General features: G+C 36.4%; 14 protein-coding genes and 4 pseudogenes across 21 annotated transcripts; 4 read left to right on the plus strand and 14 right to left on the minus strand.

The window, feature by feature from the left end:
- Positions 1 to 1,876: 1,876 nt before the first annotated feature.
- Positions 1,877 to 6,286, plus strand: LOC142623294 (stress-response A/B barrel domain-containing protein HS1-like; annotated as a pseudogene).
- A 14,417-nt stretch (positions 6,287 to 20,703) lies between these two features.
- On the plus strand, positions 20,704 to 23,268 carry LOC142623293 (stress-response A/B barrel domain-containing protein HS1-like). Its single transcript, XM_075796686.1, has 2 exons — positions 20,704 to 20,909; positions 22,870 to 23,268. Exons 1-2 carry the CDS (start codon positions 20,770 to 20,772, stop codon positions 23,057 to 23,059), a joined length of 330 nt encoding a protein of 109 aa, XP_075652801.1. The 5' UTR covers positions 20,704 to 20,769; the 3' UTR covers positions 23,060 to 23,268.
- A 2,121-nt stretch (positions 23,269 to 25,389) lies between these two features.
- Positions 25,390 to 25,944, minus strand: LOC142624931 (pectinesterase inhibitor-like). The gene has a single exon (XM_075798654.1). It carries the CDS (start codon positions 25,942 to 25,944, stop codon positions 25,390 to 25,392), a length of 555 nt encoding a protein of 184 aa, XP_075654769.1.
- Positions 25,945 to 28,175: 2,231 nt separating this feature from the next.
- On the minus strand, positions 28,176 to 28,730 carry LOC142624932 (pectinesterase inhibitor-like). Its single transcript, XM_075798655.1, has one exon. It carries the CDS (start codon positions 28,728 to 28,730, stop codon positions 28,176 to 28,178), a length of 555 nt encoding a protein of 184 aa, XP_075654770.1.
- Positions 28,731 to 32,038: 3,308 nt separating this feature from the next.
- LOC142623449 (uncharacterized) lies at positions 32,039 to 35,793 on the plus strand. Of its 2 annotated transcripts, none has more exons than XM_075796868.1 (5): positions 32,039 to 32,168; positions 34,075 to 34,164; positions 34,294 to 34,418; positions 34,514 to 34,708; positions 35,072 to 35,793. In XM_075796868.1, exons 1-5 carry the CDS (start codon positions 32,138 to 32,140, stop codon positions 35,432 to 35,434), a joined length of 804 nt encoding a protein of 267 aa, XP_075652983.1. In that variant the 5' UTR covers positions 32,039 to 32,137; the 3' UTR covers positions 35,435 to 35,793. The 2 variants fall into 2 exon arrangements, with proteins under 2 accessions (XP_075652983.1, XP_075652984.1); XM_075796869.1 differs by having other exon boundaries at positions 34,580 to 34,708.
- A 1,417-nt stretch (positions 35,794 to 37,210) lies between these two features.
- Positions 37,211 to 40,297, minus strand: LOC142624347 (dihydrolipoyl dehydrogenase 1, mitochondrial). Its single transcript, XM_075797876.1, has 2 exons — positions 39,782 to 40,297; positions 37,211 to 38,697 (listed from the first exon to the last, which is right to left on the minus strand). The coding sequence occupies exons 1-2, from the start codon at positions 40,058 to 40,060 to the stop codon at positions 37,447 to 37,449; spliced, it is 1,530 nt and encodes a 509-aa protein (XP_075653991.1). The 5' UTR covers positions 40,061 to 40,297; the 3' UTR covers positions 37,211 to 37,446.
- Positions 40,298 to 41,086: 789 nt separating this feature from the next.
- On the minus strand, positions 41,087 to 44,041 carry LOC142625723 (putative protein phosphatase 2C 13). The gene is made up of 2 exons (XM_075799421.1): positions 43,544 to 44,041; positions 41,087 to 42,360 (listed from the first exon to the last, which is right to left on the minus strand). Exons 1-2 carry the CDS (start codon positions 43,751 to 43,753, stop codon positions 41,353 to 41,355), a joined length of 1,218 nt encoding a protein of 405 aa, XP_075655536.1. The 5' UTR covers positions 43,754 to 44,041; the 3' UTR covers positions 41,087 to 41,352.
- A 12,967-nt stretch (positions 44,042 to 57,008) lies between these two features.
- On the minus strand, positions 57,009 to 65,793 carry LOC142626503 (hydroxyproline O-galactosyltransferase GALT3). 4 transcript variants are annotated; one of them, XM_075800342.1, is made up of 8 exons: positions 65,533 to 65,793; positions 63,523 to 64,447; positions 62,922 to 63,157; positions 62,523 to 62,801; positions 61,628 to 61,756; positions 61,126 to 61,286; positions 60,923 to 61,030; positions 57,009 to 57,666 (listed from the first exon to the last, which is right to left on the minus strand). In XM_075800342.1, exons 2-8 carry the CDS (start codon positions 64,289 to 64,291, stop codon positions 57,654 to 57,656), a joined length of 1,695 nt encoding a protein of 564 aa, XP_075656457.1. In that variant the 5' UTR covers positions 64,292 to 64,447; positions 65,533 to 65,793; the 3' UTR covers positions 57,009 to 57,653. The 4 variants fall into 4 exon arrangements, with proteins under 4 accessions (XP_075656457.1, XP_075656454.1, XP_075656455.1 ...); XM_075800339.1 differs by having other exon boundaries at positions 61,110 to 61,286; positions 65,538 to 65,786; XM_075800340.1 differs by having other exon boundaries at positions 61,110 to 61,286; positions 63,523 to 64,413; positions 65,533 to 65,786.
- Positions 65,794 to 68,385: 2,592 nt separating this feature from the next.
- LOC142624933 (uncharacterized) lies at positions 68,386 to 69,222 on the plus strand. The gene has a single exon (XM_075798656.1). The coding sequence runs from the start codon at positions 68,386 to 68,388 to the stop codon at positions 69,220 to 69,222; it is 837 nt and encodes a 278-aa protein (XP_075654771.1).
- A 14,782-nt stretch (positions 69,223 to 84,004) lies between these two features.
- On the minus strand, positions 84,005 to 87,135 carry LOC142626513 (zinc finger BED domain-containing protein RICESLEEPER 1-like). The gene is made up of 2 exons (XM_075800351.1): positions 87,050 to 87,135; positions 84,005 to 85,833 (listed from the first exon to the last, which is right to left on the minus strand). The coding sequence occupies exon 2, from the start codon at positions 85,829 to 85,831 to the stop codon at positions 84,161 to 84,163; it is 1,671 nt and encodes a 556-aa protein (XP_075656466.1). The 5' UTR covers positions 85,832 to 85,833; positions 87,050 to 87,135; the 3' UTR covers positions 84,005 to 84,160.
- A 7,614-nt stretch (positions 87,136 to 94,749) lies between these two features.
- On the minus strand, positions 94,750 to 97,878 carry LOC142623469 (zinc finger BED domain-containing protein RICESLEEPER 1-like; annotated as a pseudogene).
- Positions 97,879 to 100,303: 2,425 nt separating this feature from the next.
- LOC142624934 (zinc finger BED domain-containing protein RICESLEEPER 1-like) lies at positions 100,304 to 102,481 on the minus strand (annotated as a pseudogene).
- A 4,180-nt stretch (positions 102,482 to 106,661) lies between these two features.
- Positions 106,662 to 108,559, minus strand: LOC142626305 (zinc finger BED domain-containing protein RICESLEEPER 2-like). Its single transcript, XM_075800121.1, has one exon. It carries the CDS (start codon positions 108,557 to 108,559, stop codon positions 106,826 to 106,828), a length of 1,734 nt encoding a protein of 577 aa, XP_075656236.1. The 3' UTR covers positions 106,662 to 106,825.
- Positions 108,560 to 111,527: 2,968 nt separating this feature from the next.
- LOC142626257 (zinc finger BED domain-containing protein RICESLEEPER 2-like) lies at positions 111,528 to 113,489 on the minus strand. Its single transcript, XM_075800059.1, has one exon. It carries the CDS (start codon positions 113,487 to 113,489, stop codon positions 111,756 to 111,758), a length of 1,734 nt encoding a protein of 577 aa, XP_075656174.1. The 3' UTR covers positions 111,528 to 111,755.
- Positions 113,490 to 118,135: 4,646 nt separating this feature from the next.
- LOC142624632 (zinc finger BED domain-containing protein RICESLEEPER 2-like) lies at positions 118,136 to 121,386 on the minus strand (annotated as a pseudogene).
- A 4,654-nt stretch (positions 121,387 to 126,040) lies between these two features.
- Positions 126,041 to 126,787, minus strand: LOC142624936 (uncharacterized). The gene has a single exon (XM_075798657.1). The coding sequence runs from the start codon at positions 126,785 to 126,787 to the stop codon at positions 126,041 to 126,043; it is 747 nt and encodes a 248-aa protein (XP_075654772.1).
- A 3,647-nt stretch (positions 126,788 to 130,434) lies between these two features.
- LOC142624631 (uncharacterized) lies at positions 130,435 to 219,765 on the minus strand. Of its 4 annotated transcripts, none has more exons than XM_075798287.1 (64): positions 219,501 to 219,765; positions 216,493 to 216,574; positions 215,917 to 216,020; positions 215,125 to 215,220; positions 214,970 to 215,017; positions 211,723 to 211,773; positions 210,449 to 210,552; positions 210,176 to 210,293; positions 197,341 to 197,442; positions 197,003 to 197,203; positions 196,709 to 196,866; positions 196,351 to 196,509; positions 195,766 to 195,858; positions 195,237 to 195,588; positions 194,808 to 194,921; positions 193,513 to 193,608; positions 193,357 to 193,424; positions 192,906 to 193,026; positions 192,606 to 192,827; positions 192,260 to 192,487; positions 192,054 to 192,163; positions 191,837 to 191,933; positions 190,241 to 190,339; positions 190,007 to 190,144; positions 189,564 to 189,632; positions 185,680 to 186,168; positions 185,234 to 185,554; positions 184,712 to 184,843; positions 184,477 to 184,590; positions 183,847 to 184,031; positions 182,440 to 182,548; positions 182,214 to 182,357; positions 180,182 to 180,457; positions 179,348 to 180,022; positions 177,413 to 177,631; positions 167,164 to 167,267; positions 162,521 to 162,816; positions 162,263 to 162,347; positions 156,914 to 157,615; positions 156,472 to 156,790; positions 155,823 to 155,981; positions 155,556 to 155,719; positions 155,287 to 155,467; positions 154,946 to 155,215; positions 154,635 to 154,841; positions 152,079 to 152,133; positions 151,445 to 151,575; positions 150,405 to 151,352; positions 150,208 to 150,284; positions 147,712 to 148,165; positions 147,507 to 147,593; positions 146,202 to 146,357; positions 145,934 to 146,118; positions 144,621 to 145,160; positions 144,006 to 144,183; positions 143,771 to 143,913; positions 143,542 to 143,668; positions 142,822 to 143,043; positions 140,524 to 140,880; positions 132,879 to 133,037; positions 132,459 to 132,746; positions 131,819 to 132,037; positions 131,300 to 131,478; positions 130,435 to 130,966 (listed from the first exon to the last, which is right to left on the minus strand). In XM_075798287.1, exons 1-62 carry the CDS (start codon positions 219,513 to 219,515, stop codon positions 131,882 to 131,884), a joined length of 12,459 nt encoding a protein of 4,152 aa, XP_075654402.1. In that variant the 5' UTR covers positions 219,516 to 219,765; the 3' UTR covers positions 130,435 to 130,966; positions 131,300 to 131,478; positions 131,819 to 131,881. The 4 variants fall into 4 exon arrangements, with proteins under 4 accessions (XP_075654402.1, XP_075654400.1, XP_075654401.1 ...); XM_075798285.1 differs by having other exon boundaries at positions 131,805 to 132,037; XM_075798286.1 differs by lacking the exon at positions 131,300 to 131,478.
- Positions 219,766 to 269,567: 49,802 nt separating this feature from the next.
- LOC142624937 (putative mitochondrial protein AtMg00310) lies at positions 269,568 to 270,305 on the minus strand. Its single transcript, XM_075798658.1, has one exon. It carries the CDS (start codon positions 270,303 to 270,305, stop codon positions 269,568 to 269,570), a length of 738 nt encoding a protein of 245 aa, XP_075654773.1.
- Positions 270,306 to 288,358: the final 18,053 nt, after the last annotated feature.

Genomic DNA, 288,358 nt, shown 5'->3' on the forward strand with positions numbered 1-288,358 from the left:
TCTTATTTTTTGTTAGAAACATAGGGTAGTGGGGCTAGGAAGTGGAAAGTGCAAGGGTAGTGGGAAAATTTTAGTTGATTTACTATCTTAACCTTATTTCTCTTTTTAAGGAACAAGAATAGATTAATTAAATTAGGGGTATTTTTTACATTAAAAAAAGCAATAACTAACTTTCTGAATCCTCTTAATATATATACAGATATATAATAATAATAATAATAATAATAATAATGAAAATAACAACAACAACAAAAACTAGCCTCGTCACACGCGCGTAATGTAATTTTTCAATTTGAATTTATCTATTGTTAGTGAAGTTATATGGGAAAGAATTTTTAAGAAACTAAAATTTAGAATTTGAAATGGTGTAAACTGCTAGGTTTAGTGTGTGCTAGTTTTTTAAGAAAAAATGTATCAAATATACGTGAGATATATTAAAATAAAGAGTGTGCTAATTTTTTTTTTTTTTTAATTCTCTGGTTGTTTTTTTTTTAAAATTTTGTTGAATTACAATTTTAACCCCATTTTTATTTTTTAAGAATTCGGATTATTTAATTAACTTAGCGTATTTTTGACATTTTCTGAAACCATAACTACGGCAAAATTTTTTAAATAACTATAAAATCTAAACTATATTATTAGTTAGCCAAGGTTTGAAACAAATTTGGTATATAACAAATCGAGTCTTTTGGACTCGATTTTGGAATGCTAAATCGAGTACACCAAACTCAATTTCAACCTCATTCGTAGCTGATGTGGACACCTGGTCCACGTCAGCATAGAAATCGAGTCCTGTGGACTCGAGTTCTGTGAAATAGAAAACGAGTCCTACGGACTCGATTTTGTACCACCTAAACTGAGAAATCAAAACGCTGAAGAAGAAAATGCTGAAGAACCAGAGATGAAAACCCAGAGATCAAAACGCCGAAGAAGAAATCCAGAGATCAAAACACTGAAGCAAAACCCAGAGATCAAAACGCCAAAGCAAAACGCAGAGATCAACAACGAAGAAGAAAGAAGCAACGATGCAAATCGGATTGGGCGCCGAATCAGTCGATGGAAATCAGATCGAGCGTGTGGTTTCTCGCCGCCGCCGCCGCTCCAGTGGAGGAGAAGAACACGTACCCAACAACCCAGGCGCTGATTCTGACCAAACCCAAGCAGCGAAAACTTCAGGCGATGGAAATCGGATCGTGGTTTCTCGCCGCCGCTCAATGGAGGAGAAGAACGCGTTGATTTGTTTTAGGTTTTGTATTTGGTTTTGTTCATGGGTTTTGGGTTTGGGATTTTGAGAAATGGGTTTGGATTTTGAGAAAAATGGGTTTGGGATTTTTGGAGGCTTGGCAGAAAGGAAGAAGATGTGAACAAGACCTGAAATGGAGAAAAAAGAAAAGAAAAAAGAACGAAGGGAGAAGATGATGAACAAAATGAAATCGAGTCCTAAGGACTCGATTTCTATTTGACAGAACTCGAGTCCAATGGACTCGAGTTCTATGTCTACGTGGACCACATTTCCACGTCAGCTACAAATAATGTTGAAATCGACTTCAAAGCAGTCGATTTAGCATTCAAAAATCGAGTCCAAAGGACTCGATTTGTTATATACCAAATTAGTTTTAAACCTTGGCTAACTAATAATATAGTTTGCTTTTTATAGTTATTTAAAAAAATTTGCCCATAACTACCTTTGAATCCTCTTAATATATTATTATTATAGAGTTAATAATAAAATCTTCAAGAATTTTAGGAAATCTTTGACCAGTGGTATAATAATAACCCATAATAATATTCACAACATAATTAACCATAATAAATAGCATTAGGCGTGAATTGCGTGGAATAAATAAGAGGAAACTCGGGAAAGACACCTACGGTAACAAAGCTGATCTTCAAAGTTCAAACTTCAGAGAGAGAGAGAGAGAGAGAGAGATGGAGGAAGGGAGGGGAGTGGTGAAGCACATACTGCTGGCCAAGTTCAAAGATGGAATCTCAGAGAACCAGATAGAGGAATACATCAAGGGCTATGCCAACCTCGTCAACATCATTGAACCCATGAAGTCACTCCACTGGTAAAAAAATAAAAATAAACCATAAACTCTCATCAATTTTCCTTTTTGAGTTTGGTTTCAACTCTTTTAAAATTTTGGGACTGCTTAGTTGTTATTGTTGTTGACTTTTGTGAAATCCTATAAAATTCAACTCAGATGTATATTACAAAGATCTTCCAAATCCTAAATTCTATTTTGGGTGATGAGTTGAGGGCCAGTTGTTTGTTAATAAGAAAGCGGATTAGGCTTGGAGTGTTTGTAGCATTGTCACATACTAAAAATTGATAATAAAAAATTGAGTAGGAGCCTAGAAGATCTTTAATGGCTTATGGGGTTTGGATTTCAGAATCCCCAAGAAGGAAGACAGATTTTGTGTCTTAGGCAAATTTCGTTAAGCAAATAATCTGTTACCTTCACACTTGTTACATTAGGTCTGACTGTTTCTTTCCCACTTTGAAATTCTTAGGTTGCATTGCATGCTAGGAGTATCATATTTAGCTGAGAAAGGGGAAGTACAGACTGTTTTATAAAGCAAAACATTGAATGTGACACATTACATATTGTTTACTTAGGCAAGATATTGAATTTTATTTTTACTTCTGTAATATGTTTAATGATTGGAAGGGGTTCAGCTCCAAAGCATTTGAGAAAATACTTTAGTTCTCTACATTGATTACCCTACAATACTTATTAAAATCACTTTATGGCCTATTTGGAAGTTAAAAAAAAGGAGGGGGAGTAGAGTAAAAGGAGGGAGAGTAATTCAATTACTTTATTTGGAAGTTTTTTAAGGAAGGAGGGGGAGGGGTTTCAATTACCTCTAACCCCTCATTTTTAATTCCCCAAATTGGAGAGATTTGGAGGGAGAGTAGAGTAGATAAATTATTGACCAAATGAATTTCCTAATTTACAAAATTAACAAAATTACAAATCGATTATATAATCTTTCTTTGTTTCCTAAGAAAATTAAACACTAACGTAATGATCAGTTTGGTTGCCAAGAAAATGATTAATGATATAGTGAATTTCTAAATTATCTCTTCCCTAACTGAGTCCAAATTCGAATAACCATGAAATATGGAAATCCAAAGTTTTCAGTAGGGAAAAAAACAAATAGACGAGGAATAGAGATCCATACAAGTTTCTAACTCTAACCGCTATTTGGTTACTAAGAAAATGGACTATGAGAAAACATAAAAGGAAAAATTCGAGTTTCTACGAAAATCTCAACGCAACTAAAAAACATATAATTCAATATTTTTCAAGTCGCCAGGGGTTCCTTTTATTCTCTCACATTCTGTAAAAACCGCAAAAAAGTTGGCTTTCTAAAAATTTTCTAGTCCATTTTCTCAGCAACCAAACAAATCCTAAATTCAAAGAATTGATAATTAAACAAACCTTACAGGCTTACACTCTCAAATCTCAAATCTCCGGCACGTCACCCACCTCCGAAAACCAAGAAATTATGGATGACAAAGACGTGAATATAAGGAAAGGTCTTGTGTAAAGAATTGAATTAGTTTCTCTAACACTCTCTGCATTTTCTCTCTGAAAGGAAAGGAAAGAAGAGAAAAGTAGTTTGAGAATTTCCTTCTACAGCGAAAGAAATGGCGTTGAAGAATGGAGGAGAAAGAGGGAGCGCCTAGGCTACTGAGAAAACTGTGTAGGAAAATAAAATCTGATCTTACTCTCAATCTTTTTTTTTTTAAAGCATTTAATATTTATAATGTCTTTTTTCATGATGTTTTTTCCTCAGCATCCAAACTTTTTTTTTCTTATTTTAATTATTATTGTGGGGGGCGAAAAGATCCTGATGAGAATGTGGGCCTTTTGGGCCGTGTTAAGGAAGGCCGACCTGCTACTGGGTTTAGAATTTGTTGGTACTATGGGTCGGCCCATACGCCGAGGGTCCGAGGATCCAGCCGAGGGTGAACTTATCCTCGGACGGACACCGAAGAACTCGGGGTTTCGCAATAAAGATTAGGGGATGACACGGTTAAGACCAATGGTTAAAAGGGGTAAACCCTAGAATGCCCCAGAAGCACTGGTGTTGAAGAAATGTCAAAGATAAAGGCTGCTACCTCCACATTAAAGACCCTGCACCTACCACCCTGGCCGCATTGATGGGGAAGTGACACCTGAACAGTGGAAGAGAAACTTCTGGTTACTATTCAAAGGCACTGGGAAAGGAAATATCTAGGTTAAAGGGGAGGTAAAGCAACACGTGTAAAGGGGATTCAAGAGAGTAGTATTTAAGGGGGAATCTAAGACAGCAAGGGGGATCTCCCTCTTTGTAACCTAAAAGAAAGATAAAAAGAAGGAAAGAGAAATTATATAAGAACAGTTCTCGGCTTACGTCCGAGCAGATTGATTCATAGCATTCTTTGTTGTTTTTAAGCGTTTATTATCTTTAGCTTGCTATTTAATCCTCAAACACTTCTAACCTGGGTTTCAAGCCCACACTCTACAAATTACATTGTTTAAGGCTCGTTGGGCCTGAGCCCGTAACTGTTCTTGGGGCCAGGTGCAATTGTGCACTTACAATTATCAATTAAGGATGGTTTTTTTTTAGTATAATAAAAAAGTAGAAAAAATATTTAATCATACACCAATGTTGATTAATTTAATTTACATCAGAAAAAAAAATTTTATCAAAAAAAATATTGCATGCTATAGTCATAATTATTTAATCTAACAAATTAATCATAGACCAATATTGCAAGTCCATTTTCAAATAGGGGTAAATTTGTCTATTTAAATCATTTCTTCTCATTTACATCCTAATTTTTAAAACATCCAAACAAGATGAAAGACTAATTACTCCATTCTCCCTTACTAATTTTAAAAATATCCAAACAAGTTAGAGGATAACCATTCCCCTCTACTCTACTCTCCACTACTCTCCTTCCCTCTACTCTTCTCTATCTCTCTAAACATCCAAACAAGCCATTAGTTATCAATTGCCATAAAGAAAAGAAATGATATTCTTCTTGGCATGATATCAAGCTCTTACACACTTGTGCTGCCTGCTCATCAGCTCTAACACCTTGATTGAATGAATGAGAGACTTGTGTTCATGGTTATGAATTCTAGGGGCAACCACTAGGCCTTAAATTGTTGGATAGATGAATACATTGATTAGACAAAATAGCCAATAGCCTTGTAGCTTAGGCCCTTAGGCATATGCTTGGTCTGCTTTATAAGAAGAACCAGGGTTTTAATCTCACCTGACCCACCTGTTCTAACAATTGAATAATCAAAACATTGATTAGACAAAATTCCTAATAGAGAATTTAAATTTTTATGCTGATCGTCAATCTACCGCAACCCTTCTCTTTTTCCTGGGCTTAGGACTGGCTATGAACAAAATATATAACACTAAGCACAAATGCAAAGTTTGATTGGAAAAATAATGATTGGAATATTGCAATCCGTGGTGAAGTGGAATGCTACTGGTTTTTGAGATAATTGGCTGTCTCTTGAGTCTTGGATGATCCCAACTATTGTAGGTAGTCAAGTACACATAGTGGAATATGAACATCAGATAGCCGGATATCAACTGAAAATATACGTATATACAAACCTATGTAGGTTTTTTTAGCTGGTAAAAATTTAGACAAGTTGTTTATGTCAATTGAATTTGTTTTGAAAAATCTGCCCCCTGCGCTCATAGCTATTAAATTAGAAATCTTCTCTTACCAAGTCTTCACTGGATATATAAAATCTATAGTGAATTTTGGTAACTGAAATACTGTTTTAATTAAGTTGCCTTCCTAACTTCATAGATCTTAACTTTTTTGTCACTTATTGTATATTAATATTACAACTACTTTAACAGAGGCAAGGATGTCAGCATTGAAAACCTGCATCATGGTTTCACTCATGTCTTTGAATCTACATTTGAGACTAAAGAGGGTCTTGCAGAGTATTTAGCTCATCCTGTTCATCTTGAATTTGCAAACGGGTTCCTTTCCAGCTTGGATAAAGTCCTTGTGGTTGACTTCAAACCTACTACCGTTGATATCTGAATCAGAACAGCAGTGACAGTCATCTTAGATCCATCTATGGTGCCTCTTATTGGAACTTTGCTATGCATAAGGTTTAAAAAACCGGGTCTTATCTCATTGAATGTGGTGAAGTGTCTTTCTTTTAGTTTTATCTTTGTTATGTCAAGTTAGATTAGAGATTGTTCCCAAAAATTAATAAATTTATGGAAACCTATGCATATTTCTCAATTATTCCATAAAGCTGCTAATTTAAGCTCTACTTTATTTCTCTTCCCTGGCACAAAAAAGGAACTCAAAGTCTATCATTTCCATCTTCCATGTTTTGATATTGGAGAGTATGGTTAAATCTTCACTCAAGTTTTTTACTACTAAATATATTGTCCAGATGTGTTGAGTTAATCACAGTGGAAGTCTTATCCATAAATAGTTAAAAGCATCTTAATATTGCTCATTGACAGGTGATAGGCTTAATTATTGGGCCTAAGAAATGTAGTGGTATCCCTGTTTAGGATATGTTTGGCAACTATTTTTTTTCCCAATTTTCTATTTTTAAAAACTATTTTCTATTTTCTAGACCAAAAAATTTGTTTGGTAACTCAAAATAGACTGGAAACAAAAATGGTTTCCAAATCTCAATTTCCAAAGGAAACTAAGGGTCCGTTTGGATAGAACTTATTGCTGAAAACTGAAAACTGAAAACACTGTAGCAAAATAATTTTTAAATGTGTAAATAGTACTACAGAACCCACTTTTAATAAAAAATTTCTAAAAAAGTACATGCACAGTATGCGCAGTGTGCGCACAGTATGCGCAGTATGCGCACAGTGCGCGCACCGCACGCTTGTCCCCCACAGCAGCAAAAAAAAAAAAAAAAAGGCAAAACGTGGATGCAGCAATAAGCTGCATCCAAACGCCCTCTAAGAATACCTAATAACCTGTTTTCAGTTATGAAAACACACAGAAACTAAATGAACTTAATGAAGTCTAGGCTTCGAGTCCTAGCTGAAACAAAAAGGCAAAACCAAATGCACTATAACAAAGTCCAAATTAAACTTGCGGCCAAACCGAAACCCACTTTCCTCTCGTCATCTATGAAATCCTCTTTAGTTCACAGCCTAACTCACGGAATTACCAGACACGACAAATACAAACAATGCCTATGTGTTCAGACTTTAGTGAGCTTGTTTTAGTCGGGCGACAAATGCATGTACCTGCTATGCTGGCATGTGATTGTTTAGACACATCTTTTTTTTATTATTAATAAAAAATTCATAGATTAGCCTAAAAAACAATATATAATATATTGGTTCATCGTATAGTTAGTAGTCAAACTAACCAAACGTGTTTTTTTTTAATTGCAATTAACTTAATTGGTAAAGTCTCTTATGGTTGAATAAAAGATCTGGAGTTCAATCCCCACCTACACCAAAAATTGATTGATGTCTTGATCTGATGAAGAGTTATCACTAAAAGCGAATGTCATATGTTAAAACTTTCAAAAAAAAAAAAAACCAAACGTGTTTTTAATTTTGGAAACACAATAAAATCTTTTTTTTTTCTCCAAAACAAGTTTTTGGAAACTAAAAGAAATAAGGCAATGGGTAGGATTGGAGTATAATTGATTAGCAAATTTCCCAATTTGATTCAAACACATGTAGGGTCCCATTAACACGTGTCCTTAGAAAAATAGTTAATAAACCATTTTAGGAAAGTATTGACACCACCTTCATGAGAAATGGAAAATTCTTAAATAATCCTGGAGTAAAGTGAAATGGTGCTCCCTCTTCTCACATTCATGGTAGACTCCACCATAAATTTAATGAGCGGACCCCACCATGAATGTGAGAGGAAGGAGTATCATTCTCTGTGCTCCGGAAATACCTAAGAATTACTCGATGAGAAATATAAAAAGTTGTTAAAAAAATTAATTGTTTTTTTCTTTTTTCATAAAAACTTTTTCCTATAATTAATTGACTTTGGAAAGGAAAGTATTGTTTGTGTTTCATTAATTAATGCAATTAATTGTTTGAATTTAATTGGAGAATCAAAAAGCCTACATCTAAGGAGCTAAAATTAAGTTTTCACCAATGCTATAACTTGACGGTAACAATGGACCTCATATAACAGTACCACTCCTCAAAAGCCAACACTTAATTAGCTAGGCTTAAAACATTATTAAATAAATAACTAATCCAAATAAATAAAAAAATCCAATTAGCTCAACTCACTCCTCAACAAATTAAATAAATAAAAAAAGTTATTATTTTGGTCTAATGATAAAAGATGAATCATTAGTGCAAACGTCATAAATTTCAAATCCTTTCGTATTTATCAATCAATAAATAAGATCATATTTACACAAAAACATGTAAGATTATTTTATAGATCATATTAACGTTACAACTTGACCATCTAGCCAAACGTATATAAAGACTATGCTTGATCAAGGCAGAAATTTGGCCATAACCAGAATGATACTACAAAAATCTAACAAATTCTCGTTGCTTTTTTGTAGTGTAGATGGATCAACTGGTGGTTGCCTAAAGTTTTCTCCACAAGCATTAAATTCTCCCATAGCAGTAGCCGCTGCATCCTTTAGACCATTCTTGTTACCTTTTATCAATCTCTTTTTGGCTTGCTTAAAGTCACCAATAGCATTATCATAGTTTTTGGAACAAGAAGTGTACCTTTCCTTTAGTTGAGGATTATCAGTGTGTTGTATTAGGGAGTGGATTTGGTCACTTGAGTTTGTAACATTGGATTTTGCTAAGTAAATGGTTATTCAAGCGAGGCCTGTAATGTCTGTTTTGTGGGGATGATCAGCATATGGTTTTAGAATCCCCAAACAGAAAGAGGGGTTTAGGGTCTTAGTGCAAACAGCATTAATCGTAGACTCGCTCACTTTCAAAACTAGATTTGCTGATGAGAGCGTACTAATGAATAGGATCATTAGCAAAAGAGAGAATATAGAGGATGAGCTAGGTGATGGAATAGCCATTTGTATCTCTTTTTTGATAGCTTCCACTCTATTCTGAAGTTGTAGAATTGTTTTATTTGATTGCAAGAAGAACATTATATAGTCAGTGAACTGGAAGTTTAAGCGTGTGAACTGTGAAGCATTTAAGATTTATTAATTATTGTCATGCATGCATTTAAAGTTTCCTTTTATTTATGGTAGTTTTGGATGCTCCATTATGTATGGCGTTTCTAATTGCCTTCATTGGCAAGAAATCTAGTAACCTTTCATCATCTTCCTCTTGGGTGAATCAAACGATTCAGTTGTAAAAACCTTAGGACATGACTTAAATATACGTATGGAATTTTGTAGTTCTAGTTTGCTAGAGGTTTAAACGACACCATTTTTTTTTTTTTCCAAGATAAGCATGGTGATTTTATTTATTTCCTAAAGATGTATAGCCAAACCGATTTTTTTTTTTTTTTAAGAGAATTTCAACCTATGGCGTCCAATCCTGATGATAGCTCTTTATTATTAGACCAAGATACCAATCAGTTTTTGGTGTAGGCGGGGATTGAACCCTAAATTTCTTAGCCAAACCAAGTTCAGTAACCTAAACTTGTAACTTAAGTAGGGGCATTAAAGTGCAGAATTTTGGATTCTTAAAATAAATAAATAAATTTTTAAAAAGTGATGATGCCAAAAATCGTTAGTTAGTCACATGGTTCTTACGTGCTCGAGACAACACCTGCATAACACAGAAAAAGAAGACCTTAAAAGAGTACCGATGTGGTACCGGCCAAATACCATCCGAAGGTTAAGTTAGAACTTTCGCAACTCTAAAGTGCCAAAGTTGGGGAGAATTATGCGTACCTTAATCTCTAAGGGTTCTGGGTTTTTATAGTAGTATAGAACTGACTTTGATTTCTTGGCGAAGAGGAATATTTTCTTATGGGGAAGATCCTCATAAATGCACGTATTTTACGGGATTTTTTCCATATAGAGATTTTGTTGACTAGGGCTAATCGTGAAGCACAAGATATTTCCATTTGAAGCTCCTTGAGGACCAATTAAACCATGTGGGTGCCACGTGACTTTGCCACCGTCCATTTTATATCCGTCTTCTTTCTCGTCCGTCCGCCACAAAGAGTCCGTCCACCTGCAACACATTTCGTTGTGTTGCTTCCTTCCTTTGACCGTCCACAACCTAGTATGGCAGGTTTTGTAAAATCAGACCGTCTACTTTAATTTTGTCCTCTTCAATTGCCCCCTCACTCTATGGGTCCGTCGCCCTATTTCCCAGACGGACCCGTAGAGTGACAGTTTAACACAACCCTTAGGAAATGCATTCTGATTTGACAGGCTAACCTAGTGCCATTAATGCAGTAGGGGCACGTGACACGTTTCTAGTGATTAATTGCTCGTACCGAAGCGTCCCTTTGTCTTCTGTGTTGTTCCCCCTATATATCTCTGTTGCTTCTCCCTTTCATTTTTACTTTCTGCAACAAATTTTCAAAGCCGGAGTGTTACTGTCTACTTCCTTTTCAACCTTGTCCTCTCCGTTGCTTTTTGGTGACCATTCCCTTGTTGCGCCCGTCTGTTACGCTTTGCTCGTTGCTCCTTCATATTGTCCAATTGGAAAGCATTCGTTGCCTTTTACTGAGTTCTCTTTTTATTTTTTGCTTTACTCTAGATATTGTTTACGTGTCATCTTCGTAAACCATTAGAGTCTTAGGGGTTTATCCATCACGTGTAGGTAAAAGATGTCTAGTGAGGCGTCAATTGATCAATCGTGGGTCCACGAAGGAGCGGGCTTCGATGAGGTGTATCCGTCTGGTCATGATAACCCCGACACCTCTCATGATGAAAAGGATTCGTCTTCTAGTTCTCCTTTGGAGGAGGATAAGGACGTGGATGTGGTCAGGTCAGAGGGAGGTTCAAAAGGTGACTTAAACAGTTCAGACGTAATCTACGTTGATCCTCCCGTCTAGTTCGATGTAGGTCTAAATGGCTTTAGGGAGTTTATTCTTCTCCCATTGTGGACAGTAAATGATTTTAATTCAACTGTCAAGCGAAAACACTTCGAGGCCCTTAAGGAGAGGTAATAGATCTTAGTCGGCATCCCTATCCGTTTACCTTTTAGGTCTGAAAAGTGTTGATACGAGGGGGTCGAGGACGTCGGGGTATATGAGCAGATGTTTAAGGCGGGACTTAGGTTCCCTTTAAGCGCTCTTCACCGTCATCTTCTTCAATACCCGGGGCTTGCCGTCACCCAAATGCCTGGAAAGTGTTTCTTGGTGCAGAAGTCCTGTATGGAGTCTTGAGTGACGAGGAGTGTAAGATGACGGTGGAGGAGCTCTTCCATTGCTACCATCCATCTGAGATTAGCCAGTCCAAAGGTCTGTACAGCTTCCTCCCAAGGAAGCCTGTACTTAGGCTAGTGTGTGACACTCCTGACTCTAACAGGAATTGGAAAGTCGCTATTTCTTCATTCAAGGTGACTACTGGATGTGTCATCCCAATGACTAAGAGTTCATGCCCGTCGACAAAACTTGAAGCATAATGCCTCCATTTGGTAAGTGTCCGTCTAGTTTAAACTTTGTCTCTTTTTTATAGTTGCTGGTCTAATTGTCCCCTTCTTGTAGCTCGAGACCATCCAGAAGTGACCTTAGAGCAGTGGAGCTTCCTGGAGAAAATTTTTGCAATTAAGTTGAAGAAGAGGACATGGGCGAAACGGGTTACCTTGGATACGATCCACTAGTACTGCGACGGTCCTAAACCAACCAAAGCTGCCTATCGCTACGACAGCCAGGCACGCAGACGTAAGTCCGTTGTTCTTTATTTCTTTCTTTTATTTTTTGAAATTTACCTAACTCTTTCCTTTCGTCTTCCTTGATGTAGAAATCGAGGAAGGCAAGAGGAGAGCCTTTATCAAGCAGCAAGCTGCTGCAAAGAAAAAACAGGAAGGCAACTTGCCTCCAAAGCCTGTCATCCAAGTCAACCTGTCCCTAAAGAAGAGACTGTCAAAGAAAACAAACCATGCCCCTAAAAAACCCAAGATGGCAGAGTCAACTGTCGTGCTAAAGCTGAAATAAAGAAGATGCCTACTTTGCTCGGATCGGGGAAGGGTAAGGGTCTCATGACGGGTCAAGTTCCCGTTACCCAAAAACCACCCATCCTCCTCCGCGAGGACCCTAAGTACGCCCTCGAGCAGCTTTCGTCCATTATTAAAGCCGACGACTATGAGGATTTAAGCAATCATGCAACAAAGCCTATGGGGGAGACGGGTCTCTTTAGCATCGCACAGGTAAATATGGCTGCCCCCCCTCTTTTTTGTTCAAATTTTCTCCATACACTATTAACCCCTTTTTTGGTTTTTGCAAGGGATGCTAATGATGAAGGATCTGATGGACCGTTGTCTCTCCCATGAGACGACTTTGGACTGTGTCAGGGATAGGGCAAAAGCAATGGCGGCAGAGCTGGAGGAGTTAAAGGCCTGGAAGGCGGTCCAGGAGAAAAAACTTGTTGCATCAAAGCAATTATGGTGCGAACTAGAGAAGCAGACGGAGGTGCTGAGGAAGGTCCTTGAGGACAAGGAAGGAGAAATCAAGGACACCAGCTCTGTCAAGCTAAGGAAGATGCGATATAGGAGTATCGTGACTCTGACGCCCTCTTAACGGAGCTTAGGAGCTTGTTCCTGGACGACTTTGATGACTGCTTCCGTCAGGCTAAGGCCTTTTTTCCTGACTTGGACCTATCCCACATCTCCATCAACCCCAAGGCCCATATTCCAGCCCAGCCCATCTACTCTAAAAGCACCAACGAGCTGTTCGCTAATGACACCGTTGTTGATCCTCAAGGTGACAGGGAGACTGCTCCTACAAATCAAGACACATTCATCAATGAGCACGCCCGTCCACTTAAGGGGGACCAGAGCTAATAGGAAGGACGGAGAAAACCCTATGGACCAGGATTAGATTTTTCTTTCTTTTAATTTTTTTTATTCACATGTAAAGATTTTTAGGAGAACAATGTTTCTATTTAACCATCGCCTATGGTTATTTAGGCCTTGCGTGTAGACATTTTCCCTTTATTGGGTTTTCCATAATATTTTGATGTTTGGTATTTTAATCATGTATCTATTAATGTATGTTTGCTATATATCCGTCTACTTTGGGCTTAATAACTATAGACTAACCCTTAGGATGAACCCATCCTCTTAATAGATTCAAACCATTGCTTAGGATGAATCCGTCCGCTTTGTGGACTTGGTAAATATATGTCATCTCTTTTAGGATGAAGCCGTCCACCTTGTGGACTTAATAATATGATTCATCCCTTTAGGATGATCCTGTCCACTTTGTGGACTTAATAAATATGATTCATCCATTTAGGATGATCCCGTCCACTTTGTGGACTTAAAAATATGATTCATCCCTTTAGGATGATCCTGTCCACTTTGTGGACCTAAAAATATGATTCGTCCCTTTAGGACGATCTCGTCCATCTTGTGGACTTAATAAATATTATTCATCCTAAAGACTTAATAAATATTATTCATCCCGTTAGGATGATCCCGTCCACTTTGTGGACTTAATAAATATAATTATGTAGACATACACACGACGTTTCTGAATAACTCCTCTTATTGTGATAAATACGCAAGTAGAAATTATTCCTTGAAAAAATAAGAATTACCCTTTAGGCTTAAAAAGTACTGTAGATAATAAAAACTAACAAAAAGAAATAAACTAGAAATGAGGAGTGTCGTTACTCATGCCCTCGTCTACTAGTAGTACTTCTTCAAGTGCTCCATAATGGTGGCCAGGGCTTTGGCTTCCACCCATTTGGTGAAGTAGTCTATATCGACTACCAGGAATTTCAACTGCCTAACTATTGTTGGGAACGGTCCCATAATATCCAACCCCCATTGAGCGAAAGGCCATGGAGCCATCATTGGGGTGAGCTTCTTTATTGGTTACCTGATGAGGTTGCCAAACCTCTAACACTTATCACAAGCTTTGACGCACACATGGGCATCCTTCTGCATAGAGGGCCAATAGTATCCTGCCCTAATCAGTTTATGCACTAAAAACCGTGATCCTGAATGGTTCCCGCACACTACTTCATGGACTTCTCTCATGACATAATCTGATTCCTCGGAGTTAAGACACCTTAGGTATGGACGGAAGAAGCCCCTTTTGTACAAGAGGCCTTTTATTAATATGAACCGCACTGCCTGCACCTTTAGCTTCCTAGCGGCCTCCTTACCATCTGGTAACACACCGTCCTTTAAGTAGGAGGTTATTGGCGTGGTCCAATTATTTTTGGAACCTATCTCTTACACACTAACGTTGTTTATGAATGGTGAATTTTGAACAAAGGACAGTACCTGGCTAAGGATAAGCATGTGATCTGCTGATGCGGCCTTGGCGAGGCGGTTAGCTTGCTCGTTCTTCTCCCTTGGTATTTGAACGAACTTCGCTTGGAGGCCGTTCACTCGATACCTCCTTTGCTCCCTGTACTTCTTCATCTGTTCGCCCTTGCATTCATAATCACTAATTACTTGACTAGTAACTACCTAAGAGTCGCAGTACATGACCACATTTGTAGCTCCTACTGCTTTGTACAAGATGCCTTTTCTTACTACGAACCGCGCTGCCTATACCTTTGGCTTCCTGGCGGCCTCCTTACCGTCTAGTAACACACCGTCCTTTAAGTACGAGGTTATTGGCGTGGTCTAGTTGTTTTTGGAACCTATCTTCTGCACACTGGCGTTGTTTATTAATGGTGAATTTTGAACAAAGGACAATACATGGCTAGGGATAAGCATGTGATCTATTGATGCAGCCTTAGCGAGGTGGTCGGCTTGCTTACTCTCCTCCCTTGGTATTTGAATGAACTTCGCTTGGAAGCAGTTCGCTCGATACCTCACTTGCTCCAAGTACTTCTTCATCCGTTCGCCCTTGCATTCATAATCACTGATTACTTGACTAGTAACTACCTAAGAGTCGCAGTACATGACCACATTTGTAGCTCCTGCTGTTTTGGCTAGGCCTAGCCCTTCTATTAAGGCTTCATACTCCCCTCGTTATTGGTCGTAGGGAATTCAAGTCGGATCATGCACTCGATCTTGTCGCCTTTCGGAGAATGAAGCATTATGCCAGCTCTACCTACCTATTTGTTGGACGATTCATCCGTGTGGATACTTCATTGCGGCTATGCTCCTGCCCCCTGGTCCTCCTTGCTAGTGAAATCTGCGATGAAGTCAGCGATGACTTGCCCTTTTATTGCCATTTATAGGCAATATCGTATGTCAAATTTGCTCAACTTAATCGCCCAAAATGCCATTTGTCTAGCTGCTTCAAGGCTACTCATTGCTCTCCGTAGGGGTTTGTCTATCAGGGCCACGGTGTGGGCCTAGAAGTATGGTTTGAGATTACGGGTTACAGTTACCAACGCGAAGGCGAGCTTTTCCATCAAAGGGTACCTCTCTTCTGCGCCCTGGAGTGCCTGGCTGGTGTAATATACAGGTTTTTGTACCCTACCTTCTTCCCTGACTAAGGCTGCACTAACAGCTACTGGGGAGACGGCCAAATAGAGGAACAATTCCTCGCCCGGTTTAGAAGGACTCAGCAGCGGTGGGGAAGAGAGGTATGCTTTCAAGTCTTAGAACGCTTGCTAACATTCAGTAGTCCATTCAAACGACTTCTTCAGCGTGTGGAAGAAAGGCAGGTACTTGTCCGTTGCTCTTGAAACGAACCTACTTAGTATGGCTACTTTGCCGTTGAGGCTCTGTACTTCCTTGACGTTCGTTGGCGGCATCATCTCCATTATTGCATGTATCTTGTCTAGGTTAACCTCAATACCTCTTTGGGATATCATAAACCCTAGGAATTTTCCAGCCGTTACCCCAAATGCACATTTGTTCGAATTTAGTTTCATGTTGTACGAACGAAAGGTATCAAAGGTTTCCTTGAGGTCATCCAAATGGTTGTCTTCCTGTAGGCTCTTTACTAACATGTCGTTGACGTAGACTTGGACGTTCCTCCCAATTTGTTCCTCCCAATCTGATGTGCAAACATCTTGTTCATCAACCTTTAATACGCGGCACCCGCATTCTTAAGCCCGAACGGCATTACCTTATAGCAGAAGAGACCTTGGCTAGTAACGAAAGAAGTCTTCTCCTGATTAGCTTCGTCTAGCTTGATCTGGTTGTAGCCAGAGAATGCGTCTATAAAGCTCAGCAGCTGGTGTCTTGCTATCGAATCCACCAAGATGTCAATTTGTGGAAGGTGGTAGCTATCCTTAGGGCATGCTCTATTTAAGTCTGTGAAATTTACGCACATCCTCCACTTTTTGTTGGCCTTCTTGACCATCACCATATTGGCTAGCCAGTCGAGGTAGTATACTTATCGTGTGAATTCAGCTTCAAGTAACTTGCGAACCTCTTCCCCTATGGCCTTGTCTTGCTCCTACTCGAACACCCGTTTCTTCTGGCAGATGGGAGAAAATAAGGGCGAGACATTTAATTTGTCAACTATAACCGACGGATCGATTCCGGGCATGTCTTCATGGCTCCAATCGAAAACGTCCTTATTTTCCCTTAGAAATGTTGTAAGCTCCTGGCGGACTGGTAGGCTAGCAAGAGTACCTATTCTTATCGTTTACTTAGGCTTGAAGTCATCGAGGAGTACCTCTTCCAACCCTTCAATTAGTTCGGCCACTATCCGCTGTTCTTCTATGCACATGGTCTATAAATGGTCGTCTATCTCCAGCATGGCGATGTAGCACTCGCGTGCTGCTACTTGATCCCCTCATACCTCTCCTACTACGTATTCGGTGGGGAACTTGATCATCAGGTGGTAAGTGAAAGTTACGGCCTTTCACGAATTAAAGGTAAGGCGGCCTAGGATGGCGTTGTAAGCAGATGAACAGTCTACAACCAGGAATGTGACATCCTTGGTGATCCGTTGAAGGTAATCACCGATGGTCATGGGCAAAGTGACTGCGCCGAGTGGGTACACTTTTGTTCCTCCGAATCCAACAAGTGGTGCGTTAGTTGGAATCAACTGTTCTCTCCCAATCCTCATATATTGGAAGGCTGGGTAGTTTGTCCACTAGGACCCTGTGAGTGTTATCATCCCCAATTTGTATGCTTAGTACAAGCACATCATCATGTGGGTGATGGAGACGTCGAGCGTCCTCCTCTATGAACCCGACTACAAGGTTATCGATGCGCGCCATCTTCGAGACCAAACCAGTTAGCTGGACGTTCTGAACTATCCTGAGATAGGTCTTGCGCGCCTTCTTGGTCAAACAAGAAGTTGTGGTGCCCCCTACAATCATCCTTATGTCTCCTATGGGTGGTTTGGGATGCTCGTTTTCCCTCCAGGCGCCTTGCTCTTGTGGTTGGTCCGTCCTTTCTTTGCTAACGAATCTCTGCAATTTTCCTTGTCTGGTCAAGGCTTTTATCTACCACCTCAAGTCATAGCAGTCAAATGTATTGTGGCCATGGTCTCGGTGGAAATGATAGTACTTGTCTCTAGACCTCTCATTTGGGTCGCCTTTTAGCTTGCAAGGAAATGTCAAAGATCCTTCGTCCTTGATCTGCATCAGGACCTAATCGATTGGGGCATTCAGTGGGGTGAAACTTGCGAACCTCCTAGTGAGGGGTTTGGAGCGCCTATCCTCTCATCCATCTCCCGTCCTTGTGGCTTTCCGTCCCCTATCCTGTCGTGTTTTATCTTGTCTTTCTCTCTTTCTAGACTTTTCTTCTCAGGCAAGCAACGCGTCTTCTGCGTTTATGTACTTAGTAGCCCTGTAAAGTACATCAAACATGGTTTTCGAGTTGTTTTTGTACAAGAAAAACAGAAACTTCCCCTTCCATAACCCATTGGTGAACGCAGCCACGAGTATCTTGTCGTCAGCTTCATCAATCGAAAGGGCTTCCTTGTTGAAGTGGGTGATGTAGGACCTCAATGTCTTATCTTCCCGTTGCTTAATATTCATCAGGCATGCATTGCTCTCACATTTACTTTTTCTTTTTTCTTTTTTCGTTTTTTTTTTTTAGAATCTCACATTTACTTTTAAGTTTAACCCTTTGATCTATATTTGGTTTAAAATACCCTCTAATGATGGCAATCTATAATTCACTTTGTTTAGCAAATGCTCTCACATTATCTTTGTTTAGCAATAAGAAGACTCTATATAATAATGGACCATATATATAGTGTGTTCTCTCTTCCTTAACAAAGAATTTTCTTATTTGAATCTAAAGTGAAAATGACTTTAAAATCTTGACAGGTTCAAAATTATTCTTTTCAGTTTTTCATTTCTATTTATTCACATTATGCTTTATGTTTTTTTCCTCTTTAATTTATTTAACCAATTGATAAGCTTTATTCACTATTTTATCTAGAATTACACATTGGCTTCTACTTAATTTAACTTTGCATTTGACATTTGGAGAATCTAGATTGATGGATGATATTGGTTATTAAACTTGGTTATTTTTTTTAAAAACTACTAAGCATTTTAACATACACATGAATACAGGGAGGGGAAAGAGAGTCTTAAAGAATTTGGTTAGTTTTTGAGTGTTGACTTTAATGGAAGTTGCTAAGTTTTTTTTTAATTTCTTTTTGAAATATTTGTTATATGATACTTTTGCAAAAGGGTAACTTTTTTTCTCCCAAAAAAAAAAAAAGAGCAAAAGGGTAACTTTTTTGTGTGTATATATAGCATCTCCCTCCCCCCGCATTAATTCTTGGTTTCGCCCTTGTCGAAAGGTTGCTACTCTCTTGGGCCTCCTCTCCTAATTATTTTTAGGAAAAAAAAAAATGCATGTGAATCCAAAATCTTAATAATAACTAGCTCTATCACACGCGATCTGCACTTGCGTTGAGATTCTTTTTTTTTTTTTTTTTTAGTTTAATGTAATTTTTCAATTTGAATTTATCTATTGTTAGCAAGGTTACATTGGAAGGGATTTTTAAGAAACTAAAATATAGAATTTGAAATAAAGTAAACTGCAGAGTTTAGTATGTGTTAGTTTTTAGAAAAAAATGGTATTAAACGTGGGTGAGATATATTTAAATAGAGAGTGTGTTCCTATCACCAAAAAAAAAAAAAATAGGGAGTGTGCTAATTTTTAGGAAAAAAGTTTCTCGGGTAGTTTTTTTTTAATTTTATTGAATTACAATTTTAACCAGATTTTTTATTTTTTAAGAATAAAGGTTATCTAATTAGCTTAGGGGTATTTTTGACATTTTTTGAAGGTATAACTTTTTTTTTTTTGAGAAGAAACTAAAGGTATAACTAACTTTCTAAGTCTTATATATATACTAGCTTCATCACAAACGCTTCGCGCGTGCGATGAGGTTTTTTTTTTTTTTAGTGGTCCTATTTTGTAGCAAAAAAAAAGTGTTTTTATTATATATATAATTTTTATTTGAAAATTTAATTTATAAGTGGGAAAAATAAGTTGAAAATCAACAGGAAAGTAACTCTATTTTTTAGGTAATGTTTTAGTAGGAGTTAGAGTTATATTTTTACCATATTGTCCTTTAGTTTTATCTCTACTTAAACATAGGGATGTAGGGGCATTTTAGAACCATAAAAATGAGGGGAAGTTCCTTAAATAGTAGTATAGATAACGATGATAATAATAATAATTATAATAACTAGCCTCGCCACACGCGCAAATTGTGTGTAATGAGGTTTTTTTATTTTATAGAAAAAAAACTATGTTTTTTTTTAATTTTATATATATAATTTTTATTTTGAAAACCTAATTTATAAGTAGATAAAGTAATTTGAAAATTAACTGGAGATTAATTTTTTTTTAGTAGTCCTATTTTGTAGAAAAAAAAACTTTTTTTTTATTATTTTGTATATATAATTTTTATTTTGAAAATCTAATTTATAAGTGGATAAAATAATTTGAAAATTAATAAGAATGTTGTCATAATTTTTAGGCAATGTTTTAGTAGGAGTTAGAGTTGCAGTTTTACCAGATTGTCCTATATTTTTATTTATACTTAAACATAGGGCTATAGGAGCATTTTTTAACTAAAAAATAAACATGGAAAGTCCCTTAAATAATAGTAGTATAGATAACTCCCACTAAAATATTGCCTAAAAAATATGACTACTCTCCTCTTTATTTTTAAATTGATTTATCCACTTATAAATTAGATTTTTAAAATAAAAATTATATATATAATAATTAAATACAATTTTTTTCTACAAAATAGGACCACTAAAAAAAAGCCTCATCGCACGAGCGAAGCGAGTGTGATGAGGGTAGTTCAAATAAAAAATTTGCTAATTTTTAGGAGAAAAGTTTCTAGTATTTTTTTTTTTAATTTTGTTGAATTACAATTTTAACCACATTTTTTTATTTTTTAATAATAAGGATTCTCTAATTAGATTAAGTGTATCTTTGACATTTTTTTTAATTATAACTAACTTTTTGAATCCTCTTAATATATAATAATAATAATAATAAAAAAATCTTCAAGAATTTTAGGAAATCTTTGACCAGTGGTGTAATAATAACCCATAATAATCCTATCAAAAAAAAAACCCCCATAATAATATTCACAACATAATTAACCATAATTAATAGTGGCATTAGCCATTAGGCGTGAACTGCTGGGTATTAATAAGAGGAAACTCAGGAAAGACACAAAAGGTAACAAAGCTGATCTTCAAAGTTCAAACTTCAAAGTGAGAGGGAGAGAGAGAGAGAGAAATGGAGGAAGGGAAGGGAGTGGTGAAGCACATACTGCTGGCCAAGTTCAAAGATGGAATCTCAGAGACCCAGATAGAGGAACACATCAAGGGCTATGCCAACCTCGTCAACATCATTGAACCCATGAAGTCTCTCCACTGGTAAAAAAAAAAAACCATAAACTCTCATCAATTTTCCTTTTTGAGTTTGGTTTCAACTCTTTTTTTAACGTTGGCCGATCTCCATTTCTGCTTTTGCTGTCTTTGAATTTTCAGTTTCTTTTGTATAAATTAACGTTTGTATATGATGTGACATTTGATATTGATGAATTGGCAATTGGGTCTGTAAGATTATGGAAGCTAGAATTAATGTGTGTTATCTAATTATATTCCAATAAAGATTAAAAAAAAAAAATTAGTGAAATGTGGCCAACTTTGTTGGGGATCTGACTCCAAAATTTTGGGACTGCTTAATTGTTATTGTTGTTGACTTTTGTGAAATCCTATAAAATTCAACTCAGATGTATATTACAAAGATCTTCCAAATCCTAAATTCTATTTTGGGTGATGAGATGGTGGCTTTTAAGGTGTCTTCTTAACGGTCATCAACTTGGTTCATGGAACCTGATGCTGCAAAATTCACCTGATGTGTGAACTAGAGTTTCGAGTTTTGTTGGGTTCCATGAGGCCTCCAATGGCATCATCATAATTTATCAAGTAACAATCTAAATCATTTTTTTAGTTGAGACTTGAGGGCCAGTTGTTTGTTAATAAGATAGCGGATTAGGTTTGGAGTGTTTGTAGCATTGTCACATACCAAAAGTTGGTAGAAAATTGGGTAGGAGCCTAGAAGATCTTTAATGGCTTATGGGGTTTGGATTTCGGAATCCCCAAGAAGGACGACAGATTTTGTGTCTTACGGCAAATTTCGTTAAGCAAATAATCTGTTACCTTCACACTTGTTACGTTAGGTCTGACTGTTTCTTTCCCACTTTGAAATTCTTAGGTTGCACTGCATGCTAGGAGTATCATATTTAGCTGAGAAAGGGAAAGTACAGACTGTTTTATAAAGCAAAACATTGAATGTGACACATTACTTATTGTTTACTAAGGCAAGGTATTGAATTTTATTTTTACTTCTGTAATTTGTTTAGTAATGATTGGAAGGGTTTCTACTCCAAAGCATTTGAGAAAATATCTACATTGATAACCCTACAATTCTTTTTAAAAACACTTTAGTCATCAATTGCCATAAAGAAAAGAAATGATATTCTTCTTGGCATGATATCAAGCTCTAACACACTTGTGCTGCCTGCTCATCAGTTCTAACATCTTGATTGAATGAATGAGAGACTTGTGACGGTTATGAATGCTAGGGGCAACCACTAGGCCTTAAATTGTTGGATAGTGAATACATTGATTGGACAAAATAGCCAATAGCCTTGTAGCTTAGGCCCTTGGGGCATTGCTTGGTCTGCTTTATAAGAAGAACCAGGGTTTGAATCCCACCTGACCCACCTGCTCTAACAATTGAATAATCAAAACATTGATTAGACAAAATTCCTAATAGAGAATTTAAATTTTTATGCTGGTCGTCACTCTACCGCAACCCTTCTCTTTTTCCTGGGCTTAGGACTGGCTATGAACAAAAAATATATAACATTAAGCACAAATGCAGACAAAGTTTGATTAGAAAAATAATGATTGGAATATTGAAATCCGTGGTGAAGTGGAATGCTACTGGTTTTTGAGATTATTGGCTGTCTCTTGAATCTTGGATGATCCCAACTATTGTAGGTAGTCAAGCACACATAGTGAAATATGAACATCAGATAGCCGGATATCAACTGAAAATATATGTATATACAAACCTATGTAGATTTTTTTAGCTTGTAAAGATTTAGACAAGTTGTTTATGTCCATTGAATTTGTTTTTAAAAATCTGCCCCAGCGCTCATAGCTATTAAATTATTAATCTTCTCTTACCAAGTCTTCACTGGATATATAAAATCTATAGTGAATTTTGGTAACTGAAATACTGTTTTAAGTTGCCTTCCTAACTTCATAGATCTTAACTTTGTTTGTCACTTATTTTATATTAATATTACAACTACTTTAACAGGGGCAAGGATGTCAGCATTGAAAACCTGCATCATGGTTTCACTCATGTCTTTGAATCTACATTTGAGACTAAAGAGGGTCTTGCAGAGTATATAGCTCATCCTGTTCATGTTGAATTTGCAAACGGGTTCCTTTCCAGCTTGGATAAAGTCCTTGTGGTTGACTTCGAACCTACTACCGTTAATATCTGAATCAAAAGAGCAGTGGCAGTGATCTTAGATCCATCTATGCTGCCTCTTATTGGAACTTTGCTATGCATAAGGTTTAAAAATCAGGTCTTATCTCATTGAATGTGGTGAAGTGTCTTTCTTTTTGTTTTATCTTTGTTATGTCAAGTAAGATTAGAGATTGTTCCCAAAAAATAATAAATTTATGGAAACCGATGCATATTTCTCAATTATTCCAAAAAGCTGCTAATTTAAGCTCTACTTTATTTATCTTCTCTGGCACAAAAAAGGAACTCAAAGTCTATCATTTCCATCTTCCATGTTTTGATATTGGAGAGTATGGTTGAATCCTCACTCAAGTTTTTTACTACTAAATATATTGTCCAGATGTGTTGAGTTAATCACAGTGGAAGTCATATCCATAAATAGTTAAAAGCATCTTAATATTGCTCAATGACAGGTGAAAGGCTTAATTATTGGACCTAAGAAATGAAGTGGCATCCCTGTTTAGGGTATGTCTAGCAACTGCTTATTTTCCCAATTTTTTATTTTCAAAAACTATTTTCTATTTTCTAGACCAAAAAATTTGTTTGGTAACTCAAAATAGGCACGAAACAAAAATGGTTTTCAAATCTCAATTTCCAAAGAAAGCTGAGAATAGCTCAAACCTGTTTTCAGTTATGAAAACACGGAGAAACCAAATGAACTTAATGAAGTCTAGGTTTCGAGTCCTAGCTGAAACAAAAAGGCAAAACCAAATGCACAATAACAAAGTCCAAATTAAACTTGCGGCCAAACCCAAACCCACTTTCCTCTTGTCATCCATGAAATCCTCTATAGTTCATAGCCTGACTCGCGGAATTACTAGACATGACAAACTTGAGCATCGATTACGAGTGATATATGAAGAAACGACCCAAGCCTAGAGTTAAATGAGAATTCATGTTCAGGTTTTGGTCTTATGTTTGAAAGATACAATGCCTGTGTTCAGACTTTAGTGAGTTTGTTTTAGTCTGGCAACAAATGCATGTACCTGCTATGCTAGCATGTGATTGTTTAGACACATCTTTTTTCTTTTTTTTTTATTAATAAAAAATTCATAGACTAGCCTAAAAAACAATATATAATATATTGGTTCATCGTTTAGTTAATAGTCAAACTAATCAAATTTTTTTTTAGTTGCAATTAGCTCAACTGGTAAAATCTTTTATAGTTAAATAAGAGATTTGGGTTTAATCCCTGTCTACACCAAAAAGCAATTGTTATCTTGATCTAATAATAAAGAGCTATCATTAGGAGCAGACGTTATATGTTAAAACTCTCTAAAAAAAATCATTTTTTATTTTTATTCTCCAAAACAAGTTTTTGGAAACAAAAAGAAATAAGGCAATGGGTAGGACTAGAGTATAATTGCCGGTTTGGTTTAGAGCTAACTAAATTTTCATAACTCAGTTTTTAAAATCCATAACTCAAACTCAAAACTCATAAATTTCCTAATTTGATTCAAACGCATAAAGGGGATAATGAGTGCCCTTAGAGAAATAATTAATAAATCATTTTAGAAAAATTCTAACACCACCTTCCTGAGAAATATAAAAAACCATTAAAAATTAATTTTTTTGCCATAAAAAGTTTTTTAAAATATTTCTTTAATAATACTCTTAGAGCATTCGTTAACTTTTTTTTCCTGTAATTAATTGACTTTGGAAAGGGAGTAATTCTTATGTACTCCCGGAGCACGGAGAATGGTGCTCCCTCCTCTCACATTCATGGTGGGACCTGTTCATTAAATGCATGGTGGAGCCTACCATGAATATGAGAGGAGGGAGCACTATTTCTCTATGCTCCTGGACTACCTAAGAATTTTCCTTGGAAAGGAAAGTATTGTTTGTGTTTCATTAATTTATGCAATAAATTGTTTGAATTTAATTGGACCAAAAAGCCTGCATCTAAGGAGATAATGCTATAACTTTTTTTTGTTTTTTTGTTTTTGAGAATCCACCAATGCTATAACTTGACGGTAACAATGGACCAAATATAAGTGCCACGAACTACTCCAAAAACCAACACTTAATTAGCTAGGCTTGAAAAATTATTAAATAATTAACTAATCCAAATCCAATTAGCTCAATTCCCTCCTCAAAAAATTAAATAAATAAAAAAATTCAGTATTTTGGCTTGATGATAAAAGACAAATCATTAGTGCAAATATCATAAATTTCAAATCTTATCGTATCTATCAATCAATAAATAAAATCATATTTATATGAAACATGTAAGATTATTTTATAGATCATATCAACGTTACAACTTGATCATCCAGCCAAATATACGTATATAAAGACTATGCTTGATCAAGGCAGAAATTTGGTCATAACCAGAATGATACTACAAAAATCTAACAAATTCTTGTTGCTTTTTTGTAGTGTAGACGGATCAACTGGTGGTTGCCTAAAGTTTTCTCCACAAGCATTAAATTCTCCCATAGCAGTAGCCGCTGCATCCTTTAGACCACTCTTGTTACCTTCTATCAATCTCTTTTTGGCTTGCTTAAAGTCACCAATAGCATTATCATAGTTTTTGGAACAAGAAGTGTACCTTTCCTTTAGTAGAGGATTATCAGTGTGCTGTATTAGGGAGTGGATTTGATCACTTGTGTTTGTAGCATTGGATTTTGCTAAGTAAATGGTTATTCGAGCGAGGCCTGTAATGTCTCTTTTGTGGGGATGATCAGCATAAGGTTTTAGAATCCCCAAACAGAAAGAGGGATTTAGGGTCTTAGTGCAAATAGCATTAATCGTAGACTCGCTCACTTTCAAAACTAGATTTGCTGATGAGGGAGTACTAATGAATAGGATCATTAGCAAAAGAGAGAATATGGAGGATGAGCTAGGTAATGTAATAGCCATTTGTATCTCTTTTTTGATAGCTTCCACTCTATTCTGAACCTGAAGTTATAGAGTTGTTTTTTTTTATTGCAAGAAGAACATTATATAGTAAGTGAAGTGGAAGTTTAAGCGTGTGAACTGTGAAGCATATGTATTAATTATTGTCATGCGTGCATTTGAAGTTTCCTTTTATTTATGGTAGTTTTGGGTACTCCATTTATTATGGCCTTTCTAATTGCCTTCGTTGGGAAGAAATCTAGTAACCTTTCATCATCTTCTTCTTGGGAGAATCAAACGATTGAGTTGTAAAACCCCTAGGACATGACCTATACGTGTGGAATTTTGCAGTTTTTTTTTTTTTTGAGAAAAAAAATTTTGTAGTTCTAGTTGGAAAAATGCTCATACATCCCCTAAATTTTTAACTACTGGCCAAAAGACCCCCTCAACTTTTTTATTGACCAATTTACTCCTTAAACTATTTAAAATTGTCAAATCAATGCTTCAGTTAGTCTCAAGTTAAAATACTAACGAAATAAGCACGTGAGACTCACATGATTTTTAAAAACAAACTTTAATCACCCAAAAACACAAAACCCAGCTAAAAGAAGAGGGAAGAGTAACAGGTCTAGCAGTGAAAGAGCTTAGGTGGTCAGCACAACTTTCACCGCCGAACCTGTTGTGTTGTACTTAAAAAAAAATGTTGTTGTGTCCACATCGTCTAGTCCGCCCAAATTGTAGCTTTATTCCCCCAAAACATAAAAAATAAAATAAAATAAAATAAAAAAACAACAACAACAACAATTTATTAAAAAAAAATAAAAACTGGAAGGTAATGACCAGTTTAGGTCCTTAGCAAGACCAAAACCAGTAAGCATAAAACTTGTACGGATCTACTAGCCTAGTATGTCTTTCTTTTATTTATAATACAAATTTGAAACCTTATTAATAATATTATGTACTAGTACTGCTCTGCTTACTCTCTATCTCAGCCAAACTCTCTGTATCTAATTTCTTCATAGTTCTTACCGTCACCAACAACAAGAAGAAGCAATGTCAACTGTCACAGCAGCCTCCCCAGCCGTCAGATCGGTTTGTATTCCGAGATCACGGGGGCGCATCAATATGCCTTGGTTCACCATGACCATCCAATCTAGTAACGCCGTCTCTGTTGGCATTGCTCCAATCTTGACCAAGTTAAAGTACAACTATGCTACCCCTCTGCCCCTTTTGCGCCATGTGGTGGATGCAATGGCTGCTGATATGCACGCTGGGCTTGCCACTGATGGCGAGAGTGATCTCAAGATGATCCTCAGCACAACTTTCACCACTGGACCTGTTACTCTTCCCTCTTCTTTCAGCTTGGTTTTGTGATTTTGGGAGATTAAAGTTTGTTTTTAAAGGTCACGTGAGTGCTTATTCCGTTAATGTTTTAACGTGAGACTAACTGAAACATTGATTTGGCAGTTTTGAATAATTTAAGGAGTAAATTGGCCAATAAAAAAGTTGAAGGGGTCTTTTGGCCAATAATTGAAAGTTTAAGAGGTGTATGGGCATTTTTCTCGTTCTAGTTTGCTAGAGGTTTAAACAACACCATTTTTTTCCAAGATAAGCATGGTGATATTATTTATTTCCTAAAGAAGTATAGCCAAACTGAGTTCAGTAACCTGAACTTGTAACTTAAGTAGGGGCATTAAAGTGCAGAATTTTGGATTCTTAAAATAAATAAATAAATAAAATTTTAAAAAAAAAGTATAGGCAACAGAACCGGTCTTAAAATAGGTTTTTTTTTTTTTAAATATAATTTTAACATATGGCATTCGTTCATGATAATTGCTCTTTATTATCATATTAAGACACCAATTGGTTTTTAAGCAAGCAATAATTGAATCTTAAGTCTCTTATTTGACACTAAGAGACTTTAAAAATTAAGCTAATTAAAAGCCACTAAAACAATGTAATCTAGTGACATCAATTGGTGAAAATTAACAAACCTTGCACAAGTAAGCTTTGTTACTAGACCATCAACCTTGTTGTACCACACAAGTAGAATATCGAGTTAGAAACACTATCTCATTCATATCATAAGGGTGTTAAGAAATGATGTATATAATTTAAACAAAAACAAAGAATTAATATTGTAAGAAAAATATACTTTATCAACTGTCTAAATTAAATAGATCTTATTCATCTCGATAAAGGTTGAGCATAGCCTTCAATCATTTTGGCCTCAATGCATTCAAATGAAGCAAAGTTCATTGGGACATAATATTAGAAATGACTAGGATGATAGAACAAATATTTTCTAAATCTTTATTTCTCTTTGGAAGTCTTGAAGGATCAGCTGGTGCGCCTTCGAACCTTCCCTCGCAATCACGAATTTCATTCAAGACACCAGTCGTTTCAACGTTTACACCACCATAGTCCCTAGAGCTGAAGTCTGTTTTGGCTTGGTCAAGGTCACCAATAGCTATATCATAATTTTGGGAACATAATGTATAACGCTGTTTTAATTGAGGGTTCTTTGTCTGCTTGATAAGTGATTGGATTAGCTTGATAGTTTCCGTAGCATTTGTATGTGCCAAGTCGATTGTGAATTGGGCAAGGCCTAGAAGAGATTCGGGCACACGAAGATCAGATTCTAAAACATCCAAACAGAAAGAAGAATTTGGGGTTCTTGAGCAAATATTTTTTACCATATCATCGGTTACCTTTGTACTTGGCATTATTCCATTCCCATATGAAAAAGTAACTAAGGAAAGTATTAGTAGAAGTGAAGCCAGAAAGGAGTTACCAAGAATAAAATCCATTATTCTCTGAATACTATGAGCCCCCTTTTTTATTTTGTGATATTGCACAGAAGGAGATCATTATATAGTCACTAATTACTATAGCAAAGTGTATGGTTTGTTTTCAGAAAATGCACTTGGGACTCATTTATTGATGAATACTTTTTTGACTCCAAAAATAAAAATTATTAAAAAACTATTGATGAATACTAATAAATTTGAAAACTTTGGAGATTGTCTATTTATTTGCTATTATTGCAATAAATTCAAGTTTTCTGCAATTAACTAGTATTTCAAATTCCACAAATTTCCAAGTATGACTTCATATATAAACACAATTATAATAAATACCTATTTATAAGTAGGGTCATGCTAACGAATGCCCTTAAGGCATTGGTTAACAATCCAATTTAGAAAAGTTTTGATATCATTTTTATGAGAAATGAAAAAAACTGTCAATATATTAATTGTTTTATTTTCTTTTCCCATTAAAACTTTCTTTAAATGGTTTATTAACCAATGCCTTAAGAACATTCATTAGCATTTCCCTTATCATAATTATCAACCATTATATTTAGAAAAAAAAATTCATAGAGAATATTATGTGTTCATTTTGGAAACAACTCATCTAGATTTTTGCTGAAAACTTTTTGCTGAAAGTATGCTAAAATATATTTGTACCTTAAGAAGTTTTGAAAGTGAGAAAATGCGGGAAAAAAGTAGGGTTTTAAAAAACTGTAAATAAAAACTAAAAGCTAAAGCTAATGCCAAACAGACTCTATATGGAAAAGGTTTGGCTCCAAACATGTTTAGAATATTGGGCTTGATTGGGTTCAATGAGTATGTTTATTGCATATGATGAGTACTAATGTCATCTTCTTGTTGGTAAATGATGTGCTCCGTCATATGCTATACATATAACTCTCTTAGTTGATTGGGTTAAGTGAGTTATCTTCCTATTAGTAATTGGAGCCTAAAACTCAAAATATGTTTGAGTCAAACTTTGTTCATATTATATTTTTGTTGAACATTCCAGTATATTGCATGAATTACTAATTAGTTAACAATAATGTTACTAACCCAACATTCAAAACCATATAGGAATGTTGTTATGGCGCCACTTCATGATGATTTTTCTTATTATTAGTGCTCAGGTTAAAACACCAATTAGTTTTGGGTGTAGATAAGAGGCTCTACCGGTTGAACTAATACCTAATTTCAAGGTTTAAAAAAAAGGTTGATATGTGTAATTATGTGTGGTATGATATTTTTAGTTTTAACTAAATGATTGATGTGGCAATTTCTTATTGAATAGTGTAAAACTTTGGTTTTACATATTGTTTTTACCAAATTTGGACTTATACGGGAAAGTTAAAAAATATATATATCCTCAAAAAAAAAAAAAAAAAGTATTACTATTTCCTAAAAAAAAAATTATCTCTGTTTTTTTTCCCCTAAAAGTTGATAATTGTGACTTATAAATGGATATTTATTATGATTGGATTTATTTAGGAAGTCGTTTAAAGTTGATAATTGTAGCATTTCAAGAAAGTATAATGTGGCCAGATTCTGATGGAAGATATAAATGTAAGAAGGTTTATAAAATCCTTATAGCATTTAAATATATTAAAAATAGGGTAAATTACACTTTCCCCAATTTAATTATTGGGTCATTTGCACCTTTTCCTTCTTAACTATTTGATCATTTGCAATTCCACTTTCAAGGGTATTTTATAAGTTTTTGTGCAAATTTTATATGAATTTTCCATTATGTGTTAACAGTTTAACTAACGGTTTTTTTTTTTTTTTTTGAGAAACACACACTGACACACACATATACAGGAAAGGGGATGAGGGTATTTGCTCAATTTCAACAATTAAGAGATAACGTTTTTATGGTTTAAGTGAAAAGGTGGGAGGGAAATTGTGAACTACCCTGTACACAATAGGGTAGCAAGTAGCAACCCATTATGTCTTTTTAAGCCCATTTTATTTCGTCAAATTGCTAGAACTTAACCAAGATTTGAACAAAATTTTCCTTCAATTAATTTGAAATAATTTATTATTGATTATTCAAACGGGACCATTCATTATTGATGATTCATACAGGCATACTTTACCTGCACAACCTAGTAAATATGCCAGGGGATTAAAAATACATGTAAAATGTTATTTAAAATATCAGGTTTTTTTTTTAATCCACTAAATCATTTTGACGCAAAACTGGAACCGAACACATGCTAGACAAAAGTCATTGTCTATCCTACCTCTATAGAGTTTTTTTTTTTTTTTTGGTAAACAACACTTCGAATTAACTAAAAAACAACAAGTTTACTACAACAAACAAGGTCAGCTTTATCTCTAACCAGAATCTCAGCCACCACATCCAATGGGTTACAACTTACAATACAATAGTTTCCGTAACTATTTAAGTTGATAAATTTTTATTGGTTTTCATATGAACTCATATTACTCGTTACTAACGTTATTTTCTAATTTACCAATAATAATTTGTCACTTTTTTTTCTTATTTATTAATATTAGGATAAAGTATGTATTTGGTCTCTATTCTTTACACAATATTTTAATTTGATCCCTAACTTTTCAATTATGTCAATTCGGTCCCTAATTTTTCAGTGTCATGTTAATTTAGTCTCTACCATTATCTATTAGATTGAAATTATTAAAGTGGTAAACAGCCAAAATAAAAAATTAGTTTCCATTAATGTGACAATAAGTGTTTGTTTGGATTCAGCTGAATGTGTCTACATTTGCTTTCAATGCGTTTCAACCCTTTTTTTTCCCTGCTGCAGCGTTCAACTTTTAAGGGAACAAAAATTACTGTTCATCCACTATATGAACTCATACACTACCCAGCAATTTTTTCATTAAAAATAGATCTCGCAGCACTATTCATACATTTAAAAATTATTTTGTTACAGTATTTTCAGTTTTTAGTTTGTAGTTTTCAATTTTCAGCTATATCCAAACGGACCCTAAACTAATTTTTTATTTTGAAAATTTTCATCCAGGGATTAAATTTTCATAACATTAAAAAATTAAGAACCAAATTGACACAATTGAAATATTTATGAATCAAATTAAAATATGCGTAAAATATATGGACTAAATATATAGTTTATATTATTATATAATAACTCTATCTCTCTCATCAGGTATCTTTCTTGGGTTTTATCAAAAAAAAAAAAAGAAGGTATCTTTCTTGGGTCATCTTCGGGCTCGAAGCCGAACCCATTAGGCCCATCATAGACTTACGATCCAACCCAGAAAGCGACCTAACCGATGCTGAGTACGGAAAGTAGAAAAGTCTCTTTAAAAAAAAACAAAAACAAAACAAATAAACGAGGTATCCAAATTCTTAACAACTTCGAGCCCCGCGAACCCAAAACACAACAACAACCTCTTCAATGGCTACAACCAACGGTCCCGACTCCTCAGGTACCCTTTTAATTTCTCTCTCTCTTTTCTGGGATTTAAGGTTTCTTTGATTTTACTTTAGGATCTGTTTGTTTCCCTAGAAATTGTTTGGAATTTCTTTTGTTCTTTCTGTTTTGCCGAGGAAAAAAGAACTGAAGGTTTTTTTTTTTTTAAAGTAATCATATTAGTGGGGTCTTAAAGATTAATGGCATGTTTGGATGTTTAAAAAAGGAGGGGGAGTAGAGTAGAGGGAAGGGGAGTAATTCAATTACCTTGTTTGGGAGTTTTTTAAGGAATGAGGGAGAGGGATTTGGAGGGGTTTGGAGGGGTTTCAACTACCTCCAACCCCTCATTTTTAATTCCCCCAAATTGGAGAGATTTGGAGGGAGAGTAGAGAACATAAAATTATTTATAAAGTAAATTACCTAATTTACCCTTATTATATTTATAAAATTACAATGTTAAAAACAAGGGGAAGGGTTAATTACTCCCTTCCCCCTTACTAATTATAAAAACATCCAAACAAGGTGGAGGGTAATTATTCTCCTCTACTCTCCTCCCCACTACTCCCCTCCCCTCTACTCCCCTCTACTCTCCTTCCTCTCTAAACTCCCAAACAGGCCATAAGGTAAAGAGTTAATCTTTTCAGTGACTTGGCAGTCTCTTTGACTTGGCAATTTTAAAGGTTGTAGCTGGTTTTGCTTAACTCTGTTTAGCTAGGCATAATTTTATGCCTTTTGATCCTCTATCTATGTGTTTGCTGCTTATTGTGGGTTTAAGCACATTGTTTTGGTTTTGGGGTTTTTGTTTTTTTGGGGGGTGTGAGGTACTGTGGTTATTGGGACTTGTTTAGTTGTTGGCATTTGTTGCTCAGTGCTGTAATTTCTATCTTCACATTGTTTGTGATATTATTGGGTTTTCTGTAGCTTATTTATATAGCTGCTATAATTGAATCTGAAACATTTCTAGAGAATTAATTATAATGGACTAGGAGTTGGGAATTCCTCTTTTCGGATATCCAATAAAACTGGAATGTTAAAGTGTAGATATGATTTTTTTTTTTTTTTTTAAGCTAAAGAGGTCCATTTTACATTGCATCAGTAAATTGGAGGATTTCATTTGCCGACAGAGACTTCCAGTGTTCAAATCCTCACCTTTCTGGCTCCTAGACTTAGAATTTTTTTTTTTTAAATTAATAAAAACCTCGGAGGATTTTACTTTGTGAGAAGATTCATGTTTTACAACATCTTGTGAGTCCTTGATGCTGGTTATATGATTTTGAGTCTGCAGCTTATTATATGTTGGTTATTTTTCATGGGATTGTGAAAGATGATTTGTTTTCTCTTAAGAGCTGATCTGAAAATTAGTCGAGGGTGTTTTGACAGAGGAACAAATTTTAATTGTTTTGCAATTAGTGTAGGCACATCCTAGACTGATCAGTTCACCTTTCTTAGGTTCTGGTCAAGTAACACCAGTTGGGTCTCAAAGTATTTTGTGACACATTAATTGGAACTTGGAACGTCTGTAATTGTCTGGAGACACAGCTAATTGAACTATCTAGCCTTTGTTTTACACCCCTCCAAACAAGGATAATCCTGCACCCACAATGCAATTAACCTAGAACTCCTTTGTATAGATCAAGAATGGATGTAGGATCCAATTATCTAAATCAATTTTTGGTAATAATCACTAATGAGGTTAATGTCCTTGCTAGACTTCCCATCATCTTTGTTGATGTTCATAAGGAAATGGATTCTCATCCAAACTCTTCCTTGCAAAGAGTTTTATGACCAGAATATTTAATTGAGGCTTCCAATCATTCGCATTAGGGATGCATTTTTTGTTTTCCGATGTCTGCAACTAGTTGTACTTAGATGTTGGGTCACTTTTTCTTTTTTTTTTTATTGATAAGCACTTTGATGTTCAGGTATTGTAAATGAAAAAGATGGAATATCAAATGAGCCTAAAAAAGAAACTGCTCCAATTCCAAACTCTGAGGCAAAACATGAAGAAACTGGTGAGGGTTTAGGATTCTTTATTTTTGAAAGTTGCTTCTTGTTTCTATTCTTGTTTTGTTGTGATGACTATACTTATATTGGGCTTTTGTTTGAAACAAAGTGGCTAATGTGTTCTTTCATCCTGCTAGAAATTAAAGCCCGGGTAGATGCTATGTGGGAGCGAATGAATAAAGGCATACCTAATAAGACACCTAATTTTTCTTTAAACAAGCCTCGCTCAACTGTGATTAAAAAATCAAAAAATTCATCCACGGTGAGGAAATTATTATCCATTCTGTTTCTAATGGAACTATCATACAATAGTTTGCTAGAATTATAAGTTTATTTTTTCTTGATTTTATTTCATAGAATTATATGGCATATCTGGGTCTCGCACCAAAAAAGACAGGATCCAATGAATTAGATTCACTGCAGAAGGAACCTAGTGTTATGCAGGACAGCACAAGTGAGGAGGCCAAGAGGCTTGCTGCTGCTGCTGCTCTTTCAGCGGTTAAGGATGCTGCAGCTGCTGCAGCTGCTGCGGCTGGCAGGGGGAAAGTTGAAGTAAGCACTTCTTTTTTTAATACCCTTCTTATTGACCTCCTTTGTGGTTCATGTAATGGTGCCTTTTATGGGCTTGGTAGTCATGAAATTAGTCTGGTGGAAAAAAGTCAATGGTTTATATTGATAACATGAAAGTGGAATTTGCTAATTAGGTGGCGGACTTTAACAAGTTACCTAGCAGGTTACTCTTGCTAATTAGCTGGAATCCCTGAAATTTATTTCATACAAGCATTGACATCAATTTTTATCAATGTATATTGCTGCGTACTAAATCTGACATTCTTTCAAATGCCGTCGTAGATGGCATACCTCAGTTCGTTTATGAATAATTTGATAACAGTACACATTTCTTTCCTTCTACAGATTACTGAAGTTCGGGACTTTGCTGGTCAAGAAATTGAAGTTAAGAAGCTTGTTGATGCTGATTCAAAGGAGGCTTCTGAAAAAGCCAAAGGTGCAGCACCCTCCGCTGTTGATGCTGTCCTTGAACAAATAAAGAAGAAACAAAAGCTCAGTGTGCTAGACAAGTCGAAGAAGGATTGGGGGGAATTCAAGGAAGAAAAGGGGTTGGAAGAGGAATTGGATGCTTACAAGAAGAGCTCAAACCAGTATTTGGAAAAGGTTTCCTTCTTGCAACGGACAGATTACCGTGAGTTTGAGCGGGAGAGAGATGCACGGCTTGCTCAGCAGGCCAAGAGGAGGACAGATATGCGAGAGGAACCATGATTGCATCATGCTGCCAAGTTTCATTATGGCCTTGTAAGCAATTGCAAACAGACAAATGATGGGAAGTTGCTCAAAATTTTTATGGTGTCTGATTCCTACAAAAAGAACCCTTCAATATCGCTGATGGGGATATAATGCTTTTGCATGAGGTATTTAGGTTTTAGATTTCCCCTAAGGTATGGGGATTTCATGTAATAGGAAATTTCTGAGGACAGAATTTATTGCAAACCGATTATTTGTCCTCTTATTCAATTTTTATTTGGTGGGATTGTAGGCCTCTTGATTTTTAGAGCCTGGAGCATGCAGTGCCACTCGAGGAAACAGTATAGATCAATTATCATATCTCGTTCTTTTAGTTTTTTCCCATAAAATACAAAAATGATCTAGCTATGACTTCACCATTTTCCTTTTCTGTTTCTTTTCCATTGATTTTTCTTAAAACTTACTGATCTGGTCTCTAGGGCTCATTTTGCATCATAAATATGGACAATTACGAAGGGAGCCAACAATTAGGTTACTGACTTACCTGTCAATTTTGTTTAGTAACAAATAGATTGGGAAAGCACGTTGGTTTTCTATTAGCACAACGCCTTCCAGAGGTAAATAAACTACTTTTAGCATTATAGGAGCATTAAGGAATCCAAGCATGAAGAAACACTCTGTAGTCGTACCAAATACACAAATCTCAGCATCAACTTTTGTGGGTTTAAGAGAGGAGATGATTGGTAGGTAGTTTTGTACCCCTTCACATTTTTTTTTCCCCGAGAAAGAGTAATCCCTAGACTCGAACCTATGACCTATAGTTTTTGGTGAAAGACACTTGCCAACACTCCTAGACCCAACCTCATACACAAGGAAAATACACACCCACACCCAAACCCAAACCCCAAACAAGACCTCATTCTGTGGTGTCTTTTACAGTACTAGGCATCTTACATCTCAAATAAAACAAACCAAGCAAGTGGAAAACCAATTTGCAAAAAAATAAATGAAACTCTTGATGTGACAAATTCTTTTATATATTCACAACTCTTTAAAATTGGAACATTATTATTTCGGTTTACCCTCGTAGGTCTCCGAACAGTGATATCTCTGGTTGAAAGGGATAGAACCAAAAAAAAAAAAACTACTAATATCGCATCTTAAGGCTAGTCACAAGATGTCAACTCAGCAATTATGAAAAAAATAATGAAAGTTCTTGTCCCTAGACTTAACAGAACTAATAATGTATTATAATGAAAACCCAAGCCATTGGATGAAACTCTCGATGTGACAAATTCTTTTATATATATATATCATATTTTCACAACTCTTTAACATCATTATTTTATATGAGTCAACCACTAATATCACATTTTAACGCTAGTCAAAAGATGTCAACTCAACAATTATGAATAAAATAATGAAAGTTCTTGTCCCAAGACTTAACTGAATTAATAATGTATTATAATGAAATCCCAAGCCATTGTGTTGACAAAGATGCAGACGACTTGAGTGCAAATACCCTGGTTCCACAACCAAGTCAAAAAAGACTCAAACAAAAAGGCAAATGAAAGTGAGCAACACTATTTTAATATTTGCCTGATTAATGGTGAATGAGTAAGAAAAGAGGAATGCCTACGCAAGTGAAGCATGCGTGCATGGGTGTTACATAAAGAGGAAAACGTGGATGATAGACTGAAATGTTGATAAATGTAATTATATAGTTATGAATGCATGTTAAACAGTTACAGCCAACAGGCCTGCAGAAAACAAATTCAATACTGTAATTTCCCATTGGCTCCACGTTCCCCCTCTTATGTTGTTATTAAAGCACAAATGAGGAAAACATACAAAGTTATTTTTGTCATTGTAAACAAAGGGATATTATAACAGCACATTTCTATTCAGAAACTTCATCTGCTCCCATGGGTGGATGAATAAGAAAACGGAAAGTCTTCACAAGTCATTCCAAAACTCTTAGAAGCAAAAAATAAAATGAAAACAAGGATTACAAAATAATAACCAGCTTTCTAGATGTGAATGGGCTTGTCATAAGTGGCCATGGCAGCTTCCTTCAATGCCTCACTCATTGTTGGATGCGCATGGCAAACACGTGCTATATCCTCACTCGCTGCATCGTACTGTAACGCTATCGCTGCCTCGTGAATGAGCTCTCCAGCATTGGATGCCATAATGTGGACTCCCAATATCTTGTCTGTCTCCTTCTCAGCCAGTATCTTGACCAATCCTTCGGCATTATCAATTGCCTTGGCCCTGCTGTTTGCCATGAAAGGGAACTTTCCAACACGATACTCAACACCAAGTGCCTTCACCTGCTCCTCAGTCTTGCCAACAGAGGCAACCTCAGGGTGTGTGTAGACAACCCCAGGTACCTTGTCATAGTCCACATGGCCTGTCTTGCCAGCTATAAACTCTACACAAGCAACCCCATCTTCTTCTGCCTTGTGGGCTAACATAGGACCCGGTATTACATCCCCAATTGCATAAACACCAGGCACATTTGTAGAAAACCTTTCATTGACTAAAATCCGTCCAATCTTGTCAGTCTCCACTCCTATTTTGTCCAGCCCAAGTCCACCTGTGTATGGAGATCTACCAGCAGAAACAAGAACAACATCAGCTTCAAGAATAGTCTGGTCACCACCAGCTGCTGGTTCAAGGGTCAGCTTAACACCATCTGCAGAAGAATCAACTCCTACCACCTTAGTCTTGAGCATGAATTTCATCCCTTGCTTCTCAAGAGAACGCTGAAATTGCTTACGGATTTCCCCATCCATGGTTGGGACAATATCTGCGGCAAACTCTACCACAGTTATCTGAGAGCCAAGTCGGCCCCAGACCGAGCCCATCTCTAGGCCAATGTAGCCTGCTCCAATGACCACAAGTTTCTTTGGAATTTCCGTCAAAGCTAATGCACCTGTTGATGACACAACTCTCTTCTCATCAATGGTGATCCCGGGTAAAGATTTGACATCAGAACCAGTGGCAATTATAATATGCTTGCCTTTCACAACAGTGTTACCCCCATCAGGAGTTTCCACAGAAACTTCAGAGGGAGAAATGAGCTTGCCATAGCCTTTTACATAGCTCACTTTGTTCTTCTTGAATAGACCTTCGATACCTCGAGTCAGATTAGACACAGCTTTATCTTTTTGGGCCATCATGGCTGGTAAATCAATCTCAACAGAAGAAAACTTCACTCCATGGCTGGCAAATGAATGCTGAGCTTCATGGTACATGTGGGAGGAATGTAGAAGTGCCTGAACACAAGAACATAAAAATAAGACCACTAAAATTTCAAATGTTACCAGTACCATCTAACATGCCAGTGATGAGAAAGGAAAATTTAGTCATAAACTGAAACAGCTCCACCCGGATATACCCAATTCACCAAATGACACTAAACTCTAAAATTACAGCTGTCAAGCATCTCAAGTAAATTTGCAAAGTAGAAGAAACCTGAAGCATTTATCCACTGATTCCACTCACATAAAGATTTGAGGAATAAAATTTTTAGTCCTAAGTCAGATTTTTCACTTCCTTCAAAACTTTTACGGAAAGTTTTCACATCCTTCTAGCATTTATAGATGTGAAAAATCTGTCTTAGACACACAAATTTTATGGAATTGATGAATGAAGACCTGCTTACTGGAAATTACGTAGTGCAATTACAGAATACTTATAACAGTTCAGTCAAATCATACCATAGACACTATTCAGACACAACATTATTAGTGCCCATACACAATCACGATTGTTGCAGAAACACCTTACCTTAGCAAAGCTCTCGCAACAAAACTCATGGTAAAAGACGCTTGCAAGCAAACAAAACCGCGCTTCTTAACACTCACTTATGCCCAAAAAAAAAACCTAATTGCGTACACGGTCTTAATTGCATTAGTACATTATAGTACAGACCATATGCATCACTCTCCGAAGACATTAAACATTGGATAGAACAAGCATAAGTAGTTTATCATCAAATCCAAACTTTCAGGAATTAGAAACTGCACTTTTTCAACATACAGCTTTTTTAGAAGCTCACCCTTTTCCTGGGTGCAAAATTTTCAAGCAACACATTTTCAAAAAGCTGGAAACTAAACTATACCAAATAGGCCTAATCAAACTTGTTTCCTCATATGCCATTCAAAATTCTGGAACGCAATAAAATTCAATTGTAATTGAATATCATTCAAACACTAATTTCACTGACCTCAAAATCCAATACCAATTCACACACAAAAACAAAAACAAAAACAAAAAACAATACACGATAATAAATTAACCAATTAGATCTCAGAAGCACTAAACGAAAAAAAAAATATATGTAGAATTAAATCGAACCTTGGAGGGGATGCAACCGACGTTGAGGCAGGTGCCACCGAGGGCACCACGCTTCTCAATACAAGTGGTCTTGAGACCCAACTGAGCGGCTTTGATGGCGGCCACGTAGCCACCGGGGCCACCGCCGATGACGACGACGTCGTTTTCCTCAGATCCCGAAGCGAATCCTCTGGAGAAGGAAGTCATCGTAGGAGAGTACTTCAACACATCGGAACTCGAATTCGATAGATTTCGCGTCAACAGGTACGCCTTCCGTCTCGCCAAACTTGCCATAGCCATTGCCCCCTTCTTTTTTTTGGTTCTCTCTTTCTTCTGACACAGAGAGAGAGAGAGAGAGAGAGAGAGAGAGTTTTGATGAAAAAGAAAAACCCTGCTGGTAGTGTGGGTATGGGTGTGGCTTGGTTTTGGTCCTTTTGGGTATTCAGATTATTATTTTATTGGCGGCTTGTCTTTGAAGACGAGAGTAGAGAGGACTTGAAAAAAGAAAAAAAAAAATGAACTACTACTTTATTTCATAGGGTGATCTGGTGTAGCTACGGTTCATGAATTACTTCTGTTGTGTGCCGCTTACCATTTTTGACTTTTAGTGAATCAGAGTCGTACAGATACGCCGTTCAATCTGGGGCGTCTGATTTAAAAAAAACATATATATGAATCTGGAGCCGTTCATTTATAATTTATAAATGTGACGGCCTTTTGAACTGAATAGAGAACGAAACAAGGTGTTTGATATAATATGAATTGGTAGGTATTGTGAGCATGAAGTACGATAATAAATCCCAGCTACTTAATGAATATGACTCACAGAAAATGGTGTCCTCACACACCTTACCATCATCAACATTTGGATGTTTGGTTGGAGGTGGAGGAGGAGGAGGGCCTTTTGTCTCTAACACTTGTTGATGAGGTTATTGTGGGCTGCCCAAGTTTCAAGGTCCAAATCCAGCACATTCATTTTATCTCTTAACCATTACTCTATGTAGTACATACTTCACTGATTGTATGGCATGGAATCTCGATATATTTGTAGTATTATCTCCCCATTTTAAAAATGAAAAAACAAAAAAAAAAAACTCAAGTTTCAGAAAAGCAAATTTAATTTGGCTACGGTTTAATAAGTTTAACGCATACTGATCGCACTACTAATCCTCAAAGAATCACTTGTAAGCAAAGCATAATTAGAAAGTAACCAACATATATGATGCAGTACAATTAACGAACTGTATGAAACGAATATGATTTAAGTAGTTGTTGTTGAGCATCACAAGAAGCATGGCACAAATATGGTGGGCCCAATACAAATCATTTTTAACAAATATGGTTGGGCTAACTCAGTGAACCCAGTACATTCATTCAACACAATTAAGCTCAGGCTCATGTTACAGTTACATACTCAATAAGAAACACACCTTCCAATTGGAAGGTTGATTAATAACCTAAAGTCTCCTCTAAGCACTACAAAACTGCTGGCCGCTAATCTAAACTATCTGACAACAGCCTATAATCCTTTCTCAGTAACTTAACCGTTCTGCTGCTGCTTTTTTTCTTTTCATTTTCCTTTTTTTCAACACTCAGTTGCCTTCTAGCAAGCTCCTCAATCTATTCCGGGTCTCCTCAGACACTCTTGAGGCCCTCCACCTTCGTGGTCGTGGACACGTCTCAACAGCACGATCAAATTTTTGGGCAGATAAGCAGATAACAATCACGGTGATATTATCAGATGAATTTAGGCGTAATGCTTCCATGACTAGTTCTCTGGCACATTGCTGTGGATCACCACCATACCTCCTCAGAGCTCGGCGGACTAGACTGACTGCACTCTGGCTAGGTATCACATCCCAGAGACCATCACAGGCAATGATCAAAAATTCATCATCCTCTGACAACGCAACCTGTTGAACATCCGGCTCAGCAATGAGAGGCGATGCAGGACCAAGTGGGGATTTGAAGTCCCAATCTCCAAGGGCTCGAGAGACACTGAGATAACCATTGAGATAGATATCCTCAACGTAACCACCTAACCCCTCAACTCTCTTTCGTTCTGGTAAATAAGTAGGCTTATGATCTTGAGACATTGCAACTGCTACTCCTTTCCTGCAGAGGACTGCTCGACAGTCACCAGCATTTGCAACCAGTAAATGCCTTCCAAGTATAAGGGCAGTCAGTGCTGTTGTTCCACAGGAACTGCTAACGCTGCTGCGTTCATCAGCCAAGGCATCGTCAGCTTGTAAAAATGCCTTCCGATGAGAATTCTCCAGCTCTTTTAAGAAGACAGCATTAATCTCAGATGTTTGGGGCAAATCAGCATCTTCAAAGAATAATTTCATTGCGTTTCTCTTGATATATGCAGCAGCTTCAGGCCCTCCATGACCATCGAATACAGCATAAAAAGCACTTGGCACAGGGAACTTGAAGAAGGAATCCATTTGGGCAGATAGATCATCTATTCTAATGTGTTCATCATCCATTGAATCACGTGGCCCAATGTCAGCATAGCTACCAGAACGAATATTTGGGACAAACATTGAAGCAGCAGACTCTATGGCAGCATCATTAATGGTGTCTGAGCAACTCATAACCTGGTTAAAACATGTATAAAGTTTTGTCAGTGTCCATAGGAATATACATAATACATTGCAAGAAATTTTGCCAAAAAAAAAAAAAAAAAAAAGAGAAAAGTACAAAACCATTAACAAGGAAGCATAAACGAAAATAATAGAACCCAGTACTAGTTCAATTATGCAACAGAAGACATAAATCAATCTGATTTCACAATTTGTAACAATTCACTTTCAATCAAATCAGGGTAATGCCTTGTTCTTTCCCACTCTTATGTCAAAAAAATTATCTTTTGTTTATAACCATAAATTCCGCAACCCCCTAATTGCACTGTTATGTCACTGATATGAAAGCTACCAGACACGTCTTACAAAGTCGTGAAACCTCAATTATCCAATTATAGATAAGACACAACACAAAAACCAAAAAAAAAACCCTTAAATTCAAACCTAATTAGAATAAAGCATCCATTGCTTCCATTCACAATAACATCCAGAAACTGCCAATTAATCCGCGCGATTGACCATTCTGTTATCCCAAGAATACTTAAAATAACACCAAATCCTCCTAAAATTTTCCTACTTAAACCTTGTACAAAGCTGAGAAATTCTGAAAGGCCAAAGAGTCTTCTACAAGAAATATTCCTAAAAATCTTAAACCTTGTACTATAAAGTTGAGAAATTCTGATAAGCCAAACAGTCTTCTACAAGAAACCCTAATCCCAATAAACCCAGTCTTCATACTACAAGTTCTTTCACATAATTCAACAAAAATACAATCTCACACACATACACGCGCGCACACAGAGAAAATACAACACACATAATAACTCAGATTGCCACACAAACCCAAAACTAAAGAAACAAACTATTCAAGAACCAGGAAAACCCCATCAACCAAGATTCAAATCAAGAATCTTGCAGATCAAACATAGTTTTAGCTGTCCAATTACAACAAACCAAAGCCAAGCCACCAAAATTAAAAAGAAAGAAAATCATAAGCTAACACAAAAAATCAGAAAAATCCAATTCTCTCAACAATAAATTGAATCTCCAATTTGGGTTTCAATTAAAAAAGGATATTCATTAATTATAAGACCCACAAAATCAAGAAAACCATATATAGACCCAGAACACCAAAAACAAAGAACATTCTAGAAATCCCCAAAAAAAATTATTTTTTTAATTATTTTAAAGCACATACCGGTTCGAAGCAAGAGATATCGGAAGACATAGAATCCGAGACGCGATGTACATCGCGAAAGCTCGGAGACGAAGAAGAAGAAGAGGGTTGCGCCACGTCAGCAGAAGAAGCAACGCATAGATTGTGGTAATTCACGTCCCGCACCATCTTCTGGGTCGGTGGCTGGTAATTCATATCGGCCTCCGCAACCATCTTTTGGCTCACTATCATCTCCAACAACGGCGTCGTTTTCGTAGTCTTTGTTGTTGTTGTCGTTTGAAGCTAGGGTTTTTTCTTTGATTCTCAGAGAAACAAAAAAAAAAAATTGGGGGATTTGTTGAATCAAGAACTGAGAGAGACTCTGTAGAAATAGGCGTTTGTGAGTGTTGTTGTTGTTGTGGGTTTGAACTTCGAATGAATTGAATGGGTGTGCATAACGTAACGGGGTTTATAATATGAGGGAATGTAGAGACCTGGTTGGAGAGAAATACCGATCATGCTAACTGACACGTGTATTTTGAGTTCTCTTCTACTTCGGATGGGATTTTTAAGGGGTTGTGCCCGACACGTGAATGCGTGGAATGTGAGCTCTTTTGTTTTTTTATATATAAACAAATATAATATTATATAATATACTTTTTTTTAGTGGGTGTTCTTTTTCTAATTTTATTTTTTTTAAATTGACAGGTTAAAATTTTCTCCATCTACCAATAGCTGCCGACAATATGTTACAAAATTCAACATTGACCATATTATAAAAAATAAATAAATGGTAAAAAAAATATTAATGTTAAGTGCAATGGATTTTGAACTTTTAGTTAACTTAATTAATAAAAAATTTTGTTATTAAATAAAATATTTGGAATTCAAATTTTGTTTATATTAATAATTAATTGGTATCTTGACATGATAATAAATAGCCAACATCATATTATAAGGAGTAATCATCATAAAATAGATGTCATATATTGAAATTCTTTCATATCTATTAAATAAAAAGTACGATCTTGTTTTATCAACTTTTTTTTTTTTTGAGATTGTTGTTCTTATCAACTTAATTATAAACTAACCCCTAAAAATAAAACTTTATTATAAACTAGCATGATTTTATTTATGAAACTGCAAATAACTATGGTGTAAATGTAAAATATGTCTTAAAATTTGATGGACTGCTTTATTTTTGTCAATTTACCTTGAAAAACAAAGAAAAGTAGACACAAAAAAGTTGTATTTCAATTTTATATTCATACTAGTAATATGTTCATGCAACACGCACAACTTAATTAAAAATTATATGTAAATAAAATAGAATATTTTCCTAATGCTATTGAAACTATCTCAATTATTAGTGAGTCATTTGAAACTTAAATAGAGCATATTCTATATTAAATTAAGGAGCCATGCCCACATGACAAAAATACATTAATATTATATTGTATTAATGTGTAATAAATACAAGTATGGAGCAATTTGGAACAAGCACACTATATAACGTGTAAGTTTTATTATATTCAATCACCAAATCAAAATGATTAAATTAAAATATTAAATTTTATTTAACTTGTATAAAACATTTGGTAGTAGAAGTTAAATTTTAAATTCCTTGAAACTTATAGGTAGAATGTCTTGAAGCTTATATGATTTAACAGGAGAAATAAACTCTCTTTTTAAGAATACAATGATATTTGTTTAATGATACAAATAGGTTTCAACTACACTTGTTTTAAATGGTGTGTATGTATATATATATTAAAGGCCACATGGCATCATAAGCGGCATCTGAATCTAATCAGTATTACAATTATTATTTTAATTTCATTGTTTGGTATATTAGATTTTTTCATGTGCTATTAAATTTTTATGACCCAATATTAAAAAATTAGTGACTAAAATGGCACGTTTAAAACATTCAAGTTCATTAATAAGTTGCTTCTCAAAAAAAAAAAAAGTTCATTAATAAGTTGCATGATAATTTGGTATTAGAATTTAATTTAAAATAAATTGTTTTAATAATAATGAGAATGTAATTATTTGTGTTAAAAAAAGATAATCATTTGACTTATTCACAGCATTTAAAATCAATACAAATCTTCTTTGTGTTCTACTTCATATTCATCGATTATAACTTATCATATATTTGACTTTTTTTTTCTATTTTAAATTTTCGTTATTTTATAAGGAAAATCAAACAGATACATAATAAGTTGTGATTGATAAATTATAAAATTAAACAAAAATTGTATTCATTAAATTGTACATGATTTAACTATTTAAAAAATAATATCGTAGCCCTTTCAAAAAAATATATATCGGAGAAAAAAATAATAGTTCAAAAAAAAAATTTTTCAAACGCCATGTGGATTTTATCCGGTTTCTCTAATTCTATCCCCCATTTCTTTTAAACTGCTGCGGACAGAAAGTAGCTTACGTTATTGAGTAATCTACGCTGAACGTTATTGCAATCTTTTTCAACTTTGCGGCGTCTTGATATGAGACTTGGAACTTGGAATTGCCTTTCCTTTTTTCATGGTGGGCTCTATTTTTCCTTCAACTTGAAGCCATGTTTACTGGCTGGCTGGAAAGGAATCATGTTATTGAAGACTTTGCATCACCCACAAAATAATTAAATACTATATTCTAATAGTAAAATATTTATGAGTGTTTTTGTTTTCTTTGGTCACGGAAATAACTCTAATTTATTGTATATTTATTTGTATATAATATAACATAATATAATCATTCATCAATTTCATTGTACGTATGCACCCATTGGTGTGTGTTAGATAGCACTAGCATAGCATGAGGACATTATAATATAGCGTGAAAATTACATGTGAGATAATGACCACTAAAATGTGTCACTTTATTGGTTGTTGTTGTTCTTGTTCTTGTTGTTGTTATACGTTTAATCTACATATATTGTACTAAAAAAATTCATGTGATCCTTGCACGGAAAGCTGCTGTCAAAGTTGACAATATGAATTTTAAAAAATATGATAAATATGAAGGTTCCTTTTTTTGTTTTTGTTCTAATTAAGTTATAAAGTTATTCGAAGTTTCCTTCTTCTAAAAAGAAATTTATTTGAAGTTTCCTTATTTTGTTTCTCAAAAAAAAAAAATATATATATATATATATATATATATATAATGGTAAGTGGTAGTGGATTTTAATCTTTACCTTTTATTTAATTATTGGATAATATAACAGTTTCTTATTAAAACAAAATGAGATTTCAGTTAAAAAAAATACTGGAGATAAAAAAATATAAATAAAAAAAGTTCTTATATTGTTCCAATTAAGATGTGTTTAGGCCCATAAATGAATAGAATTATTTAGGATGTGCTTGAAAGATAAAGATATTTATAATTATTTTAAATTAAGTTCAAATATAAAGAGATGTCACGTCCACAACATTTTTACAACAAATTATAGGTAAGTAGTTGTTATTCATTCTAATTTGAACCTTGAAATTATTTTTCTACCCCACCAATAACAACCCGTAACAATTTGCCACATAAGATTTGTTGCGAAAATGTTGTAATAATATTGTATACATAGCATTTCTCTCAAATATAAGTTTAAGTGGAGATTCTTCTCAAAAAAAAAAAATTAAGTTGAACAATTAAACAAGCTAAATTCAATATTATATACAAATTTTACCCCAAAAACATTAAAATATACAAATAGCGGTTTTAGATAATATAAACAAAATATTTACCAAACAATAATACTAGATATAAAACAATCTTAACAGGACTATAAATAAACAATTTTCATCTAAAATTATTTAACAAGACCATAACACAAAAATCTAAATGTACCAACATATTAACTAAAACCAAAGTATTTACCAAGTAACAATGCACAATGATAACATAAAAACAAATATTTAACAATAATACAAACCACTAATTTCACACTAAATTTTTTAACAAAACATCAATTCAAAGTCCAAACACTAATTTGTTTAGCAAAACGATATTTCAAAGTCCAAATGTATTCAATATTTTTTGCATCAAAATAAAGTAAAAATACAAAGTTCCTAATTGCCATAATGGTTTTTTTTTTTTTTAAATTGTCAATTATGAAAACTTTTCTTAAGGTTTGGAGGAATAACACTCCACTCAAAACTTTAAAAAATTGACACTTCCCTCCCATGATCTTTGAAAGAGATTAACATATTAGTCATTCCATTAATTGCTGTAATAAATATTCTATATTTTGAAAAGATTCTCTTGACCAAACTCTATTCATAGCCAATGAAATCTTTTAGGGCTAAACATTATCATTTCTCGTCACCAAAGGTCCTAAAAAAATAAAAATAAAATAAAGAACACTTTCATCAACAAATTTTATGCACAACCCAAATAGCAAGCAACTCTCCAAATAGATTGGTGAACAATTTCTTTAGGTTTAAAGTTTAGATATACCTGTGCAATTTTTTGGCTAATTCCATTAGGAATTAGGGTGGTGCTTCTTTTTTTTTTTTTTGACCCCACACACTTATCCAATCAACTTGGGTAATTTTTCAAATTTCATTCGATGACGTATCTGCTTAGAGTTTCTTGTTTTTAGGGTTATGCAAAGAATTTGCTCATGAAGTGTTTTTTTGTCTTTTTGTAAGTTTGATGACAAGGAAGGATATATAGTATTTAATTTTTTACTAATCATGGTTAGAGCCTGATCAAGAGAATCTTTTTATTTTTGGTTTTGTTATTGTTATTAATAGAATGATTAATATATATGTAAGTGCACAATTGCGCCTGGACCTAAAAACAAACGTGAACTCAGGCCCAATGAGCCTTAAGCAATTAAATTTGTAGAGTGTAGGTTCGCAATCTAGTTTGATGGTGTTCAAAGCTTGATGAACAGGCTAGAATGTTACAGTGTTTGCAAACAATAGACAAATAGGGCAAATGAACCTCCGAGGACGTAAGCTGAGGACGATTTATGTATTATTTCTCTTTTTCTTTCAAAGATTGCAATTCTTAGTCCTTGTCTAGCTACCTTCCTCTTCCCCTTTTTCTTTACTCTCTTCCTTCCTAAAATACTTCTTCTTCTTCCCTCTTTATCCACGTGTCACACAAATCTTACCCTTAGATCCTCTCTTCTCCTTTCCATCACCTTCCTGAAGTCTTTAAACAATGGTCAGAAGGTCCATCCTACTGTTCAGGGGTCACTTCCCCATTAATGCGGCCAGAGAGGTAGGTGCAGGGTCTTTAATGTGGAGGTAGCAGCCTTTTTCTAAGATATTTCATTCACTCCGTGGCGTCTAGAAGGTATTTAGATCCCCCTCTTAACCAACAGTTCGTCCAGAACACTGCCTATAATCTTCTTGGCGAATCCCGGGGTCATCGCGGGTCTTTCCGAGGGGAGATTAGTCATCGGATGAATCCTCGGACCTTCGCCCTGTGGGCCAACTTACAATCTTAAAGGCCTTTAGCAAAAAAAAAACGGTCTGGAACCCGTCAATGAAGCCCAAGGCCCAAATACTTGCTCAGATCTCTTTACTCCCCACAATATATATATATATATATATATATATATATATATATATATATATATATATATATATATATATATATATTTACAAACAATGATATCTAAACCTCTTCGAATATTTGACTATTTTTTCTGACATGTGCAATCCTCCAATCTCACACTACTAGATCAGTATTTTAATTTTCTTTAAATCTCAAGGAAGGAGAGTGTCATTTCTTTTAAAATTTTGGATATAGTATCATTGCTCCAAACCTCAAAGGAGGTTTTTGTAATTTACCATTTTCTAAATTTATAAAACTGCAATTATGACCATTATGAACTTTGTGTTTTTACTTTATTTCAATGCAATGTTAAATACATTTGGACTTTGTATTATTGTTTTATCAAACAACTTAGTGCAAGGCACCCATGATCTGGCTCTCCCTAATTTCATTGCCATATCTAAATAGAGAGCTAATAAATATTGATTGAATAAATAGAGATCAAGTATGTAAATACTAAGCACATTTATTATTTGTTCTTTTGTCATGTTTCACATATAAAAACTCTTTATCTATTCAGTATATAAGAAAAAAAAAATAAAAATAAAAAGATACTAACAACTTCAAAACACTTTAACAGTATAGTTTGTCAAACACTCTTAACGGTTGAAGGCTTAAAGCTTTATTATTATTATTTTGGATAATGTTATTATTAATTATGATTATTATTCTATAACTAATAAACCCATGCTGGGGGAGATCTTGAAGTTTATCAACCACTTTGATAATCACAACTCATTTTAAAAAGGACATAATTTAGGTATTGTTTTTAAGATGTAGTACATTAAGTTATTCTAATTGGGTTCAAACATATAATTATGTTGAATTTATCAATGTAATTATTGCATTTAAATTTAATTAAATAATTTAATATATTATACCTAAGAAATTGAAACTAAATTATGCCTTTCAAAATTATATCCTTCCCACTAACTTGATCGAAAGTAGCTGAGTGGATCATTGGATATCCTTTAGAAATATGCTACATTTTTGTCCACATAATAATTGAATGTAAAATCACCACCAGGCAATCTCATAAAAGAAATAGTGTTCTGTTCTCTCAATAATGGTATGAGAAAAAAACGTAGACGTGGTTGCTCCCCTTTTTGCCCACATGATTCTCAATGGAAGTTGAATGTGAATTCACTAAAATATTTCTTTATACTATTGTTTTGTTTTTTCTTTATTAGGTCATGAGGTCGTCCATTTTTTTAAGTAATAGGGTACGTTTCATTGAAGAAACCAATGATTAACCACCTTTCTTAGTGCTTTGTTTAGTCATAATGGGGTTGCGTACGTGGGCTCTCAATAGTGGCGTTTAATAATTAGTGCTTGCCGTCAGATCCAAATGAGGTCTCAGCCACAACTTGTAAAGGTGTAAACACAAATAAACTCCAATTCATTGTTTAAAGCCAATCCTAATCGCATATTCACATGACGTAAATAGCATCGGATTAGCGTCAATCAAAATTTTAAAAAAAATTGAAAAGTAATAACTATATCATTAATTAAATTTTTAAATTTTAAATTTTACAGTCTAAAATTATGCATCAAAAATAAATTTACAAATAATATATTAAATAACATCTGATTGGTATAAAGTTTGATATTCATGTTAAAAACATATAATTTAGCAATTAGATTTTCAAAATATATAATCATGTTAATTTTTTGAAATGAGAACTATAGCTTAGGCTACAACCACATTTTAACCAAACTTTGTACTTATCACAGATTTTTATTTTATGCTAAATTTTTTCCTTTTCACTATAGCTAGAATGGAAGTTCTCTTTCCATTATCCATTTTACTTGTCTAGATAATAAACATTTTCAAAGAAACAAAAATGAAAAGTTTAGAGAGAACTTAGGCAACACGTTAATCTCTCTATCTGTCAAGATGTTGACTTTGCATAGTATTTTTTTTATATTCACATAGAGAAGATGGTGCTTGATAGGTAGTGGGCACGGAAATGGTGCAAATAGTACAAGCCACCTTGCAAATGAGAAAGTAATTGCAGGCTACTTTTTGTAGGGTCTACTCTGGTTAGAAATAGTATTAGAGGATCTAGTCTAAACTTGTTTATCAAGGATGTGTTGCTAAAAAAATCATTGTGTGATTTATGGGATGTTTATATAGTTTATTTGCTAAAAATTAAAAATTTATTGTTGAAAATGTTGTATTAAAATAATTTTTGAATGCGTGAATAGTACTGTGAGACCTAAAGAGAAAGAGAAAATTATGTTTTGCTGACTTTTGTAGGCCCGTAAACAATATCCATGGACCCAAAAAAAAATGTAGACTCACGGATTTGCTAAAAAAATGCCAATTCAAGCGCATACTTAGCATTTATTAATGTATTTTTTTCTAATAAAAAAACAATGATAAGCTAAAAGTTGAATTACACATTTTAAGTTCGGTTGAATTGTCATTTTTGTTGCTAAAATTTAATTTTGAAACAAGTTCACCCCTAAAATTCATTTTTGTTGTCAAGCTTATTTTTCGATCCATTCCCATTTTAAAAATTTATTGCTAGCCATTAATTTTTTTTAATATATAAGATAGAAATTTTACTCTAACTTAATCTAAATGTGTGTTTGGCAAAAGTTATTTTTGTCAATTTATTTTACTATTCAGCTTATTATTGCTACTATTCATGGGTTCCACTACACTTTTTGGTACTATTTATGAATTTTACTGTACTATTTCAGCTAATTTTTATCTTTATTTACAGTACTTTCAGCAAAAAGTTTTCAATTTCAACAAAATAAGTGGATCCCAAATAAATTCTAAATATATATGTATGTAAAGTTTTCTTCTAGAAACTTGAACGATAGCCGTTCCTCCAACCACAAGCACTTATGATTATATTGTTGAGAAGCAGTTTTGTTTGGTTGATCACGTTTTAGGCATGAAATGGGTTGAATTATCAACTAAAAACTTTTTTATTTTATTTATTTTTTGGGACAAAGGACTTGGTTACTTGAGAGTTGAGACAGAGGGGTAGGCAGTAGGCATATAAATGCTAAAATTTTTAAATAGCACACGCTATATTGATGGGATTTTTAGGGTGTTTGGGCTAGGTGGAGGGTATCTTGAGGATGCATCTAGAGTAAAACACACCTGGACGTTTAAGTTTCTCACATCGAAGGAAAAAAAAAAAAGAAGCCGTGTCCCTTCCCTGCTTTGTCTGAACTGACTGATTTTTGGTGGGTTTCTCTATTTTCAGTGAAGCTGTTGCCCCAGGCATCTAGCAGTGGAGTCATTTTTTTGATGAAATCTAGCAGTAGAGTCATATTCATATATGTGTATGTCTTATTTATGAACAGTAGGTTTAGATACAAGAGAAATTTTACAAACTCTTTTTTTTTTTAATAATTCTTGAGGTGATAAATTGTATGAGCACTTGTAACAATGGAGCTAAATAACTATATAGTTATTTTAGCTCTACCAAAACACAAAAATCAACCATACAGCAATGGAACTAAATATATATATATTTTTTCCTTCATTGCTATACTGTACAGCTATTTATGGCTATACACTATAGCTGAGAGCTAAAAAATAAATAAATAAAATTTTATTCTCCAGCCTAGATTAAAATTATATACGTTTTTTTTTTTATACTCTTTTATTCTCACCATGCTTCTCTCTCAGTGTCACTCTCTAAAGCTCTCATCTCTCAAAACTCTCTTAAGCTCACTCTCTCAAACTCTCACCTCTCTGTTTCACCAACGGTAGTGGCCCGACTCATCCTCAATGTCACCGACCCAACCGTCCCAAACCGCCGATCAACGTCGGTGAGTGGCTGGGTTCGTCGACTTTGGTGGGTTGTGGCTGTGGTGTGGTTGAATAGTTGGCGGCGGTTGGGTTCATCGGCTTTGGTGTGCTATGGTGGGTCAATGTGGTTCGTGAGTGGGTCGCTGGGTTCAATACGGTGTGTTTGTGGTGGTGGCTCGAGTGGGTTTCGTGGTGGTGGGTGTGGGTGTTGCCTGGTGGGTTTGGGCTTGGTTGATTTTTTTTTTCTTTTTTGTGGGCTGTGGTGGTGGTGGTGGTGGTTGTGGTTGTGTGTGTGGCTTTGATGGTTGTATGTAGTGGATATATTATTTTATTATAGTAGATATCTTATTTTATTGTGATGTTTATATTATTTTATCGTATTGAAAGCTAAAATAGATTCTCTGCTATAATATATATGTAGGTAAAATAGATAAAATAATTTTTTGTGGTGCCAAATAACTAAATTTTTAGCTTCACTGCTATGGATGCTCTAATTAATGTATACTAAACATAATTTTAGTGATTGTTTGATATGATTGTAAAATTTATTATTATAATATTGTTGATTTACGAAACAACGTTAAGATGCTTTGGATCAATCCCATCAACAAAGTTAATGTATGTTCATCAATATATGATGGTGTTGGGTTTTGTGGAGCCTAATTGTGTTTGATCCGGTTGATGATTGGACCCGACCTGAATAATGTTGTGTGGTTTTTAATGAGAGATTTTTTGAGGCTAAGTCCATGAAGCAGAGGTTTGGGGGTCCAAGGGCAGTGCCCCGAGAAAATTTTTTAGCCTGTTTTGTAATCCATTGTGAATCTTGTGCGCAGAATGTAGAAAACACTGTTTTTGTTATTAGGGTTTGTTGGTTGTCGCTTTTGAGAGTGAGAAAAACTGTACTACCGCACTTTGTATTTTTCCCTGATAATAATGAAATTCTTGCAACTCCATGGACGTAGGCAAATTGCCAAACTACGTAAATACTGTCTTGTGCGTGTGATTAATTTTTCTTTGAGGTGTGTTTTCTTCTATATTTTGTTCTCATATGTTGAAAAATTTCGTGGTAATTTTTCCCTACAGATGGGAAAGGTGACATATTGCTCATCACAAAGACTGGATGGTGCACATTCCACGGCTCAGACCAACGAATCGATTAATGGTCGAACCAAATTAAAGTTTATAAAGTGTAACATATTGGGAAATTTGTGAGCCTTCAATGTTGTATGATTATTTATTAGAATTGGAATATAAAACCACTACATTGAACCAAAAGAGGTCAAACAAAAAGCTTTTCAACTTCGTTTTGTAAATAATGAAACGCTTGAACCTAGACATTGACCTCTCCACAAACAAAAAGTTCTTCAACTCTTCTATTTGGTACTGTAACCAGAAAAATATCTGAGGATTGAGAACTAGAATGGTTGATTGAGATAAATAAGTTCATATGAGATGAGGCAAGGCATAATAGAGCTAAAAATCTTAGAAGCAGCGATTAGATCTATCAGTAAGTTAAATCATAATTTTTTTTGTTCTAATACTTGCATCTACCAAACTTAATCTCAGGATGCAAATGACAAAACTTTGTGGTAATTCAAATCAGGAATCTTGCGGATCGAATAACAGTTTTATGTATCCAATTACTGCAAAGGAAAATCAACACAATTCATTAACCAATAGCCTTTTTAGATCCAATTCATTAACATTATGCATGGTTCAGTTTTTTTTTAATATATATAAAATAATTGTAAACACATGGCAGCTCACATGACAACTTAGTTTAGTTCCTTGTTAGTCACATTAGTAATTTCTATCTATTACCATCTATTACATAACTCATAAACTACTTTAACACAATACTAAAAAATTAAGAACTAAGTTTTTTTTTTTTTTTTTTTGAGAAGGAAATTAAGAACTAAGTTGATACATTTAAAATGTTAGAAACTAAATTGACACATAGTATTAATGTTAGGGACCTTTCTGGTGCAAATATTAAAAGATGTCACTTAAACTATAAAGCCCTTAACTACATTTTTTTTTTTTTGGGAGAATGCTTAACTACATGTTGATTCTTAAAAACTGAAACAAATGCACATTACCTGGTAAAAATGTCAAACACACTTATGCTCATAAGCCTCTAGAGCCCAAACACAAAACACATTTCTATAATCTATATCTATATCTATATTCAATATTAAACTGAAGACATTTGATTGTTGGTTGACTTCATAAATCATAATATTTGCCACCTAATTTTGAAGACTACACAATTTTACATATCATTTTGAATTTCATTCTATATTTAAACCCCCATTAGAATATTCTCACATCATATTTTCTTTAAATAGTAGAATTGATAATTCCATATACAAATACAATCCTAATAAATTTTAATTAATAACTAATATATTGCTGATTTTATATTTAAGGCAAAAAAAGTAAAATAAAAAGAAAATCTTGTATTAGGATAAACCTTCACATGTATTGTTTGGATTGCCGACTAGTATATTTAAAGCATTTGACTTTCAATATTTACACGTTTCATGAAAATCTTGTAATAATATTATAATTTCTTTAAATGATAGAAAAATAGTTCCATAAATAAATATATTCATATTAATAACTACTATAATTATAAAAATTTATCCTAGAATAAAACAAGAGAGAATATCATGTTTTTAATTTGTAAAGACAAGATTGACATAAAGTTTTTTAATAAAAAAATTAACTTTTATTTATTAATTAAATATATATTATATATAAATATTTTTCATCAAATTTTTCTATGCATTGCATTCCTTTCCACGTATTAGCAACTAATTTTTAAATATAACTGACTTTATGCTCACATCACTGCCAAACTAAAAGCCAAGTAACACACCCCCCATATCACAAATAGTCACACGACTCACCCACGGCCAAAAAAAAAACCATTATCAAGACCGAAATCCACAATAACCACCGTCCAAAATCATTATCACACCCGCCCATTGGTAATTAGCTGAAACCAAGCACCATGGAGAGAGACCCTCACACAAAATGCTTTATCAATAGATCCCTCCAAAATCAACAACAAAACTAATGCCATCCCTTTCAAAAAAAAAAAACTAATGCCATCATAAAAACCTTCATATGTTGTCTAATCATCATTATTTAAGCTCAAACCCGACATACACCACTCCCAAAAAACATAGGTCCCACTGACTCATTATAAATTTTGAGTTGTTTTAAGATCGTAACTTTTTTAAAAAAATTTATAATTCTAGTTCTACAAACGGAGTATTTTTATCTATTATTTTTACTTGAATTCGCCGCCCGGAATCTACTGCAACTCTTAAATTTTCTCTACTATGAAAGCCATCATAACCCACAAAATCGCCCACATCCCTAAGAAATACGGACACAACACAACATAGGCCATCATCAGTATATAGCAATTCTTAAAAAAATTAAGACACGAAATGACAAGAAGACTGTTATTAATTAAAACTGAACATTTTTTATGTTAAGGAAAATAAAGAAGAAGAAAATAAAATAGATTGCTTAATATTATTTAGAATTTTTTTTTTTTAAATGAAGAAATAAAACAGCAAATTCTCATTTTATACATCAGCCATTTGGACCCGTATCCCTCCATCTTCCAATAAATTTTGTCACTTGCAAATCTAGGAGCTTAGTTGGCTGTTCTGGAAATTATCCCAAATTGCTAATGTATGCGGTATGCCACGTGGGCTGGTTGAGTCAACCGCCAGTCTACCACCAATATTTCTGAAACAACACAACATTATGAATGCTTTGGATCAATCCCATCACAGCTAAAAAGTAATAAAAAAAAAAAATTAAACATGTGATCTACCTACAATCTTTTTTTCACATTTGTCAATGGAATATGTTCACATACGTTCATCAATATATGAAGACAGAGAGAGAGAGAGGAATATTAATCATTACACAAACTGGATGGTGCACATTACACGGCTCAGACCAATCGCTCAAATGGATTTCGCTTGGCTTAAATGTTCTATGATTTGTAAGCCTTCAATGTTCTATGATTATTAGAATTGGAAATTTGGAATATAAATGCACTACCTCTAATATATATATATATATATATATATATAAAGCACTTTATTAAAAATAAATCCACTACCTTGTACCTTTTCAGAAGAAAAAGACAGACCGAAAGGCTATTTTATTCTACAAAAATAGAACCAAAAGAGGTCAAACGACAAACTCTTTCAACTTGTTTTTGTAATCAATAACACACTTTCATGTACTAAACATTGACCTCTGCACAAAAGTCAAAACGATCAGCACAAATTAACAAATAATTTGAGATACAAATTTCATCAAAATTTGAGAAGAAATCACCCCGAAAGAATGAGAAAACAAAAAGAAAATGAGCAGTAAAAAAAAGAAAAAAAGAGGACAAACTCAGTTCATCCTAGTTGCACCAAAGAATATCTGAATGGTTCAACTTGTATAGCATGTCACCAGGAGCATGAATTGGAGAAAAATATCAACAGTTGCATGAACTGCAATTCCATTTCTGGTTGCCGGATTGCTTTTTACTTCATCTTTACATTGAAGAGTCCTGTATCACTAAGGTTGATATTTACTCACAGCAAAGGGCCTGGTGCTCTTTGTGCAGCGTCTCCCAAAGGCATAGCACCTTCCTCGGGCCTTGATAATGGGCGAGAACATAATTTGGTTCACATCCAGCATTGTGAAACCTATCATCATTGATGTAATGCACTTCTTGGCCACTTTTCTTGAATTGTTCTATCCATATGCCCATTGCAACATCTTCTAGTTTAAAAAGCTGAAAATTGTACAAGTTGACAAAGAAAAATTAACATAAGTGAAAGTCCAACTTAGCAACTATCACTAAAATACAGTTCTTTGGTGATTAAATTATTCCTGATGCATGCATCATGGTGACACTGAAGGCTCAAATGATTCTTTGACATAGAATTCCAAACATGCTATCTTGATATACCTTGGAAATTAACTAGTATAGCTTCCCTATTGTAAGTGCACCTTGATGGCTTGCTACTTTCTTTTTTCTTTTTTTGTGGAAAGTGGGGTGGTCCTAAATGGAAATTTCATTTCAACAGAACAGCCAACAAAACTAAATTACAAACATCTAATTAGATGTTACCTTGGTGGAGACATAGAAGTGAACTTTTTTAAAGCAGATGGGTAGTTATGTCAGATTGAGACATGTTGGTGTGAGCAACATGGGATGGTAGGAGACCCCGACTCAACGTGTTTATGGATTGAACGGGATTCAAGCTGTGGTGAAAATGGTTGAATTTGCCAGCAGTGTGAAAGGTGAATGACGAAGAGCTAGTGAGTGGGTAAGAGAAGGTGTAGCGCAGTCTGGTTAGCGCATCTGTTTAGGTTTGAATACTTTCACCTTGGTGTGGCAAATTGTAAGAAAAATTTGGATTAGTTTCCTATGGAAGAGTTATTTAAAGTCGTGGAACCTTTTTATTCAGGCAAGCTCAGACCAAAAAACCAGCGGGATAGACTGAGAAATGGCATCCAACAACATTCATTTACAACACAAGTGGACCAGCATATTTCATTCCTTCTAACCCATTTGAACAAAACAGCTTTAAACCCATAACCACAAGAGAACCTCATGTCCTAACCTTGTAATAGCCTGCACCACTACTTGAGTCTCCCACAAATATTACATTGTTGAGGCCATGGTCTATAATTAAAATAATTGTAAATCTGAATGCCAGGGTCTCTGCTGTAAGCAGATTAGTTGTATGGATTTTCATGGACCAGGCTTCCAAAATTTCACCCTCTGCTGTAATAGCTGCCACAAAAGGTTCCTTGCAGCAGCATCAGCATTTAACTTAACCCTGTTTTTGGGAGGGGAGGACCAAGTGGATTCACACTGCAAAACTTTATCCTTGCCAAGGTGGATGTTGACCATCCTCTGCACTCTCCTAACAACCTTTTTTTTTTTATAAGTAAGAGTGATATATATATATACACACACACACACACGAAAGGCTACTCTATGCATGAAGTACATAGAGCAAACCTAGACTCTCCTTACAACCTCTTCTGGCCAAATGGACACTTTCTCAAGACAACATTGTTCCTTGCCTTCCAGATGGCTTCAAGAGTAACAGCAGCTATTACATCCCATTCCTGCTTCATTTTTGCTTGCAGTTCTCTTAATGCTGATGCATTCAACAGTTTCTTAACAAACTCCTCTACGCCATTAACTTCCAGAGTATCACCCTGAAATTCCAATGGTTTCCAAACGAAACTGTTCTGCAAACTCACATTTCTGAGACAAATGCAGTGATATTTCATATCCCACATAAGCAGCACTCCACCTCTTCAAATGACAATGCTTGCTGATCCTTCCTTTAACAGGGTTTACGTCAGCTGCTACCCTCTAAAGAAAGAACATTAGCCTTTCATGAACCCTTAACTTCCACAACCCACCAAAGCTCAGAATTTGTGTTGTTAAGTCTGTAAAGGTTTTGTAGACAGTACGTAGACTTAACAGAATATCTGCTCTATTCTGATCAGCTTTGGGCACTAGAGAGAGGGAAATTTGAAAAAAATCGAATCGGCTGATTCCCTGTCAAAATAATAATACTACTTCAGAGGATCTCATTCCCACCAGTTTTCCCTTAATAAGCTGCTGACTTCAAGAGGCATAGCTCCTAGCTCAGCACATCTAGGCCTTGGCTTGAAATCTGGCAACCAAGGAACCCAAGTTTCCTTTCCTTCCATGCATCTATATCAGTATATCCTCTCTATTCCCCACTAAGTAACAACATCCTTTTTTTATTACATTTTCGTATTTTCAATATTCTCCTCACCCATGATGCATTCTTCACCCTGTCCTGCCTCCAAATTTTGCTCTCAACATTCAGGAGCAAATGTGTATAGCTTAAATGAAGCGACAGACTTGAGTAATACTTGGAATGACGTTCAAGACTTGTCAACAAAAATGAGACTTTCTAATCTCTCCATTGATTGTTCCAACAAAACCAAAATACTTCCCCCCCCCCCCCCCACTTTACTGTACTTCTTCGTGTAAGAGAAGCTTTAACCATTTATTAAGCAGATGACACAAGTTTCTACTACTTTTTGTTAAAAGAGAAATTTCAACTATTTATCAAGCAAATGATACGTGTTCTAAACAACTCAAACAGACGCTTAGAAAAATTATTATGTTAGCATTGTTTTTGAGGTTTGTAAGTCAGAAAATTTTACCCGGAGATCTATTTCCTGACGGCCATAGACAATGGATTTTGTAATGATATATCAAAGTTGCTTGCAATGACGTTCAAGACTTGTCAACAAAAATGAGACTTTCTAATCTTTTTATTGATTGTTCCAACAAAACCAAAATCCTACCCCCCTCCCCCCTTTATTGTACTTCTTTTTGTGTAAAAGAATAAGTTTTAATCATTTTTTAAGTAGATGATACATATGTCTCTACTACTTTTTTGTTAAAGAGCAATTTCAATTATTTATCAAGCAAATGATATGTGTTCTAAAAAACTCAAACAGAAGCTTAGAAAAATTATTATGTTAGCATTGTTTTTGAGATTTGTAAGTCAGAAAATTTTACCCTGAGATCTCCTTCCTGGCTGGCGGCCATAGACAATGGATTTTGTAATGATATATCAAAGTTGCTTGCAATGACGTTCAAGACTTGTCAACAAAAATGAGACTTTCTAATCTTTCGATTGATTATTCCAACAAAACCAAAATACTACCCCCCCCCCCCCCCTTTATTGTACTTCTTTTTGTGTAAAAGAAGTTTTAATCATTTATTAAGTAGATGATACATGTGTTTCAACTACTTTTTTTTTAAAGAGCAATTTCAATTATTTATCAAGCAAATGATACGTGTTCTACAAAACTCAAAGAGAAGCTTAGAAAATTATTATGTTGGCCAGAAAATTATCAAGCAAATTATTTGTAAGTCAGAAAATTTTACCCTGAGATCTCCTTCCTGACGGCCATAGACAATGGATTTTGTAATGATAAATCAAATTTGCTTTTACAATTTGTAAAAAAGTAAATTTTACCTTAAGCTCTCTTTCATGGTGACCATGAACAATGAATTTTGCAATGTCCCGAGAGATAATGTATCCTGGACCATGGGCCCATGGTGGATATGAAGCAGGTGGCCATTCCTTAAAATAAAAAGTTCTCGAAGTCAGATCAAAGAGCAAAATATCATTCTTGTAAAGTGAAATCTGACAAGATGGATACCTCAGTGCTTATATACCATTTGCTGTCTTTATCCCTATGGGGTGCTGATTCAAAAGAAATAAGACCATACAAGAGTCCATTAGGTGCCTTTCCCTTGAGGCTAGAGAGAACTTCATCAATCCTAACAAACGCATCATCATCTGTTTTCATGATAAATTTGGCAGGGAGAATTTTGGTCTGCATAGTAAGAAAACAAGATGTTTCTATAAGCAAATACAGAATTTGAGTTTTCAATCATGGACCGCCACATCTAACGATAACCATAAAGAGCATATATTAATATAGCAACAAAGTGCCATGTTTAGTTCTATTCAGTACTGTAACCAGAAAAAGATTTGAGGACAGAGAACAAGAATGCTATTAATATATATACATAATATAAGATGAGTCAAGGAATAATATTGCTAACAGCCTTAAAGTAGCAACTAGCAAGTAGTACTGTCAATAAGGTGAACCATAAAGAGATGGCAGCAATCCCATGATTTTCTCTTTCTAATATTTGAATCTACTTAACTTACCCCAAAGATGCAAATTGCAACTGTTTTCAAAGTGATCAAGCTGTAATAATCAACAAAGGGCATCAACTGGATATCCCCATATGCTTGAGCTTCTCTCCATAGCTCATAATTGACTTGGTTGTTCTTGTGCTGCAGGTTCAAAAATATTAAAGTCACCATAACACTTCCTGATCAAGAGTAAATATTGATAGATAGGACTACCATGCCCTATCTATCAAGAGTGTCATAGTATAGCAGTTTTATAATTTTTTTTTTTTTTTAACTCAGATTAAGAAAATCAAGAATGTAGGGAACAGTAGTTTCATTCTTTTTCAGATATGCAGTTTGCTTAGCAACTGCATACAGAGCTCAAGATCTTAGGCAATAACAAGTTAGCAAACAGTGATACTTTACACAAAAAGTTTAACAAAACTTATCTCAACAACAATAAGCAATAACTTATGATTATTGTTAGAATAGTCATTGAATGGTTAAATTCACCCTTTTATAAGTTAAGCTTTTGGGACAAGTAATTTATCATGGTATCAGCACATATGGTCTTGAGTTTGAATCTTGTCTTCACTCTACCTTCCATTTAAAAAGTTAAAAATGTCAGTGTTGGCTTGGACTTGGACCCCACTTATTACTGTGATTTCTGGACCCACAAGTGAGAGAGGTTGTTAGAACAATGTTTAAATGATTAAATTCACCATTCCTAATGGCTTAAGCTTTTAGAACCAATGGTAATCTATCAATTAGTATGCCTAAACACTCTTAACAGACAACCAGCACAACCAGGAAAACAAGATTACAGCTTTAGATTTCCTTTAGGGAAAGGGCAGAGCAAATGGAATACTATGAAGAATATCTTGATATGAACAAAGTTACTCCGCACAGTATACATTTTATCACTTACAAGGCCAATGAAAAATCGGACAGCTACATCCCCAGAGCGAACAGCCTCATATTGCATCCAAGACCTCCTCAGTGCCATACGACGCTCAAAATTATTTCCCGAAGAGAAAATCCCAATCAACAATGTAAGTCGTTTTCTTGAAACAGACGGAGCTTTGAGGTGCTCTACTTCAACAACCAAATCATTATCTTCAGAAACAGGTAAGCCTTTAGCCAAGGCAGATAAGAGATCCAAACCACCCGCCACTTTGACTCTGTTAACTGACCATGGTTCAAGTTTCTGCATTGGTAGAAATTGCATCCAGGGTGGGAGTGATCACTCCTATCAAAATGCATAATTTCAAAATATTACCCAGCTTCTCACTTTAATATGTATCATATAAGTAATCTCACACCTTACCTCCCTATATGCAAAAGACGTTTCATGCCTTCCATTTACGGTCATATGAAAGCCCTCCAGACCAACCCACAATGTGGCAGTGAAGGGATTCCCTTCAACAAATGGGAAACTCACACTTCCATGGGCACTTTCCCTGGAAACATTTGTAAACATGTCACTTGTAGGACGACTTACATTCAGATTATCTTCCACAGTGCTCCTGGCAATTTGTTCATTGCAAAGAACAAGTCCATCAACTGCAAATTTGTCAACATATGTTAGATATTAATGGCAAGAATCATTCTTTTGAATCTGTTAAAGAGCACAAAAGAAAAGAAAAAGAAAAAGAAAAAAGAAGATAATTAGCATTTAATATGTGTCTAAATTTTACACTTAGGTACAGGAAACACATGATATGAATGATTCTTCCTATGTGACTTATGTGTTTGTTCTCTGCCAATACAAAGGATGCGACTTGAGAGTAAGGCTCAGTCACCAATAAATCTGAAGTAAAGTTTTGAATGCATGCAAGGCTGCAATATAATTGGTTTGCACTAGTTACACTAGCAGTACTCTGACATGATGCAAATCTGGCTAATGAGAAAATTGTAATGGAACATACCTTTGATGATAGCAGAACCATGAGCAGGACATCTTTCCTCTTTGCCCCAACCAGCTTCACTAGTCCATGTGTTCTGAACTATAAATGGCTCCTCTGTCATATTATCTCCAGGAAGACTGACATTGAAATGCAAGTTAATAGGAGGTGTTGGCTCCCCAGAAAGTTGCGATCCTACGAGTTCAATTTGAAAGCTTCCATTTTCTCCATTGGGAATGCCAACTAAAGTAATTGAAGAATCCCCAACTAGACCACAAGGGAGCTCAAGAATGACTCCATCACTCATTGCTGTCTTATCAAGTGTACTAACAGAGTATGGACAATTTTTATCATCGGAGTTGTTACTGTTGCTAAACTTGGAGGCTTTTTTTATCTCAATTGTGGAGAGTAAATCTTTCCATGCTATGGAAGCCTCTTTGACTCCATCAGCTGTTTCAGGAAAACTGTCATTCCTGGAAAGTAGCATACGCATGTGAGCCCATACAAGCAGGGCCTTTGATTCTTCCTCAGAAATATTTTTAGAAGCATACAGATCACTGAGCCCTTCAATATCTTTAAGAGGGGGCTTTTTTAACGACTTTGATACTTTTTTCACTTCCATTTTAGAAGACTTAATGGTGCCACTGTCCTTCATTTGAGAATCATTGGTCGGATGGTTTCTAAAGAAATCATATGCTGACTGCTTCTGTGGCTGGATTCCTGTAAGGCTGTAACGGAGAACCAAGATCGCTGCAAGAGCCACGATACACATGCCTCCAGTCCACTTCTTCATTTTCAACAAATTTAAGCTAAATTAAAGTAAGAGGGCTGTAAAACCATAGAACTCTTCTTTTATCCATTTCACAAGGAATAATTGTGACCAAATATGTAGCCCTGTTCATGGATTGTCATCTTCTGTCATTGTCAAATAGTTCGGATCAAAAGGAAGCTGTAAAACAGTTTCAAATGTCAAAACAAAACAATTGGTAACATACAAAAACAAAGCATTTTGGGCCATGGCTCAGGTCATTGAAGGTGTGGGTGGGACTAGTTTATCTCTTAGGATCAAATCTTACAAATTAAAAATCCCAAAAAAAAGACCAAAAGTTTTGAAAAAAAGAGAGGGTAAAATCAACATTAATTAAAAAGCCCCGTAATTTGCAGAGGAAGTATAGAAAAATGAAAGATATCATAAAATTGTTAACATTTATTATTCATGACCCAAGACACAAAATATCCTCAACCAAGCTTAATAAATCCATTTGAGTTATTTAAGATGAATCTGAGTTTTGGACTTAAAACACACACAAAAAGAGTAAAAGAACCCAAGCAGCTAAGCTTCACTTTTCTTTTCCTTTTGTGTTCTCAACAACCAATTGATCGAAAATTGGAAACTGCACAGCATGGCCAATAAAACACAACCACAAAGTCATAACAATTTCAGAAGCTACCAAAGGAAATCAAACTAAAAACTTCCTAGCTTCTGTTAAACTAATGATTAATTAATCAAATTCATCCTTTCTAAATAACTTAAGCTTTTACGACTAATGGAAATTTATCATGGTATCAAAGAAGGCGGTCCTTAATTTGAACAATGTCTACTCAGTCCTCACTACCTCCCGTTTAATAAGTTAAAAATCCCACATGTTAGGCCGATTAATAGTCCAATGGTAATGGCATCTTTTGTGCTGCTGGTTCAAATGCACCTCTCCCTCCTATACTATCTACTTATCTATATTTTTTAAATAAATAAAAAAGGAAAGATACTCTTAAGCACACGGATCAAAATTAACCTAATTTCCATGTATGTAAGCAAGCAAGTCCACTAACATTAACATAGCATTGTCAACAATATTATCTTTTAATTAACCATTTGAACGACCCAGATCAAAAATAAATCATCCAAGTCCATGTTTGGTACTTAAGAATCATCTTGATGAGTTTCTAATCTTAGCTATAATAGCCAAAGCAATGTACTTAAATATACAACTAAAAAGCTTTAAAACCTTCACAGAAATATAGAATCATGCATACCTTACATGGGTTTTCGTTCTTCAGTTGGAAAGAACAAAGAACTTGAAGATCTCAAATCTGAAAGTGGAGCAACAAAAACTTCTTTGTTTTTGTTTCAGTTCGTTTTAGAACTCATCCAAATAACTGACCCTTTTTTTTTTTTTTTGAGAAGGAACTAAACTGACCTTTTTTTTTTCTTTGAGCTTCAAGTTTATCTGAAACCTTGAGGGGAAGCGTTTTTTGAGTTCTGTTTGTTCAGGTGGGAATGAAACGAGGTCGTTTTTGGAAGGTGGCTTGTCAAATCCTAGTCCTTAGCAGTTGATTACTTGATACTCTTGATTAATGCTTTGTCGGAACATGGGGGTTGAAACAGTGACTTGGATGTTGAGGGCCTGTTTGATGGGTACTGTTAAGTGTTGACGAGTGCCATTAAAAACACATGTTTAACGTTAATAAATGTTTAATTATGAGATGTAATGATATTTTTTTTAAGAAAAAAAATCATACTTTGTTTGAAAGTTCATAAAGTAATAAAATAGAAACAAGTAATCTTGTTTAAATGTTTTAAAATAAATAAATAAAAATTAATGAAATGTAATAATTTTGTAGTTACTTTACCATTATACCCCTATTTTAAAATTATATGCCAAATATTTAAGGGTATTTTGTGAGAAAGGAATGGATGTTTGAGATTATAAGGAATCATGGAGGAATGAGTTTTCATTCGATTCCTTCTTATTCATTCAATTTCCTTCTATTTAAACCATCAAATAAAAGATTCATTTTTTTTCATTCCTTCCATAAAACTCTCAAACAAGAGAATTGAATGAATATTCCCAAAATGAATTTTTTTTTTTTTCATTCCATTCTCTCCTTCTAAATGGAGTATTATTGACTTTAGCTTACATCCTTACACACATAAATTTATTGTGATTGTGTGTGCTTTATTAGATATCTAGTAGTATTTTCTAAAAAAAAAGATATACTAGTAGTATGTCCCTGCCATGGACATACTTAATTAAAAATTATATATAAAATAAAATATTTTAAAAAATATATAGATAAAATTATCGAAATGCATACATATATTGAGTAACCTGGTGTAAGGATGGTATGTAATGTGTAAAATTTATTATATTTAAAAAAATGATGATAAATAATCAAAATAAATTATGGAAGAAAATAAGATTTCCATCAAAGAGAATCAAGTGTAAGGCTTTCACAAAAATTCTTGTAGTATTGAGGATGAAGTTTTGCAAGTTATATAAGTTTAGACTTTAGGGTTTGTTTGGTTGAAGGAATAGAAAAGTGGGAGGATAAAAAATGGAAAATGGATAGAAAAGTGAGAGAATATAATAAATAGTTAGTTTTCTCTCATATATATGTGTTGAAAAAAAGAGAGAATGAAAAATGAAATTGGTATAAATTTACAATTATATCCCTATTAAATAAAACAAAAAGAACATTTAAAAAAAAACTGTGTATGGATATTTCAATATATATATTAAAAGCACAAAGTACAGGATCAAAAAAAAAAAAAAAAACCTGAAATTGATGGGTCATGGGTACAATAGAAAAAAGACAAAAATCAATGGAGAAAAAGAAAGGTTGGAGTAGGAAAACTAGAACAAATGGGTCAGGTCAGACTCGGTCATTATTTTTTTCGTCATTTTTTTACTTGCTTTTTTCCCTTTAATTTTCTCTCCAATTTGGGGAGAAAATGTTTTGATGGGCTCGTGTAGAAAACTCTCAGACTCCACTAATTTTCCTTCCACCAATCCATTTAATCAAACACTCCAATAAATTTCTTTTTCCCTCTCATTTTCTCCCCTATTTTTTCTATGTGAGAGGTAGATCCAGGAGTACATATTTATGTGCATATTGGGCTGGGGGCCTAATCCGAGAATATTAAACAGTTCAAAGATGGGTAAACATCTTACTAATGGTTTGTGTTAGTTTTTAGAGAAGCGAAGTCTAATCGCGATCATTCGAGAAGTTGGTCTGAGGAGGAATATATCCTCGGATCAGCTAAGCAGAGGTCGAAATGTGTTATCTGCCATCCAGATGCAACGTCCCATGAGACTTTGTTGATAAGGATGTGTAGCACAGGGGTAAAGGACAAAGGAAAGCCATGAAATATCTAGAGAAAAAGTTGTTGCCACCGCATTCAATACTCTGCAGCTAACTCTCTAGCCGCATTAATGAGGAAGTGATGCTTGAGTAGCAGGGCTCAGCCTTATAGCTATCTTTAAAAGCTTCAAGAAGGGGCTGATAAGACAAGTATCTTGCCTGGCAATCTGATCCATACATGGAGGGTAAAGAGAGGAGAAATGGAAGTATAAAAGGAAGAGGAAAGCCCTAGGATAAGAGGATCGAGAAAGGAAAAAAGGAAACACGGTAGACATAAGAACACTATCTGTAACCTGTATTTAGGAAAGAGAAATATAAGATCCAGTCTCCTCGGCTTGAGTCCAAGGACAATTTTCGTTACACAAACTACTCATCGGTGTCATATTGTGATCTAGCCCATTATCTTTGTTATCTAAACTCATTAAAATCCAGATTTATAACTCACTCTCTACAAATTCTTTGTATTGAGCTTTTTTGGGCAAATTCCTTTCCTTTTTTGGGCTTAGGTGCAAATTGTGTCCTTACAATTGGCACCGTCTGTGGGAATCTAGTGCTTTAGTAAGTTTTAACATTATGGTAGGCTCAGGTCCACACCATGCAAAATCTATGGGGTCCCAACGTTAAGATCACTCTCTGAATCTTGAAAGAAATAGGGACCGGGAGGGTAGTGTACATACTGCCCACACTAGCAAGAGTCAGACACGAGGCGGAAGCAAAATCTCTCATGAGGAAAATGTGAGGGCCATGCAGCGGGAGATAGATCGTTTAAAGAGGAAGTTACGCCACGAACGGCAGAACCGAACTCCCTCCTTTTCTAACCCTTCTTTTGAAGATGGTGGAAATAGCAGTTACAGACTCAAATCAAGGACTCCCCTTAGTGAGTCTTTCTCCTATGAGGAGGATAACCCTCATGGCCGCAGAAGTAGGAACTCATCTTGCAGGGGCCTGGGAAATGATGCTATGAGCAAAGTATTGAACCAAATTTCCAAGTCACATTTCTCATGTAGAATTGAAAGAGGGAAACTTCCTCAGCGATTCGCTCAGCCAACATTCACCATATACAATGGCCGAACAGACCCTGTGGAACATGTGAGTCACTTCAACCAAAGGATGGCTGTACACTCTAAGAATGAGGCTTTAATGTGTAAGGTTTTCCTATCCAGCCTAGAACCTGTGGTAATGAGATGGTTTAACGGTTTGAGGGTAAATTCTATTGATTCCTTTATGGAACTCACCCGGGCATTTGGGTCTCGCTTTATTACTTGTAGTAAAGTTCCTCAGCCCCTAGATTCATTGTTGTCCATGACCATGCGAGAAGGGGAAATCCTGAAAACATACTCTGACAGGTACTGGGAGATGTTTAATGAGATCGGCGGAGATTTCGATGATGTAGCAATAAGGACTTTCAAGGTTGGCCTACATGTCGAGCATGATTTGAGGAAATCGCTGACCAAGAGGCCTGTAAGGAGTGTGCATCGGCTTATGGACCGTATCGACGAGTATAAACGGGTTGAAGAAGACCACCAGCAGGGTAAGGGGAAGGTGAAGGTTATCCCTCAATTTCAGGTTGGACAGATATAAGAATAACAAACCCCGAAGAGATTTTGCTGGGCAATCCGGGCCTACAGCTTCTCAGGTGGTTAGCACGGTATTTCGAGAACAAGTACATCAAGTTTTGGAGAAAATCCAGAATGAGCCATACTTCAAATGGCCAAACAAGATGGCAGGGAACCCCATGAGGTGTAATCAAAATCTTCATTGATAGTATCATTGGGAAAGGGGGCATACTACCGAGAATTGTAGAACTTTGTGGAATCAATTAGAGCAACTAGTCAGGGATGGAAGATTAAAACAGTTTTTGTCTCCTAATGGGTAGGGAGACCACTCAGGATCAGTTACTTAGGGAAACACTTCTTCAAGGCCTCCTTTAGGCACGATTAATGCCATCTTCGTTGCTCCTGGGATGACTGGTTCTCGTCCTCACAGAGTGATATTTGTAGCACGAACACTCGTTGAGGACTCTAATTCTGAGTCGAAGAGGGCTAAAGGAAATATCCGACTGGCGTTGAGTTTTTCAGAAGAAGACAAGATTGGGACTACGTAGCCACACGATGATGCTTTGGTGGTCAAGCTCAGGATAGGAGGGTATGATGTGAAGAGGGTGATGGTAGACCAGGGTAGTGGTGCAGAGATTATGTACCCTGACTTATACAAAGGGTTAGACTTGAAACTGGAGGACTTGACAGCCTATGATTCACCATTGATAAGCATTGATGGGAATTATGCTTCAACCTATGATTCACCGTGGCTAGGCAGTGTATGGCGGCTGTAATTATGCTTCAGCCTGAGGTTGAATCCTCGGCCTCTGTTGAGTGGGGCTCATAGCAATCAAGGACTCCAGTCATGCCTATGAAGGCAGCGTTAGAAGAGCCCATGTGTGAGAAGCTGGAGGAAGTCGTTATAGACGATGACCTAGAAATTTTTTTCAAGTTGGAGCTCAATTGTCTCCTCGAGAGAATGAGGAGATGGTTGTATTTTTGAAGAGGAACATCAATGTATTCGCATGGAATGCTTATGAAGCCCCCAGGGTAGACCTAAATTTCATTTGCCATCATCTAAATGTTAACTCGACCGTCCTCCCAAAGAAGTAACCACCTTGGCGTTCATCTAAAGAGCATTTTGACGCTGTTAAGGTGGAAGTGAACAAGCTCAAGTAGGCGGGGGCTATCAAAGAAGTGTTCTACCCGGAGTGGTTGGCCAATACAGTAGTAGTAAAGAAGAAGAATGGGAAGTGGCGCGTATGTGTCGATTTCGCAGATTTGAATAAAGCTTGTCCCACAAATTCTTTCCCCATGCCTCGGATAGACCAGTTGGTCGATGCTACAGTGGGTCATCCTCAGATGATTTTTTTAGACGCCTTTCAAAGGTATCACCAAATACCTTTAGCTTTAGATGACCAAGAGAAGACAGCTTTTGTTACCCCTATAGGGAATTATCACTACAAAGTAATGCCCTTTGGCTTGAAGAATGCTGGGTCTACCTATCAGAGGATGATGACTAGGATGTTTGAGCCACAACTAGGAAAGAACATTGAGATTTATATAGATGATATGGTGGTCAAAAGTAAAATAGAGTCCGGGCATGTTGGTGATCTCGAGAATGTATTTGAGATATTGTGAAAACACAATCTGCGCCTTAATGCTTCTAAATGCTCTTTCGGCGTTGGTTCAGGAAAATTCTTAGGGTACATGGTCACTCACCGAGGAATTGAAGTCAATCCTGACCAGATCAAAGCAATCAACAATTTACAGCCTCTTCGGAATCCTAAAGAGGTTCAAAAGTTAACAAGGATGACCGTTGCTCTGAACCGGTTCATTTCTCGATCTGCAGACAGGTGCAGACCCTTCTTTCAATTGTTGAATAAGTGGAAGGGCTTTGAGTGGACCGAGGAATGTGTTTTGGCCTTCTGGAAATTAAAAGAATACCTATCTCGGCCACCTATCATGTCCAGTCCCGAGGTGGATAAAGTCTTGTTTGCATATATTGTTGTTGCTTCCCATGCGATGAGCTTGGTGCTAATACGAGTTGACAATGGTGTGTAAAGGCTGATGTATTATGTGAGCAAGTCATTACAGGAAGCCAAAGTTCGTTACTTACCCCTAGAAAAGGCCATTTTGGCAGTAGTGCATGCTACACGTAAGCTCTCTCACTATTTCCAATCTTACGCAGTTGTCGTCTTAACTCAACTTCCACTTAAGTCGCTTCTTCGAAGTGCTGACTACACCAGAAGGATAGCTAAATAGGGTACGATTCTAGGGGCTCTTGATATCAAGTACATGCCCCGCACCTCCGTAAAGGGCCAAGTTCTGGCCAACCTCATGGCTGAATTCGCTGAGCCCTCACTAAAAGAGAATGCCAAGAGGCCAGACATGGATGAAAAATCAGTTGGCATGATTTCCCTCAAGGAACCTCTGTTATGGAAGGTATACGTTGAGGGAACAGCAAATCAAAGGGGATCTCGAGTGGGGCTAGTTTTGGTATCTCCTGAGGGAATTACTATTAAGAAATCCCTAAGATTGGGATTCTCGGCCACCAATAATGAAGCTGAGTATGAAGCTCTATTAGTAGGAATGACTATGGTTCAGAAGATGGGGGAAAACAGTACAGATGTTCTCAGATTCACGATTAGTTGTGGGCTAGGTGGAAGGAGAGTTGGAAGCTAGGGATCCAAGAATGCAAGAATATTTGAACCAGGTGAGACATTTACAGTTAAAATTTGAATCTTTCGCCTTAGTACAGATCCCCAGAAGCAGGAATACCCATGCAGATTCCCTAGCCACCCTTACAACATCCTCAGCGTAAAGCTTGCCTCGGGTTATCCTTATTGAAGATTTGTGCAAACCTACAAAGATGAACGGTGACATGATTCGAATTCATCAGATCAATGTGGGACCTAGTTAGATAGACCTCATAGTGCTATTCCTTAAGAAAGATATCTTGCCCGAGGAAAAGTTTGAGGCGGATAAAGTACGTAGAAAGGCACCTCGATTCTGGCTGTTTGAGGACCAAAAGCTGTACAAACGCTCTTTTTCTGGACCATATCTGCTATGTATACACCCTGAAGCAATAAAACTAATTTTGGAAGAATTACATGAAGAGATTTGTGGAAGTCACACTGGAGGAAGGTCTTTGTCTCATAGGGCTCTTACACAAGGATATTGGTGGCCAAATATGCAGAGGAAAGCACAAGAGTGTGCAAAGAAATGTGACCAGTGTTAGAGGTTTGCTCTCAATATTCATCATCCAGGGGGCATCCTCAATCCTTTATCCAGCCCTTGGCCTTTTACACAATGGGGCTTGGATATGGTAGGACCCTTCCCTAAGGCAGCAGAGAATAGGAGATGGTTGCTCGTCGGTATAGATTATTTCACTAAATAGGTTGAAACTGAGCCACTGTCAAATATCAGGGATTTGGATGCAAAAAGATTTGTTTAGAAAAACATTGTCACCAAGTTTGGAATTCCTCATACCCTTATTTCAGATAACAGCCTTCAGTTTGATAGTAAGGCCTTCAGAAGATATTGTTGTAATCTAGGCATTACAAACAGATATTCAATCCAGCTTATCCACAGGGGAATGGACAGGTCAAGGCTGTCAATAAAGTAATAGTGAACGGGCTCAAGAAGAGATTGGATGATGCTAAGGAAAAATGGGTGGAAGAATTGTCACACGTCCTTTGGACGTATCGAACTACCCCCCGAAGATCAACAGGGGGGACACCCTTTTCAATGATCTATGAGACTGATACTGTAATTCCTCTTTAAACCGGTTTCCCAACACTGAGGACGATCCCTTTCACTCCAAACAATAATGATGAGTTATTAGGAAGAAGCTTGGATTTGGTCGAAGAATGAAGAAAGAACGTCATGGTTCAATTAGCATATTATCGACACAAGCTCAAACAAGGCTATGATTCAAATGTGAAGCTAAGGCCATTGACGCTAGGGGATTTGGTTTTAAGGAAAATTCCAGGTACTGCAAAAAACCCAACATGGAAAAATTAGGGCCCAACTAGGAAGGGCCATATCACATAACCTCAATGGCTGGGATAGGGGCTTATTATCTTAAAGATTTAGATGACAATGTTGTACTATGTCCTTGGAATGTAAATAATTTGCGAATGTATTATTATTAATGAAGGTTCTTTATATTATATATCGTTTATTACTTTATACATTGCATTTTTCATTATGGTTAAGTATCAAATAGAACCTTAGTCATGTCTGGCTTCTCGGAACATATACCTTGGGTAAATTGATATTTTTTTTGTTATTTTACTGAGTGTTAAATAGAACCTTAGTTATGTCTGGTTTCTCGGACCATATACTTTGGGTAAATTAACACTTTAAGTCATTTTTCTGAGTGTTAAACAGAACTTTAGTTATGTCTAGTTCCTTGGACCACACACTTTGGATAAATTAACACTTCAAGTCATTTTTCTAAGTGTTAAACTGAACCTTAGTTATGTCTAGTTCTTCGGACCATCTACTTTGGGTAAATTAACGCTTCAAGTCATACTTCAAAGTATCAAATAGAATCTTGGTCATGCCTAGCTCCTCGGACCACATACATTGGATAAATTAATATTTTAAGTCATCCTTCAAAGTATCAAACAGAACCTTGATCATGCCTGGCTCCTCGGACCACATACCTTGGATAAATTGATATTTCAAGTCATCTTTCTAAGTATCAAACAGAACCTTAGTCATGTCTGGCTCCTCAGACCACATACTTTGGATAAATTGATATTTCAAATCATCTTTCTAAGTATCAAACAGAACCTTTGGTCATGCCTGGTTCCTCGGATCATCTACTTTGGGTAAATTAACACTTCAAGTCATTTTTCTAAGTGTTAAACAGAACCTTAGTTATGTCTGGTTCCTCAGACCATCTACTTTGGGTAAATTAACGCTTCAAGTCATCCTTCAAAGTATCAAATAAAGCATTGGTCATGCCTGGCTCGTCGGATCACATACCTTGAAGACCCCCAAAACAGTGATCTGAACAAGTGGAAGTTCATGAGTATCACTTAAAGCATTTGTAAGTATATTAAACATATTTGTTGTCTGGTCTATGTCTGATTACTTCCTTAAGATCGTTAAGTTATATTAGGAATGATGTGAATGATTGTTCTGCTGTGATGTATGGATTTTGCAGTTACAATGGTGTTTTGCTAATTTTGTTGACTTTTGATTCTGTTGATTAGTTAGAAAGGTATTATCACTTATACAGATAACGAAGTGGGGCATATCTCATTGTCCTGCTAATTAAGTGCTAAGTAAAACAGAAATCATACAAGGAAAAGATACAAGCATCACAATCATGAACAAAGGAATCGTAACTTTCATTGATTTAAGCCTTGGGAAGAGGCAAATTTCTTACAAAATGTCAAGTTACATTATAGTTAAAAAAAAAAAACTAAGTCTAAGAGATAGAAAAAATAGACGAGGACAAGTTAGGGCTTCATCTTTAGCACAAGTTTGTCCTTGGAAGTCTTTGGAGGCTGATTGGGAGCCGTGTCAATAAAAGCAAGCCCCTTACCCTTGGAGTCCTCCTTAGTAGGAATGGGGAGGTTTACCAACACAATTTCCATCGGCTAGGTATATTTATTCTCCTTGACAGGCTCTTTGGGGGCATTGGGGTCTTGAGCAGCATCATGAGCTACTTCTTAGATAGTTTCTGTTGGTTTTCCAATAGCCTCAGACTACTTAGTCTCCTTAGACGGCTAACCAGAGGAAGGAAGGGCTTTGACAGGACTGTCCTCTCCAGCATCTGCTCCCTAGGAGAAAACATCAACCTTGGGGACAGATAGACTAGATGCCCGAATGGCTGAAGGATAATAGATATTTTCTGCCTTCCAGAGGGCAGAAGAGGCATCAACCCCATCTTGGGTAAGTGTCTCATTCCATACTTAGAGGCAATAAGGTCTACATATCTCTAAGACCTCCAACCTAAGGTTTCTTTCGGTCTCAGCCACCCCAACATCATATCTGTCCTGCTCAGCTTGATCCTTTACCTCCTCAGCTTCCTCCATAGCTTTTTCTGCTTCTTCTCTGGCTTTATTGGCCTTCTCCTTAGCCTTCTCAGATTCCCTCAGACTCTTGTTGAGGGCCTCCATTTGCTTCTTCGCCGCCATATAGTCTTCATTAGCCTGGCGAAACTGCAGACGTTGAGTCTAGGCCTGCCTCTTAGCCACTTTAAAAGCTGCCTTGGTGCTCTTTTTATCACTTTCGACCAAGTTTAAACTAGCAGTGACCTCTTGTAGCTTTTTCTCTGCCACTTCGAAGGTCTTCTAGGTAGCAACTCGCCTGGCCTCCTCGTCATTCATTGCTCTATGCGAGCTGATGATTATCTCCTCAGCCCTGTGAGCAGCTTGGACGGCCTATTCCTAGAAATAAAAAGGAACGAAGAAGCATAGTCAGGTAAAAAAAAACTAGGTATAAACAAAAAGTAATAATAATAAAAGAAATGAGTGAAAATTGGAGAAGAGTTGGATGGTAATCTTACCATGGCAAGCTCTTTCTTCAATGTCATAAAGGTCTCGTGCTTCCTCATTTGCCTCAGCTTAGCCATATCCTCAGGCAGCAAAAGAGCTTGCTCTAACGCGTCAGCCACGCAGGCAGCTGTTCCTGGGTCAGAACTTCTAATGGAGGCGTCGGCAGTGACAACGTGATCGTCTAGGATCATGGCTAGTGCCCAAACTGGAGTAGATGCAGGGGCTTGAACCTCGGCCCTTTTCTCTAACGCCGTTTGAGATGTTCGGGCCTGCTTGGCCCCTTTTTGGGGCTCAACTTCCTTGATAGGGAGACTCTTTCCCCTCTCTACCACAACTTTGCCCTTAGGGTGATCCATTTTTCTTTTAAGATCAGCTTAGTCAGTACGTTGGGGTTGGGTGGGTGGAAGGGAGGGAAGCTTGGGTTGTTTGGACTTCCCTTGCTTTTGGTCCTTAAGGGAGGGAGGTTTGGATTTGGCAGTCTTACTAGACTCTTTACCCTTCACCTAAGACTCCATCAGGTCTCAGAGGCTTTGTTGGGTCCTGCGTTCAATCGACATCGTGTCCGAGGTAGTGATTTCTTCTTGCAAAAGCTTGCTGGTTCTAAAGATGAAGTGTCAAGGTCATCGATTGGACTTCCCAGGGAAGTAGGTTGGTTGAAAATGTCAAATTCGTCCTCGAAATCTAAGACTTCAACGATTTCTTCCTTTTCCTTGATGATAGGTTGGGAGGAGGTCGCTTCACTAGTTGTACGTTGGGGTGGAAAGGTACTGTAGGGATGCCTTCTGGTATGGCTTGTGCGGTGAGAGTACCTTTGGGGATAGGAGCGCCCTTGGGAAAAAGGAAACCCTCGACAGCAACACTTATCCGGTGCAGGCGTGGATCTTTTGCTCTGATCACACACTTCAGCGCCTGGAAGGATTTAGAGATGAGAATATAGCCGAGGATCAGATGTGTTGCTCGAAGCTGATTATCAGTGAACAAACACTTCAACCTTCAGTATCTCGTCTAACTTTGACTGGTTGACAAGATTGAAGTTTGGAATAACAGCGCGTTTGTCTGCAAAACCATCAAGAAAGCAAAAACGTCTTCAACAAAAACAAGACTAAATCAAAGGAAAATTTCTATATAGACACAAATTAAAGAAGAAGAAGAGGGGGTGATTATAAATAGTTGATCTAAATCTAGAGCTCCACCTGGTTGCCCCTCTCTCGTCGGATAGGAGAGGCCATCGTGCCATTCCTTAGATACGATCAGAAAATCTTTTTTTAGGCCCTTGTTGGAATCGGGGAGGCATTGGATAAGCCTAACCTCGGGATACTTAGATTTTAGGTAGTATCCCTGCCCCATTAGGTGGTGGAGATTGTAAATCCAATTAACGTCGTGATGGGTGAGTCCCAAACCCATCCTCTCATTGAGCGCATCTACACAACCTAGGATTCTAAACATGTTTGGGGCGCACTGAGTAGGAGCTAATCTATGGGCCCTGAGGTGATCCCTAATGACTATACCCATGGTGATTCTTATTCCCCCCTTCATAAAGGCGATCATTGGGATTACTACTTCTCCCTCCCGTCTTTGCTTATGCCACTCTCCTTCCTTACAATACCTAATAGACGCCCCTAGCGAAATCCTATACTGAGTTTTAAAAGCCTCTAGTTTCTCCTTAGAGTCTACCAAAGAAGCAAATCTACCCATTTTCAAAGAAGGTTTGAAAATATTAAAACGATAAATAGAGGGATGAGGAGCCGAGGAGAAGAAGACAGAAAAAAGAGAAGTAGATGAAAAGAAAATGAACAAAGAGATTTATGAAGACTTACGCTAGGAAGAAAAATCTCCTCGGACTAGTTCTTGGTAATTGTGAGAGCACGTGTAGACTGAGAAATTTTGCAGGTTCGTTGTATGAGTGTTGAAGTAAGAAGAATGATTTGATTTAGATGATATTTATGTCAAATGAGGGTTACAAGCTGGAAAATTCCCGCCTAGGTTCCTGCAGAATCCTCAACTGTTGGATCCATATCACACCGTAGAACGTGGGGGATTTAAAGTCGTAGAAATTTAATGAGGGAGCGTCTCGTAAGTCGAAGCATCAGGAGTGTGCCTCGGGCAGTTAAAAAGGCATTCGTGCGGTTAGAGGATATGTGCAATGGCCACAGAATGATTATGGTGGTATCGAAATCCTCCTTTCTCACCGAGGAGCCAAAAAGAAGAATCTCGAGGGGCTATTGTGGGGGAGGTGGGTTCAAGAGTACATATTTATGTGCATATTGGGCCTGGGGCCCAATTTGTGGACATTAAGCAGTCCAAAGATGGGTAAACATCTTACTATGGGTGTGTTTTAGTTTATAGAGAAGCGAAGTCTGATTGTGATCATCCGAGAAGTTAGTCCGAGGAGGAATATATCCTTGGATTAGCTGAGCAGAGGTTGGAATGTGTTATATACCATCTAGAGGCAACGTCCCATGAGACTTTGTTAATAAGGATGTGCATCACAGGAGTAAAGGACAAAAGAAAGCCATGAAATATCTAAAGAAAAAGCTGCTGTCATTGCATTCAATACTCTACAGCTAACTTTCTGGCTGCATTAATGACGAAGTGATGCCTGAGTAGCAAGACTCAGCCTTATAACTATTTTCAAAAGTTTCAGGAAGGGGCTGATGGGGCAAGTATCTTGCCTGGCAATCTGATTCATATGTGGAGGGTAGAAAAGAAGAGAAAGGGAAGTATAAAAGGAAGAGGAAAGCCCTAGGATAAGAGGATCGAGAGAGGAAAAAAGGAAACACGATAGACATAAGAACATTATCTGTAACCTGTCTTTGAGAAAGAAAAATATAAGATTTAGTCTCCCGGGCTTGAGTCTGAGGACAATTTTCGTTATACAAACTATCTCATCGGTGTCATATTGTAATCTAACCCATTATTTTTGTTATTTAAACTCAATAAAATCCAGATTTCTAACCCACTCTCTACAAATTCATTGTATTGGATTTTTGGGCCTATTCATTTCTTGTTTTTAGGCTTAGGTGCAAATTATGTCCTTACATTTTCCATCCTCTCAAATCTACTCAACCAAACCTGAGTATTAGAACATGATTGCACCCTTGATAAAACATGTACTTAATTTTTGGAGTATGGTGTGGTTCACCGTGCTTGATTTTTCTTCCCAATCTTCGTCAGCCTCAAGAATTATTAGGAAGACAGATCATTCCTTTAAGGCTTAAGCAACTAAAAATTAAAAAAATATAATAAAATAAAAAGAAGAAGGAGAAGATCATATCATTCCTTGTCCCGGAACTCGGCATTGGCGCACGTTGTCCAATTGGGCCCTCGAAACAGGCCAAGGCCCATTTGTAACCCAATTGACTTGGATCAACCACAGGCCAACCCCTAGGTTCACTCTACTGTGGAAAATTCTGTGACACTACGTTTGCGTGTTATGGAAAGTTTTATGAACCAATGAAAGCTGAGGCTGCAGCTTGGAACCTTTTAATAACAAATGGAAGAGAGACCTGCCAATAAACGGTGCATTTTAATTTTTGTGAAAGAGTAACGATTAGAACACAGTTTTTATCTCAACAGTTCACTTGAGCTATTTTGATTGGATTGGAGCATATCACTTTCATTTGGGTCCACATGCCAATGACAATAGGCTATGTCAACAATTGTGAAAACATTTAAGAAAAATGTTTTGTTCCAAAGCTTATTATTTATGAAAAATGAATGGTTGATACTAGAGATACAACATGGTTTACAAAATTTTTCAAGCCCAAGGATTCCATCCAGCATTGGACAAGATGCGAGACCATCACGTGTTCATTTAGGACACATGTTGTGTGCTAACCAAATACTTTTTTGCAACTTACTACTATGACAAGTTATGATTGATCCAACATTACTTTCACATAGAACCATTACAAACACTACTTTTATTGTATTCTCAAAACATGTTATTTCAACAATTATTAAAATCTGAGGTATATTAAAATCTGTTACCTCATCGAATTAGTCCCATGTATCAAATTGTTTTCAAAATTTTATTATTTAGTTTTCAATGACATACAATAGATATCTCATATTGGCATGAATCCTACAAGCATGAGACTCACTTCTATGCGAGAGAAGATAATATTCACATCTGAGCCCTTTTGTACTTTAGGTAATGGCAATAAACAGTGTCCATGACCAGCACTCTGTTTACTAGTTAAGCATGATCATAGCCTTGGAGTTACTTAATGATTGCCTAAAATTAAATAGACTGGAATTACTTACAAATATAGACATAACTTATCAAGAAAGAACCAAGGAAGGTTTCAGTATATTAAGGGCTCATTTGGTTAGAGGAGTGGAAAAATGGGAGGATAAATAATATTTTATGTTCTCTCATTTTTGTTTGATTGAGAGTGGAAAAGTGAAATGATGGAAAAAATGAGTTTGAATAAATTTACTCATATACCCTTATTAAAGAATGATGCTCAATTGAAACGAAAAAGTGACAAATAACCACAAAAAAAGAGCAATCACCCAAATTTATTATAAAAAAAAAATTGTCCCAAAATAAAAATCAAGTCTTAAAAAAAAAAAACTACTATCAGACTCAGGCTCTAGAAAATCAAAAGAAAAAAAAGGGAGAGAGGTAAGCTACTGCCCAGGAAAAGAAAAAACAAAAACAAAAAATGAAAGGCATCGTTCCTTATTGCTGCCGAAGGAAAATAAAATAAATAAATAAATGAATAAAGGCATGTGCACATGGGCATTTTTGTTAATCAAGAAAAAATTTATCCTCACTTAGTTTTCTCTCCATATTGGAGAGAACATTTTGGTGGCTCGAAGAGAAAATACCTAGGCCTCACCATTTATTTTCTTTTCTCTCCACTCAACCAAATACACTCCAAAAAAGTTTTTCTCCCTATTTTCTCTTCAAAATTTCCCATCAATCCTATTTCACCTTCAAACAATCAGGAGGGGCTATGAACTCTAGTATAACAAGATTGTTTTTACATAATATTATTGGGAGTTTATATATAATACAAAGGGCAAAATCAGCAAGGCCATCTCAATGGTGCCGTCCCTGTGTAGACCATAGAAATGGGATAATGAATCATGATTCATGATGCTAAATGTAAATACAGTGCAATAGCAGCAAATCATAACCCTCTAGTCTGAAAGGAAAACTTGAATCGATTTCCCTTGATGCTGGAGAGATCTAGTGGTCTGATCCACGTCTAATGAGACTAGTCATAACCTTCACCTGTGCTGTACTCATGTATAAGTGTATCTGAATACTATAAAGAGACTAAGGAGATTCTAATCTAATAAGATTCATAAGAGAGATTACTCATTGGGCGTTTATCAAATGGGAGGTCCTCACTTGTGTGCAGAGATGGCAATATACATTTCTTTGACATGCTCAACTCCACAAAAGCACTACGCGTCAAGCTTGACTAGACTTGCACTAAATCGTGCATGTGAGTGCAAATCATAACAACATGCTCAGAATCTCAAAATATATACATGACCTTAGAATACGAAATGATGCTTGACACAATGTAATTTTAGCTTTACTAAATATACATAAAGGGATTTGACTAGGGTCATTACGCAACCATTATAAGAGACCACAATCATAAACCAAGTTTCAAAATAACTAACCAAAAGACATTCAAAAGCTATATGATTGCACTCTTGATAAAACATGTACTCAATTTTTGGAGTATGGTGTGGTTCACCGTGCTTGATTTTTCTTCCCAATCTTCGTCACCCTCAAGAATTATTAGGAAGACAGATCATTCCTTTAAGGCTTAAGCAACTAAAAATTAAAAAAATAAAATAAAATAAAATAAAATGAAGAAGGAGAAGATCATATCATTCCTTGTCCCGGAACTCGGCATTGGCGCACGTTGTCCAATTGGGCCCTCAAAACAGGCCAAGGCCCATTTAACCCAATTGACTTGGATCAACCACACGCCAACCCCTAGGTTCACTCTACTGTGGAAAATTCTGTGACACTACGTTTGCGTGTTATGGAAAGTTTTATGAACCAATGAAAGCTGAGGCTGCAACTTGGAACCTTTTAATAACAAATGGAAGAGAGACCTGCCAATAAACGGTGGATTTTAATTTTTGTGAAAGAGTAACGATTAGAACACAGTTTTTATCTCAACAGTTCACTTGAGCTATTTTGATTGGATTGGAGCATATCACTTTCATTTGGGTCCACTTGCCAATGACAATAGGCTATGTCAACAATTGTGAAAAAATTTAAGAAAAATGTTTTGTTCCAAAGCTTATTATTTATGAAAAATGAATGGTTAATACTAGAGATATAACAAGGTTTACAAAATTTTTCAAGCCCAAGGATTCCATCTAGCATTGGACAAGATGTGAGACCATCACGTGTTTATTTAGGACACATGTTGTGTGCTAACCAAATACTTTTTTGCAACTTACTACTATGACAAGTTATGATTGATCCAACATTACTTTCACATAGAACCATTACAAACACTATTTCTATTGTATTCTCAAAACATGTTATTTCAACAATTATTAAAATCTGAGGTATATTAAAATCTGTTACCTCATCGAATTAGTCCCATGTATCAAATTGTTTTCAAAATTTTATTATTTAGTTTTCAATGACATACAATATATATCTCATATTGGCATGAATCCTACAGGCATGAGACTCATTTCTTTGCGAGAGAAGATAATATTCACATCCGAGCCCTCTTGTACTTTAGGTAATGGCAATAAACAGTGTCCATGACCAACACTCTGTTTACTAGTTAAGCATGATCATAGCCTTGGAGTAACTTAATGATTGCCTAAAATTAAATAGACTGGAATTACTTACAAGTATAGGCATAACTTATCAAGAAAGAACCAAGAAAGATTTCAGTATATTAAGGGCTCGTTTGGTTAGAGGAGTGGAAAAATGGGAGGATAGATAATATTTTATTTTCTCTTCTTTTTATTTGATTGGGAGTGAAAAAGTGAAAAAGTGAAATGATAGAAAAAATGAGTTTGAATAAATTTACTCATATATCTTTATTAAGGAATGATGCCCAATTAAAACGAAAAAATGACAAATAACCACAAAAAAAGAGCAATCACCCAAATTTATTATAAAAAAAAAATTGTCCCAAAATAAAAATCAAGTCTTAAAAAAAAACACTACTATCAGACTCAGGCTCTAGAAAATCAAAAGAAAAAAAAAGGGATGAGGTAAGCTACTGCCCAGGAAAAAAAAAAAACAAAAACAAAAAATGCAAGGCATCGTTCCTTATTGCTGCAGAAGGAAAATAAAATAAATAAATAAATGAATAAAGGCATGTGCACATGGGCATTTTTGTCAATTAAGAAAAAATTTATCCTCACTCAGTTTTCTCTTCATTTTGGAGAAATATTTAAGCCTCACCATTTATTTTCCTCTCTCTCCACTCAACCTAATACTCTCCAAAAAAGTTTTCCTCCCTATTTTTTCTTCAAAATTTTCCATCCATCCTATTTCACCTCCAAACAATCAGGAGGAGCTATGAACTCTAGTATAACAAGATTGTTTTTACATAATATTATTGGGAGTTTATATATAATACAAAGGGCAAAATCAGCAAGGCCATCTCAATGGTGCCGTCCCTGTGTAGACCATAGAAATGGGATAATGGATCATGATTCATGATGCTAAATGTAAATACAGTGCAATAGCAGCAAATCATAACCCTCTAGTCTAAAAGGAAAACTTGAATCGATTTCCCTTGATGCTGGAGAGATCTAGTGGTCTGATCCACGTCTAATGAGACTAGTCATAACCTTCACCTGTGCTGTACTCATGTATAAGTGTATCTGAATACTATAAAGAGACTAAGGAGATTCTAATCTAATAAGATTCATAAGAGAGATTACTCATTGGGCGTTTATCAAATGGGAGGTCCTCACGTGTGTGCAGAGATGGCAATATACATTTCTTTGACATGCTCAACTCCACAAAAGCACTACGCGTCAAGCTTGACTAGACTTGCACTAAATCGTGCATGTGAGTGCAAATCATAACAACATGCTCAGAATCTCAAAATATATACATGACCTTAGAATACGAAATGATGCTTGACACAATGTAATTTTAGCTTTACTAAATATACATAAAGGGATTTGACTAGGGTCATTACGCAACCATTATAAGAGACCACAATCATAAACCAAGTTTCAAAATAACTAACCAAAAGACATTCAAAAGCTATATGATATAATGGCAATGCAATCAAAAGTCACAGACATCATAGGTGATTTGATTCATGCAACCTAACCAATAAGTGAAGAAAATAAAGCATCTGTTCAAGATCTCTGGTACTGCTAAAATGCAAAATCAAGACAGTTGCTGCCTTTTCCAATGGTTCTGTGGCATTGCCTTCACAGGTTAAATAGAACAAAAAGAACTGAAAGATGTATGCTTTTCATGCCCTTTTAATATTAATCTTCATCTTCATCTTTATATGAGTTGCTTTGATTCCAACTCCGAGTACACATCAAAGCTCCCATAATATCAAGCCCTGAGGACATAAGATTCCACTCAATCTGCCTTGCTGTTGTATGATACGCATCATACGATGTGACAACTGAAATGGGGATTGCCAATAGGTCACGAGCCACCCCAGAGAGGATTGGATATTTTGAGCTTGAGGCTCTCCACCAACTAATAATGTCAAAATCCTCAATCCATGGTAGGACAGGTTCTTCCAAATAAAAATCCAGTTCTGACTTTGGGCGCCGACCTTTAGATTGAGTGAATTGTCCATATTCTTTCACCCAATCAAAACCATCGTTAGAACTGCCACAGCCTTCCTCAACACGTCTGAATTTAGGACAAGGACCATCACTACCTTCACAATCAAAAGAAGCTGAAGATTTACTCATAGGCTTCTCATTTTCATCAATAGTGTTTGCATATTCATCGTAAAGGGTCTGCAAGGCGTCCAAAACAGTAGTGACCTGAAATTTGCCATCACTGTCCTCATATTTTAAAGAAGAAAATTCAAAATATTTCTTCTTAAAACGAGGATCCAAGAGCGTAGTAAGTGCCAATAGCAAAAACATATCATTCCAGTACTTATCAAACTTCTGTAACATTTTCTCAGCTATAGGATTGATGAACCTATCTGTACTCATCGATTCATGAATTAAACTTGCTCGAAGCTCTTGAAGATTATGAAGATAATTGTTAGCTGTAGGATATTTTGCTTCAAACAAATTTTTTTCCACATTATGAATGCTTCCTAGAAGTTTAACAAAAGCCTCAGCTTTATGCCATGCATCAGCAGGTGGTAATTGTATCCCATGATACTCATCTCCAAAAAATTCTCCCATGGAATATAACTCTGTAGCCTCTTTTAGCCCCTCATATGTTAGTTGCCAATATGGGCTTCGTTTCGCACAAACTATAAAATCAAGCACTTCATTAATAATGTCTGCTATCTCAGCCAATGCATCCCCAACAATCACACTTAACATGTCAGCACAACAATTCACATGAAATAGCTGACCATTGAGCTGGAGCTTTTTCTTTTCTTGAACACAATCTTTAAGAATCCTCACTGTAGCATCATAATCATTACCATTTTTCATAGAGATCGTGAATATCTTGTTCTCAATTTTCCAGTCCAAAAGACACTTCAAAAGCACCTTGGAAACATAATCTTTCTCACCCCGTACACGGAAAAAACTAAGAACCCACTTTTTCACTTCCCAACCATCCTCAATAAAATGTGCTGTTAAGCACATATACTCATCACACACTGGAGTATTCAACACATCAACTGAGAGGCTGATTTGACCATTGAAATCAGCTAAAACTTGTTCAATTTTCACTTTCTCTTTCTTGAAGATTTTCAAGCACTCAACTTTAACCATTTTGACATTGACAGGATTGGCAAGTGGGTTCAGTATATGAACAAGATCTTCAATGGGCCGAAGTGGCACATCTTCAGCACAGAACCATAATGCAAAAGCTCGGGCTCTTTTTGTGTCATCAAAAACCAAATTCTCACCCACATTTTCATTAGTACCACCAAAGCTTTCATTGTCCAAAGTATGGGCTCTCACTTCAGCATCCAAAGCATTCTCTTTTGCATGCTCCCCAGACATTTCTGAAAAAAATATCGCTACCAATTGAATTTTATCATGTAGATAAAGAGATCAAATAAATTAAAATAATGGCAGATGGAAAGAAAAATAAGATCAATCCCTTTCAAATTTTCAGAAACTAAATTACAACCATTTAAATTTGAGTGACGTAAACTGAACTCAAACAAATTTTAGGGACAAAATATGTATTTTAGCCAAAGCTGTAATTATGAAACTCTAGTAACATACACGTGTTATTGTCTATTAATATGGCTTAAAAATGAAATTAAGCCCGTTTATTCTCTGAAGTACAGCTTTTTAAAATCTAACTTTGATTCAAATCTCAACTTATTTTCAGCTTGCCAAAATAAATTATACCAAACATACACTAAACATGTCTTGAAAAGTAAACACAAATGATCTTTAAAAAAATCCTGTCGTCTTTGCCCTTGAGAGAAAAAAATAAAAAATAACATTTCCCAATAAGTGGGCTTTTCCCTTTTTTAAAAGAAGAATGTGACACTTCTTATGAACTAAAGGATAGAAAATGAGGCTTTGATTTTTTTTTTTTTTTTTCTATCATTATCTATCACCAAACTGATAATATTTCAGTTGTTCTCTGTGTTAGAGATATTGACTCATATTTTGAATGGGAATGTAACATTGGTTGGTCTCTAGTCTAGATGCTAGCGGGTTAGGGTTTCTTCGGAATCATTATAAAGTCATTGTAATTCCTTTATTTTCCGATACTATTTTTTTTTTTTTTGGTAGCGTAGGCATATTGTCGAACCATGCCCACGTAAATCATTGTGATGCTTTTCTCTCTATTTTCACTAACATTGCTAAGATCTGAAACTTTCAACACTCTGTTTGGTTAATCAAAATATCTTTGAAGAAAAGGATAATAAAGATAGACCTTCCTTTACACTTCACTTCAGTCCTAAGAAAAATTGGTCCCAAATTATCAAGTCCTAAAATAAATATTTTTACTTGAAAAAAAACATAACCTTAAATCATCATCCAAACCAAGCACACCATATATAAAGCAAAAAGTTTAAGCACGTTAGCATATGATATAATTTCATCAGAGCGATATTTAACTAATAAATAAACTACATTACGTTTTACTACTACTTTCTTATTTGATTTCTTTACTTTTTTTTTTCTCAGTAACCAAACAGAACTTATTTCAAAATAATGAGAGGACATTGATATTCAGATTAACGTATGACATAATACCTTGTGTCGTCTTCTGAGAGAGAAATGTCTAAGAGGCTCTGCTTCAGAATTCAGACCTTTTCTTTTGGGTTTTGTGGTGTTCTTTGATTCGTTTATGCCTTATAGTGAGAAAGGAAGTGGGAGAGAGAGAGAGAGAGAGAGAGAGCTCCTTTTAAAAACGAGCTGTCGTTTGGTTTTGCGCGGGAAAAACTTATCATGGATCACTAATGTGTTCCACGTGGCCTCAAGTATTGAATCGGACGGTTGAGGGTTTTATTAGTGATGGGACTGATGGGCACAACGCACAAGCTTACTTGCTGATATTGTTCAGCTGAAAATTGTCAGTTTTGGGGGTGGAGAAAGTGTACATACCCAAAAATTTGGAAATTTAGAGATGTGGTTAATAATAAATAAAGAAGTGATATAAATAGTCAGTCTATACGAGTATTTGCAAAAATATACAAACCCAACACATGTGAAAAAGTTGTTAAATTTCTTGTGAATGTAATATTACTTTTTGGGGGACTCTCGGTGGAAAAAATTGTGTGGCCAACCCACTAATTTGACGATTAGAATCATTTTGCATTGTTGGATTGGATTTGAGTTGGGTCAAATTCAAAGTAAGAGCAACCACATCAGCTCTTGTATAAATGTGTATAATAAAAAAAATGCTCAAATTTACACATTTTTGATCAAAAACAACCCACATCAGCTCATGCATAACTGTGTATATTTTAGAGGCTCCTTCAAATCGCTACAGTACCGTGTAAATTTACACGGGTACTGTAGCTCAGTTATCCAATTTTTTAATAATTTTTCTTTCGCTCGTTTTTTTCTCTCTCTTCTCTCAGTTAACTGCTCATCCCCACGCACAAACAAATCCACACAGATACACTTGCTAAAAAAAAAAGAAAAAAAAGACAGATACACAAATACGAAGCTCGTGGATCGTGGATGGTGGATCGGAGCTCGGGACGGAGTGTTGATGGTGGATCGGAGCTCGGGACGGAGTGTTGATGGTGGATCGGAGTGTGGATAGTGGGTCGGAGCTCGGATCGGAGCTGTGGATGGTGGATCGGAGCTCGGATCGGAGTGTGGATGATGGATCGGAGTGTGGATCGTGGGTCGGAACTTGGATCGGAGTTGTGGATGGTGGATCGGAGCTCGGATCGGAGTGTGGATGGTGGATCTGTGGTGGATCGTCGGATCGGAGCTCATCGCTCGTCGCTGTGGTGGATCGTCGGATCGAAGCTCGTCGGAGCTTTGGTGGATCGTCGGATCGGAGCTCGTGGCTCGGAGCTGTGGTGGATCGTCGGATCGGAGCTCGTCGGAGCTGTGGTGGATTGTTGGTCGGAGCTCGTCGGAGCTGTGGTCTGGAAAATGGGTAGAGAGAGAGAGAGAGAGAGACACACACACACAGAGAGAGAGAGAGAGAGAGAGAGAGAGAGAGAGAGAGAGAGAGAGAGAGAGAGAGCAATTTCAGATGGGAGAGAGAGAATGAGGCGGGTACGTATATAGGTAGTTAAAAGAGAAATAATAAAATATTTGATAAAGTTGATTATTTAATTAAAAGTTGGTTAAAATAGATGAACTGATGTAGGTAGGGATAGTGTAAAATAGAAAAGGTAGATTTTTTGTGTAAAATAGAAGAAATTTTTAAAAGAGCTGATGTGGTTGCTCTAATAGTTTTTTTCAACCAATATGGCCTAACTCCACCCACCATATATACAAATTTATTTTATAATATTATTTTCATTTTCAGTTTGATTAAGTTTGGTATCTTAATCATTAATTTTCACAAATTTGAAATTTTGAAATATAATTTAGGCAAATTATATGAATGGTAAATATTTTTTTTTAAAAGTACTTAAATAGTTTATAAAAACCTGGCCGTTTGGTATGGAATTTTAAGCAACAATTTTCAATTTTAAAAAAACATTACACGTATTTCTATACATTTTTTCACCCACATGTATTTCCAAAAAATACAAACAATGTTATTAGAACAACATTACCAAATGAACCCTAAAATTTTACAAAGTATGAAATATATATGCACAACCCTTCGACAATCCAACCTAGGCTTATACACATGTAATAAGTTGAGTTGAAAATTACTTCTTTATAATAAAAGCGCAAATGCGCGCACAGTGTCTTGGCACTGTACATCCAGTGTTTTTGCACTGTGTAGCACTATAGCTACAATAGTGTTTTGGTTTAGTTAGTCACTTTTTTTTTCCCATTTATTCAACCCTTTTGTTTATTCAACTGGCACTGTAGCTACAATGCCTAAAATTTTTAAAATTTTTTTTTCAGTAATCGATCTGTGTTTTTTTTTTCTTTTAAATATTGATGTAAGCTGACATTTATATTGTTATATTGACACACCAAATTTCAAAATATTTTCATAATTATTGACGTGTCAATTTCTTACAAGTCGAAATAAAATAATAAAATAAAATATGAGATTGGTTTTTTTTTTTTTCAGTAATCGATTTGTGTTTTCTTTTAAATATTGATGTAAGCTGACATTTATATTGTTATATTGACACACCAAATTTCAAAATATTTTCACAATTATTGACGTGTCAATTTCTTACGAGTCGAAATAAAATAATAAAATAAAATATGAGATTGGTTTTTTTTTTTTTTTTTTTTCAGTAATCGATTTGTGTTTTCTTTTAAATATTGATGTAAGCTGACATTTATATTGTTATACTGACACAATAAATTTCACAATATTTTCACAATTATTGATGTGTCAATTTCTTATAAGTAGAAATAAAATAATAAAATATGAGACTGTAGCCAACCACAACTGAAAATAAATGTTAAAAAAAATGTTACAACACTTATTGTTATCACAATACACTATAGCACTGTAGCTACAACAGTGCTTTGGTTTAGTTTTCACAATTATTGACGTGTCAATTTCTTACAAGTTGAAATAAAATAATAAAATAAAATATCAGATTGGTTTTTTTTTTTTAGTAATCGGTTTGTGTTTTTTTTTCTTTTGAATATTGATGTAAGCTGACATTTATATTGTTATACTGACATAACAAATTTCACAATATTTTCATAATTATTAACGTGTCAATTTCTTACAAGTCGAAATAAAATAATAAAATATGAAATTGTAGCCAACTACAACTGAAAAAAAAAATGTTTAAAAAAAATGTTATAACACTTATTGTTATCACAATACACTGTAGCACTGTAGCCATAACAGTGCTTTGGTTTAATTAGTCACTTTTTTTTTTTTAGTAATTGGTTTGTGTTTTTTTTTTCTTTTAAATATTGATGTAAGCTGACAATTATATTGTTATACTGACATAACAAATTTCACAATATTTTCACAATTATTGATGTGTCAATATCTTATAAATTGAAATAAAATAATAAAATATAAGACTGTAGCTAACCACAACTAAAAATAAATGTTTTAAAAAAATGTTACAACACTTATTGTTATCATAATATTTTCACAATTGTTGAGATCTCAGTTTCTTATAGATAAAAAAAAAAAAAGCAGAGAAATTACACTTTACCACCCTAAATTATGCACCAGATTACACTTTGTACCCTAAACTATCCAAATGCACATTTTGCACCCTAAACTACTACACTTATCACACTTTGCACTCCGGTGTTACTTTTGCTGTTATGTTTAACAAAATCTTGTTGTTTTAATTAATTTTAAAGAATGGCATTTCAGTCTTTTAAGTTTGTTCCACCTAAGAAAGAAGCATGTGCTTGTCATATGCAGCAAAATTCCGTTAAACATAACAGCAAAAGTAACACCGGGGTGTAAAGTGTGATAAGTGTAATAGTTTAGGGTGCAAAATGTGCATTTGGATAGTTTGGGGTGCAAAATGTGCATTTGGATAGTTTAGGGTGCAAAGTGTAATCTGGTGCATAGTTTAGGGTGATAAAGTGTAATTTTCTCGAAAAATGTTAAGTCCACAACATTTTAACATTAATTTCTATAGTGCCTAAAGTTTTTTTTCCCCAGTAATCGGTTTGTGTTTTTTTTTCTTTTAAATATTTATATAAACTGGTATATATATTGTTATACTGACACAATAAATTTCACAATATTTTCACAATTATTGAGGTATCAATTTCTTACAAGTCGAAATAAAAAAAAAAAAAAAAAAGAGATTGTGACTAACTACAATTGAAAATAAATGTTTTGAAAAAATGTTACAACACTTATTGTTATCACAATATTTTCACAATTGTTGAGATATTAGTTTCTTATATATCAAATAAAAAAATGCTAAATCCACAACATTTTAATATTAATTTCACAACAAATCATAGGTAAGCTATTATTGATGGATAACACTAGAGCTACAGTGCTTTTGGTTTATTTAGCTACAGTGCCTAATTTTTTTTCCCAATAATCGGTTTGTGTTTTTTTTTTTCCTTTGAAATATTTATGTAAGCTGACATATATATTGTTGTACTGACACAACAAATTTCACAATATTTTCACAATTATTGATGTGTCAATTCTCTTATAAGTAGAAATAAAATAATAAAATATGAAACTGTAGTCAACCACAACTGAAAATAAATGTTTTGAGAAAATGTTACAACACTTATTATTATCACAATATTTTCACAATTGTTGAGATCTCAGTTTCTTATAGATCAAATAAAAAAATGCTAAGTCCACAACATTTTAACATTAATTTCTACTGTGCCTAAAGTTTTTTTTTCCCAGTAATCGGTTTGTGTTTTTTTTTTCTTTTAAATATTTATGTAAGTTGGCATATATATTGTTATACTGACACAACAAATTTCACAATATTTTTACAAATATTGAAGTATCAATTTTTTACATGTCGAAATAAAAATAATAAAATATGAGGCTGTGACTAACCACAACTGAAAATAAATGTTTTGAGAATAACAATAATAATGCTATTAGTTTAAAACCAATAATAACTTGTCATTTAGAATTTGATCTAAAAATGTTATGAATATAGCATTTCTCTAAAAAAAAAAAAAAAAAAAAATCTATTCGGATCCTAAAAATGAAGGTATTGTGATATTTTATTGTATTCTTAGACTTCTTTTTTAATATAGTCAAATTGGGTGAGTCAAAATTCACAGTTTCACACACAAAATTTATATTAATTTTCTCACTATTGGGGCAACACGTGCCTTGCACATGTAGCCAACACTAATAATCCAATAATATAGTGAACCTATGGCATAAACTTTTGGGATAGAGTATATATGTACTCTAACCTCACAAGTTCAAGTGATTGTCTAGTGGTAATGACATTCTCTACGGTAGTCATGTATATGGCTTGAATGTCATCTCCTCCTCCCTTACTATCTACCTCAAAAAAAAAAATCTCCTAACCCCACATGGTGATAGAAGCATTCTAGCACTTACTTCCATCCCATCCCCCTGATTTACCTTCCCCCTTTATGCATTTAGTTTTAGCATCTTGAAATTCCTTGCCTGTTGGGATTTTTTTACGTAACAAGAGATTGTTTTGCCCATAGTTTAGCTTCTTGAGTTGCTTTTTGTATGTAGGATGAGCCTATAGACATCTCCTCTTCCTATTTGGGTCTTCCTCTAGTTCTAGAGATGGTTGTGGTTCCTCCTCTTTTCCTTCTTATATTAATATTATCCTTGTTTATTTTATCTTTGTTTTTTTGCTTACCTCCATTACTTTTTTAATTGGACATATCCTTTTATTTTAAATATATAATGTCAAGTGGTAGTGTTTTTTAATTTTCACATTTTATTTAGTTAGTCGGTGATGTAGCAATCTCTTATTAAAACAAAAGGAAATTTCAATTAAAAAAGTATAAGCTAAACCCATATATATATATATATATATATATATATATATATATATATATATATGAGTTGGGTTCAAGTTACACTTGGTGTAATATTTTCAATATTTTTTAATTGGATGCAAATTTTGATAAATCTACCATTAGATTATATTATCTTTGTATATTTTCCGTGCTAGCAAAATTTCAAGATGATCAAAGATTAATAACCATATCATCAATAAATTTTTTAAATTCAAGTTTTTGTAATTTAAAATAATGCATGAAAGATGAGTGCATGGATTAAATAGTAAATAACATCCAATTGACATAAAAATTGACATGATTGTTAAGAACATATAGAACATGTAATTTAACAGTGAGATTTTCAAAATATGAATTTTTTAGACAATTTATTAGGCAGAGTTACACAAGGTGTAATTCGAACTCAACCTTTATATATATATATATATATATATATATAAAAGCAAGCAAGTTCAGTAACATAAACATAACATTGTAAAAAATATTAGCTTTTAATAAAGCATTTGAACAACCCAGATCAACAAATTAATCATCCGTCCATGTTTGGTACTTATGAATCATCTTGATGAGTTTTTAATCCCATCAATATTAGCCAAAGCACTGTACTTTAGAACTTATACATACAACAAAAAAGCTTCAAAGCCAACACAGAAATATAGATTCATGCCCTACGTGAGTCTTCTTCATCCTTCCGTGTGTAAGAGCAAAGAACTTGAAGATCTCAAATCTGAAATTGGAGCAACAAAAATTCTTCGTTTTTGTTTCTTTTCTTTTAGAACTCAACCAATTAAACTGACCTCTATGTTTCTTTTTTTTCTTTGGCAAAAAATAAATGTCTAGCTTCAAGTTTTTGTCTTTCTTTTGAGTTGTGTTTGTGTAGGGGGGAGTGAAACGAGGTCGTTTTTGTATGGTTGGCTTGTGAAATCCTAGTCTTTGGCAATTGATAAATGCTTTGTCGGCACATGGGGTTCAAACAGTGGCTGGGATGTAGAGTAGGAGGAAAATGCTAAAAGCTTGAAACTACTATAAACTCTATATGCATGTTGGAGGAAAAATATTTCTTAAAATTCTAATATTGATTCTTATATAATTTGATTTAAACTATCTCATCATTCAGAAGATGTAAATAAATATTGATGTGTGATGTTTTAATTATAACGAGATTTCAGTATGTTAAGTGCAGGAACTATGAATCCCAGTATTAAAAAAAGAAGAAGTTTTTACATGATATTGGGAGTTTATAATACAAATCAGCGAGTCCACCTCAATGGTGCCTTCCCTGTATCTATAAGTACACCACAGAAATGGGATAATGCCTCATGATTACCATAAGCACACGAGCATGCACACGCGCGCACTGAAAGGAAAACTTCAATCAATTTCCCTTGTGCTGTACTCATATTATCTGGACGCTATAAAAGATACTATGGGGATCTTAATCTAATTAAAGAGATTGCTCATTCTGCGTTCATCAAATGGGCAATCTTCACTTGCATGCAGAGATGGCAATTAAATTTTTTTTGGACATACTCATCTCCACAAAAGCACTACGCCAACTAGTCAAGCTTCACTCGACTAACACTAAATTGTGCATGTGGGTGCAAATCATAACATCACGCTCCACGTCTCAGATGAACTAAAAAACATAATGATGCTTGACATAAGTAATTTTAGCTTCACCAAATATGCATAAAGGTATTTGACTAGGGTCATTATGCAACCATTATAAGAGACTACTATCATAAACCAAGTTTCAAAGTAAATAATTAAAAGACATTCAAAAGCAAGATTTATGGCATAAAGGCAACGCAATCAAAAGTCATAGACATCATAGGTAATTTGATTTATGCAACCTAATTAAAAAGTGAAGCAAATAAAGCATCTGTTGAAGATCTCTGGTAATGCGACAGTTGCTTCCTTTTCAAATAGCTCTGGGCCTTTTGGCATGCCTTCACAGGTTAGATAGAACAAAAAGATCTGCAAGATTCATACTTTTAGTACCCCATTAATCTTTGTCTGAGTTGCTTTGCTTCCAACTCCGAGTACACATCAAAGCTCCCATAAGATCACGCCCTGATGAGATTATATTCCGATCAACCTTCCTTGCTGTTGTATCATACGCGTCATATGAAGTGGCAACTGAAATGGGGATTGCCAATAAGTCACGAGCCACACTAGAGAGGATTGGATATTTTGAGCTAGAGGTTCTCCACCAACTAAAAATGTCAAAATCCTCAATCCATGGTATGACAGGTTCTTCCAAATAAAAATCCAGTTCTGACTTTGGGCGCCGACCTTTAGATTGAGTGAATTGTTCATATTCTTTCACCCAATCAAATCCATCTTGATAACTGCCACAGCCTTCCTCAACACGTCTGGATTTAGGACAGGGACCATCACTATCTTCGCCTGCAGACAAAGCTGAAGATTTACTCATAGACTTCTCATTTTCATCAATAGTGGTTGCATATTCATCATAAAGGGTCTGAATGGCATCCAAAACAGCAGTGACCTGTGATTTACTATCACTGTTCTCATATTTTAAAGAAGAAAATTCAAAATATTTCTTCTTAAAACGTGGATCCAACAGTGTAGTTAGTGCCAACAGCAAAAACATATCATTCCAGTACTTATCAAACTTCTGTAACATTTTCTCAGCTATAGGTTTGATAAAACTATCTGAACTCATCGATTCACGAATCAAACTTGCTTGAAGGTCTTGAAGATTATGAAGATAGTTGTTAGCTGTCGGGTATTTTGTCTCAAACAAACTTTTTGCCACATTATAAATACTTCCTAGAAGTTTAACAACAGCTTCAGTTTTACTCCATACATCAGCAGGCGGTATTTCTATCACATGATACTCATCTCTAGAAAACTCCCCCATGGAATATAATTCTGAAGCATCTTTTAGCGCCTGATATGTTAGATGCCAAAGTGAGGTTGGTCTCCCACAAGCCACATGATCAAGCACTTCATTAACTGGTATCTCAGCCAATGCATCTAGAACAATTGCACACAACATGTCAGCACAACAATACACATGAAATAGCTGACCCTTCAGCTGGAGCTTCTTCTTTTCTTGAACATGATCTTTAATAATCTTGACTGTAGCAACATAATCACTATCATTTTTCACAGTGATCGCGAATATCTTGTTCTCAATTTTCCAGTCCGAAAGACACTTCAGAATCATCTTGGAAACATCATCTTCCTCTTCCCAAACACGGCAAAAACCAAGTACCCACTTTTTCACTTCCCAACCATCATCAACAAAATGTGCTGTTAAGCACATATACTCACTGCACACTGGAGACTTCAACACATCAACTGAGAGGCTGATTTGACCATTGAAATCAGCTAAAACTTGTTTAATTTTCTCTCTCTTCCTTGAATATTTTCAAGCACTCAGCCTTAACCAATTTGACATTGCCAGGCTTAGCAAATGGGTTCACTGAATGCACAAAACGAAGAAATAAGGGATCTTCAATGATCCGAAGTGGCACATCTGCGGTGCAGATCCATAATGCAAGGGCTTGGCTTGCTTTTGCTTCATCAAAAACCAAATTCTCACCCACATTTTCATCAGTGTCACCAAAGTTTTCATTGTCCATAGAATGGACTCTCGCTTCAGTATCCAAAGCAAGCTCTTTTGCTTGTTCCCCAGACATTTCTGAAAAATATACCACCACCATTTGAATTTTTTCATGTAGATAAAGAAATAAAATAAATTTAAATAATGGCAGATTGACAGAAAAAAAAAAAAAATTAATGCCTTTCAAATTTTCAGAAACTAAATTGAAACTTTAAAATTTGTATGATAAAAATTGAACTCAAGAAACCTTCTTTGTGTTACTTTTCTCTCTATTTTCACTAACCCAGGGCCGGCCCTAGGCCTAGGCCCCTACTAGAGAAAGACCCCAAATTTTGGAGCAAAAATTGAAATATATTTTTTTAAAAAAATATTTTTTGATATATAAGAAAAAAAAAATAGTTTTACATTTTTCCACTACTTTTAAGAAGTTCCAACGAATTGAGTAATGTTAGAGATAATATAACTTTAAATATATAGGACTTACAAATATGTGTCACTAATTACAAAAAATAATTCAGATAGGAAAATGTTAAAAATACTATAAATTTTACTTCAAAACCTTTACAAATTGATGTGACAATTAATATGACTTGTGGACATCAACAACCTATTAAATACATTTTTAAATTACTTTTTGTGATTGATGATACATCTTTATAAGCCTCATGGTGTAAAATTTATAATGTCCTTAACATCATTCATTCAAATATTTATTATCTTCTTGTAGTGTTACTAATCACATTCATTGCTACATCATATGTAAGTTTCTTGTAGTAAATTTTTTTATAGCTTTAGCATTTTTTCCAAAAAAAAGAAGAAGAAGCATATTACAGGATAAAAAGAATGGGTTTTTGTTATAAAAAAAATTATGATATGAAAAAGTAGTTAAACATTATTTAAGTAATATAAAAAAGACCCCATTTAAATATATTCCCTTACACCTCAAAATTTGTTGGGCCGTCCCTGCACTAACCTTGCTAAGATCTGAAATACTCAACACTCTGTTTGGTTAATTACAATATCTTTGAATAAGAGGAAAATAAAGAATAGAACTTCTACTTCAGTCCTAAGAAATATTACTCCCAAATTATGAAGGTTTCAAATATAAAAAATTCATTTTTTTTAAAAACCTTAATCATCATCCAAATGCACCATATTAAAGCAAAACTTTAGGCACGTTATAGCATAAGATATATGATTTCATCTCATCATCTGAGCAATGTTTAACTAACAATACAAAGAAACATTACGTTTTACTACTACTTTCTTATTTGATTTCTTTGCTTTTTTTTTTCTCAGCAACCAAACAGAATCTCTTTTAAAATAATGAAACGACATTGATTATCAGATTAACGTATGACATACCTGGTGTCGTCGTCTTTTGAGAGCGAAACGTCTAAGAGAAAAGGCTCTGCTTCAGAGTTCAGAAACCTCCTTTGTTTTTATTTGGTTTTGTGGTTTTCTTTGATTCATTTATAAGAAAGAAGCAAGGGAGAGAGAGAGAGAGAGATCCTTGTAAAACGAGCTGTCGTTTGGTTTTGAGCGGGAAAAAAAAAACATGGGGTCACTATTGCGTTCCACGTGGCCTCAATATTAGATCGGACGGTTGAGGATTTTATTAGTGATGGCCACGAGTTTTCATTGACAAATGAGTTGCAGTTTTGTTAATGGGCTTTTCATGTTGATTAATCAAACTAAGATCCAATATAGCCCAGAATAAATATTCGATTTGATGATAGTAGTGAGAAGTAAATTAATTGTGGTTGTATTTTGATTTTTGCTAAGTTATGTTGATTAACCAAACTACGATCCAATATAGTGCAAGAATGATTCAATTTGATGATAATATTGTTAGTATAATAGTTACATAGTTACATGATCAAATTCTCTCTTCCCTAACCAATTAAACTTTTAAAGCAATTGATAATTTATCAATCTTGAGTTTTCATAGTGTTCCTTTATTAATAATCTACCAGTCATAAGTGAAAAATGAAAATAGTAAATGAGACTTGTAAGTGTTAGTTTCAAACTCTTCTTAAAATACTATAATAGTTTCTAACAAAGTATAGTCGATACAATATATTAGATTTTTCCAAATGAAATTATCTATATTTGTTATTTGAAAGTGTTTTAAATTTTGTAATTTTTTTAATTTTCAAGGAAAATAATGCATTTCACATTTAATAATTATATAAGGTAAGATATTTTGAAAATAATGTAATGCGTAGTTGAAATTTGTTTTTAATTCTCTTAACAAACGATTCATCCTCTATACATTTTAAATGATCTAAAGAGAAAGCAAATATAAATAACTTATATAGTCATATTAGGAAAAAAATACATGACTTCAATAACATGAGAAAAATGTAATAAGAGTGTAGTAACAATAAATGATAGACCGAATGGATCAATAATTGTCAATAAAGAAACTCATCTTTCTACACATTGAAGTTGACTGAATGGACCAATGTAGCCTGAAGTACACCGAATGGACCAAAATGATAGAATGGATCAAAGTTGACTAAAATGGACTAAATGGACCAAAATTTAACTGAAATGCTATGTTGATGTAGCTCAATAAGAGCGTAGATATAATAAATAATACGTTTCAGCTTTTAGATATTATATATAGGTTTTCACAATCAAAAGGTAACGATTTTCTTTTAATTGCAGGGTTAATCCCATTTCTTTAGCATTGTGTCAAGACACTAATTTTTATTTGTGTGTGTTTCCTGGTCTTATTTGAGAACAAGAGATTTTATCATTTAAGTTAATTGAACCAATAAATTGAGGATTTAAAATTTAAGAAATTGAAGAATAATTATGATAAAAGTGATACAGTTGTTGTATTAAAGGAAAATGAGGGTACCATATCATTAACATATTGAGGCATACATCAAAATAACTGCTCCTTTACATTTGAAACAATCTTGTGAAGATAATTACCGGGTTTGTAAAAACTCCAATGGTTTTGGAATGAGTATAAAAAAGGATAGCGAGGCTCAAGATTCAGGGTTCCATAATTCAACATCTAAAATACTCTTAATCTTAGGTACAAGCCTAACGTCGTCTCACAGGGATATTATAACTTAAATCTTTCGATTGATTGTACTAGATTTTAAATGATAATACTCTCCAAGTCTTTTGCATTGGGTTTGTATTGGATTTTCCAGCCGAAATACTTTATAATTCAGCTTCTTAAGTAATACACACTAACTTTTTGAACAGAAAAACCAATGCATTAATGGTTTAAAGAACCAAAAATTCTAGGACCACAAACTTTCACACATTTTGCCATAACTATTCTATGTGTTTGATTATGAGTGGTGGAGAAAATGTGATGAGTTCATGTAAAAGTGATAGACAACCAGTTACAGTCTGCCACATAGAATAGTTGTGGAAAATGGTATGATAAAAGTGATCTTAAAATAACTCTTTCTAGACTTCTAGCTCACTGTCACTATTTGTTGGGAGAATAAATAGGAAACAAGAAAAATACCAACAACATTGTAAACTTATGCAGAGTAATGAAATTTGACAACAGCAGAAGTAAAAAAAGCTCATAAAATACTAGACTTGAGTAACGTGAATCTTCAGCATATTACAGTTGCTCTACCAAATCATTCTGAGTCACTTAGAACAGAACAAATAGCTGACATGACACTAGCAGGACACAACTGTGGACTACACAATAAGGCATTCTTTACTGAGGAAGCCATCACCCTTAAAGGAGTATAATATGCATTCACTAAAGTAACTACGCATATTAAATAAACCCTTCAGCAAAAGTAACACAAAAAGTATGAGCCACAAGAACCAACAAAATGCACTCAATTCTGAATAAATTCATCTACCAATTTGATGTCTTCCAGCATTTCCCCAAACCCCAGAGAAGATTCAGCCATGGATTTGAGTTCAGTAGGGACCCAACTCTGAGCACACATTATGGCATTTATCAAGTCTGGTTTGAAGGAAGCATAACGTCGTGGACTGATTCGTCTTTCCATGGTAAAAAATTCCTCTATGGAAGTAACAACAGACACAGGAACTGACAAATAATCACGAGCAATCCTGGAAAGGATAGGATACCTTGGGCTTGCAGCTCTCCACCAACTCAAAATGTTGAAATCCTGGGTCCAAGGCAAGACAGGTTCTTCCAAATACAAATCTAGCTCCGGCTTCAGAGGTGGATTAGTAGATTCAATGAACTGCTGGTAATCTTGTAACCGCTTAGAAGAATCAGAACTAAGGCACCCCCGCTTAACTGGCCTGGGAGTCTCACTTTCTGAATTAGAAGAAGTACGATTGCTCACAGGAGTCTCATTATGGGGAAATCGGGTATTATAATCATCATAGAGACTGCGAATGGCCATAAGTACGGTAGAAACTTCAGTGTTGCCATCTTTACCACCATATTTTGAGGACGAGAACTCAAAGTACGTTATCTTATGCCGAGGATCCATCACTGTAGCAATTGCCAACCAAGAACATTTTTTTCCAATACTTCTCAAAACTCTTATGCATTTCTGTAGCCACATCTCTAATAAAACTGTCTGAAGAATTATGGCATGTTTGGGAGTTTAGAGAGGGAGGAGAGTAGAGGGGAGTAGAGGGGAGGGAAGTAGTGGGGAGGAGAGTAGAGGAGAATGATTACCCTCCACCTTGTTTGGATGTTTTTATAATTAGTAAGGGGGAAGGGAGTAATTAGCCCTTCCCATTGTTTTTAACATTGTAATTTTATAAATATAATAAGGGTAAATTAGGTAATTTACTTTATCAATAATTTTATGTGCTCTACTCTCCCTCCAAATCTCTCCAATTTGGGGGAATTAAAAATGAGGGGGTTGGAGGTAGTTGAAACCCCTTCAAACCCCTCCAAACCCCTCCCCCTCCTTCCTTAAAAAACTCTCAAACAAGGTAATTGAATTACTCCCCTTCCCTCTACTCTACTCTCCCTCCTTTTTTAAACATCCAAACAGGCCATTAGTCTCCTTGGTCAAAGTAGCCCGTACCTCTTGAAGATTCTGAAAATAGATGCCTGCCGTTGAATCTTTTGTTTCAAAGACAGCTTTTGCTGCATTATATAAGCTCTCTAAGAGTTTACAAATGCCTTCAACTTTCTTCCACTCATCAGCAGATGGCTTGTCCCGGTCATACTCTTCTTTGAACTCATCCTTAGCCTCACGCTCTAAAGCTATCTTTAGCCTGTCATATACTACATCCCACCTACTGCCACTGGGTGGTTTCCCAAAGTACATTAGAAAATCAATTCTGGAAATTGTCGTCTGTATCACTTCAAATGCAACCTGCACCATACGTTTGAAAGTGTCAGCACAGCAATACAGACGAAATCGCTGACCATTAAATTGGAGCTTCTTCGTCTCTTGGACATAATCTTTGATCTCATCAATCTCTTTGTTTTCTACTGAGCCAGTTAGAAATGTAGTATTGGCTATCTTGTTCCCAATGTCCCAGTCTTTCAGAACCTTCAAAATGGCTTCAACAATGCAATCATCGCCCACTTCACTTATACGATGAAAATTGAGAACCAAATTCATCAAATTCCAATCTTTATCAATAAAATGGGCTTTTAGGCACATATACTCACAAAACTTTCGACAACTCAGTATATCTACTGAGAGGCTAATCTGCCCATCAAGATTTCTCAATAATGGTTTAAGATTCCCTTTTATGTCCTCGTAAAATTTGAAGCATTCATCTTGTACAGAAGCAAAACGCACTCTCTTAAATACGGGATTACTGCGACACAGTGTTTGCACAAACAAACCCCTTCGAGGCACCACATCTGTAGCGCATGTCAAAACTGCAAGATACCGGCTTGCATTTCTTTGCTCAGAATCATAATCGTAATCATTAACACTATTTTTATCATCTGAAGAGGATCCATGAGAGTTACCATGATCACTACCATGGTCAAATTCATGACCACAAGCATCACTGTCTCTTTCAACATCATTAGTCTGATAATTTTCATTATCTGCCTCCATATCTAACAAGCAAGTAAAACAACAGTTAACGATAGAAAACCCATCAATTGAAACACCGGTTCAATATGGATCTAAGAAACAACAAATCTCAATGTCTGAATCTTAATGAAGAGGAAAAGAAATACACAAACCACTTTGGAAACCTTAAGGTTGAACACAAGCACCCAATGGATTTTGAACGCACGACCTCACCCTCCCCCTAGAATTTATAAGGGGAGGAGGTGCTAGTTGAGCAAGAGTTCATTGGCAAGAACAATTACTAGCATACATTCCCTTATAATTTTGACAATAGATGATGGATTAAACTCTTCACTCATGTTTGGATTTGAGGATTCAAAATCAAGGATTTGAAGTCCAATTGCTAGTATAAATTCTTTAATGTAAATTTAACAACAAAAAAAGATTTGAGCTTTAGAGATTTTGCTCAAACAAAAACACCCATGAAATTATAGATTTGAAATAACTTATTCCACCTTATCATTTCAAATCCACATATTAATACAACTTAAATCCATCCATAAATTTCATTAATGAAAAATATTTGCTAGTGATAAATTATCAGTTGTTCCAAAAGCTTAAACAATTAGAAAATGATGAATTTAATCACTTAACCAATATTCTAACAACTATTTCATACTTTATACAAGTCATTTAAACTAAATTGGAAATCCAAAATGTTTCTCTTTAAATACCTCTATCCAAATGTGCCATTGAGGATTTTCATTCAACAAAACACTTCTGACATATGGATTTAAAATGATATCATTACATTTTATTATTTCAAATCCACATATAAGTAAAATACAAAACCATAAATGAATTTCATCAATAGAACAAATTGTCCTTTCATAGTTCATTCTCTATTTATCTCATTTGACCAAAAATCAAATCCAAATACAACTCCTTCACTTCAAACACTTCTAACCAAAAGAACCATAAAAATTCTTGATTAAGGAGCAATGTTGATATAAATCGAAACAACATGTTCAAATTAAGACAAGTTTAAATGGCAATCTCTTCTTCAAGAAATATCCCACAGACACGATTGTTCTACACCATCTTTTCACATAAGGGTGGATCCCATTTGTGAAAGCCATATGCGGGAATTGGGATGCATCCTTATTTAAGAAAAATGTGTAGTACACTAGCTACACTGAATAATTTCAACTCTAACAAAATCCAAAAAGTTCCACTCTTCTGCTACATTTTTAGTAGCTATTAGCTAAACAAAATATATAACTAACTGAAAAAAGTGAGAGGCCAAAAAAAAAAAAAAAGGCACACACCAAAAAACTCATAATCGTAAGAGTATGTTTGAACTTTTATATAACAATCTATGTCCCATTTAGTGTCTACAAACAAAAATCCAAGAGAGAGAATAAAAAAACTCCTAAATCTGAACTGAATAAAAGAAAATTTCTTATCATTAATAAAGAACCAATAATCATACTAACAAGTAAAGTTATTTTGATCCTAAATGACATATTCTTTTTAAAGTAATTTTATGTTGCATACAGACACTATCCATTTGAAACAAAAAATCACATTCAGCAAGTGAAGCAGAAGACCAATCCTGGTTTGTGGGAAGAGTACATGTACTTGGTTTGATGAGACAGAAAGATTGTAAATCAAAATAGTTTGTTTGGAACTGCTTCAGAACTAGAAACCTTAAATAATATAATGAGAAATAAATATACCACTACCAATTGAATTTTAACATGTAGATAATGAAATAAAATAAATTTAAATAATGGCAGATGGATGGAAAACAAAATTAATATCTTTCAAATTTTCAGAAACTAAATTGCAACTTTTAATTTTGAGTGACCAAAATTGAACTTGAACAAATTTTAGGGATGAAAAATGCATTTTAGGGGAAGTTGTAATTAAAAAACTCTAGCAACATACACGTGTGTCTTTGTTTAATGTGGCTTAAAAATGAAATTAAGCCCATTTATTCTCCTAAGTACAACATTTTAAAATATCAGTTTTGTCCAGCTAAAGTTCAGTCAAATCCCAACTTATTTTCAGCTCGCCAAAATAAATTATACCAAACATAAACTACATGTCTTGAAAACACAAAGGTTTTTTTATTTTTATTATTTATTTATTTATTTATATATATATATATATATATATTAAAGAAGAATTTGACATTTCTTCTGAACCAAAGGATTGTGATCTGTGTTAGAGAGAGTGGCTCATATTCTAAATTTCTTTGAAGGCGCTATAAATTAATTGTAAACCATTTATTTTTTGATGGTGAATTTTTACGCTGTGGTGTAGGCACACAGCCAAACCACTTAAATCTGTGTGTTGTTTTTCTCTATATTTGCACTAACCTTGCTAAGATTTGAATATTCAATGCTCTATTTTGTTAAGGGTCCTATTAACGGTACCTTAGGAAAATTATTAATAAACCAGAAGATTTTGACTCCACTCTCACGAGAAATATAAAAATCATAAAAAAATTACTGACTTTTTTCTTTTCCCGTAAAAAGTTTCTAAAATTATTTCCTAAATCAATACATTTAGACATCCGTTAACTTTTCCCTTTTGTTAACTACAATATATTTGAAGAATAGGAAAAGAAAGAATAAAACTTCTACTTCAGTACTAAGAAATATTACTACCAAATTATGAAGGGCTTCAAATAAAAAAAATTTACTTTTTTTCCCAAAAAAAAAAAATATAACCTTAATCATCATCCAAATAATGCCCCATATTAAAGCAAAACTTTAGGCACGTTAGCATAAGATATATGATTTCATCTCATCATCAGAGCAATATTTAACTTACAAAGAAAGAAACTTCACGTCTTACTACTACTTTCTTATTTGATTTCTTTGTTTTTTCTCTGCAACCAAACATAATCTCTTTTAAAAATAATGAAACGACATTGATTTTCAGATTAAAGTATGATATACCTGGTGTCGTCTTTTGAGTGCCAAATGTCTATGAAAAGAGCCTCTGCTGTGGTGTTCTTTCATCTTTGATTGATTTCTAGTGAAAAAGGAAGTAAGAGAGAGAGAGAGAGAGAGAGAGAGCTCATTGTAAAACGAGCTGTCGTTTGGTTTTGCACGGGAAAAAAAAAAATGAAGGGTCAATAATTGCGTTCCACGTGGCCTCAATATTAAATCGGAGGGTTGAGGGTTTTATTAGTGATGGCCACGAGTTACAGTTTTGTTAATGGGATTTTCATGTTAATTAATCAAACTAAGATCCAATATAGCTCAGAATAAAGATTCAATTTGATGTAGTAATGAGAAGTAAATTAATTTTGGTTGTATTTTGATTTTTGCTAAGTTATGTTGATTAACAAAACTACGATCTAATATAGTGCAAGAATGATTCAATTTGATAATAATATTGTAATTATAATGGTTACATGATCAAATTCTCTCTTTCTTTATTGTTTAAACTTTTAGAACAATTGATAATTTATCTTGGTATCAAAACATATGATCTTGAGTTTGAATTTTGAATCCTAAGCTATGAACAACATTCATTTATTAATAATTCCTTTTCACAGTTAAAAAGTAATGACTTTCTTTTAAGTGTAGAGGAGAGTTAAATCTCATTTCTTTACCTATCATCGAGACACCAATTTTTATTTGTGTGTGTTCCGTGGTCTTATTTGAGAACAAGAGATTTAACCAATAATAACTAATAAGTTAATTGGAAAATGAGGAGTACCATGTCATCAAAGTATTGAGGCATACATTGAAATACCTGCTCCTTTAATTTACCTTTGCAACAATATTGTGAAGATAATTACCTGGTCTATAACAACTCCAATGATCTTGGAATGAGTATAAAAAGAATAGCAAGGCTCAAGATTCAGGGGTACTATATTTTAACATCTAAAATATTTTTAATCCTAGGTATAAAGCCCAGAATTTTGAATGATAATACTCTCCAAGTCTTTTGCATTGGGTTTGTATTTGAGTTTCCAGCCGGAATATTTTATAATTCACCTTTTTAATTATTACATACTAACTTATTGTCCGGCACACTGAATATTTGTTGGGAGAATTAAAAAAAAAAAAAAAAACAGGGAAGAATACCAACAACATTGTGAACTAATGCAGAGTTAATGAAGTTTCACAAAAGCAGAAGTAAAAAAGTACTCTTAAAATAGCTGACATGACACTAGCAAGACACAACTGTGGACTACAAAATAAGGCATTCTTTACTGAGGAAGCCATCACTCTTTGAAGTAGTATAATATGCATTCATAATTCATTAAAGTAACTAGGCATATTAAGTAAACCTTTCAGCAAAAGAGAGAAAAGTCTAAACACAAAAAGTATGAGGCATTAGAAGCAACAAAATGCACTCATTCTAAATTAAATCATCTACCAATTCCATGTCTTCCAGCATTTCCCCCAACCCCAGAGAAGATTCAGTCATGGATTTGACTTCAGCAGGGAACCAACTCCGAGTACACATTATGGCATTTATCAAGTCTGGCTTTAAGGAAGCATAACGTCGTCGACTGATTCCTCTTTCCATGGTAAATAATTCATCTACGGAAGTAACAACAGACACAGGAACTGACAAATAATCACGAGCAATCCTGGAAAGGATAGGATACCTTGAGCTTGCAGCTCTCCACCAACTCAATATATTAAAATCTTGGGTCCATGGCAAGACAGGTTCTTCCAAATACAAATCTAACTCTGACTTCAGAGGTTGATTAGTAGATTCAATGAATTGCTGGTAATCTTGTAACCGATTAGAAGCATCAGAACTAAGGCACCTTTGCTTAACTGGCCTGGGAGTCTCACTTTCTGAATCAGAAGAAGTAGAATTGCTCACAGGATTCTCATTAATGGGAAATCGGGTATTATAATCATCATAGAGACTGCGAACAGCCATAAGCACGGTAGAAACTTCAGTCTTGCTATCATTACCACCATATTTTGAGGATGAGAACTCAAAGTATGATATCTTATACCGAGGATCCATCACTGTAGCAATTGCCAACACCAAGAACATTTTCTTCCAATACTTCTCAAACCTCTCATGCATTTCAGCAGCCACATCTCTAATAAAACTGTCTGAAGAATTAGTCTCCTTGGTCAAAGTTGCCCGTACCTCTCGGAGATTCTGAAGATAGATGCCAGCCATTGAATCTTTTGTTTCGAATACAGCTTTTGCTGCATTATATAAGCTCTCTAAGAGTTTACAAATGCCTTCAACTTTCTTCCACTCATCAGCGGATGGCTTGTCCCAGTCATCCTCTTCTTTGAACTCTTCCTTAGCCTCACTCTCTAAAGCTGTCTTTAGCCTGTCATATACAACATCCCACCTAATGGATGGTTTCCCAAAGTACATTAGTCTATCAATTATGTGAATCGTCCTCCATATCACTTCAAATGCATCCTGCACCATACGTTTGAAAATGTCAGCACAGCAATACAGACGAAATGGCTGACCATTAAATTGAAGCTTCTTTGTCTCTTGAACATAATCTTTGACCTCATCAATCTCTTTGTCATCTACTGAGCCAGTTGGAAATGTAATATAGGCTATCTTGTTCCCAATGTCCCAGTCTTTCAGAGCCTTCAAAGTGGCTTCAACGATGTAATCATCCTCCAATTCACTTATACGACGAAAATTGAGAACCCAATTCATCAAATTCCAATCTTCATTAATAAAATGGGCTTTTAGGCACATATACTCCGAAAACTTTCGACAACTCAATATATCAACTGAGAGGCTAATATGACCATCAAAATTTCTCAATAATGGTTTAAGATTCCCTTTTATTTCCTCATAAAGTTTCAAGCAGTCATCTTGTACAGAAGCAAAACACACTCTCTTAAATACTGGATTACTGTGACACAGTGTCTGCATAAAAAACCCTTTTCGAGGCAGCACATTTATAGTGCATGTCAAAGCTGCAAGATACGGGCTAGCATTTCTTTGCTCAAAATCATAATCGTAATCATTAACACTATGTTCAACATCTGAAGAGTCTTTATGAGAGTTAACATGATCATTACCCTGGTCAAATTCATCATTGTCTCTTTCAACATCATTAGTCTGATAATTTTCATTATCTGCCTCCATATCTAACAAGCAAGCAAAACAACAGTTAATGACAGAAAACCATCAATTCAACACTAGTTCAATAAGGATCAAAGAAACAACAAATCTCAGTATCTGAATCTTAATGAAGAGGATAAGAAATACACAAACCACTTTGAAATCCTTAACGTTGCATGCACGCACCCAATAGATCTTGAACGCACGACCTCACTCTCCTCTAGAATATATGAGGGTAGGAGGTGCTGGTTGAGCAAGAGCTCTTTGACAAGAACAATTACTACCATTAATTCCCTTATTATTTTGACAATAGATGATAGATTAAACTCTTTGCTCATATTTAGATTTGATGATTTAAAATCAAGGGATTTGAAGTCCAAATGCTAGTATGAATTCTTTGATGCAAATTTAACAACACAAAAATATTTGAACTTTAGAGATTTTGATCATGAATTGACCTATATAGTCGGATACTCATGAATTGACACGACACGAATCTGACACGTGAACACGAATTGCCACCCCTATGAAAAGACTTGCTATTGATAAATTATCAGTTTTCCTAAAAACTTAAACAATTAAGAAATGACCAATTTAATCACTTAACCAATATTTTAACAACTACTTCATTCTTTATTCAATTCATTTAAACTAAATTTTGAAATCCAAATTCTTTCTCTTTCAAAAGCATTATCCAAATGTGCCATTGAGGATTTTCATTCAACAAAAATGATTTTGACATATGAATTTGAAATGATGTCTTTGCATTTTATCATTTCAAATCCACAAATAAAGTAAATTCAATACCATACATGAATTTCATGGATAGAAAAAATTGCCCTTTCATAGTTCATACTCTATTTATCTCATTCAAATAAAAATCAAATTCAAATACAAATACTTCACTTCAAACACTTCCAACCAAAATAACCATAAAAATTCATGATTAAGGAGCAATGTTGATGCAAATCGAGACAACAAAATGGTCTAATTAAGACAGGTTTGAATGGCAATTCTCTTCTTCATGAAATTATCTGGTAGACTCAATGGTTCTTCACCATCCTTTCACATAAGGGCGGATCCCAATTTCCAAAAGCCACATGTGGGAATTGGGACCATCTCTATTTAAGAGAAATGTGTAGTACACTGGCTACACTGAATAATTTATAACTCTAACAAAATCCAAAAAGCTGCACACTTGTGTACTTTTTTTATTAGCTAAACAAGAAGCACAACAACTAACTGAAAAAAGAGGGAAAAAATGGTAATGCTACGTAAATACTATTTTCAGAACAAATCGTAAATGACAAGTTATTATTGGTTATAATATGAGTTTACCACAATTTTGTTTTTTTTTTTGCCCACCAGTAACAGCAAAATGTAGCATTTCTAAAAAAAAAAAAGAAACTCATAATTGTAAGAGTATGTTTGAACTTTTATATATCAAAACCATTAAGCGTCTACAAATAAAAAAGCATAGAGAAGAGAGAGAGGAAAAAAAAAAAACTTCAATCTAAACTTAAAAACAAAAGAAAATTTCTCATCATTGATAAAGAACCAATAATAATACACTAACAAGTAAAGTTATTTTGATCCTAAAAATGACAGTTTTTTTTTTTTTTGGAATGAAGTAAAGAGATTAAGATTATGAAATTTAATGTTACATACAGATACTATACATTTGCTAAGGAACCAAAAAAACAAAATTAGCAAGTGAAAGACAGAACCAAACCTGGTTCGCGGGCAGAGTACATGTAATTGGTTTGATGAGAAACAAAGATTGTAACTCAAAATATTAGGTTTGTTTGGTACACTCTTCAGAACCAAAACCTTAAATTAATGTAATGAGTAATTTTTTTTTTTTGGGAATTGGAATCGATGTCTGTCGCTCGCGCGGGAAGGTCATTAGGGCTCCATAGCGTTGTGATTTTTATTTTTATTTTTTAATAATTGTTGATACGACTGTCGTTTTTACTTTTATTTTTTCATTATGACCTACAATTGTCATTTGCCCAATAATTTTTTTTTTAATTTTTATTGAAATATGAAACTTTTGAAACATATAATAAAATTATGATTTTTTTTAATTAAGGTCCGTTTAGATAGAATTTATTGCTGAAAACTAAAAATACTGTAGCAAAATAATTTTTAAATGTGTGAATAATATCGTGAGATCCATTTTTAATGAAAAAATTGCTGAAAAGTAAAGTTTGTGAGACCTGTGAATAGTATACAGGTACACTGTTCACGGGAGAGTAGTCAAAAGTTGCAGCTTGAAAAAAAAAAAGGAGAAAATGCGCGGAAGCAAAATGCATGTGTATTGGATACTTAATTTAAAATCTTGTGTCATCTAATAAAAAACTTGGGGTACACAAAACAAAACAAAACATTAAGGAGGGCTACTTTCAAAAATAATTACAGTGCAAGCTCTATCTTTCAAAAGTAACAAAGGAGGCATTCTAAAGCATGCCAGCTTGCATGCAAGCAAATCACTATTTTCTTTTGAGGGACATGCAAGTAAATCACTATTGGTAGTAATAAATAGCTCATTGGGCAATGATTGGTCCTTTAGGGAGTCTTTTTTATTTTATAAAGATTATTCATGTCCTTGTTTATGTTTCTGGTTGAAACAAATTATAATATTTCAGTTCTATATTTGTTCAAATACAATGCTTAGCTAATTTAATGAATTCCCACTTTCCATTGAGAATAATTTGTAATTCACCTTATTAATTAATGCAACACTAACTTTTTTGAACAGACAAACCAATTCACTGATATTATCTTATCTAGCACACTTTTAGCATTTGTTGGAAGAACAAATAGGCAACAGGAAGGAATACCAACAACGTTGTAATCCCAACTGCGGCAGAGTAGTGAAGTTTCACAAAATAGATGTCAAAAGATATCTTTAAAATGCATGATTAGTATCATAAATCTTCAGCCTATTACAGTTGCCCGACCAAATCATTCTGAGTCACTTAGAAGAGAATAAAAAGCTGACTAAACACTAGCAGGACACAACTATGGAGTACACACTAAGGCATTTTTTACTGAGGAAGCCGTAGATCGACCAATCTCTCCTTCAGTAGGATAACATGCATTTACTGAAGTAACTAGAGATATGAAGTCTAACCCTTCAACAAAAAAGAGAGATGAATTCTAACACAAAAAGTGTGAGCCACAAGAACCAACAAAATTCGTTCGTTCTAATTCTCTACTAATATAAATCTTCTACAAATTCCATGTCCTCCAGCATTTTCTCATATCCCAGCGCAGAACCGATTATGGATTTGAATTCATCGGGGAACCAACTCCGAGTACACATTATGGCATTCATCAAGTCTGGTCTTAAGGAAGCATAACGTGGACTAATTTCTCTTTCAATGGTAAAAAATGCATCCATGGAAGTAGAAACAGACATGGGAACTGGCAAATAATCACGAGCAATCCTGGAAAGGATAGGATACCTTGGGCTTGCAGCTCTCCACCAACTCAATATGTTAAAATCCTGGGTCCAAGGTAAGACAGGTTCTTCCAAATATATATCTAGTTCCGACTTCAGAGGTTGACTAGTAGATTCAATGAACTGCTGGTAATCTTGTAACTGGTTAGAACTATCATCAGAACTAAGACGCTCTCGCTTAACTTGCCTGGAGGGCTCACCTCCTGAATCAGAAGTAGGATTACTCACAGGATTTTCAGTCTCAGGAAATTGGATACTATAATCATCATAGAGACTGCGAATGGCCATAACCACAGTAGAAACTTCGGCGGTGTCATCATCACCACCATATTTTGAGGATGAGAACTCAAAGTACGTAATCTTACACCGAGGATCCATCACTGTAGCAATTGCCAACACCAAGAACATATCCTTCCAATACTTCTCAAACTTCTTATGCATTTCTGCAGCCACAGCTCTAATAAAACTGTCTGATGAATTAGCTTCCTTGGTCAAAGTTGCCCTTACCTCTCGAAGATTCTGGAGATAGATGTTTGCCGTTGCATCTTTTGTTTCAAAAAGAGCTTTTGCTGCATTATATAAGCTCTCTAAGAGTTTACAAATTCCTTCAACTTTCTTCCACTCATCGGCAGATGGCTTGTCCCAGTCGTTATACTCTTCTTTGCCAAATTCTTCTTTCTCCTCAAAAGCCGTCTTTAGCCTGTCATATGTAGCATCCCACAGATACGATGGTTTCCCAAAGTACATTAGGTCATCAATTGTGGAAATTGTCCCCGCTATTGCTTCAAATGCAGCCTGCACCATACGTTTGAAAATATCAGCACAGCAATACAGACGAAATAGCTGACCATTAAATTGGAGCTTCTTTGCCTCTTGGACATAATCTTTGACCTCATCAATCCCTTCATAATTTAGAAATGTAATATTGGCTATCTTGTTCCCAATGTCCCAGCCTTTTAGAGCCTTCAAAATAGCTCCAACAAGGCAATCATCCCCCCACGATGCATTTATACGACGAAAATTGAGAACCCAATTCCTCAAATTCCAATCTTCAGCAATAAAATGGGCTTTGAGGCACATGTACTCATAACCCTTTCGACATCTCAGTATATCTACTGAGAGGCCAATCTGCCCTTCAAATTTTCCCAATAGTTGTTCAGTATTCTCTTTCATTTCCTTGTAAAGTTTCAAGCAGTCATCTTGTACAGAATCAAAACTCACTCTCTTAAATACTGGATCACTGATCTGCAACATATTCATAAACATCCCCTCTAGAGGCAACACATTTCTAGCGCATGTCAAAAGTCCAAGAAACTGGCTAGCATTTCTTTGCTTAAAATCAAAATCATCATCATTAACGCTACTTTCACCATCCGAAGAGCATCCATGAGAATCACCATGATCACTACCATGGTCACATTCATCACCACAAGCATCACCGTCACTTTCAACATCATTAGTCTGATAATTTTCGTGATCTGCCTCCATATCTAACAAACAAAGCAACAATTAATTATAGAACATCTCATCAATTCAAACACTAGTTCACTAAGGATCAGAGAACTAAAAAATTTCAATATCCAAATCTTAATGAAGAGAAAAAGAAATACACTGACCAATTTGAAAACCTGAAGGTTGCATTTGGACGTATGAGTTATGACTAGTGTTTGGATTTTGACAAAATGGTCTAATTAAGACGGTTAAAGCACTCTCATAAGGTGTCTTAAATGTGTTAAATGCTATAATATCACACATTTGACAACCAAACACAAAAAACAGAGATTTATGAGGTGTGTCAAATGTCTCAAAAATTTGAGACATGCTACAATACCGTTCTATCTTTGGAACGGCAGGTGTGTTAAAAAAAAACTTTTTTATTCATTTCTCTCTCTTCTTTAATTACTTTTCTTTCTTCTCTCTCTTACTTTTTCCTTCTTTCTTCCTCCGCCTGTTCCTTATGTTCAGTCACTCCCTCTTCCCTTTTTCTTCTTCTTTCTTCTCCAGCATTTTCACTGGCTTTGGTTTCTTTTTTTTTTTCTTTTTTTTCCTTTTTTCTTTTTTCCGTTCCCTTTCTCTGCGATTCTTTCTCTATTTTTTTTCCTGTCACAAAGAAGAAGGCGATTCCGATTCGATATTTGCAGATGTGTTGGAGGGACTCGCCGATCTGAAGTAGAGCTCGCTGATCTGAAACTCAGCTCGCCGATTGAAGCTTGCTGATCTAACGCAAAGCTCGCTGATCTGAAACTTTGCTCGCCCAGGGGTAGTCACTGATTTTTGCTCGTCATCCTCCACAGCTCTAGCTTAAACCCACCCAAAATGTCTCGGTGTATGTCTGATCTTTGCTCATTGTAATTAATTTTATAATTGATTTGGTAGATTTGGGACGTGGGTTTGTTTGATTTGGTGGAAGTGGGTTTGTGCTAGTGGTGGGTTTGGGATGTGAGTTTGTTTAGTTTGGTGGATGTGGGTTTGTGCCGGTGGTGGCTGTAGCCGTTGTTGCGGTGTGGTTGTTGGTGGCCATTGTTGCGGCAGTGGTGGTTGTGCTATTGTTGTTGTTGTTGTTGTTGATGATAGGAGTTAATATATTATTTTAATGTGTAGTAAATATTATTTTAATGTATAGAATTAAAGGATAAAACATCTGATAATTGAGATATTGTAAAATGATGTGGCAAAATGACATTTTTTTTAAACATCTGATTAGAATGCTTTAAGACTTAAATACACATTCCCCTATATGAATTTTGACAATAGATGATGGATTAGACTCTTGGGTTGCATTTGGATTTGAGGATTTAAAATCAAAATATTTTTAAAGCAATTGCTAGTATAAATTGTTTGATATAAATTTATCAACACATGATGCCTTAAGCTTTAGAGATTTTGTTCAAACAAAAACATGTGTGACATCATGAATTTGAAATGACTTCTTAAACGCTATCATTTCAAATCTGCATATTAATAAAACTTAATTCCATCCATGAATTTTAGTAATGGAATTTTTTTTGCTATTTCATACTCTATTCAAGTCATTTAAACTTCTTCTCAAAAAAAAAAAAAAATCATTTAATTTAAAATTTAAAATCGAAATCCTTATCTTAAAATACCAGTCATAAAAGATTTTTCATTTAACAAAAACACTTATGACACATGGATTTAATCATTTCAAATATACAAATAAGCAAATGAAATCCATACATGAATTTCATCAATAAATAGGGGGAAAAAAATGTATTTTAACAGCTCATGAGTCATTTAACCCAAAACGCAAATCCAAGCCTTTCACTTCAAATACTTCCATCCAAATAAACCATAAAAATATCTTAAAGAAGCAATACTAAAACAGAATGAAGCTACAAAATCTAAGAAGTTCCACTCTTCTCCTACATGTTTTAGGAGCTAAACAAAAGCATAACAACTAAAAAAATAGGCTTAAACCAAAGAACTCATAATGGTAGAATATGTTTGCGCTAGAAGCACACGATTAAATAATTAAATTTACCAAATCTCAATAGTTTAAACTTTTAAGAAAATTGATAATTTAACGTGATAAAAAACAGTAGGGTCGAGACAATCGGTAATTTAATGGTTTGAACATTTCTATAACAATAAATATACCATTTTGAGTCAAGTGAAAAATCCTTTAAATCTAAACTTAAACAAAAGAAAATTTCTTATCATTGATAAAGACCCAATAATAATACAACAGACACACACAAATATACATACATACATACATATATATATATATATATATATATATATATATATATATATATATATATAAAAGAAAATTTTAGGTTACATACAGACACTACTTTTGCTTGCTAAGGAAGCAAAGTAAGCACAATCAACAAGTGAAGACAGGAGAACAAACCTGGTTCGTGGGCAGAGGATGTGGAATTGGTTTTGATGAGAAAGATGTAAGATTGAAAAATTATACAATATTATATGCTTGTTTGATACTGCTCCGGACCTTTAAGGGTTTTATAATTACGGGAAAATATTCTTTGGGATTTGGGAGCGAAATATATATTGTTTTATTTTACAATATTATTTTTCCTTTTGCGCGGGAAGATTATTATTAGATTTTTTTAGGATGCGCGGGAAGATCATTAAGGCTCCACACCAGTAATTTTCTTTTTATTGGTTGATACGACTGTTTTTTATATTTTTTTTTACAAAAATTCTATGACCATATAAAACATCACTACATGTGCCAAAACTGTCCACCTGCCAAGATTATGAGTAGTAAAAAAAAAAAAGAAAAAGAAAAGTGGCTTGTAGGTGAGAAAATAATAGTAAGTCAATTACAGTCTGATTCATAAAATAATTGAGATAAAAATTATGACATTTTATGTGGTACTAGAATTTTTTTTTCAAATTATGTATAATTGTGATTTGTGAATCATCAATATAAAGTCTAAAGTCTAAACTCCCAAAACAGCATTATGGTTGTTTCAAAATTGTAAGGACTTAGGGCGTGTTTGGTAGAGTAGTTTGAGATGAAATTTTTGTAGTTTTTTGAAATATGTGTGGGTGAAAAAATGTGTGAATGAAAATGTGTGTAAAGTTGTTTAAAATGTAAAAATGTGAGTTTGAGATAACAAACCAAACAGACCCTAGTCTTTTATAAAATGTTAAAAAATGTTCTAAGAGCATTAGTTTAAGAACTATATTTAGAAATATTTTTATGGAAAAATAATAAAATAATTAATTTTGTTGACAGTTTTTTATATTTCCCATAAAAGTGATGTTGAAACTTTCCTAATATAATTTATTAACAATTTCCCTGATAACACCCGTTAACACGATCCATATTTTATTATATCTATCTCTTCAATCCTAATATGATTGTTTTTGCCCCTAGTTTTATTTTTTTCCCTAACGTTGGTGTCTAGAGTTTTTCTGAGTACTTGACTATTCTTCTTAATACATGTTACTCTCGTCTTGAACATTAGATAATTATTACAAAGAAGAATCCCTTAACTCTTGGGGTGACTCTAAGATATTGGCTACAAGTTTTCTTCTTGTTAAATGTTAATATGCCATAATACTACTAATATTATCAATTACTATGTAAGTATCTAATTCTTTCCAAATTGTAATTTTATTTTTTGTCATTTTTTATCAACTTAATTTTAAAAATATTAAGAATTTATTTCCTATAACACACTATCCCATGATATGAGGTAGCTAGCTCCAAGTCTGTTTAGAGAAGATAGGAAATTTTCTTATAGATGCGGTAAAATTTGATGTGTGACATGCATTCCATATTATTTACTCTTTATAATTAGGCTAAAACGTTAATGAGTTTCTTTTTAGTGTAAGTGGGTTTTGATTTCAAGTCTCTTCTTGAATGACCATGATCTTTATAAGTTGAGCTAATTAGAATCCTTCACCAAAAAAAAAAAAAAAAAAAAAGAAGGAAACTTTGAACTTCCAGCTTCCAACCAATTCAATATGTTGAATGCAAGAAACAATCACAGGTTGAAGAGCTTAATCCATACATAATTTAAAAAAAAAATTATGAGGCTAATTGCTACAATATTCAACGTGCCCCTAGTGATTATGTAACCAGTTAGAATGGTTAGATTTTGTCTCAAATTTCTATTTTGAATTTATTTAGGTTTTTATGGCGCGAAAGAAGATTCAATTCCTTGCCTCCTAAGGAAAGATATTATTTGTCCATCAAGAAAAGTATTACGTAAGATTTCCTTCTAATCAAATGACAAGAAGGCTGCATCATGACCAAAGTCTAGTATTTTAGCAACGAGCCTCATCTAAGATTATCGTACCCTCACCTGCATAGCTAATTGCGAAGAAGGCCTTCACACCATAACACAGACAAAAAAGCCTCCATGTAGAGGACTCTCAAGTTTCTTTACTATTCCAAAATATAAGCTTTAGATATTTTCAAAGTGTAGAAACCTAAAAGATTAAATATGGTCATTCGCAGAGAGAAGTTTGGTTCTAGCCTTCTAGGAGCTGAACATTGAGCGAACATATCCGGCACAGTAAAACCAAATAGCCTGAAAATTTACAGCAGAAGATTTGATGGGAAATATAAAGTAAGAACTAACATAGCAATATTAGAAAATGCTTGATTTTAGTATCATAAATCTTCAGCCTCTTACAGTTGCTCTACCAAATCATCCTGCGTCACTTAAAAGGGAACAAAACAAATAGCTGACTTGACACCAGGACACAACCATGGACAAAACACCAAGCATTCTTTACAGATAAAGCCAAAGTTCGACCAATCTCTATTCAGTAGTATAATATGCATTTACTAAAGTAACTAGAGTTATGTAGAATTAACACAAAAAGTGTGAGCCACAAGAACCACCAAAATACTTTCGTTCTAGTGCCTCAGGCTCAAATACAAATCTTCTACAAAATCCATTTCTTCCAGCATTTCCTCAAACCCCAGAGACGAACCAACTACGGATTTGAGTTCATCAGGGAACCAACTCCGAGTACACATTATGGCATTCATCAAGTCTGGTTTTAAGGAGGCATAACGTGGACTAATTTCTCTTTCAATGATAAAAAATGCATCCATGGAAGTGACAACAGACATGGGAACTGGCAAATAATCACGAGCAATCCTGGAAAGGATAGGATACCTTGGGCTTGCAGCTCTCCACCAACTCAATATGTTAAAATCCTGGGTCCACGGTAAGACAGGTTCTTCCAAATACATATCTATCTCTGACTTCAGAGGTTGATTAGTAGATTCAATGAACTTCTGGTAATCTTGTAAATGGTTAGAACTATCATCAGAACTAAGACGCCCTCGCTTAACTTGCCTGGGAGTCTCACCTCCTGAATCAGAAGAAGTAGGATTGTTCACACGATTCTCAGTCTCAGGAAATTGGATACTATAATTGTCATAAAGACTGTGGATGGCCAGAACCACGGTAGAAACTTTATTGTTGTCATCATTACCACCATACTTTGTGGATGAGAACTCAAAGTATGTTATCTTACACCGAGGATCCATCACTGTAGCAATTGCCAACACCAAGAACATATTCTTCCAATACTCCTCATACCTCTCATGCATTTTTGCAGCCACATCTCTAATAAAACTGTCTGAAGAATTAGCCTCCTTGGTCAAAGTTGCCCGTACCTCTCGAAGATTCTGAAGATAGATGTTTGCCGTTGGATCTTTCACTTCAAAGATAGATTTTGCTGCATTATATAAGCTCTCTAAGAGTTTACAAATTCCTTCAACTTTCTTCCACTCATCAGCAGATGGCTTGTCGTAGTTGTCATATTCTTCTTTGCCAAATTCTTCCTTAGCTTCACACTCTAAAGCCATCTTTAGCCTGTCATATGCAAGATCCCACAGATAGGATGGTTTCCCAAAGTACATTAGTTCGTCAATTGTGCGAATTGTTCCCGATATCACTTTAAACGCATCCTGCACCATAGATTTGAAAATGTCAGCAGAGCAATACAGACGAAATATCTGACCATTTAATTGGAGCTCCTTCATTTCTTGGACATATTCTTTGACATTGTCAATCCCTTCATCATACACGCAGTCAGTTAGAAATGTAATACTGGCAATCTTGTTCCCAATGTCCCAGCCCCTCAGAGCCTTCAAAATAGCTCCATCAAGGCAATCATCCTCCTACGTTGCATTGATACGACGGAAATTAGAACCCAATTCCTCAAATTCCAATCTTCAGTAATAAAATGGGCTTTTAGGCACATGTACTCATAAGCCTTTCGACATCTAAGTATATCTACTGAGAGGCTAATCTGCCCATCAAAATTTCTCAATACTTGTTCAGCATTCTCTTTCATTTTCTCATAATGTATCAAGCAATCATCTTTTATAGAATCAAAACTCACTCTCTCAAATACTGGATCTCTAATACACAACGTATGCATAAACATCCCCTCTAGTGGCAATACATCATTAGTGCATGTCAAAAGTCCAAGAAACCGGCTAGCATTTCTTTGCTCAAAATCATAATCATCATCATTAACGCTATTTTCACCATCCGAAGAGGATCCATGAGAGTTGCCATGGTCACATTCATGACCACAAGCATCATTGTCGCTTTCAACAACATTAGTCTGATGATTTTCATTATCTGCCTCCATATCTGACAACCAAAACAACAATTCATGACAAAACAGTTCATCAATTCAAACAATAGTTTGATAAGGAGAAAAGAAATAAAATATCCCAATATCTGAATCTTAATAAAGAGAAAGAATAAACAGACCAATTCGAAAACCTTAAGGTTGCAATTGGACTTGATGCTATAAATTCAAGGAATCTGAAGAACATTTAGTAGTAAAAATTCCATTATATAATAGATAATGGCTTAGACTCTTGGGTTGCTAGTATAATTATTTTGATATAAATTTAACAACACATGATTATTTGATCTTCAGAGATTTGTTCAAGCAAAAACAATAGTGAAATTATGGATTTGAAATGACTTCTTACAGCTTATAATTTCAAATCCGCATATTAATAAACTCAAATCCATCCATTAATTTCATTAATGGAATTTTTGTTGTTGCTATTTCATACTCTATTCGAGTCATTTAAACTAAAATTTAAAACCCTTCTCTTAAAACATCTCTATTCAAAAGAACCATTGGAGATTTTCATTCAACAGAAACACTTGTGACACATGGATTTGAAATGACTTCTTTACATTTAATCATTTCAAATTTACAAATAAGTAAAAAAAATGAAATACATACATGAATTTCATTAATAGAAAAAAAAAAATTGTCTTTTAAATAGTTCACAAGTCATTTAACCAAAACTCAAATCCAAGCTTTTCACCTCAAATACTTCCATCCAAATAAACCAATAAAAATTCATGATGAAAGAGCAATTTTGATACAGATTGAAGCAACAAAATCTAATAAGTTCCTCTATTTCTCCTACATTTTTTAGTAGCTAAACAAAAAGCATAACAAGTAACTGAAAAAAAAAAATCCCATTTGGCAAAGAGAGAGGAAATAATATCCCAAAATCTTAACTTAAATAAAAGACAATTTCTTATCATTGACAATGACACACTTTGAAGCAATAAAATGAAGTTTACTACTTTACTTTGCGATGGTAATCCAAAATAAGCTCTCTTTTTTTTTTTTCCTTTTTTTTGTTTTGTTTAAAAGAGTAAAATACTTCAAAATAAATATTAAAAAAGTAAAGAAATTGTGATTCATTTTGTTCCATACAGACACTACATTTTCTAAGGAAGCAAAAAAAGCTCAGTAACCAAGTCAAGACCAAACCTGGTTGACGGGGAGAGAAACTGGAACTGGTTTGATGAGCAGGAAAGATTGTAAAATATAATAAGGCGTGTTTGGTAATGCTTCAGAACCACAAAGCTTATGGGAATTGGAAGCGGGTAGTTTTTCTTTTTGCACGGCAAGGTCATTATATGACTGTCGTTTTTATGTCACGTACGATTGCGGGTTATTTGTCTTTTATTTACTTTTTAAAATTTATTTTTAAGTTGTTCATAAAATACAGCACTTTTGAAAAGTAAATCCTAATTGTTTTTCTAAAAAGAAGTATTCTTTTTAATTTTTTTTTTATAGTTGTTATAAAAAAAAAGAAATTGATGATGTTGAAAATCGTCATTAAGCTACACTGTTTTCAAATGCTTTAGATAAGACCTGCACAACACAAAAAGAAGAAGAAGACCTTACGAAAAGTAGGAATGTGGTACTGGCCAAATTCTCTCCGAATGTCAAGTTAGAAAACTTTCACAACTCTAGAGTGCCTTAGTTTGTGAGGACTTTAAGGTTTTTATAGTAGTGTAGAGTTGCCATTTATTTCTTGGTAGGGAGGGTCTTTCCTTGTGGAGAAGATTCTTATTAATGCGTGTATCTTATGAGATTCTTTCCTTGTAGAGATCCTCTTAATTAGGGTTATTCTTGGGGCACAAGATGTTTCCATATATACTCATTTGTGGAGTCCAAGCAAAGCTATGTTGGATCCGTCAAGGGCTTCTTTATCCCCATCAGCTTACTCTCATCAACTTCCCATCTTGTTTGGGCGTTCTAGTCATCAGGCCCCAAATGCCGTTTGTTTGGAAGTGGAGTCGTTAGGTTAAGATTGAAGTCGTAGGCTTTGAGTGCATAGACGTCGGCCTTACGAGGACGTCGTCTTCTTCATTTAATGTATAGTATGACTGATGAGTTTCTTCAGTCCGTCGACTTCATCTAATGTAGAAGAGCCCTAATACTTTTTTGAAATTACTATTATTAGAAACCTCTCTCTCTCTCTCTCTCTCTCTCTATATATATATATATATATAAAGTAAGAGAAATGTAGGATTTTTTTGATTTGCGAAGAAAATCCCTTCTCCCTCCACCAGTCTATGTTTTCTATGTTTTGCTTTGCGCTTTGATTCTTGCTACTTAGGTTTGTTTCTCTCCTCTCTAAATTTGTAATTTACTTTCTTCTTTGTTCTTTTCTTCTCCAAATTTGTAACTCAATCTTTTTCTTTGTACTTTACGTGGAACTCAAGTTTTAGAGACTCAACTTCCACGTGGATAAAAATCTGCATCAGCCTTTGTAAGAGCATCAAAATCTAGTTTATGAAACTCGAGTTCCATGCTGGAACTCGAGTGTTTGAGACTCAAGATGCTACATAAACATTACTTAAAAAGTAATTAGATTTTCTATCAAGCTTTCAAAGCTACCATAATATCACAATATATTTCAAAGATACTAGAGGTTTTCAAGTGAAAACCTTTCAACAAGATGCATCTGTGATTGTTGAAAATACCACAATATATTTCAAAGATATATTTAGGATTTTTTTTTTTTTGATTTGCGAAGAAAATCCCTTCTCTGTCCACTAGTCTATGTTTTCTTTGTTTTGATTTGCGCTTTGATTCTTGCTACTTAGGTTTGTTTCTCTCCTCTCTAATTCTGTAATTTACTTTCTTCTTTGTTCTTTTCTTCTCCATATTTGTAACTCAAACTTTTTCTTTGTGCTTTACTCTTTTTTTTTTCTTGATAGCCAATGCATAAAGATTTTCATTAACTGAGGCAAGTGCCCAATAAGGATACATCCATACAAACTTGGTGTTCAATAATCGGGGGAGTGTCTTCAACCCAAATTACACATTCAGATACAAACTTAGCGTATTTCCCTAAACTATGGGTTGCTCCATTGCTACATCTCCGCACATGTTTAGCTTCCCAGCCATTGAAGCCTTGTAGAAATCGCAAGAATCCTTCCACCACTTTCTAAATAGAGCTGGGTGGTTTGTTCAACTCGGACTGAGCACTCATCACAGTTAAGGAGTCTCCCTTTACTACCAGCTTCCGAAGGCCTAAATCCCTTGCTAGAATAATCCCATCTTCTGCTACTTTTGCTTCCATTTCCAAAGCCTCCAACAGGAGAGGAACCTTCTTGCTTAGTGCACCCATAATTTCCCCCCTTTCATTTCTTATCACCACACCAATTCCACAGCAACTAGACTCCTTAAATACCGCTCCATCCACATTGATCTTGTACCAGCCAGTTCTTGGAGGTCTCCACTGTGGCCTGTCATGATGAGGCTATAAGGTGCTTTTAGGGGTTTGCAAATTCCCTTGTCTAAACTCCTCTAAGTAGTTGACTGCATCTGAAGCAATGGTCTTGGCAGATTTGCGTCTGCCCTCATGTTTCAACAAATTTCGGTTACTCCACAGCCCTTTGCAGTAACTGCCAGAAGTATCCAAGCTGCTTGTCCATGAGATTCCACACCATATCAATAAATTCCATTTGTGTGGGGTGTCCAGTAGGCATGTGAATGCCAATTTCCTTCCATACCCCTGATGCAATGCTGCATTGCACCAACACATGACCTGTTGTCTCACAAGCACCACACAGACCACACTCATCTGTTGAGGCCACTTTTCTTTTCTTTAAACAATGATTTGTGGGAAGGATATTTCTACATGCTCGCCACATAAAATGTTTGATTTTATTTGGGCAATTTAGATTCCAAATGGACTTCCATACCTTAGTCATGATTGTGCTATCCGAGGTTCCTCCTTCTTCTCTCTGTTTTTTGGTTTCCTTGATGGTTTTGAGAGTCACCCCATAAGCACTTCTGACTGAAAACTCTCCATTTGTCGTCCATGTCCAAACCTGTGAGTCTTTTGGGAAGACATGACTGATTGGGATGGCCAAAATCCTCTCGGCTTCATGTTGGAGAAAAGAATTTTTTCACTTTCTCCACGTTCTAGCCACCCCGATCCTCATCCAGCAGATTCTCCACTCTTTCTAAGTCAGGATCAACTATTTGTGGGCTTACTACCTTAAAAGATTCAGGGGTGGGTAGCCATCGATCTTCCCAAATATTTACATGCTTCCTATTTCCAATGTTCCAAATGAGACTCCTGTCAATGATGTTCCGTGCCACCAAGATGCTTCTCCAAGCATAGGATGGTTTCTTCTCTATTTGAGCTTCCATGAAGGAGGTCTTCTCAAAGTACCGAGCTTTGTAAATATTGTGGAGTAGGGAATTTGGATTCCTAAGAATCCGCTAGCCTTGTTTAGCCAACAAGGCCATATTAAAGGCTTTTAGATCCTTAAATCCCATTCCACCCTCTGATTTTCTGGCACATAGCTTTTCCCACAACACCTAAGCCATTTTCCTCTTCTTTTCCTTCTGCCCCCACCAAAAGCTTCGCACAAGAGAGTTGAGGTCTTTACATAGCGAGTCTGGGAGCATGAAACAGCTTATCGTATAGGTAGATGTTGCTTGGGCAACCATCTTGATGAGGATTTCTCTACCCGCTGTGGACAGAAGCATCCCTTTCCAGCTAGCAATCTTTCTCCCCACTTGATCCTTAATACAGCAAAATGCTTTCTTTTTTTCCTTTCCAATCATAAGTGGCAAACCAAAACCAAGGTATTTTTCATGTTGTTGTATAACTTGTGCACCGAACAGATTTTTAATTCCATCCTTAATCTCCCTTGTAGTGTTTTTACTAAAGAAAAGGGAGGTTTTCTCCTTGTTTAGCTTCTGCCCCGAGGCTTCCTCATAATCCTTGAGCATTTGACTGACCCGATTAGCTTCATCCATAGTAGCACTACAAAATATTATACAGTCATCCGTGAACAACAGATGTGAGATCTGGGTGCCCCTCTACACACTGATACTCCCTTAATCTTCCCCATTTTCACTTCATCCCAAAGAATTGGCGATAATCCTTCAGCACATAATAAGAAAAGATACGGGGATATTGGGTCGCCTTGCCTTAATCCCCTAGTTGGGATGATCTTTCCCCTCGGTTCACCATTTATAAGAATAGAGAATGACACTGTTTTAACACACATCATAGCGAGGGAGATCCATCTTTCATGGAAGCCCATTTTTCTCATAATTGCCTCGAGATATACCCATTCTACTCTACCATACGCCTTGCTCATGTCGAGCTTCACAACCATCCAACCCTCATTTCCCTTCCTTTTCTGCTTTATTTGGTGCATGATTTCAAAAGCTACTAGCACATTATCGGTGATTTGCCTTCATGGGATGAATGTGCTTTGCTCTTCACTAATCACCTAAGGTAGGATTTTTTTTAACCTATTTGCAAGAACTTTGGAGACAATTTTATATATAACATTACATAAACTAATTGGACAGAATTTAGTGATTTTTTGGGGGCATTTCACCTTCGGGATTAGGCAAATATAAGTCTCATTCAAACTCCTAGGCATCCTACCCGAATTAAGAATATCAAGGACACAATCAATTACCTTAGGCCCCACCACATCCTAGTATTTTTGATGAAATATAGAAGGCATACCATCCGATCCTGGCGCCTTCGTGGGGTGCATTTGATTAAGGGCACTTCTGATCTTAGCTTCCTTGAATTCTCCCACTAGCTTGTTATTCATCTCTGTTGATATCCTCGGCTTAACTGCTTCAAGGCTAGCTTCACCTATATTTGGATGGCCCGTGCTATAGATCTTAGAGAAGTGCCCCAAAATTATTTGTTCCACCTCCTCCTTTTCCTCATGCCAAGCCCCATCTGCTCCCTACAAAACCTCAATTTTATTGTGCCACTGCCTTTGTGTTGTCGTTGCATGGAAGAACTTCGTATTACGGTCACCCCATCTCATCGATAAAGCTTTTGACCTCTGTTTCCACATCACCTCTTCTCTAATGAGGGTCTCATTAATCTCCCTTCGTAGTTGCTGGATTTCTTCAGTCGTGTCATGGAGGAGGTCCATATTCTCCAATTGTTGCAACCTATCTTGCTTCCGCTTCAACACTTTATTTACATTCCCAAATGCCTCATGGTTCCATCTCATTAGGTGGGATTGACAACTTTGCAACCTATCTTGAATTTGAAACTCTGGATTTGCCCTTAACAGGTCCCAAGCCATCTCCACAATTTCCTTACAGCGTTTATCGTGGGTCCACATCTCTTCAAAGAAAGACCTCTTCTTTCTTGGTTTATTCGGCTTTCTCTTCTTCATTGACATCATAAGGAGGCAATGGTCTGAAGCAGTTATTGACACATGGTGGACCATCGCCTCTGGGAAAATTCTTCTCCATTCCTTATTAGCAACGATTCTGTCTAATCTAACAAGGGTCCTCTGTTCTCCGAGTCTTTCGTTGCACCAAGTAAACCTTTGCCCAACAAATCCCAAGTCCATAAGGCCGCAAAAAATCAAACAATCTCTAAACTTCCACATTTGCTCGGCATCTCTGTCCAGCCAACCAAGCTTCTCATCCGATTGAGTGATTTCATTGAAATCCCCAAAAACCACCCATGGCATATCACATTGCTCCTTCAAAGTTTCCAACAGCTTTCATGAGGTGTGCCGTTGGCTTGCATCAGGGTGTCCGTAGAAACCCGTAGCTCTCCACGGCGGCATGCCCTGTTCTCCAACCACGACCACGTCGATGTGCGAATGGGAACAACTCTTAAAACGGACGTCAATACCTTCTCTCCACAGCATTGCGAGTCCTCCACTTCGCCCATTGCTCAGAACTGAAATGCCTTGCGTCAATTCCAATTTATTCTGAATTCCTGTCACCTTGCTTGAGCTTGCTTTCATCTTTGCAAGGAAAACGAGGATTGGTTTCTTAGATTTCACCTCATCAGTAAGAATCCGAACTGTCGAGGTTGATCCTAGTCCCCAACAATTCCAAGCCAAGAAATTCATTGGGCTCGGCAGCACTGCCCAACAGTCGCCGCCACTCCGTCATCCAATTTACCTTTGCACTTCTGTCTTTTGTAGGTTTGTTCACTTCTTTTCCTTGCTCTGAGTTCACTGATAGTAGCATCCAGCTCTTGTAACGCCACTGGACTCTCTTTTTTAATTTTTTCCAGGCTTGCTTCCTCTTTTTGGGCTTTAGTTTGGGCCTTTCTCGCCAGCCTTTTCCAATGCCCACTTTGTGGGCCCAATTTTTCCTCAGTCTAGCCTTCCTCCTTATCAAATATCATAGCAATTGGGCCTATTTCATCATTTAGCTTCTTAGCACTTTCCTCGGGCCCAACTTCTATCCTACCTTGCTTCATTTTGAACGTGAACCTCAGATTCTCTTCTTGATGTGTCGTTGTCTCCCATTGCATCCCTCCTTCAATTACTTTTTGTTGCTGCTCCACCTCCGATGCTTCCTTTTCAAGTGAGAAAGGCATATTGCTTGGGTCAGATTCAACTCTGCCTACCCTCCTTGATTCGTGAATACTCTCTGTACCTCCCTTTAATTCTCCTGACTTGTTTGTCTCCATTCCCTTGTTGCTATTCTCTATTGTAGGGTCGTTTGACTTTGGTACTTTTTCTTTCTCTGCTGTGAGCCTGTGACCATTGGCAACTGCCGTTCCACTACCGTAATGTGGCTGTTTTCCTTTTTCATCACCCTTGCACCTTCAGTTCTTGTGTTGTGGCCAAACCATGGAGCCTCCCTTGTGCCTCGTCTCACAATTTCACCTCGCAACCACCGACCATACTGAAGATTGTCCTGCTCTAAAGTCTCATCTTTTTCCTTAGCAGCTTGGCAGTCCTTCCAGTCATGGCACAACAGACCACAATAATAGCAAAAATTTGGGAGTCTCTCGTATTTGAAGAGGACCCATCTGTTTTCTTCTCCCTCTATGTTCACCTTTTTTCCACAAATAAGTTTCCTTGTCACATCAATACTTACCTTCACTCTAAGATACTTCCCCCATTGGACCCCACTATCTTCAACATCCACCTCTAGAACATCACCAAGCGTTCCTCCAATGGCCCAACTAGTTTCTCTGGTTCTGCTTTTGAGTGGGAGGTTATGGATTTGTATCCAAAAGGGAGATCTTGTGAGGGAAATCTCCTTTGGAGCTTGCTCGCCCCTGAAGTCTTGTAAGAGAATTAGCTGCTTCTCGTAGCTCCATGGGCACATCTCCAGGACTCTCTTTTTATCATTTCATCGCCAAACTCTGCCATATATAGCTCCTTTTCAATCTATGTTATTTGCAACCCTTTTTTTGGCTTCCACACCATCCTTAGATTTTTCCTTAACATATCAAGCATGATGCTTCTTCGGGAGAGTATCTTCATAACGAGGCAGTTTTTTCAGCGTTCCTTTGCTGCTTTGGTGTTGCTACTCCCCAACGTAATACTCTCATCTTCCTCTTCTGTGAACTCTAATTTCTCCCATAGCGTTGCCAATTCGTCTGCCATATCCACGGATTCAAATGGCCTCACCCAAAGGGGCCACTTCACTCTTGTAAGGAACAACCTACAAGACACTCCTTGCTTCTACATGCACCAAGGCATGAGAGCACTCACAACGAGGCAGTTTATAAATACACATGCACACAAACAATGTGCTTTACTCTTTATGAAACTCAAGTTTTAGAGACTCAACTTCCATGTGGATAAAAATATGCATTAGCCTTTGCAAGAGCATCAAAATCTAGTCTATGAAACTCGAGTTCCATCCTGGAACTCGAGTGTTTGAGACTCAAGATGCTACATAAACGTTTCTTAAAAAGTAACTAAATTTTCTATCAAGCTTTCAAAGCGACCATAATATCACAATATATTTCAAAGATACTAGAGGTTTTCAAGTGAAAACCTTTCAACAAGATGCCTCTGTGATTGTTGAAAATACCACAATATATTTCAAAGGTTTTCAGCTTTCAACAAGATGCCTTCATGATTGTTGATTATTGTTTTAATTCTTTGAGTTTTATGAAGCAATGTAGCATTTCAAAGCTCAAACTTCAAATTTTTTTTTTTTTTGGCTATAAATAGATTTGAATCTCAAATCTTTTATTCAATGATGAGAAACCTATTTTATAAAGTCATGCATGCATAACTAATTTATTATTTTGAGTAATGATGGCATACAATATCTCATGTTGCATTAGGTGACTCTAATCTCATGTGAGAAGGATGAGAGTATATAGTTTTTCTTTTGCGGTGGATACCACCCACTGGTGCCCCCCTACTCCTTTTTTTTTTTTTTTTTTGTATTAGTAGTCACATGGAGGAAAAAAAAAAACTTGTTGAAACTTGAAAGTGACCAAACCACCTATTTCACTATTTTTTATTTTCATTTTATATCATTATTTACACAATTTTTACTATTTATGATACTTTTCATAGCATTTTATCTTTGAATGATGCTAGAGATATTACAAATTTTACTACTTATGTCTTACAAATTGGCATGTCACCAACCACAAAAAATAATTTCAAACATTTATTCATTATATTTTTTAAGTAACACTAATCATATTTTTACTTCATCAATTTGTAAATTTTTTAGTAGTTATGAATTGGTTTTTTTGTTTATTTATTTTAATAATATGAAATATATTCATATTTGCTTACAATTGTTTATTTATTTTGTTATTATTGTTGATTAATGTTTTTTAGATAAATTTCACTTTTAATATCGTCTTTTAATTTTGCTCCCTCTAGACTAAAATCCTATCTCCGCCACTGATACTACCATTATACAAGATACCACCTTCAAAGAAAAACTATATAAACTGAAATTTCAGCACATAAATTTTCAATTCGTTTTACAAATTTACATACCGATATTAATGGGAACTTGTTTTACAGAACACAACATTAACCGACGATAGACCATGCATCAGAAAAGTTAAAAAGGTTGGTCAAAGATTTTTTTTTTTTTAAAGGTAAAAAGTTAAAATGTAAAAAAGTCAACAAATTTTTGTGAGTGGTTTAGAAGTATTACAAGGTGCGTGATTCATGAGAAATCGGGCATGTGGACGTGATTCACTAGATCATGCTTAACATAATCAGCTTGACCAAAATTCCATATAGAGCTTTCAACTTCGTTAATTACACATAAACAACCCCAATTTAAACCAAGTTTCAAAATAACTAAACCGACACATTCAAAAGCAAGACACATGGTAGACACGACCATAGGGTGCGCAAATAATATTGCTAAAAATTTCCTCTTTTCGAAAGATCCAAAAGTATCTGATTATGTATTGATATCATGATGGTAATGACATTTTGTTATTCCAAATATGTTTTTAAACACCAGGAGACCACTTTACAAAAATCAGGCACTTCGCAGCATTTTTACACGATAGGAAAGAGAATTATCATTGAAACATCCCGCAAAGGGAGATACAGCTCTTGATCGGTAAAAGTCAATTATCTAAAACTTCCAGAAAATGCCAGGGTAAAAAAGGTGTAACTATTGGGATTTCCTTGCTGATCAGCAAATTAAGGTCTTCCAGAGGAACCGATAAGGGCCAACTATATTTCTGCCTTCTCAAAATCCTACATATACAAGGAAAACTATACATGCAAAAATCTTATAAGCTGTACATTTGTCAAAGGCACTGACAACTGATTGCAGGAGATATTACTTTACAAGCTTTAGTTTATACAAAGATCTACAAAGTCCACTAGCAGCGCTCTTCCCAATGGCTTCTGCTAAATCTCCTACAGGAAACAGCCTCCTATACTAATCTTTAGCACCTGCAGTGGCACACATCATTTCATAAGGCGAGGTTAATGCAACTTCAGTACGGAAATTACACTAGCCACCAAATAATGCATTGTACAAACAGCAAAAAAATTCCACTACAAACACGGGAAACAAAAAGAAAGATTAATCTTATTTATATTATAGGTAAATACAACTGATGCACTTGCATGGAATTCAACCCCTGTTTATGGGCTAAGAGATGCCATTTGGTCCAAGGGTCACATTGGTTTCCCAAAGTTTCAACTCTTCTATAATGTACAAATTTATTTAATCCCTGTTTGCTCTATTGATACTAATTTTTCATTTATAAAAACAACAATTACCATCATAAGGCCTGATCTGCAGAGATAGAGAGATGATCATTGAAATCCCTTTCTAGGATCATTTCCGCAACCAATCTTTTTCCCATATGTTGGCCCACAACTTTCTCCTACCAATCTGACTATTAGATGAAGACATTAACAAAACCAAGGGGCAATGTAGCCATTGATTAATTGTCATCCTGTAGTTGGAGTTTTAATTAGCATAGCGAAAGCATATTTACTTAGTTGTAGCCATTAGGATTCATTTATTTTGCGTGCTTTATTTATTTATTATTATTATTTTTCTTTTGTGGGGGGTTGGGGGGAAAGAGAGTTCCACAGGGGTCATGACCCACAAAACCTTCTAACCTGCCAGGAAACTATTTGTGCTAGAGCAAGGTGAAGGGCAAGGTCGTGGGTTCAATAACAACAAGATGTGTGTCTAATTACCAAATGAAAAGTGTGCACAATCATGATCATAAATGGAAAATGCAAAGTATTATTCAAACAGTATGAAAACACTAACACAGCAGCTGTTACTTATGATCTGAAGAGTGCAGAAGGCCATGGAAGATATTTCCCCAAGGGAACAGACTTTTAAATTCAATCAGAACTGCTGCCAAAAGTTGAACTTAGAGGAACTGATGCAGGCACATGTTGGGGGGACCAGGTGCAAATAATTTCCTTCAAAGTAATTTCAGCACTGCTGCCATCAGCAATTGGTGAATATGGTTTTGTCACTTTCCTTCTTTTCATTTCCTGAAAAAAAATTCAAAAATGAGTTATCATTACATAGAAAAATCTTAATTGTTTATGTAAACTTTCAGAAAGACATGTCTAAGGATGTGTTATCTGGGCTAATATGTTCCCATAATTGAAATGTAAACACTTGTTACACTACCAGATATGCATAATCTAATACATAGATGACAGGTGAAAGATGATATACTCAAGGCAAACTCATGAACATCTATTTCAGAAATGTTGAGCCCACAAGTGCATAGGCAAGATTTCTGTGCTTTAAATTTCATTTTCAGACATTTTGTAGCATTCTAATCAGCTTTGAGGAAGGGAAAAAATAAGATTGACAATGTTTTTGAAGGACAGTGTAGACCTTGACCACAGTATCACATGCTCTTATGCCAAATGAATGGAATAACATATGGCATAGGAAACCAACCTTTGAAAGGTTTGACCCATAAGTGTTCGCTGCTTGCTCAATTGAAACGTAAACTTCAAAAGCCTGTTTGGTTTCAGGTTTGCATTTTATAACACGAACCTGCTCCTTTAACTCTGTTGCTCTAGTCTTTAGATAAATAATTAGCCGTGAAGGTGGAGCTTTTGGATGGTCTTTCTTTCCATGTGTCAATTCCATTGTCATAAGGTCATTCCACAATACATCCCAAAGTACTGAACAAGGATCCCTTGCTGGGCTGAACTTCCTTTGAGCAATTATGTTGGAAGGTTGCTGTAATTGAAAAAGGGGCAAAAAAGAAAAAAGAAAAAAGAAGAAGAGGATTTTATCTTTGTTAGTGACATTGGGTATGTTAAAGGTGGAAGGGATGCAGCACCATAAATTGTTCATTTCAAGCTAACTTACTTGCAACAAAATGACCCTACGGTGGGTGACCACAAGGATTCTTCCTTTTGGAAGTAAAAAGTGATCTTCATAAGCATCTGACAAGGCAAACTTTCCACGTACTTTAAATAGATCAACCTGGCCAAAAAATGAACCATATTCTGCCAGCTGCAATATAACCTTCATGATGCAAACAATGCAAATAGATTCAGAATCAAGGTCACATTTATAACAATACAAATGAAAACCCTATATGAGCTGTCAACACAATTAAATAATGGAAGATAGCTATTACAAATTTTGCAAAAACGAAAAAAGAGCTGCTGAAAATGGCCACAGTTGGAAATTAGGTAAAACCTACAGGTCCGCTCAATACTGGATAATAAAAAAGTAAGATATTTACACCTCAAGACTTAACCATTAAAAAATGGAAAATAATCATAAACATCATAAGATGCAAGCATAGGCTTCCAAGCTGTTGGCAAAAATGACCATATTCTATGGCTGCATTAGATTTTATAGAGTAAAAGTGCAGCTCACTTAAGTGTCTAAATTCTAAAGTTATATGCCAGATAACCAAGGCACAAAAGGTATGGACAGGATTGCTACTAATTAACTGATCTTTAGGAAAACAGGATAATTCACCATGTAATTATCAATAAAAGTATAACTCACTTCTTACTAAAAGGGCTAACTGACCAGTGCTAATTTTGTAAAGAGGGTCCTGAGAGAAATATCTAGATATAAGTATAACCTTCAGCATTTTTGCATGAACTGCCAGATCTCCAAACATATTCCATTTCACATTTAAAATAATAATAAATAAATACACTAATTTGAAACATGCTTTCTTTAAATCTCTTCACACTGGGGATATTAAAAAAATAAATATGTCCACATGAAATGTCTAGTTGGTCTTTTTATTAGACAATTATCTCCTTTAAACCAATCATCTCCAAAATACATAGGTCAACCAGATGCCTCATGGAAATTCAGTCAGCAAATGGGATATTTTCTAAAATTATTATTAGATAAATTACGATTCCCCCACCCCTCCGCCCCCCCCCAAAGAAAAAAGGTGGGATCTGTTGGTGCTCTCCACAAGGAAAATTATATCATAAATTTGTAAGTGCACTAATATAAGTTAATGGGATCCACTAAGTTGAGTTTAACTTTTTATATTTTCATGTTGCAAGGAAAAAATATAATGTTTCTGTCAATTAATAGCATAGGGGAGGTATTTGAAGGACAGTATGGTAAATGAGGGAGGACGAGCTTGAAGTCATAACAAATGAGTGCTACCAGTGGAGAATCCTAGTCTATGGTATAAATCTAAAAAAAAATTTCATCCTTCAGTTCAACTGCGCACACCTACCAATTGATTCTTCAATCTGCCATGGGCTACATGTTCTACGTCATTCTCAAGTCCACCTTCTAGCATGTCCCAAGGATTGTGGTTGCTTTACGAAAAATAGTTTGTTCTGATACCACTTGATACATTGAGGAGAACTTAGGTATGGTGTAAAAGAAGGGTTTGTGAAGAAATTTCCAGCAATAAACAAGATTATAGCTAGAGGAAGAAAATGGGATTGAAAAGGTAGTGGAGAAGTAGTGGGGAGAGGAAAAGGTAAGGGAGAGAGAAAGATTGGACTTGTGGAGGATAGTAAGCTGAATACAGATTCACCCAAGACTAGGAGGCCCGGCTACCTCGAATTAGCCAGAAATCCTGTTTTCAGTCTTATTGTGAGCTTAGAGTTTGTAGTTGCCTTGATCATGGGTGGCGTTCGTAGTTTTTTTATTGAATCCAAACTTTTTCAACTGGTTGTAGAGGAAGGGGGACGGTATTTTTCTTTAAGGATTTTTGAGCGGTGTAGGTACTTCATGAAGTCGGTCTTCATGGGTAAGACAGTGGCACAATGGCTGATGAAGAGCTTAGAACAGTTAGTCGTTGGGTCCAGTTCGAAGTATTTTTTTTCGTTCAGGGAAGGTGATTTCGCTTATACTCTTCAACGGAGCTCTAATTCTTTTGGCGTGTTCCTACGATTGACGGAACTTAAAGTGGGCGGGTCTAGGAGGTCCATTATTATTCCAGTAGGCAGAGCTAAGAATGGATGGAGGGTGTTTGGGTTAGAGTTAAGGAAGATGTTGGAACCTGATAATTATGCGAATAGTGGGATTGGGCAGTACAAATTTGTGGCTCAGCACCTTAAGAATAATTCAGGGATTAAATCTTCTACATCCTTTGCCGATGTGGTGCGTGGGCATGAGGTGCAGGTCAGAAGAAAAAATCATTTTGAGAAGCAAAACCCAGTTGTGAAACAGAACCCGGTGAGCTTGGCTGGTCCGATGACTTTAGAAGATAGAGTTGCAGGTTCTCGGAGCAGTACAGAGGCATTTAATGTGGGTATAACAAAACCGGTAGGAATTCAAAGGAAATCCCAGCTGAATTTCAAATCAAAGGGGTCTGAACATGCTTTTGGAAAATTTTGTGAACTGGGAAAGCCTGTGTGGGCAGGTAACAGCTTGACCATAGAAGTGATTGCAGAAGGAAAAAGGAGGGTGGCGTGGCATAAAGTTGGTCTGAGGAGTTCCTTATGTGTATCTAGAGATCAGAGGGAGCCTTGTGGTTCACGGGCTAATATTTGTTCTGTGGACTTAGATAAAGATGGGTTCCAAGTGGGCCTTCATTCTGAGCCCAATGGCCCAAGTAGGCTGGAAGTGAGTGTTAGCCCACCAAGGAGAAACCTGAGTCTCTTAAGTCTGAAAGATCAAGTTTTGGCTAAGTCCAGAGCATCATACGAAGCTACGAAGGCTCAGGATGCCATCGGGGTTGACTTCGCCCCTGCCGAGGAGTCACCGGAGCTATCGGAGAAGGTCGCCTCAGTGCGACAACCTGCTCCGACGACGGCGACGAGCGCGGCGACCCAAACCGAGACCAGTTGTGGGCCGGCGACCGTCTCGGTGGCGGACGGTGACTCTTTTTCCGATGGGTCTCTCGCCGGGGCTTCACCGGCGGAACTGGATAGGGCCGATATTGGCCTTCTTCACACCATGAGGCCTGATTTGGTGTCTGTTTCTTCTTCGGAGCATTTGGGTTGTCCTGCGGAGACTATGGCAGTGGCTATGAGTCTCTTTTCTGGTGGGCCTAGTGCCGTTGAGTCTCTGCTCACTTTGGGTAATGCTGAAACAGAGGGTGTAAGGTCTGTTAAAGGTCTCGAGCTATCTACCTCTGTCCTAAGTCCACCGAGAGTTGGGATTGAGGCTAATCAATCGGTATTGGCTTTGTCTGAGGTCGAAACAGCCTTTGCAGTTGAGGCCCTGGGTGAAGCGGAGAGCTCTTCCCCCTTGATGTCTATTAATCTCGGGGGTGGTTGTGACTCGTTGAATTGAATAAAAATACTGAGGTGAGGAGGTTGGATAACACTTTGGCGGTGTCTAATTGGGTGAAACAGAGACTCCCCAGTTTCAGTAAGTTGATGGGGCTTCCTTTGGGTCGACATGAGAAGAGGTGCATTATGCTCCTACAAAGACTTGAGACGGAGATTGAGGCAACCAAGCTGGTGCACAGGAAAGAGGTAGCTCACTGTAAAGTTGCCTCCAAGAATAAAGGGAAGAGGGAGTTGAGGAATTTGATTTCCTTGGTTAATTATGATGGACGATAGTTTTATTTTCCTTGATTGCTTGTCTGAGGCTGCAGTAGGGAGTTTTTTAGTTTTAATGAAACTAAGAATGGTGTCATGGAATGTGCGAGGTTTGAACGACTCGCGGAAGCGTTTGGTAGTTAGAAATTTATTACGGGATTGGAATTGTGATGTTGTTTGCCTTCAAGAGACTAAACTCGCAGGCATGGATTGTCAGTTGATCTCACGGTTGTGGAGTCGCCCCTATGTAGATTTGGGTGGCTTTGGATGCGGACCAGCCTGGTGGGATTTTGATGATGTGGGATAGGAGGGTTTTAGAAAAGTTGGAGGTTCTAGTGGGTCAATTTTCCATTTCAATCCGGTGGCAGGGCTTGGGGGACGGTTTTATTTGGGCTTGCTCTGGGGTTTATGGTCCGAATGATAATAACTTGAGGGGGCATATGTGGGATGAACTGATTGGTATTCAGCAACTTTGGGAGGTCCCATGGTGTTACATAGGGGATTTCAACATTGTTAGGTTCCCAAGTGAACGGTTGGGGGGTTCTCGTCTCACCCCGGCAATGGAGAACTTTTCTGAGTTCATTGAGGAGCTTAGCTTGATAGATTTGCCTTTGGAAGGAGGGAGTTTTACTTGGTCGAGTGGTTCGGATCAGCCCTCGATGTCTAGGTTAGATAGGGCTCTGGTTTCCCTCGATTGGGAGGATCACTACCCGGATGTGACCCAACGGATTTTATCTCGTCCTATTTCAGATCACTTCCCCATTTTAGTGGAGGCAGGACGGATTGTAAGGGGGAAAAGTCCTTTTAGGTTCGAAAACATGTGGCTAAAGTCGGATGGGTTCAAAGAGAGGGTTCATTCTTGGTGGAATCGATACTCCATCTCAAAAATTTCACTTTGTTCTTGCCAAGAGCCGAAGGCATTGAAGGCAGATATTATTCAGTGGAACCGGAGTGAGTTTGGAAATGTAGAGCGTCGGAAAAAAGAATTGTTGGAGGCTTTGAGATTATTGGACGTTAGGGAAGGGGAGCATGGTCTTTCTGTAGTGGAGTTAGGTGAGAGGGCTGGGTTGAGATCCCAAATTCAGAATCTTCTCTCTTTGGAAGAGATTTCGTGGAGACAGAAATCGAGGATGCTTTGTATTAAGGAAGGAGATAACAATACCAAATTTTTCCACAAGATGGCCAATTCTCGAGAGAAGGTATAACCATATTAGTATGTTGGAAGTGAATGGGGTTACCTATGAAGACGAATCCGAGATGGCCGACCAAGCTGGACGGTTTTATAAAAATTTGTACAAGGAGCGAGGAGTGGAGGCCTTTCGTGGAAGGATTGGAGTTTGTTCGAGAGAGGGTTGGAGAAGGACGGCTTGAACGGAGGTTTGAAAAGGAGGAGGTTCTTCGAGTTGTCAAAGAGATGGAAGGAGATAAAGCTCCAGGTCCCGATGGTTTCTCTACGGCTTTTTATCACCAAGTGTTGGGGAACTGTGGAAAGAGATGTCCTAGCTGTGTTTGAAGAGTTTTATCAACACAGTAAGTTTGAAAAATCTCTAAATGCAACGTTCCTAGCCTTAATCCCTAAGAAGAATGGTGCTTCCAATATTCGAGATTTTAGACCTATTAGTTTGGTAGGGAGTGTCTACAAGATTTTGGCCAAGGTGCTGGCAAATCGCATGAAAGAGGTTTTGGATCAGTTGATATCTGAGTCTCAGAACAGTTTTGTGGGTGGTAGACAGATTCTTGATTCAGTTCTCATTGCTAATGAGTGTGTAGATAGTAGGGTGAAAAGTAAGATTCCGGGGGTTATCTGCAAATTAGATATTGAGAAGGCGTATGATCATGTGAATTGGGAGACTCTTCTTGATTTGTTGAGGAGAATGGGATTTGGGGTGAGGTGGTGTAGGTGGATCCGCACTTGCATATCTACAGCCCAATTCTCGGTGTTGTTTAACGGGACCCCGGCTGATTTTTTTGGGAGTTCGAGGGGGTTGAGACAAGGGGACCCGCTGTCGCCCATGTTGTTTTTGGTTTTGATGGAGGTTCTCAGTAAGATGCTGCAAAGAGCTGAAGGGGCTGGTTTAATTCGAGGTTTTAGGGCTCACGGTAGACGAGGGGGAGGGGTTTGTGTATCGCATCTATTGTTTGCGGATGACACGATTCTGTTTTGCGATGCTGATGAGGAGCGAGATTCTTTATATCCGGATGCTTCTTCTTTGTTTTCAAGGTGATAGGTCTTAAGGTTAATGTGCTGAAAAGTGAGATGGTTCCTATTGGGAGGTTCCTAATATCCATGTCTTAGCGAGCTTTTGGGATGCCGGATTGGATCTTTGCCTATGACCTATCTTGGTATGCCTTTGGGGCGTCCTTCAAGTCCCCTACTTGTTGGAATCCTATCTTGGAGAATTTTGAGCGTAAGTTGGCCGGTTGGAAGAAGTTGTATCTGTCAAAAGGTGGAAGACTAACGTTGCTTAAAAGCACTTTGTCTAGTCTTCCCACTTATTATCTCCGCTCTTTTTACCATCCCTACGCATGTGGCCAATAAAATTGAGAGGTTGCAAAGGGATTTCTTGTGGGGGAATCCAAGCTTCATTTGGTGGGGTGGGATAAGGTGTGTGCACCTTTGAAAAATGGTGGGTTAGGGGTAAGGAAATTAACTACCTTTAATAAAGCTTTACTAGGGAAGTGGTTATGGAGGTTTGGGATTGAGGAGACAAGGCTTTGGAGAAGAGTCATAGCCCTTAAGTTTGGGGAAGATTGGGGGGATGGAAGTCCAAGCTAGGTAGAGGGGCGCATGGGTGTGGCTTGTGGAGAAGTATCCGAATGGGATGGGAGGATTTCAGCAAGAATACTTACTTTGAGGTAGGGGTGGGGGATAGAGTGAAGCTTTGGACTGACCATTGGTGTGGGGAGTCTCCTCTTCAGTTGTCTTTTCCGAGCGTGTATGGGATTGCATCCAATAAAGAGGCATCGGTGGCCTCTTCTCTTGAACGGTTGGGGATTGAGGAGCGGAGAAGCTGGAATGTTCGTTTTATTCGGAGTCCTAATGATTGGGAGATGCGTGAAGTGGATGATTTTCTTCAAACATTGGGCTCCAATCTTCCTCACACCGAAAATGTAGATCGTATGCGATGGAAGTTGACAAAGAACGGGGTCTTTGATATTCGTTCGTTTTACAATAAGTTGAGAAGCTCCGCGCCTATTATCTTCCCTTGGAAAGGGGTTTGGAAGGTTAAGGCTCCTCGGCGTGTCTCTTTCTTTGTGTGGATTGCTGTTTGGGATAGGATCCTTACAGGGGATAATTTGAGGGGAAGAGGGTTGGATTTTGTCGATTGGCTATCATGTGCCGCAGTAATGGGGAGACAGCGGATCATTTGTTATTACATTGTGGAAAGGCTTCTAGACTGTGGAGTTTGGTTCTTAGATCTTTTGGGTTGTCCTGGGTCTTGCCTAGATCGATTGCGGATACTCTATTCAGTTGGTGGAATTGGCTTGGAAAGCATTCGTCTAGCATTTGGAATTTAGCTCCTTTATGCTTGATGTGGTGTCTCTGGAGGGAACGCAATAGGAGGACGTTTGAGGACATGGAAAGCTCAGACGACCAGCTTTTGGCCTCTCTTAGTGGCACTCTGTTTGATTGGTCTAGGGCTTGGGGACTCACCTCTAGTGAATCTCTCCCTATGTTTCTTAGTTCTCTTATGTGTTCTTAGTTTTTTCTCCTCTTTTTTCTTTTTTCTTTTTCTCTTCCCTGTGTACTTATCTCTCTGCCTTATGTCTTTTGCATAAGGTAGTGTTTTTTTGAATGCACATATTTTTACCTATCAAAAAAAAACAAATGAGTGCTATTTTGCAAACTTGGAGGGAGATCAATGTAATTGCCCTTTTTTCCTTATATGTCTGCCAATGTCCATATAAAAGGAATCCAATTGTTTATAACAATTTAATCCATTTATCTTGTATAACCATATCTAGACAATGTGAAAATAATACTACTAATGTAAGCAATCCATAGTGTGAAAAAAAACTAGTACCTGTCCCTGTGCTTTGTACTCATCATATGGTCGAAGCAAATTATCACCACCGATTACACGAGGCAGTCTCTTGCGGAGGAGTTGTTCATCTGAAGTTATAGCAGATGCTATCTTAACTCTCATAGCATTGGCCCCTTCGGTAGTTTTTGACAAAAGATCTAAAACTCCACTCACTGGTTGTGCAGCTGCACCTATTATTCCTTTTCCAACACCCTGAACAAATCCCTCAACACCAGAATTTTTGGCACCTTCAAGAGGCTTTGTCAATATGCCAGTAACGCCTCTAAATAGGCCTTTTGCAAATGCTCCACCTCCCTCTCTGATAACATCACCAAGGTCCTCCACACCCTTCTTTTCCTGCCAGGAAAAAAGTTCATTACACACACACACACATGTATATACATATATGCATGCATATTCAATGACCAGCAGATGATCAATCAGTGAAAAATATCTATGAACATGTCAAGGAGGAAAAGTACTCAGGTAAAGAAAAGCTATCATGCACTGTATTTATGCAAGGTCAAAAGGGACACAGTTTCATTTACAACGAATGTATCGTTATTCTGAATATAAAGGAAATTTCCAAGATGGAAGGAATGGGAAAAGTAAACTGTATATAGACTGCACTCATTCATGTGAAGTAGGAACATTGAAAAATCCCCTTTGAGCTTCTCCTACAGCTTATTAGTGTAGAGTAGGCTAAAGAATGAAGGAATGGGCAAAGTAAACTGTTAAATAGTCAACTCTTATCAGGGTGGAGTAACCTAAAATACATTTGCTTCCTTTGAGCTTCTTCTACATATTTGGATTGTTTCATTTCAATGAAAAATTATGTATATAGTAAATCACCTATATGCTGCCCAACATAAATACCAGCACATGTATTTTTCAGCACTCAGTATATAGTCACTGTGGACAAACACTATGTACAACAACAACAAACCCTTAGTCCCAACTTTTTTTAGTCAGCTATGAATCCTAAACAAGATTAGTCAAGGTTGGTTGCATGTATTATTTTCCTCCATTCTATTCTATCCAAATTCATAGCCTTTGTTACTTCTTTAATTGACAAGTCATTTTTAACCAATTCTACTAATGTTATTTTTGTCTTCCTCTAACTTTTTTCAGTATCTCAACTTGAATCAAGTAACTCCTTATTACTGGTGCCTAGGGTCTACAATGCAAAAACAACAATAAGCCCTGATCCCAAAATTTTGAAGTTGGCTATGGATCCTTAACAAATTAGTTAGGATCGGCCACATTTATTCTCTTCCTCCATTCTGTTCTATTTAAAACAATATTTTCTGTTACTCTCTTAATTGATAAGTCATTACTTATTACTTCTACTAATGTTATTTTGAGTCTTCCTCTACCTTTTATAATTTCCTTCAACTTTGATCAACTCACACTTTCTTACTGGTGCATTAATTGCTATGGTCTGAACATGACCAAACCATCTCAAGTGACTCTCTCTCACATTTTCATCTATAGGAGCTACCTCTATCTTTAAGTAGATTTTCTTATTTCAAATCCCCTCTTTCCGTGTATTCACAATTTTCATTTATCCATCTTAACATTCTCATTTCAGCTACACTTATTTTATAAATATGTTGCTTCTTAACTGCCCAACATTTGGTAATATAAAGCAAACTGATCTTATAGCAACAGTTAAATTACCGATTGTCCCAAAAGCTTAAACTATTAGAATATGGTAAATTTAATCATTTAACTACACAATTCTAACACTTCCTCTCACGTGTGGGCCAAAATTACCTTTTAATAGGTGAGGCCTAACATGCAGGAATTTAAATGGAAGGTAGAGTGGAGGAGACAGTGATCGAACTTCGAATCTCATGCTCTAATACCAGTTAAAGCCGAGAATAAAAATAATATAGAGAAGCAGAAGCAAAAAAGAGCAAAGAACACAAGGAAAATAAAGCCCTAGCTGCTACATTCTTATTGTATACTTGAAACTATTACAATAAACCCTAATAGAGTATGTATAGAGACTAGAAGTTAGGGTTAGCCCAATATGGGCTTATAACATAACTGGACCTCTTGGGCCATTACATCATCATAAACCCAATATTTTAACAGAAACCTTATAAAACTTTCCCTTTAACTTAATAGGTATTCTATGACTACGCAATACTCTTGATGCACTTCCCCACTTCATCCACCTTGTTCTTATCCTATCTTTACGTGTATGGTCTACACTAGATCTTAGAAGTTCATAATGTCCAATTTGCAGCAATTATAAGAAAATGAATGAAAAATATGCAATATTTAGTAAACCTGTCTCTGACGGCTTTGAATGAACTTCTTGTCCATCGATAATGCAGCTACACCTTTACTCATATGTCCAAGTGCACTACTTGCATTACCCAATATGTCAACACCTGAGAGCAGTTGAAGAGGTTGGCTTAAAAGATCCTTCCGAATGTTCGAAATAGCAATACTAATCATGGAACTCTGTCTCATGCACACATTCTCATGGAACCTTTGATTTATCCTGACCTGATTAACAAATATAAAAATAAATCAAACTCATATTTTACACTATAATAGAACAATGTATGATGCCTCAAGAAAAAGTAGGTTTCAATATTACAAGAATCATCCACCACTTTCTTTTAAAGAGAGACAATCTCTCAAATATTATTTTGAGACTGAAGTGGTAGGCTTGGTGGACAGGCATACTGGAAATAGTATACATGCAGTGTTATAATCTGATGCTACTACAGACACCATTCTTATGAACACATTGAAATCATCTAATGGGATTGGGTGATAACAGTCATTGACGCTTTGAGAAAGTCATTTTCTCAAAAAAAATTTGGACCAAGCTACCACTTAGTGAAAATAAATTAAATGATAATGCTCTCATCATGAGCCTGTTGTTTACGAATAATATTGAGGGTGGTAATTTAGATTCAGATGGAAAGTTTGAAAGTAAAACATCTAAAAATTTTCTCCAAGCTAAGGAATCATATTAAGACAGATCATAACACATACTGGCATACTCTCGGTGTTGCCCAATGCAGTCATCAAGGATGACCAAAATCCAAGTACACCCTTTGGCCGTTGACTTGGTGACATTGCCATTGAAACTTTGAATCGAACTTCTGAGGTGTTGAAGACTCTGAAATTTTCAAAGATGGTATTATTGGAGCAAATTCAGGAAACCAAATGCATAAAATAAACAGATTTAGAATTACAAGCTTGAAGAGAGGTCCTTGCATACCCAATCTGAATGATTGGATCAACTGAAACAGCAGTGGTTTTAGTATCATATAATCGGCTGAGGTTCACTTGCTGAACCATTTCATGAAGGCGCCAAATAATGGGTTCATGAATGTTCACTAAAAAGGCAGAATTTTCAGGTCCCTGTTATAAAGAAATCAGTATAAATATGATTAATGTATGAAGGAAACAAATCGTTATATTTCTGCAAGGTATTTAGAAAATTGACAGCTCACTTGGACTCCAATATATGGATAGACACACAGATCTAATGAGCCATTTGATTGCATTGTCAAGGAAAATTTCAAGATATACTCAGTTCCCTCCGCAACTCTCTGTGGCCGGAAGAGAACTGGCATTGGACTTAGGGGCAACTGGTTATCCACTTGTATTCCATGCATTCTTAATTTAAACCTGTAAAAACAGAGGTTGTGGAAGTTGCTTAGTTGAATGATGGAGATGATTGGATAACCAAAAAGAAAATGAAAAGCAGACCAGAGTAACCTGACTTGCCAAATTAAGCCGTGTTTCATACAATCATAGAGTAAATTTTCTCTTAAAAAAAAAAACAAAAAACAAAAGAAACCACCTATGGCTTAAAAGACATAAGCTCATCAACAACATCTAATCCATCACCATTCTTGCCACATGTAAACTAATTGTATACCCATCACATTTCAGAATGTTTTTGAATTGCATTTTCCATTTAAAAAAAAAAAAACAGAATTATATGTATATATAAAAAGTTATATCTATCCATGAAAGTGTATTCATGCACTCAGGAGGTATCCTAAACTCTTAAGATGTTTTACCATCCAAAAATGAAGTACTAAATGGAAAGAAAATCCTACCTACTGATCCCAGAGCCCAAACCGGTTGAATATGCTAGAAGAAGATTCTGCACTGAAAGGTATAATATTTCCTCAGGTGTATGGTCAATGATAGAGATTCCAAGCTCAGCAAGCTCAATAATTACATGAAATTCACAATCTAAGATTGATGATGATTGTTGCTGTTGAATGTCATTTCTAGAAAGCTGTGATGAAGCAGGTAAATGTCTTCTACTCAAGATTCCTTTAGGCTCATTTTCTGGCATCCAGTCACTGATCTTAATGATATTCATCTTCTCCTCTTTTAGAATTGTAACACGTAGAGCTTTAGCAGGTCCACCCACCATGTGAATTGGTTGGTGATCAAAAGTTTCATCAATATCATACTTCTGAGATTTCAATGGATCGGCCCCGTCTACCAGGAGTTCCAACAAATGTCTTCTACCAAGATCTTCCCACAGAAAAGAAGCAGCTGAGTTAGGTAGAAGAAACTGCCACGAATCACTGGTACCATCCACTTGCCGAAAGTGAATGGGTAAAAACATCGAACGATTTTCAATCCTGCTTGTAGAAAGTTGATTAACTACTGGAGCATGAACCAAAACAACATATGCATAACAAAAATAGAAAAGGAAAATTAGAGGGGAGATTATTTTTTACTAGAACATAATTGTTAAAGTATTGGGTTTATGTTGATGTAATGGCCCAAAAGGCCTAGTTATGTTGTAAGCCCATATTGGGCTAACCCTACCTTCTAGTCTCTATATATACCCGGTTAAGGGTTCACTATAATTGATTACTTGAGTATACAGTAAAGATGCAGCTACTAGGGCTTTATTCGGTGGATGTAGTCTGTTGGCCAAACCATGTAATCCCTGTGTTCTTCTCTCTTTCTTGCCTCCGCTTCTCTATATTATTTTGTTCTTCTTTAACAATAACATTGCACTCACAATATGTAGAATAGAGAAAAAGAAACAAAATAGTTTGACTTAAAGAAATAAATGGAAGACTCTGCAGGCCTATTTCTATAGTAAGAAGCATGGACACAGGTAAAAGTACAACATGGTGACACAAGCAATTTCGGAAAAATTATGACATGACAAGGCAAGCACAACATAGGTATGACACCCCAAATGTAGTGTCTGTGTTTCCTAGTTTCTACATTAGTTTTTGAATCCATTTACCAGTTCAAGAAAATTTCACCACAACTTGATGAGAAGAATACTTCACCTATTTTATCATGCCTTCAGCATGTTTTCACTGTTTAGATTGCACTTAAAAAAAGAAAATAGAACAGATACAGAAAGTTGCCTGAAAAATAAAAAGAAAAAAACCTGTAAGTGCTTGATAATGAATTTGGACGGAAAATAACTTCATAGTGCGAGCTCTTTCCTCCACTTCTTACTGCTACCCTTAACTGCATCTGATCATCTCCAATATCCTTCTTCAAACAAATGCGCATCACACCTTCATTGCAAACACTGAATGGTGTACTCCATTTGTATCCATTTACCCGCATCTGAAATAGGGAAAAAAAATCCACTGTAAGTCACAGATATCATATTATCCAGTAAAGAATAAAGATGATTCTATTGAACAGACCTTCAAAAGTTCAACTTTGGAAGAAGACTGCCAGCCAAAGGGTTTTGGGGGATCAGAGGGATGAACCCACGTCACTGACTGAGAATCACATTGCTGCAGGCAGAGACTGCAACCAACCCTATTAATGAACAGGGTGTGTGGCTGAAAATGAACCACCTGAACATGAATCAATAAGCAATTGTTAATTGCTGAGGAGCAAATAAAAATTCACAATATATATAAATATAATATAGGGAACCTTTTTAAAGAAGAGCCCTTTGGACTTGCCTCTAGCATAAAACCTGCGGGCAACCAACCAAACTCTCTAGAACCAGTTGCTAGGTAATCTAGGGGCCTTCACCCCTGACGGGCTAAGTAGTCATTCACAAATTATCATAGCTTTATTACAATTAAATTTATCACATTTTGTCATGCAAATAAAAATCCTATATACAACAGACTGGCGTATGAAAATTTTCTGTTGTCACCCTAAAGCTTTAGATCTAAGGGCTTTGAGCATTTTGGGATTTCCGATTTCCCTTTAAATCATATGATGCAGGGATTCTAAGGGGGCCGCTGTTTAGGCTTAGAATTGATTAAGGAAAATGAGAGTTGCTTTGAACAGTGAACAAGGTGTGACAAAACCTTCTTAAGAGGAATCCATCTCTTGAAAATAGCACTAGGCTAATCTATGTAATTGCATTCAAAAACTAATCACAAAGTAACTACAATGTGGTACTTATACTATTTGCTTGGCATTGGAGCCTTCTAGATGCTTGACAAGTGTCTAAAACCTATTGGCTAATGCTTAAGCAATCATCTAACTAACTAACTATTCACAAAAGGATTAGGACGCAACAACTTGAAATGCTCTGCATCATCATAGCCTCTTGTAACATGAATAATCACAATTTTGGATTGATTTTTATCCTAAGATGTAGAGCTCTGTTTTAGGTATTTCAGAATATCACTTGTTTTATTTATTGAATAATTATCTTTTTGGCCCAAAAACAACCATTTCACAGTTTATTTTAATTTTAAAATCTTTCATACAAGACCAGGCAATACAGTCTGCGTCTGGTAAGGTTGCACAGAACAGACCATTATAGTCTATAGCTGTGCGTAATAGACAGGATAACCATTTAGGTTTCTTAAAACCTGTACGTATTGGCTGGAACAGGATGAGATTAACAACAGAAGATACACAACCACTGTGCAATTGAGTCAATTATTAAAAATTATAACATGATAACAAATGTGAGATCTACATAATGCAATTAATCACAGAAAGAAAACCAAAAAACAAGTACCGAAATTTATTTCAACCTTTGTTCTGTCTGGGGTCGTGTTCAGCACTGCTGAAAGCTTGAAGTACGATCCATCTGAATTGTATGCCTTGACTTCAACCCGTTCCTGAGGAGAAGTTTCAAAGTGTATCACATACTATGAAAAATTCCACACATAAGAGGATAAAAAACTATATCTGAAGTCATCATAATCTTGGGAATATTTAACTCTGTATCCAAGTCACCTTGTTTTCCAGCTCATGAAGAGAAATCCCAGGACTGTAAATTTCAGAATTACGAATGGCAACAGCAACGCCCACCCGTGAAGACAGACGTGCATCTTTGTTAGATGTAAATGATATAACTCCTGTTCTGCTTGCATAGTCTTGTGGAGAAAGCATGCTAGGAACTGGAGTAGTATCTTCGATCACTTCAAGTACTTGAATAGTTCTTCTTGGGCCAGAAGGCCTCCTGTCTATGGAGATTGTAGGATGTTTCAAGGCTATTTTTGCAGATTTAACCGCTCTGGAAAGTAACATGGAGTCTGCATCTGATTTCTCCAAAGGCTCCACTTCCACCACTCGATATGCTAAAGGCAGAGATGAATCATTAATAATCCAATACGGAACGAAAAACCTAATGGTTTTAGTAGCAGCACTTGTTCCTCCCAAGTCACGGTCAATGGTCACACGCAATCTCCTGCACATAGGATAATTATCAACATCATGCATACCATATGAAAAGTTATTCTTCATTTTAATTTTTTTTATTATTGGTAAGTTACACATGCATCCACTAGGTCTTGAACCCATTACCTCACCCCCATCCCATTATTATGGGAGGAGGAAGTAGCAGCTGAGCTATAATTCATTGGTATTCTTCATTTTAAATATTAAAAGAAAATAATGTATTCCATTCATCACCATACAGATAATTTGTCTAAAATGGGGAAAACAAATTGTTGACGAAGGCTACAAAATTTCACAAACGTTCATATATATTTTCCTTCTATTTCTTTTCCAACACCATCTAAAGCAACATCAAGGTTGTTCACTCTCTGAGTGTCCCAAATTTATGTTTTCAAGGTACCTTGTTTGATTAGGAGTATTTGGCGTGAAGAAGTGCTAGAACTTTTAGGTGGTGTGAACAGACTATTTTAGAAGAGAAGCAGCAGTTTTTTAAACATTGTTTTGAGTAGATGCTGATTTCAGGAACATACCCTTTTGCTGAGTATTTAGATGTTATGGATAATTTTAATCTTAGAGCTTAGCTAGGTCATTCATCTAGGATACCCCCTGTGCACTTGATGCAATAGTTTTTTCATCAATCAAAATTTTACTTATCAAAAAATATATATATATATAAATGCCTAAATATCAGGTAGAGAAGCTGTTTTCTGTATAACAGCAAGAACTGAACTCAAACCAAGCTCGACCTCATCATCAAGCTAGATTACATATCCATGCTTAGTTCATTTTCTTGTCGAACAAGCTCAAGTTTGTTCATGAGTTAATTGACTAACTTATTCTTTCCCCATATATAGTAAATACCACAATCAAAATTTTTAACCCCTTAACAAGCCTATGCTAATAATTAATAATTGGATTACAGAAATTGTTATTTGAGATAACCAGATATAATTATTTTTATTTGTGAACTTATACAAATTAAATTCACGAGCCCTGTAATGTTAAAAAGTTATATATAGTCATTATCACAAAATGGACTATTTAAATTATCAAAAAATTATAAATAATAATTTGAAATATTATGAACTTAACTACAAACTTAAACAACCCAATCTCAAGTCTATATAAGTATATTTTTATACATGTATAAATAATAAACATATAATATTATATACACTCAAATTGAACCTCAAGTCAATATAAGTATATTTGTTAAAAAAGTGAACATAAAATCAAGCGCTTTCCCATGCCAAGCCCAAGCTTTTTTGTTTATGAATAGCTCAGTTCATTCATAGCCCTAATAACATCACATAAATACAGAACTTGTTCACAGAAGATTTGTGTTTCATTTGTTTATTTGTTTATTTCTTCCTTTCATTTGTTTAGAGAGAGAGAGAGAGAGAGAGAGAGAGAGAGAGTACATCCATAGAATGTAACAGGAACAGCTTTCAGAAGTGAAGTGAAACTTCCACACGTTGCACAAAAAGGGAAGATGTTTATTCAAACAAGAGGTTGTTGACACAACAGAAAGACCGAATCTGGTGACTAATACCTAGTGTCCCTAGGAATTCAAATAAGTGATAGCCAAGCCAGATTTTTGAACAACCAGTGGTAAAAATGTTCAAATGTACGGCTTTGTAGAAGCCATAAGCAAATCAATTAGTAATGTTTGCGTTTTCAAAAACCTATTGCTACAGAGGGGAGTAGATGTTTACATAGATCAATTAAAGATGAATCACCTTGAAACAGCAGAGGATCTAGAAAGAGAGGGCCCTCTTAGGTTGAAAAGGCACAACATTCAAATAAAAGAATCAAAGCGCTTTGGAGGTTTCAGTTAAGCCTATATTCATCCACATTTCTTGTAAGGAAAAGTTTGATTTAGTCCAGACAAATAATTTGATATTGTACATAACATAATTTATGCAAAGAGATTAACTTTAGTAGGCTTTCTTAGCTCCGGTACCGAAATTAAGAAACTTAAGAACCAGAATGCAAAGAGTCGGCACACCCTTGTATAACAGGAAAAAAAAAGGTTCTCTTGGAATCACAAACCTTTTACTTTTCTGGTGGACCATCCAGAAAGACGAAACATGGTTACCGGAAGAAAGATCCAAAATAAGAATAGGGTCCTGCCAAAAGAATAAATAAAGGAAAAGGAAAGAATATGTATCAGAGGTAAATATTCCATGTATAGGAGTTTTTACATACAAAGAACAGTTGCATGTATATATTTAGACTAAAGTTAATACCTTCTCCATAACCCAACCACCCTGAACAAATAATGTAAGATATATAGATTTCTGAATATCTGCTGAATATATGTGTACACTCCTGCGTGAAGAGATTATACCATGTTGTCGCTCAACACAATTCCCTTCTTTTGTTTTTTCCCAGACTGTGAACTCAGCGGGACAAGGAAGTCGATTTTCCAACTTCAAAGGAGAACTGATAGATATTCTCCAATCATAAACAGGTGCATTTAGTTCAGTATGAAGAACCGAGGCATCTGCACCTACACTGAGCCAAAATTGTCTGCTTCCAGTGTTAGAACAATGCAGAAGTATATCCTTCTTCTCAAGTTGATTCAAATTGAATGTAAAATTGGGCATTTTAGTTTCCTGCTTTTGTCTATAGAGTGAACCCTGATCGATGCAGGGCTGGTCCTTTCCGTATGCATAACCAGAACCAACAGCGACTGCAGAACCCCATGAGTAAGGGCGCTCAGGAAGATCAACACAAGGACGGACTAGCAAACACTCATTAGAATCCTTGGACGTACTTCTCCAAGGTAAAACAGCAGAAGCACCAGAAACTATGTTAAAACTACTTGTTCCTGAAGAGCGATTCTGACCATGAATTAAAGACACATGACATAAGGAAATATCCAATTTAACATCTGTATCATTTACCACTGTTGCAAGACCCCTGAAAATTACGTGCTTCTTGCCATTTTTCATGACAACTTCCATAGCAATAAAATCATTCTGTAATGATTTGGGAACCACTGACACTGGAAGCAATGACCGAATACATTCCCATTCATCCTCCGAGCTAAGCCCAACCCAAAATCCTATGTCTCTATCTGTAACATTCTCACTTTCTGCATCTGCTTTTAAGTTTGCAATAGTCTTCCTCTCAAAATAAGTTGTAGATGCCAATAGTAAGCCATGGTCATGCATGTCTTCGACATTGTTTTGCTGGGCCAGCAAAAAGGAACAATGAAGCCAAAAATTATATTGGAGAAAATGAGTATCAGTAAGCATAAACAAAATGAAATAAAATAGCTCACCATTCTCCTTAAAGGATATGACACAAGATTCTGAGCATTATATGGTTGATTCAACATCCTCACTGAAGCTACCTTCTTCAACATATTTGCACTATGTCCAACAGAAAAGGAAAGGGACCCAATGACTTCACCTGGTAACAAGGCACCAATTATTAGATTATATTAAATATAACTAAGAGGAAAATTCTGATGATTCTCCATAACAAGTGCAAAGTAGCGTAAAAGGTAGGTAAAAGAAAACCACACCAAGACTTGATGCAACACTATATATTTCTGAAAACAGAACTCCAGATAAATATTGACCCTTTCAAAGGTACCACATAAAAGAGATCACTCAAACAATACAGATTCTTGTTTCTATGATAAAGTGAACCTGAATCCCGTAAGAACATTTCAGAGGAAGCATGGTTGAAGATAAACACATTGGTTTCCATAATCAATACAAGGTAAGGGTTATGCAAGGAGTAAGAATTCACTTGACCAATGAATGCCACACTAATCTTAAATTTAATAGAGAATGTGAAGCAGCCCAAGTGCAGAAATGAATAAAATCACAAAGTTTGAACCCATAGATGCCTTAGCAACTTTATTTGAAGAAATTCTATTCCAGAGGTCATGGTCCAGTAACACATACCTTTTCCAGCTTTTGCTGCAAGGTTTGTCACCTCTACTTCCAACTTAGCTGGGGCCTGCATCATACACATGTTGGGATTTTTTTGAAAAGGTAGAATTGTAGGCAAGTTTATGAAAACTTCTTCAAGAATTAAAAATAAAAAAAGTACAAATATAAATGTAGGGAGCATGTAATAAGTGTGGAAACAAAATAAATTTACAGATATATAGATGAACTTCTAAAACACCAAATTACATGCAAAAGTCAAATAACAACAGAAGTATGCTATTCTATAAAACTGAAATCCCCATATGGGGATACATTTGTATGAAAATAATCTTGCAGTCAAAGAAGACAAGGAAGCCTGTAAGAAATTTAACCCTAGAAGATTTTCAAATAAAGTTCGAAGAGGGGAGAGAGTAAAAAATAAATCTTGTAAGAAAAGACAAAACAAAAGCATACATTTCCTGTAAGGAGTTCATAAAATACAGAATAAGAGAGAGAATGATGCAACGAGGAGAAAAAAAGCAGCATTCCACAAAAAATCATCACAATAATAAATCTAAATTGCACCCTCCACTTTAGCTTATAGATACACTTCTGGATTAGCAAAACTTTTGACCAATGAACAGGTTGACATGTCCAAAAATCTTACTAAAATTAGATTGGCACGTCCACAATATCTGTCCAATAAAAAACAATTTACATCTGCAGGTTTCTGTAATCCGTTCTTGCTTGATAATTAAAGAATTCTCAAGACTAATTGCTTCATCAAGCACTTCCAACAAACCCAAAACCTTGGAAATTTACTCAACTCCATATCCCTCTAGTTTGAAGTAAAAAAAGGAAAAATCACCTTCCTTTGATGGTCCAACCATATCCTCCAATACAAAGCTGTCCTAGGATAACAAGAGAATACCTAATATTCTTTTTGATAAGTAAAAAAATTATTGATGAGAAAAAACTACCTAGTGTATACTGGATGTCTACATAAGATAACTTATAAGAAAACAATGTATTACAAACAGAATCACAGAGACTCTATGAAATCTACAATAGAAGACATTTTGTTCAGACTTGAAAAATGAGAGGGTTCAACAAACCATGGAGGTTTCCACGTCCTTAAGGGTGCGTTTGGTTGGGTGTAAAATATTTTCCAAGTGTAAAATGATTTTAACTGAAAATATTTTCGGAAAAAGAAAATATTTTTAGGTGTTTGGTAGCATTTTAAAAAATACTTTGAAAAATATTTTCAGGTGTTTGGTTGTGATCTTGAAAATATTATAGAAAATACATTTTTTACTTGTTGCTCACATTTTCTCATCTTCCAAACAAATATCATTTCTCAATACAGAACAACAAAACCCAAAAAAGAAAAACTCATCAAATTTTCTCAATACAGACCAACAAAACCCAAATTCGGTCAGAGAAGAACGAAGAGAGATTTCTCAATACAGAACAATAAAACCCAAAAAAAAAAAACTGCTCAAATCCGGTCAAAGAAGAACGAAGAGAGAGGCAACTAGGTTCAACTGGGTTCGACGATCAGACCGGGTTCGACTGGGTTCGGCGACTGGGTTCGACGAAGAGAGAGGCGAAGACGCGATCTCGCCGGCGCAGGTTGGGGCGCGATCTCGCTCTCTCTACTCCCTCTTCGTGCTCTCTCTCTCTCTCTCTCTCTCTCTCTCTCTCTCTTCGTACTCTCTCTCTCTGGATTTTCTGGAAAATTTCTATTTGAAGGTAAAATAGACATGGAAAATGTTTTATGGGTGGGGAGGGATTATTTTACGGTCAATGATACTGATTTTCCGTTTGACCAAAATTTCAGGTGTTGTTAAACACCCGCAAACGCGTAAAACATTTTCTGAAAGTTATTTTCCATTGAACCAAATGCAGCCTAAAAGTGTGGTGATTCCTTCCTCTCCAGTTTCCACAGTATCCCCAATAGACATTGGGGGACTAGGTTCAGACAACAATTTTTTTCAAACCAATATACCAAGCTGTCTTAGGCGAACAAGAGAGTGCTCAATATAATATACTTTTGGAGGACTTTGAAAGGCAAAGGTTTATAAACTGTGACTCCAGGATGAAGATGCCTCAATCCAATCCAATCCAATCCAATCCAATCTAACAAAGAGGCAAAACGAGATTTTATTTATTTATTTTATTTTAAAGATTGCAGCTCAAATGGCCCAAAGAGAGTGAAAGATAAGCCTTGGCCAAACTAAAGAAAACATTCTAGTGCGCTAGATATTATGATAGATGCTTGCAACCAACACTTAATTTTCTGTATATTTTTATACCCACCAATTATAGCTTTGGTGCAATGTCTCCCTTCGAAGCCATCTAAATTGATAGCTCACAAGTGAAATAAGTTAATTCTAATAAGAACATAAAAGCAAAAGAGAATAAGCATAGCACAAATTAAAGCTATCTCATAAGTTTATTTTTATTATTATTATTTTTTTTGGCATAGGTAATAGAAGTTTTATTGACTAAAAAGTACACCGTGTTCATGATGGTCAACACACTGTACTTGAAACAAATAAAAACAAATCCAAGAGCAGAATAAGATACCTTTCGAGGAACTTCAAATATGAAAAGTTCATTCCACTTCACAGTGCCTGTATCAAGCTTGTTGATTTTTGAAACTAAAGGCTTAACACATTTAGTCCTTGCACTCTGAGGAAAAAGCTTTTGTTGATCTGTAGCCTGACTATCAATGACAAGGCGCAAAGCACAGAAAAAGTTATGGCTATTGCCATCATCAATGACAGGTAGACCCTGGAAAATATAGAAAAAGTTATTTTCTTTCAAGAGGCAGTAGTGAATATGAAAAAATGAATATCTTGACTAAGAATTTCATAATCTTTAGCCAGATTTACAACCTTAGCTTCAAGAATCTGCACAGCTATATAATAGCGTGTATCCCTTGAGTCATCCGCAACATTCAACCTGTCTGAAAACCTTGGAGGTGGAATCCAAACAGAAGCACTGTCGCCATGATGTAGCTGGTCAACTTTGTCTGAATTTTGCTCAACTTTTTTCAGATAAATATCACACCCAAGCTTATTTTCTAAAATCACAGTCTGAAAATCATCTTCATCCAATGCAGAAAAAGTTGGATCTTCTCCATGTCTATGATGATCACCAGCTTCCTGCAAAGATAGTGAGCTAGTAAAGCATTGAAAAAATCTTCTTAATATGAAAATCAGCTCAAGATCAAGACCTCATTTAGCTTTATTGCTTTCTTTTCAAGTTCTAATTGCCTTCTCCATGAAAGAATGCTCCCTACAAAAGTCTCAAGATTTGCAGCACTGACATTTATGTTCAGCATACTTGTAGCAGCAACACGCACTCTCTTCCCAAGTTTTGAGGGTTGGTGTATGTTGGTATCATAAGTTTCAAACCTTAAAAAAGGTGAAGGAAAATAACATTAATCAAGGGCAAAGAGATTTAATATTTATAAAAGGAATCAAAAGGAAAACCAAATTTTACTTAAATATTCCATCAAATGGCTCAATAAGGGGCTCCCAGGCTTCTAATTGTGTGTTGAAGGCCGATGAGGCAATAGAGCAAATCAGAACTGCATTCAATGCCTCTAGTTGACCGTGTGTTGCAAGCTTGATATTGGTGATTGTTGTGTCAAATAGTGGTGTCATCTGAAATGGTTTAAAATGTATCATAATAAATACATAGATTAGAAGAAACGGAAACTACTTAAACATCAGAATCTAGGTGTTCAGATCATTTAAAAAAACAAACCATTCCACACATGCTGTCAAGAATGGTCAAAGAGAAACGTCTTAGCTTCAACTCAGCAGTTATGTTCTCCTGGGCCTTTGGCTTCACTGAATCACCAATGGTGTAAGCCAAACGACTTGTTGGTTTTTTCAGATCAGCACGAGCAAGAAAAGTAAAGGCCTACAGAAACAAAAGACTACTATAAACATTATAATTTCCCTCTCTCTAAGTAAAAGTTTAAAATGAACACTAAGCTATACAGATAACATTGGATCTTATCATCCTTATCCAAAAGTGAAAAGAAAAATCTAAATATAAATAAAAGAAAAAGTTAGAAGTATGTAGTGATATAATTAAATTATCAGTAATTTAACATTGTATCAAAGCAGGAGGTTCTGAGTTCAATCCCTGTCTCCTCCACTCTACCTCCTATTTAAAATCCCACGTGTTAGGCCTCACCTATTAAAAGGGAGTTTGAGCCCACACGTGAGGGGGAGTGTTAGAAGTATGTGTTTAAATGATCTTAAGCTTTTAATAGAATAGGTAATTTAACATTAACATTTGAGGAAGGAAAGAGAAGTTCAAGATTTACAATTATCATCAAATAGGGAACCCAAAAAAATCTAGACAACAAGATCAGAGTCCTGGATCAATGAGCATTCATTTTAACCTGATTTTCAACTTTCCAAATGCTCCAGCATTGAGATGATTTTGAACTTGAAGATCTTGAAATGGGATCGTCAAGAATATTAGCTTGGCTAACAAGATCCATTCTGGGGCAGCAAAATGAATCCAGGTGAGGTGCTTCATCTATTCTGGAGACTACACACCCTAGAGAAGCATAACCAGGAGGAGCAATTGGGTACCAGAAGAAAATGTCATCAAAACCTTTTCCCGTGATATGGGCAACTCTAGTAAACTGCACAGGCTTTGCAGAGATTTCAGGACTATTGGCCTTGAATATTATGCCCAAAGCAGGTGGTTCTAATCTGAAAGGGATAAAATTTAACTAGACATTGTAAATAGGAACTCATAAAGAGATTAACAGAAATATAGATTAAAAATAACTAAAATATACAATAAAGAAAATTTGCAAGATAGAAAGGTCTCACCCTTCAGTAATGCAGTCACCCAGTATGGCATAACCTGGACGTGCAATAGGTCGCCATATTGAGACTGGTCGCCGGAGGTCACTACCCTTATCCCACCAGATTCGTTCAAAGTTGGGGATTGCAATATAACAATTAGTTGCTTTTGAAATTGATCTAACAATGTCCCATCCAGATGAATTTGCACTATGTTCATTTGTTTGACTTCTGTAGCCATGATCATCAGTCAAATCTGAGGCTAACTCTTCAGGGGCAGAATGATGCCGATTTGGGTTCACAAGAAGATGATTCAGGTCAAAACTTTTTTCTTTGGTAGGGCATTCAGCTGAAGGATGGGCAAAATATGATCCAACAACATTGTCTAGACGCCAGATGCTAAATCCATTTGTGAAACAAGAATTTGAAGGGGCACTAAGTATACATTCTAAACTCATCGTCGATGTGACTAGGTCCGAACGTATGCAATAGACAACATGATTTGGTGGCGGCTGGCTTCCTATATTTGCTACACACCCCAATGCTGTGTATCCAGGCGGTGCAACAGGCATCCAAAGAGAGCAATCACTATCAAGATCAGAATGGCCTTTACCTCTATCAAATCCTTGAATACCAGATAACAAACCAATGAGATTGAAACCAATGGGCTTCCTCACACGCCCATATGTATTACTCACCGCCATCACTGCTTGTGAAGGAGGAATTGGCCTGAACATATTATGACAAACCAAATTTATCAAAACATAGCATCTAAAATATATATACATTCACATTAAGTCCACAACCAAGCTATCATACTCACCCCACCCCCCTAAAAAAATACAAGAAATTTCAAAGTCCTCTTTCCGGATATGTTTTTCCTGGTCCATTAAGCATTACAATTTCACCCATATTTGAGGGGGCTGAATGAGAAGGATAAGAGGCTCCAAATTAGGAATCTTATCAGAATATGATGGGCTGATGTCATTTGCCTACAGGAGACAAAGATGGAGCTTATCACTATGGGTTTAATTAGAAGTCTTTGGGGTTGTCAACAAGTTGATTGGGTTTATTTGAGTTCAATAGGTGCTTCAGGCTTCTTTGTAATTCTTGTAATTCTTTAGGTTCAATAAGAGAATCCTTGTAATTCTTTAGGCTTCTTTGTGTGTGTTATCATGTACAAGTAGTCTTCTTTTAATAAAAATTTATTACTTATCAAAAAAAAATAGGTGCTTCAGGTGGGATTTTGGTTATGCGCAATAGGAGAGTGGTGGAGAAGTTAGAAGAAGCTGTAGGTCAATTTTTGGTGTCCTGCAGATTTAGAATATGGGGAATAATTTTGAATGGGCATTTACCGGTGTATTTTGTCCTGATGTGAATAGTGAGAAAAGGCTGATCTGGGAGAAATTGGCAGGTCTCTATAGTTGGTGAAATTTTCCTTGGTGTGTGGGTGGTGATTTCAATGATGTTCGCTTTTCTTTCGAACGTTTGGGGGCTGAAAACTTCACTCAATTTAAGCACAATTTTTCAGATTTCATTTCCATTAATCGGTTAATGGATATCCCTTTGGAGGGTGGTAATTATACTTGGTCCAATTCCTTGACTAGATCTAGGATAGATCGTTTTCTCTTTTCACCTAAGTGGTAAGAACACTATCCAAATATCCATAAAAAAATGGCTTGTTAGGGTCTAATCAGATCACTTCCCGATTTCTTTGGAGGTGGATATATTCATAAGAGAAGGCCTTGTCGTTTTGAGTACATGTGGCTTCAAGTGGATGGTTTTGTGGGGAAGGTGAAGAATTAGAGGGACTCTTATCACTTTTATGGAACTCCTAGTTACAGGCTAGCTATAAAGTTGAAAGTTCTCAAGGAAGATTTAAAGAAGTGGAATGAAACAAAGTTCTGAAATATAACCATTAAGAGAATGAATTTGTGGAATGATTTGAATGCCTTGGATTCTAAAGAGGAAAGTTTCCTTCATCTGCTGATGAGAAGCTTGAAAAAGAGAGGATTTGCATGGAAATAGAGAAGACCTCCTTATTGGAAAAAATTAGGCGGCAACAGAAATTGAGGGTGCTATGTTTAAGGGAGGGGGATTGCAATACAAATTTTTTTCACTGAATGGCTAATGGCTAATTCTAATAGAGGAAATAATAGTATTGGCAGCCTCAAGATTGAGGGAGTGTTAAAATCAGATCAGGATGTTATTGAAGATGGGATTATTAAGTTTGATAAGAACCTCTACATGGAAGATAGGGTCCATAGTCCCCACCCGGATGAGCTGATTTTTCCCAGGAATTCTGAGGATAGGGCTGACCGGTTGGAGTGACCTTTTGATGAAGTAGAGATTTTTGGGGTGGTCAAGGATTTTAATGGAGATAAAGCTCCTTGACCCAATGGTTTCCCTATGGATTTTTGACTTGTTGGGCCATTATTAAAACGGATATTCTAGAAATCTTTTAGTATTTTTTTGATAATGCTTAGTTTGAGAAAAGTTTGAATGCCACTTTCATTTCCTTAATTTCTAAAAAAATTGATGTAGTTGAGGTAAGCGATTTTCGGCTTGTTAGTTTGATTGGGGGGTGTATAAAATTATTGCTAAAGTTTTAGCTAACATACTAAAAATGGTGCTTGGGGACATTATTTATGAATCTCAAAATGCATTGTTAAAGACATGCAGATTTTAAATTCCATTCTTATCGCCAATGAATGCTTGGATAGTAGGCTGAAAACAAAAGTTTCTTGGGTTTTGTGTAAGTTGGATGTAGAGAAGGAAATATGATCATGTGAATTGGGGCTTCCTCATTTATATGTAAGATCACCATACTTTTCGTCAAAAATGGAGAAGGTGGATTTCTTTCTGCATCTCTATGGTCAAATTTTCTATTCTTATTAATGGAGCTCCTTGTGGGTTTTTTGAGAGCTCTAGGCCATAAGATAGGGTGATCCGTAATCCCCTTTATTGTTTGTCATTGTTATGAAAGCATTTAGTAAAAAATGTTGGATAAGGCAGTGAGGGATGGTCTCATGTTTGGAGTTAGTGTGGGTCCCATTTCCTTGTAGGTTACCCAACTTCTCTTTGCCAATAATACTTTGGTTTTATGTGATGCTGATCTTGGTCAGATTCTGCTTCTCAGGTTGGTGTTTTTTTGGATTGAAGTAGTATCTAGATTGAAAATTAACATGGGAAAGTTAGAATTAGCCCTAGTGGGTGTGGTTCCAAATATAGCAAATTTCATAGATGTGCTAGGGTGAAAGCAAGGCTCATTCCCAATGAAATATTTAGGTCTTCCTTTGGGTACAAATTTCAAAGATAGTTCCATTTGGAACCCTATGATTGAGAAGATGGAGGGGCAATTAGCAGGATGGAAACGGTTGTATCTTTCAAAAGGAAGTAAAGTTACTTTAATTAAGAGTACTTTATCTAATCTAACAACTTATGTCCTATCTTTTTCCTATCCTAGTGGAAGTTGCAAACCACATTGAAGAACTTCAATGAAACTTTCTTTGGAGTGGTTTAAGCTCACCTGGTGAAATGGGCTACGGTTTGTGCTCTTCAATCAAGAGGCTTGGCTGTTAGAAGTTTGAGAAGTTTCGATAAAGCGCTGGTTGGAGATTTGGGAATGAGCAACAGGCTTTGTAGAGGAGAGTGATAGGGATTAAGTATGGTTGTGAAAGGGAAGGTTGGTGCTCTCTTCCCGTAACCAGTCCTGATGGAGTGAGTTTTTGGAAGTCTATTAGTCGTGATTGGCCTTCTTTATCTCATCACATCCAGTTTGAGATTGGGTTGGGCCTACTGTTAAATTCTGGCAGGATGTTTGGCGTGGGGCCACCCCTTTAAGAAGCATCATCCATAATTATTCACTGTAAGTCAAAATAAGGAGGTAAATGTGGCTGATCTAATGAAATTCCCAAATGGTGTTCTCTTTTGGGGTTTGAATTTTGTAAGAGCCATCCAGGATTGGGAATTGGAGTCTTTATCCACTTTCATGGATAGTATTTATGGAGTCTCTTTGAGGGGAGTTGGGAAAGATAAGATTTGTTGGATGTCTGCTAATAGGAGAGATTTTGAGGTTCGTTCGTTTTACCAGATATTGACTAAAATATTAGACCAGTCCTTTACTTGGGAGACTATTTGGAAGCCGAAGATCCCTCCTAGAGTTGCTTTTTTTGTTTGGATTGTAAATTTGGGGAATATTTTGACAATTCATAATCTTCAGAAGCAGAAAATTTGGATTTTAGATTGGTGTTGTATGCGTAAAATAAATGTGGGGAATCAGTAGATCACCTCCTTATCCATTATCCTGTTGCTTCTAAACTGTGGTCTATGGTGTTCAACTTGTTTAGCACTCATTGAGTTATGCCAATGATGGTGGTTTAGCTTTTGGCTTGTTGGCAAGGAAAGTTTAGGCGTCATTGGAATGGTGCTATTTGGATGGTGGTCCCTCATTGTTTGATGTGGCATATTTGGCAGGAGAGAAATAACTGGCACTTTAGTGATTTTGAAAAAGTAGTTCCAAATCTTAAAGTTTTCTTCTTTAAGATTCTTTTGGATTGGGTTGCAGTGTTAGACTTTTGTTCTATTTTTTTAGTCCATGGTTTAATGGACACTTGTACTTTAGGCACTTGACTGTACTGTCTCTGATGTATACTTCTTGTATATGGTAAGCAAATTAACTCGCACAACCATTATAAATCCAACTCGTGACCTAAACCTCCACCAATTGTTTTTCCCCTAATGGTAAGTCACACATGCACATCGAGTCTAGAACCCACAACCTCACCCTCCAACAGTTGTTTATGAGAAGAGATGCCTTTTGATCCAATGACCATTCAATTAACAATATGAACCAACCAAAGGATCATTGAAAAAGCACTTCTATATCTCATCCTTTGAATCTCAATTTAAGTATTGATTAACCATTAAAGTAGGAAACTACGAGAGCAGATGTAGCCACACACATGTGGGAAGGAAAGAAAAATATAAGGCTGGATGGTTTATGTGGAGCTTATAGTCAACAGAAATTACACCAAACTGGAGTAAGAGCCTGAATTTGTCAATCATAAACAAAAGATAAAAAATGGTGACTAGTTCAAACTACTAGCAAGCTGCAAAGGATGTTACTAAGTTATGTCATTTTCTATATTCTGTTTTGTCTTCAAAATAACTAGATGAATATGCAAGGAACCACAATTTTATTTCAAGTCAAAACAACATCATTGTATCAAAGAATCACAAGAAAGTATGTGGCACATTCCTATCTAAACACTCGTTCTAGTAACATCACATATTATTTTATTAGTCACTAACATGAAAACTATAAATTGTCATACTAAAAAGAAAAATTTACAAATCAATTTAATGTAACTCTACCTTGAAGTCACACAATCTCCCAATATAACATAACTTGATGGAGCTCGAGGTCTCCAAAAGGTAAGGTTATTACGGGTCCCATTTTCTGCACAATATACCCCCATATGTGTGTAAGAAAAGAGCAGAAAGTCAATTAAGACTCAGAGAACCAGTTCATGAAGCTACAGAGCAAACTACTCTAAAGAACAATCATTGATGTCTAACAAGAATGTAATAATCAATCAAAATTAAATTTACTCTAGTTGATGTGAGGACAACCTTTTGGGGACACCCATAGCCGGTCAAAGTTGGTACAGGGAGCAAGGGGTATTGCATTTCCAAATTCTAATGCAGCAGCTGCCTGCTTTTGCAGATTGAGAATGACAGAAATAGCACTAAGTGAAAGATGGATACATATATCAGTTGATATCAGAGAAATATTTGTTTTGTCTTTAACAGAAGTATATCCCCCTGAAATATCCACTGGATCAAGAATGATAAAACCAGAACCAGCCTCGACAGTGAGATCTTTCACCAAGGCTCGAATCCAGGTATCATTTTCTTTTGATGCATACCTGTTCAAATAAATAAGTTATCTACTAGTAAAAGCATAAAATTTGTGATAAATGTTTGCATGCACAAAATTGAAATGAAGATGTTATTTCACAAAAATAATGCCATTAGAGTATTAAAATTCCTCCTCTAGAAGGCTGAAAGAAAGATACAAATTTCACAAGTAGACCAGACAAAAGAAGAACAGATGTAACAGAAACAAGTGAAAAGACTTCTGATACAAATATCTCTCAAAAACTCTTCATTTGCTAAAAGGAGATTCTCGAGTGAGAGCCCAAACAGGATGGAGATATTCACCTCCATAGAGTAATATCAAGTATGGCACACAATACAAGTAGGCTTCTGAGCCAGTCATGTAGACCACACTATACTAACAAAAGTTGCAGCTGAACAACAAAGCTTTACTTAGAAGTGTAAAATACACAACATAAATATAACATGTTACACATGCACACATCAACATAAGGCAACAAAATATACCTTCCTATGATCTACAATTATGAAATTTTAGGAACATGTGTGTTACTCAGGAAATATGATTGAAACTGTTCTTTAAAAAGTTTTCTTTTAGTTATCATGAGATTTAGCAGCTGAATTCGTCTAATAAAATCCCTTGATCATTACCATAAGCCTTTTCTTGTATGCCAATCTTGTGTTTCACAAAGAGAGAGAGAGAGAGAGAGAGAGAGGGAGAGAGAACTAAATCTTAATACCAACAACAGAGGCATTAATTTCTTGTTAATCATAAATTTTTACTTCATTGATATCTCCTATAAGATACCTCCTAGGAATGAGGACAAACTGATTAGCCCATCAAGGGCGAAAAGTCCCTAGATGCAATTCATTTTTAAAGCTAGCTGTTACTAGCTTATGTTGTATAATAAGTAGTTTCTTTTTACTTTTTATAGCCTTTATCACTCGTAACAGAAAGTTAGTTAACTGATAGGTTGTTAGTGATAAGTGCAATAGCCCATTAATTAGTTAGAAAAATTAATTAGGCTATGGCCAATCACATGGCAGCCACATGGTGGGTCTCGTAACTAACTCAGCAGCTTGCATATGTAACTATAAATAAGCAAGGCTGCCCTCATTATAATTAGTTGAATTTGAATTCAAGAAATCTACACCTATGAGGTATTATTCCAAGAGTGTGTCTCTTGAAGAGCTAGTTCATTCCTCTAAGCAACTTAGCTTTTTAAAACATCTTTCCTTTTCACCATTTTCCTCAATCACTAGATTACCTAGTAACTAGCTCTTGCAGGTGAGGTCAATTGCTCGTAAGAGTTATATAGTAGTGAGGTTGTACAATATGCTCTGCAACGTGCAAATAATTTGAGTGACGTTCTCCTATGTTATCAAAAAAAGAGAAAAGATATATCCTATAAGGCTATAATCATAGTTGTAAGTATCGAATACGCGAGAAGAGCAAGTCGTAAGTATCGAATATGCGAGAAGAGCATATCGAAAGTGCTCATGAATAGCCCGATACATAAGTGTGTATTGTCTGAATCGTATGAATTATACATACCGTATGATACATAGACGTGTGGTTTTATTTGATTTAAACAAGTTGTTAGACTTTTTACTAAAAAAAATTATTGAGATGCTTAATTAAATCTAATAAATAACATATCCATGAGTTTTCTTCCCCCCCCCCCCCCCCACTTCTCCTTCTCCGACAAAATTTGGACAATACACTTCATTTTCATATTTGCAAATTTCTTTTCTATGCTATGAATAATGTATTAAATACAAATATAATTATTTTTTAATTTGTTTTTATTGTTATAAGCCTACGAAGCTAGAATGCCAAGAAAAGAAAAAATATAAAGAAAAAATTATTAGAATAATAAAACAAAAAAGAGATAGTAAATGATAATGAAGAAAATGTCAATGAAAAAACAATTTTGCAAGATGATGAACATGATGATAACTAACTTAGATGGAGTTGATTAGGCAAGATGATGAAAAGAAATTATTATTTTGGCTCATATATCATGTATTATCACTTTTGAGTTTAAATCAATTTCAATGTGGACCTAGGAAGCACAGGTGTGGACTTGGGTTCGGGTTCGGGTTCGGGTGCGGGTGTGGTGCGGCGACTTGACAATTTTGAAAAAGTAAGGTGCGGGTGCGACGGGATACGTTTATTAATAAATTATTAAATATATTTTTACTTATATTTTCTATATATTGCTAAGCATATTTTTTCATATAACGGTAAACATATACCAATTTAAGAGAAATAGTAGATAATAAAGTGACAAAATTTAGGGTTTGAGATGAGTTTAGGGTTTTTTCTTTAAACTAGGATGTCAAAATCAATGTTATGAATATCATTTCAAACCCTGTTTCGGTTTGTTTATTGGAATGAAATATTTCAATACCAACCGATTTCAGCATACCGTTTTAAGATTACCAATAATTTTATACCACATCAAATTACTCAATAATTAACATCAATATTCAATAACTCAAGGCAAACCACATATAAGAACCAAAATATATCACAAATCATATTATATAATTTGTATATTTATAAATGTAAAACAATAACTACTCTTAAAATAAAAACTTAAAAATTTCATTAAAACAAATTACACAAATTTTATCTAAATTGCTATTTTAAACATAACCTAAAATCCTAGAGTAATGTTATATTCAAAATATTTTTACAAGTACCTAGTTGTTATAGATTCTCACTTAAGCCAAATACTATAACATTTTTTTTAACCACCATTACTAGTTTACCACCCTCAATTTATTGTAAAATTATTGTGAAAAATATTGTGTCGCGGAAGTATCATTACGTAAATTCCTAATTTAATACATATATTAAAACTTGTCCTTTTCTCTTTATTCACTTACTAGTTTACTCTCATCCACTTTTTTATTTTTTTTTCATCAGAAAACCAAAAAAAAAAAAATGGTCACAGAATCGTGTGCAGCCATGTCCACGGCATGTCCGTGCGTATCGGACTCAGGTGCGCCAACCCAATCAGCGCACCAGTGCTTTCTAGATGTGGTTGTTATAACCATATGTTAATTTGATTTATTTAGTTAGTATTGCTAAGTATATTAGATAAGTAATGATTAAATTGGTCATTAGTTGAATATATTCCAAATTTATAATGAATATAACTTTTATATATACATATCTATAATTTTTTTATATTCTTATCAGGTATTTGTGTATCTTACAATATATGATACAATACAATACGATAAGCGATACAGAAAAAATAAAAATCGATTCACAATACAATTCAAGTTTTGAGAATTATGGCTATAACATTATACTTCCAATAAAAGTTTTCTCACTTTTTTTTTTTTTATAAGTAATAAGAAATTCTATTAAAAAAATCTCTAAAAGAAGGGTTTCCTAAAAATTAGACAAGCTTTAGAAATTTATTGTAAATAAGTTTTGCAAACATATATTATTTAGGGAAAAGATTTGCTGCAACTTGTATGCAGCAATTGCTGCATAAAGGGGAAGGTGGCAGTCAAAGAGAAGTGACAAGTGTCCAAGGGTCATGTGCAATGAACATGACCAGCTTAACCCATGATTTGCTCACTTCTCATTAGCTGCCACCTTACCCTTTATGCAGCAATTGCTGCATACATGGTTGCAGCAAATCCTCTCCCTATTATTTAATCCATCAACATCCATGTGTAATCTAGAATATGGGCATACTCATCTCTATTGACCTTCAAACCTCTAACAATAGCATCTTATCTAACCCATTATGTAACCTACAATGTATTAGAATAATAGTTAAATGAATAAATCCAGCATTCTCTAACAGCTTAAGCTTTTGGGACAAGTGATAGTTTATCATGGTATCAAAGCCTCTAATTCCATCTCCACTCTACCTCCCAAATTATATTTAAAAAAAAAAGAGTTAAAAATCCTACATGTTAAGCCTAGCATATTAAGAGAGATTTGGGCCCACATGTGAGAATGAGGTTAGAATAATAGTTAAATGATTAAATTTACCATCTATAGTAGCATAAACTTTTCAAAAAAGGTAGTTTATCATACTGCATCCAAGATGACCTAATGGAACTCTTTCTTTTTTCCCTTGGAATTGGAAACTGACGCCACAATAGCTTTTAGGGAACAAAAATGACAATTTTGCGAATGAAAACTGTTGAGAAGTCACTTAATTAGGGTGTGAGAAGTCAATTAATTAGGGTGTGCACATGTATGTGAATGTGGGGTTGTGTGTGTGTGTGTGAGAGAGAGAGAGAGAGAAAGAGAATGAAGTAGAATAATTGGCAATGACTTATGGGCAGAAAAGCAAAAGCAGATAATTTACATCTGCAGAAGGAAAATTGGCTGCACTTACATGAAACTCAAATCCAATTTTGCACGGAGAAGCTTTTCACCATGGGTTGAATCATCCAAAGAGGACTTTGTACCATCATAGAAGGTGAACTCAGGAGAAACCACCTAAATGTAGATTTAAGCAATTCAAACAAGAATATCATCAGATTGCCACCCTAAAATAAAAAGAATTTAAGAGAGAGGCCCAACTTGATTTTTTTTTAAGGCTCAATTTGAGAAAAATTCAAAATTTATCATTTTCAATTATTACCATAACTAAGCAAGAGCAAACAAAAGTATTAGAAAGGATGAAACCTAAATGGTAGTGTCTACCCAAATTGACAAAACTAAACTTAAGTCTAGAGACATGGACATCATCATGTGATTATGTCATGCAATTAGTTAGGATTATGGATAAACAGTGTACAATATTTGATCAACATTAAATTCCATAAGCCAAATCTGTCAGAAGCTTGCTAATAAGCTACAGTGTCTTTCTGTTGGCTAAGTACCAGAGAAGGTTACAATACTTGAATGGACTTGTCTAGGGGAGAATATTTGTAAAGCCATCTGTTTGATATGTCATTTCACAATAAATACCAAGTGCCAAAGAGCAGTTTTTCCAAAATTGTGCAATGGGACTATGCATAGTGGCAAAGGTATAAGGTCAATAATAATGTTCATGTTCCAATTGAACCAGCTATAGTTTGCAATATGAGAAGCAAATAAGATTTGAATATGTCCACTTTACTCTATGAACTAGATAAATTACTTAGCCCATCAATGATGAATGCCCTTGGATTACCCAACAACTGGTTCTGGAGGATAGGGTCAGTTGCCCGTAGGTTTTACTTACTAAAGATGAGTCCAAAGGTTTATTCTTTTAAAAATGTTCACCGTGTTATCAAAAGAATAAAAAAAACAAATTACTCTATGAACTAGAATTACTCTATGGGGAAGATAACTCACTAAAATTTAACACTACTATAGAGAGGGGATTAGTAGGATGGAAGAGAATGTATTTATAAAAGGAAGGTAGACTTACTTTGCTCAAAAGTACTCTTTCAAAATTTACCAACATATTTCTTGTCTTTGTATCCTATTCATGTAGAAGTAGCACATCGAAATGAAAGATTGCAGCGAGAAATTCTAGGCAAAGGCTTGGCTGATGAATCCAAGTTCCATTTGGTTAGTTGGGACAAAATTTGTAACCCATATTAGAATGGGGGGTTGGCTGTTGGGAATTTGTATGCTTAATGAAGCCCTAATAGGAAAATGGTTGTGGAGGTATGGCGTGGAGGTGGGAAGTAGATCGGAAGTATGGGTCTATAGGGCAGAGGGGAGGGGGGGTTGGTGCTCCAAGGTTGTTTAAGGGACATATGGGATTAGCTTGTGGAAGTATATCCAACAGGGGTGGAGAACTTTCCATCACTTAATATGTGACTTGATGCTTGGTGTTGTAATGAAAGACTTAAGGAGTCTTTTCCCTAAGCAGTTTCAAATGCTCAGGATAAGGAAGTGCTAGTGGCAGATCGTATGACATTACGCAATGCCTCAATTCATTGGGAGTTGGAGTTGCTTTCATTGTTTTTAGAGTTATTTTATGCTTGGTGCGGTAATGAACGACTTAAGGAGTCTTTTCCCTGAGCAGTTTCAAATGCTCGGGACAAGGAAGCCCTAGTGGCAGATCGTATGAAATTACGCAATGGCTCAATTCATTGGGAGTTGGAGACGCTTTCATTGTTTTTAGAGTTATTTTTGTATTCTATAGAAGTGGGAGGCTGTGGAGATGATAGGCAATGCTGGAGGCTGGCTATTCAGAGGCAGAAGTGGATCATTTGTTATTGCACTGCCCTATTACCAAGAGTGTCTTTGCTCTTTTTGGGGTTCAGTGGGTGATGCCTAGGAGGGTAGTTTATTTACCATTGAGTTGGCAAGGCCGTTTTGGGCGACACTGCAATAAGGAGATTTGGAAGGCCATTCCTCATTGCTGGATGTCGTGTATTTGGAGATAGACAGATGCAAGATATTTTGATGGGTGTGAGAGGCCTACTATAGACCCGAAGATGCACTTTCTGAGGACTTTATTCCAATGGCCTCCAGGATGTTTTCCTTCTCAAACTTGATGGAGTTTATTGATTATTGTTCTTTTAAATTGCAGTTTGTATATGCATCTAGTATACTACCTGTGCACTTTTTGTTTATTTTCCTATAATAAAATTATTACTTACCAAAAAAAATTCAACAAAAAAAAATATGGATTTTGATGGAAAGGCAAGAGGCACCTTGGTAGAACTTCATTATGAGAACATCAGAAATCTAAGAAAAGCAATTCAAAAGAAGATGACTAAAGTCCAAAGCATAACAAAAACAATTCTGAACTTGTCTGAAGGCTTCTTGCCCATAATGAGAGATCCATTCTCAGAGAATTGTAGTTGTAGGCTTAAAATGGATTCATCAACACAGGATATCTGTTTGACTAAAAATTATAAAGAAGGATCAAACTTCAAGGTTTAACAGAAAAAATAAGGCTGTAAGCAATAATACAAACCATCAACTAAGGGGGCGTTTGGTTCACTATGATGTGCCATTAATATGATGCACATTATGGTAATGTGACATTAAGGTGGTTGGTTCACTTAATTTTTTCTAACATTAAGGCAATGTAAGATTACAAAATATATCACATCACCTTAATCACATCACTCTCTTAAATGGGATGATCTTACATTACTAATGGGTGGGAGATTATAATTTAATGAAATGACAAAATTGCCATTATAATAAATTCTCCTTACGTATTTTTGAATGGGGCAAACTCTTCATGAAGTCAGTTTTCATGGGCAAGAATGCAGTGTTATGGTTGATGAAGAATATAGAACACACTGTGGTTAGAATCAATCCCAAACAGTTTTTTACACTTAGGGAAGGAGATACCGCATACACTTTGCAGCAGGATCAAACTCTTTTGGTCAGTTCCTTTTAGTGTCTAAAATCAAAGTTGGCGGGTGTCGAAGGACTGTCATAATCCCTGGAGGCAAAGCACAAAATGGTTGGAAGGTCTTTGGGCTTGAATTGAGGAAGATGTTGGAACCTGATCAATATGCTTTAGGTGGTTCAAGCCAGGCCAAATTTGCATCTCAGCCAGGCTTTCATCCCTCTCGGTCTATTGTCGAGACATTGAAGGATCAGGTGCAATCAAGGGATGTGATTCAGTCACAATATATTACAACCAAGGATAAAGATAAAAATATGATTCAGGAGGAGTTTGTGGAGAGGCAGAATCAGTCAAGGGGGTTGTTGGCAATGAATTCGAAACTTACAAGTGCTAAGGTAGGGGATATTCCGGTGGACAAGCCTGGTACAACGGTGGTGGGAGGAGGAGATAGGAGGGAGCAGTGCATTAATGTGGATACTAATTTAGGAGAGCAAATCCTGGCAAAAAATAGGAAACGATTCCCATTAAGTTTTAGTTCGAATTCAAAATCAAATGAAAATGGGAAGGGGGAGTGATATTAGGAGATCATGCTGGATAGGGAGTCGATTAATTGTGGAGGTTGATGAGAAAGGAAAGAGATGGGTTTCTTGGGATAGCACTAGAGGGGGGAATAAGAAATTTTAAATGGGTAGCATAGGCCCGTACAGAACTTGGCAAGAGTAAATTGGGTTTGGGCCCTAACAAGTTGGTAGCCCAACAAGTTAATAACTCCAGTTTAGGCCCAAGTACCACTAGCCCAAACACTTTTGAGATTGGGGAGTGCTCCAAAGACGTAGGGCCTATTCTCTGCCCATAGTCTCGAGAAGGTTGGCGAGAGCCGGTTGGTGCCTCCGACAAGCTCTGTGGTGCCGGCAAAGGTGGCAAGATGCTTTGTGATGCCACAAAAGGCATGAGTTGAGGCCAAGAATGCCGGAAAGAGGTTCTCAGTGCCTTTGTTGAGTATTGTTTCGCTGATACAGGTGGCACGATGCACTAAGACACCTCAGAAGGACCGTGATGAGGCCGAAAAGGCTGGAGAGACCCCTTTGGTGCCTGTGATGAACTTGGTGGTGCCGGCACAGGTGGAGGGATGTATCATGATGCCACAAAAGGCATGAGTTGAGGCCGAGAATGCCGGAAAGAGGTTCTCAGTGCCTTTGTTGAGTACTGTTTCGCTGATACAGGTGGCACGATGCACTGAGACACCTCAGAAGGACCGTGATGAGGCCGAAAAGGCTGGAGAGACCCCTTTGGTGCCTGTGATGAACTTGGTGGTGCCGGCACAGGTGGAGGGATGTATCATGATGCCACAGAAGGCATGGGTTGAGGCCGAGAAGGATGGAAAGGGTTTCTCAGTGCCTTTAATGAGTATTGCTCCGCCAAGACAGGTGGCGTGATGTACCGCCTCCAAAGGATTATGTTGAGGCCAAGAAGGCTGGAGAGAGCCTTTCGGTGTCTGCGACGAGTGTTGTGATGCCGGCACAAGTGGTGCACTATCCCGCTAAGCCTCGGAAAGTTTATTATGACGCCGAGAAGGATGAAGAGATTCTTTCGGTGTCTCAGAGGAGTATAGAATTGCCAAAAAAGGTGTCGCACTGCCTCCATAAGCCTTAGAAGATTGTAGAGAGTGTCATTTGCAATGGAATTTGTGTTTTTGGTTTTAAGCTGATGAATGGAGGATCGGTTTCGACAATCCTATGGTTGTTGAACCTCATCCCGTTGCCGCAGTTGATTAGCCCTTCTTGTTTTGATCTTCTTATGGGATTGGCAAGAGCTGGAATCGTGGACTTGGGTGAGATGGGTGGGGAGGAGAAGGCAGTGGTTCAGGCAGATTCTCTTAGCTTACCTGGGGTCTCCCTTTCAGCGGCAGATGCAATGATTTTATCAGTGGGTTTTAGTGAGAGCAAGGAATTCTTAGTTTGTGCTCCTTTGAAGATTATTGCTTCAGATGGGTTGGCTACTTCGGTAGAACAAGAGAGGGATGGTGAGATTTTGAGTCTTGAGGCTAAGTTGAATTTTTTGGATGGGTGAAATGCAGAATTCCTGGTTTCAGTAAATAGGTTGGGCTTTCTATGAGTTGTCGTGAGAAACTATGCATTGCTCTACTACAAAGGCTGGAATTTGTGATGGAGGCAGCCAATGTGTCACATAGGGAAGTCAGTGGTAAGCGAAAAGTTGTTAAATCTAAAAACAAGGGAAGAAGAGAGCTGAGAAATTTGGTCTCTTAGGTGAATTATGATGAGAGATAGAATGTGTAATTGGTGCTTTTGTAAGTAGCTGGGAGACTTTAGTTGTTATGAAGCTAAAAATGATTTCATGGAATGTAAAGGTTTAAATGATTCTTAGAAATGTTTGGTAGTGAAAAATTTGTTACGAGAGTGGAAGTGTGATGTAGTATGTTTACAGGAGACAAAGATTGCTAGGATGGATAGAGAAATGGTTTGTAGTTTGTGGAGTTGTCCGTATGTGGATTGGGTTGCTTTGGAGGCAGATCAGACTGCTGGTTGGGTATTGATTATGTGGGAGAAGAGGGCTTTGGAAAAGATGGAGGCCATGGTTGGTACTTTCTCAGTATCGGTTTAGTGGCAAGGGGTGGTAGATGGTTTTATATGGGCATGCTTAGGGGTTTATGGCCTAAATGATAACAATGACAGGGGACACGTGGGATGAATTGGTTGGTATTCAGCAATATTGGAGGATATCGTGGTGTTGTTTTGGGGACTTTAATATTGTAAGGTTTCCAAGTGAACGTTTGGGTGGAACACATATAACTCCAACTATGTAAAGATTCTCTGAATTTATTGAGGACCTTAATTTGGTTGATTTGCAGCTGGAAGGAGGTATCTATACTTGGTCTAGTGGTATAGATCAACCATCAATGTCTCGGTGATGCAGCCACTCTCTATCCTTAGGCCAGCCAACCAACCCCCCCTCTACCATTAGGACTGACAAACAGCCAATCAACCCCCCCTCTACCATTAGGACTGACAACCAGCCACCCTCTACAAGACAAACAGCCAGCCAACCTTTCTGACCTCTTAGGACAGCCAGCAGCCCCTTATTTTGACTTCTCATATCTGCCATGTATCCTCTTTAATTACAACTTTGACTTATGTAACTATTAGCTACTTTATTTCCTCGTAGTTGAAGATTATAAATAGGCTAGCCATGTAAGAGTACAATCAGTTTTTGATGTGAATATAATTTAGTTTTAGACCAAGACCTGGACAGAAACTTGTTTCTCTAGTTTCTTTGTAATTCCAGCTTTAATTCTTAATTTTAATGCAATTCTAGTTCAAGTTCTCAATCAATTGATCTTGATTTCCATCACTCGGATTGATAGAGCTTTGATCACTCATGATTGGGAGGAACACTATCCGGATACAAAGGATTTTACCTCGTCCCATTTCAGATCACAATCCAATTCTCTTGGAGGTAGGGGGAATGGCAAGGGGGAAGGGTCCTTTCAGGTTTGAAAACATGTGGTTGAAGACAGATGAATTTGTGGATAAAGTTCAGTCCTGGTGGAATTGGCCTCATTTGTAGGTACACCTAGTTTTGTGCTTGCCAAGAAACTAAAGGCATTGAAGGAGGACATAGTTCAGCGGAATCGTAGAGAGTTTGGTAATGTAGATCGTCGAAAGAAACAATTGCCGGAGGAGTTGAAAATTTTAGATGCTAAGGAAGAGGAGCTTGGATTCACTGATGGGGAGAAATGTTATAAGGTAGATTTGAGGTCCAAGGTGGAGCATCTTCTTTCTATGAAAGAAATTTCTTGGAGACAAAAATCTAGAATGTTATGTATAAAGGAAGGGGATAACAACACCAAGTTCTTCTTCAAGATGGAAAACTCCCATAGAAGGCATAATCATTTGAGGATTTTGGAGGTGGATGGAGTGGTTTTTGAGGAGGAATCTGAGGTAACTGCTCTAGTAGTACAATTTTATAAAAATTTGTATAAGGAGTTTGAGGAGTGGAGGCCTTTTGTGGAAGGCTTGGAGTTTGATTGTATTGGGGATATGGAGAGGGTTTGGCTTGAAAGAAGGTTTGAGAAAGAGGTGATTTCTCAAGTTGTAAGAGACTTGGAAGGGGACAAAGCTCCAAGTCCGGATGGGTTTACTATGGCTTTTTATCATCATTGTTGGGGAGTAGTGGAAAAAGACGTCTTAGCGGTCTTTGATGAGTTTTTTCAATATTGTAAGTTTGAAAAATCTCTTAATGCTACCTTCAATGCTTTAATTCCAAAAAAGAATGATGCCTCTAATTTTAGAGATTTCCGGCCTATTAGCTTGGTGGGGAGTGTATAAAATCTTGGCTAAGGTTTTGGCAAATCGTATGAGAATGGTTTTAGATCAATTGATGTCTGAAACTCAGAACAGCTTTATGGGTGGGAGACAAATCCTTGATTCGGTTCTTATTGCGAATGAATGTGTTGATAGCCCAGTGAAGAGTTAGGTTCCTGGGGTCATATGTAAACTTGATGTTGAGAAAGCCTACGATCATGTGAATTGGGAGGCTCTTCTAGATTTGTTGAATAGGATGGGCTTTGGGGTGAAGTGGTGTAAGTGAATTTGTACTTGAATATCCATAGTTCAGTTCTCCGTCTTGATTAATGGGTCTCCAACATATTTTTTTGGTAGCTCCAGGGGCTTAAGACAAGGGAATCCACTATCCCCTATGCTGTTTTTGAATATGATGGAGGTTTTTAGTAGGATATTGAGAAGAGTAAAGGGAGCAAGCTTAATCCGTGATTTTAAAGTAGAGGAAGGAGGGGCGGTGGGAAATGTGTTTCACATCTATTGTTTACAGATGACACTATTTTTTTTTTGTGATAAAGATGTGGAGCAAATTCTTCATATTCGGTTGTTGTTACTTTGTTTTCAAGCTGTGACAGGTTTGAAGGTCAATGTGCAGAAGAGTGAAATGGTTCCAATAGGGGAGGTAGATGATGTGCATGCCTTGGCTGAAATTTTGGGTTGCAAAGTTGGAACTTTACCCATGACTTATCTTGGCATGCCATTGGGGGCTACGCATAACTCTCCTTCAATTTAGAATCCTATTTCGGAAAAAATTGAGCGGAAGTTGGCCGGATGGAAGTTGTATGTCTAAGGGGGGTAAATTGACGTTACTTAAGAGCACATTATCTAGTCTTCCTACCTATTTTCTATCGCTATTCACCATTCCTACTTATGTGGCTAATAGAATTGAAAAATTGCAAAGGGATTTTCTATGAAGTGATAGTAAGACTCATCTGGTAGGATGGGATAAAGTTTGTGTGCCCATAGCTAACGGTGGTTTAGGTATAAGAAAACTTACCACGTTCAATAAGGCATTATTGGGGAAATGGTTGTGGCAGTTTGGGAAAGAGGAGAATCGGCTGTGGAGGAGGGTGGTAGCTTCAAAGTTTGAGGAAGAGTGGGGGGGATGGACTTCTAAGTTAGGTAGGGGAGTTCATGGGTGTGGTTTGTGGAGAGGTATTCGTATGGGCTGGGAGGATTTTAACAAAAACGTTCAGTTTGTTGTTGGGTTGAGGAATAGAGTGAGATTTTGGCAGAATGGGTGGTATGGGAATCAACCTTTCCAAGTGGCTTTCCCGAGGCTAGATGGTATTGCTATTTACAAGGAGGCCTTTGTAGAAGCTTCTTTGTCAAGGCAAGGGGCAGAGAATAGAAGAATTTGGAATGTTCATTTTATTCAGGAATTTAATGATTGGAAGATGGATGAAGGGCTGCATTTACTTCGTATCTTAGGAGCCAATACTCCTTCAATGCATGTTGGAGACCAGTTGAGATGGAAGTTGAAGCCTAATGGGGATTTTGACATCCGATTGTATTATAACAAGTTGCGGGATTCTCTTTCAATTGTCTTTCCTTGAAAAGGTGTACGGAGAGTTAAGGTCCCTAGACGTGTTTCTTTCTTTGTTTGGTGTGTAGCTTAGAATAAGATCCTAATGGGTGATAACCTGAGATTGAGAGGCTTGGATTTTGTGGACTGGTGCATTATGTGTCGACATTGTGGGGAAACGGTGGACCACTTACTCCTTCATTGCGAGATGGCTTATCGGTTATGGAGCTTTGTTTTTATAACTTTTGGAGTATCGTGGGTCATACCTAGATCAATTCCAAAAAAATTTTGGCTGGTGGAATTGGGTAAGGAAGCATTCATCTCAAATCTAGAATTTAGATCCGTTGTGCATATTATGGTGTCTTTGGAAGGAACGGATTTGACGGATTTTTGAGGATTTAGATAGTTCAGGTGATCAGATGCTTACTTCTTTTAGTGGAACTCTTTTTGATTGGTCTCGGGCTTGAGGACTCACGACTAGTGATTCTTTCCCTTCTTTTCTTAGCTCTCTTTGTAATTAATCTGTTGTTTGGTTTTCTATTATGTATTTTCTCTGTTTTCTTTTCTCTTCTTGTAATTTTCTGGTTTGCTCTATGCTTTTCTTGGATATGGTAGCCTTTCGTATGTATATCATTCTTACTTATCAAAAAAAAAAAAAAATTGCCCATATATATTTTCAAACCCTAGCCTCTTTCTCATCAAAATCAAATCCCAGCCTCCTCTCTTTGTCACCAAATCTCAAGACTCCGGCACCGGTGACAAACACCACCGTTAGTATCATCTCTGGCGCTCTTCTTCATCAACATCTCTTTCTCCTCTCCCACGATATCCACCACCGTCTCTTTGTTGCCCACGGTTTCAAATTCGATTTCGTTGGGCAAATTTCAATTACGATTTTTGATTACTTGTATTGAGCCCTAGAGTTTCGATTTCGTATCCTCCATCTACATTTCATGAAATGGTGGTGGAGATTGGAGAATATTCTTGAATTTTGGTTTGTTCTTTGTTTGCTTGGGTGGTGAGAAAGTGAAGAAAATGACTAAAGTTTTTTTGGTTGGAGAGAAAGTGTGGGAAACAGAAACAAAATTGTTTCATTTTCTATAGATTTGAGTTGTTTGGTTAGTGAGAAAGTGTAATAAAAATATGTTCCATTATTTTCTGTTTTTTAATTTTTTATTTTTTTTTTTTTTTGGTTTAGTTAGGTAAAATAGATATGTTCAGAAATTCAAAAGTAAAAATTGTAATGATCCTGTGAATGTTAGGAGCCAACCAAACACAATAAAGTTATATCATTGTAATGAGAATAAATGAATCTAACATCACAAAAATGTTACATTACTGTAATGTAGCATCATGCGAACCAAATGCCCCCTAACAGTAAACAAAAGGCGAAAACAGTCTAAAAGAAAACTTTATCTGCAAATGAAATCAATGCTGAAAGTCCCCTCACCTGGGTTTCAAAGGTGAAACTCTGGATCCTATTTGGATCATTTTGAGAATGTGAAGAGATATTTGAGGTGTCTGATGATTCATGCAAGTAGTATATACTTTTTTTGTCAACATCCGATGAGGATTTGTCCAGCAACATAACATCAACACCATCTTCCGATGAGACTGAGTAGCTACTATCATTACTCAAGTATGTATACTTCCTCAAAAGATCGCCATTCTGGATACATGAACAAAAAAATCAGTTTAAATGCTCATAGAGCTAACCCAAAAGAAATGTCAGTGGAAGATAGAGCTAATCCAATAGAGATTTTTTTTTTTTTTTTTCGGGATAAATTCGATAGTTGGGGGAGGGGGATTTAAACCTTGGATGTTTCTGTTGGAAATATCATGAGGTGTCAGTTGAGCTACAAGGCTCTTGGCAAGAGAATAGTCACAAATATCATCCTAATAAATCTTGAAATAAGCCAGTTTGGTATTTTGTGAAGCATAATGCCTGATATTCAGCAAAACTGAATTCATATTCATATTTGGATGCCACTAGAAACCAAGATGAAATAACTTAGCACATATAAACAAACACACACAACAGAAATGTTCATAAGTAAGCATTCATGGAATCCTTAAAACTTTTTTTTTTCATTGTTAAATGATTTTAAATGTGAAATATTTTCAATGAAACTATTTTACATTTGAAAACATTTTCAATAAAATATTTTTAAGTGTTAAGTGTGATATGTAAAAAATTTCAATCACAAAACCACCAAAACAGGCGGCTTAGCCACCAGTGGCCAGGGCGAGCAGTCCAGCGACCCAGCCACTAGATGGGGGAGGAAAGCCACTGTGTTTTTTTGTAAAATGTTTTACCAAGTTTTTAAAGGTAAAACATTTTACAAAGGATTTTATGGTCAACAGAAAATGTTTTTAGGTTTGACCAAATTTTACAATGAAAAAAACATAGTAAAATGCTGAAAATATTTTCCGCAAAACATTTTTCAGCGAAACAAACGGAGCGAGCCTTAAGATTTTTATACATTGCAGAATAAAGGTCTAGAATTCAGCATTAACAGGAACATTCCATGTTAGATTAGAAGATCATTACATGAATAGGGTAAGACTTAGGTACAGCTTCTTAGGTATTGTAAATTAGGTTCCCCAGTTAGATTCAAACATATGGTTATAATGAGAATTTAATAATCCTTGGGAAATATAACATTGCTTGTGTTACATTGGGTAACAAAAACATGTGTTTGAATTTAATTGGGGAACCTCATTTACAGCACTTAAGGAGCTGTCCTTAAGTTTTGCCCTGCGTGAATTAAGGAGGTACCATGAACATCCTCATACAATGGCTACTTAAAAGAAATAATAATTAAACAAGGTCACATACTTAAACCAATAAAAAGTCAGTATAGACTTTCCATCCACACTCACACGGTTCAGAATTACATGGATTAACACATTATTGAACTGAATTTGGAATGCTTACATGACAAAAAATACATTAGCTATATGATATCCACTATTTGATTCTATGCATACAAGGACAACTTCTCATTCACATATGGAAAATGTTATGTTTATTATTCTCATGCCCAATTCAAATTGATGTTTAGTAGCTCCTCATTCACTTTTTCTTTTTCTTTTTTATGATTCAATAGTTACAACAAGGGAGGAGGGATTTAAACCCTAGATGTAATGGACGTGCCATGAGGTGCCAACCAGTTGAGCTACAAGGCTCGACAACTTTTTTTTTTTTTTTTCACTGTACTTACAATGAAATTTTTGCCTCCTTCCTTAGCATGAGTTTCCTTACAATAATCTGTTTTACTTGGATTTTTTTATTCCAAGGCATATTTTTACTCCACCTATATAAATATGAAACAGATTTAAGTAATATCACAAATAATCAAAAATAGGTTGGAAGCGTTTGTACCTCAATTTTTACATTAACAAACCGCAACCTCTTACCACGTCCAATAATTATAATCGGTCGATATCTGGATGAATGGAATTCCTTCACATCTGTTTTCTCACTTAAACAGATAATCTTTCCACAACCATCATATGTGTATTCATCAATGCCCAAAGAGTCAGCAACCAATTGTCTACTTGGGGACAGGTGCACCACATCTTCGCTCTGTTTGTAAATAGGTTCTGAGAGTACAACGCTATTTTTCATACTTATTGGATCGTTTCTAGGATCCATGGTTTCATCCCTTCCTGTTATTGTTCCCAAAGCTGGAACAAAGAACTCACCCACGGCAAGAAGGAAATCAGGTATAACAAGAACTCGAGGCTGCTGAACCCGAACCACAAATGATTGGGATGATATTCGCCATCTATAGTCCATCAAGAACATTGTGGATATTGGCACATCAATGTCTAGTCCAGCTTCAGAATTTGTTCTCCTAGAACTGCTCTTGTTCAAGAAAAACGGAAAATTTCCTGGAGAAGCTTGTTTGGAAGCATCAGTAGATGATCCAAGCATCAGTCGCATCTCAGGTTTTGTATCAGGGCGAATATCTAGAATAGAAAATTTGGGAATGGTCACATAGAGGTCAGTTTCAGACAACGACGTCATCCGATATGATACCCAAAGACCTTCTAGCTGAAAAACCAAACAAACAAGGAAGGTAAGTCATACCAGCCAACGCTAGAAAAAGATATATATATGAATGTCACTACATATAAAAATACATTTATTTATTTAATTACATATATAATCAATCTCAAAATCCATTTGCATTTAAAAGACAAAATTACTCACTGCAATCTGAGCTAAAGGTGATGACTCCTGAATGCCATTACACAACTCTAACAAAGCATGGTCGACCACAACACCCACTATAGTAACAGTACGAGAGAGTAGCATTTGACTATTCATGTTGACCTTGTCAACCAGAACCTTCATGGCATCCTTTGAACCAGATTTGCTGCCTCGAAAACTTGGAGGAAGCCTAGGCTCTTCACACAAGTTCATTAAACCACAATCCAGAATAACTTTGTATTCTTTGTCAGACATTACACCATGCAATAAACCTACCTGCTTAAAATATCACACATCAGTGTCAAGTGTCAACTAAAGAATCATGCTACACGCACATCCAAAAAATAAATGAATAATACTCCAATATAAGATACCATGAAACTAACAAACCAGAAGCATATGAAATGCACCATAAACCTAAATTTCAAAATAGGACATCCTGCATTCTCATTCCTCCACCTTTGCTAGGCCGCCCAAAATACCAGTGTCATTCATGTGGAATCACTCATATTCTGACACTAGTGTTAGGCAGTCAAAGTAGAATCATAATACTAAAAACTATTATCTTTATAATTCATTAATGAGTATTATATTTGAGAATTAATTATATTATAGGTCATTAAAAAATGTGAGAAATTATGATTAATATAATTCAGTATAAAACATATTGTTTGAATGAACTCACAAATATTTAAATTTTTTTTACTAACTTAAATACATAATTATTTTTCTATATCTTTGATTGCATGTATTATTAAATTTCCTTTTGTGTTTTGCTGATTTTTGTTTTAACTGTTGCTAAAGCAAATAAATTTGAGCAGGAATGCCATATTCTAAATCAGCTGTTTTTTTTATATAAATCTTAGAAAAATAACCATATAAATCATTAAGATCAGTGTGTTTCAGTGACATTACTTGGAAGAACCCAAATTTAAATCCTCCCTCCCCCCTTAATGTGAGCAAAAAACATATAAATTCCCTTTTATATTAATAACTAGTGCAACACTTATAAAAACTTAATACTTATAAATGAATTTCATGTACCTCATTAAACACATGACAATAAATTAATATTTTATCATAAAAGAAAAAGGTTTTTTTTATAATTAAATAAAAAAATTGTTAAAAAAAAAAAAACGTATTGTTTTGATGAATAGAAAAGAATACTAAAAATATTTAAACAAATAATTAAAAGTTTTGGTGAGGTGGAGGCTAAATAGAGACTAATCTATTTCCTTCTCAAGTTGTGCACCACATGGCAAAACCTTAGGCTATTGCAACTTAGAAGAGCAAAATTACTAGTTGGGAACTTGGAATAATACATAATAGATACCTTTTATTTTGAAAATTTATCAGCCAACATATTTTTTTTATAGGTAAAATAAATTCATTAAAAAGCAATCCCATCAGTTATTGCCCGAAACGAGACACCATCATCTTTTATTTTGCACATCAAAAAGACATTAAAAAGGACAAAAGAAAGAGTAGTGAGTTCAAGAAACTTCATTTCTCAGGAAAAACCAGCACAGGACCTTATTCACTGGTTTCTCAACAAATAAGTCAAAAGAAATCCAAGACAAATCATAAATATGATTAATAAAATTATAATTAGAAACAAACAGCATCAATTGAGCATTTCACTGAAGACATATACTGCAAGGGCAGCTATTGATGTTATGAAACAAATCGCACCAAAAGTTCATATAAACTTGCCACAACAAGAACAGACTTGGGTTTTAAACTCATTGGAACCAATAGAACTGGGAGAAGTAAGCAAGCAACCCAAATATATATTAAATACCTCAAATACAAGTAAGATCCGGCTTGAAATGAGTCAAGGAATATATATCTAGAGCTATAAAGATATCACAGACAACAAGGGAGAATAATTTTCCTCTATGACAGTATAACAATATGCATGGTTATTGCCATTGCAGAAACTATTGAGCACAAAGAAACCACAAAAATTTTAACACTCATTTTTCTACTGTAGTATGGAAACTATCTCTGGAATTTCAAGCACAAAACTTACCTTCACTTCTAGAGAAAATGTTGGGACTTTTCTAAACACGTCTCTCAAACTTCGGCGCACATAAACCTCAAATCCTTGGACTTCCCTTATCATTGGCTTACCTATACAACCATCGATTCCTACAGACATGTTGATCCCCAAAACCTGCAACATTGTGCTGGTGTGAACAATAAGCAATTAAAATTGCAACACTATAATTTTTAATTTATCTTTTCAAAATACCTACCTCAGCATGAAGAACATCAATATGGACAGCTGAAGGATCTTTCTCTGGGCCACCATGCCAACTAAATTCATTTGTCATATGCAGCTGGCCCAGGTCAAGTTGAATGAAACTGCAAAATACCAAAAGATTACACTCAAGAACTAAAAACAATACACATTAAGTTTACAAAACTTAACATCCAGTCAAAGCAAGAAAATAAAAATTCTTTTTGCCCACAACCTTTAAAATCACAAAAAAAATGAGGAAATTATTACTATTATTATTTTTATATTTAAAAAAGATAAAAAGAGGAGAACAAAAGTTTCCATAACCATATAAATCCATGAGAAAGAGTTTAGTACCAGACTTTGTAGCCCTAGTCTTAAAATAAAATAATATAAAAACTCACAGCAGAGTAAGAAGATGATTTGACTCAATTTCAAAAACCATGCTACTTTTGAAAACTGAAAATATGGTGATGGGCATAATCTTTTAGCCACAACGATGTTTATGTATGTGGTCTTTCAGCAAAATTAGACCTACAAGGGTGCAGCTCGACGATAAATTGTATGAACTTGGGAATTTCATTGTTGGGTCAATAGAAAAGGATTTCAAGAAATATTGGAGAAACTTGAGAGGACAGCTATGGAAAGCCAAAATCTCACAAAGCAAAATTAGAAAGAGAAAAAGGGGGTGTTTTCTATCCAAATATTCCACGTAAAAAAGTAATGGTTTCCAACCCTGTCACTCCACTCCCACCCACACCCACACCACCACCAACATTGCCACCACTATCCAAACACTACTACCATTTTTTCATTGTCAACACCGCCCTTACTAAGACCTCCGCCATCATTGCCACCAACCATTAACATTACCAAAGGTCCAATGTTCCACAGCAAAAGTCACCACGTAGCTGCCAGTACCACCACCAATACACAACGCAACACCAAAGCCACCACCATCTCCAATGCTACACCAACCTCACTGCCATCATTCATGACAGTTGCAGCCACACCACCAACACCCATCATGTAGGAACTTCCCTCTATTACTACCAACACCATATATTCCAGCCACTGCCACCATCAATGTGGCCAAAACTGTACATAGATTGCCACTATGGCCACCACTGACTCATCGCTTCCTCAAAGCTGTCCGCAATACCACCACCACCAAATAGTTATTGCCATTACCACCAATACCATTGCCATCACCACCACCACTACCGCCTCTGCCAGCACCACACTCCATAAGAGCAAAACAACTGAATTACTTCAATTAACATAACTTTGGAATGAGTATACTATTGTAATAAATACCCTTCCCTCTGAGATTCCCAGGTTCCAAATAAGTCATCCAAAAAAGTACCTAGAACTCAATCAAATCAGCATTATATAATAAGATGTAATGGGCAAATCTACGAACTCTTTGCTCTTTGAATTTCTAGGAATTATGATTATTGGAGTGTCAAGTGAAAGGTCCAGCTTTAGAGAAGCAGCTCCATCTATCTCATATTTCTGAATCAACCACTCAAAGTCACCAACTTTATCAGCAAGCTTAATTGCTTCTTCAGTGTGTGGGGTGGCAAGTTCCATAAAGTACGCTGTTATCTGCAGAAAGCATGTGTTCATTAAATTTTTCATACAGTTAAAACACAAAATATCAAAGAAAAAATGAAGATTAAGGAAAATTCTTGCATAATTACTTAAAAGAACCCGAGAAAATTAAACATATATAAATTAAACAAGTTCAAGAATGGTTAACACAGCTTAACATGTAAATTATAATAAAATTGTTAGAATATTGGTTAAGTGATAAAATTCATGCTTGCCAATCAGCTTGAACTTTTGGGAGTAGTGGTAACTTATCATGTATCATAACAAGTGGTTCTAAGTTTGAAACTTATCTCCACTCAACCTCTCATTTATTAGTTAAAAATACCATGTGTTGGGCCCCACTTATTGAGGTGTAGTTTTAAGCTTTTAAGACTAGTGGTAATTTATCAAAAACCATGCTAACTCAACTCAAATAATCACAAGTAGTTTTGAAACCTACCTCCTGAACAAACCTATAGAGAAACACAATGCGAACAGCAGAAAGTCGACCACTCAAGCTGTAATCATATCCTTCATAATCATCATCTTCAGCACAATAAGATTTGAATTGGAACTAGAAAAGAATGTGAAAAGAATAAGTGTCCAACACAATTAAAAGGAATATAAATATAAAAGAAGAAAACAAAAAGAAACCTGCAATGCATTAGTTTCTCATCAAAGAGAGGATAATGTACCTTAATAAGAGATTCAACTCCTGGATTACGTATATCACAAAGCCAACCCCAACAATTATCTGTTCCAAGAGACATATCACGGAGTCTAAGATTTCCTAATGTGCCTTCAATGTTAAGAGAACTTGGGTGGACCTTTAAAAAAAAAAACCAAAAACAAATTACTCATGTCAGAAGAATAAAATATAAAAGATAACAGAGATCTAAAAAAATCTAACCTTGAACAATATATGAAATTTTAATTCAGTAATGGATAAAAAATGTAAGAATAGGAAGAAAAATCAGTGGGGCCATACCCATATTAACATCAAATAGTAATAAAACTCACAAAAATAATTCATGTAACAATTCTTTCTTATTGGCAAGCTACACACACCTGATGGGTCTTGAACCCACCCTCTACCAAGCACTTACAAGGAAGGATGTGCCAGTTGAGCTATTGCTCATTGGCAATTCATGTTAACAATATTGAAACAGAATAAGTTAAAGGCTGAAAGAAGTTGCTAATAACAAGATTTGCATCACCTTAATATCCAACAGGAAACTTTCTTGCACAAACATGGCAAGCTGGGAACCGTCCTCCTTGTTAAGATACACAGCAACACTGTCAACATTCATGCCTAAGAAAAATACTACACGACCTTTACCGAAACCCAGCAGCCCTTTAACATGGCCACTATCTTCAGTCTTCTCTTTGTTCATCAAAGGTTTATCTTCTGATGTTTTTGTCATGTCTGTACTACTTGCTGCATAACTCACAGAGCTTATATCCAAGCCAAAACCAATTAAAGCAACAAGAGTGGGTCTGTTGCAAAAGAATTCTAGTTTGGACATGCGAATACTCATCTGAAAATTTTTCAATTGAAAATATTAGCATAGCAAACCAATATTGATTTTATCAATAAAAAAACAAAAAGCAAACCAATGTTGATACATGTAGACTCAACGTCCAAGATGCTCATCGTAAGTACCTGTGTATCTACACCATCATAATCAGGTGAAACAGAGCTCCTTGTAGAGAAGGTAACAGATACAAAATCTGAATTATCACTGCCTTCTGCCTCGTAAAAGATCTCGCCAAAAGTGCCCTTTCCTTTTCCCAGATCTTTTTCATGAGAAAAGTCTTTAGAAGACTCAAACCCAGAAGGGTCACTGATGTCCCCCATCACTCCACAATGAGCCATATCCATTATTTGCGAATAAATACCTGTATCTGATAAAGACATAAACTCTGGCAAAGCATCCTTGAAAATATCATCGTCCTCAGGAAGCACAATAGACATCTCCTTCGCATGAGGATCAAATATGCCAGGGGAAGCAGATGATTTCTCATTCTTCTGCACAGAGCAAGCTAAATACTGTGGGCTCAAAGAGAGACGACCTTGAAGCTCATCTATGATCTTTAAGGAGTGCAGCTTCATCTTGACTCTTAAGTCACCTTCCCGACGAATTATGTGAACCTATAAAACAAAATGGCCAAATGTTTAATGGAAAAACTACACATGAAGAATGAATGAAGATCCAGCTGCAGATATTTGATTGAAGAAGTAAGAAACTTTGCTACAGACCAGCTGCAGATATTTGATTGAAGAAGCAAGAAACTTTGCTACAGAGGAATAGCAAAATGATAAGCAACATAGAAAATCCAGTTGTAGACATCACATATACAGCTAACATATGTTTTCAGAGCTATCTAAACGGAGACTAGCAAGAAATAGGTGGTATCTCATGTAACATGTGAGTGTAACCTCTCTTTCACATAGAAGTGGGATCCAAGAATATGGATCCCGCAAATTTGAGTCCACATATTTATGAAAGGGGGGTTACATACACCCAATGCATAAGCTAATTTCTGTGAATGCACGTGCTGAAAGTACAGATAAAACCTCAAAACAAAAATACCAACAAAGGATTTTGCATATTCTCATACAACACAAAACAATCGAGCAAAAACTGATTGGTTATTCCCTATGATGACAGGGCAAGTCTATGACGGGGAGCCCAAACTCAATCCCATTAAAAAGAGAACTCTCTCCAAAAACATGTCATAGCCAGTGCACTGAGGCAGAGACAAATTAATTTGAAAAAAATTGTGATATTCAATATTGTGCATGTCCCGAAGTAAGAATACGTGCATCCATCATACAAGGATAGCTTGAGTTCAAAGAGGGAAGCTTGTGTTTGAGGAATCAAGTCCCTCTTTTCCTATTAAACTTCCATATAGTATGGGGCTTTACTGTTCTTTTTTCATTATTGTTACTTAGCTTCAAGGAAGCACCGATACGGACATGACAAGATACGGGACACGGCAACATGGCATTTCTTGAAAAACTAGAACACAGCAAGGCAGGGATATGGAAACTAATTAAGTAATTAATATATTTTGGGTATATTTTCTATATTTTAACCATATTTTATGTTTATTATATTAAGTTTAAGAAATAAGTAAAACCATAAAAATGTTTGAAGTTTTTTTTTTTTTTTTTTTTTAATAAGTAATAAAAATGTATATTCAAAAACACTACCTTATGCAGAAAAACATAAGGCAAAGAAAAAATTACAGAGAGAGAAGATTAAAAAAAAGAAAGAAAAGATACTAATTATAAAGGAGAGAGCTAAGGAACATAGGGAGAGAATCACTAGTGGTGAGTCCCCAAGCCCTAGACCAGTCAAAAAGTGAGCCACTAAAAGAAGCCAATAGCTGATCGTCAAAACTTTCCATGTCCTCAAATGTCCTCCAACTTCGTTCCCTCCAAAGACAACACATTAAGTACAACGGGGCTAAATTCCAAATACTAGACAAATGCTTTCCAGGCCAATTCCACCAACCAAAGAGAGTACCCACAACCGATCTCAGCAAGACCCATGAAATCCCAAAAGATCTAAAAACCAAAATCCACAACCGGTAAGCCTTACCACAATGAAGTAGCAAATGATCCACCGTCTCCCTATTACAACGACACATAATGCACCAGTCAACAAAATTCATCTCTCTACCCCTCAAATTGTCACTTGTAAGGATCTTATCCCATACAACAGTCCATACAAAGAAAGAAACACGCCGAGGAGCCTTAACCTTCCAAACACCTTTCTAAGGAAAGATAATGGGTAAGGGACTTCTTAACTTAAATGTTTGAAATATACCTATAATTAATTTAAAAGTAATAATTGATAATAAAAAAGTATATTGATACAATTATCACGAATTCCTTTTCTTAATAAACTTTTATTTTGTTTAAGTTATAATAAGACAAAAACTTGTACATGGTTAATTTGTCAAATCTTTTTTTTTTTTTGATAAGTGTTAATTTATCAATTCTGATACTACATATAAAAGAAGAAGTCTTGCCCTACAATTAAGGCTATTCTGCCACGTAGGAAAAAAAGCCCAGCTAAAAATCTGCCACGCTTACAATTAAAAAGCGAAACATTATATTGTTTTAGCAACACTAAAACACCGTTTAATAGCCTCCCAATAAATAAAATAAAAAAAACTAACCGGTTAAAACTTAAAGTACGTTCAGAAGGCTTGATACAGAGATAGAGACAAAGTTCGTCGGAACTAAACAGTAAACACAAACCAGGAAAATAAATTTCACTCCCTCGTTTCAATATTTGTTCTAACTGCAACAGTGCCCATCCCTTCTCTGCAATTATTAGAAAGGTAAATATACTCTTTTCCAATTCAACTACTGTTTCCTGATTTTTTTGAAACTTTCAGTAACAGTAGATAGTAGATACCATACCAGTAAACATACAGACACTCAAAACTGGGTGAAAGAACTGAAAATGGGATGAGCTCTTTGCAGCCATACCCATCCAGGAGAGCAAAACATCACCAAAGCTGGCCGAGAGAGACAATTGCCAAGAAGCAATAAGCAGTGGCCGATTAATGCGCTGATATGAAATGGGAGAGTTCCACATACTTGATCAAGTGATGGAGTGAGAGATCTGATAAACTAGGTGATTTTCTTTTTTTCTTTTCTTTTTTCAATTCTAGTTATCTAAGTGTCCCGACTGTGTTCCTGCCGTGTTGTGACCATGTCAAAAATCAATACATAATTTATCAACAACAACAACAAGCCCTAATTCTAATATATAGCTTAGTTAGGATCGGCCACATGTATTATATATGGCCAACAGCATGTCGGTACTCCAACACATCAAGGTTTTTGCCACATTCGTGCTTGCCAGCTTAGCTTGCAAAACAATGTCACTATTGTCTAGTATGACTTCCACCATTTTTTAAAGCAGGATAATACATATTCAGTTAAACAATAGAATATACTAATTAAATATGATTGCTGCTCTCTTCATAAAGATTAAAATGCAGAGCTTAGAAACAGGGGAGCACTCAAACTACAATATATTTAAAATAGACACAATAACAATGGGAGTTTTCCTGGATCCAGTTCAGCGTATTTACTCTTCTTGAAAACTATTAAATTGCCGTTTGTCCCAAAAGCTTAAGCTGATAGGAAATGATGAATTTAATCATTTAATCATAATTCTAAAACGCCCCAAAATGTGTGGGCCTAAAATCTCCCTTAATAAATGGGGCGCCACACATGGGACTTTTAATGTTTTTAAATAGGAGGAAGAGTGGAGAGAGAGATGGAACTCAGGATCTCTCGGCTTTGATACCATGTTAAATTACAGATTGTCCCAAAACTTAAACTATTAGGAAATGGTAAATTTAATCATAATTCGAACAGAAACCAAAAGGGACTTATTTTTCACCGGTCACTTCAGCCAAATTATTTTACATAAGTGAGGAGCTACATTTTACTTCAATTAAAATTCACAACCAGAAACGGAAGGTACCATAATAGAAAACAAAGTAGCTTATACAAACCTTTCCCCCACCAGCAAGAACCTCAAGAATTAGAGACTCGTCAAGTTTCTCATCAACGTCATCTCCAATCTGGATGATTATATTAAAAACCAAATTGCACAATCAGTAAGCCTTAGAAACAAAAAGAATTAGGAAAAATAAGTAACAACAACAAAGCCTTAGTCCCAAATTTTTTGGACTCGGTTATAGATCCTCAATAAATTAGTCAAGGTTGGCAAGTAGGGGGCACCCCAACAAGTATTTGTAGTGGAGTAATTAATAATAAAATGACTAAATTTTATGTTGGTTGTCAAGCTACTGCAACCCTCCATTTACTGGGCTAAGGACTAGCTGTGAACAAAATATATGACACTAAGCACAAGCAAAGGCGGATCTCCTAAAGTTACTAATGACAAGACAACTTTTAAATCTGTAACATTATAAATAAATGCACCCCATCTGACCTTTCCATATATAAATAACTTTGTTTCCAACAATGCCCCATTAATGACAAGGTCAGCTGTTTTCAAATTTGTGGTTTGAGGTTCACCAAACTCAGCTTCACGATCATTTTCTCCGAGTAAATCTACTGATGGAGGTGCCTATATGCAGCATATATACAAATTAACTTTTCTAGTAATAAGAGACAAGAAGATGAATAATTCAAAGATTAATTTAAAAAAAGATTTAGACCATACAGATGCTTGATATGTGGCCAGTATAAGTCCTTTCAACCAAGTGGTCTTTTCCTCCTCATCACGAAACTCTAAAATCAATGTACTAGAAGATTCTAAAGCCTGGAAAATATATAGTTAACATAAGTTTTCCTTATGCATAGAAGAAAACAAATTCCATGCACACAAATAAAGCAAATAGTAGATATAATGATATGTTTTCTCCCCCAACACATTAAGCATTTCACCACACAACGTAAGAAAGCATGCAAAAATTTCAGGACATTGCATATTGAAAAATTGCTAACATTAACTTTCCAGATAAAGTAAATATCCCTCAGAAGCAAAAACTACATAATTGTAATCTCCCATTAAGTCAAATTAACCAAAATCAGCATCAACTGTTGGCCTCCACAAAATTCAATGCTACTAAAATGGAAAAGTTTAGTGAATATTGAGAAATGAAAAACAAACATTTGCTAAGAATATATTGTCAGCTGGAGTTGATAGGGGCTTTTCTTCATCAGCTGCAGTCTCATATTCCTCTTAATGAGGATGGAGATTGAGTGAGGTGGATGTTGAAGAAGAACGGAGATTTTGATATTCGCCCTTTTTATAATGCTCTGAGGCAATCTTTTTGTCATTTTCTATTGGAAAGGAGTTTGGGGGTGAAAGCCCCATAAAGGGTTTCCTTCTTTGTTTGGACCAGGTGAGAAGATTCCCAAAGTTGATAATCTTAGAAGAAGAGGTTTTATAATAGCATATTGGTGTCGCATGTGCCAGTGTAACAGGGAGGATGTTGACCATCTCTTGATTCATTGTGAGGAAACCTCCCGGTTATGGAGTTTTGTTTTTAGATCTTTTGGAGTCTCTTGGATCTAACCTAAGAGAGTGCTTGATCTTTTGACTGGATGGAGCAATTGGTTGGGAAGCATTCATAAAATATTTGGAACATGGTACCACTATGTGTGATGTGGGTTATTTGGAGGGAGTGCAATAATCGTGTGATTAAGGATTTGAAGCATTCAGGGGACCAGTTCATTGCATTGTTTGTGGGCACTCTATTTGATTAATCTCATGCTTGGGGACTCACTTCTAGTGATTCCATTCCAATGTTCATAGACGCTCTTTTCTCCTGTACATAATTTCTTTTTCTTCTTGTTTGTACATATTTCTTTTGGCTAGTTCATCCTTTTGCATGAAGTAGTCCTTTCTTTTCAATAAATTTCATTTCTATATATATTAGGGAAAAAAAACATTTGAATATGCAAAGGTGTATGTGTGTGTAATTACCAATTGAAACGGAGCATACTGTTAGTTTTAGTAGTAAGGCATGTACATCAACAACAACAACAACCAAGGCTACGTCCAAAGTTATTGGGGGTAAGCTATGAATCCTCAATAGATTAGTCAAGATCAGCCACATGCACTCTTTTCTGCACTTTATTTTATTTGGAATCATACTTTCTATAACTTCCTTAATTGACATGGGAAGAATTAAACACAACCACCTCTTAGACTACGAAATAAAATCTACTGAAAGGCAATAATTATTGTAATTCACATGAAAGAAACAACAAACCACAAAACAATATATTACTTTTAAAGAACTAAACTTGCCTTCTGAATGTCCATCCCCCTGAAACTCACAGCAAGACAAAAAAAAGAACCACCAATACTTGCTGGAGGAACCTCATGCACTTGTCTGCCAGCCATACTGCAATATCCAAATAATTTGAGTATAAAAGAACCTAAATATTGTGATTATTAAATCATTGAGAGCCTAGAAGATTAAATATCCAAGAAATACAAGGAAGGAGAAGAGGAAAAGGAAAACCTTGTGCATCGCTGGTAGCTCAGGGACTTTTCTGACTCCAAGACATAGAGATATAAACCTGACAACACAAGGAAACATGGCTGCCAAGTAGCCACAGAATTTCCAATCCCCTGAAATAAGAAATTCATATTAGGAAAGATTAAAATTAGATACATAAGTACAGTGAACATCCAGCTAGCTTATTTCCCTTGGAATTAAGAACACACCTTCCAGAATAGGATTCTAGCATCATTAGCAATATCTGCAGGACTCCAAGGAGCAAGTTCTGCTTGGAAACAATCGACAGTAGACTGACCACGGGCTTCCACTGTACCGTATACTATGTTTAACAATTCCATGAGTCTGCTATACCTTGCTGGTGAAAAGTGAATGCCAAGGTTTGGCACTTGAATAGAAATGCACGTTGATGGGTACCTTGGATGAGGTACTTTGATCTTCAATAAACAGGTGCACAAGTGCAATTAGCATAAATTTCATCACTGAAAAAAACCAAAGTAACACATGTATCAAGCAGCATAAACAAATTATGTGATCATCAGAGAAAAAACAAACCTGGTCAACAAGTACTACCATTCCACACCTATCAACAAGAGAACAGAAATTCTCAACTTTTTCGGTCATAGAAGATACCATTTGCTGACTATTGTAATTTTGTGCATCCAAAGCGCAGTTCTGACAGTTAGAACTAGAATCTGTAAAGAAAGCAGTAATATCTCTCCCAGATATTAAAAAACGAGAATATAGATTCTGCCTCTGGTCATCCGACTGACATTCCTGCAATAATGACTGATCATTTCAGCCAAACCAAACACACATACAGCAATCATAAAATTGATAATTCAAGTTACATACCATGGTGTGCAAAGTGAAATGACCAAAATCCAAAAGAAAATTACTATCACATGTGGAGGAGCCACAAGTTTTGATAGGAATTCTAACTTTAGGGGCATCAAAATCAATGTCAAGAGCAAACCTGAAACACCAATCAGAAATAGAAATGGAACGAATGGATAATTATTCCGTAAGAGAGAAATAAAGCACACCAATAAAATGACATGATAAACTGAAAGGTGACACAGAATATAGACTTCGAAAGGGTAGAAAGGAGACACGTATCCGACAACAATTAGTTGGAGTTAGGGCTTAGTCAAGTTAAATTGAGTGTATAACTACTGATAAAACAAATCACATAAAAAAAAAATTTAAGAATGTAAGTTCAAATGATTGATGTGTGCAAGAATTAAATAACCAAATAAATGAACACAAAAAACATAAAGAAAGAAAATTGAGAACATGTGTTAACCTGCTCTGTTCTTCTAAAACCATATGAAATTGCTCCTGTGCTCTACGAGTCACTTTCTCAATCTTCATCTGCACTTGGCATTGAATAATAGAAGATTAGTTCGACAAAAATTCAGTGCCATATAAAATATTTTGACATACATATTAACATTATTACCTGCAAAACAGTTGCAGTTTCCCAAGCAACAGTAGGACTAACTGCATTACTTCTCTTCAGAAACTCTAGAAAGCGATCACAACTTTCCATCAAAAGCTGCAAAACACAAGGATTTAGGAAGCTTCATATAATGGGGGCAGCAAAATGGTGGGGGGAGGACAGGAGGAGGAGAAAACTGTACAAGTAGTTCACACACATATTATTGCTGCATTGCCCTATTGCTTCAGATCTGTGGTCCATGGTTTTGGGTTTGTTTGGAGTACATTGGGCAATGCCAAAATCTGTTGTTGAATTTATTTGAATGCTGGCAAGGTTGATTTCATTGTCATTGGAATGGTTGCATTTGGATAATTATCTACCATTGTTTGAGGTGGCGCATTTGGATGGAAAGAAATAACAGGACTTTTGAAGATACAGAGGGAACTATGCCGGATCTCAAGTTATTCTTTTTAAGAACTTTATTGTACTGGCTGTCAGCTCTGAAGAGTCTTGCTTTCACTTCTGTTGTTGATTTACTAGATTCATGTATTTTTGTAACTTATTGTTTACCCCAATATACTTTTTGCATACTTAGGTGACTTTTTTTATATCAATAAATCTTTATTACCTATCCAAAAAAAAAGCACCTTAAAAGACTATGAGTAGTGATTACCACTAGTCCCAAAAGATTAAACTAATAGGAAATTATGAATTTAATCACTTAACTATTATTCACACTTCCACTCACATGCGGGCTTAAGACTATCTTAATAAGTGGAACCTAACACATGAAAATTTTTAACTTTTAAATAGGGGTAAAGTGGAGACAATGTTCGAACTTAAGATCGCCTACTCTGATATCAAAATAAATTACCTAGTCCCAAAAGCTTAACCTTATAGGAAATTATTTAATCACTTATTAAAATTTTAATAAGCAATCTACAGAAGAAGATAGAGAGATACAACATCAATCATATATACAGCAGGCAAGGAAAATTAACTTTTGGCTACCCAACTATGGTACCATCAAACTAAATGGAAACAATTAGAAAGGTTAGAGAAAATGTGGATGGCTTTCCATCTTTGTGGATTTAGTCAGGAAAAAGCTCTTTTGCAAGTGCAATTCATAATGAATCTAATATAGTAATTTTCTGGAGTGAGACCCAATACTAAGCATATTCTTAAAGTTGAAAACACAAAGTAGGGGGTATCAAAAAGGCATCTTAAGCAGAGTAAGTAACGACTTTTATATGTATGTTGTTGAAAGCACACATCACTCTCAGTCCCTCTGTCCACAACTACAACTAAGAAATTACCGTAACGTGGCAGGGAGAAATTTTAGCTGAAAGCCTCCAATCAACATTCTCCCCAACTGGTGAGTGTACAAAACTAGCAGCTAATGCATTCACTTTCTGCTCATTACAGACACTCTGCATAATAAATGACAAAAACAATTACAAATAGTACTACAGCGCAATTCATAAATTGAAAATAGAGCATCAACTGTATCTCCAACAAACATAAGAATAAACACCCACCTAATAAAATTAGAAAATGTAGTAAAGTACAATAAATTTGGAAAACAAATTATTCAAAATTAGTTCATTTGTTAAATTTACAAACAGAAATCTATTCTGGAACTCACTCAAATTTTTCAAAATTCCATCACAATCTAAAACATTTATATTGCATTTTCAACTTAATAACGTCCTTCCATCAAAACCTTGTAATGTAAGGAAACAAACCTGCGCAAGTGAACCTTCAGGAGCCGATAATCCATAGAATCTCAACAACACATCACAGTGAGTACTGCGATGCTTAAACTTGGTAGACACATGAAGTTGTTCAAATCTACCACAAACAATCTCGGTCTGATTTATATTGATGATCCTGGCAGCAGCCTGACCAATTGATACAGTTACCAAAAATTGAATCATATTCTGCATATCCTTTCCTGAATGTGATGTCAACTCATCATCTGGCTGATGACTCAGTAAATTATTTATTGCCTGCCATTCCTCCTTAGTTAGTCTTTCCTCTGTTAGCTGTGATCCCTCAGAAGCATCCCCAACAGAGTCATCCTCAGCGTCTGCATTCCTAAGATATAAAGGAAACAACAATAAATTCCGATGAACACACAAACACAAGCTATAAGCAGAAGTTTCAGTGAAGCCACAGATAAGCAAGAAATTAGGAACAATAACCAAAGAAACAAAGGCAGGGAAACATAATTTATTTCCAAGAAAAGGTAGCAAGATAAGAGTCCCCACAAACCATCTAAATGAAAACCAGCTTCTCCTTTTAAGCCTCCTCTGTTCAGCTGCTTCCTTAGATTTCACAGATTCAACCTTGGCGTGTGCAAGTAACCTACATCATACGTGCACTAATCACAAATTAGGACAAATTCTGATAAATTACCTATTGTCCCAAAATCTTAAATTATTAGGAAATGATGAATTTAATCACTTAACCATAATTCTACACTCCCCTCATGTGTGGGCCTAAACTCCCCATTAATAACTAGGGCCCAACACATGAGATTTTTGACATTTTAAATGGGAGGTAGAGTGGAAATAGGGATCAAACTTAGGACCCCTTTCTTTGATACCATGATAAATTACCGATTGTTACTTATAAAAAAAAAAATACCAATTATTACAAAAGCTTAAGCGGTCAGGAATTGGTGAATACTTAACCATAATTCTAACAAATTCAAAGACTATTTCTCTGTTTAGGTAACAAATTTTTATCAAAAAGTAAAAAAGATCATTTGAGTAAAAGAAAATTAAGTGGTAACTAAAGAAGATTAAAAAAAAAAAAAAAAACCTCAAAAGTTCCAAGGAACACTAATTTGCGTACCTCCATAAAAGAATTACTTTGGAATCAAGGTCTTTCTCAATTTCTCTAATTTCTGCACTGTTAGCATTTGGCATATGTTGCAGTGAAACAGCATACAACTGAACATAACGACGACGAAGATGACAGAAATGCTGAATTCGGTCCCATGAGAATCGGTAACTGAGTTCAGAAGCAGGTGTAAAGTCAGATTCAACTTTAAAAGTGACTCTTCAAAGAGCAAACTTCAAAACACAGGGCATAGCCAAAATAACTGTGAAAATATGAACCAGATCTTCCAAATTATAGGACATTTTTCTATTATCTATAAGTTTTCTCAATATTGATTTAACAGATATTGACAGAATAACACATATATTACCACAATTTCTTCTGCTGAAGGCCAGCTTGAGCAGCATACCGCCACCACAAATGAGGGCCCTCCGAAACTGGCACCACAGGTCTTAAGTGAGAAACTTCAACATATGCCTTGTATCTTGACACAACCTCCAGTAGTCTAATCCAATCATGATATTGCGCCTACGCAAGGGGAAAAAAATTCTTAAAAAGTTGATTCAGGAACTCCATTTGCATGCCAAGAAAGTAACCAAAAGGAAGAAACTTGCAATCCATTTTCTCTTATAAAATTGAGCAAAAACTATTGAAGGAAAACAACCTCTGTAATTGTTAAAGAGACATCACTTAGGACAAGAGAAGCCTTCTCAAACGGAACCTCTGGATCAGTTCTTTCTTGATTCCCAAGGCGATGATATTTTAGGACTCCATTAATAGGTGACACCACATAGTTACGATTCATTGCCCACTTAGACACCATTCCATGGTCAGCAGCTGGTTCATTTATACCATCTTCAAATATCTAGTTAAACATCAAACCAAAGAGGTGAACAGAACAAAAAATAACACAAAATGTCTGATTTTACTATGTTACCAAAAGCAAATGCAGTTAATTATTAAAGTACATGGGCTGGTACTTCGATAGAACTGGCAACAAACCTCGATCCACTCTTTTGGACTGAGATCCTCCCATCTCTTGTCTATTTCCCAAGGAAGCCTATCAGAATCATGATACATAGCAAGTCTCTCAAGTTGCAACGACTGTAAGAAGAATAATATGCATTAGTGCAAATACTTTGGTACTAACTTTGGTCATGCATTAACCCAAAAATAACAAGAAATAAGATCATCCAGAGAGCCTTCATCAACACACAAAATACAAAATAATTTCAAAAGTTTAGTTCCTTAACTACACACAAAAATGTAATCCTAAATCGTGATTCATCATTCATGGGATGGAGAAGCATCTAGATTTCCTTTGCAAATTCGCCTATTCAATAATTACTTTACGGGGTCCACATGTAAGGGCCAATTGAAGTAAAATTCATGTGGTTTTATTAACGGTCTAAGTATGAGTCTTCAGGGTTAAAACAGGTCTTTATTTGGGTTCTTATTTTATTAGTTATGGTCAATTTTATATTCAGGAGCAAATCTGTAATTTCAACAATTCCTAAAAATTATGACTCTTTTCGTAATTCAGGCTACGTTTGTTTCGGGTGTAAACAAAATTCGGAAAATATTTTCCACCACCAAGGGTGTTTGGTTTGGCCGAAAAACTAAGTCAAACGGAAAATCATTTCCGTTGACTGAAAAATTAAGCCTCTTCAACCGTAAATTCATTTCCGTTCCTATTTTCACTTCAAACCATTTCCGGACTCAGACGCGCAAAGAGAGAGAGAGAGTAGAGAGAGAGAGAGAGAGAGAAGGGAGAGTAGAGAGAGAGAGAGAGAAGAGAGAGTAGAGAAATCGCGCCCCAACCCAGTCGCCCCCAATCGCACGATCTCGCCTCCGCCTGAGATCGCGGGGCTGTGCCTTCGCCTAAGATCGCAAGATCTCGCCTTCGCCTGAGATCTCGCCTTCGCCTGAGATCGCGCGATCTCGCCGTCGCCTGAAAATCGCACGATCTCGCCTCTCTCTCTTCCTTCTTCTCTCAACTTGACTGGATATGATGAATTTTTTTTTTGAGTTTTGTTTCTTTTATGTAACTCTGCTGAGAAATGATGATATATATTTGTTTGGATGCTGAGAAAATGTGAGCAACAAGTAGAAAATGTATTTTCTATGGTATTTTCGAGAACACAACCAAACACTAAAAAATATTTTCCAAAGTATTTTTTAAAATACCACCAAACACCTAAACATATTTTCTTTTCCGAAAAATATTTTCACCTGAAAATATTTTACACTTGGAAAACATTTTACATCGAACCAAACACAGCCTTCGTTGAATTTAGAATCTTCTTGGAGATCCTAAATATCTTAGGTTTAATTTTCTTTGGGTCCAAGTTAGTCTTTTATTAGGTTTTACTTTACTAGTCAAACTAGGAGTCCTGGTATAGTAGGAGCCCTAATACTACTAGTACAAGAAAGAGTCTTTATATAAATTGTGTTCAATGTATTCACATAGAGGCAAGGGCCTTTGTGAGTTCTTTTCTCACTTTCTTCTTCTAGGGTACAATTCAAACAGCCCCAAAAACACCATAAAAACCTCTCTTTTCTTCTTCCTTACAACCCCAAATCAACCCCTTTCTATTACCTATCAAAACCCTAAATCTCCACATACTTTTTCTACCAAATAGCCAAACTCATCAAATTGCCTTCTAATTCCTAAGACACCCCATAACCCCTTCATAAACAATTCTAAACCTAGATCTACAAGTTCTCCTAACATTAAGCCCATCACAAACACACCTAGACATCTTCCATAATTTGTCCTACGTCATCCCCAGTGTAAGAGCTCCTTGGCCGAATTTGATCTATGTGTGCTAAAAGAGAAAAAAAAGTTACTAATCTTTTCTTTAAAAGTAAAAATTTTATTAGAGAAAAATAAACAACAAGTACGCAGGTAGTATACTAGATGCAAATACAAACTACGATTTAAAAGAACAATAATCAATAAACTCCATCACGTTTGACAAAGATAACTTCCCCGAGGCTAGTAACCATTGGAACAAAGTCCTCATAAAATGTATCTTTTTCCATTTGTTTATATTTTCAAGTGTTTGTTTGCAGGTAAAATTAAAGTGTGATCAAAGTTGTAAAATATTTTCAATTGACTGAAAATCCTTTATAAAAATTTGCAAAACCTTTTACCTTCAAAAATTTGGAAAAAAATTTTACAAAAATAAATAGTGGCTTCCCTCACCCCATCTAGTGGGTAGGTCACCAATCTTGTGGGTTGGGCAACTGGTGTCGGTGGTCCTGTGTCGGAAGCTACTGTTCCAACGATCAATACTAGAGGTCTGATAAACTGAAGTTGCCATTCCGGCAACCAATTCTGGCGGTCCAATCACCAGATCCCCGACATCAGCAACTCCCATGGCTGAGCCACCAGCTTTGGTAGTTTGCTTTAAAAAAATTTCTTGTCGTACCAAACACCTAGAAAAATTTACATGTAAAATCTTTTACTTCAAAACAGAGCATTCATATCTATAGTTTACTTCTCACACCCATCAAAATTCCTTGCATTTCTCTCCCTCCAAATACACCACATCAAACAAAGAAGAATGGCCTTCCAAATCTCCTTAATGCAATGTCACCCAAAATGGCCATCCCAACTTGCTAGTAAATCAACAACCCTCCCACGCATACCCCAAAAAGAGAAAAGACCATATCCCATAACTTCTTGGCAATAAGGCAATGCAATAACAAATGACCCACTGTCTCTCCATCACCCTTACACATACAAAACTAATCTTTTTTTTTTTTTTGATAGGTAAGAAACGTGTATATACAAAAAAACTGCTAAATACAAATTAGCACTAGCAAATCAAAAGTACATGAAGACAATGAAGCAAAAACATAAAAAATACTAGCTACAAAGAAGAAGAGAGCTAAGGAATAAAGGAAGAGAATCACTAGATACAAGTCCCCAAACTCTAGCCCAATCAAAAAAGGAACTAGAAAAGAGTGCAAGCAATTGGTCATCGGATCTATCCAAATCCTCAAAAGTCCGCCGATTGTGTTCCCTCCAAATACACCACATCAAACACAATGGAATTAAATTCCAAATGTGAGATGAATATTTTCCCAACCAATTCCACCAGCCGAAAAGAAAATCCGACACCGTACATGAGGGGACCCATGAAATCCCAAAGGTTCTATAGGCAAAGCACCATAGCCGATAGGCCTTTCCACAATGCAACAACAAATGATCCACTGTCTCCCCACAACGATGACACATAACACACCAATCAACGAAGTCAAAGCCCTTAAGCCTCAAATTATCTCCTATGAGAATCCTATCCCATGCCGCTATCCAAACAAAGAAAGAGACCCGCCAGGGTGCCTTAACCTTCCAAATACCTTTCCATGGAAATACAATGGAAGAAGAACCATGTAACTTATGATAATAAGAGCGGATAGTAAAATCCTTGTTCTTTGTCAACTTCCATCTCATACAATCACCATCAGTCTCTAGAGGTAAATTGGATGCCACGAATCGAAAGAAATCATCCACCACATCTACCTCCCAATCATTAGGACCCCGAATGAAACTCTCAATCATTAGGACCCCGAATGAAACGAACATCCCAAGTGTACAAGACCGGAAAAGCCAAATGGAGAGGAAGATCTCCACACCACCTGTCTGTCCAGAATTTCATCTATCCCCCACCCCAACCTTAAACTGAACATTATTGCTAAACACTTCCCATCCCATCCAAATACTTCTCCACAAACCACACCCATGAACACCCCTTCCCAACTTAGAGGTTCATCCCCCCATTCTTCCCCAAATTTCAAAGCAACCACCCTCCTCCAAAGCCTATTCTCCTCGATCCCAAAACGCCAAAGCCACTTGCCAAGTAAGGCTTTATTGAAAGTGGTCACCTTCCTAATACCCAAACTGCCATTATCAATAGGCATACACACCTTGTCCCAACCCAACAAGTGTGTCTTAGAGTCACCCCACAAGAAGTCCCTTTGCAGCTTCACAATTTTGTTCGCCACATGTGTAGGAATAGTGAAAAGAGATAAGAAACAGGTAGGGAGGCTAGATAGCGTGCTTTTAAGCAATGTTAGTCTGCCACCTTTTGACAAATACAACTTCTTCCACCCCACTAACTTTCTTTCAATTTTTTCCAATATAGGGTTCCAAATAGAGAGGGATTTGTGGGACGCCCCCAACGGCATACCAAGATAAGTCATTGGCAAGGCCCCAACCCTGCAACCCAAAATCTCTGCCAAAGCGTGCACATTATTTACCTCTCCTCTAGGGACCATTTCACTCTTAGCAACGTTAACCTTCAAACCGGTCACCGCCTGAAAACAAAGAAGCAACATTCGAATATGTAGGATTTGCTCCACCGTTGCCTCACAAAACAAAATAGTATCATTCGCAAACAGCAAATGCGAAACACATTCCCCTAAGCCCCTCCTGCCATCTGCCATGAAGCCACTAAGAAGACCTGCGCCCTCCATTCTCTTCACCATCCTACTAAATACCTCCATCATAACTAAAAATAACGTGAGAAACTACAGATCCCCTTGTCTCAAACCTCTAAAGCTACAAAAGAAATTAACTGGAGACCTATTGACTAACACAGAAAACTGCACTGTAGAGATACAAGTTCGAATCCAGCTGCACCATTTCTCCCCAAAGCCCATTTTTTTCAACAACTTCAGAAGTGCCTCCCAATTCACATTGTCTTTCTCAATATCTAAGTTACAAATCACCTCAGGAATCTTACTCTTCGTTCGGCTGTCAACTCACTCATTAGCAATGAGAACTGAATCAAGGATTTGCCTACCTCCCACAAAACTATTCTGAGATTTAGATATCAGATGATCTAACATCATTTTCAATCGATTTGTCAAAACCTTGGCCAAGATCTTATACATGCTCCCCACCAATCTAATAGATCTGAAATCTCAAATGTTAGAGGCATCATTCTTCTTAGGGATTAAAACTATAAATGTAGCATTAAGAGATTTCTCAAACTTACAATGTTGATAGAACTCTTCAAAAACTGCTAAAACATCTCTTTCTACAACCCTCCAGTAGTGATGGAAAAAGGCCATAGGAAAGCCATCTAGGCCTAGAGCTTTATCCCCTTTCATGTCTCTAACCACTGAAATAATCTTGTCCTTCTCAAATCTCCTCTCCATCCAGCCCCTCTCCAACTCCCCAATTTGATCAAACTCTAGACCTTCCGCAAAAGGTCTCCACTTTTCGGACTCTTGATACAAAGTTTTATAAAATTGAACTACTTGAGCAGCCACTTCTGCGTCTTCCTCATAAATCACCCCATCCACTTCTAAGAAACTCAGATGGTTATACCTTCTATGGGAATTAGCCATCTTGTGAAAGAACTTAGTATTATTATCTCCCTCCTTAATGCACAACATCCTCAATTTCTATCTCCAAGAGATCTCCTCTAGAGAAAGAAGATGCTCAATTTGCAATCTCATGTCATTTCTCTCATTCATCTCTGTTTCAGTGAGTCCAAGAACCCCATCCTTAGCATCTAGTAACTCTAATGCCCTCAATAATTCTTTCTTGCAACCAACATTGCCAAATTCTTGGCGATTCCACTGAATAATGCCCTCTTTCAAAGCTTTCAACTTTTTAGCAAACACATAACTAGGAGTACCCGAAAAAGAATGGTGATTCCACCATGAATCAACTCTATCAACAAACCCATCCGTTTTCAACCACATGTTCTCGAACCGAAAGGGACTCTTCCCCCTCGCCATACCCCCTGCCTCCAACAGAATTGGGAAATGATCTGAAATAGGTCGTGGTAGGATCCACTGGATCACATCCGAAAAGAGTTGCTCCCAAACATGCGTCACCAGAGCTCTATCAATCCTAGACATAGATGGCTGGTCAGTACCACTGGACCACGTATAACTCCCTCCCTCCAAAGGTAAATCTATCAAGTTTAGGTCCTTAATAAATTCAGAAAACTTTCTCATAGCCGAAGTAAGCCGAGATCCACCCCTCCGTTCACTAGGAAAACGAACAACATTAAAATCCCCAAAATAGCACCAAGGAACATTCCACTACTGCTGAATACCAACCAACTCATCCCACAAATAATCCCTCATATAGTTGTCATTTGGGCCCTACACCCCTGAACATGCCCAAATAAACCCATCCTCCACCCCTTTCCATTGAACCGACACCGAGAACGAACCCACCAAAACCTCTAACTTTTCTAAAACCCTTCTATCCCACATAATCAAGACTCCCCCAGCCGTTTGATCAACGTCTAGAACCGCCCAATCCACATACAGACAACTCCACAAACTGCAACCCATCATTCTATCCATGCCATCAAGCTTTGTTTCTTGAAGGCAAATAACATCACACTTCCACTCCCGTAACAAATTTCTAACTACCAAACATTTCTGGGAGTCGTTCAATCCTCTAACATTCCATGAAATCATTTTCAACTCCATTAAAACTTTTAGATCCCCACTACTTCTACTACTGCACTACCAACACCCTATCGCCCATCATAATTCACCGAGGAAATTAAATTCCTCAACTCTCTTTTCCCTTTACCCATTGAGGAGGCTGCCTTATGGTTAACCGCCGCTTTCTTCCGTCTTTCGTTAACTACCTCCATCTCCCTTTCTAGCCTTTGAAGATAGTCAATGCACAGCCTCTCATGTTGGTTCACAAAAAGCCCCACCACTTTACTAAAACCTGGGATCCTATGCTTCACCCAACTTCAGACATCCAGCCTACTACCAAGACCCAGGACCTCAATATCCTTGTGCATTGCCATCGACAGGTCCAGCCCCGAAGGAGCAATAGTAGATTGCAGATTACAAACTGTCAAACTCTCCTCCTCACCCAAAATAGCTACTTTTGAGATAGCCCCTCCCTCCTCCATCGCGACCCCCAAATCAAATAAGCCACAAACTGACTTTGATTTGATCAATGCTAAATTGGGCTGATCATTCTCAATAACATCTATCCGCCTAGTGCACTTGTCATCCACCCCCTAAAACAAATTCACTCTACTCCCACTTCCAGCTTTATCCACGCCATATACACCAAAACCCACCAACCCAGCATCCACCATTTGATGAAGGGCTGCTGCCAAGAAAAAACCCATAGAAATTGGCGTATCTACCCTGTCGACCTTACCCAGAGGCATTACAGAGTCATCAGAGCTAGCCCCAGCACTATCCAACACCATCTGAGTCACTGTGTGGCCTTCGAAGCTAAACCCATTAGAAGAATTAACTCTAAACTCCATCGAATTCATCCCAAGGCAAACGGAACTGTTCCCAGCCACCATTTGAGGCACCACGAGACCGTCGGAGTTAATCCCATCCAAGGAGCTACACACAGCCTCTGTCCGACCCATCGTGAGACTATCGGAGGTTGACCCAGACGAGCGGCAACGTTGAACAACCATCGGAATCTCTGCCTGTCGATCTGCCACCACTTCAGTTAGCATCGGGGACTTGGCAGCTTCAGTCGTTGACACAAAGTGGGTCAAGGGTGTCGGACTGGCCTTGGCAGATGGTTCTCCCATTTCATAAGAGCTTGAGCTTGGGCTTGGGCTTGCTACGGTCAGCTATGTAAATCCCAAACCATGTTGGGCCATCTTGGGTTTCAAGCTTAAGCCCACAGTTGGCATTTTAACACTAGTTTCCCGTGGAGCCCACATAAAATCTGAGCCCACCACAGGATGTAAGTAATCCCGTGTTCCACTAGAGGGACCCCCCACGTGCTCCCTCTGACTGACCCATTTGGAACTCCTCCATCCACCTTTATACTCCACAAAATTATAAAGAACCCGTGACTCTCTTGAAGGACCCACCCCATGCTCCCTCTGATTCCCTTTCACCCAAATAGAACTCTTCAAGCCACCTTTATAAGAGTTCCTAACCACACGCCTTTTACCTTCCTTAATCACCTCTACAGTCAAGCCTACTCCTGACCAGTCTGACTTCCTTAGATCACATTTATTTCCATAACCATGTTCATTCCAGTTTGAATTTAAAATTTCAACGGAGACCTTCTCTTATTTTCTACCGGATTTGTCTCTCCAAAATTAAATTCCTCATTAATGCACCGAGAACCCACATCTCTTCCACCTAGAGACATCGAACCTAGTATGCTCGTCGGCATACCGCTCAACATCCTCTGCTCAGTAATTGGGTACTACTTCCCACGCGTCGTATCGGCATAAGATTTAAATGGTTGAACCCCTAAGTTGTTCTTATGAAGCTGAGCTACAAAAATCGATTGACCAGACCCACCATTCACATAGTTTTCAGGTTCTAGCATCTTCCTCAACACTAACCCAAAAACACTCCATCCATTCTTTGCTCTGCCTTCTGGTATAATAATGGACCTCCTAGGCCCCCCAACTTTAAATTTAGTCAAAAGAAGAAATAGACCAACAGAGTTGGAGCCCCGTTGGAGGGTGTAGGCTAAATCACCTTCCCTAACCTTATAAAAATCCTTTGGATTGATCCCAACAGAAATCTGCTCTATACTCTTCATCAGCCATTGTGCCACATACTTACCCATGAAGATCAACTTCATGAAGTACCTACTTTGTTCGATCCTTAAAGAAAAATACCTTCCCCCTTCCTCTACCACCGGTTGAAAAAATTTGGATTCAATACAAAAACTGCGAACACCACCCATAATGGCTGCTCAACGCAATCAAAAATCTGAGGCAAGAATTTGTTTGAACCAATCTAAAAATACCAAAGCATCCTACTGATAAATCTCTAAACCCACTTTTCTCCTTTTTTTTCCTATTAATTATGAGTTCATACTCTGAAAGTTGTCTTAAGGAAATATATATCAACAAAGAGACTACCAAGCAAGGTTACATTGACAAAGCAGCCATGCAATGGTTTATTGCAAATATTATTCAATGCCTCCACCCATTCTTACGGAAAAAGAAAGTGTCATGTCCAAACCTTTTCCAACCACCATCTGCCTTCCCTTAGCTTTGGGCTATCCTGTTTGATGATATTTCTCCAAAACCAAGAGTGATGGGGTTTAAATGAACAGTCATGTATGGAGCATATAGGAAAATATTTGGCTTTGAAGGTCTTCGCTAAAAGAGACTAAGGGTTATGGCTTATCCTCGTTTTTAGTCTTGTTAAGCTGATGGTGGCATTAGTTGTGAGGAAGGAAAAGAAGAAATAAGGTGGTTTTCTGAAGGTTTTGATTATGCTTCAGTTCACATACAACACTAATCGCTAGAATAATATTACATTTTCTCATGTTTTCTGCTGCTGTTAAAATTTTAGCAAATGAAGCTGTCCAAAGAAAGTGCTGCTTTTGTTGGTGCCACAGGCACCAGATGTTTTTCCCAGGAAACAACGCATCACCCTTAGGAGCGAAAGATCTATAATAAGTTTGGACCTCAAAACCCTTCCAAATAGCCGGCCTCCAGCATAGCCTATCATCTCCACAGCCTCGCACTTCTATAGAATACAATAACTCTAAAAACAGTGAAAATTACTCCAACTCCCAATCCTTGAGCCATTGTGTAATCTCATATGATCCGCCACTAATGTATTCTCTTTTTTTTTTAATTAAAATTTCTAATCTTAGTTATTTGTGGGTTTATTTTCATGGAATCTATAACATATTCATATCATTTTCCTTTCAAGATATACAATATCTCTGTATCATATTAAATCATCATGTATCCATGACATATTCAAGTCATCATCATTTTAAGATATAATATATCTATGTATCATGTTACAACATATCATGATATACAAACTGCATGTAATTAATAATTGAAGTCAATAATGTCACTTAAACAAGAGGACTCATTAAAATGAATTTTCTCACCCCCACCCCCATCCGCCTATAAAGGAGGGAAATAAATAAAAAACCTTCATTTTGATTCTCTTTTTATTCCTTTCTAAAGAAAGAAATTCTTTCTTCACACTTATTAAAAAAAAAATCCATCGATGAAATCAGCAAGGGGATCATGGCTCAACACATTTTACCCAAACAATTGAGCCACAAAATATATAAATTAATCCTACTTTTAATTAATGACAGCAATGAGGGATAAAAGATCAATATGTTTAACAAACAATAAGCTTTGAGGGGAGTGGGGAGTAGGGATCCTCTGATAGGTAAATGTGACTTAAAATTCCATACAGGATTGAACCCATGACCTCCCCTCTACCCATTACCTATAGGGAATGTGAAATGCGATTTAGTCTAAAGACCATCTCATAAGATTACTTAAGTGTGGGATCAGTTCTTTTTCTAATTCTTTTCGAAATCTTACAAAAAAAATTTATGGCACATTTGGTAACACTATATTAGACCATGTAATAGAATAGCTATTCCTTAGGAATAACCATTCAGTTGTTTGGTTGTCTTTTTATTACAAGGAATAGCAATTCCTAAGGAATGATCATTCTTTAAAATGTAGAATAACAATTCCTATTTTAGAGAAGATGGAGTGAAGACTAGCAAGTTGGAACAGATTGTATTTATCTAAAAGGGGTAAGGTAACTCTTATTAAAAGTTCTCTCTCCTTCTTACCTACTTATTTCCTTTCCATTCTTCCTATACCTGGTAAGGTTGCTAATCGCATGGAGAAATTACAGAGAGATTTTCTTTGGAGTGGTATTAGTGGTGATTCTAAATTACACCTAGTGGATTGGGCTAAGGTTTGTAAGCCAATGCAGGTTGGGGGGTCGGGGATAAGACGATTGCGAAGCTTTAACTCTGCCTTGTTGGGTACGTGGTTGTGGAGGTATGGTTTAAATACAAATGCGTTATGGAGGAGGGTTATAGAGGCGATATATGAGAATGTTTGGGGTAGTTGGTGCAAGAAAAAGGTGACAAATGCTTATGGTGTTAGCCTCTAGAGGTTTATTAGAGGTGGCTAGCTTAATTTCTCTAAGCTCCTATGGTATGATGTGGGTGATGGTACTAGAGTGAAGTTTTGGCAGCATGTGGGTTGTGGGGATTGTACCCTCAAAAAGGCCTTTCCATATCTTTTTTGTCTTGGTAGGACAATGGACTCTTCAGTGGCGGAAGTTATGTGTGTTGGGTGGGAGGATGCATTTTAATTTTCAATTTTGTTGTCCACTGCAGGATTGGGAGGAAGACTCTTTTGATCAATTTATGGACATTGTTTACTCTTCAACAGTGTGGGGGGGTTGGCCCTGACAAGGTTTGGTGGAAGCCAACAAGGAATAGAGGTTTTGAGGTTACAAGTTTCTATCTCTCTTTCTACCCCCCTACTCTTTCCTTCCCTTAGAGGTTGGTGTGGCAATTGAAGATTCCTCCAAGGGTGGCTTTCTTTTCATGGTCAGCTTCCTTAGGTAAGATTCTTACAACTGATAACCTTCGTAAGAGGCATATTATTGTTATTGATTGGTGCTACGTGTAAGAGGTGTGGGGAGTCGGCGGATCATCTTCTACTTCATTGCCCCATAGTTGTTGAGCTGTGGGCCTTGGTGTTTTGTTTTTTTGGACTTCATTGGGTTATGTCACATAAGGTTATTGAGATGTTTGAGTCTTGGCAAGGTAAATTTGGGCGACATCACAATATATAATTTTGGAGACTTGTGTGCCACATTGCTTGATGTTGCATGTTTGGAGTGAAAGAAATGCTAAATGTTTTGATGGATGTTAGCGGTCCTTGCTAGAGATTAAGTCTTTCTTCTTACATACTTTCCTTACCTGAAGTGTGGCTTTGTCGCATTTTTCTTGCTTAATATTATATTAAAAATTCCAAATGTCAGATGATCCATTGTCTCCCCACTATGGTTTTCAGACTCGATTTTTTAACTATTGGGGCAAGAGATAAAATCTGAGATCCCCACCTTTTACTAAAGCTTATACTGACATGCTAACCACCAAGTCAAGCTACTTTGTTGTGTCATTCTTAGATTTCATATTATATTTATTTTAAGTTTAGATTATAATTTAACAACTTATCATATTACCTCTCTCTCAATCTATATTATTATTTGATAATTTTATTAGTGGTTCAAGAATTATGCTTTTACGTGTGAATGTGCAATTTATAAATTTATGTTGAAAATGATTTTATTTTAGACTAAAATGATTTTTATTTGAAAGATTACTAAACACCATTTTTTTAGACTTGTTTATGCTTTATTATTTCTATTAACTTCATAAAAATTGTGAAAATTCATTTGAAATTTATTTAAATTTGTTTAGATATTTTTTTAGCAAGATTTTGTTAATTTTTATCATTTTAATACCTTTATTTGTATTTTAATTACTTTTAAATTAATTTTGACATCATCATGGTTTGACCTCCGTTGAACCTCAGTCCAATCTTTAAAACCTTGAACCTCTCCTTTTTCCATTTCTTTGAACGCTCCAAGTCTGAAAAGCATGCTCCCCACTACACCGACACATACAACACCACCCTGCTAACTTATAACCTCGCTTAAAGAGATTGTCACACATGAGTTCTCTTAGAATTTCTTATTGACTGCTTGTAATAGATTCAAGTATTTTATGCTCATCAAAGCGAACATGAAACACTCTTCTATAAATAAAACTTCTATTACTTATAAAAATAAAAATAAAAATAAAACGATTCATGAAATACTCTTCTATCAATAAAACTTCTATTACTTATAAAAAAAAAAAACAATTGTCACACATAAGGATCTTCCCCCATGCCACACTCCAAGCAAAAAAAGAGACCTGCAGTAGGGCCTTAACACTCCAAATACTCTTCCACGGGATGCCAGGGCAATGCCTTGTGACACTCTTCACTAGACTATTTTGGTAAAAGAAGCTTCACAAGAAAAAAGAAAACCTCACCTTTCGCAATTTATCCAAAGCACCACTAGTGTCAAAGGTTTCATTTCCCCGCTCATCCATCGTAACAGCAGCAAGTTTGGCCAAAGTAACACCCGAAGAAAATGGATGTCCGGGATTACTGCAAAACAAACAGTTGTTTTTCAACAGTCAGACAGTCAGTATTTAATCCCATGCATAAACAAATCAGGATAGTAGAAATAAACAAACAGATAAATAAAGATCTCAGGCTTCAACAGAAGACAGAAACATTCAGAAAAAAATGTGTCCACCAACCTGACAGAATCCTCATATCTAATATGTACATTGCTAATCGATATCTTAAGATTTCCGATAATAGTAGCAATTAAAGAACCTAGCCACGAATTTCCAGGAGGTGGCTGCCAAAAAAAACAATAATATGAATTGGAACACCAAAATGTGAATATATCACCATGTTTTCTCACAAACACTGGAATTTAAGAAGCAAGCTTGGGCAAAACATACTCATGCACTCTGAAAATACAATCATAAAGAAAAGGAAAAAAATAAAACAACTTGGCCAAACATCATGCCAAAAATAAACGAGACAGAAAAAAGTAAAGGTAGACTTAAATAATTATAATAAAAAATTAGCAGTATATACTGGCTGCCTAAAAGTATAAGCATGATCACTAGTAGTTAGGAATCAATTGCTAAAAAGATTGAAGAAGCAAAGCACCTCATGATTATAATGACTTCTACAAATATCTAATTGGGCCTTATTTAATTGTTCAACCATGCAAATACCATCTTACACCGCTTTCCCTTACCTTGTCATAAATTGATGCTACCTCTAGCATTGTCAAAAAACCACCCATATCAAATTAACTTGACGAACCATGAACATAGAAAGCTGCATGTACCCCCACAACATACTCCATAACAACTTTACTAGACCAAACTATATTTATCCATTACAGATGCAAAAAAGACAAGATCTGAATGCCAACCCTCACTATTAAACAGTACAACACAAAATCACACCAAAAATAAAAATAAGAGAACCACAGTGGTATTTCTTCTTTTTGTTTTGCATGACAGAAATAACAAATGGGTTGCAACCACATTCTTTTCTAACCTGGAAAAGAAATAAAACAAAACAAACAAACTCACAAAAAGCCTAGAAAGTATGACAGAGTAATACAAAAATTGGGCAAAAGATCTTGCTTTTAAATTCCAATCTGATTGAGAACTTCTTCATGGCTTCAACAAAAGACGGAACCCAAAATTTTGGCTTCACAATAGAAAATACCATGAACATCAACCAAGACAATCATAGCAGTCTTTGTAGCCAAGATGAGAAATTGTCAATGCAAGTACAAATTAGAATCTCCGACAATGTAACTATGACAGAAAAAATTGAAACATTCATTGACAAATGAAGCAAGATAAACATTTTTTTAAAAAAACCTACCGAGGTATGAAAATCACTGCTAAAAAAATAAATTAACACTTACTATCTATTAAGTAGCTCTATTAGATCATGATTAATTCCTATACTCATAGGGGCATTAAATTTATAAGCTTACACTTCCTAGCTTTGACCTTGATATTGCTTCCAAGGTTGCTGACTCTGCTTCCTGCATGCAAGAGGGAAAAAGTATTTAAAAAATAATAATCATCAAGGACAAAGAAGGAAAGTATCTTCCCATATGCAATGGTAATAAAAACACCAACAAACTTACACAAGTATGCCATTTCAACATAAGCATATCACAAAATCCAAATTCTAGGCTAATTACAGAAATTAACAACTTTTATGATTGCAAAATTATGTGTCTGGGAAAAGGATTTTCTATATTGACCATATGCTTTTACCTATTTTTTTATGAGTAATGAAAAATTAATTAAATGGAGGAGAGACAACAGTTTGTGTAAAGAATAACAAGAATAAAGAATTACTTATGAAATGAAAGAGAATCAATAAAATCTACAACCGAATGTATGTCACATGGGCCAAGGGAGCTAAACCACTCAAACAACATTCTCACAAATGATCATTTCAGCACCATAATTGAGAGCTCCATTCCATTAAAAGTTCAGTTGTTTCTATCCCTGCATCAGGAGATTGGAAATGATAGAGTTTGAAACTTGAGATTTTATAGGGACTTCCATGAATGGGAACAAGAAGCAGTCTTCTCTTTCCTTAACTTTATTCAATCCCGGATTCCTAGGGGTGTTGGGTGTGACAGTCTTCGTTGATGCCTTAATGGTAATGGTAACTTTGATACCCAGTCCTATCACCATGAGATTCGGGATGTTCCTAACTCCATTTTCCCATAGAAGGGTATTTGGAAAGTTAAGGTTCCTAAAGTGGTAGCTTTCTTTTCGTGGACAGAGCTCATTGTTGGATTCTTAATTTGGATAATTTCATGCTTAGGGGTCTCTCTTTGGTGAATCAATGTTGTATGTGTGTTGTAATAGGGAATCTATGGACCATATCCTTCTTGATTGTCCTGTAGCACGTTCTTTTTTTTTTTTTTTTTTGATAGGTAATTCGAATGCTTATATAAATGATAGAAAGAAAGTCATACAAGAAGTTCATGATGATGAAAAATAAGAAAAAAACTACTAGGAAACTAAGTTAAGGGAGGACAAAAACTCAGAGAGAGAAGAGCAATTAGTAAACCCCCAACAATGAGACCACTCTAAGAGACTACGCTGGCATAAAAGATTTAACTCAACCAAGGTCTTCTCTTTGTCCTCAAAGGAACGACGATTTCGTTCCAACCACACAATTCACATTAAGCACCCTGGAACCAAGTTCCATATGTCCGACTTATCCTTTCCATGCCACTGATGCCAGCAAGATATCAAATCCGCCACCGATCCTGGCATAACCCAAAGAATCCCAAAGGCCTGAAGCATACAAGACCATAGGGAATGGGTAACAGGACAATGCAAAAGAAGATGGTTAACCGACTCCCCATCCTTGCAACACAAACAGCACCTATTAACCAAAGGCCGACCCTTAAGTAAAAGGTTGTCCAAGGTGAGGATCCGACCATGAGCAGCAGACCGCAAAAAGAACGCCACGCGCTTAGGGATCTTAGGTTTCCAAACCCCCTTCCAAGGAAGCCAAGAATTCGAAGCACCCCGGATCGCGAGGTAGTAAGACCGAGTGTCAAACATACCATCCCCTTTAAGCCGCCAGTAAAGGGTATCTCTCCTACTACCCTGTGGAATACGAGATTGGATAAGCCGGAGAAGAGAATACGAAGCAGCCAACTCTCAATCTTCAAAGGCTCTATAAAACGTTAAATTCCACACTCTAACAGTACCCCCTTCTGGAATCCACAAAACCTCAGAAATACAGGCATCCTTGACCGCTGAACACACATAAAGCTCAGGATAGAGAACTTTTAAAGTAACGTCACCAATCCACCTGTCATGCCAAAACCGGATACGAGTGCCTTCCCCCACTACAAAAGAAAGATGCTTAGAAAAGTTCTCCCAACCTTCGTTAACGCTTCTCCAAAGGCCGCACCCATGGGACCTCCTACAATCCCTAGTCCTCCACCCCCCTTGATCCTCGCCATATTTTGTAGAGATAACACGACGCCACAGGTGGGTATCTTCATGGCCCTATCTCCACAACCACTTCCCTAATAAAGCCTGATTAAACGGCACCACCTTTCTTAACCCCAATCCACCCATCTCAACGGGTAAACACACATTATCCCATGCCACCAAAGGATACTCAGAAGACCCCCAAAGGAAATTCCTCTAAATACTTTCCAATCTAGTCGCCATTGCTTTAGGAATGGTAAAGAGAGAGATAGAAAGTATGTCGGGAGACTTGAGAGAGTACTCTTTAGTAACATGAGCCTACCACCCTTAGATAAATAGAGACGCTTCCACCCAGAGAGCCTCTTTAGTAACATGAGCCTACCACGTTCTTTATGAGTGCATTTTTTTATATAAGTAAGAATGATATAAAGATATATAGGAAAGGCTACTCTATGCATGAAAAGCACAGAGCAAACCCAAAAATTACAAGAAAACGGAAAGAGAAAGGAAACAAAAGAAAACCAAGCAACAGATTAATTACAAAAGAGGAGAGCTAAGAAAAGAAGGGAGAGAATCATTAGTCATGAGTCCCCAAGCCCGAGACCAATCAAATAGAGTTCATCAAAAGTCTGCATATGCTTCAGGGTTTTGGGATTCAATGGGTCATGCCAAGCTCTAGGGAGAGTTTGCTGTTTTATTGGAGCCACTGCCAGCTAACTCTTTTTGATTGGTCTAGGTGTTGGGGTTCTTCGAATTGTTCTTCTATCATAAAGTTTCTTTTTTTCTCTTAGAATAGTCTCTTCAGTTCTTTATTTCTCTGTCTCTATTTGTTGTTTTTTCTTGCGTTCATTATCATGAACACCTTGTATTCTACTCTTCTTTTTTATTATCTTTTATGAACTATATGACTATTATTACCTATCAAAAAAAAGGAACTCCGATGTTTACCAAACCAAGCCCCCACCCCAAGAGGACCACAACCTTCTTGGGCATCACCCAACAAACATAAGAGCCAAACTCTGCAAATCCCAAGCTATCAAATAATGGATTAATAAATGATTCACAGTTTCACCACTAGACTTACACGTTCAACAACAACCAACCAAAACAATACTCCAATCCACCAAATGATCCATATGCTGTTACCTATGTGTATTTGAAGATGATTCAAAAGAGAGAGAAATCATGCATGGCAAACATCTTAAAGTGCCTCTCACAAAAATATAAAGAGACACATGCACAGACACACGTATATCATAATTTTACCTCAATCTGTTGACGTTTGGCTTCAAAAAGTTTTTCCCTGTCCTCCTCCTGAAAAGAGTATTGAAACAAGATAAACTCAGACAAGCCACAGACCTCTCTTTAGTGATAACTGATAATGATATCAATTATTTCCATTAAAGAGAACACCATCCTACCTTAAGAGTTCGACCATCAGGAGCCGGATGAGCAAGAACAAAAACACGATCAATGAGAACAATTACAGGTTCTTTTCCCAAACTTTTCCAAGGAACCTGAAATTAATAAGGCAAAAGGTGAAATGAAAGAAATTATAAAAAATTATAAAAATTAGACACAAATATGTCATCATATCTCCTACCAACAATATTTGACACAAATATGCATAACCTATAAATTATATTTGAAGGCTGATAGTTTCACTTCCCTGACTCTACATATTTAGTACTTTTCAAGTTTCAATCTATAATTTTTTTATAAAATAGTAATACACTGAAGTATCATCAGTAATAAGAACAGCCTAAATAGATATTCAATTGGATCCCCTCTTATGGCAGCAGAAAGGGCCATAGAAGACACCTGAAGTATCCGCCCAACTACAACAAAAGCTTTTCTTCACAAGAACAATTCCCTTCTGATGTTCCAAAAAAGGCTACATGAACAATTAATTTTACTAAAACGTTATCAATCAAGATAATAATAATTTCTTTTAAAAAAAGGCAAAACATAATGGATCCATATACGAGTAAGGACAAAAATTTGGTATATTTTATCAAGACATGTAATGAAATGCAGCATACAAACAAACTAGAAAGACCAGACCATGTCTCATCCATCTAAAAGAACAAGAAATGATTCTACCTAATAAAAGAATGATAAAGAAAATAAGATGAAATTGATGGGAAAAAATAAAAAACAAGGGTTAGGATCCAAATGTCAGCCATTGTGCAATAGATACCAAGAAATGCTACCTTTAATGTTATGGTACCAACAAAACCAGCTTTCACAGTGACCGGAAGTTTTAGTGAATTTAGTGCCTCTGCCTTCAATTTCAAATCTTTGAGAACAACATCACCTGTGAAAGATATATAAGGAACATTTTAAATGGGAACAAAATTCTTTAACTTCATAGAAAGAATTAATTATCACTGATTTTTTTTTAAGTAAAAAAATTATATTCAAAATAAATAAATAATAATAAAGATAGCACCTTGAATACACAATATGTGTACCAAACTACCCCTTAAGAATTACAATCGCAAGCCCATGTAGTCTATAAATTCTAAAAAAGGCAAAAAGATATTCTGCCAAAGGCAATAATTCAATCATGGAAGCATCTCAGCAAAAATTATTTGAGATTTGACACGATTTTGTCAACCAAGGTCACATCAACAAGTCAAAACACAATTGTACCAATGAACTCCAGTATGTTTCACATATTTAGTAAACATATTGCTTCTAAAGGAAACAACTCAAACAGCTCAAAAAGAGAGGTGCAGGATCAGTAAACCACGGCATGCAAGCAAGCTAAAGATCAGGGAACAAACCTTTCCAAACACTGATTCTCAAAGCCTCAACTGAGAGTCCATGGACATATTCACCCAAATACCTTCGAAGCAAATGCAGAACCTACCAATAAGGATCATACGCAACCGCTTTATCCACATGATTTCCAGACAGAATTACTAAAATATAATGAAGTATAACACCATCTCACATCCATAAGCTTTAGAAAAGTAACATAAAACAAGCTCCGAATCAAGGATGTAATAAAAAAATTGCGCAAATTGTCTTAAAGCACAGTATGATGATAAGGAGGAAGAACGGAGAAAATAAGAAGGGATTAACAAGCACAAGTTCATAGTCCACATGAATGGTTCAAACTTCCCATATGAAAGGAAGACCAAGAGTGCGCCAAGCTCTCTCAGATTTTCCCCTTTTTCTTAGAAGCAAATAAGTAAAATAATAATAATAATAAGTACAATGGTTACAATAGAATAAGTAAATAAGTATTTTATTGAACACGATTACTACGTACACACGAAAGTGAACATTAAGAAGTCTAAAGAATTACATAAAGTTATGTACATAAAGATAATGATTCTAAAAGCTCAGGAATTGAGTTGGTATTAAAAAAACCCCAAGCCCTAGACCAATCAAACAATGATCTAGAAAACAGCTCTACATTACTTATCAAAAAATTGTAGCTCCGAAGATTCCACAAACTCAAATGTATGAAGATTATGTTCCCGCAGCAAAGTCCACATTAAACATAATGGGACAAAGTTCTAAATATCCAAAGACTGCTTGCCTACCCAATTTTGCCATCCATCCAAACAAAAGCTCAATGACCTTTTCCAGTAGAACTCAATGAAACCCAAAGGAACGAAACAAAAAAACTCCACGACATGAAAGCAACACTGCAGTGTAACAGAAGATGCTCTACTGTCTCCCCACCACAACAACACATACAACACCACCATACTAGTGTGAATCCTCTCTTAATGAGATTATCACAAGCAAGGGTCTTCCCCCATGCTACCTGACCCAAAATGCACAATTAGAATTTTAGAAGGGATATCTACCCCTTGTTTCCACAAATTCTACTACTTTTTTTTTTGTTAAGTAAAAATTTTACTACCTTAGGGCAACCATTAGTCATCCTCACGCATAACCAGGACATTTCAGCCACAATTCTCTTATCCTGCCCCCATAAGAGAGTACCCCTAAATTTACAAAAAAAAAGTATGAAATTCAAACCTATCATCCTTTTTTGTCTTGTCTCTCATCTATCCCAATGTTCTCAATTTCATTGTCAACTTATAGATTTTTTATTTTTTTAATAGGGAATAATTTTATTGAAATGAGACTACTTCATGAAAAAGATACAAAGTAGCCTAAAGAATTACAAATGGAAAAAATATCTACACATGAATTGACAGTATGAAAGATTAAACAAAATTACTATCTGAGAAACCCAAAGCAAAAGACCACCCATATAGAGAACTAATGAAAGATGCTAGCAATTGAGTCAACATGTACTCCACATCTTCAAAAGTACGTCGATTTCCCCCCCCCCATACAGTCTACAGCAAACATAAAGGGAGAAATAATAGTATTTTTTTATTGTTAAAAATAATTTCACTCAAAGTAAACAAGAGAAAAATTACATAATACAAGACTTCCCACAAATGGAGATCACAAAGTCAAAAGCATGCTATCTAAGTAGTCTAAGGAACAACAAGCCGGGATGTTGCCTAAGACAACCATTTAGTCAAACAAACACCTTAGCAAGGACTGCCTCGTAACATGAATTGGATGGTCTACGACATCAAAAGTTCTACCATTACGCTCTAGCCAAATTGTCCACAAGATGCATAATGGGACAGAATTCCAATCTTTAAATCTAAGATGACATTGAAACCTCCATTGCCCACAGCTTAATAATTGTATAAATGTCTTCAGTGTAACCCATGATACTTCAAACAACAAAAATACAAGCAATCATATATCTCTCACCACTGTACAATGACGCAAAAAATGATCAACAAATTCGCTACTAATAAATATATTGTGGTTTGAAAAATGGCCCACCATTAAAATTTTGTCCAACCAGATGATTTTGATGTACCATAGTATATAACCTGTGTACTTAAGACAATTTTTTAATTATCAATAATAAATTTTTTTATGTATCCAAAATAAAATATTTGTCCAATGTTGCTACCCAAGCAAAGAACGAGATTACGAGACCTTCCGAGGCACCTTAACACACCATCAGATGCTTTCCCCCAAGGAAAATTAAACCTTATAGAACCCTTGAAAACACCATATAAATAGATTTTTTCAAGTGACTTAAACAATAAAGCAATGATAGGACCTCTTCTTAATTATTTATTGGTAAGTAACACAGCCCGTGATTGCAAACTTACAATCACCAACGATGTGCCATTTGAACTAGTGCTTACTAAGCACAAACACGATTTGACATACAATTGCGCCGTAAAATTATCCCTTCTGCTATATTGTATCACACTTATCTTGACAAACTAAAAAAAAAAATTGAAAAAGGAGGCAATGAGACACTTGAAAACTAAATCCAAATTCAACAACTTCAACTATTCTCAGTTTGGTTCATTCACCTTCACAACCCTCATTGTGTACGCTAACATTCACTTCCTATTCCACTTAACAGTCTTTAGATACTTAAACTTAGCTCCGACTACAAAATCACTGCGTATCATTTTTTTTTTTGATAGGTAACAACAGCTTTATTGGTAAAAAAGCACAATGAATTTACGATAGTAAACTCACTGCACTGAAAAAAGTACAAACCAATCAAATAGAGAGACTAACAGAATTAAGAAAGTCACGCAAAGAAAGACAATGCGTAAACCCCCAAATCCGAGACCACTCAAACAAAGTCCTAAGAAGCAAAGACTTCACACAGTCTACAAAGCAGTAATTCAAGCTTTTTCATCAAAATTTCACAAACTACACAAAAATCAATAAGCTCATAGCCACGAAACGAAAATTGAATAGTTAAAACCCTTACGTGAGCTTCGAACATGTTGAATAACCAAGCCGATTCGAATTGGCCACAACCGGAACGAGCTCTATAGTCCGATCAAACCACAAATAGACGACGATCGAGGGCGCGAAGCCGTCATGGAAGAACACCAAAGTTGCAGAGAAGATCGTAGCTCGCCGAGAATTTGAAAAACGAAATCGCTAGGGTTTGTTTGTTGAAAGCTATTCAGAGCCTTTCGAATCTGAGAGGCTTTGTGAAGAAATGAGTGAGAAGGAGAGGAATGAATTACGCTCTGTTTGTTGTTTGTTTCAATAACGATGTTTGAGTCTTTTAGCTAAAAATGGTAAAAAATGGAGTTTATTATTGTTATAGGTACTGTTCAAAGTTATTTAGTAAAATGAGGAGAGAGATTGAATTTTGGCAATGGTATTGTCAAAATTGCAAGAAAAAGTAGAGTGTGTCAGGGGAGAGAGGAAAATTGAATTTCGGTAATGAGATTACCGAAATTCTTGTCCTACCCTTACTTGCGAGCCTGTCCGTAAAGTGCCCAAAATGCTGAAATGAAAAACCAATTGTGGCAATGGCATTGCCGAAAATGGGAGGAAAAAAAAAAATTTGTGGCAACTAAGTTGCCGAAAATGGAGGGGGGAAAAAAAATTCTACATCCACAACATTTTTCACAACAAATTACATGTGGTTAGTTGTTATTGGTTCAAGTTTAAACCTAACACTAAGATAACTTTTTTGCTCCAATAATAACAATAAGTAACAACTTGTCATTTATGATTTGTTGTAAAAATATTGTGAAAATGTTGTGAACGTATCATTTCTAAAAAAAATTGTGGTGCCGAAATAGAATGAAAAGAAAAAAAAAAAAAAAAGTGGCAATGTGGCAATGCCATTGCCGAAATAGAGGGAAATTTTTTTTTCCCTCTATTTCGGCAATGGCATTGCCACATTGCCACTTTTTTTTTTTCTTTTCCTTCTATTTCGGCTCCACGATTTTTTTTGAAATAATACATCCACAATATTTTCACAATATTTTTACAACAAATCATAAATAGCAAGTTATTACTTATTGTTATTATTAGGGCAAAAAAGTTATCTTAGTGTTAGGTTCAAATTTGAACCAATAACAACTAACCACCTGTAATTTATTGTGAAAAATATTGTGGACGTAACATTTTTTTTTCCCTCCATTTTCGGCAACTTGGTTGCCACAATTCTTTTTTTTTTTTTTTCCTCCCATTTTCGGCAATGTCATTGCCACAATTGGTTTTTCATTTCAGTATTTTGAGCACTTCACGGGCAGGCAGGGCAGGACAAGAATTTCGGTAATGTCATTACCGAAATTCAATTTTCTCTCTCCCCTGACACATTCTACTTTTTCTTGCAATTTCGGCAATACAGTTGCCGAAATTCAGTCTCTCTCCTCATTTTGCCAAATAACTTTGAATAGTACCTATAACAATAATAAACTTCGTTTTTTGCAATTTTTAGCCAAAAGACTCACGATGTTTTCTAGAAAATGAGTAATTTTTTTTAAAATATTTTCTATAAAATTATCTTATTTTTCAATATTTGGTAGTAATTTTAAATAAGTTGAAAAACAATCTCTTAACTTCTCTTATTTAGTTTGCTATGGGATAGAATTGTTTTCTAAAAAAATTTAATGGAAAATAATCTCTAAAAATAAGCTATACTTTTTATATTGACTAAAAATAATTTTTCTTTGACTTATATTTTTTTATGCTACCAAATATTAAAAAATAAGAAAAACTACCTTTATACAATGTTTTTCATTAAAATAAACGGAGCGTTAGAATGTAATTTATTTATATATAGATATACGCAGGAAACGGTGTCCGTGCGAGTGTGAATGACGAAATGGAATATGGAATAGAGTAGAGTCATGAGGGATAGAGGTCATTTGCAAATTCTTTGTGCGTGTGAAATTACGAGAGGGTGCTCAGTTCAGGTGCAATATGTCAGTGCGGTCCCTTCTTTGTTTTCTAACTACTATTCAAAGAGGTCCTTTTGAGTTGTTTCAAACTTTCTGGCTCCATTGTAACGAGACGGTTTGTCCTCTACGTGTGTAATAATGATAATTTGCTTGGGAATAAAGCAAGGCTGTGTTTGATTCGATGTAAAATGTTTTTCAAGTGTAAAATATTTTTAGGTGGAATATTTTTTGGAAAATAAAATATTTTTAGGTGTTTGGTGGTATTTTAAAAAACACTTTGGAAAATATTTTTTGGTGTTTGGTTGTGTTCTTGAAAATACCATAGAAAATACATTTTCTGCTTGTTGCTCACATTTTCTCAGCATCCAAACAAATATATATCATCATTTCTCAGCAAATTTACATAAAAGAAACAAAACCCCAAAAAAAAAAAAATTCATCAAATCCGATCAAGTTGAGAGAAGAAGGAAGAGAGAAAGGCTTCAGGCGACGACGAGATCGCGCGATCTCAGGCGAAGGCACGGCCCCGCAATCTCAGGCGGAGGCGAGATCGCTTGATCGGGGGCGACTGGGTTCGATCAAAGGCTAGATCGCGCGACGGAGGCGACCTTTGCTTCATCGAGTTGGGGCGCGATCTCTCTCTCTCTCTCTCTGCGCATCTAAGTCCAGAAATGGTTTGAAGTGAAAATAGAAACGGAAATGAATTTATGGCTGAAAATGCTTAATTTTACAGTCAACGGAAATGATTTTCTGTTTGACTTAGTTTTCCAACCAAACCAAACACCCTGGTGGTGGAAAATATTTTCCGAGTTTTGTTTACACCCAAAACAAACGCAGCCTAAATGACAAGACCTTCTCCAAATGGCAATTTGCCGTCCATGACCGTTTAGAAATGAAAAATAACCACCGCACACCTTTAGTGTAATGGTCACTCCACAAGTATAAAAATTTGTGGGGTGTGAAGGGTAAGGATCAGGATTCAAGTCTCTAGAGAGTGTTTCACACACATTTACACTTAGATTAGGTTAGAGTAGAATTCTATCTTGTAAAAAAAAAAAAAAAAAAGACAAAGCGAAATTACAAAAAAACCCCGTTTTTGTTTTATACAACAACTACATAATTGGGGGAGGAAATTTAAACCGTTATTGTGTGTTTGTTTGGATGTGAAATAAAGCAAATAAAAAACTTTAGAGAAAAAATGGAAAGGAAATTTTTTTAGAGTGTGTTTAGCTTGGTGGAGAGTAAGGAAAATAAATGGTGGAGTCTAGATTATTTCTCCCCAATCCTGCAAAAAAGTTTTATTTCCAAATTTAAGGGTCCGTCCATTTGGAGTGAAAATAGGGTGGATGGAAAATATAGAGAGGAAAATAGGGTAAAAAATAGCATTTTCTACTATTCATTTGGGAAAAGAAAATAGGGAGGATGAAAAACTCGGGAGAAAATTTTCTCTCCCGGGCCCACATTTATTTTCCTCCCATACTGGCAGGAAAACGTGGGAGAGAAAACACTAAACTCTGATGGCTTTTGCACTTCTACAAAAAAGCTCTATCCCACCAATTCATGACCACTTATTATTACCATTCCACCTACCCAGATGACTTTTGCCCTCAACGTTACTAAACGTTCTCTCTTTCTTTTCTTTTCTTTTCAACGTTACTGAACGTTCTCTCTTTCTTTTTTTTTCAACGTTATTGAACGTTCGTTTTTTTTTTCAACGTTACTAAACGTTCTCTTTTTTTCTTTTTTTTTTCCAACATTACCTGAACGTTTTTTTTTTCAATGTGACCTAATTTAATTTTTATATTATAATAATATAAATATAAATATAAATTTATATATATGATGTGATAAATTTTATATTATGTAATGAGTATAAATAAATCTATTTCTTACATATTATATAACAAGGGTATAATAGTCAATTTATATAAATTACATTTTCCATCCTTCCATTTTTCTCTCCAACCGAACAAAAGAATTTTTCACCCCTCTAACCGAGCACACAAGAGGGAAAACTAAATATTTTTCATCCTCCCACTTTTCCACTCCTCCAACCGAAGAGCCCCTAAAAGGAAACTGAAGAGAGAAAAGGAGGCTACTTAATGGACAAAAATGCCCATGTACACTTGCACATGGGCAATTCATCCAATTCCTTCCTCTATTTTTTCTTGCGTATTGTCTTGAGCACGTTGTCTCCATTTTTTTCTTTTTTTCTTTCTTTTTTTTTTTTTTCTTTTTTCTTTTCCTTTCATGGGCTGGATGTTGCCTTCTTCCTTCTTCTTCTTCTTTTTTTTTTTTTTTAAATTTCCTAAGCGTTGCCTTCTTCTTCTTCTTCTTCTTCTTCTTTCTTTTCCTTTTTTTTTTTTTGTTTAACTAGACATGATTTTTTACATAATTGGGGGAGGAAATTTAAACCGTTATTGTGTGTTTGTTTGGATGTTAAATAAGGCAAATAAAAAACTTTGGAAAAAAAATGAGAAGGAAAATTTTTTAGAATGTGTTTAGCTTGGTGGAGAGTAAGGAAAATAAATGGCAAAGTCTAGATATTTTCTCCCCAAACCTACTAAAAAGTTTTCTTCCCAAATTTGAGAGAAAACTGAAGAGAGAAAATGAAGCTACTTAATGGACAAAAATGCCCATGTACATTTGCACATTGGCAATTCATCCAATTCCTTCCTTTCTCTTTTTTCTTGCGTACTGTCTTAGGCACGTTGTCTCCCTTTTTTTTCTTTTCCTTTCGTGGGCTGGATGTTGCCTTTTTCGTCTTCTTCCTTCTTCATTTTTTTTTTGTGAATTTCCTAGGCGTTGCCTTCTTCTTCTTCTTCTTCTTCTTCTTCTTCTTTCTTTTCCTTTTTTTTGTTTTTTTGTTTAACTAGACATGACTTTTTACATAATTGGGGGAGGAAATTTAAACCGTTATTGTGTGTTTGTTTAGATGTGAAATAAGGCAAACAAAAAACTTTGGAGAAAAAATGAGAAGAATTTTTTTTTAGAGTGTGTTTAGTTTGGTGGAGAGTAAGGAAAATAAATAGTGGAGTCTAGATATTTTCTCCCCAAACTTACCAAAAGTTTTCTTCCCAAATTAGAGAGAAAACTGAAGAGAGAAAATGAGGCTACTTAATTGACAAAAATGCCCATGTACACTTGCACATGGACAATTCATCCAATTCCTTCCTCTCTTTTTTTTCTTGTGTACTGTCTTAGGCACGTTGTCTCCCTTTTTTTCTTTCTTTCTTTATTTTTTATTTTCCTTTCATGGGCTGGATGTTGCGTTCTTCGTCTTCTTCTTCCTTCTTCTTCTTTTTTTTGACTTTCCTAGGCGTTGCCTTCTTCTTCTTCTTTCTTTTTTTTTTTTTTTTTTGTGTAACTAGACATGATTTTTTTTCATTATTTTTATTTTTACATGTTTTTTGTTGTTTGTCACTTTTTTTATTTTAATTGGCCATCATTTTTTAATAAGGGTATATGAGTAAATTTATGCAAACCCACTTTTTTCATCCCTCCACTTTTCTACTCCCAACTAAACAAAAAAAATAAAGAAATTAAAATATTTTATATTCTCCACTTTTCCATCATTCCACCATTTTCCATCCTCTCACATTTCCACCCATCCAACCAAACGAACCCTTAATGTTTTTATTGAAAATACCAAGAGATATTAGTCCGCTGAGCTATAAGGCTCTTGAATCTTAACAACTCCCCTGTAATTTGCATTTAGCTTCTAAAAGTTTAGAGAATGGTACACAATCTTAATATGGTTGAACAATAAATTTGGGTTTGATTTCCGTATACTCTAAAAATCTATTAATTTTTTAATTTATTAATAAAAGCAATCATCATGGAATAGATGTCATAAGTTGAAACTCTACTTTATCTATAAAAAAATAAATTAAAAAAAACCTTATTATAGTTCATAATATTTTCACAACAAATCCAAGGTGATACGTTGTTAATGGTTCGTAGCAATAAATAATAACCTGTCATTTGAAATTTGTTGTGAAAATTTTGTGGATATAGTATTTCTCACATTTTAATTGTAACTATTACATTTTCTCTTATTATAGACTATAAATAGTTCATATCCTTTGTGTGACTTTGATGGCCATATAAGGCAATATAATATGAATACATTTCTCTTCCTTTCATTTGGAATAATTATAACCTATTTTACGGTTTTTGTTTTAGATTTAACAATATACAAAATGTCAAAATGTCATATTTTTAAAAAATTTAAACTACATGACACCACACACACACACACACACACACATATATGTACCTTTAAATAATAATATTTAATCTTAAATATCTTGTTGGAATTCATGATTTTAATTTTTAAATAATGTAGCACCAAATGTACCGATAAATTTTTATTTTAAATTTAACACTTGTCTCATATTCTGACATTCATTTATTTATGTTGTTAAAGTCTGCTAATGTCCAGGTAGAAGACATCAACTCAGGTTGCGCCCTTTAACCCATTTTTTATTATAAAAAAAAAAATTAAAGTCTACCAATCAAATTCATTGTCAACTTAGCAGTTTGTGAACATTTTATGGTAAAATTGGTAATAACTTTTGTGGGGGGTAAAAAGATCCTGATGGGAATGTGGGCCTTTTGGGCCGTGTTAAGGAAGGCCGACCTGCTCCTGGGTTTAGAATTTGTTAGTACTATGGGTCGGCCCATACGCCGAGGATCCGAGGATCCAGCCGAGGGTGAGCTTACTCTCGGATGAACACCGAAGAACTCGGGATTTCATAGTAAAGATTAGGGGATGACACGGTTAAGGCCAATGGTTAAGAGGAGTGAACCCTAGAACGCCCCAGAAGCACCGGTGTTGAAGAAATGTCAAAGATAAAGGCTGCTACCTCCACATTAAAGACCCTGCACCTACCACCCTGACCGCATTTATGGGGAAGTGACACCTGAACAGTGGAAGAGAAACTTCTGGTTACTATTCAAAGGCACTGAGAAAAGAAATATCTAGGCTAAGGGGGAGGTGAGGCAACACGTGTACAAAGTATTCAAAAGAGTAGTATTTAAAGAGCAATCTAAGACAGAAAAAGGGGACGGACTTTTTGTAACCTAAAAAGAAAAAGAAACAAAGACAAAGATATAATATAAGAACAACTCTCGGTTTACATCCGAGGAAGCTGATTTATGATATTCTTTGTTGTTTCCAATTACTTGCAATCTTTAGTTTGTCATTTAATCCTCACAAGCTTCTAACCTGGGTTTCAAGCCCACACTCTACAAATTCATATTGTTTAAGGCATATTGGGCCTGAGCCCATAACTGTTCTTGGGACCAGGTGCAATTGTGCGCTTACAACTTTAACATTTTCCCTTCAAATAAAGAAAATCATTTTCCAAATATATATATATATATGACTTTTGGTTTGCCTAATAATATTTTACCACATAAGTTTTTGTATCCTCACAATTTTACACTTTAATATTTTAATTGGATGTAAATTCTATTTTATATTTAAACCTTCAATTAAATTATAGTATAGATAGTCCAAACACAAACACAATAAATATTTATTAATAGCTACCATAATTATGTATTTAATAGTTCTTACATTTTCTTTTTTTGATGAAATAGTTTCATATAAAACACAATCATAATCAATGTCTATTCACAAATATCATATTTATCATATTTCATATACAAGCACAAAAAAATGTCTACTAATAACTATCATAATTATCAAGTTTCATATTTATATACTAAATAAAAGAGAGAGAAAAATCATTTTTTTTAAAATAAAATTATATTTTATTGAACCTTTTCATGTGTTGCATGAGGTTTTTTTTTTTTTTTTTTGAGAATCTAGACCAATCAGCCAAGTTTTATTCTGTAAGGACACAATTCGGGCCCGGACCCACAATTAGAAGGGGATGGGCCTGAGAGGCCTTTTTACAATAAAATTTGTAGAAAAAGTGGGCTTGAAATCTAGGTTCTAATGATGTTTAGGTAATAAAGAATGATGGGCTTTGATCACAGTGGCACACATGAAGAACTGTTTATATGAATACGAAAGAAATCTTCTTCTCGGACATAAGCCAAGGATAATTTGTATTACTGCTTCCCAAGATAGATTACAATTATGGATCGTAAGGTCTCCCGTGTCCTTTTTTCTTTTCCCCTTTGCTTAAGGTCCCCTCTTTATTTTATACTTCCTCCTTTCTTTTATACTTCCTCATTTCTTTCCTCTTCATCCTCCACGTCACGGTTAGATTGCTCGTTTAGATACTTGTCCCATCCACCTCTCCTAAAGTCTTTTGAGATAGGAGTCAAGTTCCACCATGATACTCAAGTTTCACTTCCTCATTAATACGGCCAGAATATCAGTTGCAGAGCATTCAATGCGGGGGCGGTGGTAACAGCTTTATCTTAAATATTCCACCGCCCTTCTTCTTATGCTTCACGTGTACCGTGACTACCCTTACCAATAGGAATTTCTAGAGCATAGCCTGTGGATATTAACCAACCCTTCTCCTGTCTCGGTTTCACATAGCCGAGGACACAATCTTCCTCGGATATATTTATTCAGATATTATCTCTTCTTTTACCTAGTATTTTCTTATGAGTTAACATTCATACACCTTCGGACCATTTAGTGTCCTCGGACTAGGCTTCTAGCTCGAAGAATATTCTTGGGCCACCCCACATATATTCCTGGGCCCAAGGACCCTACAATAGCCCCTCGAGATTCTCATTTCGTTACTTCGGGAGGAAATGAGGATCTCGACACCTGTCACTGTTTAGCTTATGTACACCATACATCTTTGCTGACAGGGATGATGACTCTTGAACTACCCCTAGCATATTCCTGAAGTATCGGTATGCGAAGCGTCTTCAAATTAAATTCTGACGTCTTCCTGTCCCCCACGCCTAGCGACATGATGCGTATCCAACGGCTGAGGATGACATAGAGACACGGGCGGGAAGCTTCATGCCACTATGATTTCCACTGGTATAAAACCAACAATTCAAACCATTTCACACATTACAACACCCATTCAGCGTATCTGCCAATTTTTTGCAATCTACACGCGCCCTCACATTTTACCAAAAACTAAGCCGAGGTGACTCTGTCGTTTTTAAAGTAAGTTTCTTAGACTCCATCTTTCATTATTTCTCTTTTTCACTCTCCGATGTTTACTTTTCCTCGGCTCATATAATTTCTTAGTTCTTCCCTCACACCCACACCTCGCTCTTAAACATGGGCAGATTTGCATCGTTAGTAGATTCAAACGAAAAAATAAAACAATTTAAGGCTAGGTACAGAATACCACCGACGGTATCTATCAAATACTGTTTGGAAGGGGAGTGGTATGAGAAAAGGGAAACGAGAGAGGTAGTAATCCCGATGATAGCAGTCATAGAAGGAGGGATGAAAATCCCAATGGGGGCCATTACCAGGGATTATCTTAGGGCGTTTAGATTAACCCCTACCTAATGCGCTCCAAACATGTTTAGGATTCTGGGTTCCATAAATGACATGAATGAAAATATGAACCTAGGACTCGTCCATCACGATGTGAACTGGGTTTATAACCTTCATTACTTAAAGAAACAAGGTGGATATTATCTAAAATCTAGATATCCAGAGGTTATGTTAATTCAATGCCTCCCCGAATCCAACAAGGGTCTGAAAAATGACTTCCTACTCATATCAGGGGATTGGCATGACGGCCTTCCTTGTCCGACAAGGGAGGGGATACCAGGTGAAATTCTGGATCCGGTTGAACTATTCAGAACCATTCTTTTTAAACCTATATTTATATAAAACATTTATTTATTCTAATATTTTTTTTCTTCTCAACAATTTTGCAGACCCACACGCAGCGTATCGCCATCCTCATCTTGTCGATTTCGCAAGATTAGATAGGATACTACAGGCTGAAGTTTTTGTACACTCAGACGGCCAACTCCGAGCGGCTCATTTAATCCTCGGTTACGATCCCATCTCTAAAGCTTTCCAAGCGCCGAAATGCGTGACCAGAGCCAAGGACCCGCATCTACATCGGATAAGCGTTGCCGTCGAGGGTTTCCTGCTACCTGAGAGAACTCCCATTCCTCAAGGCACATTTATCACACATCCCGTAGAACCCCCTCAACCCATACCAGACGGTATTCCCTTAGTCCCTCTTCTAACTTAACACACATCTGACGAAGCAACCTCTTCTAAACCCAGTATAAAGGAAGAAGAAGAGATTGTTGAAGTATCTGATTCCGAGGATGAATTCGAGGTTTATATCAACCTCATTCCCTTGAAGATCAAGTTGTTGTCCTTGGCGTATCCTCCTCAGTCCTACCAAGCACCACCCAACAACCTGATATCATGGGCATCCAACGCAAGCCAAAACCAAGTCTCAAGGATGTACTGGAAGCTCAAGTGGGGACCCAAGAGCTTCCTAAGGTACCCCAACCCAAAGTCAAAGATAAAGGCGTTGAGAAAGTCCCCGAATCCAAGATCCCTCCTCCTCCTCCTCCTCCTCCTCCTACCTAATCTCAACGCACTAACCAAGCTGACCATAAAAGAAAAAGGGATCAGCCAAAAGGAAAAGACGTGATTGAGGGAAGGAAAGACTCTCTTCCCAAGGAACTTGAGCCCGAAAAAGGGGAAAAGCTGGCTCGCACCGTGCAGACGAGATCAGATAGACAGACCGAGTCCCATGCAGCAGTACATGCCCCAATTTGGGTTCCCGAGATGACCGTGGATGACCACGCGGTCACTGCTGACGCAATCATCAGGAACTCTAATGCAGGGACAGCTGCCTGTGTAGCAGATGCACTAGAGCAAGCCTTACTGTTACCCGAGGACATGGGTGAGCTCAAAAGAATGAGAGATCAGAATGTCTTCATGACCTTGAAGAAGGAACTTGCTATGGTAAGGATCTCATCCAAGTCTTGTTTACCTCTATTTCCGTTACACTTGAAAAGTTTTAACTTTGTTTTATAACTTTGCTGTCTTCTACACATAGGTTGTTCAGTCTGCTCACAAGGCAGAGGAGATTGTTATTAGCACGTACAAGTCCCTCAAGGCTGAAGAATTAAGGTGTGACAACACCCAGAGGATCCTTGACCTACAGAAGAAGAAACTAAAAGAGGTCTCGGATAATCTGGCCAAAGCAGAGAGCGAGAAGTCTGATTTGGATGTTGCTCTAAAAACAACCGAAAAACAGGCCGAGGACCAACGACTGTAGCTTAGGCAAGCCGACGAGAACTTTGCTGTTGCAAAAAAGCTGATTGAGGGTCTTAAGAATGATTTGAAGAAGTCGGGGAGGGCAAAGGAGGAGGCCATCAAGGCTAAAGAAGAGGTCATCCAAGCAAAAGAGGAGGCTGAGAAGGCAAATGACCGAGCTAAACAAAAAGGTTATGAGGTCGGCGTGACAGAGACCACAGAACTTTCAAGGCTCAAGTCCCTGAGGTATGTAGGCATTACTGCCTCCAAGTATGGAATGAGGAACTTTCCCGAGCTGGGATTGATACTTCTTCCATCCTTTGGAAGGTAGAGAATGTCTACTTCCCCCCAGCCATCCGAGCCTTTGCCCCTCCCCAAACCAAGGATGGTGCTGACATACAAGGAGTAGAGGACAAACAAAGTGAGGTAACTGAAGATCCTGCTCCTACTGAAAATCAGCCTCCTAAGCAGGCTGAACTAACAGAAGGGGTGGCATCTGAGGATACACAGCCTCCCAATGATCCTAAGGAATCTTCCAAGGTCAAACAGAGTGACCAGACAATGGAGCTTGTCTCAATGACAATTCCAATAACCTTAAGGGAAGATCCGAAAGGCAAAGGGATAGCTGTTGACTCCTCGGCGCAACCTCTGCTTCCAAAAGATCCCAAAGGCCCCCTAAAGATAAAGCTAAAGCCATGATTGCTTCCTCCTTCCCTGTTCTCCCTTTTGCCTTTATCCTTTGTAATTTTGACGACTTGTAAGTATTTGTACTTCCAAAGAAATTTCGAATCAATGAAAAAAAACAAGTTTATTTCTTTTATTTGATGCTTGTTTGGTTAATTTGTTCATGGTTCCTGATGTTTGTTTACCACACTTAGAACAATAGTCTGTTTACTTCCATAAATTAACTAACAATTCTAAGGAAGCTATCTGGAATGATTTAGGCAATACATTCAATATACTTGCAAATGCATTAAGTGATGCTCATGGGCTTCTATCCATTTATCACTATATCTGAGAGTCTCCAAGTTTTGCAAGTAGAAGCGCAAACTTAGGCACAGATTCAAGTTTAAACATAAACATGCCAAGGATCAATCACAATTAAATTTTAACCAATGCCCAATAGAATATCAACATATATGAGGTGGACAGCTAACAAGAAGTGTTAATTTTCCTAAAGTTGATGATCCAAGGGTCAGACATGACCAAGATTTTTGTCCAACATTTAGTAAAATATCAATTTACACAAGGTATGTGGTCCAAGGAGTTAGACATGACCAAGTTTCAGTTTAATACTTAGAAAAATGAACTGAAGTGTTAATTTCCCCAAAGTAGATGATTCGAGGATCAGACATAACTAAGGTTCTGTTCAACACTTAGTAAAATATCAATTTAAACGAGGTATGTGGTTCGAGAAGCCAGACATGACCAAGTTTCAGTTTGATACTTAGAAAAAGGAACTGAAGTGTTAATTTTTCCAAAGTAGATGATCCGAGGATCAGACATAACCAATGTTCTGTTCAACACTTAGTAAAATATCAATTTAGACGAGGTATGTGGTCCGAAGAGCCAGACATAACCAAGTTTTATTTTGATATTTAGAAAAATGAACTGAAGTGTTAATTTTTCCAAAGGTAGATGATCCGAGAATCAGACATAACCAAGGTTCTGTTTAACACTTAATAAAATATCAATTTAGACGAGGTATGTGGTTCGAGGATTCAGGCATGACCAAGCTTCAGTTTGATATTTAGAAAAATGAACTGAAGTGTTAATTTCCCCCAAAGTAGATGATCCGAGGATCAACATAACCAAGGTTCTGTTCAACACTTAATAAAATATCAATTTAGACGAGGTATGTGGTCCGAGGATCCAAGCATGACCAAGCTTCAGTTTGATACTTAGAAAAAATGAACTGAAGTGTTAATTTCTCCAAAGTAGATGATCTGAGGATCAGACATAACCAAGGTTCTGTTCAACACTTAATAAAATATCAATTTAGACGAAGTATGTGGTCCGAGGAGCCAGGCATTACTAAGTTTCAGTTTGATACTTAGAATAAATGAACTGAAGTGTTAATTTCCCCAAAGTAGATGATCTGAGGATCAGACATAACCAAGGTTCTGTTCAACACTTAATAAAATATCAATTTAGATGAGGTATGTGGTCCGAGGAGCCAGGCATAACCAAGTTTCAGTTTGATACTCAGAAGAAATGACGATAATCAATGCAATACAGTGTCAATGAAAATAAAAAATGGCAGAAGTGCCTTTCATTTAATAATAGTACATTCGTAGGTTATTTACATTCCACGGGTGTGGTACAACATATTCATCTAGATTTTCAAGATTATAAGCCCATATGCCCGCGACTGAGGTAATACGATAAGATACTTCCCAGTTGGGCCCTAATTTTTTCCATGCTAGGTTCTTTGTGGTGCCCAAAACTTTCCTCAATACCAAGTCTCCAGGTGCAAGTGACCGTAGTTTTACAAGAGAATCATACCCTTGCTTGAGCTTGTGTTGATAGTAAGCTAGTTGAACCATGGCATTCTCTCGCCGTTCCTCAACTAGGTCTAGGCTTTTTTTTAGTAAATTATCATTACCGCCCAGAGTGAAAGAGCTTGTCCTTAGTGTTGGAAACCCAGTTTCCAGAGGTATTACAGCCTCGACCCCATAAGTCATAGAGAAGGGTATCTCCCCAATGGATCTTCGAGGTGTAGTTCGATACGTCCACAAAACATGTGCAATTCTTTCACCCATCTTCCCTTAGCATCATCTAGCCTTTTCTTGAGACCATTGACTATCACCTTATTGACTGTTTCGGCCTGTCCATTCCTTTGAGGATAAGTTGGAGTGGAATATCTGTTTGTGATGCCTAGATCACAACAGTATCTTCTAAAGACCTTACTATCAAATTGTAGACCGTTATCTGAAATAAGAATATGAGGGATTCCAAACCTAGTGACAATGTTCTTCCATACAAACTTCTTTGCTTCCACGTCTCTGATATTTGATAATGGCTCAGCTTCAACCCATTTGGTGAAATAATCCGTTCCAACAAGTAGCCACCTTCTATTCCCTACTGCCTTTGGGAAAGACCCAACAATGTCCAAGCCCCATTGAGCAAAAGGCCAAGGACTAGACAAAGGATTAAGAACACCCCCTGGTTGATGTATGTTAGGAGCGAATCTTTGACATTTGTCACATTTCTTCGCATAATCTTGTGCTTCTTCTTGCCTATTGGGCCACTAATATCCCTAAGTAAGAGCTCTATGAGCTAAAAACCTTCCTCTAGTGTGGCTTTCGCAAATTCCTTCATGCAACTTTTCTAAAAGTAATTCTGTTACTTCTGGGTGTATACATAACAAATATGGTCTTAAAAAAGAGCACTTATATAATTTCTAGTCCTTGGACAGCCACAACCGAGGTGCTTTCTAGCGTACTTTATCTGCTTCGGACGTTTCTTTGGGCAAGATATCATTTTTGAGGAATGCTACTATTGGATCCATCTAGCTAGGTACCACCCTAATTTGATGAATTCGAATGGCGTCACCACTCATCTCAGTGGGTTTCCACAAATCTTCAACAAGGATGACCTGAGGTAGGCTTTGCGCCAAGGATGTTGCTAGTGTGGCCAAAGAATCAGCATGGGTATTCCCACACCTGGATATATGTAATAAAGAAAAAGAATCAAATTTGGATTGTATATACCTGACCTGGGTTAGGTATCCTTACATTTTTGGATCTTTTGCCTCTAACTTCCTTTCCACTTGGCCTACTACCAACTGTGAATTCGAGAACATTTGTACCACTTTTCCTCCCATTTTATGAACCATGTTCATTCCGGCGAGGAAAGCTTCATATTCTGCCTCATTGTTGGTGGCTGAGAACCCTAATCTCAGGGATTTCTCAAAAGTAATTCCTTTAGGGGATACCAAAACTAGCCCCACACCAGATCCTTTTTTATTCGTTGTTCCGTCAACATACACCTTCCATAACAAAGGTTCTTTGCACGAGATCATGCCAACTGATTTTTCATCCATGCCTGATCCCTTAACATTCTCTTCTACTGAGGGCTCAGCAAATTCCGCTACCAGATCCACAATAACCTGTCCCTTTATAGAGGTGCGAGGCATATACTTGATATTAAAAGCCCCTAGAATGGTACCCCACTTGGCGATCCTTCCTGTATAGTCAGCACTCCTAAGTATAGACTTAAGAGAGAGTTAAGTTAAAACAATAATTGTATGAGATTGAAAGTAATAGAGAAGCCTCCGCGTAGCATGCACCACTGCCAGGATTGCTTTTTCCAACGGTAAATAATGCACATCGGCCTCATGTAGAGACTTGCCCACGTAGTAAACTGGCCTCTATATATTATTATCATCCCATATAAGAACTAGGCTAACTGCATGATTAGCCACCGCAATATATGCGAACAGAACTTCACAATTTCTGGTCGAGACATAATGGGTGGTCGTGAGAGATACTCCTTAAGTTGTTGAAAAGCCATAGCACACTCCTCGGTCCATACAAATCTCTTCCACTTATTCAGCAACTGAAAGAAAGGCCTACAACTGTTCGTGGACCGAGAAATAAACCAGTTAAGGGCAGCAGTCATTCCTGTCAACCTCTGAACTTCCTTGGAATTTCGAGGTGGATGTAAATTGTTAATGGTCTTGACCTGGGCCGAATTAACTTCAATTCTCCGGTGAGTTACCATATAGCCTAGAAATTTGCCCAACCCCACACCAAAAGAATACTTAGAGGCATTGAGTAGCAACTTGTACTTTCTCAGCGTTTGAAAAGTGTCGCTTAGATCTTCCAGATGCGTGGAAACCGCTTTACTTTTCACCACCATGTTGTCCACATATACTTCGATAGTTTTTCCCAACTGTGGCTCAAACATCCTAGTTATCATCCTTTGATAGGTAGCCCCTGCATTCTTCAAACCGAAAGGCATTACCTTTTAATGGTAATTTTCGGTAGGAGTGACAAATGCAGTCTTCTCTTGGTCTTCCACAGCCAAAGGTATTTGATAATAACCTTGGAAAGCATCCAAAAAACTCATCCGAGGATACCCAACAGTAGCATCCACCAATTGATCTATCCGAGGCATTGGGAAAGAATCTTTAGGACAAGCTTTGTTTAAATCTGTGAAATCCACGCATATTTTCCACTTCCCATTTTTCTTTTTTACTACTACTGTATGAGCTAACCATTCAGGATAAAATACTTCTTTGATAGCACCCGCCTTTTTAAGTTTGAACACCTCTTCTTTGACAGTCTCGGAATGCTCTTTAGAGGAGCGCCGAGGTGGTTGCCTCCTCGGTACTACAGCTAGATTGACATTCAAATGATGACAAATGAAACTCGGATCAACCTAGGGGATTCGTAAGCATTTTATGCAAATACATCCACATTTTTCTTCAAAAACATAACCAGCTCCACTTTCTCATCATGTGGCAATTGAACTCCCACTTGAAAGAATTGCTCAGGGTCGTCATCTATAAGAACCTTCTCTAGTTCCTCACATGCAGGTTCTTCTACTGATGGTACCCTGGTTGTGGCCAGAGACTTTGATTGCTATAACCTTCCGTCAGCTGAGGCCGAGGACTCTGGCTTAGGCTGATGCAAAATTGCAGCCGTCATGCACTGTCGAGCCACAGATTGACTTTCAAGCAGTTCTTCTACCTGATCCCCAGACGGAAATTTGATCTTGAAATGCAAGGTTGAGGAAACGACACCTAGAGCATGCAACCAAGGTCTTGCCACAATGGCCGTGTAGGGAGAATAGGCGTCTACCACAATGAAATCCACGTTTACCACTTCTGAGCCTGATTGCACAGGCAGTCTAATTTGCCCCTTTGGTACGACAGCTTTTCCCTCAAAGCTTATTAAGGGTGAATCATAAGCTGTAAGATTTTCGAGCTGTAAGATTTTCGAGCTTTAAGTTTAACCCTTTAAACAGGTCAGGGTACATGATATCTGCACCACTACCCTGATCAATCATCACCCTCCTCACATCGTAGTCCCCTATCCTCAAGGTAACAACGAAAGCATCATCATGTGATTGGATAGTCTCGATCTTGTCCTCTTTTGAGAAACCTAAAACTGGTAGGATACTCGTTTTAATCCTCTTCGGCTGATCCCTAGATTCCTCAGCCAGTGTCCGAGCCACGGACATCACCCTGGAAGGATGTGAACTAGTTCTTCCAAGTGCAGCAAAAATAACATTGATCGTACCCAGGAGAGGCCTTGATGAAGTGCTACTTTGGTTCGCCGCTCCTGAGTGGTTTCCCTGCCCATTAGACCGATACAAAAATTGCTTTAACCTTCCCTCCTTAACCAATTGCTCCAAATGGTTCCACAGAGTTCGACAATCCTCAGTGGTATGACCCCTCTCCTGGTGATAATGGAAATGGAGGTTTTGGCTACGTCTCAAGGGGTCCCCTGCCATCTTATTGGGCCACTTGAAGTATGACTCATGCCTGATTTTCTCTAACAGCTGTTGCACTAGTTCCTTAAAAACGGTATTGACCACCTATGGTGCGGTAGGACCAGCTTGCCTGGAAAAATCTCTTCCCGGCCTGTTATTGTTGTATCTATCCGACCTGAAATCCCTCCTCTCCTGAGGGATAACCTTCGCCTTTCCCTTTCCTTGCTGCTGATCTTCCTCAACCCTCTTGTATTCATCGATGCAATCCATGAGCCGATGTACACTCCTGACAGGTTTTTTTATCAAAGATTTCCTCAAGTCGTGCTCCGTAAGTAGGCCGACCTTGAAGGTCCTTATCGCCACATCATCAAAGTCCCCATCAATCTCATTGAACATCTCCTAGTACCTGTCTGAATATGTTCTCAGGGTTTCTCCTTCTCTTATGGCCATGGACAATAATGAATCCAAAGGTCGAGGAACCCTACTGCATGTAATGAAACGAGAGCCAAAGGCCCTAGTAAGTTCCTTGAAAGAATTGATAGAGTCTGCCCTCAAGCCATCAAACCACCTCATCGCCATTGGTCCTAGGCTGGAGAGGAAGATCTTGCATATCAAAGTTTCATTCTTAGAATGTACCACCATCCTTTGACTGAAATGACTCACATGCTCCACAGGATCTGTTCGGCCATTATAAATGGTAAAGGCTGGTTATGTGAAGCATCAAGGGAGCCTCCCTTCTTCCAACTTGTGCGTGAAGGGTGACCTGAAAATTTGATATAATGCCTTACCCATAGCATCGTTTCCTAGGCCCTTGGAAGAAGAATTTTTACCCTTCCGCCCATGCAGGTTGTCATCCTTGTAAGAGAAGGATTCATTTGGGGGAGTTCTTGACCTTGGCCTGTAATTGTCATCCCCGAAGCCTTCAGAGGAGGGATCAGAGAAAGAAGGAGTTCGCATTCGCCTTTCGCGACGTAACTTCCTCTTCAGGTTGTTAATTTCCTTCTGCATGGCTTTTGTATTTTTCACATGAGGAACTCTACTTCCCCCTCGTGAATGACTTCTACTTTTGCTGGTGCGTGTTATGTGTACACTCCCTTCTCGGTCTTCCTCATGCTCAAGATGCAAGGAATGATCCTTATGCTGAGACCCCACAGACTCCGTATGGTATGGACCTGAGCCTACCATAATGCTAAACCCCCTAGAACACAAGATTTTCCACAGACGGCGCCAATTGTAAGGACACAATTCGGGCCCGAACCCACAATTAGAAGGGGATGGGCCTGAGAGACCTTTTTACAATGAAATTTGTAGAGAAAGTGGACTTGAAATCTAGGTTCTAATGATGTTTAGGTAACAAAGAATTATGGGCTTTGATCACAGTGGCACACATGAAGAACTATTTATATGAATACAAAAGAAATCTTCTCCTCGGACATAAGCCGAGGATGATTTGTATTACTGCTTCCCAAGATAGATTACAATTATGGATTGTAAGGTCTCTCGTGTCCTTTTTTCTTTTCCCCTTTGCTTAAGGTCCCCTCTTTCTTTTATACTTCCTCCTTTCTTTCCTCTTCATCCTCCACGTCACGGTTAGATTGCTCGTTTAGATACTTGTCTCATCCACCTCCCCTAAAATTTGTGGAGATAGGAGCCGAGTTCCGCCATGATGCTCAGGTCTCACTTCCTCATTAATGCGGTCAGAATATCAATTGCAGAGTATTCAATGCGGGGGCGATGGTAACAGCTTTATCTTAGATATTCCATTGCCCTTCTTCTTATTACGTGTACCGTGACTACCCTAACCCATAGGAATTTCTAGAGCATAGCCTGTGGATATTAACCAACCCTTCTCCTACCTCGGTTTCACATAGCCGAGGACACAATCTTCCTCGGACATATTTATTCAGACATTATCTCTTCTTTTACCTAGTATTTTTCTTATAAGTTAATATTCATACACCCTCGGACCATTTAGTGTCCTCGGACTGGGCTTTTAGCTCGAAGAATACTCTTGGGCCACCCCACATATATTCCTGAGCCCAAGGACCATACATATTCCATGAAAAAGAAAAAAAAATCACACACAGTCACATGTTACAAGAAGAGCTATATCATCAAGGATGGACTCAATCCAAACCTGAAGCTCGTTACCAGACTTGGCACGTTTGGCCATGAAGTGGGCAACTGAATTGCCTAAACGTTTAACATGAGCAAACATACAATAACGAAATTCTGCAGCTAAAGACAATGCGTTGTCGAGCACATGCCCGTACTCTGGATGATTCCCATCTTTGACCAAGAGGGCTTTTATAATTGCTTCGGCATCACCCTCCACTATAGACTAAAAAATACTTAGCTCTTTGTTAGAGTTATGGTTAAGTGATTAAATTCAATATTTTCTAACAGCTTAAGTTTTTGGGACAATCAATAATTAACATGGTATCAGAGCAAGAGATCCTTAGTTCAATCCCTGTCTTCACTCTACCTCCCAAGTAAAATATTAAATTCCCACTTGTTGGACCCCCACTTACTAAGGGGAAGTTTAGGCCCACAAGTGAGGGGGAGTGTTAGAATTATGGTTAAGTGATTAAACTCGTCATTTCCTAACAGCTTAAACTTTTGGGACAATTGGTTATTTAACGCTCTTTAGCAAAGATCAGGGCTCTCCTACAAGCCAAAGCCTTAACTGTTGTAGCAGAGACAGGCATCAATATACGTTCTGATAGAGCACCAATGACACATCCAAGTGAATCACGGATAACCACACCTAAGCCTGCCAAGTGATCATATCAAAGAGATTACAATCAATTCATTCCTTTTTGTTAAGGACCACCACCAAAAGATCAGCGAAACAATGAAGTTTGAGCTTCGACACTTTTTTGAATTCCTCATTTGCCTCCCAGATAACAAGTAGCCTTTGACAATTCCAGAGTACATGAATTGTGTCTTCGTAGGATGATTTACAAACTGAACATAAAGCACTTGGAACAACATTTCTATGCATCAAAAGTTGTGGAGGGTTGGCAGAGATTCAATTACTGCTCTCCAAAGAAAATGTTTAACTTTATATTGGACTTGTAAACTCCATAGGCTCTTCTATAGCTTACGATTTGGTCCATTTAACGAGCAGGATGGTTGGGTAATACTCTTCAAGTTTGCCATTAGTTTATAAGCTGACCGTGCGGTGTACTCACCATGAAGGGAAGGTAGCCACACTCTCTATTTGGGATCACCTAGACACTCAAAAGAAGACCTTGAATAAATTTTGCCTTGTGAAGCAAAAATTCCTATTCAATCAGTTCCTTATTCCAAGATTGAGATTCTTGGTCAATAAGATCACAAACTTTGGAATTTGAGGATAACATCGAGGGAGGAGAGATGATTTTTAATCCAGAAACTTGAGGCAGCCACCTATTGTCTCTGATTTTTACAAATTTGCCATATCACACTCCATAACTGAACAATTTGGGAAAATTTTGGCTTTGAAAACTTTATGAAAGAGAGTATGATCATTGTGCTTTAGTCTCCATATTTGTTTAGCCAGCAAAGAATCGATAAACTTGCCCAATTCTCTGAACCCCATTCCACCTTCACTCTTCGGTTGACATAATTTATCCTAACTCACCCAGTGAATTTTTCTTTGCTCTCCCCTATATTCCCACCAAAACTTCCTGATGATAGACTCAATCTCCCTGATCAGACCCTTCAGGAGTTTGAAGCATGACATGGTGTATGTGGGGATTGCTTGAACTACTGCCTTAATAAGAATTTTGTGGCCAGCTTGTGATAAGAGTTTCTCCTTCCAGCCCTTAAGTCTTTTCCAAATCTGTTCTTTTATGATATTGAAAGACTTATTTTTCGCTCAACCAACCAAGGAGGGGAGTCCCAAGTACTGCTCATGCCTTTGAATCGCCGAAGCACCTAAGAAGTTTTTTATAGCTTCCTGAGTTTGCACTGCCGTGTTGGAGCTGAAGAACAGATTTGTTTTCCCCCTATTTATGCTCTGACCCGATGCTTGCTCATACTGAAACAGGATTGCTTGGATCTTCACACACTTAGAGACCGTAGCCCTGCAAAAAACCAAACTGTCGTCTGCAAACAACAAGTGAGAAATCGGAGGGGCATGGCATAAAGAAAGCCCCCCCCCCCCCTCTTAAATCACCATCATCCTCTGCCTTTTTAAATAAAGCATGTAAACCTTCAGTCACTAGTAAAAAGAGAGAAGGCGATAAGGGATCACCTGACGCAATCCACAAGTAGGTGTCATGAAGCCATGAGGTTGTCCATTGAGCACAATTGAGTATGTCATAGACCAGATGCAGGCCAAAATAAGACTAATCCACCTACTGTTGAAGCCCATCTTTCCTATGATTTTTTCCAAAAAGAACACATTCAACCTGATCGTACGCCTTACTCATATCAAGTTTCAAAGCCATATAACCCATTTTTCCAGACCTCTTTGACTTCAAGTAATGCAGCGTTTCATGGGCAACAAGGATATTGTCGATGATGAGCCACTTTGACATAAAGGCACTCTGTGTTTCTGAGATCAAATCAGGAAGGAAAGGTTTTAAACGATTTGCCAAAGCCTTAGCTACCAATTTATAAAGCACATTACTCAAACTGATTGGCCTGAAATCAATAACCTTCCGGGGACTCTGAACTTTGGCAATAAGAGTTAAAAAAAGTATGATTTAAATTGTCGGGAATAACACCTGAATCAAGAACACTTAGCACTACATCCGTAATATCACCTTCAATCTTTTCCCAATACAGCTTATAGTAAAAGGGGTAAAGGCCATCTGGACCGGGTGCAGTCTTCAAATCCATCTGTTTAAGAGCACAATGAACCTCTGATGCAGTGAAAGGCTTAAACAATTCTTCATTCATGGCTTCAGAGACTCTTGGTTCCACCCCGTTTAGAACAGATTAAAAATCAATGGGATTTGCAGTGGAAAAAAGAGAAAAGTAATGTCCCACAATCAATTCCCTTATCTGATGTTCCCCTTCTACCCATTCACCCCGAGCATTCTCAAGCCTCGAAATAAAATTCCTTTTGTTCCGTTTCGTAGTTCGACAATGAAAATATTTCGTGTTTTGATCTCCATGCCTTAAATACTCTGTTTTGGATCGTTGATTCCACATACATTCTTCTAAATCCATAAGTTTTTTTATATCCTCAGTGAGCATCTGTACTCGATCATGCCCCCTCCCTGCCATGGACTCACCCTCGGCCTGCACTAGTTGCTTTCTCTTTTGGGCCAGTGCCAACCAAATATTTCTGAAGGTGTTAGGTACTTATTCCGCCCAGACAGAGTTTGGTCTTCTAGACTCTTATGACCAATGTACCATTTTATACATGACATGAATGATATGTTATGTACATATGAAATAAAAATTAAATCACACAAATTTATTATGAATGAAGTCTCTTCTTTTGAAAATAATCGGATCTGTTTTGGTTGGTAAAAAAATTGATTTTTGATTTGTCAAAATACTAGATCTGTTTTGTAGTATGTAGAAAAAAGTGGTTTTTGAAGAAAAAATTTAGATCTATTTTTATTCAATTAAAGCAAATCCTTTTGGTTGGTTTAAAAAATTCAGATATATTTTTAAGAGATAAAAAAAAAAGGTTTTGAGTTTTGTAAAAGATTAGATTTGTTTTATGATAATAAAAAATAGTTTTGATAACAGAAAAATCAGATTTATTTTTTATATGTTAAAAAATGAAAAGGGTTTTTCTTTAAAAAAAGAGCTTCACTCATAATTTAAATTTATGCAACAAACACAGACACAATCATGTTTAATCTTTTTTTTTTCAAAAATCTACATAAGTTAAAAAAATCAGATTTGTATCTAAAGAAAGATACAAATCAGTTTTTTAATTGAGAAAATTCAGATCTACATCTTAAAAATATGCAGATCCGTTTTTATTTTGAGAAAAAGTTAGATCTACATCTTATAAAGATGCAGATCTGTTTTTATTTTGGGAAAAAGTCAAATCTACATCTTATAAAGATGCAAATCTATTTTTTTATTTTGAGAAAAAGAATTGTTCACATGTAGATATTTAAAATTAAGAAACAAATTATATCAACAATAAAGAAATCAAGAACATATTTGCATGAACTAAATTGATCATGGTAAAATATGAATATCTAAAACAATTAAACATGCATCATCTTGATAAAGAAAAGCGTAAAAACAAAAGGGTTAGAGAATAACTTATTGCATGAGCCCACTTTGTTCTTAAAAGGATGTTTTAGGGTTCAAAGAAATTTGTTCAATTCTTTTTGCATGAGCCCACTTTGTTCTTAAAAGGATGTTTTAGGGTTCAAGGATGCTGAATTATAAGGTTCAACCTCTATTTATAGAGGCTAGAAATCTCTAAAAAATATGTACGGATGATTGGGATGTGAATTTGGACTCATAATTTTGCAAAAAGGTCGAAAAATAGTATGCATTATCGTCACCCAAAGGCCGTTAGGCCAAGGCCCAACAAGGTGCAATTCAACACTTTTTGAGTGCTATTCGGCACTCCAAAAGTGCCAAATTGGCCCTTGGAGGCTGATAAGAATGCAAAATGTCATATTTTTCTCCCTTAATATTTAGTCTTTGTTGGAGCATTTTAATATTAAATAATTAAAATGAATAAATGTTATAACATAAATGTAAAGATGTGGGAGTGAATGTGGAAGATGAGGAGTTAGTGAAAATGTTTAATCCCACATTGAAAATGAGAGAGACTATTTTGTTCTTTTTAATTGTGGTGATTAATGGGCTAACATGAATTGTCTCAAATATTGAGTCAGATACGTGCGCAAGGGGGAGGTGAAGGGTGGAAGTGTCAAATTTGGAAATGAATCAACCCCTTAGATCATTCTACTTGACAGCCCATTCACAGTAATTACCATATCCGTTGGCGAGTAAATAACTTGAATTAATATTCCATTTTAATTATGGAAAATAATAAGCCATTAACCCACTTAATGAACTATCCGTTTGGGCCTTTTCATTATTCAGAAACTCATTATTTCACCATTAATTGTGTAACTCCAGCCCATCAGAATAATATCCAACAATTAATCTAGTAACACCCACTATATCAGAATAATGGACCTAATTGATCAGATTAATTTGGGCAGTAATTTCGTGAGGCCCATTGAGCCTATAAATAGACCCATTCAGACACAATCCAAGTTACTGCAATATACACTAAAAAAATAGAGAGATTCTTGGCAAGGAAGGGTGTTCTTTCTGGTGGAGCTTTGGGCTTGAACACTTTGTGCAGATGTTGTTTTAGCCATACTACACTTGTTGGGCTGTTGTATCTTAGGGGAGACAAGTAAGAGACGGTCTGCACCGGTTACAAAGTTTAGCCAACCAAAGGCTTGAATCTCCTTAAAGAGAGCGAGTGCCGCGCCTCAATCCAAATAGTGTTGTGTAATCTCTTTCTTTAAATTAATAAAAATTCAGAAGTATTATTCAGTTTCTCTTTGTGTTATTTCCATTATTATTGTGTTTGCACCAACAATTTTAAGGAGATTCAAAACATGGAGCCTACACAAGAGAAACCAAATGAGCCTATTGGAGATCTCAACAAGCCCTTTCGCTTTAAGGGAGCCCACTGCAAGAGGTTGAAAGGAAAGGTCCTCTTCTACTTGAGCCTTCTCAAAGTTGCCTACATCCTCACTAAGAAGAATCCGTCAAAGATTCCTACCGATGAAATGAGTGATGAAGAATATATTCTCTATCAAGAAAAAATAGATAAGTATACAAAAGATGAATATAATTGTCGCTTTTATCTATTGAATTGTCTTGCCGATTATTTCTATGATTATTATGATACAACTTACAAGTCTCAGAAAAAAATTTGGAAAGCTTTACAAAGCAAGTATGATATCGAGGAGGCAGGTACAAAGAAGTATGTTGCTAGTAGATTTTTCCGTTACCAAATGGTGGATGAAAAATCGATGGTGGATCAAGCACAAGACTTCCAAATGATTGTAGCAGAATTGAGATCTGAAGGCATAAAGATTGGAGACAATTTGGTAGTAGCTAGCATAATTGATAAACTACCACAATCTTGGAGGGAGTTCCAAAAGATTTTGCGGCACAAACAAAATGAGACATTTTTGGAGACCTTGATCGCACGCATCTGTGTGGAGGAGGAGGCTAGAAGACAAGATGCACTCATGACACAAGAGAGCAATAGTAATTCCACCACAAAGGTAAACCTTATTTCATCCAATAATAATATGCCCAAAAATCATTTTCCTAGAAATGGTCAATTGAAGCCTAAAAAGAGAGCCTTTAAAAATAATAATAGATCACCTCAAGGAAGGGGAAACTCGAATAAAAATTACAATAAGAACCAAGGACCTCCTTCACAAGATCAATTTAATAGATCTTGTTTTGTCTGTGGCAAAAGTGGGCATATTGTTCGATTTTGCAAATTTCGGAAACGTGAATCTATCCCGCAGGCTAACGTAACCGAAGAGCCTTTAGTGGCTATGATTACAGACATCAATATGGTGCAATATGTTGAAGGGTGGTGGGTAGATTCTGGTGCTAATAGGCACGTCTGTTATGACAAAAATTGGTTCAATTTTTATACTCCTTTTGAAGAAGAAAAAACTGTTATACTTGGTGACTCTAGCAAAACCAAGGTTCTTGGGAGTGGTGAGGTTGAATTGAAATTCACTTCTGGACGTGTGCTAGTATTGAAAGATGTACTTTACACTCCGTCCATAAGGAATAATTTGATGTCAAGTTTTTTGCTTAACAAGGCTGGCTTCAAGCAAACTATTGAATCTGATAATTATGTAATCACTAAAAAGGGATTATTTGTGGGCAAGGGTTATGCTTGTGATGAAATGTTTAATTTGAATGTTGAGAATAATGAAGCATCTACTAGTTCAGTTTATATGCTTTCTTCTGTTAATTTTTGGCATGCTCGTTTGTGTCATTTAAATAGTAGATATGTAGGAATCATGAGTAGTTTAGGATTAATTCCGAGACTGTCAAAAGATTTTGAAAAATGTGAAACTTGTAGTCAAGCTAAGATTACAAAAATGCCTCATAAAAGTGTTGTAAGAAATACCGAATTGCTTGAGTTAATTCACTCTGATTTATGTGAATTTGAGGAAATTTTAACTTGTGGAGGAAATAGATATATTATCACTTTTATTGATGATTTTTCAAAGTATACAACTATTTATTTGTTGAAAAATAAAAGTGATGCTTTTGAAAAATTTCAAGATTTTTTAAAAGAAGTTGAAAATCAATTCGGTAGAAAAATAAAAAGAATAAGAAGTGATAGAGGCCGTGAGTATGAATCAAGTGCATTCAACTCATTTGTTCAGTCTTTGGAAATTATCCACGAAACTACTGCACCATATTCACCTGCTTCTAATGGTGTGGTTGAAAGAAAAAACAAAACTTTAATTGAGTTAACAAATGTCATGTTAATTGAATCTGGTGCACCTTTACATTTTTGGAGTGAAGCTATTTTAACTGCATGTCATGTTTTGAATAGGGTGCCACATAAAAAGTCACACACCACACCTTTTGAGGTGTGAAAAGGACACAAGCCAAATTTGGGATATTTGAAAGTATGAGGTTGTTTTGCTTATGTAAGGCTTACTGACCCTAAAATACCTAAATTAGGTATAAGAGCTACTACCTATACTTTTCTTGGTTATGCATTTAATAGTGCATCTTATAGATTTTTTGATCTTGAAAACAAAATAATTTTTGAATCTGATGATGCAATTTTTCATGAAGAAAAATTTCCTTTTAAATTGAAAAATAGTGGGGGTGAAGAAAATATTTTGTTACAACCTAGTTCTTCTACTTCATATCTACAAAATCAAGAAAATCTTGAAATGGAACCTAGAAGAAATAAAAGAGCTAGAGTTGAAAATGATTTTGGTCCTGATTATTATGTTTTTAACATTAAAGAAAATCTCCAAAATTTAAAAGAGGCTTTAACATCACCTGATGCTATTTTTTAGAAAGAGGCTGCAAATGATGAGATGGAATCTCTAATTTCTAATAAAACTTGAAAATTAGTAGATCTTCTACCGAGTTGTAAGACCATCGGTTGTAAATGGGTCCTTAGAAAAAAGTTGAAATCGGATGGATCAATAGATAAGTTTAAAGCTAGACTTGTTGCAAAAGGCTTTAAACAAAAAACTGATCTTGATTTCTTTGATACATTTTCTTTGGTAACAAGAATTACATCTATTAGATTATTAATTGCTATTGCTGCATTTTTTGATTTGAAAATCCATCAAATGGATGTAAAAACTGCTTTTTCTAAATGGGGACCTAGAGGAAAAGATTTATATGGATCAACCCAAAGGCTTTGTAGAGCCTGGACAAGAAAGCAAAGTATGTAAGCTAACTAAATCCCTATATGGCTTAAAACAAGCACCTAAAAAGTGACATGAAAAGTTTGATTCCTACATGATTGAGAATGATTATAAATCAAATGAATGTGATAAATATATTTATTCTAAATCATGGAATAATTTACATGTAATTATTAGCCTCTATGTGGATGATATGTTGATTTTTGGCTCAAATATGCATGTTATAAATGAGACAAAAAATATGCTTAAAAGCCATTTTGATATGAAAGATCTTGGTGAGGCTAATTTTATTTTGGGCATGAAAATTACAAAAGCATGTGAAGGAATATATCTTGATCAATCATATTATGTTGATAAAATATTGAGAAAATATAATTTTCATGATCACAAAAATGTAGCTACTCCTTTTGATTCTAGTGTTCATTTATTTCCTATGAATAATGATGATGAGATTTTTAATCAAAAGGATTATGCTAGCATTATTGGTAGTTTGCATTATACTACTGATTGTACTAGACCTGACATTGCATATGCAGTAGGAGTGCTAAGCAGGTTTACTAGCAAGCCTAGTAAAGATCATTGGCTAGCTATTGAGTGAGTCATGAGATATTTAATTGGTACCAAAAGTTATGGCTTATTTTATAAAAATTACCCTACTGTGATTGAAGGTTTTAATGATGCTGATTGGAATACTTTGTCAGGTGATTCTCTCTCTACCACTGGTTATATTTTTAGCTTAAGTAGTGGTGCTATTTGTTGAAAATCTAAAAAGCAAACAATAATTGCTAATTCAACAATGGAAGCTGAATTAATAACATTAGTTTCAGTTAATGAAGAGGCAAATTGGCTTAGAGATTTGTTATATGAAATTCCACTTTGGGAAAAGCCAATTCCACCTATATTAATTAATTGTGATAGCACTGCTGCAATTGGTAGAGTTAAAAACCGTTACTACAATGAAAAATCCAGACCTATAAGAAGAAAACATAGTACCGTGCGATCTTCTTTGAATAGTGGCATCATAACTGTGGATTATATTAAATCTAATGATAATCTTGCAGATTCATTTACCAAGGTCTTGGCAAAAGATAGAGTCTGGAATACATCGAGGGGGATGAGATTAAAGTTCATAGAATCATGAGCCATGTATGAGGATACCCAACCCAAAGACCAGAGATCCTGAGAATTGGGTTCAATAGGAAAAACGAATCATACGATGGTCGTAAGAAATGCACAATTTATTTTTTTAATTATTTATTTTGTAAATAATTTTTTAATTGTTCATCCCTATGATGTAAGTGCATTTATCCTGTAATGTGGAGAGGTTGAGTAAAAAATTCTTAATGAAATTTGTAGCTCGTATGAGTGGGGTGTCAGAATTATAGGAGCACCCTTGACAAAATTTCACCTATGTGAGTGTGGGGGTCGGGCCGCTCAATATGAGATTTGGACTTAATCTCAAATACACTCATGAAACCGGGATCAACACATGGCCGTAAAATGCTAGCTATAAAAGCTCATGTCAACACCTAGGTTGTTATATGTAAGCAATGACACTTAATTTCCTTAAAGCAGTCCTAGTTCAAGTCGGAGACCACTACAACTCTGGAGTTGAGATCTCTGTTTTACTAAGTGAAGGTTCAATGCAGAGCACACCTTCATGATGCATAGTGACCCATCTTTGCCTGGTAATCTCTCTTTAACTAAAAATTTAATATTAAAATGAGTGGAGGATTGTTGGAGCATTTTAATATTAAATAATCAAAATGAATAAATGTTATAACATAAATGTAAAGATGTGAGAGTGAATGTGGAAGATGAGGAGTTAGTGAAAATGTTTAATCCCACATTGAAAATGAGAGAGACTATTTTGTTCTTTTTAATTGCGGTGATTAATGGGCTAAAATGAATTGTCTCAAATATTGGGCCAGATACGTGCGCAAGGGGGAGGTGAAGGGTGGAGGTGTCAAATTTGGAAATGAATCAACCCCTTAGATCCGCCTACTTGACAGCCCATTCAGAGTAATTACCATATCCGTTGGCGAGTAAATGACCCGAATTAATATTCCATTTTTATTATGGAAAATAATGAGCCATTAACCCACTTAATGGACTATCCGTTTGGGCTTTTTCATTATTCAAAAACTCCTTATTTCACCATTAATTGTGTAACTCCAGCCCATCATAATAATATCCAACAATTAATCTAGTAACACCCACTATATCAGAATAATGGACCTAATTAATCAGATTAATTTGAGCAGTAATTTCGTGAGACCCATTGAGCCTATAAATAGATCCATTCAGACACAATCCAAGTTACTGCAATATACACTAAAAAAATAGAGAGATTTTTGGCAAGGAAGGGTGTTCTTTCTGGTGGAGCTTTGGGCTTGAACACTTTGTGCAGAGGTTGTTCTAGCCATACGACACTTGTTGAGTTGTTGTATCCTGGGGGAGACAAGTCAGAGACGGTCTGCACCGGTTACAAAGTTTAGCTAACCAAGGGCTTGAATCTCCTTAAAGAGAGCGAGTGTCGCGCCTTAGTCCAAATAGTGTTGTGTAATCTCTTTCTTTAAATTAATAAAAATTCAGAAATATTATTCAGTTTATCTTCGTGTTATTTCCATTATAATTGTGTTTGCACCAACAATCTTTTATATTTATTTGGTGCCAAAATGTACTCATTATTCTTATATTTTGATTTAGGATGCAAATTGAGGGATTAAGTGCAAAACGTAGTTAATTAGGCAATTCTGGACAGCTTTGATATTGCTTCATAATCTGGGAATAACTCTCTCATCCGAGCTCGGATTGAGATGATTCAAGATGCTATGGAACGCCAAGACAAAGCTCTAAAACTTTCATGTTTTGAGTTTTGAGAGATACGGGCCGCATCAAGGTCCAAATCGGGCTTGAAGTTGCTACATCTGCACTACTGACGTTCTGGAACATTCCTTAGCCTGCAATTCTAATACGCGGATCTAATGCGACTTATTTTTGGAAGCTTCTAGATCTGGTGCGCGAAAATTCCAGCTAAACAACACCACTTTCCTAATTATATTAGGACTTTGTTTTATTTTTAATATTTTTCCTTAATTAGTCAAATTTGGATATTATTATTTAGAATATTTTTAGGAGATTTTGTAGGCTTGGGAAAGGGGGAATTAACGTGTAAAAGAGGGGAGGAGAAATCAGATTGGACACACACGCCTCTCTCTCCCCTCTTTTCTAATTTTCCCCTTCGAGTTTCTGTTATGGCCCTGCTTGGCTAAACTTTTAAACTTGGTTAAAGGAAACTGAAGCCTTGGAGTCAATAAAACTGTAAGTCTAATTTGTTTTTACTGTTCAATTTTATGCTTTGAGTATCGGATGTTCTTCTGTACCTATTTTCATGAATGTCTCGTTTAATTACTAAGAGGCCTACTAGTTTATTATTCGTTGCAATCTACTGCTAGGTTAGATATCAAATCCGTAATTGTTTGATCCCTCTAATTTGTGAAGCAACCAAGATTTAATGATTTTCTACATCAGAATTATTAGATCTTAGGAAAAACGCTCAACTAAATTAGATACAACCGCTTGTGCCTGTGTTGTTTAGTTTTATCGATCTCTCTAATTCTTAAGGTTGCTACTATATTAAACCTTTAGCGCTTGTCTTGGGTTGTTTAGTAGTTAGGGTTTATTAGATCACTTGTTTTCTAATTAACAGCAACTAAGGGGAGATAGGAAAATAGTTCAAACGGTGAATATTCAAAGCGTGAATTGATATATACTTGCATGAATGATCAATTGTAAAATTCCGATGGTGGATGTTGACTTAGACCAAGGTTTGTTCTTTTGATTGAATTCGATACTTTAAATTGAATTGTTCCTTAGTTGTTTTTGTTAAAATTGTTTTCATTATACTGAAACCCCCCTCTTTGTTCACGTAGCATAAAACTAGGCTAGATACTTTCCATAGGAATGATCCTTACTCGTACTACTACATATACTTTTAGGAGTATAGATTTTATTTTTGATTGCCTGCAACAACACACCAGAGGCCAAACGCGTTTTTCATGTTCGGGTGTCATTTGGACTCCTTTTCTAGGGTTTTTTAACCAATTCTTGTATCTAGATGTGTTTTCATCCTCTGTCCATGATTTTTTTTATTTCTTTTCTAGATAATTCAGGCTTTTTAAGAACAATTATCTTGTCGATAAATCCCTTAAAATAAATCCTGATAAAGTTCAGATTATCCAAAATTTTATTGTTATCCAATCATCCCTTTTATTCCTATGCATACATCCCTATCTTAAACATTAATTATCAACCGATCACAAAATTATTTAATTAATTTTAATTGTTTGACCAATCAGAATTAGTTTAAATTAATCGTGTGTGGTGGATTTTACCTAGACACAATGCATAGGACCGTGCAAATTTGATCATGTGATATTTTTCGATCTGATGGTTCGAATTGAAAACTGGAAATGCCGTTGTGATCGTTAGAATCTCAAGATCATTATTATGATATGTAATGAATGACATGATGCATGTAATGCAAAGACAAATTGATGTATGTAATGCAAGAACAAATTGATGCATGTGATGCGATTATGATTTTTGGGGTACATGGATGGTCATTTGAGTCATTCTCCTTGATTAAATCATGGGTGCAAAATTGAGTGTCTACAGCGATGTAGACGAACTGTTGGGAATTTCAAAATCCAATCCGCTGAAGCAAAAGCCTTGTCCAATCGCACCCACACCAAAGGACCATTGAATCTTCCATTACACCATGTGAAAGGCAGGCCAGAAAAACCAAGATCCTTCAACCCACAGTAGTCCAAACAGTCTCTAAACTCCTGCATTTGTCTCTCAGGCCGAATTGCTCCACCAGATTTTTCCTCAACTTTGATAATTTCATTGAAATCACCGATACACACCCACGGTAAGTCGTACTGAGAACAAAGGTATCGTAGAACGAACTAGGAATCTCCCCGGTTGGCCACTTCAGGAGCTCCGTAGAACCCCGTAAAGTGCCAGGCGTCATCGATTCCTAGGATTATTATTGCATCAATGTGGTGAGGCGAGAAGGTCCGTACATGCAACTTCAGATCGTTTTTACACAATAGAGCAAGACCGCCACCCAAATTCCTTCACGGCACAATAAACAAATTATCAAACTTTAATCGGCACAACAATCTTTCCAAGTATGATTTTTTCTTTTTGGTCTCCATCAAAAACACCAAAGAAGGATCTTTAGTCTTCACAAGATCGGAAAGCTCACAAACTCGCTTTGGGTTCCCAAGCCCACGGCAATTCCAACTTATAGAATTCATGGTGAGTGGCGGGGCTGGGAGGCAGCCATCGCCGATGGGTCTGATTTGGAAAGAACCCCATTTGATAACACCACTCTCCTCTTCTACCGTTTTAGGTCTGAGTTCTCAACTGCTGGACGCTCCCTTGGAAACTCAAACAAAGGGATTACGTCATTATCGCCTTGGGCTTGACGTGCTATCCTGGACCACTTTGCAATTTTCTTGGGCTCAATGTTCTTACTCGTCTCATATATGTTTGTTAAATCAGTAAAAGGTGGTTTACTGTTTTCTGCTTCTGGCCCAGACAATTGAACTAAATGGGCCTGTTCGCATATGCTAGTCCAGTCCACCTCCACGGGCTTAGACTTATCTAGCGGACGATCTCCCCTTAACAGGCCCGTATCAACATACCTCTTAACACTTGAAGCGTGACTTAGGGGTGCACTTAATGGGGCTTGTAAAGACGTGGCCCAAACTTCAGAATCAATCCCTTGAATCTCACTGTCGAATTTTCGGAGATCACAATCAATTTCTTACAATTTTCCATTGAAAAGAATATTATCCACCAAAATACCATGCAAAGATACACCTGCCTTACCAAATACCATTTGAGGATCATCTGAGATAGTTGACTCAAGGATGTTTGAACTGGGGACTGCTGGAGTTTCCGTTACAGTAGACGTAGATGGTGGAGGGATCGTAACCTTGGCATTAATGATCCCCTCACGAATATCCATTTCCATATCAGGCTCAGGGTCAGCCGTGGAAGATTCATGATTATGCTCCGCCGTGGGTTGGTGGTTCTCCTTAGCTTCACTGGTATTTTTATGTTTTCAGACCCCGACATCTTCATAGAATCCAAGAACAAAGACCACTGGTTTATTATATGATCTGTACGGCGGAATTCTCAGCGTGTGGTCGAATTGCTTCTGGTCGGGAGTAAGAGTACCTTTACTGGCAATCCATAAACTGCATTCCTTGTCATCACGATCCAAGCATCCGCACCAATAGCAAATGTTCGGGAGTCGTTCATACTTGAACTTAATCCAGTGTTTCTCACCAGTCTTCAAAGAAATTAGACGTCTTCTACACGACGGTAAATACACATCCAGGGTTACCTTCACCCTCGTACGGAGCCGGCTCAATGAATTTGGGCCCTAGGGGAAAGCTTTAAACGGAGTTTTTTATTATATTTAATTATAAATTCATATATTTTTTTCAATTAAAATTTATTTTTCTTACTTTTCGAGAGGTAAAATTACTAATTTAATTTTTGCATTCAAGTTTCGTTAACATTTTCTTTTCAATTGATAATATGACTAATTCACTTAATTTTTCTTCTGACATAGTTGATCTTAAATAGGATTTTAATAATTTTAATTTTGAAAAACTTTTTTCTGCGGAAGCAACTATAACAGATATAGTTAATAATATTCTAAAAGCAATACATACATTTGGAAAAGATTCCAGCCTCTTTATATAATTTAGTACATTAATTGGAGAGTATTCATTTATTTGCAAAATTCTTTTAAAACTTTTAGTTCTGAAAATAAATCTGAGCCATCAATATCGGAATAAGTTTCATGTGTGAGAAAACATTCAAGATTAAGACAATTTTTTTTTCAAACTATCCTCATCTAGTGATTTTAGTTTTTCAAAATTAAATAAAAAACCAAAAATATTTTCATATATTTGAAATTGTTCAAACCTATTTTCAATTGAAGAAATAGCTTGATCTACTATATATAAAAAATAATTAATTTTAAAATATTCTTCAACGGATTGTGTTGTCTCATCATTGACATTCTCATCAAACTGTTTCTTCCTACGAATTATACGTTTTTCACGAAATATAGGCTCTATTTCCATTTTGGTTGCAATTTCTTTAGATGAATTCATAGCAGATGTAAATCCATCTTCTTTATATTTTTTTAAAAAAGACATGAGACCTTTTAATTGATCTATAGCAACATCAATATGCATGTCTTTCGATTGTAAATTTTTACTAACAGAGTTAACAGCAAATAATATGTCATACCAAATAGTCATAGCTAGCAAAAACTTAAAACTTTCAATCTCATATGTTGCTAAACAATCAACTTCACTTTTTGTTTTGGGATCTTCACTTGTTTTTGCCAATTGTAACAAAGCATCTCTCATTTCTAGAGCTTGAAATTTTATTGCTTTGACACTTTCAATTCGACTTTCCCAACGTGTTTGTGACAATGGCTTAAGAGTTAAACTTGTCACATTATCTTATAAAATTTTCCATCGCTTTGTGGAAGAAGAAAATAGTGTGTGTATACGTCGTACTACTCCAAAAAAAGATATAGCTTTAGGACGAGAATTAGCCATATCACATAGGACAAGGTTGAGATTATGACAACCACATGGTGTGTAAAATGCTTTAGGATTTATATCAAGAATTCTTTTTTGTACCCCTTGTTTTTTCCCTTTCATATTAGACCCATTATCATATCCTTGTCCACGTACATCATTAATATCAAGTTCAAGATTTTTTATTGCATTTATAATTTCATTGAAAAGACATTTTCCAGAAATATTATCTACCTTTAAAAATTCCACAAAATGTTCATATATTTTTATCAGACTTATTGAAATATCCACACATCTTAGTATGAGAGTCATTTGTTCTTGATGACTTACATCGGGGGTACAATCAAGTACAATTGAAAAGTATTTTGCTTCTTTAATCTTTTTTATAATTTTACTTTTAATTTCATTTGCAAACAATTGTATCACTTCATTTTGTATATTATGTCAAAGATAATGATTATGGATTGCACCATGTTGAATACGTCGAACATGTTCTTGCATTATTGGATCAAATTCTGCAATCATTTCAATTATACTTAAAAAATTTCCGTTATTTTCTTAATAGATCTTTTCGTTTTTTTCTCGGAATGCCAAATTATTTTTACCAAGATTTTTCACCACCACTATTATTCTTAATAACACTTTTTTCCAATGATCTTTCTCTTTCTTAATTTGTTCTTGGACATTTTTATCAATTGTTTTATTCTTCAATAATCTTAGTTCTAAATCAATGCAAGTATTCATATTAGTAATATGCTCATTGGTTGTTTCATGGTTTTTAAGAATAGAACTAATATTTTTCAAATCCTTAGTTCCTCCATTAGCTAGTTGATTTGTATTAGATTTTGAATTAAACAACTTGCAACAAAAACAAAATACTTTATCTAGGTCTTTCGAATACACTAACCATTTTCTATCATGTTTCTCCCCATTTGGTAATTTTCGAATATAATGTGTAGTACAAAAATGTCTAGAGTTCTTATCTATAGGAAAGTTTAGATCATCAACTCTTATTGGACCATTTTCTACTAACAAATCTCTTAATTTTATATCAATAGTTTTCCATTGACTTGGATCAAAAATATTTGTAGGAATATAATTAGGTTGATCATTAATATTTTCACTCTCCTCTAAATTATTTTGAGCTTCATTATCAAGAATGGTGACATTATATGTTTGAACATTATCATGACCACCTTCATTATTATCATTTTGTTGTATATTTTCATTATCTTTTAACTCTTTTTGATTAATTTCTTGTTCATATATGAAACCTTCACTTAAATTTCTGCGAGATTTTGTTTTTTACTAGTAATAAATTTGTCCATAGCTCATTTTTGAGATTCAATTAGTTCTTCTCTTTGTCTTTTTTTTTTTTTAGTTTTTCATATCCAGATAGATATTTTCTAGTAGACATTTGTAATTCAAAAATATTTATGAATAAATAAAACACAATCTATAATAAAAAAAAATTACAATTTAACTAGAATAATATAAATTTAATGTATAAAACAATAGAACCTGGTTTATCAAAAGCACAATTGCAGCTTTACTTAATATGATCACTTTACACTTTAAATCTGCACAAAAAAATTAAAATTAATATTAATACAAAGTAAATTATTCTAAATTTATAATTTTGTTATCAATACTCTTTTTTTTGTGTGTAGAAGTAAACCTTTTTTTTTTAGCAAAATGTGTAGAACTCAACTTGATTGGATCCACTAAGACTAAGACTAAGACAAAGACCAGCCCACTATCCCTCCATGGCTCCATTCCACTAAATCTAATTTCTTAAAAAAAAAAAAAAAAAACTAAACGTGTAAGACTAGAACTAGAAGTCTCTAGAATCAATACTTGTCTTTTACTCTTTTAAGTGGGTCCATTGACTCCATCCGGACCATTCCATAGCATGCTAGAAAAATCTAAAGAAATCAAACAAACTAAAGACTAAAGTTCAGCCAAAAAGAAAGAATAAAAACCCAGCAGCAATGAGCAAACTCCTTTTCAAAAAAAAAAAAAAAAACCCAGACACCCAGCAGCAAACATGAAGAAGACGAAAGAGGCAAAGGAAGTGAAAGCAAAAAAGAAACTGAAATGAAGATTTGTCAACACCAAGTCTATTGCCAACACCAGAGAGTGAGTGTTTTTTTTTAGAATCAAGATGGAGACCAGAGAGTCAGAGAGTGAGTGTTTTTTTTCTTCTTTCTTTTTTCTGCATTTTATTGTTTGTCTCTTCTTTCTGCCTTTTGTAATCTTTTCTTTTGCAGTTCTGCACGCTATAGATTTCTACCGTTCGTAATCTTTTTTTTTCTGCAAGCTAAAGATTTGGTGATGGCCTGATGGGATTAGCCTTCTGCCTTCATGTCACGTAGTCACTTCAACTTTTTTCTCTGTGAGAAACTGGCCTCTGTGAGAAACGGGCCTTCACGGCCTGATGGGATTTGGTGATGGTTGTTTGTAAATTTTTATTTTATTTTATTATTATTATGTGAGAAACGGGCCTCTGTGAAAAACAGGCCTTCATGGCCTGATGGGATTTGGTGGTGGCTGTTTGTAATAATTTTTTTTTAAAGCTGGAAAAGTAATATTATATAATATATTATTACTATTTGGGGGCCCTCTATATAGGTGGGGGCCTTAGGCCACTGCCTAAGTTGCCTATAGCTTCAACCGGCACTGCCCTCATAAAGCTCCCACCATCCTCATCCACACCTCCTATTGAACTACATACTGTGCCAATAATGTCACTGATATATTCTGTTGTTTGCCTCGACATGAACCGTACTGAGATGTCGTGCACCTGAACCCAAAAAGTGGCCTCTGAGAATTGAAGCTCTCTGGAGGGAATATCTTAATTATATTTTTTAAGCATCACAAGATGCTTGTCGAAGCATCATGGTTCACTTAGGAGAATCCGAGTGATATCACCTGGGTTATTAAAGATGAAAAGAACTATATGGTCACCAAGATTTTGGATTTGAAAACCTCCAGCCGACTGCCATAATTGTCTAAAGGTTCGAGCGATTGCATCCATATTCAAGACCCGTTTTGTAAGGAACTTAGCCACTAAAATAAACTTAGAGGATCTGAGTTTGTTTTGTAATGTGAAGCCTGAACGCTCTCTCTCGTTGAGGGAGAGATTGTTCCAGGATTTCGCAAGGCTCTCCATGAGTACGTAAAGAAAAAAAAACTAAAAAACAAGTGTTTCCCTGGATCCCACGAACAAACTCAAAAGGTGGACCTGCTACCTCAAGAGGACAAAAACACCCTCAGGAAAGAAGGGAACACCAATTCTACGGCTTAAGAAAAGAAGGGCACGCCTAATCTATCTTTCTTAGCCACAGAGAAACCCCATCTAGCATATATATTTTTATATTGAGTATGAATTTTCGTGTGTTGCATGAGTTGATGACTGGTATTATATTATTGGTAAGGACTATATTATGTATGGTAGTTAATTATATAAATGGCTATTATAAAGGCCAACAACTAAAATTTGACCATTATGATGACATAGGGTCTGTTTGGATAAAACTTATTGCTGAAAACTGAAAACTGAAAATACTGTAGCAAAATATTTTTTAAATGTGTGAATAATACAGTGAGACCTATTTTTAATGAAAAAGTTGCTAAATATTGAAAATTGTGGGTCTCGTAAACAGTGCACAGATGCACTGTTCACAGTAAAAAGTCAATAAGTGCGGCTTAAAAAAAAAAATGTAAAACGCGTTGCTTGAAAACGTAGACGCGAAAACGCTGTATCCAAACTCTCTAATAGACAATTACAAAAAAATGCTGAAAATTTGGATCATATGCTTACCAAAAAATAACATTTACATTTGTGGACACACATTGGGTCCTTGGCAATGTGACTCATGTGTACTTGTATATCTAGAGGGGGGGGCATGTGTGTGCGCGTGAGTCCCTTTTTCATATTTTTATTATAGGAATCGTCATCAACTGTTGGTTTTGTATTAGGAGTGATTGGTCACCTAAATATCTAATTTATTTTAAGTTACCTAATTAACTAAACCAAATTTTAAAGGTTCATTAATTAAGGTAAAGCAAAAGTCTTTGAATCAAAGATCTTCGAATCGAAAGTTTGGTTACGTGTGGAGAAGGTGTTAGGCACCCCACAACGCCTATTCAAAAATAGTGCCTCATTTTAATTTATTTCAAATGTTAAGTTTTTATGAAAAAAATAGAATACTTGGCATTTTGATTTTTTTTAAAAGGTTTTTGCAAACAATATGCATATATACATGTGAGTAAATATTTATATAAACTATCATGTGAATAGTAACTCCAGCAAATTATGTACAATCAAAACATGAAAGATATATACATAAGTACCGTATGAAAAAGCATACAAGTATTCTACACAATAACATGTGAGTATCTATTTATTATATAGCTAGCATGTGAATACTAAAAACTACACAAAAACAAACACAACATAATGAAAAGAAAGGGTTGGAAGAATAACACCTTGTTGTCATCCACCATTTTCTCTTCTTCTTTTTTAATTTTTTTTTTTTTTTTAAATCTATGCAAAAAGATGAAAAAAAGAAACTTATTAGTGCCAAGAATTATTAGGGACAATGTAAGCTTATAGGGTGTTCAAGGACTCAAAGGAATGAGCCTTGAACACTAATCCACTAACTACAACTATTCTAAAAAAAAAAGCTTGAAAATTAAAGTTACAATATTAACTTTAATATTTTAGAAAAGCACTTTTTTCTTAGAAAAGATTTTATTGTGAGATTTTGAGGAAAAAAACATTTTTTTACATGGTAAAAGTGTTTTATGAGAACATTTTCTCTTTGAAAACCTCTTTTTGAAACCATGTATTTTTTGAAGGAAGCAATTTTTTTGAATACGTTCTTTGAAAAAAAAAACATTTTTGACATATTTCAAAAGCACCTTTGAATTTTTTTTTTGAAAAGAAGCCTTTTTGAAAGGACTTTGGAAAAAAAATTTTGAAAACATTTGACAACATTTTTCTCTTATCTTTATTTTTGTATGTTTTGGCCTTCCTTTTTTTTTTTTTTTTTTTAAGAAAACAGATTTTTTTTTTTTTTTTAAAAAAGCAATTTTTGGAAAAAACAATGAAAAAACAGATTTTTAAGTTTTGAAAAAACAGATTTATATTCCCCTCAAAAAACAGTTTTGGGAAAACTTTTAAGAAGAACTTAAAAAAGAAAAAGAAAAAAGACCTTCCCTTTAAAAAAACGATTTTATTTTTAAACAAAGAGGTTGGGAAAAGATTTTAGAAAAAACATTTTCTTAGAATAGTGTGTAGGGGAAATGCTTTACCCAAGCACATTTATTTTATGGCACATTATTAATGAGAAAAATAAAGGAACAAAAAAAAATGTCCAGAAAAAGAAATTGCAAGGAAAACAAAGAGTTTAAAAATTTAAATGACATAAAAGTAAAGACTTGGAATTTAAATGACATAAAAAATAAAGAGCTTGGAATTTAAATGACATAAAAGTAAAGACCTGGAATTTAATGGCATAAAAGTAAAGAGCTCAAAATATTGTAAAGATTGATTAAATTTTTTTTTTTTAATCTCTTAAATATATTTTAATCTCTTCCAAGCCTTATGGATTCTTCAACATAAAGAAATGGGAGTTCTTAGCAATCACCATTCTTACGAGACATACCCATATTATGCTTTAATGGAGATTTAAAATCATTTAAGAAAGATTGTGTAAAATCTTTTTTTAGGTGTATAGATATAATACACACAGACACACACACTTAAGGTCAATGAAATAAAAGGGAAGAGGGGATGTGTAAGGAATTAAATGGGATGACATAAAATAAAAGGAATGGGGATTGCTTGAAAAAAAAATGGGATGACATAATTTAAAAGAGGATGGGGATTGCGTGAAAGTAAATGGGATGACATAAAATTAAAAGGAAACAATAATAAAATCCCTAGATGCCTAGGTGTGAGCAACCACAACCCGCCAATTTTTTCTCAAACTGGGCCTAACCTGCGAGAATAAGTGGGATCATGATGCTCAAAATGTCGAATTCACTGTAAAATGTACTCTCCCCTAGATAGAGGGTTTTACATGGAGTAGCCACTTATTTAATTTAAATGGAAAAATAAGAAAACATTTTCTATAAAAAATTCTTCTATTGTATTATCATATATGACAATTTACATCAATTTTGTAACAAAAATTTACAATACTTTTTTAGTCCTAGATACAATCTAAGCAAGTAAATTACATTTCTTTGTTTCCTAGTTACATTCTAAAAAAAGTAAAATTGTATATACAAGAGCCTAGTTTAGAACCCTTGATCTTGGTTTGGAAGCTAATTTATGAGGTGGGAAGGGATTAAGCACCCATCTCACCTTGTAAAACCGGTCTCCTAGGTTAAGGTGGCCAATATCATGTCATGTCAAACAAATACAAACAATATATCATATAAACATATTAATTTGCAAGAATTGTAAACAAATATGTGTTTGGGAATTTAACATAAAAGAAAACGAAAAGTAAAATTTGTTAGATAACAATGTAAATGTAAATAAAGTTTGAAAGTAATGGCATGTTCATCCAAGGTATTAATGTAAACAAAGAATTCCTAACCTAGACATGTTCATCTAAGCATGTGAAGGAAAACAAAATCATCATGTTATTTGTCATCAACATAATTGCAAAAGAAAATTTATTTTTAGGCTTACCAATCATATAAGCAATCATGAGAAGAACAAAGAAAATCACCCAAACATGTTCATCCAAATATTTAAGCGAAAACCACAATATTAATGAGACATGTTCGTCTAAGCATTCAAAAAAGAGAGAAAAAAACTACCTAGACATGTTCATCTAAGCATGTTATAAAAAACAAATAATAACTTAGAAGTGTTCATCCAAGCATGTGAAGTAAAACAGAGAATTGTCATGCTATTTGTCATCCACACAATTGCAAAGAGAAAAACAAAACATTTAAGCGTATTAGATCACCTAAGCAATTACAAAAGAAAGTAAAGAAAAATTCCTTAGACATGTTCATCTAGAGAAAATCAAAATAATTAGACATGTTCATCTTAGCATTCAAGAGAAAGTTGAGCATTACCCTAGAATTGTTCATCTAAGTTTGTAAAAGGAATATCAATGAGATATATTTGCATGTTCATCCAAGCATATCATGAAAGAAACAAATAATGACTTGGAAGCATTTATTCAAGCATGTGCAAAAACTTAAAGAACATAATTAACTACTTACCAGCATAGAGCATAAATTAAAGGGGGAAGTGATCACTTAAAGAGCAAGAGAGAAAGCAAGGAAGTACTAAACTACAACCAAAGTAAGAACAATGGTTGTATAACAACTTTTCTTTTTTACTTTCTCACTAACTCTCCAGTGGGAATGGGGTGTAGAAAATGGAAGAGGTCTTCTCTATTTATAGGGGAGGGATGGCTTTGCTTTAAAGTCAAGTTATTAGCTTTCTTCTGAAGTTAAGGGAGGAGATAAACCTGTTTAGATAAGCTATAACAGATTTGGTGTTTGATGATGTACTGAAATTGTCAATGAGTTGTAGGCTCCAAATCACTCCAATGTGTACTTGTGGAATAAGAACAAATAGACCAAACAAAAGGCACCGGTGTGGTACTAGCTAATAACCCTTTGAATATCAAGTCAGTGAATGAGAAATCTCTAAGAATTCTATAGTGAGAGAGTTAAGGATTTTTTGCATACCTGGGGAAAGTGGAAGTCTGGTGCTTATATAGTAGTGAGTAGGGAACTAAGATCCCTTGGAAGTAGGGATCTTTCCTTGTAGAGGAGAGCTGGTATTATGGTTTCTGAGGATTTAGGTTGTCTTTCCATATGGAGGAGATCTGGTTTCTCCAAGAAAGGCCATGTAGGACTCGTTGGTTTCTCCACCCTATCAGCTTTATGGTTACTTGTCGGTTTGTAGGGAAATATACCCATCGGCTCTTGTGATGGCGTCGCTCATTTGAGCATCCCGTCGGTTTATGAGAGGCATGTTATTCCCATTAGTCATTATGGAGCTTTCGTCATTTTTGTGGAGCCAACGGTCTCGTGGAGGTCGTCTGCTTTCTTATAAGTCAATTTTGCCTTTGTCGAAAATACTCTTATCAACTGCCCCATATTCCGTGGTTCCGTTGACAATGGTCGATGGGCCTTGGAGTAATATGGGTGTTTATGATCATTAATTATAGTTTTATTGAAGATTGTGTCATTAAATGGTGTAGGTGGCCCTATGTTTAAATGCTGGGTAACACGTGGCACTTGTTGGTTGGCCTCGTTTCCACTCAGAAGTGTTGCTTCGTATGTCGTGCCCCTTCACCCTATAAACAATTCCTCTTCCTTAAGTTATTTTCTTTACTTCGCTGTCCATTTCTTGAGAGCTTTGGAGATCAGTACTGTGTCGTGCTGTTGTTTTTAAGCAACTATCATCGCGCGCTCCGTCATCTTTGAAGAGTCCATCATCCCAAGCAATCGTCTGTCATTCATAAGTCTCCTTTCTTCTTCCTTTTTTGTAATTTTTAATTCATTTTCCCAGTTGGTCGTCATTCACTTAAAGTCTCGTTAAATAGGCTCTTAGAATACCTCTGTCGCTTGTAGGTGAATAGATGTCAGGTGATAGAGAAGTGACGAGTGAACAGTCATCATCAGTTTGTGAAGGTGCGGGCTTTGACGAGTTCTATTTGTAAGGGCACGAGCCCGAAGAGGATGTAACCTGGTCCCTAGAGAAGGAACCATTTGCTTACTCCCCTGTTGAAGAGGAAGAGGAATGTGAAGAGGATGAAGAAAGGAAGGAAGAGGGTGACGGAGAAAAGGAAGGAGAGGAAGAAGAGGAAGGAGGAGAAGAAGAAGGAAAAGAAGATGACGAGGGGGAAGATGACAAGAAGGTGGCAGGCCAAGTGGACGATAATGGCCCAAGGCCCTTCATCCTTCCTTTGATATAGAAGGTGAATGATTTTTACCCGACAATGTCCCCCAACGTCTTTGACAAACTTCATGACCGTTTTTAGATCCTTGAGAATATTCCTATCCATTTGCCAAGGAAGTTTGAGAAATGTTACTTGGGAAAAACAGCAGACGTCGGCATGTATGATGCCATGTTTGCTGTAGGTCTGAGATTACTGCTGACGGAGCTACACTGTCAGTTGGCCAATTATCTAGGTTTTTTTGTTAGCCAGATAGCCCCTTATGCGTGGAGGATATTCCTTGGGGCTAAAGTGATATGGGGCCAGTTAAGTGTTGGCAACCGTCGTCTCACCCTCGACGAGTTCTTTTATTGCTACAAACCTCAGCAAATCTCCTTGTTGAATGGTATTATCACTTCTTGGCTAGAAAAGACGTTGCTTAGACTAGTGTCAGACATGCCCGACACAAATAGAAATTGGAAGAACATATATTTTTTTTGTTTAGGTAACAGATTGGGTGTGTATACCTAAAGAGTGGGTCAATATGCCCGACGAGTTTGTTGATTCTTGAGGCATTGTGAGAGAGTCAGGTGTATCGTCCACTTTTACCTTTTTCTTACGCTGTCTGCTTTTACTGTTTCCCATGTTGTCTACTTTCGATATGTATCTAATATGTTTTTTTTTTAGCCCAAGTCCATCCATAGATTAGTGACGAGCAGGAGGGCCTCATCAGACGTGTTTTGGAGATTCCCTTCGAGCAAAGGAGTGGAAAGATTTAGTTACTCCTGACACTTTCCACATGTTTTGTGGTGGCCCAGAGCTGACGCTTATAGCTCATCGGTTGCACACATTTTCCCATCGTCGAAAGTATTCCTGCCCGTTCGCTCTTCAGTTCGTCTGTTGCCTTGCTAACTCTTGCTATTAATTCTTTCAAAGATGGACACTGGTAAGCAGAGGGCATTAGTGAGGAAGTCCGCTGCTGTGTGTAAGTAATAGGGGGAGGCGTCACCTTCAGCCCTCAATGTGGGCCCTAGAGTAGCCCCAAAGAGAAAGAGTAATGCCAAGGACGACCGTCCGTTCGTCCAAGAAGGGGACGGGCCCATCCATCGGGGATCACCACCATAAGTCACCTTCGCCCCCTCGTCCCCTTCGTTATGGAGATGGGAATGGCTTGATGACGGGAAAGGGGCCCATCATCTTTAACCCCGTCCAGAGGCTGGTCACCCATAAGGATTATGTCATTGAGATGGTCAGTTCAATCATCAAAGAGACGAACTTGGATCCTTGTGGTAAGCATTCCTTAGAGGACTTAGGGGCTTCTGGTCTCTACGACCTGTCCAGGGTACATCTCCGTCACTTATAGTACTTTTTAATTTTTATATTCTTGTTCTAACCGTCGTTCTTATTTCAAGTGTTGGTACAGATGAAGGTCCTCCAAGACAGGTGTGTGGCCAATGAGGGGGTGATCTGACGGTTCCACAAGCATTAGGAGATTAAGAACAAAGAGAAGGATCAGTATAAGCAGGCCGCCTGTACCCTTAATAAGGAATTGATGGCCACGCTAGCCAAGCTGAAGGAGGAGACCCGTCTTCAAGAGGAGGTAGAGAAGGCAAAGTCCAACCTAACGACAGAGCTGACTGCTCTTTGTGAGTAGATGGACAAGGCCAAGGCTGACGTCATGGAAGAGTTTCATGTGTCTCAACCCTTTTTCGACACGTGTGGCATCTACTATGGTGACAGGTTTGATGATTGCTTAAAGCAAGTTAAAGCTGTCTACCCTAATCTGGACTTGTCCTAGATTACCATAAATAACACCGTCCCGCTGCCCTCTGGTGGAGATGACACCGTCAGTGAAAAGACCAATGACTCCGTCCATGTCGTTGGTCAAGAGGTGAAGGACACTAACGCCAAGGTCATCGTCCAACCTACTCCAGAAGGATCAACGGCTCCTGTGGACCCATCAGCTGTTGATGGCACACCTATTGCGAACGGCCTGTCTACCGTGGATCCGGCCATTCCTGATTCTCCTCTATCTTGATTTTTGTCTTTTTTAAGTTGTATTTAAGTTTTCTTTTTGTTAAGTTCTTTTGTCAAACAATGGTGGATGCCCCCTTCTTTTGAGCTTTTATGAAAAACACTTACCCTTTTTGGGTTTATATCTACTACTTTTACTCGTTGTTTATACTTGTCTATTTTTATTGTAATTTGGTATACGCTTCCGTCGGCATTTTGTTTTGTTTGTCCATTTTGCAGCAATTTCCGCATGTTTTACTTAGCGGTTCTCTTTAGGCCAGCTACCCGTTGGTATCCTTGGTTGCCTGTTTACCATGTAGGTTGAACTTAGCATAATCTTGAGACCTAGTACCCGTTGGTGTCATTGGCCGTCCGTCTATCCCATAGGTAGGACTTAGTATAATTTTTGAGACCAAATACCCCTTGGTCATCCGTCTACTCTGTAGGTAGGACTTAGCATGATTTTTGAGATCAGGTATCTATCGGTATCCTTGGTCGTCCGTCCGCCCCGTAAGTAGGACTTAGCATGATTTTTGAGATTGGGTACCCGTCGGTATCCTTGGTCATCGGTCCACCCCTGTAGGTAGGATTTAGCATAATTTTTAAGACTAGACACCCGTCGGCATCTTTGGTCATCTGTTCACCCCGTAGGTAGGATTTGACATAATTTTTGAGACCAAGTACCCATTGGTATCCTTGGTCGTCCGCCCATAGGTAGGACTTAGCATAATTTTTAAGACCAGGTACTCGTCGGTATCCTTGGTTATACATCCACCTCGTAGGTAGGACTATAATTTAGATGATTCACCGAAGGGTAGAGAGTACAACATTTCTAATAATCCGTCCAAGTCTTATTAATAACAAAAGAGTCAAACTTTACATCCTTAAAATTTCAATGTCTCCTGATACTTAATTCTGACATAAAAATAAAAGAAAGCGATAAATATGCTTCATTTGTCTCCTACTAGTAGTACTTCCTCAAGTGCTCGGTGTTCCATAGATGATTGAGCCTCTATCCGTCAAGAGTTTCCAAGTAGTAGGTCCTCTTTCTATGGTAGTCGATGATCTAGTAGGTCCCTTTACTCTTGTAGTCGTTGTTACCTTCCTTAGGACCAAGTCCTCGACCCGAAAGTGACTAGGCTTGACCACGGTGTTGTAGTCATTATTTTAAAAACCGGACCGGCCGATTTAATTGGTTTAACTGGGAACAGGACAGTAATCCGATCCAGTTATGCTTAAAAACTGAAAATGTAAGAAAAATCGGATTTAACCGGTAACCGTCGGTTCAACCGGGAAAACTGGAAATTGAAATGGTTGAACTGGTTTTGCAAAATTGATGAAAGAGATCTGAAATGGAGCTTTATTTTGCAGAAAATTCTTATTTTTTCTCAGATTTGCCGGTCTAAGTGGGTAAGGATAGATTTTTTTCTAAAAAAATCATCTTTTTTCTCAGATTTGTTAGGCTTGAGAGAGTGAGAAAATTACTAGATGCTCATGGTTGGTGTTGAAACCAGCCTCTTGGACTGGTATGAGGTATCCACAGCTCTTTGGTGATAGAGGGAATGAGAGTATCTGATGGAGATCTAACTTCCACGCACACAAAGAGAGAGAGAGAGAGAGAGAGAGAGAGAGAGAGAGAGGTCCACTGAGAACTGAAAAAATAAAAGCTTTTGATAGTATACATATACCATGAGGGGTGCTAGATTTATGAGGGGAAATAAGAAGAAATAAAAAAATCATTAAAGAAGGTATACATGTGTGGCTGGGTGTGAGATGGTGGGAAAGTGGATTGGACTCATAATAAATGGTAAGTCAATGAGTTGTCTAATCACTTGACTTGGACTTGGGGTTTTTAAAAAAAAAAAAAATTTGAATAGATAAATGGTTAAAGTTAGACTATTATTTTTTTAAAAAATAATATATGAAACCTTAATAGTAGATTATTCTTTTTTTGTCAATAATTACCGACTAGAAAAAAAACGAAGTATGCAAAAAAAGAAAAAAAAATCTATATTTTATATTTTCTTAAAATAATTTATTAAAATTCAAAATACATATAAAATTTATTTAAATATTTAAATTATATTAATTATGACATTGATGGTTTGACCATAAAATCGGTAATCAGTCTCTTTTCTAGTTTTTTGTCTGTTCCGATTTTAAAACCATGGTTGTAGTGCTTTGCCATCAAATCCTGATAACGAGTCATCCTTTGCTCTGCTGATGCTCTGACTTCATCAAGAAGGTCTATAGACACATCCCTTCTTCATTCTTTTCTTCACTATGGTAGGACACCAGATAGCTAGTCAGTCCAACTTCTGCTGGGATGATGACTTCGTTCCCGAATGCGAGGAGGAAAGGTGTCTCCCCGTAGGTGTGCAAGGCATCGTCCTATATGCCTACAGGACACCGGGTAGCTCATCTGGTCAAATACCCTTTGCCCCCTCGAGCCGAGTTTTGATTATCTTGAGCAGGGATCGGTTTGCCTCAACTTGTCCGTTGGCCTGTGGGTGAGCGGGAGAGGAAGGAGTAGTGGTTCTTGATCCTTAACTATTGGTAGAAATCCCTAAATGTGTCATTGTCAAATTGCCTTCCGTTGTCGGAGACGAGGACCCTGGGGATTCCGAAGCGGCAAATGATACTTTTCCAGACGAAGCTTCGTACATTCTTCTCCATGATAGTAGCCAATGGCTTTGCCTCAACCCATTTAGTGAAGTAGTCGATCCTTACAACAAGGAACTTAAGTTGTCGTACCGCAATGGGAAAAGGAACTATGTCCAATCCCCATTGGGCGAATGGTCAGGGGGCACTTATTGGTGTAAGTTCCTCTAATGGCTATCGTATGATGTTGCTGAAGCGTTGGAAATTGTCACACGCCTTCACGTAGGACTGAGTGTCCTTTTGCATAGTGGGCCAGTAGTATCTGGCCTATATCAGCTTGTGAACCAGCGAGCGTGCCTCTGAGTGGTTCCTGCATAATCCTTTGTGCACCTCTCTTATGACATATTTTGCTTTGTTGGCAGTTAGACACCTCTGATATGGACGGGAGAAACCCCTTTTGTAAAGGACATCCCCAATCATTATGAAACGTGTGGATTGTATCTTTAGTCTACGGGAAGTGTTGCGGTCTTCCGGCAATGTCCCATTCCTCAATTGGCATTGTCTAGTCGGTTCCTAGGGGGATAACACGTACCTTTACTTCGCCAATGGCAGGGGAATATTGGACAAATAATAGTACCTGATCAGTGACGTCCGTATATTATGCGGATGCAACTTTGGCCAAACGATCTGCCTACTAATTCTTTTCCCTTGGGATTTTCACAAACTTGGCCTTGAATCCCTCACTCATCTTTCCTTTGACCATGCTTAAATATTCTTTCATTCGTTCCCCTTTTTCTTCGTAGTTGCCATTGATGTGCCCGATAACAACCTGCGAATCACAGTGTATAACTGCTGACACGGCCCCTGCTGCTTTAACCAAGTCAAGTCCCGAGAGGACCGCTTTGTACTCTACTTCATTGTTGGTTGTTAAGAACTAGAGGCGGACCGCACACTCTATTGTATCTCCTTCTAGCGACCGTAGCAGGTTCCCAGCCTCTTGATTGGATAAACCGTCTATCCATAGATGGTTAGGAATCCATTTATCGCATAAAGGACTTATGGATGATCCATCACCCACCCTCAAGCAACTACTTGTTTTTAAGACAGGTTGGCCAACCATTATACTCTTCCATACATATGAGTTGTTTGGTGAGTCAGCAGCTTCCAAGAGGGAGCAATGTGGAAAATATCGAGCTTTAAAGCACTGGTAGACAAGTGACTCCTGGTTTTGTAATAGTCTCCACCCTTGTTTGGCTAAAATTGCAAGGTTGAAGGATCGCAAATCTCTAAAACCCATACCACCCACCTTTTTGGATTGAGTTAACACACTCCAACTCTTCCAGTGAATTTTCCTCTCTTCCCTAATTAGCCCATACCAGAACCAAGCACATAAAGCATTGAGCTCATCACATAGCTTCATTGGCAATAGGAATACTCTCATTGTATAAGTGGGAATTGTTTGGGCCACCGCTTTGATCAGGAATTCAAGACTTCTTTCCCGGCTTGCAAATAGTAGCTTGCGCTTCCATCCTTGTAGTTTTTTCCAAACCCTATCTTTAAGGTAAGAGAAGGTTTGGTATTTCCCCCTACCAATCAAGGTAGGCAAACCCAAATATTTTTCGAAACGCTCCACCTCCTTTACTCTCAAAATCTCATTAGTCCAGGCCTTCATTCGACTTGGAGTGTTGCTACTGTAAAACACTATGACTTCTCCATATTGTTGCATTGTCCTGAGGCACTTGCATATCCCAGTAGTATTTCATTTATCACTTGCACATCTTTCTTTGATGCTTGGCAGAACAACAATGAGTCGTCAGCAAAAAGCAAGTGGGACATTGTTGGTGCTCTTCTACATATAGAAACTCCATTAATCCTTCCATCAATTTTGGCTTTTGCAAGTAGGGATGTGAAACCTTCTGCCCATAATAGGAACAAATAAGGTGATAGAGGGTCTCCTTGACAGAGTCCTCTAGAGGGATTAATCATACCAAAAGGTTTGCCATTAATAAGAACAGAAAAGGAAGATGAAGCGACACAAGTCATCACCTGGTCAATCCATATATTCAGTAAACCCAATTTTAGCACGATTCCTCGGAGGACAGCCCATTCAACTCAGTCGTAGGCCTTACTAATATCCAGTTTCAAAGCTAGGGACTCTGTCTTGCCCTTCTTTCTACAGTGCATAGTGTGTAAAGCTTCATAATCCATTAAAACATTGTCTGTAATTAGACAGCTAGGTACAAAAGCACTCTATGTAGGTGAGATTAACTGGGGCAAGATCTGTTTCAATCTATTGGCTAAGACTTTGAAAATAATTTTATATATAACATTACAATGACTAATAGGACGGAAATATGCCATCTTTTTAGGGGATTTGACTTTTGGGATAAGAATAATATGGGTATAATTAATTTCAGGTACCATATGACCAGAATTTAGAAAGTCCAACACAATAGCAATCGCATTATCACAAAAAATATGCCAAAATTTTTGGTAAAAGAGAGCATTCATACCATTAGGTCCAGGAGCCTTTGTTGGTTTCATTTGGAACAACGTTGCCTTAATTTCTTCAGCACTGTAATCATTGGTTGGGATCAGATGCATCTCTGTTGTGACTTTGTGAGGAACAACATTTAGACACTCCTCCATCTGAAAACATGTACTTGCCTTGAAGATATTTTGAAAGTAGCTAGTTGCCACTCCTGCAATGTCCTCTATTTCATCAACTTAATTGTTTTCAGTGTCCTTTAATCTTTGTATGTAATTCCGTTTTCTCCTCTATGAAGCTTTTGAATGGAAGAATTTAGTATTTTTGTCTCCATGTTTTAGCCAATGAATTCGAGATCTTTGTGCCCAATAAATTTCCTACCTACGAAGTAACTCATCCAACTTCTTGCTAGTCTCCAAAAATTCTGCTTTTATCCCCTTCGTATAGTTTGCAAAATTCAGGTCCTCAATTTTTTTTTGAATTCTTTTGATTTCCTTTGTATCCAGGTGGGTATTGGATAATCCCTAAGCCAACAAATCAGCCCCACACGCTTCAATTTTCTATTTTGCTGCAGCCAATGTAGTTACCTCATTGTTCCCTTTCTCCCAAGCATCTTTAATCATTGCCTTACAATCATCCCAAAGTAACCATGATTCTTCAAACTTGAACCCATGACTCCCTTTTGCTCGCCACTTTCCAGCACACTTTGTTTGGAGAATAATTGGGATATGATCAGAAGCATGGGATGATAGATGTGTTACAGTTGACAGTGGAAATTTGTCTCTCCAAGCCTCGTTGCTCACAGCCTGATCAAGCCTCTGCTTAGTGTTTGCATCCCCCTAGTGTCCTGTTATTCCAAGTATACTAAAAACCCTTAAATCCCAAGTCCATTAAGTTAGCCAACTCTAAAGCTTCCCCAAAATCATCCATAAGTCGTTGTTGAGGTGGGGTTCGGGTAAGCTTTTCTGCCGAGCTTAGGATGGCATTAAAGTCATCCACACATACCCAAGGACCATCCACAAAAGATTTCAAATGATTGAGCAAAGCCCAGAACTTACCACGTTGACTGGCTTCGGGCTACCTATAGAAGCTGGTGAGGAACCAATTGTGTCCATCTTCCTCTTTAACCTTTACCAGAATGTGGTTTGCAGTGTAGTTAATTAGATCCATACGCACATTTTCCTTCCATATCAAAACTAAGCCACCCCTTGAGTTAGGTTGCTTAACTACAATATTGTTAGGAAACAGCAAATCTCCGTAGAATTTTTCCAATCCCTCTTTGTCTAATCTGGTCTCCATCAAGAAGCACACCATGAGAGCTTGATCCATCACAATCTTAAGGCTTCAAACTGTCTAAGGGTTCCCAAGCCCTTGGTAGTTCTAGTTTAACATTTTCATTGCTCCGGACAAGGGTGGCCGTCCACCCCCGCTGATTCTTCATCATCATAATCATTTTTCAATGCCGCATCCGCTCCACTTTTGTTTTGTTTTGCTGGCTTCTCAGAATATCCTCATTCCTATCATTATATGGACCCTTTCTTTTCCCAAGTTGCGCCAATGGGCTGCTGAACTCATCATTAGTTGGCCCACAATCCATCCGGACCATCCTACACCATTAGGGCTTGGCTTTTGTTATAGGCAGCCCACAACTATCTTGCACATGATCAATAAAGGCAGGCACGTGATCATAGACGATTTTTGAATTTGAAATACTGATAATGTTTCCTGCGGGCTTAGAAATTTCACTTTCCTTACTGATCATATTATCCCCGAGAATAAAGGATCGGTTTTAAAGAGTTAACAACCGGCAGCGGTTGTTAACTCTTTAAAAAGTCTAGTAAGAATATTATTAAGTACAAAATGTAAATTGTCCATATTAATTCATTACTTCTTAAATTTTGTTATTGTGGAGCACTTTTTTTTAGGATTCATTTATTCTAAACTTTTTGGTTTTTTATACTCAATAACTCACTTGAATGAATATTTATGATATATTCCCACATTTGATTCTAAAATTAGAAAATAAAAATATCTCTAAAAATAAATAATTTAGGACATATGGTGTAAAATTGGAATCTAATTTGAAATTCTAATTGGACCTTCCTTAAGTTTTGCCTTTTAATATGTAACTATACATCGAATTATAATTAAATGATAAATCATTGAGGATAGCTTTTTTATTTTTTTTATTTTATAGATTTATTTTACTTTGATTTACGTTAGTTGTAGATTAATTATTTATTATATAAAACTTAATCTCTTACTCATTAATTGACCTAATTTATAACAATTATGATAGCAGTTATGTGATCAAACTAATTTGACGTACGTTTCTCCAAAAAAGAAAACTAATTTGATGTACTTTAAAAGAAAGAAAATATGATTAATTATGTATACGTTGTTAGGACATATGTGATTGGATGTTAGGAACATATGTTAACATTTTATGTAATTGGCTAATCCTTTGACAAAACGCACTTTACTTGTAATTAGGTAGATCTAGGATGTGTTTAATACGTTAAAGAACAAGAGTTCAAGTCTAGTATTGAAGCCATGCAAATTTGTCCAAGAAACAAGCGAAGAAGTGTTGATTCATTAAAGCTCAATAGCTGCTCGACAAATAGCTATCTATCGAGGTCTCGACAGCTAGCTTGATAGTTGGATTTATCGAGCTTTACAAAATTCAAATTTTTAGATCTAATTTTCGGTCGATGCTGACATATATGTGTAGAGTTTCTTTTCTCACAACTCTAGACATATTTAAGGCTTATTTTAGAGGTCATCACATAAGGAATACAGGGAGAAAACATGCAAAAGGTGACCGGAACCTTATTCTCTCAAAAAAGAAGCTACTGCATCTTTGCGCCTTAGGGTTTTGTAACCAGGTGCTTCTTAATCTTTATTGTTGATGAAGTGAAGAATGTTGCAGCCAACATTCTTCTTCCTCAAGTTGGTGAGTGAGTCACGTACTGGGATTTGTGCAAAGGAGTTAATCATGTACTAGGATCCGTGCATCAAAAGGGTGACATTCATATATTGAAGAGTTTAGAGGTTCTGAAGCAGTAGAATGTTTCTGCTGTAAGTTCGTCTATGGGAATTGTAGAGTCTAAGGACATATGTTTTGTACTAGATCTGAAACTTCTCTTTACTATAATGGATTACTTTTCGGGAAGGTTTACCCCAAGTTTTTTACTGTGAAACTAGTTTGTTTCATTGGTTTTCCTAGGTCATCATATCTTGTCTTATTTATTTTTCCGCCACATGATTTTGACATGATATTGATGTTTGTTTGTTTTAACAAGTTTATTCATAATAAATCTAATTAACAACTTGGATTTAAAACTTGTTAATTCTATCAACAGTGGTATAAATTTCCCAACATATGTAATACCACCATACACTCTTGGTGCGATGATCACTCCACAAATATAAGTGCTTGTGGGGTTTGGGGGGCAATGAGAAAATTAATGTATCTGTAATATTAATTAAATAAAAAAGTTTAATTGAAAATAATTTGCAAAGGCAAGCATGTGTTCTATCTTTAATTTTAGGGTAAAATATTATTTTAATTTTTAAAATTTACCAAAAGTTTGTTTTTCATCCTAAAATTTGAAAATTTATTTTTTTCATCCTTAAACTTTGTAAAGAGCTGTTTTCATTAGTTTATAAACAAAAATAGGGATAAAAAAGAATTTTTTTCAATAGTTTAAGGATGAGATTTTTTTTTTAGTTTGAAGATAAAAGTGAAACATTTTCAATTATTTAGAGATGAAAAACAAATTTTTTAATTTTTTTTATTTATAGTTTAGCATGAAAAACATTATTAAAATTTAGGGATAAAAAACAAACTTTTAATAAAATATAGAGATCAAAATAGTATTTTACCTTTATTTTTATATTAGGCTAAAGTTCAGTTTAGGCCCTATAATTTTGGAACTGTTATTAATAAGGGATTCTTAAACGACACTATAAAGCTGGCGGGTTCATCCCAAAGCTGACGGGTCCATCCCAAAGCTAACGGGTCAATCCCAAAGCTGATAGGTGTGCCTCAAGATCCTTGGTACCTTTATGTGACGACTAGAAGACATAGACGGAATGACAAACTAACAACTTGAAGCTGACGGAGGCAAGACAAACTCTTGATGGGTCCAGCATATACTTTACTTGAGCTCCATGTATGAATATATAAGAAAATATTTTGTGCCCCACGATAAATCCTAACCAAAAAGACTCCTACAAGAAAAGGATTCTGTAAGATACGTGAATTAAAGAAGATCTCTCCTACAAGGAAAGATCTTCTGAGCCAAGAAATGAAGGTCAACCCTATGCTACTATAAAAACCCCCATACCGTCACAAATTAAGGTACGCTTAATTCACCTTAGCTCTGGCATTTTAGAGTTGTGAACAAGAGATTTCTCAAACTTGACCGTCGGAGGGTCTTTGGCCGGTACCACACCGGTACCCTTCGTAGGTTATTTTTCTTCCCTGTGTGTTGTGCAGGTCTTGCTTAGAGCACGTGAGGATGGTGTGGTCCACTGACGATTTTCGGCATCATCAGTTGGCACCGTCTATGGGAATGAGAGTAAGAAGTAAACCATACTACCGCTTCCCGGATAAAGATTTGCATGGTACTCACTTGCTCAATGGTAACCACCGCCAACAATCAAGGGGACGAACCACGTACAACCGCCGTCGAAAGACAAGTTCAGACGCTCGCTGCAGCTGTAGAACGCCTTACCAAGCAAAACCATGACCTAAAAGAGCAACTGCACCAAAAGAACACGATACCTAACATTCAGGAAGAGGACCAGGAAGGAACTAGCGCCGAGAGAAGGAACTAGGAGGGGCCAAAAGGTAGCAACGCTCCAACCAGATAAGGGCGGCAGGATACATGTCATCTGTCTGCCGTAGATACTCTCTCGTCACATATAGTCACCTAGATGCAGATGATAAAGGAACGAATGAACTTCATGATGAACGCCCTCAGAGGACGGGTATCAAACGATCTGATGAGTTTGTCCACCGGAAAAACTCACCCTTCACCGTATCTGTCACTTCGTTCCCCCTTCCACTAAAGTTTCGCATGCCCAAGGTGGAAACTTACAACAGCAGTAAGGACCCCCTCGATCACTTGGAGACCTTCAAGACATTGATGCACCTACAAGGGGTGGTAGATGAAATCATGTGTCGGGCCTTCCCAACAACACTAAAAGGTCCTTTAAGGGTATGGTTCAATAAGTTGACGCTAAATTTCATCAACACTTTTAAGGAGTTGAGCGCACAGTTTACCTCGCACTTCATTGGAAGGCACAGGCACAAGAAAACCATGGCATGCCTAATGAATATCAAACAACGGGAGCAAGAGATGTTGAGATCCTACATAGCATGTTTCAACAAGGAGGCACTCTCAATTGATAAGGCCGACAATAAGATATTCGTGGTCGCATTTTCCAACGGACTACGAAAGGGTAAGTTCCTGTTTTCCTTATACAAAAATGACCCCAAGACTACGTCAGAGGTACTCTATAGGGCAACTAAGTACATGAATGCTGAAGACGCATTGCTGGCCTGAGAAGATAGACCTAAGAAGAGGGAAAGACAGGAGGAAGCATGACAGGATAGAGGATGAAAGAGAGCAAGAAATGGAGACCGATGAAAAGATGGGCATTCGAGACCCCCCACTGGGAGGTTTACAAACTTCACACCTTTAAATGCCCCATCGATCAAGTCTTGATGTAGATCAAGGATGAAGGAGCCTTGATATTCCTAGAGAAGTTGAAGGGGGACCCCAACAAAAGGTCTTGAGATAAGTACTGCCGGTTCAACAGAGATCACGGGCACGACACATCTGATTGCTATGACCTGAAACAGCAAATTGAAGCTCTTATCTGGCAAAGGAAGTTGCAGAGGTTTGTCAGTAAAGAGAAGACAGACACACCACAGGAGTAACCTATACGGCGAGAGAATGAATGGCCCAGGCAGCCCCTAGGAGACATAAGGATGATCGTGGGTGGAACTACAACCTCCTGCTCCACTAAAAAGGCTCGCAAGACTCATCTAAGGATGGTTCAGAACGTCCAGCTCACAGGCGTCGTTCCCAAGATGGCACGAGTTGACAACCCCGTCATTGGGTTTTCAAAAGAAGACGCTCGCCGTCTCCACCACCCTCATGATGATGCATTAGTTGTAAACATACGGATAGGAGATTATAACACACACTGGGTCCTGATTGATAATGGCAGCTCCACTGATATCCTTTATTACCTAATATTCTAGTAGATGAGGATTAATAAAGAACGGCTGGTTTTGACTAACGCTCCGCTCGTTGGTTTTGGAGGAACAAGGGTATTCCCCCTCGGTGCAGTCACGTTACCTATCACGGTTGGTGATTACCCTCAGTAGATTACTAAGGACATGACATTCTTGTGGTTGACCACTCATCCGCTTACAATGCCATCTTAGGACGGCTTACCCTCAACTCGTGGAAAGCGGTGACTTCGACTTACCATTTAATGAACAAATTTCCTACCAATTACGGAGTGGGAGAATTACGTGGAGATCAGGTGGCTGCTCGAGAGTGTTACATAGCTATGTTGGAGATGGACAACCATCTTCAGGCCATGAATATAGAAGAACATCGGGTGGTGGCAGAGCCCGTTGAAAGACTTGAGGAGATACATCTTGACGATTCTAGACCCGACCGGATAATTAGGATTGGCACCCTTGCCAGTCCGCCTGTCCACCAAGCACTCACAACTTTTCTCCAGGAGAATCAATATGTCTTCGCTTGGAGTCATAAAGACATGCTAGGGATCAACCCCTCAGTCATAGAACACGGGTTAAATGTGTCGCTTACTTTCCCTCCTGTCCAACAGAAGAAGAGAATATTCGCCCAAGAGCGCGATCGGGCTATAGCGGAAGAAGTCCACAAATTGCAAGACCCAAACTTCATTAGGGAAGTATATTACCCCAACTGGTTGGCCAATGTGGTGATGGTCAAGAAGGTTAATGGGAAGTGGAGAGTGTGCGTAGATTTTACGGACCAAAACAAAGCATACCCCAAGGACAGTTACCCGTTACCACGAATTGACATTCTTGTAGACTCTACAGCTCGCCACCAGTTGCTAAGTTTCATGGACGCTTTCTCTGGCTACAACCAGATCAAGCTAAATGAAGCTAATCAAGAGAACACTTCATTTATCACAAGCCAAGGGCTATTCTACTACCAAGTGATGTCATTCGGACTAAAAAACGCGGGTGCGACGTATCAGAGGCTCATGAATAAGATGTTTACACATTAGATCGGAAGGAATGTTGAGGTCTATGTTGACGACATGCTGGTAAAAAGTCGAAGAGAAGGCAATCATTTGGATAACCTCAAGGAAACCTTCGACACCCTCCGCTTTTACAACATGAAGCTCAATCCAAGTAAGTGTGTGTTTGGGGTGATGGGTGGAAAATTCCTGGGGTTCATGGTGTTTCAGAGCGGTATCGAAGTCAACCCTAACAAAATCTTGGCCATTATGGAAATGACGCCACCAAGAAACATAAAGGAAGTCCAAAGCCTTAACGGCAAAGTAGTGGTCCTCAATAGGTTTGTATCGCAAGCAACAGACAAGTGCCTTCCTTTCTTCCGCATGTTGAAGAAGTTTTTTGAGTGGACCACTGAGTGTCAGCAGGCTTTCGAGGATTTGAAGGCCTACCTCTCTTCCCCACCATTGCTAAGTCCCTTCAAGCTTGGGGAAGAGTTGTTCCTCTATTTGGTGGTATCCTTGACTGCCGTTAACGTGGCCTTGGTCAGGAAGGAAAATAGGGTGCAAATGCCTATGTACTACACCAGCCGAGCACTCTGAGGCGCGGAGGAAAAATACCCACTGATGGAGAAGCTTGCCTTCGCTCTAGTTACCTTAGCCGAAAGTTAAATTCATATTTCCAGGCCCACATTGTCGTCGTCCTGACTGAAAAGCCTCTATGGTGAGTGATGAGTAGTCCTGAAGCTACTGAACGAATGTTGCTATGGGAAATAGAATTAAGTGAGTTCAACGTACAATACTGCCTGCGCACCGTTACAAAGGGGCAAGTAATTGTCGACTTCGTCGTAGAGTTCACTAATATGGAAGGCCAAGGGGAAAAAGAACATTGACAATGGAGCATTCACACGGATGGGTCATCTAACAGGCAGGCTAGAGGAGACGGTGTAGTGCTGCATTCCCCTGAAGGAGACAAAGTTGAATGCATGGTTCGTCTCGACTTCCCAATAACAAACAATGAGGCTGAGTACGAAGCATTGGTGGTAGGACTAGACCTTGCTAAAGCCGTGGAAGCAACAAGTGTGATCGTATACTGCGACTTTCAGGTGGTCATCAGCCAAATAAACGGCGACTACGAGTGCAAAGGAGAAAGAAAGAAGAAGTACCAAGAGCAAGTGCAGAGATGAGCAAGCGAGTTACACGCCAAGTTCGTCTAAATCCCAAGGGAGGAGAATAAATAAGCTGATCGCCTTGCTAAAGCCGCATCCGCAGAACATATGCTTATCCCAAGGAAGGCACTTTCTTTTGTTTAGCTTTCACCTTTGATCGATGACGTCAATATACAAGAATTCAGCTTGGGAAGCGACTGGACTACGCCGATAGTCTCCTATTTGAAAGACGCCACGCTACCCGACAGTAAGGAGGCCGCGAGGAAGCTAAAGGTCCAGACGGCACGATTCGTCATGATTAAAGATGTCCATTACAAGAGGGGCTTCTCCCGCCTATATCTAAGATGCTTGAGCCCGGAAGAAACAGACTATGTCATGAGAGAAGTCCATGAAAAGGCATCTGTGGGAATCACTTAGGATCACAGTCTTTGGTGCACAAAATGATTCAGGCCGGGTACTACTGGCCTACCATCTAAAAGGATGCATAGGCATATATTAAAGCCTGTGACAAGTGCCAAAGGTTTAGCAACGACATCAAGCGGTCGGTAGAAGAGCTCACCCTTATGGCGGTACCGTGGCCTTTTGCTCAATAGGAACTGGACATCATAGGCCCATTCCCTATAACAATAAGACAGCTGAAGTTTCTAATAGTCGGCATAGACTACTTCACCAAGTGGATAGAAGCTGAAGCCCTAGCCACTATTGCAGAAAAGAATGTATGTAGCTTCGTTTTAAAGAACATCATTAGCAGGTATGAAATCCCTAAGGTCTTGGTGTCAGACAACGGGAAGCAGTTCGACAACGACTCCTTCAGGAATTTTTGTTCGCAATTAGGGATTAAGAACCACTACTCCTCTCCTGCCCACCCCCAGGCTAACGGACAAGTTGAGGTCACGAACTGATCCTTACTTCGAATCATCAAGACTCGGCTCGAGGGGCCAAAAGGTGTATGGCCCGAAGAGTTGCCGAACGTACCATGGGCCTACAGGACGACGGCTAGAACTCCCATAAGAGAAATGTCGTTTCGATTGGCATACAAAAACTAAGCAGTCATCCCAGCTGAGGTCGGACTCACAAGCTACAGAGTGGACAATTACGACGAGAGCAAGAACGATGAGGCCATACGTCTACAACTTAACCTAGTTGACAAAGTAAGGGCGACTGCTGAGTAGAGGCTAGCGAGATATCAGGACCTTATGGCCAAGCACTACAAAACCAAAGTCAAGCATAGGGACTTCCAGGTTGGAGATCTCGTCTTAAGGAAGGTTACGGGTGCCACGAGAGATCCATCCCAAGGAAAGCTTAGACCTAATTGGAAAGGACCTTACAAAGTCACGTTGTGCCAGAGAAAAGGCACTTACTACTTGGAGACGCTTGACAGGTAGAAATTGTGCCATCTGTGGAACGTCGAGCATCTTAGGAAGTACTATCAGTAGAAGACAACATGAAGGACGCTACTCCTCATTCCCAGTTTATTTTCTTTTTGGCATTTCTTTTAGTCGACTTTTATTTACAGTACTTTTCAAGCCCAAAGGGCTGAGTTTTATTCTTTTTGGAAAAATTTTCTATTTATATATGCATTCATCACAATAATAGGAGTTATTCAAATATAACCTGTGTGCATGCTTGCCCTTGCAAGGCTACAAGTTTATTATAAGTTTACAAAGTGGACAAGTTTATTATAAGTCCACAAAGTGGACGAGTTTATTAGTACATCCATAAAGTGGTCAAGTTTTATGCCAAGTTCACAAAGTGGACGAGTGTATTAGCAAGTCCACAAAGTAGACAAGTTTTATGCCAAGTCCACAACGTGGACGAGTTTATTATAAGTCCACAAAGTGGACGAGTTTGTTATAAATCCACAAAATGGACGAGCTTATTATAAGTCCGCAAAGTGGACGAGCTTATTACTGAGTCCACAAAGTGGACGAGTTTATTACTAAATCCACAAAGTTGGTGAGTTTTGTGCTAAGTCCACAGAGTAGTGGACGAGTTTATAAATCCACAAAGTGGATAAGCTTATTACTAAGTCCACGAAGTGGATGAATTTATTATGAGTCAACAAAGTGGACAATTTTATTATTAAGTCCGCAAAGTGGACGAACATATTACTAAGACCACAAAGTGGACGAGCCTATTAATAAGCCCACAAAGTGGACGAGGCTAAGTCCATAAGAGGACGAGGCTAAGTCCACAAGCTGACGGAATAGTCCTAGTATCCAAAAAAATAAATGTACATAGTCCTTAAGGACACATTCACATGACAAAAAGCAAATCCAATCAAGACACATATACTTGTCAAAAGCACATAAAGATCAATTAAAGCAAAAGATGTAGAAAAACGCCACAGCATAAAAAAGTGTTTACAATAAAAAGCCCAAAAAACAAAAGGGCATTAACATCGTCTAGAAAATGGACGGAGTACATAGTAAGTTATGAAAAATAAAAAAGCTAAGGGTCTTGGACATTTTGGGCTGATGGACTGGGCCTGTTTTAGGCAGTCCTCAAACCCGTCACCATAATAGACGACACAAGAGTCAATAAACTCCTGCGAAGCCTTGAACTCTGTCATGGCGTCAGCTCTGGCCGTCTCCACCTGCTCATAAAGAGTTGTCAGCTCTTCTTCTAAATTTGCCTTTGCCTTGTCGGCCTTCTCTCTAAGGTTGGCCTCCTTTGTCACCTTCTTCTTCAAGTTCTCCACCTCCTTGTTGAGAGTGCGAAGGCCCTCCTTGTACTGTGCTTGCTCGTCGGTTAGGATATCATTACATTTCCTGAGGTGATGGATCACCCCTTCCTCGGTAGCACACTTATCTTGGAGGGCCTTCATATGCACCATCGCCTGCAAGGCAAGATAACCGTCAGTTAAGAAACAAAGAGTCACGACCTGTATGTGTGTCAAAGGAAAGAGACGTACCCTAGAAAGGTCAAAAAGACCTAACAACCCCAGGTCCTTAGTCTCTTGATTACCGCAAGGATCTAAGTCCGTCCCCTTGATGATTGACTCAACCATCTCGACGGCATAGCCCTTGTGGGTAAGAAGACTACGAGTTTCTTGGTTGACGAGGCCGACGCCGTCATAAGGCCTTTGCCTGCCCCATGACCTTGCTTGGGAGGCGAAGACCTCTTCAGCTGTTTGTCTGTTAAGGGGGTAACCTTGCCCTTATTTTGGGGACAGTCATCCTTCCCTTTAGCTTTGCGATTAGGCACCCCCTTCTCGACGAATTTGAGAGCTGACGAGGACGCCACCTCCTTACCCTTGTCCTTTTCCTTCTCTTCTCTCTTGTGGGCAGCGGCTGCCCTCACTGAGGCTCTCATTCTAGCTGCCTCCATTTTTGAAAAGAGCGACCAACGAAGTTAGATGCGTACACGACATGCAAATGATAGCAGGTAAAAAGAGAAGGACGAGATACTTACGACGACGAGAATAATTATTTAGTCTGCGTGCTACTGGTGTCGGCTCCGGACCACCACAATAGGCGTGCAAACAATCAAGAGTAATCGGGTCTTTGCACTTCCGTTGTTCAAAAGGAACTTCAAGGATCCGACAGATAAAATCCTCTTGCTCTTCAGTTATATGTGGGCGGACGCTGGCTGAAAAAGAAGCAGACAACATTATCAGAACTAAAAAGTAGATAATGTTAAAGGCAACAGATACAGGAAGAAGTGAAAGCAGATGGCACTAAACCTGATTCCTTAACTATGCCCCAAGTGTTGTCAAAACCATGAGGCATGGTGACCCACTCTTCTAGACAACATATCTAATTCATCCCTCATACAAAAAAATATCTACTCTTCTACTTCCTTTTGGAGTCAGGCATGTCTGACACCAGCCTCAGTGTTTTCTTCCTTGCCGTAAAATGGAAAATTCCTTGGGACGGGGCGATGTGCTGAGGTCGTTAGCACCAGAAGAACTCGTCCAATGTAAGCTGACGGTTTCTGCCACTAAGACAACCCCAAAGGACTTCAGTCCCAATGAATATCCTCCAGGCATTGGGAGCAATCTAGTTGACAGATATCCCCAAAAAATTGGCCAATTGATAGTGTAACGGCGTCAATGGCTACCTTAACCCAGCAGCAAAAATGGCATCATACATGCCAACCTCTACAGTTCTCCCTAAGTAACACTTCTCAAACTTCTCGGGGAGATGGATTGGGATATTTTCAGTCCCTTAAGTCCTTAAAGATATTTTGTGTCATTGTCGACTTGAAATCGTTGACAGTCCATATTTTGGGCAGGATAAAGGGACGGGTATGGCCATCCTCTAGGCTTCCTGAACTATCTCCCTCAGTAGCCCCCTCATTACCCTCAACCTTGTCCTCGTCACCCTTAACCTCGATCTCATCATCCTCCTCTCCTTCTTCTCCCTCACCTACCTCTCCATCATAGCTTTCTCCTTCGTCAGGAGAATGGGCTGACGGTTCCTTCTCTGAAGACCAAGAAAGGCCCTCCTTGGGCTTATGACCTAACTAGAAGACTTTGTCGTATCTTGCTCTCTCACGGATTGAGGACTGCTTACTAATCACTTCTCTAGACATCTACACCTACAAGCGACGGAGGTATTCTAAGAACCTAAGTTGACGCCCTCTCTAAAAAAGTGATGACCAAACTACAAAAACAAAATGTAAAATGAAAGAAAAAGAGAGCGGTGAGGGGGGGGGGGGGGAAGACTTATGAAGATTAGTAGATGGTCCCTTGAAGAATGACGGCCTTAGCAAGACGACAGCAGCAAAAGCGACGAGGTCATTAGGATAACGGAAGAAAAATGACGAGCTCTCTCTCTCTCTCTCTCTTTCAAAACAGCAAGGTTGAAATAAGAAGAATGAGGGGAGGGGGTGAAGTATATAGGGTAAAAGGTGCACGGAGGACGAAGTGACACCTTTGTCCAAAAGCGAGGCCAACTAGCTTGAGCCATGTGTCCTGACATTTAATAATGGCTGCTCGAGGAATCAATCAATAAATGCTCATTTCCTTGAAAAACGTATTTGTGATGAACGAACGATAAATCAAACTCCATAACCCGTCAGCTAAAGCTGATGGGATTATGAAGTAGGGGGCAACTGATAAGGGATTCTTAAACGACACCATAAAGCTGACAGGTCCATCCCAAAGCTGACAGGTTAATCCCAAAGCTGATGGATGTGCCTCAAGATCCTTGCTACCTTTATGTGACGACCAGAAGACATAGACGGAATGACAAGCTGACGACTTGAAGTTGACGGGGGCAAGACAAACTCTTGACGGGTTCAACATATACTTTACTTGAGCTCCACGTATGAATATATAAGGAAATATCTTGTGCCCCACAATAAATCCTAACCAAAAAGACTCCTACAAGAAAAGGATTCCGCAAGATACGCGAATTAAAGAAGATCTCTCTTATAAGGAAAGATCTTTTGAGCCAAGAAACGAAGGTCAACCCTATGCTACTATAAAAATCCCAATACCCTCACAAACCAAGGTACGCTTAATTTACCTTAGCTCTGGCATTCTAAAGTTGTGAACAAGAGATTTCTCTAACTTGACCGTCAAAGGGTCTTTGGCCGATACCACATCAGTACCCTTCATAGGTTATTCTTCTTTCCTGTGTATTGTGCAGGTTGCTTAGAGCACGTAAGAACGATGTGGCTCACTGATGATTTTTGGCATCATCAGTTATTTTAGTCGTTAGAGCTGCATTTTTGTGATGAAATTGTCTTCTAAGTTTGCAATTGTCATCAACATGATAATTTTATGATTTATTGTCCATTGAAATTTTATGGTCAACACCAGCTAAACAACATAGTTTGAATTTATTTTGGTTTCTACAATTTTTATTTATTAAAAAAGTTTGCAAAATAAATACTCAAGCACATTCATCGGCCGCAATACTACCAAAAGTGCCATGAACTATCGATCACATTGAGCTTCAGAAACGGCAAACCCTCTATTTTGATAATCATAAACCACCACGCCAATAATTTGAAAGATTAAACCGAGCACCTTAATCACCACCAAGCCCCCAAAAACCCATCACATTGTTGATTCATGACCACAAACATCAAATCTAAGCTCCTCCACAACAACAATTATCTCTTCTATCTGCATCATCAAGTGGACTTTTATAATATGTAAGTCTCATATATCTATGGAGTCCACTCATCGTAAGAGTTCTATTTCATGAATGTGCTCGAGTATTTATTAAAAAAGTTTGCAAAATATAATTTTTGGTTTTTATAATTTTCTTTTTTTAAAAAGTCATAATTTTATGGTCAACACCAGCTCCTTTAGCTGCGTGTGCATAGACGAAGCTAAAGGATCGATAAGGGATAGCTTGCCTCTCCCCTTAGCTCCCAAGCCAAAATTCATAATTTTATAGTATTTAGATTTTCAACCCTGCCCCCTCCCACTCCCTCAAAACTCCATTTACATATAATATGACTTTTAAAAAAAAAAATTCCTTTTTTGGTCAATTTCTTTTATATATTTTCAGTGATATACTTCATTTATATTATTATTTTAATCAGACTACTATTATCTTTTTTATATATCAAAACTTTATTTTTAAAAGAAAAAGAAATTGTCACCTCTTTTATCAATGTCTTTTAAGGTTCAAAATCTAAAGAAGAAAATGATGGTAGAGAAAAGAAATTTTTTTTTTTGAGAGAAAGAGAAAGAGAGATTTTGAAAATGATCGAAGAAGTTAGGGAGAAGGGGGAAAAGAACATTATTGTAAGCTTTCAAAGGTGAAATTAACAAAAGAATTTAATAGGACCATCAATTCTTTATGTAATAATTTATTATTGTCATAAAAATTTGGGGATAATTACATAATAATATATTTGCATAGGTTTTACTTAGTATCTATTTAACTAATAAATGTTCATGCAAAAAAAAAAAAAAATCCTCTCTAGCAAATAACTAAAATGTGATGAACATTCCTCTAAAAAAAAGAACATTATAAAATTATGATATTTTTTAATTAATTAATATATCGCTCATGACCTTTTATATTTTATACTAATCTCAAGTACATTATATGCTCTAGCATATGCATATCTATATGTAAATTTTTTCCCTTTGAAATTTAATCCTGACTCCGAGTGTGCAGATCCATATGCTGCGATTGTAACTTTTTTGTGTGTCAAATGAAATTTTTTTTTAAAAGAGTTGATGTTAGTGATTTAAGATACCACTCCATAAAATTTAACACTCCACATTCTACATGCACACAACTTGAATGGGATGGGGACATGTTATAATATAGCTAACAGGGGCCCTTAATTTGGGCGTTGTGTGTTGGTAGGAATTTCGGACCATATTACATCTGCGGGTTTAAGAGTTATCTGGTTCAAGTGGGCTGGATAAATGATCATATGTGTGAGACTTTTTTTATTATATATATATATATATATATATATATATATATATATATATATATATATAAACTAATGGGGCTTGTTTATATGGTATATATATATATAAACTAATGGGGCTTGTTTATATGGTCCAGATCATGTAAGGTCCCCACAAATCGTAGCCCAACCTAAGAAGTCCATCCAAATCGTAGCCCATTTCGTGGAAACTTCTTGCGGAGCAAGTCAGTCCACGTATTAGTTTCTACTTTCTAGTCCTCTATTCACTCTTAGCCATTTGCAAGCTCTCCATGGAACTCCCTATGTTGGCAAAGAAAATTTCATCTATTAGCTGATCTTATCTTATCTTATCTTCTCAACGAAAGGAATGGAACTGCAAAACGTGTCTTAGAAGTCATTTCAAAGGTAAAAGTTTGTGCACAAGCTATCCATGCATGCATATATAGACTTCCATGCTTCACTACTCTCTTTTACTAAGTTTTATATATCTGCGAATTGCCAGGTATGTCAGGCAAGTGCACCAAACGGGTGTGATCTTATCTTGCGGAAGTTATTTAAACACATTTTCACCAGTGTTCTTCAGATTTTTTTATGTGCCTAAAGCAATATTTATAGGAATTAGTGACGTCAACAGGAGGAAACAGAACAATTTACAATCATAATTTATAATTTTCTCTTGCACACTCACCGTTCATATACTATCACATGAATTAAAATTGTAATTAAAAATATAATAATAAAATGAAGTGTGTACGAAATGTGTAATAGTGAGTATGTAATAAAATTTTATGTTTCCAAATTTTACTGTTTGTTCTTATCCGCTATTACTTTACTATTTATTACTACAGGGACATCAGGCTAAAAAAAAAAAAATTAGGATTGCCAACTCTTCAACTTTCCATGGCCTAGTGGCATGCACTAGTGCAATATATATTCATGGTAGTAAGAGAGGAAGGATATTAGGATAACACATTAACACGCAATGCAAACATATTTTGAGTGAGCCAGGTTGTCAAAACAGACGCAGAGAAAAATTTTCATGCACTAGGTTGTTAATTTGTTCTATTTTATTTTTTACTTTATAAGATCTACTTGAATGAAAGCATGACACAACATGCATCCATGTGGGCTCTGTGACACAAAGACGAAACTAATTTGCATATGGTCTGATGCATCACGAGCATTTAAGCCTCCACATTCATGGACGATGAGACGATCACGTTTAATGGTACTTAAGCATTTTTTTTCCTGGTTTATACCCTTAATGGAGAAGACAATTATGCGTTTTTAGACCCCTTAAAACAACCAGTTTAACCTAGTTATATAGTCAAGTGATTAACTTAGATAAATTATGTAGATCTAGGTTAACACATATAAATCATATCATACAAAGCAACGGAAATATAAAGAATACAAAGATATGATGACCCAGGAAAACCAAACCGGTGAAAAACCTGGGGAGGA

The sequence above is a fragment of the Castanea sativa genome, chromosome 2, assembly GCF_040712315.1.
Source record: "Castanea sativa cultivar Marrone di Chiusa Pesio chromosome 2, ASM4071231v1".
NCBI classification, from domain to species: domain Eukaryota; kingdom Viridiplantae; phylum Streptophyta; class Magnoliopsida; order Fagales; family Fagaceae; genus Castanea; species Castanea sativa.

Bases quoted from the DNA above. Each gene is read 5' to 3' on its own strand.
- LOC142624933 (XM_075798656.1), top strand. From the start codon at position 68,386: ATGCAGCGGGAGATAGATCGTTTAAAGAGGAAGTTACGCCACGAACGG.
- LOC142624937 (XM_075798658.1), bottom strand. From the start codon at position 270,305: ATGAAGGCCTGGACTAATGAGATTTTGAGAGTAAAGGAGGTGGAGCGT.
- LOC142626257 (XM_075800059.1), bottom strand. From the start codon at position 113,489: ATGGAGGCAGATCACGAAAATTATCAGACTAATGATGTTGAAAGTGAC.
- LOC142624936 (XM_075798657.1), bottom strand. From the start codon at position 126,787: ATGCCATGGGTGGTTTTTGGGGATTTCAATGAAATCACTCAATCGGAT.
- LOC142626503 (XM_075800339.1), bottom strand. From the start codon at position 64,291: ATGAAGAAGTGGACTGGAGGCATGTGTATCGTGGCTCTTGCAGCGATC. The intron at 63,158-63,522 runs GTATGTTCCATT...ACAAATTTGCAG, and splicing joins TGGTTCTGCTATCATCAAAG to TTGATGGACTTGTTCTTTGC. The intron at 61,031-61,109 runs GTATCCATCTTG...TTTTATTTTAAG, and splicing joins AATGGTATATAAGCACTGAG to GAATGGCCACCTGCTTCATA.
- LOC142626513 (XM_075800351.1), bottom strand. From the start codon at position 85,831: ATGTCTGGGGAGCATGCAAAAGAGAATGCTTTGGATGCTGAAGTGAGA.
- LOC142624631 (XM_075798286.1), bottom strand. The intron at 195,859-196,350 runs GTACGCAAATTA...CGTATGATGTAG, and splicing joins AAAGTAATTCTTTTATGGAG to GTTACTTGCACACGCCAAGG. The intron at 155,216-155,286 runs GTCTTGATCTTG...CTATCTTTGCAG, and splicing joins AAGCAATAAAGCTAAATGAG to GAAGCTGGTGATCATCATAG.
- LOC142624932 (XM_075798655.1), bottom strand. From the start codon at position 28,730: ATGGATTTTATTCTTGGTAACTCCTTTCTGGCTTCACTTCTACTAATA.
- LOC142624347 (XM_075797876.1), bottom strand. From the start codon at position 40,060: ATGGCTATGGCAAGTTTGGCGAGACGGAAGGCGTACCTGTTGACGCGA. The intron at 38,698-39,781 runs GTTCGATTTAAT...TCTTGTGTTCAG, and splicing joins TCGGTTGCATCCCCTCCAAG to GCACTTCTACATTCCTCCCA.
- LOC142626305 (XM_075800121.1), bottom strand. From the start codon at position 108,559: ATGGAGGCAGATAATGAAAATTATCAGACTAATGATGTTGAAAGAGAC.
- LOC142623293 (XM_075796686.1), top strand. From the start codon at position 20,770: ATGGAGGAAGGGAAGGGAGTGGTGAAGCACATACTGCTGGCCAAGTTC. The intron at 20,910-22,869 runs GTAAAAAAAAAA...CTACTTTAACAG, and splicing joins CCCATGAAGTCTCTCCACTG to GGGCAAGGATGTCAGCATTG.
- LOC142624931 (XM_075798654.1), bottom strand. From the start codon at position 25,944: ATGGCTATTACATTACCTAGCTCATCCTCCATATTCTCTCTTTTGCTA.
- LOC142625723 (XM_075799421.1), bottom strand. From the start codon at position 43,753: ATGATAGTGAGCCAAAAGATGGTTGCGGAGGCCGATATGAATTACCAG. The intron at 42,361-43,543 runs GTATGTGCTTTA...TGTTTTAACCAG, and splicing joins ATATCTCTTGCTTCGAACCG to GTTATGAGTTGCTCAGACAC.
- LOC142623449 (XM_075796868.1), top strand. From the start codon at position 32,138: ATGGCTACAACCAACGGTCCCGACTCCTCAG. The intron at 32,169-34,074 runs GTACCCTTTTAA...TTTGATGTTCAG, and splicing joins CAACGGTCCCGACTCCTCAG to GTATTGTAAATGAAAAAGAT. The intron at 34,419-34,513 runs GTGAGGAAATTA...TTTATTTCATAG, and splicing joins AATCAAAAAATTCATCCACG to AATTATATGGCATATCTGGG.